The sequence below is a fragment of the Sceloporus occidentalis genome, unplaced genomic scaffold, assembly GCF_023333645.1.
Source record: "Sceloporus occidentalis isolate IW3139 unplaced genomic scaffold, rSceOcc1.0.p SCAF_5, whole genome shotgun sequence".
Lineage (NCBI taxonomy): Eukaryota > Metazoa > Chordata > Lepidosauria > Squamata > Phrynosomatidae > Sceloporus > Sceloporus occidentalis.
The window spans coordinates 76439883-76684064 of record NW_028316985.1 but is presented as its reverse complement, the minus strand read 5'-3'; the positions used below and the strand labels follow the sequence as shown (position 1 = coordinate 76684064).

The following is a 244182-nucleotide window of genomic DNA, read 5'->3' as shown; positions in this document are numbered from 1 at the left end:
TCTTCCACTGATAAACAAACAAAAGCCAGATTTCACAAAATCAGAAGTGAATTTGAATCCACTTTAATTATTTATTTGTTTTCTTTGTTCATACTCTCCAATTGTGTGAATTTGGCAGGGACAATCCCAATGATTCTTCTGTTATCCCACTTTTTCCTGCTACTTTTAAAATGTTCCAGGTTCTCTCTTCGTCTCCCATTTTCCCCCTTGTCCTCAGCTTACTTCAGTTGCTGCAAAATGAATTCAAAGCAGAAAAGCACTTTGCATTTCCTTAACTCAGGACAGGAACAGGAGAAATCTTTTTTTTTTTTACATTATCTTTATTGATTTTTTAAAAGAACAATATCACTTTCAAAATATAACCACAACAAATAAACAAACAAATTCTTTATACACAATATCTTTAGTGTTGTCTTCTTCCATTATTTACTTCCTATCTTCTTAAAAGAATAAACAATCCTGGCATTGTTTTCTTGACTTTCATTGGTTCTTGCCTAGAAATAATACACAATTTTATCCCTATATCAAATATATAGACCCAGCCTGAATTAATACACAAATATCCAAGAAGAAAACTCTAACTGAAATTGCGTATTGCTCTTTTTAAGTTCTTCATAAATATCAGACCACCTAACCGTGTTTAAACCTTAGAGATCCCTTATCTGTTTTCACAATTCCATGTATCCTAATTATTACATTTAAATAGTCCAGTTTGACAGATTTGTGTCTAGATCCCACCTTGCTTGCAGGAATGCCATCACTTGCGTCCATTCCCTATCCATCTTTTCTTTCCTTTTATTATCCAACTTATATGAGAGCAAGTTCATTTGTCTAATGTTCATTAATTTTACTAACCATTCCTCAATTTGAATCTTACTTTCATCTTTCCAATGTTTAGCTACTACTGTTCTTGCCAGTGTAACCATGTACAGTAAAATTTTCCATACCCTTCTTTCGTCCTCCGTATTTAAAAAATAAGTCATGTTCAAAAGGTAAATTTCTGATTTTTTCTTAAAGCTAATTCCTAGTATTTTTTGTATCACATCATGCACTTCATTCCAGTATTCTTTAGTTTTTTCACATTTCCACCACATGTGGACTGTTGTTCCTTTCTCCTTATGGCATCTCCAGCAGCTATCCGACTCTTTATTAAACATCTTCTTAAGTCTGACTGGGGTATGATACCACCTGTTACTGATTTTTAAGAAATTCTCTTTTAAATTCTGGCTACAAGTGAACGACTTTGTTCTTTTCCAGGCTAACTCCCAAGCGTCCAACGGTAGACCTCTACCCAAATCCTTTGCCCACTCTGTCATAAATTGTTTGATCGGTTCTTTTTCATACTCCAATACTCTGAATAAGTTATAATATTTAGAGATCTTCTTACTACTGTCATCGAAGATTATTTTATCTAACTCCGTCGGCTTTAATTCAAAACCTGGATTTCCGCTATCCTCTAGAAATCTTCTTTTTAACTGATAGTATGTGTACCAATTTACATTTATACCTTCATCTATAATTTCCTCTCTAGTTTTTATTCGCAGGTTTTTAGTTTGTGTGATTTTTATTAAATCCTCATATCTTATCCATTCCGATCCTACATCCCACCTCTTCGCGTACGCTTCTTGTGTAGACACCCAACCTGGTATCTTACGGTAGAATTTATTACTTACAATCTTCCATACTTCCAATAATGCTTTCCTGATGGGGTTATTTGTGAAGGCTTTGTGCACATCTGCTTTCCTGTACCATAGGTAGCCGTGCCAACCATACCTTAGGTCTTCCCCCTCTAAATTTAATATATATCTGTCCTTTAATTTTATCCATTCCTCCACCCACGTCATTATGCAAGCCCATCTATATGTTTTAAAATCTGGTAGAGCACAACCTCCCCTTAGTTTACTTTCTTTTAAATTATTCCATCTGATTCTTGCTTTGCCCCCTTTCCATACGAAATTCCTCATATCCCTATTCCACTGCTCCACTATTTTATTACTAATATTTATTGGAAGATTGGAAAATAAAAAGATTAGCTTCGGGAGAATTGACATCTTAATCACATTTATTCTACCAAGAAGGGATATTTTTAAATTGGCCCAATTTTCCATCTTCTTTTTTAAATTATTCCAAGTCATTTTATAGTTATTCTCATAAAGATTCGTGTTGTTATTAGAAATAATTATGCCTAAATATTTCACTTTATTCGTTACTTCACAGCCCGTTTTTCCTTTCAAAGCCTCCTTCTCTTCCTTCCTTAAATTTTTAGCTATAATTACCGATTTCCCTTTATTTATTTTGAAGCCTGACAGCTTCCCAAACATATTCAGTTCAGCCCATAATGCTTCAATACTATTTATAGGAACAGGAGAAATCTTAACCTTCCCAGTACACTCATGCAAAATCAAAAATCAAACATCTCCTTCTTCATTAATAACTTTTGCCATCTTGACCACAGTCTGATGTTGCTTGACTATACATGTTGCTTGTTTGACAGCATTTTTTTTTTGTAGTTCCTGCAAGTTCCAGAGTGTTTATTAGCATACCCAATGTACCCTCTGTGTTATGTTTGGGGTTTTCATATTTTCATATCTGGAGCCAGGTATGTTCTTAAGAGGTCACAATTACTTTTGGAACATAGGAGAATTTCCCATGAGAAGGATATGTAGACTTTAAGACATGTGAAGGACCCAGGTAATACCAAGATAAAAGCTGAATGGTTTTGTTGATCATTCTGTCCTTCCCCAGGCTTTCCACACATCCCCTCACACTAGAAACAAAAAGGTGAAGGCAGTAAACCAATATGTCCTACCTCCCTCCTGCTGCATTCCCAGCCAGCTTCTTTATCCATCTATCCTGGGATTTGTTAGCACTGGGGTACAACTCTGTCCACACACAGAAGACTGCCAATCAGGAAGACAGACACCACTGCTGAGTCTGGAAGTAGTTCACAACTGCTGAAGTTCTTCTGAAGAGGCTTTTAATCTTAGTTGCAGCAAATATTTACAGTCATGATACAGCAATATTTATACAATCCAGCATAATGCTCTGCCATCAACCGACATCCACATCACCACACTGTGCTGGAGCATTCATCCTTATATACACAAACACAGCTAGGAATCTGATCCAACCCCCCTGCTAGTGTTTCATCAACTTCCTCTCATGTAGCCACAGTGACAGTGCAGTTTGGAAATGCTACGACTCATCTCCATGCTCAAGTTGCATCAGCTTCCTCTGAGTCAGCATTGCCTCTTTAGCCCATTCCATGCACCTGAGACATTTTACACAGCCTGGGGAAAAATATACTGACAGAGTTGTCCTAAATCTACTGTTTTGTCACTCTGAAGTTAAAACTGTCAACCATTCCAGAATCCCATTGTCAATTCCCTGGAAAGACCATCAAATCTTTTTTACATTGTAAGATAATACCTAGAAACCTTTGAGGCTAGGATCTTAGATATAAATATCAATCTCAAACCTAACCCTCATATGTGCACAAAGAGACTCATCTACACACTGTGTGTCCTTCAGATCTTTTCTAAGCCACATCCCACTTTCCATGGTCACCTCTCCATGACAGGTAGATATTACACCTGTCTACACTCCTGAAGCTCCACTATCATATGTTTGATTGCACTCCTGCATATTTCTAAATAAAAATAATCTTATTCACCCAAACTTGGAGTTCTCAGTTAATACTAATTAAATAGGTGGAAATGATCCTCAAGTTACCCAGCTCCTCACAAGCTTCCTTGAGCTAAGCAATTTCCCTTAACATTTAAAACAGAAGCTGATACAGTTGATGGAACTCCCCCCCCCCTCAGCCCCACTACCTTTTGGGGTAACAAGTTCCAGATGCAGAACTTTATCTCCTGGACCCATAAAAACCACCTTGTATACCATTTTGGAAGAAATGAGGGAAAGAAATCCAGTTTTAAAAAATTACTAAAAATAAAATAGAGAAGTTGGCTTAACTTGCTGGTGTGACTTCTTAAAGCTCCATGATTCAGTCTGAACTCTGCATTTGACCCCTACATTTGCATAGCTTCATTCTTCCCAAACACTACTGCAACATCCATACACTTACAACAAACCTGGGTTCCTTCCTATTACTGTACGGGAAGGGAAGATTTGGCCCTCCAGATGTTTGGCCCTTAGCTCCCAGGAGCCACAGCCAGAATGACTAATGGTAAGAGGAGTTTTCATCCAAAGCTGCTGGCAGGCAACAGTTACCCAGTTCTGCTGAGATAGATTCCATTTTCTCTCCACCAAGCCAAATGACCTGGCAACCAATTTGCTTTTGTGATCTATCCATCTGTTCTATAACAGCATCAGTGAAAATGTACTTTACAGACTAACACAGGAGAGAGGGGAGTGAGTGAGAGCAAAGACCCATCCCTTTTTAGATTTGTAATGGTATTGCAGATAAATGACCCAAGAAGTCTTGCAGCTATACACCTGCAAATGTAAATCTAACATGTATGGATGAAGAACATGACCCATCCTTATTTATTTTTCCCCTCCAGCTTGTCCACGTGCTTGGGATGTGCACGTCTCTAACATCTTTTTTTCATGGTCTTCCTCTTTTTCCTATATCCCTACCAGGTCTCTGCTTAGTTTAATTGTCATTGGTCTTTTATGAGTAGGAATCCAGGCCTTTATTTTTTGGTTCTTTTTTTTAATGTGTATTTTGTATTATTTTCCCCCTCCAAAAAATGTATGAAATGCCTGGATATGTTCCCCCATGAACTTAAAGTGTGTTTTATATAATGGCAAAATGTGCATACTTTTCCATGCACTCTCCAAATAGATTTTTCTTCACACCTATTTTATTTATTTATTTATTTAGGTATTTATATCCCGCCCTTCAGCCCTAATGGCTCTCAGGGCGGCTTAAAATATTATTTTTAATCAGACAGTTCCCTGCCCTCAGGCCTACCATCTAAAAGACACGAAACAAAAGGAGAAGGGAATGATGGAGGGAAAGGGGATGAGGTCCAGTGGTTCTTCTCTCCCTCTAAGGCCTGGACCAAGGCAGATGGATTGGAGGGAGGGCTCTTCCTTCTTCCAGGCTAGTCCTGATGGAGCTGGACCTGCCTGGCAAGCTCCCTCTCAGGCCGGCAGATGGCAGTTGTGAAGGGCGGAGTCTCCTTCCTTCAGGCTTAGTCCTGATGGAGCTGGACTTGCCTGGCGAACTCCCTCTCAGGCCATTGTAGTCGTCATTAGGATTCCAGTGTACAAATATTGTCCAGCCTTCAGATTCTGAAAAGGTTGGACTGGGACAATCCAGTTGAAACTCAGTCTAGAAACATTCCTTGCACATTTCTAATATGAATAGGGGGTGGAGGAAATAGAAACTCAGGTTTTGGGCTGTGACAGAAAGAAATAGAGAAGCTAGTTTCGAGCTCTGCGGTATAGGTATCACTTTCTGGACACTGGACATAGGCAGGGCTGGATTATCAATGGTTTGGTTGGTGCAACTGTTACAGGTCCCTCAATGAGGAAGAGTCCAGTGATGAAGGAAAAATACAGTTTTCTTCCACGCTTCCAGAGCTGTTTCCTGAATCTCCTATTGCATCTATTCTCATCAACATTTTTTGTGCTACTTTAGTAGCTGAGTACAAATACATGCCATCGCAAGTGTTGATCTCACTGAAGGCCCAGGGCTGAAAATGCACACACACATAAAGATATCTGAGTTGCCATTTACTGTGCTGTATGCATTTCATCATTTATTCATTCATTCATTTAATTTATTTATTTATATGGCACTTTCCCTAAAATAGATCACACATATTCACTAAGAGGAGTCCTATTTTTGGAACTGTTACAGGCCCCCAAGCATTTTAATCAGGTCTGGAAAGGAGGACAGTGGCTTTGGCTATCTGACAGAGTCTTAAAATGTGCCTTCACCTATGCTAAATCAGCATGTATATTTGTCAATAAAGTTGAGAATGAAAAACACCTTTATGTTTCTAGTCATAACACTTTCTAAAGGGAGCTGAACTGAAATATGTTTTGTTCTGGGAATTCCTGCCTTTTCCTTGTGAAATTGGGGCACATTTAATGACATATGTGGGTGCCCTTTGGCTGAATCCATTCTGAAGACCTTGTAAATGCGAGACCTTTATAAATAATTGTGCTGAAAGCACTTTGAGCTTCATATGAATAACCAAATAATTAAAAGCTTTCCATTCCATTTTTTAGTCCAAGTTCCTTCATTTTTAAACACAAGCTCCTGGAGTCCCCATTCAGTCTGAGAAAATATTTATTTATTAATTATTTACTTTATGTATTTCGGTATTACTTCCCCAAAGCCCACAAGGGCTCTCAAGGAGATGAACGAATAAAAACCTATTAAAACCATACAAAGATAAACACATTTTTAAAAATACATTAAAATACATTTTAAAAACTTCTTCAGAACAGTATAAAAACTATCCTAGAATCTAGTTTTGAAACAGTTAAAATAGCACTTTAGACACTGAAGGCCATGCGGTAGAGCTGTTCAGGGTAGTGAGGGAGCTTACTCAACTCCCTCCTCCCCTGAACCCTATTTTGGAACCATCGAAAGCCTGCTGCGACGAGTTTAACAACTTCTTTAGGGATAAAATCTCTCGGATAAGGGTTGATCTTGACTCCATTATTAGTTCAGAATCTAGAGTAGAGGTGTCCAGAGCCTCCGTGGACTTGGTTAAACTGGATCACTTTGAGTCTGTCTGTACTGAGGATGTGGACAAGATTCTTCGAAGGGTTAGGAAGACGACTTGCTCTCTCGATCCCTGTCCTTCATGGCTGACAGCTCAAGGGGGAACGGTTGTGACTAATATGTTGCACCGTATTATCAATACATCCTTCAGGGATGGGCAGTTTCCATCAACTTTGAAGACGGCCATTGTTAAACCTTTGTTGAAAAAGCCCTCCCTTGACCCCCTAATTCGGAACAATTATCGGCCTGTCTCGCTGCTGCCATTTTTAGGGAAGGTGATCGAGAGGGCAGTTGCCTTTCAGCTTCAAGGGATCTTGGATGAGACGGATTATCTGGACCCATTTCAAACCGGCTTCCGGGCGGGCTATGGAGTTGAGACTGCTATGGTCGCCTTAGTTGATGATCTCCATCTGGGTATGGACAGGGGGAGCGTGTCCCTGTTAGTGCTCTTGGACATTTCAGCGGCCTTCGATACCATCGACCATGGTATCCTTCTGGGTCGCCTGAGGGAGTTGGGTATCGGGGGCTCTGCTTTGCAGTGGTTCCGTTCCTACCTCTCGGGCAGATTCCAGATGGTGGAGCTGGGGGACTGTCACTCTGATAGGAAGGCCCTGACATCTGGGGTCCCTCAGGGAGCGATTTTGTCCCCTATGCTTTTTAACATTTACATGAAGCCGCTGGGAGAGATCATCCGGAGACACGGGGCGCGGTGTTATCAGTATGCCGATGACACCCAAATAGTTTTCTCTTTGTCTCCGTCTGATGCAGTAACTAAGGATGGCATCTCTCCTCTTAATGCTTGCTTGGAGTCGGTAATGGGCTGGATGAGGGAAAACAGACTCAGCCTGAATCCAGAGAAAACGGAAGTACTGGTGACTGGCTCTCCTGGTCTGGGTAAGGAAATTTTTCCACCTGTCCTAAATGGGGTCACGCTTCCTGTGAAGGACTCTGTTCGCAGTTTGGGGGTGCTTCTGGACTCATCGCTTCACCTTACTGCTCAGGTGGATGCAGCGGTCAGGAGCACCTGTTATCAGCTTCGGCTGATACGCCAACTGCGACCCTTCCTTGGCCGGGGGGACCTTGAAACCGTTATACATGCTCTGGTAACCTCTCGATTAGATTTCTGTAATGCGCTTTACATGGGGCAACCCTTGTACCAAACCCGGAAGCTTCAATTAGTGCAGAATATGGCTGCTCGGCTGGTTACTGGATGTTCCAGGGCCAACCATATAACATCAGTCCTAAAAGATCTCCATTGGCTGCCTATTCGCTTCCGGGCCAAATACAAGGTGTTGGTTATCACCTATAAAGCCCTAAATGGCTTGGGCCCAGGGTACTTGGAGGATCGCCTCTCCCCATACAATCCGCCCCGCACTCTCAGGTCGGGTGAAAGACATCTTTTAAGAGTTCCAGACGCTCGATATGTATCAGCTCAGAGGGCTTTCTCTATTTCAGCCCCTCAGCTCTGGAACTCCCTCCCCAATGAGCTCCATACTTCCACCTCCCTTGATGCTTTCAAGAAGAACTTGAAGACTTTTTTGTTCCGCCAGGCTTTCCCCCCGTGAGCCTTGTGGTCATTCTTTTCCCCGTGGCAATGTTTTTGTGTATTCCATTCTACACACTTGTATAGGGTGTTGTTAGTTTTTTTTTTTTAACTGTTCTTAATTATTAACTTTGTATTATTTCATGCTAATGTTTCAATTGTCTTACTCTTTGATGTACACCGCTGTGATCGCTGGAATAGCGGTATAGAAATAAAATTTTATTATTATTATTATTATTATTATTATTATTATTACAGCACCGTTTTGGCTGCCTGCCGGAAGCTTAAAAAAGAATAGGGCAGCCTAATTTCCTTGGGTAAGGAGTTCCACAGTTGAGGTGCTACTGTAGAAAAGGCCTGCTTTCCGTGCCAAAAATCCCATCATTTTGTCTGAAATACATGTCAGGTATTTTTGGTAAAGATACACCATGATTCTCAACAATGAGCCAGGCCACCTGTCCAGAGTTAAAGAGGAATTCCTCCAGGTCTTGTTTCTGGCCAGAAGGCAGCCTTTACCACCTGTCTCCACATATGTTTAAGAGTACTTTGGGGACTAGAACCATGCCATCTTCATGTCCTTTCAAATTTGGTCTAACAAACTGCATGTGTGCCAAAACAAACAAAAAACCTGACCATTTAGTATTGCACATTTTTTAAAAAAGAGAATAGACTTTAGTGTTTATGGGGCAGTGAGAGGAGGATCCAGAGCAAGACAGAACAAAGAATCTCTTCTGAGGTATCCAGTAATGTAAAGTTTGCCTCTTAATTATATTAAGAGGAATTTAATATAGGAACTGACTGCAGTGGGCTTGTAATGGTGGCGTGCTGTCTTGTTCATTTTTTCATGTTTTAATTCTGTAGATTAAATGCATTTTAAAGTAACATATATATGTATGCGTATGCATCTGTATCGCTAATGTTTTTTGTATGCATTTTAATTTATATTGGCTTTAATGTTTTGAAAGGCACATTGAGCTGCAGCATTGTAATAGGATAAGTCATAAACAACTTTAAGGCACACAACAACAACAAAATTGGGGGAAAGATAGGATAGTTATGTGCCTACAAGCCATTTCCAGCTTATGGTAACTTTAAGGTGACCCCAAAAACCTGAGTTGACATATCTCTGGGTGAATGTAAGTACTGTATTTTCACTCATATAAATATATATGTTGATAGAATTCAAAGATATAGTCTGTAGAATTAGTACATAGAGGCGGGATACAAACCGCCATATAGTACGTATAGGATACGTACTAGGGTTAGGAAGGGGCGGTGCTTCTGCACCCCCCTAACCCTAGTACGTATCCTATACGTACAAGATGGCGGCACCCCTTCCACATGAGCGCTGCCATCTTTACGTACTGGGCGCATAGTGTCCAGACGTGTCACGGCGCCTATGACGTCGCGAATGCACCAGCGGCGCTTCGCGACGTCATCAGTGTGCCGCAAGAAGAAGCTCCGAAATGGAGCTTCTTTTTTGCTCCGCGCGGGAGCCGCGCGGTTTGGCTGCTGCAGCTCCCGCACGGAGCAAACGTGGCGGCGGGGAAACGCCACAAAGCGACGGTTTGTATCCCGCCAGAGAGATCCTGCAGCACCTCCGAGACTCTCAAAGGTGCTAAATCTCTCCCTGCACTTACATGGTAAAAAAAACAAGAGTTTATTCTGTCCTGGAAGCACTACTGCCCTCTTGTACCCTCTCATTCATCCAGCCTTTAGTATGAGCACAAATAGTTATGCCTGCTGGAATTTTGTAAGTTCTTTGGCATTGTTTTCCTTTGCTTTAAATCCTTCATTAAATGCCCCTAAGTTTTATCATTGACTCATCCACAGGTCCTATCAAAATCCATAATTCTGGCCCCAAAACCTGCCCTCAACTTATATATGAAGTCGACTTATAGTCCTATATGGTATTTATTCTAAGTGCTGAATTATATAACTATCACGTAACTAACGTGCTTGTGTGTGTGTCTGTGTGTCTGTGTGTGTGTATGATTTAACTTGAGGCTGAGAGAGTGTTCCTAAAATGGCCAACAAAGCTTGTAGAACAAAATGGCCATCCATACTTGTGTAGAACAAATGCGTGGAACTATTGATGTGCTTTGACTTGAAGCTAGGGTTGTCACGTCTCCCTTTTACCCGGGACTTGAATGTTTTTTGGCCCTAGGAAATGTCCCTGCCTGGTTTTGATTAATTGTCCCAGGTCCAGGCTGAGCGAGCTCTCCCTCTGCTCAGCTGCAGGCCCGCATCTGCTTTCTCCCGGCTGTTTGTTGAGAAAGCTCCTCCTCCTCTGGGCTTAGCCAATGGGGATGGAGGACAGCTGAAACTCCACTCCCTGAAGCCTCTCCCATTCCCCCCACTGTTGGCAGGAGCAAAGCTAGCGACTCTGGGCCCCAGCTCAGCCAGGCTTCTCAGGCAGGCAGGCAAGCTCATGGCTGAGGATGGGGAGGAACTCCATCGCTCGCTGGCCAGGCTCCTCTGAAGGGGGTGCAGCAGGGAAGGAGGAGGGGAGAGAGAGAGGCCAGCCTCCTTCCATTTCTTCCTCAAGTACTCCAAGTTCTTCTTTGTCTCCTTCTACATCTTGAGGAGGAGGAGGAGGAAGAGAAGGGAAGGGTGCCTCTGAGGAATGATGGGAGCATGCCCGGCTCCTGCTTCCATGGCTGGCTACCCTCTCGCTGGCTTGTGTGTGTGTGTGTGTACAACACAAGAGCCAAGTCATAAAACATACACCGCACAAAGAAAAAGGATTACCCTTGCCATCCTCTAAGGTTGAGAGCCTGTGACTTCCCCAAGGGGTATCTGGGGACAAGTTTGCCCAGGGAGGGCTTGCCTTTGCCATCCTCTAAGGTTGAGAGCCTGTGACTTCCCCAAGGGGTATCTGGAGGCAGGTTTTGTTAAGGGTTAAAAGCTAACTAACACGAAATGTTTAGATGTGTGGTGACTATGAGCAATCAGCACCGGGAGGACGAATCTGATGAGCTACAGCTGCTGATCATAACAACAAGGTCATTCTACTGCCTGCGTTCAGGAAGCCTGAAGACGAAAATGTGTCTGTTTAGACGAGGGGACAATTTTCTGTGTGGGACAGGAAGAGGCTGAGTTTGTAGGACCGCATGGCATTGTGTCTATATAAACTCAGGGACTTCTGGTAATTGTTGTGGGTTTTAGTGAGAGGAGTGGATTGTGAGTTCTGTATAGTAAAAGTCACATTGGTTATTTGGTTTGCACTTTGTAAATAAAGATAAGCACTTTTGGGAGCTTGGCTTGTCTGCTTGTTAATTAGCAGAAGCCTGGCAGTCGAAGCTGGACAGTTCCCAATGACCTGCATTCCATCATCTCTGGAAGACATCCATCCGCTTTTATCTTCGCTGTGAACTACACTTCTAAAGATTCGTCAGATACTCTGCTATACTCTGACAATGGTTATGGGGCCCAGAAGTTCCAGTACCTGTCAGTGAGTTGCAGTTGTTGGTCTCCAGTAGTTGGAAGAAGCCAGCAGGTGATGAGTACTGAGAGATTTATTGCTGTTTGGTGCACGCAGCAGTGAGAGCTGGGAAGAAAGCCAAAGCTGTTTAGCCATGGAGGCTGTAAAGTTTCCCAAGCTTAATGAAACCAATTACAACGCGTGGTCTTGCTATTGTCAGTCGCTCTTGATAAGAGAAGGTCTTTGGGACGTGGTAAAGCATACAGCTACCACAGCGGAAGCTGAGGAAGCTGAGAAAGCCAGAGCCACAATAATGCTGACAATTGAGCCAGGAGAAATAAATCATGTCTGGGACAAGCTGACTGCAAAGGGTGTTTGGGATACTTTGAAAGATATCCATCAGTCAAATACAGCCCTGTCACATATGATCTGGTGTGCAAGGCTGTATGGATGTAAAATGCAGGATGGCCAGTCTCCGGAGGAGCATTTGAAAATTCAAGACTTGTTTTGCCAAGTGCAGAAGAGAGGTGTTGATATCGCAGAGGAGCAAAAGGCTTATATTTTGCTTGGCAGTCTCTCAAAGGACTATGAGAACATCCTCTATAGTTGCCAAGGGGTGCCTCAGCAGCAGATAACCTTGGAGCTCGGGGCAGCTCGAGTGCTGGAGGAGAGCCACAGATGCCAGTACGAGGCAGGGCTCAGAGCAACGCAGACAACCCATCCATCAGAGGCTTCACAGGAGGTGCAGCAGCCATAAAGAGCAGCTGGTTCCTGGGTGAGAAGGTGTTTTCACTGTGGCAAGCCTGGACATTTAAAGAAGGACTGCATGAAACTTGCAGCAGCTAGGAAGCAACAGCCCAAAACTCCTGGGAACAGGAGGGATGTTGTAGCTGTGGCAAGGGACAGCTACATCAGGGACTGTCTGAAGGAAGAGGCCCCTCCCTCCTCAACTGTCATCTTGGCCTCAGAGGGAGTCATCAGGCAGACCCAGCAACATCAGGGACTGTCTGAAGGAAGAGGCCCCTCCCTCCTCAACTGTCATCTCGGCCTCAGAGGGAGTCATCAGGCAGACCCAGCAACATCAGGGACTGTCTGAAGGAAGAGGCCCCTCCCTCCTCAACTGTCATCTCGGCCTCAGAGGGAGCCATCAGGCAGACCCAGCAACATCAGGGACTGTCTGAAGGAAGAGGCCCCTCCCTCCTCAACTGTCATCTCGGCCTCAGAGGGAGTCATCAGGCAGACCCTGCAACATCAGGGACTGCCTGAAGGAAGAGGCCCCTCCCTCCTCAACTGTCATCTCGGCCTCAGAGTGAGTCATCAGGCAGACCCAGCAACATCAGGGACTGTCTGAAGGAAGAGGCCCCTCCCTCCTCAACTGTCATCTTGGCCTCAGAGGGAGTCATCAGGCAGACCCAGCAACATCAGGGACTGTCTGAAGGAAGAGGCCCCTCCCTCCTCAACTGTCATCTCGGCCTCAGAGGGAGTCATCAGGCAGACCCAGCAACATCAGGGACTGTCTGAAGGAAGAGGCCCCTCCCTCCTCAACTGTCATCTCGGCCTCAGAGGGAGCCATCAGGCAGACCCAGCAACATCTTGGACTGCCTGAAGGAAGAGGCCCCTCCCTCCTCAACTGTCATCTCGGCCTCAGAGGGAGCCATCAGGCAGACCCAGCAACATCAGGGACTGTCTGAAGGAAGAGGCCCCTCCCTCCTCAACTGTCATCTCGGCCTCAGAGGGAGTCATCAGGCAGACCCTGCAACATCAGGGACTGCCTGAAGGAAGAGGCCCCTCCCTCCTCAACTGTCATCTCGGCCTCAGAGGGAGTCATCAGGCAGACCCAGCAACATCAGGGACTGTCTGAAGGAAGAGGCCCCTCCCTCCTCAACTGTCATCTTGGCCTCAGAGGGAGTCATCAGGCAGACCCAGCAACATCAGGGACTGTCTGAAGGAAGAGGCCCCTCCCTCCTCAACTGTCATCTTGGCCTCAGAGGGAGTCATCAGGCAGACCCAGCAACATCAGGGACTGTCTGAAGGAAGAGGCCCCTCCCTCCTCAACTGTCATCTTGGCCTCAGAGGGAGTCATCAGGCAGACCCAGCAACATCAGGGACTGTCTGAAGGAAGAGGCTCCTCCCTCCTCAACTGTCATCTCGGCCTCAGAGGGAGCGATCAGGCAGACCCAGCAACATCAGGGACTGCCTGAAGGAAGAGGCCCCTCCCTCCTCAACTGTCATCTCGGCCTCAGAGGGAGCCATCAGGCAGACCCAGCAACATCAGGGACTGTCTGAAGGACGAGACTTCTCCCTGCTTTAATTGTCACATTGTATTTGTATTGTATTCAATTTTTACTGTACACCGCTATGATCATTGCGGAATAGCGGTCTATAAATAAAACGTATTATTATTATTATTAAGGGAAAGTGACTGCAAAGCCCATAATGCAGCCATGGCCAATCCGATTTGGCTTTTGGACTCTGGTGCGTCTGAACATATGATTAATTCTCTGGATTTATTGAAGAACAAAATATGTTCTGTCGTGCCTACAGTGACCATGGCAGGCGGAGTGGAGAGAGAGACCAAAGACATGGGAACTGTCTTCATCCCTAGTTTTGCAAAAGACTTTTCACAGGTTTTATGTGTACCTAAATTGCAAAACTGTCTTGTGAGTGTGTCGGCACTGACAACTGACAGGTATGAGTTAAAATTTAAGGGGGATGTGTGTGTGATTTCCATGGGTGACCAGGTATGTGCAAAAGCACAAAAGAAAAACAAAATCTACTACATGGTAAATAGACCTGGGTGTGCTACAGTTAGCAACATTCCTTTACATTCTAACTGTATGCATTATTTTCACCGTGTATTGGGCCATGCTAGTTTTTCAAGTTTGAAGAAACTGGGGGAAGTGTGTCCTGATTTGAAAATGCTTGATTGTATAAATCACTTAGACTGTACTGTTTGTGGAAAGGTAAAGTTGAAGGCTTACCCTGTTGCCAAACACAGCAAATGCACTACAGAAAGGCCATTTGAAATTGTGCATGCTGACTTGTCAGGTCCTATGCCAGCAAGTCTGGGTAATAGCAAGCACTTCATGGTGATTGTGGACAGACACACAAGGTATTCTTATGTTATGACCCTGAAGGAAAAAAGTGAGGCTGCAAATTCCTTCAAAGAGTGGGTTAATTTGGTGGAAAGAGAGTTTCAATACAAAGTGGGGGCTTTAGTGATGGATAGAGGTGGAGAATTTCTATCTAATGACCTGCAAACTTGATTGAGAAGTAAGGGCATACGTCACAACACCACAAATCCAGCAGTTCCTCAGGAGGATGGTTTAGCTGAAAGGATTGGTGTACTAAAGCAGATGAAAGACTGCATGCTCTTGGCTGCAGAAGCAACAGAGGGTTTATGGGGAGAAGCAGTGTTGACTGCAAATCACATTGCAAACAGAAAGTGGAATTCTGCTGTGAAGAAAACCCCATATCACATGTTGTATGGGAGGCCACCAAATCTGAAATAACTTAGAATATTTGGCCAGTATGCAAATGTGTTTATACATGCAAATTTTAGGGGGAAAGGTGATCAAAAGTGGTGCAGAGCAATGTTTGTAGGAAACAAGTACAGGTTTTATCTTGGTCATGGAGAGATCGTGTTATCCAGAAGTGCCAACTTTGAAAAACATTCAGGTTGGGACAGACTCCATGCCAATCAGGAGGTGTTTCTCAGGTTGGGAAAATTAGAGACCGGTGCTGGGAATGGAGGGGCAAGGAAACAAGAGTCTTTACCAGAAAGCAAACCCAGTACATCTGAGCACACAACACAAAGACATTCACCAATTACAATCAGGAAGTTTGAGGTAGTGCCCAAGGTAGATTCCCAAGTTCAGACAAGTTCTGAGAGTGAGGATGAAAGGGGCAGAACTAGGGTGGGTGTTTGTGCCAAGAAGAACACAGAGGGTGAGAAGATTGCCAAAGAGATTTGTCATGCAGGGGGCTAGAGCTTGTGCAGCGATTGCTGAAGAGCCAGAGTGTTTGCATGAGCAGAAAGAATTTCTCAGGGAGAAGTGAGGTACAGGTAGTGCAGAAGGGATAGTAAAAGAGGTTTGTCCTGAAAGACAACATAGCTGACAATTTTACCAAACTAGTTCAATCTTTTGGGTTATTATTATTATTATTATTATTATTATTATTATTATTATTGGCAACTTGTCGAAAGTATAATTTTGTGTCGCTTTGACTTTGTTAGGATGTTTTTTTCTTTAATTTTGTGTCTTTCTTTTCTTGTTGTTTAGTCTCCACTTTTTCTTTTTGTCTGTGACCCTTAAACTTTAGCTTGTGAAGTTTAAAGTAGATAGAGTTATAATTTGTTTTTATATGGCAAAACTTTGTTTCCCATCTTTTTGTCTGTTTACTGGCTCTCTGGTAATTTTTTAAAAGCATCTGAATTCTTTTGTCTTTAACACTTTGTTTATTCTCTATTTTGGTAATATTTGTGTATAGATCCTTAGTTCTTAACATTATGTTATCAAGCTCATTCTGACCTTTATTAAATTTTTGATGCAGATCCTGATTTTTTTGTTTCAATTTATATAGTTGTTCTTGTAACTTTTTAATTTTCTTGTACTAAAGCCTCTTTTTCTCGCTCCTTTTGAATAGATCTCTCACTTGTTTCATCTAGCAAACTCTGTAGTCTGGTAATATCTTTTTATATCTATGTAGGATTTCATTAGCACTAACTGAGGAAAGTTTCATCTTAGAAATTTTATCTTCTAACTCTGAAATAGTCTTTTCTTTCTTATCTAACCTTTTTTCCAGAGAAACAGTCTTTTCTGTTTTCCCTTTCATGAGGCTTTGTAATGTCTGATTTTCTGACTACAACTCATTTATTTTTCTTTGAAGTGTATTGGCTACTTCCTCCTGTCTCTTAGATCTCTCTTTATCTCCTAACAACTTATGGTACTTTTTAAATAGCCGCATGTCTCGGTTTAAATCATTCCCAATAAGACAATCTATTGGGAATGAATCATATATTGCAAATTTCCATTGCAACTCATGGCCTCGGAAGGAGATATTTAAACTGGCAACTGGTACTGGAAATTTACACACCTCGGCCCCTGAGTCACGAAAACCCCACACCCAGGTCTTATTTATTTGTATCAATTCTTTGTGTTCATCTGTATCTAACTCTTGAGGTAAATTTGTTACAAATTAAGGTCTCGCAGAAGGAACCCTTTCAGCATCAGTTACTGTTCCAGCTGCCATTTCTGTGGCAACTGCTGCCTCATTTTGTTTTCTGTGGCAACATTCCTGTATTGCTGGCCCAACCGATCTAACACAATAAGCTGATTTTATATTTGATTTTGACTCTTCTTTATATATATTTGGAAAACTATATCTGAGGTGACCTAGTTTTCCACATTCATAACATTTTTTTGAGTTGAGCTTTGACTGTTCTATTCTTTTTTCTTATTTTCCAAATCTCTACACTCTCTTGAGGTTCAGAAATTACTGTGTGAACACCAGCCACCATTTCTTCTCTGACTTCCTCCTCCACCATTTCTGGCTCTATTGGAGGTTTAACTTTTGTAGGAGGCATTGTTGATAGTGGCGGGATACAGACGGGCAGGAGAAGACGTCTTGGAGGTGTATTCTGCTGAATACGGAGCCTCCAGACCGCCCGCCCTGGGGGTGTGGCTCAGGTGTATGGGGCTTCCACATGGGGGGCAGTGAAGACGCCTCACCTGGGGCCGTTTCTGACCCACAGTTTCCATACCGCCGCCTCGGAGGACGCTGCAAAGAGAGAGGCAGCTTCTGCATGGGCGGCCAAAAACGGGGCTTTTTTTTTTCTTTTGCCGGCTGGTGGATGCGCAGCTGCGCAGCTGCTGCGCTCAGCACCGGCAGCAGAAAGCCTATGTGCACATTTAAAGCGCCCAGGCCCCTTTAAACTTTTTCCCTCGCCCTGCCCAAGAACAATGGTGGTCTCCTGCCAGCTGGTGATCAGCTGGTTTTGGCATCCTTGTCCGCTTGCACGTTGGTTGTGTCACCAGCATCATGGATGCCTCCTCTCCTTTGGTCCCCACGCTCTTGCTGAATCTGCAATGCACAGCCACAGCTGTCGCCGCTGCCACCGCTGTCCCCCTGCCATCCCCCATCACCTCCCTTGTACATATGTAAATATTTAAAGTTTTAGGGGTTTTTTATTGTTAGGTGAAAATGGCACAGGAATGTGTGTAGGGGTTCACTTTAAATTCCAGACTTTCCCCAATTCTAGCAGAGCATGCGTACATGTTGCTCTAGGGTTAGGGTTAGGGTTAGGGTTATGAGCATTAAAATAGAGTGCAGCTGTGCTGCAGCTTCCACATCTGCATGGCATCTGACGCTCTAATTAGAGCCTCGGTGCAAACTGTGCATGTTCCAGGACCCCGACTCATTATGCGACGCAGCAGACATGGAGCTTTTAAATGGGAAACTTAAATTAGCGGTGTAACAATTCTGGCGTACCGGTGCATCAGCTTATAGACGGAGCTGCACAGTTGTGCAGTATATAGAAAAGAAGCGGGGAAAAGCAGCACCTTTTTAATGCCGCTTCTTCCCGCTTGGGGCGTGCGGGTGGCGTGTTCATGGCGGCATTCAGGTAAGGGCCGTCTGAAGGCTATACCTTCATGACGTCATGAACACACCCCTTTTTCCCTGTCTGTATCCCGCCAGTATTTCCTTACAATTACCACAAACTTTTACCTCAGGAAATACTCTTATTTTACTATGCCTCAACTGAGTAAAAAAAAATCCACCTGGATTTAAAGTCAGACTGGTGATTCTTTACGTTACCATGAATTTTTACCTCAGGAATCACATTTATTTAATCGGATCTCAACTATGCATAGAGGCTCTGCTTGCCCCTCAAATCAGATTAGTGATTCCTTACATTTACCACTGATGTTTACCTCAGGAATCACAAAGTGTGCTTTTTCTTGTTGTATTAGTCTCTTACCAATACCCAGTACGGTTACCTCAGAGACTAGTCCTATCTAGGGTTGTCAGTTTTCCAGTGATCGCCAACAAATTATCCTTTTTGTTTTTACCTCAGAGATCACTCCTCTGAATCTAACACCTAGATTTTAAACTGTAGGTTTTCCTTTCTTTCAGTTTAAACCTACTATCAGGTATCTGGTATTTCCACTCAGACCCCTTAACTTCAGCACACCTCCGGCTACCGGATTTTTCGTATCCTGGCGCTGCCCACCAATTTATGTGAACCAACAACCTTTCTATTGTGGCAGGCGCTTGGGAATTTTGTTATCACACCGCTGCCACTAAATTTATGTGCTACATTCTACACCACAATCTACTCCTATTTTGGTCTTTAATATACAAAGTAGCCTGTGTTTGTGTTTTGAACACTCAGGCCAAGCAGGTTATTAAACAATAATAAATGTTTATTTGACCAAAGCAGAATAGACGGGTAGAGCAGAGTCATAATGTCACCCTCCTCTGTAACTAACTGGGGGCTTCTGTGTAAACCATATTGCAATCACAGTCTCATGTAGTGCCATATGAATAGTGTTTATCAACTGCATGGCTAATTTATAGTGCAGAAACTGCTAGAATGTTAACATATGTAATTATCTTGTTTCAGGATCTTCTGTAAAGGAAAAGTCAGTTTCCAGCAGCCTTTTAGGACAGGAAACTCCCCTTTCCAGGAACTACTCAGTGCTGAACAAAGCATTCCTAAATATTCTCATGGACCCTGCAGGCAGCCATTATAAACTGAAGGATAAAGGAACCAAAGAATACAAAAAGAAAAGAAATTTGCTTCCAGACTTGACAAAGCACAGCAGTGCTGATTATACAACAAGAAGGAAGCATATTAATTTAAGAAGCCATCCTGGTGACACTTCAACCGAACTGAGAGTGATACCAACTATTTAAAAGACACAAGACAGGTCTGGGAAATACATATTGTAGGGAACAGTATTTTGAATGTTTAGGGACCACTGTGTTAAAACCGGGATTTTCACATAATGAATGAATGGCACTATGAATTCTGAGGAACTGATCAATTAAATTTACATATTGGTATTGTTAAAAAAAAGGGGGGGGCTTATTTTCTTTTCTCTTTTAGTGTGGATATATATGAATGTATTGTAGAAGACGGATCCTTTTCATGTGTGAGAGGAGTGGAGATGCCTCTTTTACAAAACAAACAAACAAACAAACAAATTATGTCAATATAATTGGAGACACAATTTTTGTCAATTAAACATTTTTAAATTGATTAACCTAACCTAATCAATTAATTGACTGACTATTGCAGACCTAATTAAAAGGTCATATAGAAATAAGATGTATGTACAAAAAGCAATTTGAAACTGACATTGAGGTGTTGTCATGATCAGAACTAAAAGTAATTGCTTCATTTTCATATGAAAGGTGAACTTGCTTTCCCCAAACAGCCAGTCTTTGATTTGAGAGGATGGCTTTTTAAAATTCCTTTCCCTTAATTTTGTTTCCTTTGTTCCCTGCAGACCTCAGCAGCCAGGTGATTTGTTCCAACATCCCTCAAAAATTAATCCTGAAGTAGGACCAGAGGAACGCCAGGAGAAATAAATATATTACACTGAACCAAACTATTTTTAAAAATGGTTACAATAAAAATAAAGCTTTTGAAATGCTCATTGTTCTACTCTTCACTGCACAAATTCTACAAAAGGGAAAAAAATGACAGGGATGTCACAGGTGGTCTAAGAAGCTTACCCAGTACATAAATCTGTGAATGAGTTGGAAAGTCATGAAGGCTGTACCGTGGAAGCTCTGTCTGGAAACACGCACACATCTTTTCAGTAGTCAGTAGACAACAAAAGGAAACACACTACATGTGAAGCTTGATATTCTTACTCCCTTGTACCAACCAAAGCCCTGCAAGGCCTATCATGGACCTATCATGGAGTCTCAGCAGCCCCCCAAACATAGATGGTTAGGGCCAAGAAGTTCAAAGTAACTATTTCATTTCTGGGATTCTTTTGCTTTTTAAAATTACTTGTAACTGTAGACACACAGCAGAAGCCATGTATACACAAAAATTGCATAACGTGATCACCTACAGGTACTTTATATACAGTGTGTAAAAGTTTGTCAGTTGTGTTGGCATCGTAATTCAGCTTTGCAGGCAGTATAAGTCAACCTCCTTCTTGATATGCAATTCAACAATAACAAGTGAATCTGCTTGTTCATCCTGAAGTATTTTGTTCATGAAGGGGAAAATAATATGGCTACCATGGTTCAGAAACCTGGATCTTTTACAGGCAAGGAAAAGGACTGGTGAAAGAACTTCAACTTTTGTTTTTCCTGGAGGACTGTAGGATCTGCCAACCTGATGCATTAGAAGAGACGTTACAGGGCTTCTCTCTCTCCCCCCCCCCCCCCAAATCCAACTCATACAGCTGGCTATGACACAAATTCAAAGCAGAAAGGTTGTTAATACCAATTCTTGCTTTTGCGATAAATTTGTTGTTGTTGTTTAACTGATATTCTACCATCTCCTAATCTATACCAGACTGGACATGGGACAGCATTGCTTATTATACAACACGAAGGAAGCATATTAATTTAAGAACTCATCCTGGTGACACTTCAAGCCACACTGAAAGTTGTCTCAACTATTTGAAAAATACATGACAGGTCCCTGCAATAAATATTACAAAGAACAGTATTTTTAATCAAAAGATTAATATAAATTCAGTCATCATAAAAAACAACAAGTTTGAAGTGATAGGAATTAGTGCTTTAACCAAAAAAGGCACGCGCATTCCCCTCACAGTCAAAGGAAAACATCTGATAAATTATAATCGTAAAATTACTGGAACTAACATGGAAGAGGGCAGGAAGAAAAGTCTTCACATGAAAGGTGAAAATATTTTTTTTCCAGTTGTATGTATGTATTTACACCTTGAGGGGGCTAGGCAAGCAAGAAAGGGTACTTTCATGCTCACTTAGCAGCCACCCTGGACCCAAAACAGACCCTCAAGAGACCACAGCGGCACCCCCTAAGTAGCAGAAGCTGCTGGGGAGACATTGCCTTCAGAGTCTGGTTGCAACTGCCCAGACCCTGAATTCCTTTCCAGGGCAGCTGCCTTTAGAGTGTGGCATGACTTCTGTGAGAGCAGCTGTTCTGGCCAATAATAAACATTTATTTGACCAAAGCAGAATAGACGGGTAGAGCAGAGTCATAATGTCACCCTCCTCTGTAACTAACTGGGGGCTTCTGTGTAAACCATATTGCAATCACAGTCTCATGTAGTGCCATATGAATAGTGTTTATCAACTGCATGGCTAATTTATAGTGCAGAAACTGCTAGAATGTTAACATATGTAATTATCTTGTTTCAGGATCTTCTGTAAAGGAAAAGTCAGTTTCCAGCAGCCTTTTAGGACAGGAAACTCCCCTTTCCAGGAGTTACTCAGTTCTGAACAAAGCATTCCTAAATATTCTCATGGACCCTGCAGGTAGCCCTTATAAAGTGAAGGATAAAGGAACCAAAGAATATATAGAGAAAACAACTCTGATTCCAGATTAGACACAGGACAGCAGTGCTGATCATACAACAAGAAGGAAGCATATTAATTTAAGAAGCCATCCTGGTGACACTTCAAGCCACACTGAGAGTTGTCTCAACTATTTGAAAAAATAGACGACAGGTCCCTGAAATAAATATTACAAGGACCAGTATTTTTAATCAAAAGATTAATATAAATTCAGTCATAATAAAAAACAACAATTTAGAAGTGATAGGAATTAGTGCTTTGACCAAAAAAGGCACGCACATTCCCCTCACAGTCAAAGGAAAACATCCGATCAATTATAATCGTAAAATTACCGGAACTAACATGGAAACTCCCCTTTCCAGGAGCTACTCAGTTCTGAACAAAGCATTCCTAAATATTCTCATGGACCCTGCAGGCAGCCCTAATATACTGAAGGATAAAGGAACCAAAGAATAGAAAAGGAAAAGAAATTTGCTTCCAGACTGGACATGGGACAGCAGTGCTGATTATACAACACGAAGGAAGCATATTAATTTAAGAACTCATCCTGGTGACACTTCAAGCCACACTGAAAGTTGTCTCAACTATTTGAAAAATACACGACAGGTCCCTGAAATAAATATTACAAGGAACAGTATTTTTAATCAAAAGATTAATATAAATTCAGTCATCATAAAAAACAACAAGTTTGAAGTGATAGGAATTAGTGCTTTGACCAAAAAAGGCACGCACATTCCCCTCACAGTCAAAGGAAAACATCTGATAAATTATAATCGTAAAATTACTGGAACTAACATGGAAGAGGGCAGGAAGAAAAGTCTTCACATGAAAGGTGAAAATATTTTTTTTCCAGTTGTATGTATGTATTTACACCTTGAGGGGGCTAGGCAGCAAGAAAGGGTACTTTCATGCTCACTTAGCAGCCACCCTGGACCCAAAACAGACCCTCAAGAGACCACAGCGGCACCCCCTAAGTAGCAGAAGCTGCTGGGGAGACATTGCCTTCAGAGTCTGGTTGCAACTGCCCAGACCCTGAATTCCTTTCCAGGGCAGCTGCCTTTAGAGTGTGGCATGACTTCTGTGAGAGCAGCTATTCTGGGCATTGAATGGGAGCTAAAGAGGCCGCAGCGTGCCCCCCTTAGCAGCAATCTGGGCAGCAGCTAGAGGAAACTGCAAGGGAGTTCACCCCACCAGCCTGGGTGACACCAACCTCAGCATAGCCACTGGGTCAAGTAAAACAGGATCTGGTATTTCCACTCAGACCCCTTAACTTCAGCACACCTCCTGCTACCAGATTTTTTGTATCCCAGCGCTGCCCACCAATTTATGTGAACCAACAACCTTTCTATTGTGGCAGGTGCTTGGGAATTTTGTTATCACACCGCTGCCACTAAATTTATGTGCTACATTCTACACCACAATCTACTCCTATTTCAGTCTTTATTATACAGTAGCGTGTGTTTGTGTTTTGAACACTCAGGCCAAGCAGGTTATTAAACAATAATAAATGTTTATTTGAATAACAGAAGTATATTATGTAACTTTGAGGTACAGTTGTTATGATATCTTTACTTGGCAAAATAGTTACAGAAATCTCACTACTCTCTCTCAGTAATAAACCAAAGTCAGCCACTCAGGCTATAATATCCCACAGGATATTAATCAACTGAAACCCCTCTTCCAGAGCCTGGCTAACCCTGAGTCTTTCCCTACAAGACTCTCAATTTCACTACTGTCCCTTCTTGAGACCACTAGACCTTCTCTTGGTCTGTAATCAAAAACCTCTTTGCCAAATTATGGTTCCCTCAGGAACCCCTGGAACACAGTCCTCTCTTGGACTCTACTGTTCCCCAACTGAACACCAGCTTCATTCCTCAGGATTCTAAACCCTAACTGACTAAAAACCAACTGCCAAGTGGAATCTTCAAACTCCTCAGGCAGCACCTGATTGGCTTAGGGTCTCTGGCTTCTGACTAGCTGGTTTGTGAGTCAGTTCATCATCATGTCCATAATGTCATTCAATCAATCAATCAATCAATCAATCAATCAATCAAAGCCTTTATTACAATCGACAGACCTCCAGGCAATAAAAAAATTAAAAACAAAACAAAACAACCACAATCCGTTTAAACACAGCAATGACATATTAATCATACATATGCAGTATCTGTACAATTAAATATAACAGCATTCAGTTAAGAGCATAAACAGACCTTGTTGTCTAAAACACACTATAAAAATAAGCTGGGTCAAAAGGGGGTATTTACTGTTAGTTACTAACACCAGTTATTGATTCATGCTGTAGTAGTTATTATAGCCCTACGGGTCTTAATTGCTGCAAAACAGAATTTTGCCACCTCTTCTGTAACCTTTTTGTCAGTGCCCTTTAATAGAAATCTTGTATACCAGCCCTGAGATATTCCCTGAAATTTATCTAATAAGGGTTTTATTAATCTCAGTCTGTCATCCCTGTAGAAGGTACATATAAGAAGGATATGTGATATAGATTCTACAGACCCTTCTCCACATGGGCACAGATGATCTTTATATTCAACATGTTGGAAATGGCCTTCCAATACCGCAGATGGAAATACATTATATCTTGCTTTAGTAAATGTCAAGCGATATTTGGGGATTGTAAGACTTTTTAAGTAGTTTGCGCCGCCCTTTAGATTAAATTCCAGGCCTAAATTAGTGGGAGAGCAAGTTGTGTTGGCAATTGATGATGAATGCTGGGTGTCAATATCTCTGATCTTCTGTATGAGGATTTTTCTTGCCGTTGTCCACTTTAACAGGCACAGAAAGCTATCTGAAAGGCCCAATCTCTGGAGCTTCTCTTGGATCTCTCTGAGTGTTTGAGATTTATATGAGTCTTTCCATACCAGATTAGCGTAGCCTCTTTCTGGACCTGTAAACATAAGCTTTAGCCAGTATCTTAGAGCCCATTCCCATGCAGTACATTCTATTGATGTGCACCCAGTTTCCAATCTCAAAGTTGCTGATGACACACATTTTGGGACTCCAAATAAATTTCTAAGAAAGGTTGATAGAACCCGTTCAACCAATGGAGAGAAGCCCAATATCCATATTGGAATGCCAAACATTAACTGAGGGATAACCTTAGCCTGCTGTACCCTACATGCAGCAGGTATAAATTGGCTTCTCTTGGTGTAAAAAACCAGGATATTGCTTTGCTGCTATTACTTGTGGAAAGATTATACCTAGGTACTTAAAACATCTAACCTGATTGATTTTATGACCAACTATTTCCCAATCATTTACAGTACGAATCTTACAAAAAAAAATCATAATTTTGGATTTATCATAATTAATAGTTAGTTGGTTTTCATCACATTTGCTACCTCTTCTATAACCTTTTTGTATTAAGTTCAATTTAACTTTACACACTTCAGCCCCTGAGTCACGAAAACCCCACACCCCGGTCTTATTTATTTGAATCAATTCTCTGTGTTCATCTGTATCTAACTCTTGAAGCAAATTTGTTACAAATTAACAAGGTCTCAGAGAAGGAACCCTTTCAGCGTCAGTTACTGTTCCAACTGCCTTTTCTGTTGCAACTGCCACCTCATTTTGTTTTCTGTGGCAACATTCCTGTATTGCTGTCCCAATCGATCTCACACAATATGCCAATTTTATATTTGATTTTGACTCTTCTTTATATATATTTGGACAACTATATCTGAGGTGACCTAGTTTTCCACATTCATAATATTTTTTTTTTGATTGAGTTTTTTTTATAAAAATTATTGAAGATAAAATTACATACATAACAATGAAAAATACATACAAGACAAACAAATATGACTATGAAATACCAAAAATTACACATCAGTTCCTTCACTTTCTATACAGGCTTCTAATCTGTCATCAGTTCCAGTTCAATATGAAATAAGTCAATCTCTTAATAGGTTCTAGTTGGTCTAAATAAGGGGAGGTTGAGGTTTAATTATAAGAAAGTCTCAATGATATCATGAGTTATTTAAATCACTTAAAATGAACCAATTACAGAATATCCAGGACGCTCATGGCCTTATGACAGGCCTAACTTAAAAAGTTGATTTTTTAGTCTTTCTCCTTGTTTTTCATATACTCAAGCAGAGGGTTCCATGTTTACTTGTTTTCTTCCCAATCAGAGTCTTCTACTAAACAAGTGAGTTTGTCCATCTCAACCAAACTAATAAGTCTATTCAGCCATTCCTGAGTCTCTGGGATCTCTTTTTTCTTCCAGTATTTGACAAATACTACTCTTGCCGTCGTGGACATATAAAATAATATTTTCCCATATTTCTTTTCCAATTGGGTATCCATAACCATACTTAACAAAAAAAAATTTGGGTCAAACTTTAAGTTTAAGATTTCCTTCATTAATTTATAACAATTTAACCAATATCTATTTGCCACTTTGCATTTCCACCAGATGTGTACATAAGAGTCAATTGAAGTTTCACATTTCCAATATTTATTATTGGGGGACTTGTATATTGGCACAATTTTGGCAGGTGTTAAATGCCATCTTGTTTGCATCTTGAAAAGGTTTTCTTTAATATCTGAACAAATTGTATATTTATACTTTATCTTCTAGTTTTTCTCACATTGTTCCAATGGGATGCTTTGTTCTAGGTCCTGGGCCCATTTGACCATACTTTCCTTGACCACTTCTTGTTCAGTGTCGCATTTTAAGAGAAGATCATACAAGTTGGAAATAGTGTATTTTTTCTTAGATTGCAACAAATTATGAAATTCAATGTTCCCAATACCAATTCCAGGCTCTTTATTGTCATAGTTATATTTACTTAACAGTTGCCTATAAAGAAACCAACCTATCTGTATACCTTGCTCTTCCATTTCTCTTTGTGTTTTAAATCTAAACTTAGAACTGGTTGGTTCTTTCACTAACAAATCTCTCACTTGTTTCATCTAGCAAACCTTGTAGTCTGGTAATATCTTTTTTATATCTATATAGGATTTCATTAGCACTAATTGAGGAAAGTTTCATCTTAGAAATTTTATCTTCTAACTCTGAAATAGTCTTTTCTTTCTTATCTAACCCTTTCCCCAGAGAAACAATCTTTTCTGTTTTCCCTTTCATGAGGCTTTGTAATGTCTGATTTTCTGACTCCAACTCATTTATTATTCTTTGAAGTGTATTGGCTACTTCCTCCTGTCTCTTAGATCTCTCTTTATCTCCTAACAACTTATGGTACTTTTTAAATAGCCGCACGTGTCGGTTTAAATCATTCCCAATAAGACAATCTATTGGGATAGAATCATATGTTGCAAATTTCCATTGCAACTCATGGCCTGGGAAGGAGATATTTAAACTGGCAACTGGTACTGGAAATTCAGGGCCTCCTAAACCCTTTAAAATCATTTTTTTCTTCTGGGCACAAATCCTGAGGATGTATTAAATGCAATTTAACTTTACACACCTCGGCCCCTGAGTCACAAAACCCCCACACACAGGTCTTATTTATTTGTATCAATTCTTTGTGTTCATCTGTATCTAACTCTTGAGGTAAATTTGTTACAAATTAAGGTCTCGCAGAAGGAACCCTTTCAGCGTCAGTTACTGTTCCAACTGCCATTTCTGTGGCAACTGCCACCTCATTTTGTTTTCTGTGGCAACATTCCTGTATTGCTGGCCCAACCGATCTCACACAATAAGCTGATTTTATATTTGATTTTGACTCTTCTTTATACAACTATATCTGAGGTGACCTAGTTTTCCACATTCATAACATTTTTTTTGGATTGAGTTTTGACTGTTCTCTAAACCAACTGCTATTTTTATCGACATCAGGGTCATATTCTCTCAACCCAACACTTTTTCTCTCAGTTTCAGGTGTTTTCTTTGGCTGCCAAGGTTGAAAATGTTCACCATTGTTATTCCTCTATTTTGAGGTATGCCAGATTTTGGGATTTCTTTTTTCATGTTCTGGAGATTTTCTCTCTGTCCTTGCCATTTTTGTCTCATCCTCTCCGATTAAGGCCAATGTATCTATTATCTTGGCTGCTTCAGCTATGGTTTTAGGCTGTCAGTCCTGAACCAACCACCTATATTCCTGGGGAATTATGTTATAAAATTGTTCCAAGCCTATTAGACTTTGTAACTCGTCCTTTGTTGTTATTTTAGACCCCTCAAACCAACTTTTTAACAAATCATCCAATCTGCATCCCATCTGGGTATATGTTTCAACACCTTTTCTTTTAATCTCATAAAATTCTCTTCTGTGGTGCTTTGGAGTTAATCCAAATCTCTGTTTTACCATGTCTTTAAACCGAATGTAATTTTGGGCCTCATCTGGCCTCATTTCTGCATAAATTTCTGTCAGACCTCCACTAATTTGTGATCTCACAAAACTCATCCTTTCTTCTTCTTTTATGTTTAATTCTTCACAAGTTCTCTCAAAGTTGGTGAAGAAGGACTCAATATTGTCCCCTTTATAATATCATGGAAACCATTTCATGTCAATCTGAGGGATTCTGTTTACCTCAGCCATCATTTGAGTTTGAGGGATTCCCTGTTCTAAACTCCTCATCCGAAGCTGATGATCCATTTCTCTCTTAAACACCTCTCATTTTCTCATTCTTTTATTTTATATTCAATCTCCTTTTCAATTCTGGCGAGTTCTATTCTTTTTTTAATTTTCCAAATCTCTACACTCTCTTGAGGTTCAGAAATTACTATGTCAACACTAGCCCCCATTTCTCCTCCGACTTCCTCCTCCACCATTTCTGGCTCTATTGGAGGTTTAACTTTTGTAGGAGGCATTGTTGATAGTATTTCCTTACAATTACCACAAACTTTTACCTCAGGAAATACTCTTATTTTACTATGCCTCAACTGAGTCAAAAAAATCCACTTGGATTTAAAGTCAGACTGGTGATTCCCTAATTTACCACAAATTTTTACCTCAGGAATCACATTTATTTAACCGGATCTCAACTATGCATAGAGGCTCTATTTGCCCCTCAAATCATTCCTTACATTTACCACTGACGTTTACCTCAGGAATCACAAAGTGTGCTTTTTCTTGTTGTATTAGTCTCTTACCAATACCCAGTACGTTTACCTCAGAGACTAGTCCTATCTAGGGTTGTCAGTTTTCCAGTGATCGCCAACAAATTATCCTTTTTGTTTTTACCTCAGAGATCACTCCTCTGAATCTAACACCTAGATTTTAAACTGTAGGTTTTCCTTTCTTTCAGTTTAAACCTACTATCAGGTATCTGGTATATATATATATATATATATATATATATATATATATATATAAGTTTATTAATGCTTAAGCCAAAGGCCATTCGCATAATATATATTTAAAACCAATCACAAAATTTCAGTATTGCAAAATACGTATGCCCCTTGACACCTGGGCAGGAGAGCTTCCAGCTGTGGGGAGGACTTTGCCTTGCCCCCAAACGGCGCCTCTGAGGGAGGGAGGAGCTGGTGAGAGCAGCTTCTCCTCCATAAAATCCCTGCTTGCCGGGCCCCGAAGGACGCCGACGTATGCCCCTTGACACCTGGGCAGGAGAGCTTCCAGCTGTGGGGAGGACTTTGCCTTGCCCCCAAACGGCGCCTCTGAGGGAGGGAGGAGCTGGTGAGAGCAGCTTCTCCTCCATAAAATCCCTGCTTGCCGGGCCCCGAAGGACGCCGACGTATGCCCCTTGACACCTGGGCAGGAGAGCTTCCAGCTGTGGGGAGGACTTTGCCTTGCCCCCAAACGGCGCCTCTGAGGGAGGGAGGAGCTGGTGAGAGCAGCTTCTCCTCCATAAAATCCCTGCTTGCCGGGCCCCGAAGGACGCCGACGTATGCCCCTTGACACCTGGGCAGGAGAGCTTCCAGCTGTGGGGAGGACTTTGCCTTGCCCCCAAACGGCGCCTCTGAGGGAGGGAGGAGCTGGTGAGAGCAGCTTCTCCTCCATAAAATCCCTGCTTGCCGGGCCCCGAAGGACGCCGACGTATGCCCCTTGACACCTGGGCAGGAGAGCTTCCAGCTGTGGGGAGGACTTTGCCTTGCCCCCAAACGGCGCCTCTGAGGGAGGGAGGAGCTGGTGAGAGCAGCTTCTCCTCCATAAAATCCCTGCTTGCCGGGCCCCGAAGGACGCCGACGTATGCCCCTTGACACCTGGGCAGGAGAGCTTCCAGCTGTGGGGAGGAATTTGCCTTGCCCCCAAACGGCGCCTCTGAGGGAGGGAGGAGCTGGTGAGAGCAGCTTCTCCTCCATAAAATCCCTGCTTGCCGGGCCCCGAAGGACGCCGACGTATGCCCCTTGACACCTGGGCAGGAGAGCTTCCAGCTGTGGGGAGGACTTTGCCTTGCCCCCAAACGGCGCCTCTGAGGGAGGGAGGAGCTGGTGAGAGCAGCTTCTCCTCCATAAAATCCCTGCTTGCCGGGCCCCGAAGGACGCCGACGTATGCCCCTTGACACCTGGGCAGGAGAGCTTCCAGCTGTGGGGAGGACTTTGCCTTGCCCCCAAACGGCGCCTCTGAGGGAGGGAGGAGCTGGTGAGAGCAGCTTCTCCTCCATAAAATCCCTGCTTGCCGGGCCCCGAAGGACGCCGACGTATGCCCCTTGACACCTGGGCAGGAGAGCTTCCAGCTGTGGGGAGGACTTTGCCTTGCCCCCAAACGGCGCCTCTGAGGGAGGGAGGAGCTGGTGAGAGCAGCTTCTCCTCCATAAAATCCCTGCTTGCCGGGCCCCGAAGGACGCCGACGTATGCCCCTTGACACCTGGGCAGGAGAGCTTCCAGCTGTGGGGAGGACTTTGCCTTGCCCCCAAACGGCGCCTCTGAGGGAGGGAGGAGCTGGTGAGAGCAGCTTCTCCTCCATAAAATCCCTGCTTGCCGGGCCCCGAAGGACGCCGACGTATGCCCCTTGACACCTGGGCAGGAGAGCTTCCAGCTGTGGGGAGGACTTTGCCTTGCCCCCAAACGGCGCCTCTGAGGGAGGGAGGAGCTGGTGAGAGCAGCTTCTCCTCCATAAAATCCCTGCTTGCCGGGCCCCGAAGGACGCCGACGTATGCCCCTTGACACCTGGGCAGGAGAGCTTCCAGCTGTGGGGAGGACTTTGCCTTTTTTTTTTTTTTTTTTTTTGAAGACGTTGGTGTCCGCCCCCTGACTTCGTGACATCGCGCCAGGATCCTTTGGGAGGGAAGATTGGGAATCTTCAGTTTTGATAAAATCTTGTTGGTTGTGTGTAGGGGCTTTTGTAATTTGGTTTGCTCTATTGTTAGGGAATGACGTTTTTTGCTTTTCTCTGTTTGGGGGTATTGTGGCTAGTAATAGGTATGGGGGTGGACGTGGGATGTGAGATACCAGCTGTTATGGAGGATGCATGTGTAATTGGAGCCCCTATTGAGGTTGTGCGGGGCAAGGGGAGGTATGGCGGTAGGAAAGTGGGTTTATGTCAAAATGGAAGGAGAGATCGATGCATAATATCTATCTCCCCTTCCTTCCACTTTCCTAACCAAAAAGGCCTGGGGTTCAGCCCAGTCGTACCACAAACCCTGTCTCTGCTCCTATGCAACGCCAGGTCCATAAAGATCATTTATGACATCATTTATGATCTTTTGCAGGACAAAAACTGTGACCTGGCGTGCATTACTGAGACCTGGCTTGGGCCTGAGGGCGAGGCAGTGTGGGCCCAGGCCCTCCCAGCCGGGTTCTCAGTTAAGGACCAGATCAGGTTAGGTGGACGGGGGGGTGGTGTTGCCTTGGTCCATAAAAACACCTTCTCCTTAACCAGGATCCCAGTCCGGAAAACAGATCACATCGAGTGTATTTACCTGTCCCTGAGGGCTAGAGACAGTCTGGGGATTCTGTTGGTCTACAGGCCACCCCGTGCGCTAACAGACTCCCTGGCCGAGCTCACACAGCTGGTCTCGGAACTGGTGTTGGAGTCCCCAAGACTTCTTGTCTTGGGAGACCTCAACATCCCTTTCGAGGCCAGTGAAGTTCCAACAGGTGCTGCTCGGGAGTTCATGACTACCATGACAGCCATGGGCCTGTCTCAACTAGTCTCAGGGCCTACGCATTGCGCTGGTAATACCCTTGATGTGATCTTTAGTACGGACATGGAGGTTCCGTGGGTAGAGATCTCTAACATCTCTCCCTTGTCATGGACGGATCATTTCTTGGTTGAGGCTCGAATCAAGGCTTCTACCTCAAGCTCCCCCGGGGGTGGCGGACCCATTAGGATGGTCCACCCTCGAAGGCTGATGGAACCCAAAAGTTTCCAAGAAGCCCTAGAGGGATATGCGACTGGTTCTGACGGCGATTCTGTTGATGCCCTGGCTAATATCTGGGATACCAACCTGTCCAGGGCTATATACAGTGTCGCTCCCAAGCGTCCTTACCGGCCTGCTCCTAATAAACAACCATGGTATACGGAAGATCTTAGAGTAAGGAAGCGGGCTGTGCAACGACTAGAGCGTAACTGGCGAAGACATCAGCGTTTATCTGACAGGACACTCCTTCGCTCTCATTTGAAGGCCTATGGAGTGGCAATAGGTGCAGCTAAGAATTCGTTCTATGCTGCACGTATTGCGTCCGCAGAGTCGCGTCCAGCAGAGCTGTTCAGGGTTGTGAGAGAGCTGACTCAGCTCCCTCCCTCCCTGAGCCCTATTCTGGTACCATCTAAAGCCTGCTGTGATGATTTTAATAACTTCTTTGCGGATAAAATCTCTCAGATCAGGGCTGATCTTGACGCCAGTATTTATGCAGGTCCTGTAAGAGAGGCGTCCGAAGCATCCGTGGCCCCAGTTATACTGGATCGCTTTGAGTTTGTTAGTACCGATGAAGTGGACAAGATCCTTCGAAGCGTTAGGAAGACGACGTGCTCTCTTGATCCCTGTCCCTCATGGTTGGCAGCTCAGGGGGGAGATGCGGTGCTGACTATGTTGCACCGCATCATTAATACTTCTCTAAGAGAGGGTCAGTTTCCATCTAAATTGAAAGTGGCAGTGGTTAAACCCTTGCTCAAGAAACCCTCCTTAGACCCCCTGATTCATAACAACTATCGGCCCATCTCGCTGCTACCTTTTTTGGGGAAGGTGATCGAGAGAGCAGTCGCCTTCCAGCTTCAATCGATCTTGGATGACACCGATTTTCTGGACCCATTTCAAACTGGCTTCCGGGCGGGCTATGGAGTTGAGACTGCCATGGTCGCCTTAGTTGATGACCTCCGTCTGAGCATGGACAGGGGAAGCGTGTCCCTGTTAGTGCTCTTGGACATCTCGGCGGCTTTCGATACCATCGACCATGGTATCCTTCTGGAACGCCTGGGGGAGTTGGGTATCGGGGGCACTGCTTTGCAGTGGTTCCGGTCCTACCTCTCGGGTAGATTCCAGATGGTGGAGCTGGGGGATTGTCGCTCCGATAAGAGGGCACTTACATCCGGTGTCCCTCAGGGAGCGATTTTATCCCCTATGCTTTTTAACATCTACATGAAACCGCTGGGAGAGATCATCCGGAGACACGGGGCGCGGTGTTATCAGTATGCTGATGACACCCAAATAATTTTCTCTGTGTCTCCGACTGATGCAGTAACTAAGGATGGCATCTCTCCTCTAGATGCCTGCTTGGCGTCGGTAATGGGCTGGATGAGGGAGAACAAACTCAGTGTGAATCCAGGGAAAACGGAAGTACTGGTGATAGGTCCCTCGGTTCCGGGTGGTGAGATTTGTCAGCCTGTCCTGAATGGGGTCACGCTCCCCTTGAGGGACTCGGTGCGCAGCTTGGGAGTACTCCTTGATTCGTCGCTTCATCTGACATCTCAGGTGGACGCGACGATCAGGAGTGCTTGTTATCAGCTTCGGCTGATACGCCAGCTGCGCCCCTACCTGGGCCGTCGGGACCTTGAAACTGTTGTACATGCTTTGGTAACCTCTCGATTGGATTTCTGCAATGCGCTCTACATAGGGCAACCCTTGTACCAAACCCGGAAGCTTCAATTGGTGCAGAATATGGCAGCCAGACTGGTCGCTGGTAGTTCCAGGACAGACCACATAACACCTATTTTAAAAGATCTCCACTGGCTACCCATTCGCTTCCGAGCTCAATACAAGGTGTTGGTTTTGACCTATAAAGCCCTAAATGGCTTGGGCCCAGGGTACTTGGAGGACCGCCTCTCCCCACACAATCCGCCCCGCACACTCAGAACATCTGGGACCAATTTGTTAGAGGTCCCTAAATCCCATTTGGTGAGGACCTCACAGAGGGCTTTCACTATCGCCGCCCCCTCATTGTGGAATAAGCTCCCTGTAGAGCTCCGTTCCTCTGCATCTTTAGTTTCTTTTAAGAAACAATTAAAAACGCATCTATTCCAGTTGGCTTTTTCACTTTAGGTAATAGTGTTTTTTCTCTGCTCCTTGCCCTCTGTTTTTCGACCCCGGATTAGTGCAATATATTGTCTTTTTCTTGCCCCTAGTGAATTGTGATTTGTATAGATTCCCATTCCTACCCCTAGTAATGATGTTTTTAAACTTTTTATATTGTGATGTTTTACTTGTATTTTATTGTTTCTTGTCTTGTAAGCCGCCTTGATCATGCAATTGGAAAGGCGGGATATAAATAAAAATTATTATTATTATTATTATTATTACTACATCAGTTAATTAGGTAATTAACATCCGAATCTTATACTTTAGATTTAAAAAAGCAATTCCAAACGATTAACTAAAACATCATTAAAAACAACTTGATGGATTAGATAAGATCGTCTCCATGGCAATCAACTGCAATGTCTGCTATGACTCTAGCCCGAATTTTGATTGCTGCTAAGGTAAACAATGACACCTTATAGGTTACCTTGGTATCAATATCTGACAGAAGATAAAAAATCTTTTCAGTAATAGTATTAGACTGTAAATTGGACAAGATAGATCCCAAAAATTTAGTCCTCGTGTCAATATAAAGAGATCAGAAAAGCAGATAATGGGGCAGGTCCTCGATTTCTGGTGCCCCGCAGATACATAAGCGGGAAGGCCTTAGGTGTATGTGAATATCTGCCATCAATCATGGCTGATGGCATTGTTTGAAAACGGAGAGCTGTAAAAGCCTGCCTAAGCTTTGGAAATGTAAGCTTTCCTAGATAGATGGCCATCTGATGGTCCAATTTATATAATTTAAACCATTTAGAGAATTTTGAATTGTTGATAGCCTGTCTATCCAGATACACACCATGGTTAAAAATGTATTCACGAAGCTTCTCTCTTGAGTTCCGGATAGAAGGATTTTCAATTAGAGCAGGGTATGATTCCAGCAACCTATGATATCTTAAGCTCCAGACTTTGCAGTTTGGTAAATGTTGGAAACATAACCTAGGAAAAACCTTAACCGAAGAGACATTTACAGATCTCCAGTAATTAAATAAAATAAAATGGGCCCGAGCTCTGATAGGAGGGAGACCAACCTCTGCCCGAACCAAAGCTGCCGGTGCCCCGGGTGGAAGTGCAAGCAATTTCTTAAGAAATGTATTCTGGAGTGTCTCCAGTTTGTCCAATTGTGAGTCATCCCATCCCCACACAGCAGCGCCATAAAGGATCTGGGCTATAACTTTACTCTGGAATATTTTTAGAGCTGGTGCAACCAGATGACCCCCAGCCTGATTATAAAATCTAAGGATTGCTCCAATAGATCTCACAGCCGTTGTTCTAGTAGCTTCAATGTGGGGTTTCCAGGAGAGGTTTTCTGTAAAATAAATTCCAAGATACTTAAATTCTCGGCATTGTTCAATTTGATGGCCATTAATAGAGCAACGAAAATCAGAGTGTCTTTTCCCAAACACCATCACCTTTGTTTTGTTATAATTGATAGCGAGCTTTTCTTTAGAACAAAAAACCTCAAGTTTAGAAATTAACCTTCTCAAACCTATACGTGTAAGTGAGATCAAAACCATATCATCAGCATATAACAAGATAGAGATCTTTTTTGACCCAAGTGTGGGTGGAAAAAATTCTGGGCCTGAAAGTGCTGGAATGATATCATTCAAGTATAGATTAAAAAGTGAGGGTGCCAGAAGGCATCCTTGTTTGACTCCTTTATTAGTGGGAATAGGGTCGGTTAATGAACCAGAGGTACCAACTCTTATCCTTGCTGTTGTATTGGTGTAAAGTTCCTTAATTAGAAACAATAAGCGATTATCCATATTGATATTGGCCAATTTATACCATAACAGGTTTCTATCAATTGAATCAAAAGCTGCTGCTAAATCAATAATTTAAAACTGTAGGTTTTCCATTCTTTCAGTTTAAACCTACTATCAGGTATCTGGTATTTCCACTCAGACCCCTTAACTTCAGCACACCTCCGGCTACCGGATTTTTCGTATCCTGGCGCTGCCCACCAATTTATGTGAACCAACAACCTTTCTATTGTGGCAGGCGCTTGGGAATTTTGTTATCACACCGCTGCCACTAAATTTATGTGCTACATTCTACACCACAATCTACTCCTATTTTGGTCTTTAATATACAAAGTAGCCTGTGTTTGTGTTTTGAACACTCAGGCCAAGCAGGTTATTAAACAATAATAAATGTTTATTTGACCAAAGCAGAATAGACGGGTAGAGCAGAGTCATAATGTCACCCTCCTCTGTAACTAACTGGGGGCTTCTGTGTAAACCATATTGCAATCACAGTCTCATGTAGTGCCATATGAATAGTGTTTATCAACTGCATGGCTAATTTATAGTGCAGAAACTGCTAGAATGTTAACATATGTAATTATCTTGTTTCAGGATCTTCTGTAAAGGAAAAGTCAGTTTCCAGCAGCCTTTTAGGACAGGAAACTCCCCTTTCCAGGAACTACTCAGTGCTGAACAAAGCATTCCTAAATATTCTCATGGACCCTGCAGGCAGCCATTATAAACTGAAGGATAAAGGAACCAAAGAATACAAAAAGAAAAGAAATTTGCTTCCAGACTTGACAAAGCACAGCAGTGCTGATTATACAACAAGAAGGAAGCATATTAATTTAAGAAGCCATCCTGGTGACACTTCAACCGAACTGAGAGTGATACCAACTATTTAAAAGACACAAGACAGGTCTGGGAAATACATATTGTAGGGAACAGTATTTTGAATGTTTAGGGACCACTGTGTTAAAACCGGGATTTTCACATAATGAATGAATGGCACTATGAATTCTGAGGAACTGATCAATTAAATTTACATATTGGTATTGTTAAAAAAAAGGGGGGGGCTTATTTTCTTTTCTCTTTTAGTGTGGATATATATGAATGTATTGTAGAAGACGGATCCTTTCCATGTGTGAGAGGAGTGGAGATGCCTCTTTTACAAAACAAACAAACAAACAAACAAATTATGTCAATATAATTGGAGACACAATTTTTGTCAATTAAACATTTTTAAATTGATTAACCTAACCTAATCAATTAATTGACTGACTATTGCAGACCTAATTAAAAGGTCATATAGAAATAAGATGTATGTACAAAAGGCAATTTGAAAGTGACATTGAGGTCTTGTCATGATCAGAACTAAAAGTAATTGCTTCATTTTCATATGAAAGGTGAACTTGCTTTCCCCAAACAGCCAGTCTTTGATTTGAGAGGATGGCTTTTTAAAATTCCTTTCCCTTAATTTTGTTTCCTTTGTTCCCTGCAGACCTCAGCAGCCAGGTGATTTGTTCCAACATCCCTCAAAAATTAATCCTGAAGTAGGACCAGAGGAACGCCAGGAGAAATAAATATATTACACTGAACCAAACTATTTTTAAAAATGGTTACAATAAAAATAAAGCTTTTGAAATGCTCATTGTTCTACTCTTCACTGCACAAATTCTACAAAAGGGAAAAAAATGACAGGGATGTCACAGGTGGTCTAAGAAGCTTACCCAGTACATAAATCTGTGAATGAGTTGGAAAGTCATGAAGCTCTGTCTGGAAGTATGCACACATCTTTTCAGTAGTCAATAGATAACAGAAGAAGGAAACACACTACATGTGAAGCTTGATATTCTTACTCCCTTATACCGACCAAAGCCCTGCAAGGCCTATCATGGACCTATCATGGAGTCTCAGCAGCCCCCCAACCATAGCTATGCTGTGCCTGATGGAGAGTGGAGAAGCTAAGCAGGATCATCCCTGGTTGGTACTTGGATGGGAGATCACCAACCAATACCATGTGCCATGGGCTCCATTTCAGAGAAAGGTACTGGCAATGCCACTTCTGAGTATTCCTTGCCTAAAAAAAAAACCCCTATGAAATTCATGGGATCACCATAAGTCAACAGCCAACATGAAGGTGCAGTCATACACACATGCATAATCGTCCTACACTTATGTATCCTCATTTAAACCTGAATCTTTGGCCCTATACAGACTGCCAAAATAAAGCTGCTTCAGGTCACTTTGAAGGTATGCTATTTAAATTTGCATGCATCCTAAGAGTCTGGAAGTTGCAACAAAGCTGTGCTCCAGTGTTTAGGACTGGATCGTGGCTTCGACGTGGCTTCCGGACTCTTAGGACGCATGCATCATTTAAACAGCATACCTCCAAAGTGACCCAAAGCAGCTTTATTTTGGCAGTCTGTATAGGGCCTTAGTTTAAAAAGTTCTTTTATTCCTGTTAAGGATGTCTCTATACAGTAAACCCATTTCTTACTCAGATGCTTTTTAAACCACTTTGCACTGGATAAATGATCTTAAGTTAGCAAGCAGTTTTCTATTTACAAAAAACTTCTGCCATGCTTTCCTCAGGCATCTAGGTATTTGCACTAAACGAACTCCTGGTCCATCAGGAGGAAGTGCTAAACCTCTTAAGGACTATTACACTAATGTAATTCTCCCACTTAATACTTGGTGCTTTTACAGTTTTAGGCCAATTGGGTGTGTGTGGAATCGTTAGAGAGAATAAGAAATGTTATTACATTTACATGAAATACATGGTTTAGCAGCATATCATTTTGTAAGACTTCTTAAGGCTGTTGCAAAATAAAATGAACTATACAGACTGCCAAAATAAAGCTGCTTTGGGTCTCTTTGGAGATATGCTATTTAAATGATGCATGGGTCCTAAGAGTCTGGAGGTTACACCAAAGCCACACTCCATTCCTAAGCACTGGAGTGCAGCTTTGGTGCAGCTTCCGGATTCTTAGGACCCATGCATCATTTAAATAGCATACCTCCAAAGAGACCCGAAGCAGCTTTATTTTGGCAGTCTGTAACAGGCCATAATTTTGCATATGTAAATACTAATCCAACTGCTCTTTGGAGCAAAGATGTAGAGAACGCGCATCTAGTTCAATTAGTGCAGTGACTTTGGCCTTATGTTTTTTAAATAACAGCTTTTCTCCAACAGTTCTCTCCAAATCTCCCTTCTTGCTTGTATGCAGTAACTTATACACTCATCAGAAGGAACTAGGGGTGCATCTCTACTATACAGTTACAGCCATTTGATACCACTTAACTTTCATGGTTTCATATTTAAGTATCTTGGAAACAGTATTTTGATGTACTTAAAAATTCTCTGCTACAGCATTTTGGGCCATCCTTATAAACTGCAGTGCATGTTAAATTGAATCAAAACTTTTTTATTCAGTACACTACAAACCCCAGGATTCCATAGGATGCAGCCTTGACAATGGACTTGGCACAAAAGTGCCAATACACCTTAGGAATAGGCGGTTAGGGCCAAGAAGTTCAAAGTATTTCATTTCTGGGATTCTTTTGCTTTTTAAAATTACTTGTCTGTAACTGTAGACACATAGCAGAAGCCATATATACACAAAAATAGCATAACGTGATCGCCTACAGGTCCTTTATAGAAATATGCCAGTGTGTAAAGGTTTGTCAGTTGTGTTGGCATCATAATTCAGCTTTGCAGGCAGTATAATTCAACTTCCTTCTTGATATGCAATTAAACAATAACAAGTGAATCTGCTTGCTCACCCTGAAGTATTTTGTTCGTGAAGGGGAAAATAATATGGCTACCATTGTTAAGAAACCTGGATGTTCATCTTCAACAGGCAAGGTAAGGGACTGGTGAAAGAATTTGAACTTTGTTTTTCCTGGGGGACTGTAGGAATTCCCAACTAATTTGTTATTGCTTAACGCATATTCTACCATCTCCTAATCTATCCAAGAGCTGCCACACCAGAATTTTCTGTCAGTCTTTGGACACTATGTCTATTCATTCTAATAGGTCTTTCAGTGGAAAGTGCACACGCATGTAATTATGCATAGGATTCTTACTATGTCAGATCACACACATCAACAAATGAGGATACATTTCCAATGTATCCATCAGTGTAGTGCCACTTAGAATTATTAGTGAAATCAAGCATGAAAAGGCAGGGGTGATATGTGAATAAACTGAAACTACGTGTTAATCAAGAAACCCCTGAATGTGTAACTTTCAACTTAATTTAATGACTGTATCTCTTGCCCAGCCATGTCTCAATATTTGTATCCATTTACATCTGAAGGTTAGCATCTTCCACTTTATATCTTACTGCCACTTACCTCCTTAGTTTTTCTTTGCCGATCAGAAATAATTCTGCTCTTACTCTGGAAACTTAATCCTTTGTAAACATCAGTACATCCAAACACAGAGATACTGGCTACAGCAACCTCTGTATTTTCCACATGCTACATAAAACTGCTCTTTGGAAAGGTATTTGGCATAGGTGTGTCTGCCACAGCTCTACACATTTGAATATAACTAACCTAGCTGTTAGATGATCCAAAATACAGGCTCGTGCTGTAAATATCTGAAGAAGAAGATATTACAGGGCTTGGAATAGTCTCTCCACCATAAACGTTAGCGCTGAATGCAAGTCAAGCAATTCTGGACCTCATGCAGTCATTCTAAGGGCTAAATGCATGACAAAAATATCACTTGAGAAAGGAATTTTATTTCAAGCTTCTAAGGGGGTATTACAAACCATAGAGAATAAAAACATTAGAAACTATTCCAAAATCGACTGTAGCTTTAAAATAAAAATCCAAGCAGGTTTTACAATGAAGAATGCTATTCAAGGAAATTGTTTAAAAGATTTTCAAAGTATAGGCTTTGCCGTATTTGCTAACCCATTATAAAAAAAAGCTGGGCATAAATATTCGTGCATTCAAATGCATTATTTGGTGTTGCATATTATATACCTTGGTACAGTATTTAAGTTATCACTGAAGAGTCCAACGCAGTGCACTTATAAATAATGTAGTCATTATAAATCACATTGAAAACAAACTTGCCATTTTCATTGTTACAAATTCAGTATTCCAGTGAACATAGAAATAAAGTAGCTACAACAATCAATAGTTTGACTTTATTTTTTTTTTAATATAAAAGTTATTACTGGAAACCCACCCTACGACTTTCGTTCCCTAAATGTAATGCTTTACCTCTCTGAAATAAAAATAAAGTACTAAGTCTATATACATCACATGTACCATACAAAAATGTATCCAAAGTTTCTATTGCTACCAAATTGTTCTAAAATTAAAAGTTACATAAATCCCCTCATTGAAACAAAGGTTACAAATTACAAAAAGTCAAATTACACACAACCCATCAAGTTATTTTATCCAACCATTTCCAAGACAGCTTTTCTCCCAAAGCAAATTGTCTTATGTGCCTGTATAAAAATGTATATCAATATACTTTCTTATTTATTTCTCTTTATAAAGTAAAGTAATACATTTTCTACAATAAATATAACACAGAGAGGCACATAAAATCCAGGGGAGATAGATGAGATATGGTTTTTGCAAGAAACATACTGAAGATCTTTAAGCCAGTTTTGTACAAAACAAGTAATTTTTGAAGTGATATTTTGGGCAAAAATGGAGTGTTTTTGGTGATTTTTCAAGTGATGTCCATAGCATAACCTTAGTTCTGTTGTCTCTCTCACAAAGTACCCTCCAAAATAATGTAATTTTCTTCTCTTAAAATACACATTTGTTGTTGTAAATTTACATCTTTAACTATGTGGTACTTTGTGCAAACAGTTATGATTTATGAAAAATCAAACATTCAGATGTCTTATTTAAAAGCTACAGATCACATAAAATTACATAAGCAGCACCATATCATAATATATGATTTAGCCAAACCTATCTGGTGTTATTTACTTCGAGATTCACTTAGCACCAAAAGGTGGAAGGTGGTGCTTAAGTGTTTTTTAAAACGTGGAAAGAAATGGAAATGACAATCTATCCCTTTCCCAACCAAATAAAAGAAATAAAAAAGCTACATCTAAAATCAGAATAAGTTAAGAGTTGAATATACATATATGTACAGTTTATGAACACTATCAACAAGATTTTAGTGGAAAATTTTCAAAACGGCAACACAATGATTAAAAAAATTAAATCAATATGGCAATGGTGATTCAGAAGAGCTGCGTAACAATTTAAGTGTGCAGAACTCTGCCACTGGATCAATGATTATGAAACTGTATCTTCAATACATTCTTGTAGACAAAGAGGTTAATTTGCAGGTTTCTATATAAGATATTTTAGTGCCTTGATGACTACCAACATTAGTCAATATCACTGAAGTCACTGACTGGTTCTCCATGAACTCTGCTTAGGTGATTCATAGCACGATCAAAAGCAACTCTAACAGCTTTACGAATACTTGAGTTCCGACCTTCCATCATTTTTAATTTGTCTATTGTTTCATCAATCCCAAGTGGAATCATTTTGGATTTTGGAAGCCACTGCCTATAATTGAATAAAACAAAAAGCTTATTATGTAGCCATCTCAGTTTTAAACAACTGAAAATAACCTCAATGTTTGATGTACTTGTTAACATATTTATTGTAACTCATGACACTTCTATTTAAAACAGTGCTCAGTATAGTTTACAATACATGGCTAGAATCGACCAATTAGAAATTCACATGGAGAAATAGTATATATAAAAAACAACGAAACACTGACAATTGATCAGAAAATACAAAAACTAGGAAATGTACAGTGCAATTCAAAATGTTTAGTCAAATTCTAAATTCTTGACAATGCTATGGGGCTTGAATTGGTGTACCATTTTAATCTTCTTTTTCTGCAAGGCTCCCATTGCAAAAAATAAGTTGCACAACCCCAATTTATCACATTCTCAACTCCTCTTACATGTAAAATACACTCGTCCCTCCACATTTGCCATTTTGGCTTTTGTGGATTTGATTATTAACGGATTTTATTAATATGTTCTCTTTAGAAATATCTAGGTCCTCCAGCACATCTCTATGGCCAACTTTATCCAAAAGTCACACTGAAGGACCTACAGATTCCTAGAGTGAACACTCCACTAGGCATCTGTAGCTCCTCCAGTAAAATTCTATGGTCAATGTCGGGCAGATGTTGACCACAGAGTTGCACTGGAGGACCTAGAGATTCCTAGAGAGGTGTTCCCTCAGGTAAAATATAGTGTTTTTGTTATTTGTGGTTTTTTCACATTCCAGGAGTCCTGTGCCCCTAACCCCAGCGAATGTGGAGGGATAAGTGTGTCTAACACTTATCGGTGTTGGTTGTGAGGCAGGAACTACGTACCAACTTCTTTTGTTGTCAAAAAATAAAACCAAGAAAAGCTTCTCATCTGATTTGGTCTGCATTTGTTCTCCAATTTTCAACACATCAAGGGGTGGCACTGGTATTGTAACACCATTGTGATGACCAGCAACACGAGGCATTTTAGGGTCAATTATCTACAAAACAATGGAGGAAAAAATTGTAAATTACTAACCTCTATTCTTAAGAACTTTGTAGCATTACTGTACTATTAATAAAACTTTTAAAATCAAAGGGTAGGATTGAGAGTTAAGTATGTTTTAAGAGACTAAAAAAACACGAACATAGCTTAGACCCAATCCAGACATTAAGTCAACAGTGTGGGAAACAATTCTCACTTGCCTGATAAGTTTGTTGAGATCCTTCTATGTCAGCGGTTGGGAAAATACAGCTTGCTGGCTACATGCAGCTGCCAGATCCTTCTTTTGTGGTCCCCAAAGACTCCTGCTAATCCCCCGATTTTTTTTAAAGTACATGTTTTGCCTAAACCCTACATAAAATCCCACCAAACACATACAAACACCTTCAAAGTCCAACACCCCCCCAGCACCCTATAGAAAACCCACAATATCTCAGTTTGTGTCAATCTTTCCGAAAATGGCAGTCAGAAGTAATGGAAAATTGTTTCCCATCATCATTTTGGGAATGATATGGACAAAACCAGAAATACTTTGGAAGTTTTGGTGCGAACTGTCGGGGAGCTGTGGCCTGGGGGAGAGGGGAGTTTCAGAGTAGAAAACTGTTCCTGCCCTCCTCCTGCCACAGCCGCCCATGCCTGTTTTGTATGGTCAAGTCCTGTGCTGCTAGGTACCATTTTTGAAGCAATCAACACTGAACAATATTTACTTTAAAAAATATCCAAGGTAACAATTTATTATGTATTGTTTTTTGTGGGTTTTTCGGGCTATGTCGCCATGTTCCAGAAAAGTTTCTTCCTGACGTTTCGCCAGCATCTGTGGCTGGCATCTTCAGAGAATGCTTTGCCTGGAAATGCTTTGCTCTGAAGATGCCAGCCACAGATGCTGGCGAAAAGTTAGGAAGAAACGTTTCTGGAACATGGCCACATAGCCCGAAAAACCCACAAAAAACTATGGATGCCGGCCATGAAAGCCTTCGACTTTACATTATTATGTATTGTTACACAATGTCAATTTAATGCTGTATGGGTTCAGAAAAACATGGGTTTACTGTTTGTTTTTAATTTTTGTACTTATTACAGGTTTGGTATCTGAGTTCAGTGAGTAAATGGCACATCCATGCAATCCTGCTATTTCAATGAATCTATTGGCAGTACCAGTACAATGCAGTGAGCTATATCTATATCATCATCATCATCATCATCCAGTAAAAATGTATTTTAAAAAACAGTTGTCAAGAGAACCTTTGATCCACATGGCACACATATGGAAAGTGATTCTGACAGCTTCAGAAGATTGCATATATGATGAACTAAAATGCATTACATTGTAGGGATAGGGAACTTGTGACTCTCTAAATGCTGATATTTTAGTTCCCCTCACACCAAGACATTTGTTATACTGTAACAATAGCACAAAGGGTTATGCAATAATCTATGCTACTGGAATACGTGACTTTTCTATACAACTCTTACTGTAAACTACAAATGGATTCCTCTGTGCAAATGTTGACTCTTTAAATCATTTGGGTTAACACATTTATTATGGGTTTTACTGAAGAGCTGCTAACTCACCAGTGCTGGATAGGAAGGATACCCACTACATTTGGCCCAAACGACTTTTAGAGGCTCAAGAACAGAATTTGAAGCATCAGTTGAAATCCACATGCTGCTATGTCCAACTTCTAAAATCAAATAGTTTTAGAAAACAATTAATCATAGCTAATATCTTAAGATCATGAAACTAGTGCGTAAGTGGCATGACTGCCACTGAAAACACAACATATATAGGTGTCTTCTGAGTAGGTCATTCGCATGAAACAGTTCCTATAAGCTATGGACAAATTTTAATCTCCTCTGTTCCACTTCTTTTTTTAATTCAACGTGGTTAAAAATCAGCCCAAACCACATAGAAACTGTTTCAAATAATAAATTTCCATGCAGAAAGGCAATTTATGTTGACACCATAAAGTGTGAAGTGGTTTAACACTACCATGCATTAATGGTTCTGTGCTTTTTTTATTCAGTAGTAATTTCTGCAAAAACTGGTAGTTCTGTTTTTCCTTTTTTTCAGTTGTGACTTTAGATACATTCGTTTACCAATTTTCACTAATCAAAGTATTTCTACAGGTTGTTTAAAAACCACCCTAACAGTACAGTTGGTTTGCATGACATATAAACATATGGCTAAAATACGGTCTTGTTTTTATTTGAGGCCTGAATGTAGATTAACATAACCATTGTTTTTTAATATGATGCAGCGTGCCAGAGGTGGCACTCAGAGCCCTCTCTGTGGGCACCCACACCATCGCCCCAGCACAGAGTTTGCCAGAGTTTGTTACTAGAAAGCCAGAGGAACATGGCACTTTGCAATAAATAAGTGGGTTTTGGGTTGCAGTTTGGGCACTCGGCCTCTAAGAGGTTCACCATCACTGGACTAGGCTGTAACACACATGCCAGACATTCATCTTTGCAAGAGGCTCTTCTGTTTAATTTTCAGTGATACTATCCTTCTTCTCATCATGCTTTTCCTCTCCTCAGCATACCCCATTTGCAAGTTCTCCTGACCCTGGTGTAATGTTTTCAGAAGTCTAGAAAGGCTGCTACAGGGAAGTCCATTTCTCTCAGTCTCAATGTAAGCACCTTGTTGTAAGCAGTTAAAAATTATATGAGATAACAAGCAATAAGCACTACTGGGGATAGGTAAGGGCAAGTCCAACTATTAGTGTGCAAGAACAAAGAGAATAACAATACTTAATACAGAGAAAGAGAAGTCAGAAAAAGAGACCTTTCTCACAAGATCCAGGAATTCAAAGAGAAAGTTAAGTGAAGGGTAGGGATGCTCTACAATCAGAAGAGGAATATGACACACAATCAGGAAGGGATAAAAAGGTGATGACAACAATATACAAAACAGCTATATAAAATGTGAAGGATAAATGATACATGGGAAGAAGAAGAAATTTAAGAAGATGAACACCAAATTTTAGAAAGTGAAGTGTAAGCCATGCAAAAAGCAATCAGAATCCAATTTTAACTGCAATCTGCTAGCAAATACAGTGCTACCTCGGGTTACGAAATTAATTTGTTCCGCGGTGCTGTTCGTAACCCGATACATTTCGCAACCCGAAAAGGCTTTCCGTTAGCGCTGGAAAGCCGCTAGCCGCGCTTCGCATTTGAATTTTGCGCCGAAATGAATTTCGTAACCCGAAAAATCTTTCGTTACCCGGAACAGTTTTTTCCAATCTAACTTTTTCGTACCCCGGAAATTTCGTAACGCGATCAATTCGTATCCCGGGGTACCACTGTATGGAAAACAAAGCAGTGGCTCACAGACTGGAAGTGATCAATACACACTCCCATACACTGAAGAAGAGACATAGATGATTATGGGTAACTACAGGACCATCACACTAACCATTTCCCATGCAGGGAAATCATGCTCTAAAATCTGCAACAGACTCCTACCATATATGAAGTGAGAAATCCTTGAGTTGCAAGCTGGATTTAGGAAAGGAAGAGGCATAAGGAATCATGTTGCTAACATATGAGGGATAATGGAGCAAACCAGAGAATTCCAAAAGAAAATCTACATGCGTTCTAACAGTGTTGACTACAGGAAAGCCTTTGATTGCATAGATCACAAAAGCTATGCAATGCTCTAAAAGAAATGGGAGTGTCACTACATTTGATTGTCCTGATGTGTAACCTGTATCAAGGACAAGAGGCTGCTGTTAGAACTGAATACAAAGAAACACAAATGTTCCCAGTTGGCAAAGGAGTCAAGCAAGGCTGTATACTATCTTCATAGTTATTCAACCTGTGTACAGAAAATATCGTATACAGAGGCTTAGACTCAGAGCAAAGAGGAGTGAAGATGGGGGAGGAACATTAACAAAGCAGACGACACAATATTACTAGCAGAAACTAACGAAGGCCTGAAGCAATTGCTGAAGAAGGTCAAGGAGGAAAGTGCCAAGGTAGGTTTAATGTTGAACATCAAGTAAACAAAAGTAACGATAATGGAAGATCTACAGGAATTCATCCTAAATAACGAGAAAACTGAAATAGTCAAAGAATTACATACTTTGGATTAAATATTGGTCAGAACAAAAACTGCAGTGGACTGGACGGCCCTTGTGGTCTCTTCCAACTCTATGACTCTATGCTTTTAAATTAAAAGAAGACTAGGATTGGGAAGGGCAGCTATTAAAAGAACTGGAAAAGATCCTAAAGATAAAAATCTGAACACCAAAGTGAAGTCATCCAAGCCATCGTATTCCCCATCACTGTGTATGGATGTGGGAGCTAGACAGAGAAGAAAGCTGATAGGGAAAAAAAATTCATTTGAGATGTGATGCTGGAGATAAGGGCTGAGGAGATTGTAGACAGCCAAAACAAATAGGCTGTATAATAGATCAAGTCCAAACTCTCCCTGGAAGTCAGGGTGACTAAACTGAGGCTGCAGTAATTTGCAGTAATTTGGCCACATCATGAGAAGTCATGAATCACTGGAAAAAACAATGATGCTAGGAAAGGTAGAAGAGAGTAGAAAGAGAGGAAGACCACATGCCAGATAGACTCAATCAAAGAGGCCTCAGGCCAGAACCTGTAGGAACTGAGCAGAGCAGTACAGGAGAGGGTGTCTTGCAGAAGTCTCATCCACAAAGTTATCATGAGTTGAGGTTGACTCGAGGGCAGTTAACAACAACAATGACTTTTAAAATGGAAATGTCTTGATGAATGGTGAAGGGGGACCATTATAAACACAGGGTGTAGTACCCCAAAGACATGAAAATAGGAGCTAAATGAAGTGAAGAGAGAGATAGATCTATTGCAATAAATGTGAGGACTGGCTGTACAGAGAATGAAATACCGATGGAGAAGTGATTGGCTACGATGATGAAAAGAGGAAATGAGATTGATTAAATTGAGAGACATCAGGAATGTGAATACCAGAGGCTAAGTGGAAAGTCTCTTTTATACATGATGGTATAATTGAGAGATACAAAAATGGGCAAGGCCTTCCATTCAACAGAAGACAGCATGTATCTGAAAGTCACAAATATTGTCTTTAGAAAGCACATATGAATCCCTAGAAGTGGCATACATTTATTTCATTGTGTATATAAAAACATGCCAGTTACCAGCTGCAATTCTTGCTGCTTTTGCGTAGTTTCCATTTTCAATGCATGATATCAATTCACTTCTGTCTTCTAATGTGTGTCTTCGTATAAGCGCTGGTTTGCCTTTTCCACACTTTGGTAGGCTAAAACTACAAACATGTGATCTGTTATTACAAACCAAAACACTTTTGCTGTAGATAATCATCCTAATTCTATAAATCATTACAAACATAGCTACTTGTATGCCAGTGTTATTATCACACAGTTCTTAATAGGCTGTCCACTTGAATTTGCTAACCTATGTAATCCAGCCTAAAAAACCCCACAATTCCAAGAATACAATTTCAATTCCAAGTGAGACAGATCAAAACCATTGAAGATTTCAGAATATATTGTAGATACACAACTTAAAACTATATCCGGTATGTACTCAGATTAAAACTATGGATTGGAGCCCTTGCTGATTTTCCATGTGTACAAGTTTTCCTTCCATTTGTGGAAGAGATTATTGTCTAGTAGAGACTCCTGTGTGACAAAATGCTTTATATCTACTAATGACAACTCCCACACTATTCCAGAGGATCCTCCAATCCTCCAGAATACATTTTGAGTATATGCACAGGAAATGAAACAATTGATAAATGTGGTCTCTACACCTTCTTCCAAATGTCTGCTTGCTGGAAATCTATGCTTAAGTTACTGTATTTTATTGTACTTTAACTCAGGCTAAGAACACCCTATGTTTACCTTGAACTACACAACAAGCTGTTACTTGAGGATATACTAGATTCTGATGCACAACGGCGCCGAGGTTCAACTTTTCTCCCAGGAGCATCATCTGTCTCAGACTCTTTACCACCATCTCCAAAACCATTTGAAAGACCTGGTAGTTAACAGACAAAAACATCCATAATTTGAGAATGCATTTTATTCTCATGCATATCTCCACATACATTCATATATAGTGTGCCTGCATCATATGCGGGCGCGCTATACGCAGATTTGAGCATATGCTCAAACCCACATAGAGCCGCACGGGAGCACGTGGGGCGGCGCATCGCATTCGAATGAATGGGGTGTGCACCCGTGCCGCCATGTGCACTTGAATGGGGCTTGAGCATACACATTTTTTTGGCTTACGTGGGGGGTCTGGAACAGATCTCCCCCCGTAAGCCAAGGGCGCACTGTATATGTTTCAGTCTTTGTTATCAGACTATAACATGAGAAAATAAGACAAAATATTAAATATTTAAGAGAAACATGCAAAAATGTGTCAACAACACTGAAGAAACAGGATGTCAAGTCAAAGGAATTTACAACCATTGCAAAATATCTAACAGTGTTGCTCCTAAAATAACAAATGCAGAACCAAGAGTGAAGAAATACATAAGAAAATCATGTCTGAAGAATCACATAAAAGGCAGAAAGTATAAAATCTTTAAATTTGCTTTTTTAAAAAATGGTGAAAACAAAGAGTAATACTGTTGAAACATCTGAGCTGAGAGAATTCATCTCCTTAACTAATCAGAAGACAAGGAAAAAAATGCTGGTAATTTTGGTTAAATCAAACACAGTCAACAGATGAGCAAAACTGTTAATATCCATTAAAGGTCTAGAAAATTTCAATGTACTGTCGGCACAAATCAATCCATATGTAGGACTCTATAGATGTAAAACACAACATGAACTAGCCCAAATAACAAAACGATCTGATAGCTCTTAATTTTAACCTTTGTGTTTTATTTCAAAATTGTAGAATGGGGAGTCTAATACAATAAGAAAACAGTTGACAGATGGTTCAGATAACCACGAATCAGGATTGATACTCTGTCACAGTGTGAACTGTACAATTGCCCTATAGTCAACCCTCTTAAGCACAGAATTATGTATATACTCGACTATAACTTGACCTCATGTATAAGTCAAGGGCAAGTTTTGGGGCCAAAATTATGGATTTTGCTATGACCCATGGATAAGTCAAGGGTAAAATTTAGGGGCATATAGTAAAGGATCGAAAGGATGAAGCAAAGCAAAACAATGTCAAAGAACTTATAATATTCCAGCAGACATAACTCGGTGTGTTTACTCTTAAGATTGGATGGATGAGAGAGTAGAGGGGGTCAGTGCTTCACTTATTATACTCTTGTTTTTCATCAGGAGATGGTGCCTTCTTTTAAATAAGATTTAAGATACAATACTTGCATTGACCTGTGGATAAGTCGAGTCAGTTTTTTTGGGGTCAATTTTTTTACCTAAATTTCTAGACTTATACATGAGTAAATACAGTATGTATCTCTGCAGAGCCTTAAATTGAATATTTCTTTTAATAACTTTTATTAAATTAAGGCTGGTATCATTTGATGTTCAATTCACAAATTAGTAAGTCCAACAGTGTATCAACATGTTGCAATTAAAACCCAGAGAAAACCAGTACTACAGGACTTGTTGCCTTTTGATACAACAATTTTGTTATATTTGGATATGATATGGCAGTGAAACAATCAAAATATTTTACCTACCCATCTATCTATTATTAGCCAGTTATTTTACTACTTGGTTGCACTTACATACCAATCATATTGCTATGTGAGGCTTGAGGACATATTTTTTCTCATACTGGACACAGGGAAATCAATGGGAAAACAGTTTATGGCATGTTACCTGTGAAGATTTCCTGAAGCTTCCACAATTAAAACCATTCCAATCGATAAGTGTGTAAATGCCAATTCTGTGTGACAGTGCATAGTCAAAGTTGATTCCATTATTCAGAAAAGTATATGCATAAATCTTAATGAACAAATTTCTATTAGAAACAACAGTTATAGGAATAAATCTTTATATAAATTAGTTTGCCATCTTCTTGCAAAACCAACTTGAATTGGATGTGAAGAAACCACAATTGCACAGGTAACTAACAGGTTTTAAAAGTAAAAGGTCCTGGCCACAATCCTAAGTAATATGTACACACATGGAAAAGGAGACAGTGAGGAAGTTTTAACAGGCCAATATTTCTAGGAGACCAGGCTATCAGGTGGTTGCAGTCTTTGACCACTATCTACTAGTACAATGAAATAAACTGAATTTTTTGTTATCCATAGAGCAGAAAGCAGAACACATGAGACCTAAGCTACAGCAAGCAGTGGAGGTTAAAACTTTCGTACATACTTCTACATGAACCACAAAGGGGTGTGATTTTAAAATCACAGCAAACAGATTTATTCCTTAATTTCAGTAATGTGCAACTTAAATTCCCCTGAGTTGCAAAAATACATACAAAACATACAAAAAGAGTTAATAAGAATTCCATATACCATTTTGGATGGCTAATAGAATAACTATTGGCATTAATAATTTACCAAAATCAATAGATGAGGAACCTGTTAGAAAGTATGAACCATCAAGATTTCAAGTAATTTGGCTCAGAGACAGGTATTGCTCTGTCAAGGCAATAACCAAGAATCTGTGCTCAAACTTTTCTGTATTGCAGATGTTTTATCAAATCCATCCTAAAATCTGTGGCACCTAGTTTGTTAGATTTCTCATGAACCTTTTGTGTTTATAGTTTATCTTTAAATTATCTTAGATAACACTTCCTCTCAGAACACTCAAACCTTTGCTATATTACAGCCCACAGACAGGCCATACAAGCTGGTGTCAGCAAGAAACCATTTATGGCATCTTTAAGATGCCCACTGCCTATGAAAGTGAGCCAAGACCTCGTTTCAAATCAACTCAGTTTCAGATAACATGTTCTACACAATCTCATGCTACACTGCACTAGTTTAAGGTGTCCTTAGACTCTAAGTTATACAAGTCTCTTTAAACTACAACTAACAACCATGTTAGTACTCAAAAGTTTCAAACCTGAGAAGGAAAACTTTCATGCCGAAGAATAACAGATGAAGTGGGAGAGAGATATACATCTACAACTGTCTATTTCATGGAAACACAATATACAGAGTAGTGAAATGGTGGGATTTCATTATTTTGAACAGAAACCTAAACACAAAACTGAAATTGCACCTGATCTGCGAACACAGAGAGAATGCGGTAACATTGCCATGCAGTGTTAAAATAGACCCAGGCTCACCAGATAAACACTTTGAACTAGTTTTTCAAAACAAACAAACGAACAAACAAACCTTAATGAAGTATGAAACAATATTGACATTTGAAAAATATTACTATAAATGTGAAAATGTAAACACAAGATATTGGATTAGATCCAGGTGATACTTAGATACTTAAGAGTAGATCTAGGAAACTGATGGAAATTTAATGATGACCAGAATCCCACTGATTTCAATGGTTCTACTCTTTCAGTGTCAAAGTTGGAAACACAAATGATTGAATCTAGGAAATTTGACATCTCTTTTTTAAAAGCAATCTATAATGTGTCTCTAATTACTTCTCTATACAGCTTTAGAACTGGGATTGGTCTATCTTACCTAGATCTTTGTTGAAGGTACAGCAGACAAGTGTTTTCAATGATCAAGCAGATGGAGACACTACAAAACACCTTTTGCCACTCAGAATTTGTGTAACATCAGGTGGAAGTGTAAAACCATATTTATATATTTTGAATATCAACTATAGTCCATTTCTCTTACATACTATATAGATGTTCATTTTCATAATACCTAACAAGGGTAGATATAAAAATAGTTACCATATTTGGTGTATGTGTTATGAAGTGTAAATCTTGGTCAAATGGTTTGCAGAGGAATGGAGATGGAAAGGCATATTCTTAACCAATCCACCCACAAGGACCACATTTAAGTTAAGAGTTCTTGGGACTAGTAAAATTGCGACCAATCTATGTCACACAGATTGCAACATACAACTTTATAACTTACGGAGATGGGGAAATATACTGAATGAAGAGCATAGTTCATGTATATATCAAAGATTTCCTCCAACAGTATTCAAGATAGTGATTTTGTTTTAAGGATGGCTGGTGTCTCCAACATGATCCAAAATATATTACTTCAAATGTAATTGTCTTTCTGCGTTCGAAAATGATCATTACATTGAATTCCAGTCCGTGTTCAGGATAATAGAAAATAATTAGGATCCAAATAGATAAATATTCAGCATATTAGTTAATATGTGAACCTGGAAGACAGTGAAAAAGTAATTTAGTCTCACTGAAAGGAACAAGAGCTTTAAATAAATAAGCCCTCCTCCCAGAAATAATCAGAGAAAGATTTGTAAAAATTTCATACACTATCAATCCTACCAGTCATATTTAATGTAACATATGAAAGTGAAGACTGAAATAGTCTCCATTTTGAATCAACTGCTCATTACTGAAAGAAATGACATCAGAGAAGTTAGGGTTCTTTTAATAATGATTATGGGCTGTCTTTTTCAGAAATTTTTTCCACTGAAAGAAGACTGATGAGTCTATCCTACAAATTTGAAATGCTACCTGTACTTCTCTATTTAGAAATCAACATCAATAACTGTGAAGATGCCTCAACAATGCAGAAAGACATTAGCAAAGAAAGCCTCTAAAAGCCTAAGAAGGGATCGTGAAAATGGGAATGTGGATTGTGACCTATCATGTTTAGGATCATAGGAGATTACTGAATTAGTTTTCCGCGCAAAGAAATAATAAAAAGAATAATCATTGTAGGTTTGTTTTGACTACAATATTGCTTAATATCTTTTCTAAATTTTACATCTACTATGTAGTATTTAAAGAGTTTCAGAGAAAGGAGTAAATAATCACGTTATGCAGAAAACTATAAATGGAATAACAAATAGTTTCCCAACAATTTTTTAAATGTATTTCAATGTTATTTAAAACAGTATCCTTACAATCAACTATTAGTTCCTATGTTTCTAAATTATCATTACTAATTGTAGAAGAAATGAACACTGTGGAGATTAGCTCTCCATTTCCAAGAGCAAATTCAGTTGCTTCTTCTTAAAATAATCTTACAATTTTCCTGAAAAACATTGCATCAGGAAATTATATAAACAACCTTATTTTTGTACTTTGAAGACACATCTATAGAATAGTTTTGCTAACATTTTCTGCAAAGTACTTAAATTTTAATCATTTCCAAAGTTGTTTGCAAACACAAAATGCTGATCTCCAATTTATGAGAAAGACTATTCATTTATTCTGCCATACACTCATATCAACTTACACAATAAGACAAGTTTCTGTTAATACAATCATACTAAGAAGCACATTTTTCTGCAGACTTCAAAAGATGCATGGAAGCTAAAGATTTTGCAAGAGTTGGAATTTTAAATGTTTTTTGAATCAGCAGGAATACTTTTACACTCCTAATATATACAAGACTCCTTTAAGATTCTTGCTACAAAAAGATGAGAATACTAACACTCTGAAATTTATATGCCACCAAATGAAACAGACAGCGACTGTGCATTTTTTACAGAATCACAGCCAACAAGAGGACTACTCAAAAGTTCTTTGAACACTTCAGCCAAGGAGGAAAATATTTAGCTACTTACTTTACTGACATTTCTCAAAGATTTAATGGCTTTCGAGTTTTATGGAATTTCTAGCTGGCTTAAAATGGAGCTGTATGCAAGAGGCTTAAACAGAAACACATAAAATAGAGTGTTTACATCATTTTTCATTTTACTCCAGAGATAAACAATACTTTTGGGAACTATAGTCTACCCAACTTTCAATGTATGTGTATGTGCCTTCAAATCACCTGTTGACTTATGGTGACCCCAAGAATGTAGTATGGTTTTCTTGGGCAAGGAATACTCAGAGACGGTTTACCAATTCTATCCTTTGAAGTACAGGCCTGAAATGCACAAGCCAAAAGGAGTGGCTTCCAGCTGCTTTGGAGGCACAATGTGCAGATGATGCATGCCCCCAATGCAGCCAGATGCCGCTCCAAGGGCACCTAAGACAGCCCAAACCCTCTGGCAAAAGGAGCAGTGATAATATGCTCCTTGCCAACAGCTTCCTTGGGACTGTGGTGGCGGCCTGCTTTCAGAGTGGGCCATCCAGTTGCCGCAGTCCTGGGCCGATCGGGGCTCAATCATGGGTGGAGCAGCCAAAGACTGCCCCAGGACACCCTCCTGTCTCACCCCAGTTTACAATACGTGGCACAAACTTAACTTTTCTAAGCTAAAAGATTTATAGGAGACTCCAGCTGCTGTTACACATTTTGGTTTTGTTTGTTTTTTAAAAAAGAAGATTGAACTCCTATATATTTTATGCATCCCTCAGTATTTCAAGAGCTCTTTTTAAGCATAGGTGGGCTCCTGTTCTCCATGCCAGCTGGATACAGCTCCCTCTTCTCACAAGCAAAGATAATGACTGGCTCAGATGGGGGCACCAGAAGTACCTAGCTGTCTCAGTGGGTTATACAACAGCACACTCCTTTTCGATCCCTCCATTTTCCCAAGATCCAGTGTAACAATGTTTTTTGCCAGTGCATAATCCTGATTTTCCACCATGGTTTTCAAGGGCCAACATATTGTTAATGTTCAAATAACACAGTGGCAGGGAGAAAAAAATAGACAATACCAACATCATCCATGTGCGCGTGTGTGTGATGTGAAAATATATAAGCCATCTCTGTCATTCTCATAATGCTTCATTAATTATCAGGTTAGCATTCAGGACAGAAATGGTTCTGCAGCATTTGGGAGAAAAAATAGAGGTGGGGAAAGGAGAACACAACAAGTACTAAAAGGAACCGTGTTTATGTGCCTACAGGGTGAATCAGATGGGCAGGAAGGAGCGGCCAGATGCTGGTCCTGGCCTGATTGTCCTGGGACTGTGGCAACCACAAGTCATGGTCCTGTGGGCACCTGCTGCTGTGGTTCCAAATGGACTGGAAAAGAGCAGAAAACATCAGTTCCTTTTGCACTGATTTTGGGTCGCAATATTTAGCTCCAGTGCAACCCCAGGGTGGCTTCCAGGCGCATGCATCATATAAATGCCATGCCCCCAGATTGGCGGAAAGCTACCCCCGTCTGTTTTGGGCCTATTTTATTCTTTCATTTCTCCAAAATTACAACTACAACAGCTCTGGAGAGCATTAATATCCACCAGATGATATTGTTTCCTTCCCAACCTGGAAAGTGTTGGAGGAGATGAAGGAGATAAATAGAGCAGAGAACACACAATTGTACAGTATGAAAGGGAAGTATGCATCAGATGTTGCCTCAAACTTAAGAAAGGTACAGGGCAGGCATCCATACATTCAGTGGACAGTTCCATCTAACAGGCAGAATAAAGTAACACTGTTCCATTTTCATTGCCTTTGAGGGGCTGGTAAGAAACAACAATTCCTTCAAGTACTCTCAGTATTTAATGTCTTCATATCCAACACAAATCAAAGAGCCCAACTAACCCAAGCATTCTGATGCAAGAGGGATTGTTAGCCACAAATAACGACTTTCTATTAAATCAAGCAACAGTGTCTGATTCCTGTGACTAAACCCCTCTCCAGGTTGGCCCTGCAGTTCCAACTCTTAGGCTCCTGTGACTCACCTTGCCCTCTTACCCGAAGATCCCTCCCTGGATCTGGTACTCAGGCCTCAAGGTGATCCCTATTATGGACAAGTAGTTGTCTTGCTCAGTGGGTTCAGTGTGGTAAGCCTGACAAATCTTGTTATCAATTCATAAATGAACAGTTAGACATAGTTACAGAAAATAAAACAAGTATAATTGTGTGATATATAACAAGTTACACAGGAAATCCCTGAACTTCTTCCTCATACACAGATCCCAAAACTCTATTCAGATCCCCACCATGTCTCTGACTGCTCTTACCGTATTCTGTATCTTCCCTATGTAACTCTTTGGCACATAAACCTCTAGTTTGTATCCCCTCCCTCCACTGCATTCCCTGAAACAAGACTGTCTGGCTTTAACCAGGCTTGCCCAGTTTCATTCTTCACAATTCCTAATCGAAATTCATGCTCTTCCTTGAACGTGTCTCATATCCTTTTATTTCTTTTTTAAACTGTGATTAATATATACGACAATTCAGAAAATATGCAGGGGTAGCTGTGTTGGCCATTTAGCAAATTCAAACAAAAATCCAACAAACAGTGATACCTTTATTGGCCAATCAAAATGCACAATATACTTGTTGCAAGCTTTTGAAGCTCCACTGGCTTCTTCATTAGGCAAGATGTTACAAACCAAACAGGAGGAAAATTGGAGATGTTAGTAAGATGTTTGAATTTTGTTGTTTCTGTCCTTAGTTAAGATGGTATGGAGAGGGTATGGGAGGGAAGCCTGCAAAATTTACCTTCCCCATACCATCTTTACTAAGGACAGAAACAACAAAATGCAGGCATCTTACTAACATCTCCAGTTTTTCTCCCATTTGGTTTTGTAACATTTTGCCTGATGAAGAAGCCAGCGGAGCTTCGAAAGCTTACAACAAGTATATTGTGCATTTCAGCTGGCCAATAAAGTATCCGTGTTTGGTGGATATATGACAGTTGATCAGGGAAATTTTTGACAAGGCATAATTGAAAAGAAAAGGGAATTGTCCACCATAAGCTAACTCACAACTGTTGTGGGAATAAACAACATCTTGTAGTGATATATTTTGTTTTTGGTGTTCATTGTACTCCAGATTGAGGACAACAGTCATGAGGAAGAGAAGCAAACTGATATGGCCAAGCCATAATCAGTTGATATTTTAGGTACACCTGGGCTATATTTGTAAAAACCTGCCTTTAAGACTAGCCACTTTTAAATGTACTATCCAGTAAATAAAACATGAGATATGTTTTAGTACATACTCAAATATTATTTTGCATGATTTTAATCAGTGGTCCCCAAACTGTGCCCTATAAGAGGTTTTGGACTTCAGCTACCGTAAGCCTCTGCCATGTTGGCCAATAGTCTGGGATTCTGGGAGCTGCAGTCCAAAATTCCTTAAAGAGCACAGTTTGGGAACCATTGGTTTAAATAATGATGATATAACTACAAACACATTCCGTTCATCATCAACACAGTTCCATGGGAGACTGCAACAGGAAAGAAAGGGGTGGTTACACTGACACAGGACCCATAAAGAGTAAGGTCAAAATATAGCAGATCATGAAGCAGTTTGCCATATGATGCATTCCCATGATTACAACCACCAACAAGAGACAGAACACAGTGGTTGGGATCCAAAGCTAGTTCCTACTGAAATCACTGTAAGTTAAATTGTTCTAGATTCAACCCATACATTCTATCAGCCCTCCCACAGAATAACCACAGTTAGAAACCTATATTTATCACAGCCTCTTCAACTGTAGCCCTGGCTACAAAAATGAGATGATATGAAGTCAAAACAATAAATAGGACACCTGCCGCTTTTGTCAGTTAGAGTACCAAACCATTACATTAGCTGACTATGCATCACAGTTCTTTGTGTTTTGTTGGTGGTCTATAATCTTGTCTGATGAATTTTCCAGAATGTTCTGGTTGGCTACTACTAAAAGCAGAATTCCATACACATTGTTTATGTGGTGTGAGTAAAGTTTGCACAGGTAGAACCTTTGATTACTGTGCCTTTTTGCACTTTAGAAGAGAAAATCAAAGTCACCATCTTCTACTCTGAGAATCAATAAAGCTGTGTAATACATTATATGAAATGAAGACTGTCAAGAAGTTTACACTGAAGTTCTAGGAGCTGGAGGACTTGAAACACCCAAAAAAATCAGCAAGAGACCACAATAAAGCCATATTACGCATGTGTAAAATACAATTGTCCCTCCACATTTGTGGCTTTGACTTCTGCGGATTTAGTTATTTATAGATTTTATTAATATATTCTCTCTAGGAATATCTAGGTCCTTCAGCACAACTCTATGATCAACTTTAACCAAAAGTCGCAGTGAAGGATCTAGAGATTCCTAGAGACAATTTGGCATTTGTACCTCCTCCAGCACAATTCTATGGTCAGTGTCTGGCAGATGTTGACAACAGAGTTGCACTGAAGGACCTAGAGATTCCTAGAGAGGTGTTCTCTCAGGTAAAAACAGTGTTTTTGTTATTTGGGGTTTTTCCACATTCATGGGGGTCCTGTGCCCCAACCCCAGCGAATGTGGAGGAATAAGTGTAGTCCCTGAGAAATGTTCAAAAAGATATGCAGTTTTAAACATTTACCCAACATTCACAATTACTTAGCCAGGTTTAGAAGAGGATGTGTGTGCTACTGATTCAAGTGTTCCCTCTCCTCTCCCATACATATTGTCCTTTCTCTTTCAATTTGCTCTTAATACACTGATCTACATTAAGGATTGTCAGAGGGGACAAAACTGTCCTTGACATTAGAACTACATTTATAAATCCTGATTAGAAATAATTTGTTTAATATTCACACAGATGCAGCACATCACTATGCCTAATCCAAATGAATTAATGATGACATAACATTCAACATAGAAGGCAATGCTGACTTCCTTCTGATTTCCAAATCATCGTTATTAATTCAGGAAAGTTAGATCTGTTAATGGCTATCGAAGGACAAAAAATTCTTGGCATGACATACAATTAAAAAGGAAAAAAAGATGGTAGTGGTGATAGGTGGGCCCTGAAGATAGAGAAGAACATGAATGTGTTACTCCAAATGGACTCATATCTGTTTTTAAATTATTAAATTTTTCAGTCAAATGAAACTGATTACACTTCATTTGAATTCAGAAATTTGAGTTTCAAGAAGCCAGTCACCTTCTCCATAACAAAATAATGCCATTACATATGTAATCATTTTCTTTCTTTCTTTCTTTTTTACTGTTCTGTTTATCTTATTTTGAGGTGTGCATCATTGGGCCTGAACAGATAGGCCAAAATAAAGCTGCTTTGGGTCACTTTGGAGATATGCTGTTTAAATGAAACATGCATCTTAAGAGGCCAGAAGCTGCATCAAAGCTGCACTCTAGTCAATTTAAACAGCATACCTCCAAAGTGACCCAAAGCAGCTTTATTTTGTCCTGTCTGTTTGGGCCCATGATTTCACTTACAGTACATTCTGCCACATCTCTATTCCAAACGCCACAAATGAAGACATTCCACCTGTGGTCTAAAAACAATAACTTCATCATTGTTGTTGTTGTTATGTGCCTTCCAGTTGCTTCTGATTTACAACAACCCTAAGGTGAACCTGTCATGGGATTTTCTGGAGTTGAGACTGTGTGATTCACCCATTATCACCTAGTGGGTTTCCATGGCAGGGCAGTCTCAAATCCTGATCTCCAGAGGCATAGTCCAGTGCTCAAAGCAATATATCAAGCTGCATGAGTATTTCTTTATCATGATCTCTCTGACTTCTGAGCAATTTCTTTTATTTCTTTTCTAACCAATTTCCTTTCCCCTAAATTTCAAGAAACTTTGTAGTATATTGTTTCAGAAAGCAAAATGTTAATCCTTGCAAAAAGATTCTATATTTGATTTGTGAGTACATACACACTGAAAAAGTGACTCTTAAAGAAGGAAACAGATACATATATTTAATAGTCAGCTAGACTATTTTGGTTCACAAATCTTCCAGTGACCATGGATACAGAATAGTATTTCTGAATCAGAGTTTATGAACATATAATCATGAACATAAATAAATAAATAAACTATCTTGAGCTAATCACTGTACTGTATATTTCATGAATTTATTTGGCATACATTCCAATAAATTTCAATCTATACATTTTAATATTTACCTTTCCCATCCCCCAAAAAAACATGTCTTGATAAAGAACCATTCCATACGGTAGGCATGCTTATTTTAGGGGGGGAAATTGCGTAAATATTTAGAAAAAGTTCCAACAAGTTTGCTGATAGCAGTACCACATATCTCCAATATCTAGAAAACTCCCATGTGTACCAATGTGCACATCAAATCCCTGATCATGTAGAATTCAACACACACACACACCCCTGTACATACAGGATGTTAAAAAACACTCTTAAAATTGAAATACAGGATTGGATGCAAGGGTGCACTTGTGCTGCTTTATATCTTATATTATGAACACCAAGTGAAAATAGTAAAATAAAGCTCAAAGATGATTTTGAGCAATTGCTACATGGAATACTTACTATAGCATGACAAATGACTTCATGCAGCTGTTTATTAATAGGGCTAACAGCTATTTTCTTTACAATATAGTGAATATGAGTATGCTTCCAAAAATGGTATGACAAAAGAATGGTCTTATATCAGTCTGAGCATCAGTTTCCTCGCTGCTTTGGAACAAACAAAAATATTATCTCATCGTTATAAGCAGTAATTTCAGCAAGATAAACAGACAGCAAACTTTAAAAAAAAAGTTGTAGGAAAAGTTTTCAGGAAGACCTCAACTTTTGATTTAAAGAGCAACAGATCTCCAAAAAACATCAGCACAAAAAACATAGCCACCTGTTGGTATGAATTTAGGCAAAATGGATAAAACAAGTTGGAAACAAAAGTCCATCTCAAGACCCACAAATATAAAGCTGTATATTTGTGGGATCAATTGAACATGGATGTTTTTAATATTAAATAGATGGTATCCATGTCATCTTCAAAAAGAGTAGTAAAGCAAATTTTTACCTGTATCCAAACGCTTTACACGGGACTCATCATCCACCTCAGAATCTCCACATGCACTTCTTGATCTTTTTCTGGGCTGCAGTAGTGTCTCCAACCTTGGAAGGACTACAGACAAAAAGGTTTTGGTCCCTAGCTGTGGAGAAGTTGGCTGGGTTTCAGTGTTCTTTGCAGACTTTGGGGGGCTTACACTTTTCGATTTGCAGAAGAGAATGGATGTACGTCTGTTTACATCAGTTGATGACTCAGCTACAGCAGAAACAGTCGACTCACTGAGATTATTGTCAAGTAAGTGTTCAGGAGTGTGTCCATTTATTTCTTTCTGAATGGAAGTACTATACAATTCATTGTCAAATTTTACTCTTTTGTAAAGTTTATTCTGCTCTGGATTGAGTTCTACTGGTTTGAGGGTTGGTGGCTCTGAATTAGTCTCCGGGTTTGAAGGAAGAGGTAATGCATCTGATGGTTCAAGTTTAGGGGGAGATTTATCTCCTGAAAAAATTAATAAAGTCGGGTGTTTGAAAGCTGGTAAGTTATAAGAGCTACTACATAAAACTTACTATCAAATATGTAGCCCACAATAAGTATTACAGTGGTCCCCCGGGTTACGAAATTAATTCGTTCCGCTGCCCTTTTCGTAACCCGGAAGACTTTCGCAAGCCGAATTGCCATAGGGGCTAATGGGGAAAAGCCGCGATTTGGTGTGAAATCGCGCCGAAAAGCACCAAAAGTTTTTTCGTAACCCGAAAAAACTTTCGTAACGCGGAACAGTTTTTTTAAATTATTTTTTTTCGTAACCCGGGAATTTCGTAAGGTGGTGCTTTCGTATCCCGGGGTACCACTGTATTGTTTGATACAAAGTATAACACCTCACATACATAAACTTTAAACAAACTATCCTAGTTAATGCCTGGTTTTATGTGGGAATACATTTAAGTGTGGAAATATTAGCTCTAATCTTCAACATAATATTGCACAGTAGCAGGTCCCACTAAACCACAGGACTTATTGATGCTATTGTGGAGGATAACTTAAAGAGTTCTGATTTGTGATAATATTTAAGCCACTAAAATACTGTATAATGGGAGAAGCAATAGTATTCTATGACTTAAATGTTTATTGAAGTACTTACAGTTAAATAAAGGAAAATGAGTAATATATCTACCTAATTTATTAAACCATTTGTTATCATCTGTACTTTTGCAACCTGAACTGCATAATTAATATGGGGCTAATGAAAGTTTTGCTAAATTAGTATTATTAAGTAGTGCAAAACCATTTATAGAGTTATGGCTAAAAGTTGCAAATCCAGCAAGCCTTGTATTGAAATCTTGATGGAGAATACATGGCAAAAATATTATCTGTGAGAAATAATAATAATAATAATAATAATAATAATAATAATAATACTGAAAGAACACCCCAAAATCCAGTCCAGCAGTTAATGTGCATTTCTCTCACTATTTATTTCAATGCCATTTTAGGCATTCTTTACAGCCTTCATGCATGGGTTAAAATTGCCTACTGTTTAGGGTAAGAAAGCCAAAGATGTTTGTTGTTAAATGCAAAAGTGTCCCTTACTCTACAGTTCACATGCAATGTCCAGGAACTCCATGCAGACTGAATAAGGACACAAAAATGACAACTATTTCCACTAAAGCATTTTGTCAGTATCTTAAACTGACAGCACTGAATGAATGCCTGTGTGTAGGCAGCAACCCCAACAGTCCTTGATAACAGCTTGAATTTTGCGTTGATTTCTGCTCTTGTACACTGCAAATAATGAACAACCCCCCATAAATAATCCAAACCACAATTTTGGATTTTAAGCTCATTCCTATTTTTAGTTGAGAGAAATAACATCATACCATAATGACTTAAATCCTGCTGTTTCTCAGAACCGAGTCAGAACCATTGGGTCAATATTAACTTAATAAGTCAATGCTTATGTAAGTTCCAATGACTCAATGGGTCTAAATCTAGTCCAAAACTAGTAGGATTCTGCCTATAAAATTATATTTTCACACATAACTTTGATTTTTATTTTGTTTTGTACAGATTCTATATGAAATACCAATAAAATTTAATTCTTAAACCAATCTAATTTTCTTAGAATTTTTATTTAGAAAAAGAAAGTGATTTGATGACTATCAAGTGAATCAAATGACACAAACAAAAAGATATAGTGGAAGACCAAAGCAGTTGACAGTAAGGGTGCATCTACACTGTAGTCTGACACCACTTTAACTGTCATGACTATATCCTACAAGATCCTAGGATTTCTAGTTTTGTGAGGCACCAGCACTTTTTGGCAGAGAAGGCTAAAGAACTTGTAAAACTGCAAATCCCAGGATTCCATAGGATGGAACTACAGCACTTAATGTGGTGTCAAACTGCATTATTTCAAAAGTGTTGATGCACTTTAAGTAAACTCACACAAGGCAGGATGCATGTCTATTAAAAATAATTAAAAATAATAATTGTAAGCTGATCCGATAGCCTTTAGGGCTGAAGGGCAGGGTATAAATACCATAAATAAAATAATAATAAAATAAAATAAATATTAGTGAGAGGAATGCAGGACTAACCAGACATGAACCTGAATTCTATGGACATTCTTTTTAGGAGTATTATCAAAAGTCATTCCTAGTTTTACAGGAGTGGATATAACAGCATGAAAAGAAGTAGTGCAATTATGAGCAGTTTACCTAATTATCTTCTCTTTGGTCTAGCTTTATACATTCCATTCAAATATGACATTTTAAATTGGATTACAGTTTTGGCTGCATCCACATTGCAAAAATAATCCAGGTTGACACCATTTTATCTGCCATGGCTCAATGTTATGGAATCCTGGGATTTGTAGTTTGCTGTGGCATTAGAGCTCTCTGACTAAATATCTCATAAAACTACAAACCCTAAAATTTATTGCATGGAGCTATGATAGTTAAAGTGGTTTCAACCTGAATTATTATGAATTCTGAAATTACTTCCAAGTGATATGAGTCATTATATGCAAATACATATGAAACAGTATACAGCAATGGTACTCAAAATGTTTTGCCTTTGGAATCATCCCCTCTCTTGCACATTCATGTATTTTCATATTTTAACATTTTATAAGGAAATAACATTGATCAAATTAGAACAGTTTTATTTAAGTAAAATGAATATTTAACTCAAAGCATGTGTAAATTTTATACACAATAACGTTTGGGAAGAGGAGGAGGAGGAAGGATTAGGGCATCCATGTCTCACCCCCCCCCCCCCCCACCATTTGAAAACCACTGGTATATAGCATTATAATGTATTAATTCTTAACTATATAGGAGACTATCATCATTATGAGGTGGTTTTGGCCTCCTCATAATGGTTGTGCGGCAACCAAATTAATGGTGGGCCTTCACTGGTGAACTTTGGTGTAGTCTGGAATACAAGAAGTATGCAGAACTTGTACTGATTTTTTTTATTTCTTCTCACAGATAACCTCAACACAATCAGTTACAAACTCTATAACATCTGTCCTAATAAAGTGCTCTTTTTTCCTTGCTACATAATCTGTGGTTTTTATTTTCTACTTATTTCCCCCCAATTTACTATTGGGCTATATGGGATTAGAAAGCATAAGATGTTGAAAATCAATTTCAATTTTCCTTAAATTTTAATTCCCACCAATAAAAGAGAGTGCAAAGTTCCAATATTTCTGAAATTTACATTCTAGGTTTCTCTTGGGACTTCAAAAAAGGTGTAGATTCAGTTTTTTAAAAAGCTTTGGTTATGCAGTAACCCAAATTAAACTGATACTTGCCACCTTACATATAGAGCCAACACAATTTGCAGTAATCCAAAAATTTGAAAAATAAACACCAAATAAACTTCCTCCTTTCCCCAAGTATGCATGACAAACACTACCAACTAATTAGCATTACCTTTAAATCAATGCATCTCTTACCTTCTTCTTCACCTTCTTGTTCTAATACTGCATTTTCTTCCTCAAAGCTTCCAATACCTGACTCAATCTGAGGAGGCTGATGATGTTGCTGACTTATCCTGCTGCGGATCATGTTAATTTCCTTCTTTAAAAGCTTTGCTCGTTTGCTCCTAGAACCACTGGATTTCATTGCACAGGTGAGATCAAGCTTTTCTAACAATTCTCGTAGCTGTTCTTCCAAAGACATGTGGACTCTGTTAGCAGGATTCAATAACCTATCCACTGAAGTTAAAAGATAGAGGTTGAACAGGATTTCTTCCACAACATTAAGACAACAGCTTAAACAGTGTGGCTCAACTGCAGCACCAGTACAGAGTAAATTGCAAGGGTCAGTTCCACTAATGCATAGATCAGGATTTCTCAGTAAGGACTCCCAAGATAAATGAGTTCCGTAAGAAGTTGCTGCAATTCTGTGAGGGATCATGAACAATAAATTAAACCTTTTTTTGAACTGCAGATATACTAATCTGTATGCAGAGGTTCCTTTATGCTTAAAAATTATTTCAAGGGTTCTTTCAGGGTAAACAATTTGGGTGGCATACTGTCTTCCACTGCAACATTTAAACACTGTCATGCTAGACTAACAGGGGAGACTTAGGATAAAGATAAAGGTTTCCCCTTGACATGAATGTTTAGTTGTAACTGAATGTGGGAGTGATGCTCATCTCTGTTACTAAGCCAAAGAACCAGTGTTGTCCAAAGATGGCTCCAGTGGTCACGTGGCCAGCATGACTGCATGGAATACTGTTACCTTCCCACAAAACTGGTACCTATTTATCTACTTGCATTTGCATGCTTTCAAACTGCTTGGCTGGCAGAATCTGGGACTAGTTACAGGAGCTCACCCTATCATGCAGCACCTGGGCTTCAAACTGCCAACCTTACAATCACCAGAATTGGCATCTTAACCACTAAACCACAGCATCCCTAGATCTATGATGTGTTACTTTATTACCTTTAAAAGGATTAAATACCTTTACCTCTTTATTACTGTTACCACATTTTGCCAGCTTATCATTACAGTATGGAGGGAGCTTTAGCTCTGTGGTAAAGCATGGTTTTGCATGCTTAAATTGCCAGGTTCAGTCCCTGGCATTTTCATTTCAAATGACTCCTGATAGCAGGATTGGATGTGACCACCGCTTAAGAGCTACTGCTAGCCTTTATAATAAAAGAGAAGGAAGAGGGAGGGAACCAAAAAAAGAAAAAGAAAGAAAGAAAAAGGAAATGTGGTGGCATCTTCAGGTTTTTATTTAACTGTTTTTTATTTTTGTAGGAGCTTTCATGGATATAAACCCACTTCTTTCAGATGCAGTACAGAATGATACTAAGTGCTCAAATATAAAGCATTATTTACACAGTTGTGGGAGTGGAATGGACTGTAACAGGATCCAGAAAGATGCAAATCTTGTTTCTTGCCCTAAATTTTCCAAGGGCTGCAAAATGTGAAAAAGGTATTTCAGTTCTATACGTTGGTCAGTCAATGTTGATGTATGAAAGTAATAAATCCGTTTACCAAAAGTCAGTTTCTCAGGAATCAAAACCCTGAGAAGATTCTTTATATTATATGTGCAGCAGCAAAGACTCCTGTATTAATTTATGTGGTGTACCATGAAGTTAATGTTCACAGCTCATTAGGGCCAATGGTCTGAATGACTGTGGAAACTTCAGTGCTATAATGCTGTACTGGCACCTCCAAGGTCAAGGACTGCTGATGAATCAACTTACTTCCATCACCCAATTTCCTAATCAACATGAACTGCACCAGTGTATGGAAATTGTGCAAGCAGCTGCAATTTACCCAAATGTAAGAAGGTTGGTCAATGCTCCAAAGAAGATTGCTCAACCCTTTCTTGAAACCACTCAAATTCCCCACACTGCTTTTGTGCACTTTATTGTCTGTTGCCAAAGCCAACATTTTCAAATTTCTTTCACACTAAGGAAGTTTTATAGCAATTCTCAAGCCTTATGTCATACTAAATAAAGCATTGAACAGTATCTATTAAATGGGGAAAATGCATTTTCTTTCCTAGCATTTCCTTTCCTAGTACAGAGATACACCCATTCCATGTGCAAAAAATGCCTTCTATGTGCAAAAAGAAAGAAAGAAGGAAGGAAGGAAGGAAGGAAGGAAGGAAGGAAAAAAGGAAGAAAACAAAGGAAAGGAAAGGAAAAGGATGGATACATGATGGCTGCTCCCAATTAGAGTAGTCATATTCAATCAACTGCTGAATGATGAATCAACATATAGGTGAATAGCACTGATTCAATGGTTCTACTCTAGTTGGTACTGACATGATTTGGGTCTCTGTTACTAAGAATTATGTTTATTTACATTTGGCTCAAGGAGCATAAAACTCTAAAACTTTTTCAGAGTATTTATACAGTAACAAGTATTTTCTTTGTAAAAGGATCTTATTTCTGGGATATAACACTCCATGGGGTGCTGCCCTTTTAAAGTGTTTGGAAGTTACACCTTGTGCAAAGTAAGGTAGACAGACTCTTGCCTGTCAGGCCATATGAACCAGCCTGAAATGTGAGATTCTTGGTGAAGGCTCTGCTGATAGGTAGCCATGTCAGGACTGTCTCTGTGTCAGCACCCAGACTGTGGAACTCGTTTGCAAGTTAAGTCAGGATGTTTTCATATCTTTCAAGTTTCCAGCACACAACTAATACTATGTTATTTCACAATGCCTTCAAACCTTAAAACCACAGGTAGCAGCTTTGAACAGAAGCTTTAGTCTGTTTTTAAATGTATTTATTTGTCTATTTAATGTTTAAAATATTTTTAAGTGCTGTAAATTGCCTCAAGGTGGCAATTGGGCTAAAAGCTAATAAAGAAATCCTTTAAATAAATAATAAATGTAACCTGAATTCTATGTTCTGAGAGCCAAAGACATTCCTTTATATGTTAGTGAACTGAGGTCCAAAACACACTGCAGAAACAATCCAGTTTGAGGCTGCTTTACTGCCCTGCCTGAGTGCTAGGGAATTGTGCGAACTGTAGTTTTATGTAGCATTCAGTCTTCTCTGTCAGAGAGCTCTGGTGCCACAACAAACTGCCATTCCCAGGATCCCTAGCACTGAACCAGGGCAGTTAAAGTGGTCTCAAACTGGATTATTTCTGCAGTGTTATATTGGAGCTGAGCCAACTAATGTATTTGGCTTTCTAACTTGAAATAAGTTATGATATAACTTGGCCCACATTAAGGATACTTCTGAATTTCTCCTGGATCTAATAGGTCGGCTTTATCTTGTAAAGATAACAGAAAAGTTAATTTGTTTTCAAATACCTTTCCAATACAGGTTGAGTATGCCTTAACCAAAATATTTGGGAACTGATGTGTTTTGGATTTTTGATTATTTTATTTTTATTATGAAATATTTGTATATACATAACAAGGTATCTTGGAGATGGGACCTAATCCTAAACACAAATTTCATTTATATTACATATATACCATTGTGGAAAGAACACAGGCAGATGAGAATGTTGGCAACAGCTAATGCAGGGGTAGGCAACCTTTTTGAGCCAGGGGCCGGGTGGCTGTCCCTCAGACAACTGGGGGGGCCGAAACCAATAAATAAATAAATAATTTTTAAAAATAAATAAATAAATAAATAAATAAATAAATAAAATAAGCCGGGACAAATGTAGGACAGAATTTTCAAATGGAGGACACGCGAAAAAATTTGCTGATTTTTTTTTAAAAAATGTTAATATAAATGCATGTTTCTGAGGCTTCTATAGACAATTGCCCCCCTTGCCCGCCGTTTTCCCGCCTCCTCCTGATAGGCCAAAGGCCCCATACCCTTACGCGAGAGGCCAAAGGCTCTGGCGGCAATTGGCAGCAGGACCGGGCTGGGGCCGGTCCCAAGGCCTTGCCGGGCCGCAGGTTGCCTACCCCTGAGCTAATGGGAGCTAAGCCAGGAAAATTTTGGGGCGGAGTATAAATAGAGGGACAAAGCAGTGTTTGGGGTTATAGTTAAGAGTGTTTTATTTTACCCTGAAAAGTTTAGCAGCCAAGGAGGCTGAGGGTGACTGCTATGAGGTGCAGTTAAAAGGGGTATAGTATCCAATGGTCCAGAGTCGAAGAGAGATGTTTATTGTACCCTAATGGGTTAAGTGCTGCTGAGGCTAGGATAGGCTGCTGTGAGGGGCAGTTGGAAGGGGTTTTTAGGTACCCAAGATAGGGACAAGGAAAATTCCTAATTAAATTGTTGTGGTAGTATCCTGCGGGAGATATAGTGCTTGGTGACTAGTGAAGTCACAGATAACCAGAAGGGTTAAAAGATACAGAAGGCTCTGTGAGAACCGAGACTGTAAAGAAACATTTATAAGGCTATAAAGAAACAATGACCAAGATGAGCAAAAGAAACTGTTAAACCATGTGATACTAAAGTATTTCTAAATCGTATCCACCTTGAATGCCATCCACTAAGAAAGATACTGTATCCAACCTGATTTGTAAATAAAGTCCGAAGTGCTTAAAAGAAATATATTCCAAATGCTACCAATAGAAAAGTCTTTTAGGCTTGGGACACACCAGATAGTGGGTGTGTGGTTGCCAATGTGTAATTGGTGTCAAGCTGGGGGGAGGGGAATTTGAAGACCCAGAGGGCTGGTATCTGAAGAGAGTTATAGTGTGGGGGGTGAGAACTGAATTTGAGTGTCATGTCACAAATTAGCCAGCAAACTGGTGGGATTAAAAACACCCATTCTACTGCCATCAGAGAAAAGTTGGGTGTGTGAGTGTCACCATGACATATTGGTGGCAGCGGTGACACACAGTGAAAAGGAGTGAAAGGTTTTAAGAAACGTTGGCAGTGTCATGTTGTCACCTTCACAACCTCATACACAAAGCCTGATAGTAATTTTAAACAATATTTTAAATATTTGTTTGCATGAAACAGTTTTACACAGAACCACTAGAAAACAAACATATTACTCTCTCAGCCACCCATAAAAATGTTTTGGATTTTGCAACATTTTGGCTTTTTGCGTAAGGCTCAAGCTTTTTACCCTTGGGACCCATCTTTCTATCTGCCTGTGGCTGTCATCGTCCCCCTTCCCCTACCTTGGCATAGTATATGGCTAAATTATTTAGTGTGTGTATTTCCATTTTCAGTTTCATGTATTTTATTCATCCTATTTTAACATTTTAAAATAATATAACATTCAAATTAGAACAGTTTTACTTAAGTAAATTTAATATTTAACTCAAAATTTGTGTATTTAAATATCAAAAAAGTTAGGGAGGAGGAGGAAGGTTCAGGGCCCCAAATCTTGCACACCTCTTGAGCTATTCTTGCACCCTCCCTGGAGTCCCACTCCATCATTTGAAAAACAGTTGTACAAAGGATACTCAATGTATATATCTATTCTTGGGAAAACTGTTTTAATGGCGGCACATCTGTGGACTGTTTAAAAATCTCCTTTGCAGGCCTATCCATAAACCTATGCAGAAGAAACACTTTTACTGAAATCTTGCTGCATTTCAATTGTTTTTGAATGTGTAAAAGCTGAAACCACAACCCTTTCTTTTAAACAGGGCAAGGATGCTCATTATGGTACAGACAGGGATACATATCCTATTGAAGTACTCTATTATTAATTCTGAAGTTACAGAAATTCTCTATATAAGGCAGGGTGGAACCCTGGGGTTAATCAATCCACTGGAGCCAGACAGAATGAAACAGGAAAAATTCTGCTCTCTCTATATTCTATTAAACTATTTGCCTTTTTTGTGCAGCCAATCAAATGGTAACTTCAAATGTCTGTTTTATTATACTCAACTAAAAGGATGCTACTGTCCCACGCTGCATGATCTATATGGTGTTAAGGGTTTGCATTTCAAAATGTTGCTTAATTTATTGAGTGTCTCATAGGCCCAAAGCAGAAGGGCCAAATAAAGCGGCTTCTGACTGCTTCAGGGTGTGTGGTGTTTATACAACATACACCCTTGAAACAACCAGAAGTTGCTCTGAGGCCAGCTAAGGCGGTCCAAAACTGCCAGAAAAAGGAGAGGAAATAAGCCGCTCCTGTCGGTGGCCCATTTGGGATTCTGGCAGTGGCTGGCTTCAGGACTGCGACGTCCAGTCACCGTAGTCCCAGAGTGATCAGGATGAGAGCAGCCTCTGGCTGCTCTTTTTGCCACATCTGCTTCACTCCTTAGACAATAAGGAGCTGTTGGGGACAGAGAGAATAGACAGAGAGAAATGAATGCTGAGTGGTAGAAGTTTTGACGACCTCTGCATAAGGCTGGTGAATGACAGTAGTAAGTTAAATCTGAGTACAGAGTTCATTTAGCAGAGGGTTTGAGTAGAGTGCAGCTAGAAAAAAGAGGTTTGAGTTAGATTAGGGCTGGATTGATAAAAGGGAATTTGAGTTCAGTGAGTGTTAAAGGTCTGAGTTATAAGAGGAATAAGAGAGCGTGTGGTGTTCTAAATGTAATAATGTAATAAATCAATAATCTGCTGTGTTACACTTAACACAGTATATCTTTAAATAAATATTTGCTTTTATTTTTATATACTTTTGGCCTCCAGAAACATTATCTGAGAGTTTGGATTTAGACAAGGGGTCTGTTGTGGCAGCATTTAATATACAAGGGTGGTGTCCACTGAACACAGAAGTTGCAAAAATCCTCATCGGTACTTTGAGGGCATTTACACATTCCTCATAGTGGGTATCTCACAGGAAGGACAGGAGGAAGTGCTTACATTGTGACAAGAGGTGGGGATCAGGGAGAGCCCTCATTCATGGTAAATGAAGTGAGCACTGTGGAGGTTTTCACAGTTGGTGGGATTAGGGTGACCATAAAGGGTGGAATTCTTATATAAAAGGTGGAAACACCGTATCTGGTGGCAGCATAGTTGGGTTTGAACTGAAATCTCCACAATGTGCACTCTGCTGCCACAATCAAGAGCACATGTATTGGACTTTCTGCAAAAAGCACTGCAGGGTATGCCACACAGTAGAAAGCTTTAAGTACATGCAATCCTTGCAACATTCCTAAAAGTGTTTACCAAGTGCAATGGACTTCCAGACACTAATGCAGACAGGAAATTTGAAAGCACATCTATTATCTTGAGAATACATGTAGTGTGATAGCTCCTTACCGTCTTCCCAAGTAAAAGGTGGAGGAGGTTCAAGTTTAGGCCGTTCAGGTAAGTGCATTCCAGTTTCATTATTATATCCAATAGCCTCAGCATCTCTTCTAGCTTGTCTCAGAACAACACCTCCTTGATCTCTTAATCGCACTGCAGCTCGATAGAATATTGTATCTTTTGCATTGTATTTCATACAGTTATCAATAATAAGGTTGAAATCTTCTTCAAACTCAATGAGATTTTTATAACCTTGGGCATCTAACCGTTTTCTCATAGTAGAAAAATCCATGGGATGTTTAATATGATCCAAATAATCAGGAACCTGAAGTATAGTTTTTAAAAAGACAATATAAAGATTTTTTTAAATTATCTGTACTTTGTATTTTATTTTGCAAGTAAGAATGGACTATAGCATATTTATATAAAGCTAATTTGCCTGATTTTTCCATAAAAACGCTGTTGAATCAGGAAGATCCACTTAAATATGTAAAGTCTGACATCACCTTCCATGGGGGTAAGGGCACAGAATCCCTGTGAAAGTGGAAAACCCACTACTTTGTTTTCCTGAAAGAATGCTTCTCTAGGTATTTGTAGGTCCCTCACAGCAATTCTATGGAAATTGAACATAGAAAATTCTCTCTAGGCATTTCTAGGTTCTCTAGTGAAATTCTGTGGTCAACCTCTGGCAGACCTATAAATGCTTAGAGAGAACATTTGTTTTTGGTTACCTACAGGGCAGCAGCAGTCACAGCAAATACAGTAATCCATGAATAATCAAATCCACAAATGCTTAACCCACAACATGGAAGAACAACTGTAATATGTTTTCTCAATAACTTGACGTTTTAATTTCCAGATCTTATTCTTTCTTTCCATACTACTTTTAAAAGCAACATTTCATTTCCACACTACTTTTAAAAATAACTTTTTAAAAGTGAACTGAAGACAATCAAATTTCTCAAAAAAGAGAAAGTATCATGTGAATGGGAATTGTGTGGCTGTTCAAATGTCAACTTTCAACTTCCAAGCAGCTCTACCCAGCATAGCCAATGATAAGGAATGTCAGAACCTGCAATTTAACAACAGCTACAGGGCTCTGCCAGTCCCATTCCTGACCTAAATGTACATTTTAGAAGGGTTTAAGGAACAATAATAAATAAACATTAGTAAGAATAAACAATAGTAACAAGAAAAAGTCGATCAAGAGCTTGTTATTTCAGATTAAAACCATTAAACTATATATTCATGTCAGGCAACACATGTTTATGTCCAATGTTAGACTGTTCTATGTTGATAATATCAACCATATCACAAAGATTAGGGTTCACCTCTTTAAGATTCACTGGCTGAGCAAATATACGAGCAGAATCCTTTTCCTGTAGCTGGTCCAGTACTGACCGCAGCAAAACAGTAAATGGAGTTAGCTGAAGCTCCATGACAACTTGCTCCACTTTGATCTACAACAGTAAAGTACAGCTCATTAATGAATATGACTACTGGCTACTTATCTATTATAATGTTGATACAAACTAAGGTTTAATGCAGCTATTATAACGCTGATACAAACCAAGCCTTGCATCTCAATCCTACGCAGTTTAACTCAGAAGTAAATTTCACCAAATTAATGCGGTTTATGCCTATTTACATTTGTGCAGGACTCTGGCACTAATGTGATAAAAGTACAGTAGGCCCTTGGTATCCACGGGTTCAATATCTATGGATTTCTACAACCGCAGATTGAAATGAAGAAACATTTAACTTTTTATAACTTGTGATGCCCAGGCTGAAAAGTGGTCCCAGGGCAATAGCAGGGGCTGCTGGGGCAAGACCAAGATGTCTCTCTCCCTCATGGAAGTCAAACCCACCACAAAGACACAGTCAGAACTTAAACTCCTTCCTCATTCTTTCTCACCTTCACATTAAAAAGCTGCTACTAAAATTTAAACCCCATCTTATTCCGTTTCCAGAATTTAAACTCCTGCCTCACTCTGGGCTGGAGCAGATGGGCAGGAAAAAGCATCCCAATTCTGTTTTTTTCCTGAAAGCCAGTCAAATACCAGCTGCCCACATGGCTCACTCCCAAAGCAGGCTGAATGTGCACAGTCTGACTGCACAATGCGGTGTCAAGCCACATTGCTGGGCAATATTTTTTGTTGCCTCCCCACCATACATGTGCACCGTCTCACAAACACCAGCTGGCAACCCTCAAGTACCTCCCATGTCCACCCAGATGCCATCCCATTGGATGGCTGACCCTTTGAATGTCCACACAATTGTACATGCAGTGCTCCACCTGTACAGGGCATTGATGCATCAGTGTATTAGTGATACATTGGCAAAGCATGAATGGGCCCCCTTACATGCCCCCTTCACTCCATGCCCCTCTGTTGAACTGTCTGGTTCGTGTATATTGTAATTACAACCATTGGAGTTGCTGCACTTTCATTTCTTTGCTGCAGCCCCATACTCATGTCGGAGCATTTATATGCAAGTATGAAGATGCACATCTTCCACGCTAAGCCGAACTATCCTGGGTTCTGTTTGCTGTGGTTTTTAGTCCTAGAGTGCAGCTTTGGTCCCGTTTCTGCCTGCTTTGAAGGCATGCAACATCTAAACACCCACTTTCAAAGTGGTTGGAAACCGCTTTATTTTGTCCATTTGTTCAACCCTTTTGTTTCCCACTTTGACATAAGGGCGCCTCTTAAACCCCTTTCCTGTTGATACACCTCCTTTGTCCCAGTTCTGCTGCTGCCCCTTCCTGGAGTGGATCAGTGGCAAAGGGGTTTAAATTATGGCAGAGCCTTTGTGATGGGAAAGTGGGGAGCAGCGCAGGAAAAAGGCCTTTCTGGTGCTCAGACCTTGTTGCCCAGGTAATTTTAAATGTTAAATAGTGACTTGAGCATCCAAGGTTTTTGGTATCTGTGCGGGGGGGGAGAATGGGGGCTATTGGAAAACACAAACATACAAGGATACAGAGGGCCTAGTGTATAGTGATAAAGGAGCAAAGTGCATCTGGTCATTTATAGATCAATTATAAAATTAGATGCCGATCAATATTACAGCCAAATGCAGATTGAAAAAGCTTTAGCTCTGAGAAAAAAGAAGCTATACTGTATACATGAAAATGCAATGTTGTTTAAATACCTTTATGAGGTATAATTCACACATATGAACACTGAACTATCTTATGCAAAGCCATGTAGAAAGATGAGTGGACTCACATTAAAATAAATAAGTGTGCACGTATATAAAATCAACTCTGCAATGCATGATCATACAAAGATCATGTTTTCCTCCATGACTTAACAATCAAAACAATTTATAGTTTTTAGTGGGCTCTCACCATCTGCAGGCTTGCCATCCACAGATATAAGTATCCCCCATGGATTTGAAGTCCTCTGAATCATATATCACATCTTGAAAGTCAATCTTATAAAGCAAGAAGCCCCCATATGTTGTTCAGCTACAACTTCCATCATCCTAGACAGAATGGTTGCACTTTATCTCTCAACATCCTAGCTAGGATAGCATGGGAGCTGCAGCCTATTATCAGCTGAAACACCAGATGTTGTCTGTCTACTGATCTTCTAAGAAAATGCCACTATTCTGAGATGCTCAAAGAACAAGGAACATTTTTTTCTTCAATTGAGTCATGTTGATCTTCTAAGATTTTATTTCAAGTTCACTTAATATTTCAACTGAAAACTTTATTATGATTTTATACCCAAACAACAAAATAAATTCTTTTGTTGTCAGAAAGCCATCATCCATGAATATATACTTCCCATTTTTTTAGGAAAAAATGTTCATCCCAAATTGCTCACCCTGTTGCAAATCTACCTTCAAAGATGGCAATATGGAATTATCTGTACCTCAAAACTTAAAAATAAAGAAAATGAAAACCTTTAATGACTTCTAATCAGTTATCAGTCACATTTTCAACCACTGTTTCTGCATTTTTAAGGGAAGGGGGGGGGGTTTGCAGGGCAAAAACTGATTCTTACCAGAGTTGTCCTTCCCCTGCCTATTTAAATCAGCCTTCTGTCATTAAAATCCAACCAAAGCCCAGTGGCATGCATACCTGTTCTCTTTTTAATTTTTCCCGTTTCCGTATAAGCTCTATCAACAATCGTGCTCTTTCAAGATCATGGCGAAGCCTTTGCCAGTACTTCAATTTCTCTTTTAAGGCTTGTGTTTCTTCATCATCTTCCCTCTTAAGAAAGAAAAAAGGTAGTTTTATGTGTTTTTCTACTCTTATCTCCAATCTCAGCAGTTATTTTACTCTTAAATTTAATTCAAGCAAGCATTTCAAGAACAGTTTGTCAAACCAACTTGTGAACGTATTGACAATGATTTCAGATACAGGGGGTTTTTTTGGTTGCAGAACTGAATGCAGTGCTCTAGAAGGTTCTGAAAGATACACTGCACAGGTGCAGAATAGCCTATTTGTGTGAGTCACAGAGACCACAAAGAAATTGTTACACTGATTGTAGTTACCTGTGCCATACTTTATCAATTCAAATCATTAATAATGTTAAAACTATACTTGAGTTAGGAAGGAAACATACCTGTTGAGTATTTCTTTGAGATTGCAAACTGGACTGCAGCCTTCTCAATAAAGGGACACCATTTCTGGACAGCCTTTTAAGTAACCAGTAACTGTGTACTCTTTCAACAAATTGTTTCTTCCGCTGAATAGCCACCTGATTCATAATTTTATTCAATCTACAATGTGCCAGAGGAAAATAGATACTTTTGTAACGTAGTGTTGCAAATTTTAAGTTTTGTTTAAAAAATCAGTAATAGTTTTCTTGTATCAAAAGGGTATTTTTAAATGCTGAAAAGTTGCAGGAGATAGTATCTGAAGTGTGAGCCCAGGAATGGACATACACCGTTTTTTAAAAAATATATGCCTTTGCATGGCAGACATTTACACCAGAAATGTCCTGGGGCTTCCTTCAATTTTAAAAGGGTAATCATACTCCATGGAGAGATTGTGCTAAGTGCACAAAACACGAAGTAGAACTAATGAGAATTAATTGGATTCAAGATACTATAAATAATTGCATAAATTTGGCAAAGCCTATTGAGAATATCACATTCATCTGTTACCCAATAACATGAACAACACATACACATCTTTAATACTTAAGTATTACTACAGCCACTGCCTTTTTTATTATTAGATTTTTGTTTGTTCATTATTTATCATTGAAGTCATATAGTTCAGGCCTAGAAGCAACATCACAAGACTTACTAGATCACATGGCCATATATACTTGTCTTTTGAATGCCTAAAAAGAAAAGGAAAAAGAACCAACTCTCTTCCACTAAAACACACACACACACACACACACACACAAAATGATGCCCAGTTTGTGCACTTGGGTTAAGTAGAGACAATTCTTCATACAGAAACTAAATAATTAGTCATTTACAATTTTGATTTAACAGTCTGTTTTACTTCTATTATTATGCCACTTATGCTAGCTTCTGTGTCCTCCAAAAGATACACTTTCCTTTCTCCTGTTTTTCCTTCATAGCACACTACACTAAAATATTTGAAAAACTATTAGACATAAATAACATTCTAGTAACTGGCTACAATATTTTTGGAAAATATAACATCACAAATGAGATCTTAAACATGATACGAGCAATGACTTGCCTCACAGTTTTCTATGCATTAATGTAATGTGCATTTAAATAATGCACATTACATTAGCAGTATCACTAATTTTATCAACTGATATACCAGAACAGTAGACACTATCAAGCAGCTGCATGCACCCTTCTGCATGCACACCAGGGCTTTTCTGGTCACTTCAATGCAGCCTCAAACATAGCTCCGCCACAACAGCTGCATCTTAGAAGTTGGAAGCACTCTAAAATGAAATTCAGTGCAGCATACAGTGCTGCAATCCAAAACCATGAATGATAACCCTTCCCACTTCCATGAGAGAAACACTTGTTCTAATGTATGAAGCTGTCTGCATTGGGACTACAGGTTTGTATTACACAAGTAGGTTTGTTTAAAATGTACCCAAAGTTCAATATACCCAAAAACTTCTGAAGCTGAGGATAACCCTGATTCACAGTTCTAATGTTATGTTTATATTATGTTTATATTTAATTTGCTTAATTTTGTTTTGATGTGGACTTGTGCTGAAGGGTTGGGGAAAGGATTGTTTGACTTGTAATGTTCTTCAGTTTTTCTATTGATTGTCACTGTATTGATATTGCTTATTGTTATTGTCTGCTATATATGGCTGGGGGGCTGGGAAGGGATTAGTTTTTTTTTATTGTATATTTATTGTACTTCCACTGTTGTTAGCTACCTGGATTCCTCGTTGATTGGGTGGGTTACAAATAATAATAATAATAATAATAATAATAATAATAAATAATTCACTCTGAAGATACTGAAACATGTTCAAATATTAGTTGCTGTTACTGTTCAAGCTGCTTCCAACTTATGGCAACCCTAAGGCAAACCTACCATGGGGTTTTCTTGGCAAGATTTGTTCACAGAAAGTTTGCCACTGCCTTCACGTGAGGTTGGGAGCATGTGACTTGCCAAAGGTCACCCAGAGCATTTCATGGCTGAGCTGGGAACTGAATCCTGGTCTCCAGGGTTGTAGTCCAACACTCAAACCACTATGCCACACTGACTCTCTCAAATATTAGTGCTAGACATCAACCAGATAACCAGGGCAATTCAAAGTATGGGGCTGAACAGACCGCTCTTAAGGAGTGGCCTCCAACTGCCTCTTTCGTCGCTGGATTGGAGCCGCAGCAACTACATGGCTCCAATGCCATGGCCCTGATCTGGCATTTCTGCGGCACAAAAAGTGGCTCCTTTTTGCACCATGGAAATGGTGCCCTAGCCACAGCGGCTTTTCACTGCAGTGCGTGTAACCGCTGCGCCAAAGACACAGCATGACGACACCCATTGTCTGGTCAGGCAGCTGGCATGGAGGCAGCATCCAGGTGGCCGGTGTGCGGACGCCACGCTTCCACTCTGCCCCAAAGCTGGTTCTTTATGCCAGGGTCTGTTGAGGCCCTAAGTTTGTAAATCATTCTTCCCATCTGATACTTTAATTTTTCTAATATAAGAATTACTTCTCAATCTTCTGTCTGGCAGATGTTTTAGGCTTAAATCCAATTGCTAGTGCCAACTAATGTAGACCTAATAAATCACCTACTTAATGGTGAATGAACATTTCTTCAGTTCCCACTGAGCTAATGAATCTACTTTCCTTGGGATTAAATTAAATTTAGGTTTTGGACTTTACCTTTTAACAAGCTAAGGCCACCATGGCGAATGGTCAGGGATTCCAGGAACTGAAATACAAAGCATCTGGTAGACCAGAAGTTGAGAAGACTGATTTACCATGTACTTTATTTATTATTACATAAGTATGTGTCTGTTTAACTTTCTACTGTTACTTTTTAAAATGTCTGGAAACTTTGATTATTGTATTTTCTTTTTTAGAATATCTAAAGTGTGTAAGCTTTTGAGATCTTCTCATCAGGAAAGATGTTACAAAAAGCCAGGATGTGGAGAGTGTTGAGACAGGAGGAGGGGGCAATGCTTTTTGATACAAGTTCTTATTTCTTTATAAGACTATCATCTTGTATTGTTCTGTACTCCAGTATAAAGTGAGCCACTGCCGCCCTTAAAATTTTGCTTTAAGCTTGCCCCCCCCCCCCCCAAGTAGGATGAATAAAAACTTTAAATAGCAACATTATAATATGTTTCTTAGAAATTCCAATAAAAAATCCATTCTTATCCCATGTCAAAAATCTAACAGGAAACTGAAATAAAGGCTAAGTGTGGCTAATTTTTTTTAATTTTCTTACCTTTGAGGAGGAATGCATGGTGCAGATACTGCAGGCATAACTGTACAGGGTTCAGCTGGTGCTTTCTTTGACTTTTTAGCCTTTTTCCTGATTTTTGATGTAGATCTTGTTTTGGCAGAGCCCTGTTTTCTACAGAGACCATTTTTCAATTCAGGTTCTCCATAAATATTCAGAGGTCTCCGAATAGAACCTGGTGGTGTATGTACATCACAATATGCAGTCTTTTTCACTGAGAATGTTGTGCCACTGCCAGTCAGTTCTTTCACTGGCTCCATTTTCATATACAAACCAGCTTTCTGAGCACATGTAACATGGAATGCTGTGTAGCAGTTTGCTTTGTGGCACTGAATACAGGCACCAACACCTTTCTGTTTACAGAGGTAGCATGTTAACTTCCATCGGGCTGGGGGAATGTTCTTGACTCCATCTATTGGCTCAATAAAAACTGTATTGGCAAACCCAACTTCTGGAATCCAAAGAGCACACACAACATGTCCCCACCGATCATCATCAGTCTTTTTAAAGGCACCTCCTTTGTTTGGACACAGTACACAGTCTACAGGGCGTGAGCGGGATTGCAGACACTGTCTGCAAAGCCACTGGCCCTCAGGTATATATGGCACCCCATAACACTCCTGATGCACTGCTAAGTTACACACATCACAAAAAAGAATCACATTGCTGTTCTGACACTCTCCATCCATGCAAATACAACAAACTGCATCTTCATCAATTAAAGACTGATGTTCACCCTGTTTTTGAGTCTCACAATAAGACTCTTTTTCAAAACGGTCCATAAGAAATTCAAACATATTCTGTGATACAACTGAGACTCCATCACTCTTTCGCTTCTCATTGATTATTTCTAACCATGCATAATCTTCTTCATCCATATCATATTCGACTTCATTATCAAGTTCTTCTGAAGATTTTTCAATGAATTTATAATAGGTTGGAGGCCTTCGAGGTGCAGAAGGTGGACTGTAATCAACAACATGCACTTTGGGCTCTGGAAGAGTACTTGCTGCAGATGGAATGCCATGTGAACTTGGAAGAGTTTCATTTTTCTTTTTAACTTTGCTGTTTCTATGTCTTTTTGTTCTTAGAAAGATTGGTGGCCTCTCACTATTTTCCTTATTGCTGTTGCATTCACTTAATTCTTGGGCGGTAAGATCATCTTCTAATATAATCTCCAAGGGTTCAAAGATACTGATTCTGTGTAATCGACCTTCAATTTCTATTTCTACCATTCTTTGAGCTTGTGCATAGGTCAAGGTTTCTCTAGTGGGCGAGTGTTTAATACTGCATGGAGAAGATGAGTGTCGTGCTGAAGATACTCGATGACATCTTCCTTTCCTCCTCATTTGGTACTGATTACCTAAAGACAGAACCATCATTATTAAATGAAATGTTACCTTTTTAATAGGAAAGCAAAAACAAAAACAAAAAACCGCATGCAATTCAGTTTTAACAATTCAACCAATCTTCTTCTAAAAAGTAGGGATAGTATTTATGGTTATAGAAGACACTTCAGAACGACATTTATGTTCATTTATAAATGTCTAAACAGTAAGCATAGTACAGTCATCTCTCTACATCTGCGAGTTAAGCATTCACGAAATTGATTATTTGAAGATTTGATTAAAATGTTCTCCCTAAGCGTTTGTAGGTCCTCCAGTGTGATTTTAAAGCCAACTTTTGCTAGAATTGCACCGGAGGTCCTACAAATGCCCCAGGAAGTATTCACTCAGGTTTAAAATAATAATAATAATAATAATAATAATAATAACAACAGACCTGTATTTGTGATTTTCCCCACTTTAATGAGGCTGCTGACCTCTCTGAAAGTTGAGGGCTGACTGCATATGCATTTCTAGAAAATATTTCAAAACTATGAAGCAAACACTGCTATATACAGTGCGCCCGCACCATACACGAACACACCACACACGGCTTTAACCTTACATGGAAGGATAAGCCTCTGGACAATGAATGGCATGCACACTGCACTGAACGCAGACGCGATCCCCCATTGCAGCCAATGGGGATTGAGCCTATGGAGAGGGCCCACTGTATTTTTCGAAATATATTTCATTTCAAATACCTACATTAGCACAGATCTGCACTCTGATAATAAAGGGAAAAATCATGCATAAAAATGTAGCAAACATATGGCAGCTAATAATACACTTTGGAAAAAACTTATGCTGTCAAGTATCTAATCTCTGCAGTCCCATCAATCACCCTGTTCTTAAACTATTCTTAAAATGATTACATAGAGGCAAGATACACTCATTCAACAGTATGTCATACATATTAAAAATAATTTAAGTCTAAATAGCAGTTATTATGCATTGCTTAAGGATGCTATCTCAGACATAAATAACCTGTATATAAAACCCATGGAACACAATGGAACTAACTTGCAATTAGACGTATGCATAAGAGTACACTGCAAGTCTTGCACAAGTACAGTCGGCCCTTCTTATACACGGATTTTTTATACACGGATTCAAGCATATACGGTTTGAAAATGTTCCAAAAAAGTATACATTTCAAATATCAAACCTTGATTTTTCATTTTTTATAAGGGACACCATTTTGCTATCTCATTATATTTAATGGGACTTGAGCATACACGGATTTTGTTATACACGGGTGATCTTGGAACCAAACTCCAGCGTATAACAAGGGTCCACTGTAATGCATATTGTCTGGAATTAAATAGGAGGAAACAAAGCTAAAAACATTTAATAATAAACACAGAGAAACTGGTTCACCAGTGATTAGAACAGAAGGGCTTTTTTTTTTTTTTTTTTTTAAATGAAGGGAATAATCCTTTTTAGAGGATGGATCTCCTTTGGGACCTCAACAGGGAAAGAATGTCTTAAGCTATTCCAATGCCTGCTGCAATCATAATAATTATTAGCCCTATCTAATAGCAGAAATATATAATAAATAATAATAAATTGTTCATTTATTAACCGCTTTTCCAACGATCAAAGCGGTGTACAGAAATTGTTAAAAACAGACAATAAAAACAGTAGAAACCACATCTTAAAAGTACATAATTAAAATAGATTAAATGCGACCAAAATTTAAAAACATCCAATGACATATTTCCTCTCATACTTGATCTTTATTGGTTCTGGAACCTTTTTTGGCTAAAGAGTGAAATAAGAATGTTCCAAAATGAAGAATTAATTAACATAAATGCAAGGAACACATCTATGTCCATCCATATTCCATCAAACCTACACTTTTCTTCCCCAACTACTTGAAAAATAAATTTCTGTGACAAAACATGTCAGAGATAAGTAACTAAAATATGATGAAACCAATCTCCAAATTCATCCAAGTTTTTCCCCCCTGCTCACTGGTCTTTCAAACAATAGAGAACCTGGACCTTCAAACAACAGAAACTCCTTAACAGAACTTTACAACACAGATGAATGAGTCACTGTGCATATTACTTCCTAATATATTTATATATTACATCCATCATACTCATTATGTGTTTCAAAACAACAGTCACTCTTTAATGCATGTTCAAACAGGTTTTCTACATTGAGAGATGTAATGTAGGATAGTATAAAGTGAAACAGTCGTGCTCTACTTTGATCATATGCTAGTAAAAGCACTTGACATCCTTTTCTGTATCTAACAAAATACACACATCAAGACTTGTGCAAGTGTGGCACAAAAGAACATTTACAATCAAAAACACTCCTGCAAGTCAAGAAACCCTCCAGAACAGCCTTGGATTAGACAAGGAAAGCAACAAGGGCATTAGAGGTAGCAAAACAAAGCAAAAAATGCCCTGTTGAACAGTTTATCATTCATACAAGCCTAAAACCAAACCACTGTGTGCAGTCTGTATTGGTAGACCTCTTAATTCAGTTAAATGCTTGTTCATATTTTATGTTTATATTTGTATTACAGAGGGAATTGTTTCTGTAATGAAGTTATCTTTGGCCCCATACAGGCAGGCCAAAATAAAGCTGCTTCGGGTCACTTTGGAGATATGCTGTTTAAATGATGCATGTGTCCCAAGAGTCTGGAAGCCACACCAAAGCCATGATCCAGTCCTTAGAAAGTGACCCGAAGCAGCTTTATTTTGGCCTGTCTATACAGGTCCTTTGTTATATAAGTGGAGTCTCTCTTATCTGAAATGCCTAGAACCAGAAGTGTTTTGGATTATGGAATACCTGTATTTGCAGATATACACATAAAGAGATATCTTGGAGATGGGACACAAGTGTATATACAAAATTAATTTAGGTTTTAGACTCACCTTGTACATATCCTGAAGGTAATTTTATACAATATTTTAAATAATTTTGTGTATGAAACAAAGTTTGCTTGCATTGAACCATCAAGAAAGCAAAGGCATCACTTTCTCAGCTACCCATAAAAAAGGTTTTGGAGCATTTCAGATTTTGGAATTCCAGAAAAAGGAGAGAGTATAAACTGCTTTATCAACTATTACAGTATATAATTTAATTAAATATGCTTATTGGTACTTAATTAAACAACCTTTTCTATACATTATACAATCTATGTTATGCAAATATCCCTGGTTTTTTTGCCACTGAGAAGAGTAAGATTCACACTGGAGGGAAAGCAACACTTATAAGTTCTGTGTTGGGTGGTGGAAACAGACAGTGGCACAATTTATAGGTTACACAAACAAGGTATAATGAGCAAGGTTCTAAAATAGTTCCTGGAGAACTTAGGGATGGCTTCTGAAGTACAGAGTCTTTACAAGTGATGTCCCTATATTGAGAGCCGTTAATAATAAAGGATGGTTGGTTCTGCCTTGTAAGGGGCATGCCAAACTTTCTGAAAAGGTAATATACATAAAGCAATATATTGTTAATAAAAAGTTGAACAGAGTCTGTGAGGAGAGATGAAAAGAATGGGAATGAGAAAAGGAACACATCTATGTCCATCCATATTCCATCAACCCTACACTTTTCTTCCCCAACTTGTGATAATGCATGTGTCTAGATGCTGAAAAAAAGAGAATGATGCTGTGAACGGACTTCCAAAACAAAACTAAAATCAGTGTTCAAATTTTTTGGTAAACCTTCCTGTTTCTTTTCCCAAAATAATGTAAACAGATGTTTACCAATGTTATTATTGGATAAATCAGCTTTATACAAATATTCCTTTACCCATGCTGGCTGGGGATGATGGAAGCAGTAGCCTAACCTGTCTAGACACCATCAAATTGGGGAAGGGTGGCTTAGGCACCCTTTCAAGTTTATCAGCCTCTACTATCATAAGATTGATTCTACTCTATAGAGAACAAAGCAAAACTGTCAACCAAGCAAATATGAAAACTAAAAATAACTTACACTCTAGTGCAGTTTTCCAGACTAAAATTACACTGTAGTAATGCTGAAGAGATCAGTGCATGTTCAGTCTCTTACAAAGAATTTTTAGGTTACAAGAATTCAAAGATTTTGCCACAATCTACCAGCACTCAGACTGTGTTCAAAGTTTGTCTTCACAATAATTCCACAAATCTAAGGAACTCTGTGTTCTTCAAGAAATGAAATAATTTCACCAAAGGGAATGAATGAAGTGTATTAAAACAGAATGCTGTCCAATATTACTCAAGTTCATTCATTACCTTGGGAAAGACGATGAAAGTTGATATTCCATTGAAGCACATGAACAAAAGGCTGTACATCTGTCAGTAAAGGACTGATACTAACTACCCAAGATCACATGTGCAGTCTTCATTTTACCTTATTCAGAAAAGCCTACACTCCTAACAACTAATGTTAATTAATGTATTGAGTTTGCCTGTAAGTTATAAACACAAATAGCAGAATATACATTTACAAAGGGTGCACTGGGAGGGGGGCACGGTCATCCACCCCTTGCAAAAATCTGAAGGGATGCCCCTCTTACTTCCTTGTTAAAGACCTTTTGTAGCCTGAAGAAAACATATGTGCGAAGTGTTCTGAACTTTCAAAACAACGAATGGGGGCGGAGAGTGAATGGAAAGGAGGAACATGAGGGCTTCAGGATGCATGTCCCCCACCTCAGATTTTCAAGAATGTACCAGTTAATTTTGTGCAAGTTCATATTCAAATATTATAATTAACGAGTTCCCTGATATCTACGCATACAAAAGCCACACCAGGGTTACACGTGAAGTGATTTTAGCCTGTAAGTTTCAGTTCTGATAACACTGTGCAAATGGGTTATTCTATTATAAATACTATAATTTCTGAAACTCAATATAAAGTTTCACATGAACTACAAAATAAAGTATATGTATTAAAGGTACTCACATAAAAATATTTATATAAGTATGGCATGAAATATAATTAAGAAACAATTATTAGACACCTTTGGATACTGAGAAAGAAGAGGAGAATGTCTAGAACAGTGGTCCTCAAACTGTGCTCTTTTAAGGATTTTGGATGCTGAGGCTTCTGGTCCAAAATTTCTTAAAGGGCACAGTGTGCGGACCACTGGCCTAGAACTACGATATGTGGATTTCTAGTTAGTGAAATGACAATAATTAACAGCCAGTTCATCAATTACATTCTGTATGTGTATGTGCCTTCAAGTCACCCATCAACTTATGGTGACCCTATGGATTTCATACAGCTTTCTTAGGTAAAGAAACTCAGAGGTGATTTTGCCAGTTTCTTCTTCTGAAATACTGCCTACAGTACCTTGTGTTCATTGGCAGTATCCCATGCAAACAATAACCAGGGCTTACCCTGCTTAGTTTCCAAAATCAGTCAGGATCTGGTGCCTTTACATTACAAAGTTTAACTGTCAGTTTAACAATTACATTTTACAGTCCGTCCTCTGTATTGGCGGACTTGCCATCTGTGATTTAAACATTCATGAACAGCAAGCTCCTGTTTTTGTTAATGGTGTCACATGCTAGCAGGAACACATGCTTACCGTGCCACCATTAAGAAAAATGGGACTTCATATGTGGATTTTGGTATCTGCAGGTGGTGGGGGTCCAGAACGGATCCCCGCAGATATGAAGGTGTGATTGTATATACTGTGTGTGTGAGACTACTGGAGCTACATATAAATCAATATATAAACATATATATAAATCAATACAAACTACTATTTAGACCTCTCTTTGTTTTTGTTTTGTTAAGCTACAGGACTGGAATGGCATGTTACTGGTTGTCTGATTAAATTCAAAGAACCAACTTAGGTTGCTCAAACTAAGTTCAGGTTTTTTGAAATAAAAACTGGAAAAGATGTATTTTAAATTTTAAAAATAACAACATTATTAATAAAAATGTATGGTGACCCACAACTAAAAATATATTGGTACCTTTACGGCAAGTGATGAACTTAAGTATCCTACAATGTAAGCATCTTACAGCATAATATCTTTATGTTACAACTGAGCTGAACAGGATTTATTCCCAGATAGGTATGACATGGCATTGCAGCTTTACAGTGTCAGGTTATATCTGCTCTGCAGAAATAATCCAGTTTGACACTGCTTTAACTGTCATGACTCAATGCTGGGAACTGCAGTTTTGTGAGGTAGTTTTGCTCTTTGCCTTCTGTCAAAGAACTCTGGTGTCACAACAAACTACAAATCCCAGAATTCCATAGCATTGATCCGTGGCAGTAAAAGTGGATTATCTCTACAGTGCAGATACAGCCCCAGACAGCCATGAAATTGACTGGGTGAGTTTGAGCAAGTCCCACGCTCTCAGCCTCAGGGGAAGGCAATGGCAAACCTCCTCTGAACAAAACTTGCCAAGGAACCCACATGATATGGTCGGCGTCAGTTGAAAGCGACTTGAAGGCACACAGCAACAACAACAGCCCTCTTGACAACCTTCTAAGACGTCTATTACTGGTCTGATTTTACAGCAACCCTCCTTCAACCAAGCTGTCAGATACATTAGCAGAGCTGGCGTTATAATTTGACAGTTGCTAATTCATTCCAAAATCTTCTCCTAGATCAGACAGTAAATTGAGTTCTTGTCCAGAAGCCTAATAATCAGAATGCAATCCTTACTTAGGCTCAAACCAAGTGTTTTAGAGTTCAACAAATAGCCAAGTCTTCTTGGAAATTTAAATTTTATCAGTCAGTCTAAAGAGGCAAAGATTTCTTTCATGAAGCACCCTCCAATGCACTTGCTCTTTGATTTATGCTGCAGCCGGCTCTCCATATCCACGGATTCGGCATCCACAAATTCAACCATCTCTGGGTTGAAAATATTCCAAAGATATAAACACTAAAAAGCAAACCTTGATTTTGCCATTTAATAAAAGGGGCACCATTTTACTATGCCACTGTATTTAAAGGGACTTGAGCATCCGAACATTTTGGTATCTACGAACCAAACCCCAGCAGATGCAAAGGGCCCACTGCACTTGTCCTTCTGATGAACATACAGAATAACAAAGTACTGCAGATACATTTGTTACTATCTTATTTTGTTTCTCCCATAGAAGCTACTTCCTAAGTTTCATTTGTAGGCTGCTGGTGCTTATATAAATGCCAATGATCATGAACTCTAGTAGTGGAAACCTAGGCATGACAGAAATAATCCAACTTTTAGCTTCCGTGGCTCAATGCTGTGGAATCTTGGGAATTGTAGTTTGTTGTGGCACCAGAGCTCTCTGACAGAGTTTATCACATGAAGGAGATCTGGAGTTTATCCCATGAAAAATCGCGTAATTGAGCAGAACGATTTCACACGACATTGCGCAAAACCCACGGCTAAAGTAGTTACAAAGAAGCAGTCAATGCACATCTTACTTTCCAGATTTCAACGACAATGCATTTCCGATATCGCTTGTGTGTGATAACCACTTGCGCAATTACTCGCCATTTTCGCTTTGTTTGCGGGGCTCTTCAAATGCGCTTTAATCTCTCTTTAATGCCGAAATCAGGCCCGGTGTGATACAACTCCAGAGAAGGCCACATGCCTCACAAAACTAAAATTCCCAGAATTCCATGCCAGTGGGCCAAGGAAGTTACAGTGGCATCAAAGGGTAGATCAGTGGTTCTCAACCTTCCCAACCTTTTCATACAATTCCTCATGTTGTTGTGACCCCCAACCACAAAATTATTTTCGTCTCAGTTCCTAAGACCATCGGAAACATGCGTTTTCCGATGGTCTTAGGCAACCCCTGCAAAAGGGTCCCTGAGGGGCCGCGACCCACAAGGGTGAGAACTGTAGATGCAACCTAAGAGCCTCACTGCATAGCTTCTCGGTTTCCCTTTAAGAGAGGCCTAGGTACGAAGACTTTGGTTTGCTGTAGGAACAAGAGTGCTGTGACACCTGTAAGAAGAACAAGTTTCTCTTAAATCACTCCCGCTTCCTCCCCACTAAGCGCTAATGCCACACTGCAGGATTAATGCTGGTTGACACCCGCTTTAACCACCATGGCAGGATCCTGGGAACGGCAGTTTGTTCTGGCCCCAGAGGCCTCTGACAGAGAAGGCAAAATGTGCTTTAAATAATAATAATAGCACTCGCTGCTGTGGGATTCTGGGTATTGTAGTCTTGGGGGTGGTAGTTTTGTGAGTCGTTCAGCCTCCAGCGGAGGCTGAACGACTCACAAAACTACCACCTCCAAGACTACAATACCCAGAATCCCACAGCAGCGAGTGAGCCATGGCAGTTGAAGCACTACTAACCTGGAGTACTATTATTAATGTAGTTTATTGCAGTATTATTGCAGCGAAGCAAACAAGCAGCCAGGGAAATATACACTCGTCTCTCCGTATTCACTAGGGTTAGGGGTGCAAGGCCCCCTCCGTGAATATGGAAAACGCCCACAAATAATGAAAACACCACTTTTTTACCTGAGAGGACGCCTCTCTAGGAATCCCTGGGTCCTCCGGCGCAACTCTGTGGTCAACGTCCGACAGACACTGGCCATGGAAGTGCACTGGAGGAGCTACAAAGGCCTAGTAGAGCCTCCTCTCTAGGAATCTCTGGGTCTTTCAGTGCAACTTGTAGTTAAAGTTGACCATAGAGTTGCCCTGGAGGACCTAGAGAGGACATATCAATCCAAATCAAAGCCCCAAATATGGAGGGATGAGTCTATATAGGTGCTTAACATGTCCTCTCTAGGAATCTCTAGGCTTGTGGTTGAAGTTGACCATAGAGTTGCACTGGAGGAGGACCTAGAGATTCCTAGAGAGGACATGTCAATCCAAATCCGCAAATATGGAGGGCTGAGTGTATAGGTGTGTGTGTGTGTGTGGATAGCTGAGCGTTCGCCAGGACAGGTAACCCTCCCCCGTGACGTCACGAGCCCCTGGAGCTTCCCTGGAAGAGAACCCAGGAAGAGAGAGAGAGAGAACTGGGAGAAGCCATAATGATATAATGGGGACAAAACGAAAGGGTTAAAATGACAACAATCCCTCTACTCCCCCATTTTAACAGAATGGTTCCGCCCAGTGGAGAGGGCCGAGATACACACACAGAAGGAAGGATACACCAAAGGAAGCAGGAGGGGGGGTCCTCGCCCCTCCCGTGGCACCACAACTCCTCCTCCTCCTCCTTCTCCTCCAGTTCCACCCCCCCCCCCCGCGCGCGTCAATGGTTCCTGCCCACTCCCTTCCTCTCCCCCCAGAACCTCAGAATGGTTCCTTCCGCGCCAGGCCCGGCCGCTCTCTCTGTCTCTCTCTCTCTCCGCTTACAATACTCGGGCCGCAAACATGGCGCCCGCCCAACACCCTCCTCCTCCTCTTCCTCACCCGAGGGAGCCGCTCCGACGCGGCTGACAGGCCCTCCTTGAGCGCTGGCGGGGAGAGACGCCGCCTCGTCGTCGCCTTGGGTCCCCTGTTGTGGAGGCGGTTGGTGGGCGCCTTGGCTGCTGCTGCTGCCGCTGCGGCGACGCATTCGGGGCGGGAGGAGGCGGAGCGCGTCGCGAAGACCGGGGCCGCAGTCCGGCTGCGGGCTGGGAGAGGAGGAGGAGGAGGGTCCCCCCCGGACGAGAAGCTTCCCTCGCCTTGGCTGCCTCCGCCGTCGCCGCCTCCGCCTCCCCCCCTCGGCACAAACAATGCGGCGGGGAGGAGGAGGAGGACGTGAGGCACCTCCCAGCCCCGAGGAGGAGGAGGAGGAGGAGGAGGAGGACGACGCCTGGCCAGGACTCCGCGCGCTCGGGGGAGGAGCCACGGCCCCGCCCCGCCCACCCGCTGATGACGTCACAGCTTTCCACCAATCCCGGCTCAGGATGCTTCTCGGCTAGGCCCAAGCTGCCGGTCAAGTTTGGGGATTGTTTATTGGTTGGATGGTAGGTTCCGGGACGGTCGCTTCTTGGGAGCCTCAGCGGGTCTCCAAACTGTACCAAGAGACTATATTTTGGGGGGGACTTCATCTCCCAGAAGCCTCAGCCATGTTGGCCGATAGTGCGGGATTCTGGGAGATGTAGTCCAAAGTTCCCTTAAAGGGGCACAGTTTGGGGAACCACTGTCATAGAAGACTGATAGGAAGCTGCCATTTTAAGGACAAAGAGGGCGGGTTTGTTCACTTCAGAACACACTGGTCCTGGAGATCATAGAGGCCATGATTCTGCTGGTACTTCTGCCTCCCAAAGGGATTCCTCTCTCTCTCTCTCTCTCTCTTCAGGACTGAGACCCTGAGTCAGTAGGCACTATGTTTGGCATCGCTCACAGCTGCTTTGCCTGCAAGGGCTGTAAGAGAAGGTGAAGAGGTGATATGATAGCTTTGTTTGAATACTTGAATGGATGTCATATTGAGGAGGGAGCGAGCTTGTTTTCTGCTGCTCCAGAGAACAGGACTCGGAACAATGGATGCAAGCTGCAGGAAAAGAGATTCCACCTCAACATTAGGAGGAACTTCCTGGCAGTAAGGGCTGTTGGACAGTGGAACAAACTCCTTCCTTAGAGGTCTTTAAACAGAGGCTGGATGGCCATCTGTCAGGGATGCTTTGATTGAGAGTTCCTGCATGGCAGAATGGGGTTGGACTGGATGGCCCTTGGGGTCTCTTCCAACTCTACGATTCTGTGATTCTAAATCAGGGCCTGACAGGGCTCTGCTGCAAAACAGCCCAGCAGAGAGAACGAGACGACCACTGACTGTCTGGGGCCAGGGGGAAGAATAATTATAATCACAGAACCGTAGGGTTGGAAGAGACCCCAAGGGCCATCCAATCCAACCCCATTCTGCCATGCAGGAACTCTCCCTCAAAGCATCCCCAAGCAGCCTCTGCTTAAAGACCTCCAAGGAAGGAGACTCCACTACACTCTGAGGAAATGTGTTCCACTGTCAAATAGCCCTTGCTGTCACGAAGTTCCTCCTAATGTCGAGGTGGAAGAAGCTGCTGGTTCTACTGCTACTTGGACCTCCGAGTGCCTTCTAAGAAGCAGAGCCCTCCCTCCAGTTCGTCTGGTGCCATCTGGCCACGGAGGGAGAGATACGGCAGGCCCAGCTCCATTGGGCCTGGCCTCGATTAAGAAGCAGAGCAAATCTCCGCTCTGGGCCCCACAACAAACTCCAACTCACAGAATTCCAGAGCCTTGACCCAGGATGCTTAAAAGCGGTGCCAAACCGGGTTATTTCTCCAGTGTGGATGCAGCCCTAGGATTTGCAGTTTGTTGTGGCACCAGCACTCTCTTAACAGAGGCTGCTAAATGCCTCTCAAAACTACAGTTCCCAGAATTCCTTAGCATTGAGCCAAAGCAGTGTCCAACTGGATTATTTCTTTTCTAGTATATCTCCCAAAGCTCTTCGGTTCCAACTTGTGTCGGCCCTAGCAAAATTAGAAAAGGGTGATAAGAGGTTGCAGTTCTGCATCACCAGAAGGGCCACACAAGTCGCCTCTTTTGTACGCATTTTAGTTTGCGCAGATTTTATTTATAAGGTAGGAAAAACAGGTTGTAGACAGAGAGCAATACTGGACCTAGAACTAGTGAGACAAGCATTTTATTAGCTTAATTGTTGTACTGGATGGATTTTTATTGTAAACCACCTCAATCCTGAGGAGGAGGTGGGGTAAAAGTAGCTTTATTATCTATTACTACTGTTATTAACATTACCAGAACATAAATCATAACAATAAAGGCTTCAGGGGGAAGTATGAATAAGATTACATAGAATCTGGATCATGCTACAAGTACATGTAGTAAATACATTAAAAACCTGGAGAGTGGGGTGATGTGAAGAGATGCCAGCATAGCTAACATTCATCTATGAGATAAATAAAAGAACTAGTCAATTCCTGGACTTGTCACATGCCATTTTTTTAAATAGATATAGTTTTATCCTCCAGCATAACTGCTGATACTGAAGATATTTCATATTTTTACAAGCATGTGCTCTGCAGCATTAATGGTGATATCTGAATGTTGCTTAAGGTTTGTGTGTGCTGATTTTCCTGTACGGTCAATAGTTTGAGTGTTTGCTAGTCCCATGGCAACGAACTGTAAATAACTGGTATCTTATGAGAGTCTGGCAGACATAACTTGGAAGGACTCCTAAGCAGGATGTGGGCATGCAACTACAATGCTGTATACACAAATAGTTGGCAGTAAATCCCATTAAATTAAGTGGGGTTATCCTGTAAATTGTAGGAATAACTTTGGAGCCCACCCTATTGGTTCCTTGAAATCCCACCGTGGCATGGGAAAAAAATACTTATTTGAAGATACTCATGGCAGTAACCATAAGGGGCACCAAGACAATGATCTAATCTTAGTTTGTAGCTCAGGTGTGGAAAACCCTCCAGGTGTTTTCAACTTCATGTATCAGAAGCCCCAACCAGCCTGGGCAAAATAAGGAACTGTGGAACTTACATTCAATATCTGGAGATTTGCAATGATATGCTATATAATCATATGTTGACAATAAGCTGAATGGTACAAAAGCAAACAGTAACATATATATTTTAATTAAGAGACATAGCCCTGATAGTCTGGAATATCAGTATTCAAAGGGATCTTGTAGTACCTTTGAGACTGTGCGAAAGAAGTTGTAGCATGACCTTTTGTTGTGTATAGATGTGCAGCCTTCAATCTTTTGGATATGGTAGATGCAAAAACTGTTGGAGGTGCTTCCACAAAATGACTGTTATGGTTGGCAGCAGCTAACACTTAAGAATCCCTCCTATATGCGCACTATCAAATGCACTGAATCTATTTTGTGGATAGGACCCAGCACATTAGACAGCTCCTTTTAAACGTCAGGTTTAAAACCTACAGAAGGTTTACAATTTCACTGGCCTGGAAGTCACCATTAACTGACAGCTGCCATATGAAAGGTTAAAACCGAAATGAATACACACACACACACAAAATTGTTCTTTACACAGTTTTATCATCCAATAATTTTCACAAAGCCCATTACAGATGTTCTCAGAAATTACAATCAAATTGCATAACTATCAGGGTATAATTAATAAACATCTATCTGCTGCAAGTATTTTAAGTTCTCAGGTGGATAATATTACATCCTCCTCCACCTCCTCCACAGGACTTTGCATCCCTGAGATCTTTCAGACAAAAATAAAGGAGAGCTATATTTTATCTGGGTTTTAAGCCCAAAGTCAAGTAACTAGTTGAGCAACTAAGCGAAGAGAGCAAAACGTTGGGGAAGACTTGTAAAAGTACTACAGCAGTTGAAAGTTTGGATTCATAATGACGATACTCAACAACCTCCTACAAAATCCCTCAGGTGCTGACTTGAGTCACCAAACCAGCAACCTTTTAATTGCATGGTTGAGCCCAATCTGATGGAGCCACAATTATTAAGCCAGCATACAGATGTCATTTTAAGATGATAAATATACAGATGTTGACTAGAAATGAAATAGTTGGAGTTAGGATTCTCCAGTATGATGTAACATTCAACTAGTTCTCTCCATGCAGAAGTTTTTAGCTAAGGTGGACTGGACAGGATGTCTCTCCAAAAGTTGTTTCTAGTCAGAGCAATCAATGGTATACCAAATGGGGAACTCTTAACTTGCCAAAGCCAATCCTTTAAACTAATTTACACAACAATACTTCATACTTCAGTTCCTCATACTGTTCTAAGGCTATGAAAGAGTCAGTTATATCAAAACCCATTATTTCGGCCCCGAAACCTGCCCTCGACTTATACATTATAGCCAAGCATATATGGTAAGTGTGGAAAAGATTACAGAGTATCTGTGAAAGTCAGCAAGGCACTACTTCTGTATGGTCAATGTTGAAGTCCAAGTATTTTGTTCATTCGCGGATGGGATTCGAGAATAGCTGCATATAAGTCATACTGAGGACTCCCCAGAAGAAGAATTGCCAGCTGCAGCAGCACAATGAGACCAAAGCCCAGGAGAGGGCCCTTTAAGAGATTTTGGACTTCAGCTCCCAGAAGCCTCAGCCACGTTGGCCAATAGTCTGGGATTCTGGGAGCTGAAGTCCAAAAGCCCTTAAAGAGCACAGTTTGGGGAGATCCTCCTGGTCTAGGAGATCAAGCGAGATCAAAATTAGCACTGCCCCAGGTATGGAAATACAATACTTCCCAGCCTTGACCCGAAATCAGGGCGACCAGGTATTCTAACTCACTGGTTTCCCCCAAACTGTGCTCTTTTAAAGGGATTTTTTTTGTGGACTTCAGCTCCCAGAATCCCTGACTATTGGCCAACACGGCTGAGGCTTCTGGGAGCTGAAGTCCAAAAATATCTCTTAAAAGGCTGGGCTACAAATGTCTCAAGCCAAAGCCAAACTACTCCCCGGCGGCGGCCACCATTTTGTCGCTTTTGTTTGCCAGGCTCCACCAGGGACGATGACGATAATAGCACGCGACGGGGCGACGATGACGCGTCAGAGCGGCGCCGGCGTGTGCCAGGGGCACACGTGACCACCCCGACCGACGCAGGCACGGACAGACTCCGCCCCCCTCTGGCCGCGCTGGGATTGCGTGTCTTCCCATGCCTTGGCTCAGGCTCCTCCTCCTCTGCTGTCTGGAGAGCGTGGCGCATGCGCGGTGAGAGATAAAGCGGCCGGAGCCGGGGGTGTCCTCTTTCCGAGCGCGGCGGCGGCGGCGGGAGACAAAGCGGCTGAGCAAAATGAATGGGACGGGCCCGCGCGACTCCTTCTCCCTTTAGCCGAAGCAAGGCCGAACCCAAGGCAGGGAGCAGCGCGGAGGAGTCGAGAGGTGAGGTGAAGAGGGAAGGAAAAGATCCGGCGAGGTGATTCTGGGGAGGGGGGGCGAGAAGGAGAAGAAGAGGGAGAACTCAAAGGACGGTGCTTCGCCCCGCGCGGACGCATTTCAGCCTCCCGCTTGGCTGTGCTGCGGCCGTGACGCCTTAGTCCGTTGGGATCCTTCCGCCCCGGCTAGAGACCTCTTTTATCGCTGCCCCCTTTTCGCCTCAGTCTGCCTTGAGGGGCCCTAGCGTTCGGTCACGCTTCCCTTCGCGGGAGGCCAGGAGGAGCATGCGCCTGGCTTTGTCTCACATAACGCACAATGTAACAACACAAGCCTTCAGTTTCCCTCAGGTCCCTCCACACTGGGGAAATAACCCGGTTTGGTACCGGTTTAACTCTTTGTCTGGCTCTTTGCTATGCAATTCTGGGAGTTGGAGTTTGTTGTGGGACCTAGAGCGGAGCTCCACTCCGCTCTGGCCCCACAACAAACTCCAACTCCCAGAATTCCATAGCCTTGAGCCACACAAAAAGTTAAACCGGGTTATTTCCCCAGTGTGGATGCAGCCAATGACGTCTCCAAACCCACAAAAGAGTAACACTTTTTTTTGTGAGGCTAAAACGAAAATGCACAAAAGTACATCTTTCACCGGTCAAAAGTGTTAAGAATCACACAGGAGAAAGAAATAAGGAGAAGCAATGACTTCAAGTCCAAAAACACACACTCTGCAGAAACAATCCAGGTTGAGACTACTGTAGCTGTCCTTGTTCAGTGCTAGGGGATCCTGGGAACTGTAGTTTGTTGTGGCATGCGTTAACATACGCAATTCCGTATCCCAATAACCTGCCCACCCTTAAAATACAATGAAACAGTTTACAGGTTAAACCATACCTTAAAATAATAAACAAGAAATAAGATTTAAATGTGTGTGTTACACTTTGCTTTGCTTTCTCTCCCCACAGACACATGCTGTGTTTTCAAAGGGGAGAAAAGGTATAGCCTCCAAGAGGAGAAGGTTCAACCACGCCTTTCCACAGATAATAACCGTTTTGCCTCGTAAACAACTTTAAAATCCCAGGGGTGGCAAGTGCGTGTCCTTCCTTCCCCTTCTTCTTCTTCTTCTTCTTTCCTTTGGAAACCACATCCAGAGCCCCTTGTTGCCCCTTCCAAAGGTGCAGAGTGCTTTTAGTATAACCACCGGTTCTTTAATCCTCTTAACAGGCAAAGCAAGGATTGCTTTTGCAGCACAGATGGTAAATTTAAAGCCATTTCATGCCCTTGCCACTCTCTAGTAAATGTTTCTATAGTTATTTGGGTAGTGGATGTAGCGTAGTGGTTTGAGCATTGGATTACGACTTTCTACAGTGAGTTATATATTATTTGGCAAGGGGGTGTGGTATATCGTTTCGAGCGTTGGACTGTGACTGCGGAGACCAGGGTTCGAATCCCTGCTGAGCCACGAAACTTACTGGGTGCCCTTGGCCAAATCACATACTCTCAGCCTCAGAGGATGGCAATGGCAAGCCTCCCCTGAAAACCCCATGAGAGGTTTCCCTTTAGGGTCACCATAAGTCAGAAGTGACTCAAAGGCACACACCAGCAACAACATAGAAGTGGGTATCAGTGTGAGGGAAATGTAACATATGAAGGGATAACTAGTGCCTTGTTATCCAAGTGTTACTGATCCCAAGCATAAAATCCCAAGTTCAGGCCTTGGCATCTCCAGTTACAAGCATCTTGAATGTCAGGGTTGGGACAGATCCCTGCTTGAGATCTTGGGAGAGCAGCTGCCAGTCAAAATAGTGAATCTATGATTTAATTAAATGATGAAAGGTAGATGGGACATGAGCTGATAGTGTTACACGACTTTACATGTGTACAGTTGTAAAATAAGGGTCAACTGAAATCACATCTCAACCCTCCCCATGGAGACTAATTAAGGTTTTCTACTCATATTGCTAGCAGTTAAACATTTTTGTCACTGGTGGCCCAACGCTTGCAGCCTCTTCATGCACTCTGCTGTCATTTATGTGGATTTCTGCAAATTGTGGGATGGAAACTTTAGTATTTGCTTGCTGCATGGAGTCTCATAATGGGGAAACACTTTTTGACAGCCTTCACGCAGAGGAAACTGAGGTCCAAATTACACTACAGAAATAATCCAGTTTGAGACTACTGTAACTGCCCTGGTTCAGTGCTAGGGAATTCTGGGAGTTGTAGTTTATTGTGGCACCAGAGCTCTGATAGAGAAGGCCAAATGTCTCATAAAGCTACAGTTCTCAGAATCTCACTGAGTCAGGGCAGTTAAAGTCTCAAACTGGATTATTTCTGCAGTGTGCTTTGGACCTGAGATGAGAATCTTATTGATCCAGCTTTTACATAAAACTATTTCTAAACTTTTAAACTCCGTCTTTGTTGAGTTTAGAAATTCAAAACAAACATCTGTAACAGCAGTTATGACTATATGTTCACTTCAATGATAACCTCTATCTAAACCTTCCAGACAGGAATTGGTGCTAGATATAGAATTAAAGTGCATGTTGTTCCACAGTGAACCTGTGGAACTTCACTTTGATTTGTCTTGCTGAACAGAGACCAGCATAAACTAATCCTCACAATCAATTATTCCCTTCAATGGGTGGACTTTAGTGTTTAGAACTACAAAACATTTTCCAGATTATAAATGGTATCGTAGATAGCTTAATTATTGACTTTTTCCATTTTGTATGTTAGATCATTGTCCTTTCCCTCTTTTGCATAGGATCAAAAGATTGCAAGCTTGCCATTTACTTAGGCGCGTTACACACTGCCATTTCGGACGTCCTCAGGACGTCCCACTTTGAAAAAGGGGCATGTCTTCTAGACGCCCCTACTCCTATTACGGACACATTCCGTAACAAATGGCGGCGTTCCACACGGCCACCGCCATTTTGACGTAGCGCGGTTTGGCTCTTCCGGGTTGCCGGAAAGAGCACGATTTTTGCGCTCCTTCTTTGCAGCGTGGAGGAGTCGCGCGGTTTGGCTGCTGCGACTCCTCCGCGCTGCAACCGGCAGCGGCCCGAGACCACCCCGTTTGTGCGGTCTGTAACGGTCCAAAGTTTGCAGAAAGTATATAAAACCCTGAAATCTCAATTAAATTTTTCATTCGTTCATAAGTAAACACATATGTGTCCCATTTCTATATTATGCTCATGTGGTACTTGCAAATCCATGTCTAATTAATGTACAAACGGAAGTCAAAGGCTTTCATGGCCAGCATCCATAGTTTTTTGTGGGTTTTTCAGCCTATGTGGCCATGTTCTAGAGGAGTTTATTCCTGACATTTCATCAGCATCTGTGGCTGGCATCAAACTCTTATAGAATCATAGAGTTGGAAGAGACTACAAGGGCCATCCAGTTCAACCCCCTGCCATGCAGGAAATCCAAATCAAAGCATCCCCGACAGATGGCCATCCAGCCTCTGTTTAAAGACCTCCAAGGAAGGAGACTCCACTACACTCCAAGGAAGTGTGTTCCACTGTTGGACTGCCCTTACTATCAGGAAGTTGCTCCTAATGTTCAGGTGGAATCTCTTCCTATTGCTTTGAATCCTAGTCTGTGCAGCAGCAGAAAACAAGCTTGCTCCCTCCTCAGTATGACATCCTTTCAAATATTTAAACAGGGCTATCATATCACCTCTTAACCGTCTCTTCTCCAGACTAAACATCCCCAGCTCCCTGAGTTTTTCCTCAGGGCATGTTTTCCAGACCCTTCACCATTTTAGTCGCCCTCCTTTGGACATGCTCCAGTTTCTCCACATCCTTTTTATTTTGTGATGCCCAGAACTGGACACAATATTCCAGGTGGGGCCTGACCAGAGCAGAATATAGTGGCACTATTACTTCCCTTGATCTAGACACTATACTTTTATTCATGCAGCCTAAAATTGCATTGGCCTTTTAGCTGCCGCGTCGCACTTTTGACTCATGTTCAACTTGTCATCTATTTGGACTCCTAGATCCCTTTCACATGTAGTCTCGTTCAGCCAGGTGTCCCCCATCCTATATCTGTGCATTTCATTTTTCCACTCTAAGTGCAGCACGTTACATTTCTCAGTGTCGAAATTCATTTTGTTAGCTTTGGCCTAGCTTTCTAATATATTAAGGTCATTTTGAATTTTGAACCTGTCCTCTGGGGTATTAGCTACTCCTCCTAGTTTGGTGTCATCTGCAAATTTAATAAGTATGCCCCTGATTCTGTCATCCAAGTCATTGATAAGCCACTCAGCTTGTGGTCTCTCCCTTCATCCTCTCCATGTTGTCTGCCTTTAAGTCATTTCCAACTTATGATGACCCTAAGGTGAACCTATCATTGGGTTTTATTGGCAAGTTTCTTCAGAGGGGGGTTGCCATTGCCTTCCTCTGAGGATGCAGTTTGCCAAGGTCACTCAGTGGCTTTACATGGCCGAGTCAGGATTTGAACCTTGGTCTCCAGAGTCATAGTTTAATCGTGAAACTATAACACTACTCTGGCTTTCATAATTGGAAAATAGCTTATCTGTTTATGATAAAAGTTGTCTCCTGTGAATGTTCAATGAAAGCATAATACAGTATTTGGGTAATTTTTTTTTCTTTGTAACTCTTCCCCCCCCCCCATTTTATATAGTGTGAAATATAATACAAGTGAAATACTGCTTTTATTGAATTAAAGTTTACCAAATACTGTATCAGAAGACCCTCGTAGGCAGAAAAAGGCACTGAGAAGAGTACATGTTCTTACTACTGAATTTATACAAATGCTGAATGTACAAGAGCATCACATATTCCATGACTTCGGTTCATTTAAAATTAATTGCCACGTATATTGCGATCTATTCCATGTTTACTGGCACGTAAGCTCCATTGTCTTCGCGGAGGCTACATCCATGTAAGTGTGCATAGAACTGAAGCCTGAATCCCACTGAAACTAGTAAAACAAGTTGGCCATGACTACATTGAGCCCTATTGTTTTAATATTTACTCAGAAATGAGTCTCAGTAGGACCTGCTTCATACAGTTTTATTCACAGGTACATACTGGATTGCAGCCTTGGTTAGAGTCATATTCTAGCTGAGTTAGAGCCATTTTGCAATCTCAGAATAATTTGAACTGTCCATCCAGGTTTTCTGTCTACAGTCACTACAACAGATTAGAACTCTTGCTTCAATCAAAATTGGCATTAAAAATCGAAAATGTCTGCCCTACAACCACCCCAGTTCAATGGCAGCATACTTCAAAGCAGGAAGACAATTTGGGGAGGTATTGGGGGCCTGTGTTGCTCCCAGACTGGCTTATTATCATAATATCTTTTGATTTATTTCTGCCTAGAAATCCAGGAAAGTACACCAGTTGTTCATAACAAAAAGCTCCTGACCAAATTTTAAAAACCCTCTATGCTCATAAAGTCTCTAGGACTTGCTCTTTTCCTTTATTTGTAAACGTCGTTAGAAAATAGTCTGTTTCCCAGTTATATGCCTGTATTCATTCTGTGTCATTACAGCAACATCAATATGTTATTTTAGAATGATGTTTTAAACACTACATTGTAAAAGCAGTCAGCAGTTGTGTGTACTCTTCAGATTTTGTTTTGCCATATTATATTTACTTTATTGTTTTAACGGAACTCAGATTTACTTCTTAAGTAACTGTTAAATCCGTAAGGGAACTGATGGGGAGAAGGATGGCTATTACATAATCATAAATATATTGGCTTCATTCAGGTGATGCAATAAAACATGGTTTATCAGAAAAAGAGCCATTGTGTAGTAGTTTAAGTATTGGACTATGACTCTGGAGACCAGGGTTCAAATCCTTGCTTGACCATGTAAACGCTCTGAGTGGTCTTGGGCAAGTCACTGTCTTTCAGCCTCAGGATGGCAATGGCAAATGAAGAAACTTGGACAAGAAAGTGGAGCATGTGGACCAGGTTATTGGGTTGGAGCTGGGGAGGAAGAGACCAGGTTTGTGTTCAATCCTTGGATGTAATAGCGACTGCATGACAAATGGTGCATAAAGTGCCATTGCGTCAAAAACAGTGAGCATGGTTTATGTTAAAAAATACTGTTTTTCTTCTTTTCCTTATCGATCATCTTCCCTCCCCACCCTCTCTCTTTACTTCCAGATCTGGAGATCTTCTCTGAAATGAAGCCAGGGATAAGATAGTGGGCCAAATTGGTGAGTACTTTGGCAACTATATATGTTTTTGTACTGTATATATTTTCCAATTCAAATTAGGGTGATGTTGAAGATGACAGCACCAGTGATGATGATCTATCTTCTGACATACATGCTTTCAAAGTAGATAGCATTTTGTTTTTGTTGTGTGCCTTCAAGTCATTTCCAGCTCTCACCGATCCTGTCACAGGTTTTTCTTGGCAAAACAATAAAAACAGATGATGACATCTAGCATCATAATAAAACACTAGCACATAAAAAGCAACAGATACAAAAATAAATTGTATTTATAAAGTATCATATTGCTTTCTGTATCTTCTCTTGATACTGAAAGGGAGAGAGGAAGGGAACAGACCAGGATGTTCTGAGGAAAAGAATCCCACAAAGTGCATGCCATCCCCAACAAGGCCATGCCCTATTACCTCCACCTTCTGTATCTCAGGTAACAGTGCAATACTGTATATAGGGAAAGCAGGAAAAGATATCCAGGTTGTAAACCATTTAAGCTATTAACGACCAAACCCAATTATTATTATCTATTATCCCCTCTGTTGTAAGCCACCCGGATTCCCAGTGATTGAGCGGCATATAAATAAATCCTATTATTATTATTATTATTATCATTATTATCATTATTATTAAATTGTACTCAGAAATGGATTGGCAAACATTGGGGACAATATAACGTTTGTGTAATACAATCAAAATGTTGCGCCCCAGGCAGTATGCATGACTAGCAAGTTCTAGGCAGTTCTTTCCATTGGATGCTCTAAAGTTATTTTGTATCTTTCTTACTGGAAGAATAATTGGACTGAAGAAAGGACTATTGCTGCTCTACAAAGTCACTGGAAATAGCAGTTCTCCGTGTAAAAGTATAGTCCCTAATTTTTCTAGGCTATATTTTTAAAAAATGCATACTGATCCCAGAAAAGGTGGACTGTACCTTTCATTTGAGGGGTAAAATACTGAAGTGGACAAAAGTACACCTCTTGCTTTGGGGGAGTTGGTGTGGCCCCTGGCACATCATTTTTTTGTAGTGGTGGTGGGCCTTCAAGTCAGTCATAACTTATTATAACTAAAAGCCCTGGTTACTGTATTTTCTGACGTATAAGACTACTTTTTAACCCAGGAAAATCTTCTCAAAAGTCGGGTGTCGTCTTATAGGGCAGGTGCTGAAACTTCCAAGCTGGACTGGAGAATCGCCGCTCTGATAGTCTTGGAGACAGGGAGGGCTGGGCAAGCAGGGAGAGCTGACCAATCCAAGCAGGCTTTGTATACAACAAGTTTTCCTGCTAAGTATCTTCATGTCATATTGAAATCAAATTATTATTATTATTATTATTAACCTTTATTTATAAAGCGCTGTAAATTTACACAGCGCTGTACATACAAATCTGATGTTTTTTTCAATTTTTATTTGGTGTGCGTTGGAAGAGGGGTAGTCTTATACGGCGAGTATATCCCAAACGCTATATTTTAACTGGAAAAATTGGGGGTCGTCTTATACGCCGGAAAATACGGTAGTACTTGGATGAGAGGATGCCAATGAATACCATATGCTGTAGGATATATTTTGGAGGAAGGAACAGGCAAAACCACCTGTTTCTTTGCCTAAGAATACCCTATGAACTTAATGGAATCGTCATAAGTTGACTGGCAACTTGTAGGCCTGTACACACAGGTGCAAGGTGGACCTGTCATGGTTTTCTTGGCAAGGTTTGTTTAGACGGGTTTTATCTTTGTCTTCCTCTGAGCTTTAAAGAGTGTGACTTGCCCAAGAGCACTCAGTGGGCTTCCGTGGCTTAGCAGAATTTTAAACTCCAGTATCCAGAGTCATAATCCAGCATTCAAACCACTACACCATGGTGGTTTTCCTGGCTCATCACAGGGGACAGGAAATTAGCCCTTTGCCTCCTACAGCTTTCCCAAGTTAACTATCTGAATAAGTGGGGCTTTTGTACTTTTGTTAAATTGTTTGTACTTCTGATGCTTAAAGAATTTTAGGAGTGATTATGTCTCAGAAACCAATTATACCTATATAAGTAACATTATGATGAATTATTTGAGTGATCTGTCAGTGAAGCTGGAGTTTCTTTTTATGTGTGCATGATGAGGGGAGATTTAAATCTTTCAATTTTGGGGTATAAACTGCATTTTACTATTTCATCCAAACAGAGAAAAAGTTAGTTGGCAAGCCAGCATATTATCAGACAGACGTCCTATATCGAGTGTATTTACCTGACCCTTAAAGCTAGGGACAGTCTAGGGATTCTGTTGGTGTATCGGCCACCCCGTGCGCTAACGGACTCCCTTAACGAGCTGACACAGCTGGTCGCTGAGCTGATGCTGGAGACGCCCAGGCTACTTGTCCTGGGCGACTTCAACATCTCCCTCACGGCCAGCTATGTTCCACCCGGCGCGGCTCGCGAATTCATGGATACCATGGCTGCCATGGGCCTGTCCCAGCTAATTCAGGATCCTACGCACTGCGCGGGTAATACTCTCGATTTGGTCTTCTGTTCAGATGCGGAAAATCCGTGGGTGGAAATATCTGATATTTCCCCCTTGCCATGGACGGATCACTTCCTGGTTGAGGCGAAAATCAAGGTCTCTACCCAGATCCCCCCCGGGGGTGGTGGACCTATTAGGATGGTCCACCCTCGAAGGCTAATGGAACCTGGCCGGTTCCAGGATGCCCTTGAGGGGTATATGGTTGGAAGCGACGGCGATTCCGTTGATGCCCTGACTGGTATCTGGAATACCGGTCTCTCGAGGGCTATACACAGCATCGCTCCCAAGCGCCCTCTCAGACCCGCTTCCAAACGAAAGCCCTGGTATACGGAAGATCTCCGGGCAAGGAAGCGGGAGCTGCGACGGCTAGAGTACCGTTGGCGGAAACACCATCGCTTAGATGACAAGACTCTCCTAGCCCAACGGTTAGAGGACTATGGAGAGGCGATACGAGCAGCAAAGAACTCGTTCTATGGTGTTCGTATCGCGTCCGCGGAGTCGCGTCCAGCAGAGTTGTTCAGGGTAGTCAGGGAGCTCACTCAGCTCCCTCCTGCCCTGAACCAGATCCTTGAACCTTCTAAGGCCTGCTGTGACTTATTTAACGACTTTTTCGTGGATAAAACTTCTCGCATAAGCGATGATCTTAACGCCAACATTCAGGCAGAACCTAACGTAGAGGCGTCCAGGGCCTCCGTGGACTTAGTTAAGCTGGATCAGTTTGAGTCGGTCAGTACCGAGGATGTGGACAAGATCCTCGGAAGTGTTCGGAAGACAACCTGCTCTCTCGATCCCTGTCCCTCGTGGCTAGCAGCCCAGGGGGGACCGGCTGTAACTTCATTGTTACGCCGGATAATTAATACATCATTGAAGGAAGGGCAATTTCCATCCGCTCTTAAATTGGCCGTGGTAAAACCTTTGTTAAAAAAGCCCTCCCTCGACCCCCTGGTGTATAATAATTACCGGCCTGTTTCACTGCTGCCATTTTTAGGGAAGGTGATCGAGAGGGCGGTTGCAATCCAGCTTCAGGGGATCCTGGATGAAACGGATTATCTGGACCCATTTCAAACTGGCTTCCGGGCGGGTTATGGGGTAGAGACGGCCATGGTCGCCTTGGTCGATGATCTCCGTCTGGGCATCGACAGGGGAAGCGTGTCCCTGTTGGTGCTCTTGGACATCTCAGCGGCTTTCGATACCATAGACCATGGTATCCTTCTGGGACGCCTGGCAGAGGTGGGAGTTGGGGGCACTGCGCTCCAGTGGTTCCGCTCCTACCTCTCTGGGAGATCCCAGATGGTGCAGCTGGGAGACGTGTGCTCCGCTGAGAGGGCCCTTAAAACTGGGGTCCCTCAGGGAGCCATTCTGTCTCCCATGCTATTTAACATTTACATGAAACCGCTGGGAGAGATCATCCGGAGACATGGGGCGCGGGGTTATCAGTACGCTGATGACACCCAGATCATTTTCTCTATGTCTCCGACTGATGCAGTGACCGAGGATGGCGTCTCTCCTCTCGTGGCCTGTCTGGAGTCAGTAATGGGCTGGATGAGGGAAAACCGACTCAAGCTGAATCCAGAGAAAACGGAGGTACTCGTGATAGGTTCCCCTGGTCCAGGAATGGCGGTGGTTCCACCTGTCCTGAACGGGGTCACGCTCCCTGTGAAGGACTCCGTGCGCAGTCTGGGGGTGCTTCTTGACTCGTCGCTTCACCTGACTGCTCAGGTGAATGCGACGGTCAAGAGCACCTGTTATCAGCTTCGGCTTATTCGCCAGCTGCGCCCATACCTGGCCCAGAGAGACCTTGAAACTGTAGTACATGCCCTGATAACCTCGAGATTGGATTTCTGCAATGGACTCTACATGGGACAGCCCTTGTACCAAACCCGGAAGCTTCAAATGGTGCAGAATATGGCTGCTAGGCTGGTCACTGGTACGTCCAGGGCCAGCCATATTACACCGGTTTTAAAAAACCTCCATTGGCTGCCCATCCGCTTCCGAGCGCAATACAAGGTGCTGGTAATGACCTATAAAGTCCTAAATGGCTTGGGCCCAGGATACCTGAAGGACCGCCTCTCCCCATACATTCCGCCTCGCACCCTCAGAACATCTGGGCAGCAACTCCTTAGGGTTCCTGGGGCGAGATTATCCTCCACTTCTAGGAGATCCTTTTCCATCGCCGCCCCGGCCCTTTGGAACACGCTGCCCATAGAGCTCCGCTCAGTTACCTCCCTGGCCCAATTCAAACGGGAGTTGAAGACTCACCTGTTTAAAGCTGCATTCCCCGATTAAGTCCTTATAGGCCCCCCCGCCACAAGACCGCACAGGCAATGGTCGACTAACCCGGGGGCATTTGTTGTTGTTTTTTTTCTTCTTCTGTTTTGTTTTGTAATTTTAATATGGCTTGACTTTGTATGTATTTTAATGCTGTAAACCGCCCTGATCTTGCGGAAGGGCGGTATACAAATAAAACATTTATTATTTATTTATTATTATCATTAGTATAATTTGTGAAGTACCCATGGTTTCATGTATGTGGGTGAAATGGGAGATTGCATTTAGCTTCACGGCCCAAAGTTTTAAATCTCATCCACTTCCATGTGAAAGTAGGGTCTTGTTTCATCAGAACTGACCATATAACCATTTGTTGAGGAAACATTCCTGCATCAATAGTTGCTCAGCATATTTGCTCAAAATAAGTAAATAAAGAGAAATTTAAAACATTCAAAATGATATTTTTCTTTGTGTAGGATTTCAGAGAATGATGGCTGCTTTCTTCAAAAGAATCTAGCTTATTAATAGTGCCATGTTTCTTTATTCATGCGGGGCTTCATTGTAAGGTAGGTTAAATACCGATTCTAGGAACTTCACTGCATGCACATGTGTACCAAATATGTTCCAAGTTATTACCAGTTTTTAAGATGTATTATTAGCCAGAAAGAGAGAGGGAGATTACTTTTGTTCAATATAAAAAGTGTTTTATTTGGTGATCTGTATTTGTTCATACCTTAGCTTCCAGTTTGTAGGACAGAAGGAATGCTTATGGTTTCCAACTTCAGGAAAGAATACTTGCCTGCTTTGAACCAGTGTTCTTTTGTGCTGTACATTAATGCTGAATTTCACCAAAATAAGAATCCTGGGAAACAAATTTAGTGAGTGGAATATATAACCTCCTAAGTCCAGAAAACCAGAAACTTTGGCTTGAAACGTGCAGTTACATTATGCCAGAGAGAAGACTGATAGCTTCAGTGCCACCAGATTTATTGCTATCACTCGCAGAATAGACTATGGCAGGAACTGCCCGTCATTTCAAGTTGCTGCTGCATTTACATAAATTGCTCTAAGGAATGATTATGAGTATCTGTTCTGAAACAGTTTCGAACAATAAACAATAATACAAATGTAAACTTCGTGTACAGTATTGGTTAACATGATAGCAAGCTGAGTTTCTTGAATGTGTTTAGAGGTTTATAGATTTGTTCTCGACCCCTAAGTTTATCTGACAGTTATATATTCGTAAGAATGTTAAAAGGAAAATGTCTGTTTTACCAGCTCAACTGTTGATTTGTGTATGAAATGGTTGGTAGCAAGGAGGAAAAAGAGCCTCTTTAAATACATTTGTATTCTTTGTTAATTCTTAGATGATGTTCATAAGAGAGAACTCAAAATCAGCGTGTCAGTAGTACAAATCTAGCAGCAGAGAAAAATTGGTTTTTGGCTAATGAAAGCTCACTACATGTGTTTGGTTGGGATATGGTAAGGATCAGATAGTCCTCCAGACATTGTTGGAATCTACGTTCCAGCATCCCAACCAGTGTAGCAAATGTTGAGGAATGCTGGGAGCTGCATTCCCAACAATATTGGGATGTGATTCACACCCGATTTCAGACATTTGTATATGTATCAAAGTCCTAAATAAAATATCTTTAAGAATCTTTTAATGCCATTTTGAAGGTAATTCTTACTCAATACATATGATTGATAGAAATTGAGTCTGTTACTTCTTTAATAGTTGCACTTGACAGGGTGCACATTTTATCAAAATTCCAAAACTGATACTGTTTAAGTGCACAAATTGAAATGACTTCACATATGTATGTGCACACACCTTAAGCAAGGCATGCTGCAATTGTTGACAGGAGGCATGTTAAACACAAGTTTTATTGCTAAGGAAAAACCCTTATTCAAAAACCAACTCAGAGACTTATGTCTGTAACACTTTTGAAAGATTTCTTTTTCAACCTGTAAAACCTACACTAAAATACAGAAGTAAACAGTTATAGTCTTCTTACAAATCTTATCTTGCCTTCCTCCTACTTTTACCTTACTTTCTGACAGTGAATGAATTAGATGAGCTTGTGTTGTGTCCATGACTTTGTTTAGACAACAATGGACCAAAACAAATGGCCCTGAAGGGGCGGCTTCACGTCACCCCTGAGACAACTAAGTGGGGGCTGTGGCAACCTCACACCGCGACCCCAATCCATCCAGCTTCCACCCCAAATAAAAGCTGAAAAAATCCGCTCCTATCTGGGGCAGAAAAAAACCCTCCCCTTTGCTGCTGGAGTTGGATTGTCGGTTCTGGGTTGAGTAGTGTCTAAATGCCATGCCCCCATGTCCCCCGGAAACTGGCTGGCATATAATTGTGTGGCTTCTGGGTGACTGGGTTACTAGGCCGTCTATTTTGGCCTAATGTCTTTACTTACAAGAATTGTGATAATTATAAGCCTCTACAGAGAAGTGAAGAAGTAAATAATGTGGAAGTAGTTCCATTTAAAGGAACTAAAGTAAACTTACCTGAATTGGTGAACTTACATATTTTGTTTTCTTTTATTTCTAGACGATGTCAGCTGATTGTAATAGAATTGAGATGAATATATGATTTTGGGAAGAAATTCAACATCAGTCCTTCATAGGCTTTTCTGGAGAATATGAATCATTTAGTACCAGCACCTATTGGAAACAATATATGACCTGGATGTTTGAAAACCCTGGAGAGAAAAGGAACTATGTGCATTACACAAAATGCTTTTTTATAAATTTGTGTAATATACATTTTCATCAAATTACAAATTTTAGAATACAAACTTACGTTCCACCGTTATATCCTCCGTCATTAGAAGAAATATAATTTAATTTCTAAATATTCATTCAATTATGAAGACACAGCAGAACTAACTCACCAATCATGGATGCAAATACGGCACATTCTCCACAGATTGATGATAATTTTATGATGGATAAAATTAACAGTTTAAAAGTAGAACCAGAAGATGATAGTAATTGTGCTTTGGAAACAATGGATATAAAAACTGAGCCAGAAGATTTAAGACAAACAGACAGTAGTGATGAACAAGATGAAAGAGAAAAGAATTTCATTCATAGCAATTCAAGCAAATACATCTCTGCAGAAAATGAAGATGATTATGGATCTCTATTTTCCCAATACAGCAGCACTCTTTATGATGTTGCAATGGAAGCTGTAACACAGAGTCTTCTTTCAAGCAGAAATATAAGCTCCCGAAAAAAATCACCTGCCTGGAACCATTTCTTTATATCTCCTAGAGACAGCACGAAAGCAATATGTATGTACTGTATGAAAGAGTTTAGCAGGGGTAAAAATGAAAAAGATCTAAGTACAAGTTGTCTAATGAGGCATGTGAGGAGAGCTCATCCCACTGTACTCATTCAAGAAAATGGAAGTATGCCAACTATATCTTCCTTTTCTTCACCTACATTATTAATATCACCTCAGCCTGCAGATGTTGGAGATTTGACCAATGTATTAGCCCCTTTAAAACTGGTTAAGAAAGCAATTTCTAAGATTCCATCCCCAGATCAAATAACTGAAGAATCTGTTCCTGTAGTTTGTGCTGAAGAAATAACCTCAGAGCTGTTGCATACTGAAAAGAGCAATAAAGAGGAAGGTGATGTTGGTTTATCACAACACTTTCCTAACAACCATTGTGAAGAAACTGTGGAGAATGTATCAGAGAAAACTGTTCAGGTACCTAAAGGTACATCTGGCTCCAGAAGAAGATCTGCTGTCTGGAAGCATTTTTATTTGTCTCCTTTAGATAATTCAAAAGCTGTTTGCATCCACTGTATGAATGAATTCAGCAGAGGAAAGAATGGAAAAGATCTTGGAACTAGTTGTCTAATACGACACATGTGGAGAGCTCATCGTTCTATTGTTCTACAAGAGAATGGAGGTGGTTCAAGCATACCTCCTTTATACTCTGCTCCTCCAACATTACTTCCACCTTTATTGCCTTCAGATGGTGATCCAAATTCTGTGTCATCTCCTGGAAAAATGGCTAAAGAACCAACTTCTGTTTGCTCCTCTCCAGACAGAATGGCTGAGGAGAACAATTCTAATCTTCCTTTGGGTGATACTCTCATGGAAGACTCCTCATTGTTATCCTCCTCTGAAGATATAGGTGAAGCTTCTTTAGTTTCTTCCCCTGAAAAAAGCCCTTTGATATTTGAACATGGCTCTGTTATTCATCAGAATAAACGGATGATGCGAAAACTCAAATCAGAAGTATGGCATCATTTTTCTTTGTCTCCAGGAGATAGTCTAAAAGTTGTGTGCAGACATTGCAGTTGTTTGATCAACCGCGGAAAGAAAGGTGATTTAGGCACGAGCTGTTTGACAAGACACTTATATAGACGTCACCCTGAAGTCATTGGGATTCAGAAGAGCTTTATAGATGTTAGTTTAGCAAATTCTCCATATGCTACCTTGGCTTCTGCAGAATGTTCATCCTCAAAATTGACTGACTTGCCCAGAGTGGTTACTAAGGATAGTCAAGTCATATTTCCTATCAGTAGCAAAAAGACCTCAAAACTGTGGAATCATTTTTCAATTTGTTCTGCTGATTCAACTAAAGTTATATGTATGCACTGTGGACGTACAATAAGTCGAGGGAAAAAGCCAACCAATTTAGGTACCAGTTGCCTTCTAAGACATTTACAACGGTTTCATAGCAGTGTCTTGAAACCAGATGCCTCAGAGCCAGTATTGTCCTCATCTAAAAATAGTCATGTACCACTCAACACAGATCTGTTAGGATCTTCATCTTTTGATGAAACCAATGACAAATTTTCTGACACTCACCCTGTTGCCAAAAAAATTACAAGTCTTATAGCTGAAATGATTGCACTTGACCTTCAGCCATATTCTTTTGTAGACAATATTGGCTTTAATCGACTGCTTGAATACTTGCAGCCTCAGTATTCGTTGCCTTCACCATCTTATTTTTCTCGTACTGCAATTCCCAATATGTATGATAACGTGAAAGAAATTATTGTTTCACATCTGAAAGAAGCTGAAAGTGGAGTAGTCCATTTTACATCTGGAATATGGATGAGCAATCAAACCCGAGAATACTTAACTCTTACCGCTCACTGGGTGACATTTGAGTCTAGGATTCGACCACAGTGTGAAGATTATCATTGTTCAGCTCTTTTAAACGTATCACAAATTGATTGTGATTACAGTGGTATCAGCATTCAGAAACAACTAGAATATTGGTGGGAAGCCTGGATAGCATCCATTGGGCTTCAGGTTGGGATTACTGTTACAGATAATCAGACTATAGAGAAAACTTTAAATGAAGGGGAGCATTCAAGTGTACAGTGCTTTAGTCACACTGTTAACCTCATAGTTAATGAAGCTATTAAAAGCCAGAGAATGGTTCAGAACTTGCTTAGTATTGCAAGAAAGATATGTGAACGTGTTCATCGGTCAGCAAAAGCAAGAGAGAAACTGGCAGAGCTGCAGAAAGAATATCACTTGCCACAGCATCACCTAATTCAAGATGTTCCGTCAAAGTGGAGTACATCATTCCATATGCTTGAACGCCTAATTGAACAGAAAAGAGCTATTGATGAAATGTCTATAGAATGCAGCTTTAGGGAGTTAATAAGCTGTGATCAGTGGGAAGTGATGCAGTCTGTTTGTCATGCACTCAAACCATTTGAAGTAGCAAGCAGGGAGATGAGTACACACATGTCTACTTTAAGCCAAGTAATTCCAATGATTCACATTCTCAACCGGAAAATTGAACTACTGTTCGAAGAAACAATGGGCATAGACACCATGCTGAAGTCCTTAAAGGAAGCTATGGTGAGTAGGCTGTCCTCTACTCTTCATGATCCAAGATATATTTTTGCTACACTTTTGGACCCTCGTTACAAGGCCTCCTTATTCACTGAAGAGGAGGCAGAACAATATAAACAGGACTTAATCAGGGAGCTAGAAATCTTAAATGCTACCTCAGATGATGACAGACCTGTTTCGAATGGCTGTGGTATAGGGTCACCATCTAAAAACTCTTACGGGGGCAGTAATCTTTGGTCACTTATGGAAGATATGAAAAAAACAAAAGTTGCAAAAGAAAAGGCCAAGTTGCCAGAAGAAATGGTGCTTTCATACTTGGAAGAGGAAGTGCTTGAGCATAACTGTGATCCCCTAACTTACTGGAACTTTAAAAAATCATCTTGGCCAGTACTGTCAAAACTGGCAGTTCGATTTCTAGGTTGTCCACCGAGCATTGTTCCATCAGATAGATTGTTTAGTACATCCAATGAAAACATCAGCTTCAGTCAGTCAAGGCTAGCAATGGAACACTTTGAAAAACTCATATTTTTGAAAGTAAACCTTCCTTTGATATACTTCCAGTATTGAAACTAGTGAACAAGCTGCCAGTCTAAAATTGTTGCTCACTGGATATTTAACTGTATTTGTAACTTGGATTGTTAAATTGCTCCGGTAGGGGCCATGTATGACATCTAATCAGTGACTGTAGTTCCAAATTTAGTTTTATTTTTCAGCTTTCAGTGTGTCTACATGTGCCTTATTAATAGTCCTTCAGGCCAGATAATGTATATACCTGTGTTTTTTTTAAAGTTCACATTTGAGTTAGACTTGTGTTTGTTTGAATGATAAAAAAATCATGTAGCTTTTCTTTCAGAAGTGTAAATGAAGTTTTAAAACAAGTGGAATAGAATGGTAAAGAAGAGATGTAAACAATTCTATTATGTAGTTTTTTATTCAATTATGTAAAAATCATAAAACAGGTACTGTATATTAGCTGAACATTGCTTTAATTGCAAGAACCATTTTGTAGCTGTCAGAAGAAAGCTGTAAATAAAGGTGGAAGTGAAGCCATCTTTCTACTAGCAGGTTTTAACTGCAGACCTAACTTACGTAAAGGGTAATGTAATATTCAAGTATGACGTATGTACTATGGGTGGGTATTAAATTAGTATTAACTGAACTAAACTTAGTGGTATTATGGAATATCAGTTATACAGTAACCTATAATCTTGCCATTCAGTGGTTCCTATTCAGGTTTTTTACACTGTAACTGAATTAGAGCTTGAGTATTTATAAGGTCTTTGGGATGTTTATTTTCAGAAATTTCCAATTAATATTTGTTATTTAATGCAGTGTATTGAAAGGTAAAATATAATGTATGGGTAAGCATCAGGCTAAAGCCTTTTAAGATTGAGTGCGTAAAAACATCCAATATTCCTTGGTGTAAAAATTAAGTCCTGGTTTCCTATATAATAGAAAACAGTGTATGGCATCATCTTTCATTCCTGTTACAAGAAGCTGATTCTCAGTTTATATTCCTTTTAGATTGGTGCCCTACTAGGATGTTTATATAGTAGAATTGACCCTTAATTGACAGTGTTCATCTGGTCAATAAGATAACGTAGAACCCTTTTAAATCTCAAACCGAGATAATAGCCAGCATTTTAATTGTAAACTGTATGCTCTCCACATTTTAAAAAAAATATTAAGAGATTCATTTTCCATTTTTTTGTGTATTGTTGAGATTCTTTGGGGGAAATGAACTGACTGTGACTTTTAGGGAAGATGTAGTTTTGTTAAAATACTGTACCTCTGCCTAATTTTTGCATTTACTATGTTTTAGTGTATTTATAAATGGTGAACTCAAGTTTTCTGAAATTAAACATCTTATTTGCAATTTTTAGAGTGAGTCGAATCTCCTGTTTTCTCCTGAGTGGGCAGTGGGGGATTGCTGGCTCTGAAAAGGAAAATGCAGGAATATAACAAATACAGAGAGATTGCAGGAAATAAGAATCAATTTAAGGGCTATAGTTTTTTAGTGGGTTTTTCGGGCTATGCAGCCATGTTCTAGAAGAATTTCTTCCTGATGTTTCGCCAGCATCTGTGGCTGGCATTCTCTGAAGATGCCAGCCACAGATGCTGGTGAAATGTCAGGAGGAAACTCTTCTAGAACATGGCTGCATAGCCTAAAACCCCCACAAAAAACTATGGATGCTGCCCATGACAGCCTTTGACTCCACAATTTAAGGGCTATTTCTACACTCTTGCATTCAGAATTTTGTTACTACTAGGGTTTTCATTTCTCAGTGGAATTCTTTTTCCTATGCTATTAGGAGCAGATAATTATGTATGTGACACAGTAGGTGTATTACAGAACATGCAGAGATAAATATTGGTTGGATGTCCTTATGTATAGCATTGGTTTGATATTATGCATAATACAGTATCAAGAAGCTGCCTTGGTGGGGGACATTTTTTTGCCATATGAGCTTCCATTCAGTCTGTTCAATTCTTAATACCTGCTGTTCAGAAACTTGTTCTTGTTTTCAAAAGGTAGGGTCATTGAGAACACTTTGCAGATAGATTCAGGATGAGATCAAGGACATATGAGGTGTTTTCCACAGAGCTAGAATGGGACAGGGCTGACAACATTGACTGTGACCCAGAGAACAACTGTAGGTAAGGCCAAGGGCTTGCACACTCTTGTTGGAATTCTGGCTTGGAACAAAGTAACTTTAATGTTACTTTGAAAACTGGGGCTTAACTTACGCATGCACATATTGCCTGTATCAGAAAGGAAAATGTAATTATAGACCTTGAGACATTAGCTTGAAAAGACCATCAAATGATCCTTTTTTATCATAACTTCAGCTGAGTAAAAAAATAACCTCATTAATTTAAAGATGCATTTATTTAATATGCAACAAGATATATATGTAAATTTTCACTCCAAATCCATAAAAGATAGTGATATCTCTTAGCAATTTGTGTCCTTGATATTTTTGGTCTGTCACTCCCATTATCTCTCATTAAGTGGTTGGGACTGATGGAAATTGCAGTGCAACATGTAGTGTCAATAGTGTGATCACCTCTCTGGTTAAATTGATAGACCATTATTTATTGGTTTAACAGAGGTTTTGCCTTTTTGAGGGTCATGTTCAGTCATTGGCATGTTCTATTTGAATATTAGCTAACATGGCAGAACCATTGTCACTTAATATAGGAATGGTTCCATTATGATTGACCAGAAATGAATTAAAATAATGGGTGAAGAGAGAAAGCAAACTTCAGTGTCTCTTAAACGTTGGGTGGTGGTATCTGCCAAGTTGATTTGAAACTGCCGTTTGAAGGCTCTTGGTGTGGTTGTAGATTAGACAAAACTAGTTTGACCTAATTTATGCTCAGTAAATTGGCTTCTATTTTACAAACAGAAATACATTTTTTAAAATTAACACTACCTCCCCTCAATTATTTCAAAAGATTAGAATCTGTAAATCCAAATTCACATCAGTAATATACATGCTTCCATTCAAAGACATAGCTGTGTTAATCTGGATCAATATGCAAAGGGATCTTGTAGCCCTTTGAGACCGAGAAACTAACTCAGTCTCAAAGGTACTACAATATCCCTTTGCATAAATGGTTCCATGAATGCATATTCCTGATGTCAGAGCTCTTGCCTTTACAAATTCACTCACAGGGTGATTCAGAAGAATCAAAGGTACAGTTGTAGGGACTGTATTTGAAGCTCATTGATTTGGTAGTCCTTCTGCCTACTTTAGTCAGCCACAGCTTTGAGTACTGTAGTTTTCAGCAGCAGCCATGAATGTGTACAGGCTGAAAAAATTCAAGCATGTTATGAAGATAGGCGTAGCTCACTAACTATGGAAGATCAAATTGAGATGAATACTTTGGCAAGGCAGTGGAAGTTCTATCACCAGTTAGGATACTGGATACAGGTTAAAGCAATACTAGAATTACTCATCCGTAATGAAAGCATGGTTAGTGATCAGATGCATCTGGATCACCAGACATTCTCTGTCTTGCAATCTCAGGTGTAGGAAGGATTTAAAAACAAACAACAGTACCGATCTGGTTATAAGTTTAAAAGGAGGCTGATTGTAATAGGTGAATCAATTAGCAGTGTCTGGCACAAAGTAAGAAACACAACTGCCTTATATTGAACCAGAATCTACCTCAATCTTGTTAATTTTCACTGGCAGGGCAATTCTTTCCCAGCTATTCAGGGTGGCCCCCATCTAATGGTCATCCAGGCCTGACCTTGCTCAGATTCCAAAATCGGGTACATTCAGAGTGGTATGCCAATACCCAAGTCATGAAGTGTTTAATATGGACTGCTATAATTGCTGGCCCTGAGTGGCACCAGCACCTGTTGAATACTTGAATAAATAAACTGTACATCAAGGCAGGTATGTTATGGTACTCTCTGATGAACAATAATGTTGATCAAATGTGGCATAATACACAGAAGAACTGCTTGGCAGTGTAGATGAACTGGTTTTACAAGCTGGTATTTGCCGCATCCAGGTAAATCTGCACCCTATTGATTCTGTGCCAGGCTACACCCAACATGCTTTTCCATACATATGTTTTTTCGCACACGTGCAATGAATAAATGCAAGAAGTACTTGCACACAGTACTTCCTTTGGGGGTGGGCAGTGCAACAATACATATTAGTAGGCACAGGTGGTCAGGTCTGTATTTGTAAAAAATGCTGAACTGTGTAAAATATCAGTTCTTTGAATGACAAATGTTTCAGTCTTAAGCTGGCATTCCTAAAATTGTTTACACTGATTCAAACATTATCAAGGAAGGACAGATTGTACTCAGCTATATGCCACATGGCTTTTCACTTTGATTTTTTAAGGGCTCTATTGTTGACCCCTTTATTGGCAACTTGATTCCCATTATTAAAAGTAGGGAAGAAAATGGCAGCACCTTTAAAACTGACTAGTTTTTATTTTAGCATGAGCTTTCATAGATGTAGACCCACTTCTTCAGACACAGTACCAAATGATCTGAAGAAATGGATTTATATCCACAACACCTCACACTAAAATGAAAGCCAATTAGACTTAAAGGTGCTGCCACATTTCTCTTCTTCCCCTATTTTCCACCTTTCCATGTTGCAAGAGACAAACCATGCATGTACTGTTTAGAAATAATGCAGTTTCACACCACTTTAACTGCCATAGCTCCATCCTACAGAATCTTATGATTTGTAGTTTTGGACTTAAACAAACAGCTTCATTTATATACCGCTTCATACTGAACTAACAGTGTCTAAGCGGTTTACAACTGTAAGCTAATTGCCCCTTTCAAGCTGAGTACTCATTTTAGTGACTTCCTCGGAAGGATGCAAGCCTGAGTCGAGCTTGAACCCTTTCACTAGTATTGAACTCGCAACCTTATGATTTTGAGTGAGTGGCTGCAGTACAGGCATTTAACCACTGCACCACCAGGGCTCCCTTAAGAGGTTACAGACCTTGTAAAACTACAAATCCTAAGATTCCACAGACTGCAGTTACAGCACTTAGAAGTAGTATTAAACTTCCTCCCGTGGCCCCATCTTAGTGATGGTTGAGGATCAACAGAGGGATATCAGGGTTTTTAGTTTTTAATTGTTGTTTTTATGCTTTGATATTGTGTTTTTAATATGTTATACTGTTTAATACTGTCTTAAGGGGGGGGAGGGATAAAGTGTTTTTAATTGTTATATTTTATATTTTACTGTTGTCAACCGCCCGGATTGGTTTGCCATAGGGCGGTATACAAATAATAATAATAATAATAATAATAATAATAATAATAATTATTAAACTGCATTAATTCTACAATGTCGATGCACCCTAACAAAGCAACGTCTTCGATCCCCATAGTGTCATAGAACTGTTATTTTATGAAGAGACTGGATCCTTGTTCAGAAATCTTACCAGGGTGGAGGACTGTATCCACCCCCTTCCCCCATATAAAAACAAGATGGTATCATGTTTGAATGTGGCTCAATGCAAAACAGCCCAACAGACACCAGGCATGAATCAACCAGTTTTGATTTTGTGTGAAATATATTGTATCATGTTGCATGGGCCTCTGTGTGTGCACACCTTCAAGTTACCTGTTCACTTAATGGCAACTTCATGAATACTCATAGGTGATTTGCCAGTTCCTTCCTCTGAATTATAACCTTGTATTCACTTGTGGTCTCCTATCCAAGCACTACCCAGAGCTGACCATGCTGAGCTTCCAAGATTATAGACAAGATCTGCTTCCTTAAAGAGCATTCAGGCTTATACGTAAATAGCCAATGTGGTGTAGTGGTTTGGGTGTGGGACTATGACTGTGGAGACCAAGGTTCGAATCCCAGCTTGGCCATATAAACCCACTAGGTAACCTTGGGCAAGTCACACATTTTCAGCCTCAGAAGAAGATAAAACAAGCCCTCTGACAAAACTTGCCAAGAAGTTCACCTTAGGGTTGTCGTAAGTCTGAAACAACTTGAAAGCACACAACTTACATTATTACATGATACATAATCACATAATTATAAATGTTTGGGCCATCTGTGCTGGATGTTTTACATGTAGGTGCTATTCAAGTGTAGTGCTTGCTTCTATGTCTCCCAAAACCCTCACCACTTCTTGCACATAGTTGTAAATCCCAACATAATGGAAGTTTTCCCATGATATATAGTAGGAGATCCATTATACCCTTCAACCACACTCGACCCTCCTCCGGCTCCAACACACAGATGGAATTACATAAAAACACCACAGATATGTTAAATGTATTTTACTAGGTAAAGTTAAACTGTACTTTACCTATTTGTGAAACAAACGATACAGAATTTATTCTGTATTAAAAAATTTTTAACCAAAGTTCAATTGCATGGAAATATATATGTGTAGATATAATGCCAGCTGTGTATACACAGCCCTCTTACATAAGAAAAGGGAATGAAACCATGTACCTTTCACAGCCATTGCGTTATGGTTTTGCATTAGTGCAACTGAGTTTTGTGGGGAAATAAATGTGAAGTTTCTTAACATTTATGCTCCAGAAGAAGTAGGAAGCTTTTCCAGTAGTACTAGTTTGGATTTCAAGTTTAAAGTAACAGGAGGTAGTGCAGTAAAATTCAATCCAATTCCACTGGTGCCAGGTATGTATGCCAGGACTCGGTGGGTCATCTTATAATGTGATATTTGAACTGGATCCATTTCCATAAGTAAGTGTGTGTATGAGAACATCAGGGAGTCACCTGGTTTAAGGTCTTCCCTTTTGTCATACCTGTAAAAGAAAAAATAATTTAAAACTGTAGCAAAGATGTATACACATATGCATATACAAACACCACTTGCCTCTGCTGAGTTCTCTGCACAAGGCACAGCAAGTATGATAATGTGTCTTTTGCTCACAATAGCCTCCCCCATCATTAATGTACTTCCAATACTCAGGGGAATGTCCACAGAGACTTTCTGAAACTAAACCTGCAGGGATGAGTGGACTCCATTGTATCATTCTGGCTCCTTACTAAAAAATATACTATAGCTGATGGTATCAAAACCTGCCAAGAAGTCAAAGGAAATCAACAGGTTGTACTCCCTCTGTCTTTCTCCCAACAAAGGGTGACCCAAATATTTAATTTCAACTCCCAACCTAAACCAAGATGATTTCATTGGAAGGTAAGTTACTCTGATTGATCTCCAAGCCCTCATGTATGACCTCCTTAACAACTGGTGACAGCAGGAATGGGTGGAGGGGATTGCTAATAGAAGAGCCTGGCTGGCTGGCTGGCTCCATTTAGTCAGATCAATTAATGCCTTCAGTTGTTCACCAGAGTGCAGCCTATATGGGACACAATGACCTGACCTGTACCCATCCATATTTATTTATTCATTGTTTAATATGCAAGAATCTGAAAACCGCCAGATCATCAGAAGCTCTAAGACAGATGAAGAACAATATTTGTGTCAATTTCCTAACAGCTAGCTTGCCTCTTCTAAGAGGTAAGCAGCTAAAATCACGTAAAACAGAGATGGAGAAGTTAGGGACCACCATATGTGGTTGTTGGCCATTCTCATTATCCTTCATCCTTGGCTATGCTGGCTAGTCTTATGGAAGCCCTTATGGCCAAATATGCCCTTCCCATTCCTTTAGAAAGACAAGAATGTAGCACCTCCATTTGTGCTACAACATGCTACGTTCCTTCCTAAGTGTACAGAATTGTAGTAGTTGTGTGCCTTCAAGTCATTTCCAACTACCACTGGGTTTTCTGGGGCTGACAGAGTATGCTCCACCCAAGGTCACCCAGTGGGTCTCCGGAATTGTTGTCCAGCTCAAACCACTGAACAACACTGTTTCTGACTGTACAAAGTAAGATCTTCCAATATAACACAGAGCATACTCATAAAAGCTTTAGTTCAAGAAATGGTTTACTCAACAATAGTCTCCTTTTCTGTCTTCTTTGAAGACTCAAAAAAGTAACTTTACCAAGCTCTGCTTTTTCCTAGCTGACATATCATTTTAGTTTCTAATTAAAATAGAAAATCTAGGCCAGCTGCTGGATAAAACTAAACACCTAGACAACTCTTCCAGCAACACTTTACCCCTGGCTACTGAAGAAGCTGTCATTAGGATGCAAGTTTCCCTGAATACTATTATTCTAAAATTCCCTGCAAGTAAAACTCCTTTCATCCTTATTCATTGGTGGTACTGCCAAGATTATAGAGCCTGACCTATATTAGCATTTATGACAAGCTTGTTGCTGTCTGTCTTTCACGATAGATAATGAAATATCTAGCACTTCCTTAAGGCATTTCTAGGTATGACGAAGAAAGGTAATTCAGGTTATAATGGCCCTTATGAGTCATTTTGACTTCCAGTAATAAGCATAGGCAGGGCCATGCTTTTCTCATAAATATTAACCTTTTTAGCATACATTCAGTTAATGTATGGAATTTTAGTTGCAGGCCTACTTGGAAGTCATGCAAAAAACATTTCCAAATTCCTATCAATGGAACTTAAGAACATTCTATGAGAACTCTGATGAAAATCTTAGGAAATTAAGTCTCTCTGCTCCAATCTGTGATTACATATTTCCAACTTGTGTAAAATTATCCTCTTGGGGATAAATATAAAATTTGATCACAGAACAAAATATGAGAAAACTACAATTTCTTCAGATTGGGGGTAGTTCCCCAATTTCTAGACTAACAAAACAGAAATGCACCAGATTCATATTCAGAAAGGTTGAACATTTGTTCATTTGTCCAAAACAACTTGGAATGTTTACCCCAAGGTCACAAATGTTCCTCCCATTATTGCCTTATCACACAGTTTGTGCAAACAAACTCTCAGTGTTGAATCTTCAGCTTCTCAGAGATAGTTAGAACCTAGGTATATTCATTACATCAGAGGTTAGTAATTGCACCTGGGGTAGGGTAGGAGCCATTTTACACTTATCTCCCTCCATGTTTCAGACATACCAAAAGTAATGTGATATAACTTCTGGCCTCAGTATATGATGAAAATTAACTAGTTTTCTCACAGGTTTTTTCCCCTTTTAGAATGAGTGTAGGTGGGTGATAAACAAGACAAACCGCCACCTTTTCAACAGTTTTGGTGATTTGGGGGTGATAATTATAGCAGGAGAGCTTTGTGGATGTTCCACAAAGCTACAAAAATGAACTTGTAGGCTGAAGTTAACCCACAGTCCACATTTTTCCCACCCCTATAATACAGAAAAGCAGCAAGTACTTCGTTTGGCCAAACAGATCCTTTCAAATCTGAAGAGTATGCCAGGCATGCTCCTCAAATCTGACAGGATTAACAGAGAGAGCTGTGGAATTTTGGAGGAGGATAGAGGATATCTCAGTTGCCTTCCCATTTATCTAAATTTCATAGCAAGATCATGAAGGATGCATAAGCATTTGAGACAACAACCTATCCTACCATATAGCAGATGGGCTACAACTGCCATCATTTCTTACTAGTTATGCTATCTAAGGCCAACAGGAGTTGTAATGCAACAACATCTGGAATGTCGTAAGTTACCCACCCTTGCCCTTTAAGGAAGACTACTGGCTGAGCTCTGGTAGGACTCTTTCCACAGTCCCACTTGGAAATGCCAAGGACTGAATCTAGGGCTTCCAAGATGTAAGGAATGCAACTGCTTTTGCATGGAACTGCTTTCCTGTATCACATGCTGCTTGGAACCAGCACAGGAATTAATGGCTGACCCAAGCCAAATTAAAGTAGCATAACACTAGCAAGGACCTCACACACAATATTTAAGGATGCCTCAGAGCCTCCTGGGCTATACAACTACAAGACACTCTTTTTTGTCTCTCTCATGATGGCCCAAGTTCTTGAGAAATGGCACCCACTGTACCAGAAGCAGTGTGCTAGTTCAGCTTTATCCTCCATGCTATTTAACATGTGCATGAAATTGATGGGAAATTTATAGGAATTTGGAGGTTGAGCATCAGCAAGATGTTAATGACACTCAAATTCATTTCTCCTTTCCATCTAATCGCAAGAGAAGCTGTCTTGGTCCCAAATCAGTATCTCCTGTCAGTAATGGACAGGATGTGGTCAAACAAATTGAATTTTAATCCAAACAAGACAGAGGTGTTCCTGGTCATTCAAAAGGCAGATAAGGAAATAGGAATGCATCATCTGTTGGATGGGATTACACTCCCCCTGAAACTGCAGATTCACAATGCAGGTATTCATGGACTCAGTTTGAGCCTGGATGGCCAGGTCTCAGTGGTGTCTAGATGTGTGTTTGCACAGCTAAAACCGGTGCACCAGCTGCACCCATTTCTTGAGGTGTCAGATCTGGCTACAGTGATACATGGCTTGATAACATCCCCTATAGATTATTGTAATGCACTGTATGCAACGATGTTTTTAGAAAGTGTTCAGAAACTTCAGTGGGTGAAGAATGTTGTGGCCAGGGTGCTGACTGGAGGTGGTTATAGGGAGTGTGTAACTCTCTTGTTGAAACACCTCCACTAGTGTCCATTTCTGGGCAGAAATCAAACTGCTGGTTATGATCTTTAAAGTCCTATACCACTTTGTTCCAGACTATATGGAAGACCGTATCTCCTCACACAAACCTACCTGAATTTTAAAATCATCAGAGGAGGGATTTCTCACAATCTCACCACCATCACAAGTAAATCTGGTGAGGAGATGGGTGACAGAGTTTTTGGTGGCTGCTCCCAAGTTGTGAAACTTTCATGGAAGGTTTTGTTGCCATATCCCGGCTATTTTTCTGTCCACAGAGAAAGACTTTCTTTAGGCAGACCTTTAATTATTAGTTTGGAGCAGCAGATGGAAATTTTAATGGGGTGTGTTGTGTCTCTCTTTCATTATGTTTTAAATGTGTTTTTTTTAAATGTTAAAAACATTTTTGCTTAATGCGTTTTTAATGTCTGTATGAATACCTTTTTGTTGTAATTTGTTTTAACTAAGCTTTTTGAAAGAGCGAGCATAATGTTGTGGTTTGAGCACTGCACTATGACACTGGACACCAGTGTTCAAAATCCCACCAATCAACCATCTAAACCCAACTGGGTGACTTTGGGCAAGTCATACTTTCTTAGCCTCAGAGGAAGGCAAAAACAAACCCTCTCTGAAGAATTCTTGCTAAGAGAAACCTGTGATAGGGCCACCATAGGGTCACTATAAGTCAGAAACAAACTGAAAGCTCACAACAATAAAGCTGACTTGACTCCTATGCTGGGAAAAAGGTGGGATAAAAATTAAATAAATAAATTTAACCTTGTCAACTTGAGATTGCTTGAGGGGTAAGGGAAAGAAGGCTTTCCCTTCACACCCACTATGTCCTGCACACTAATTCACTTGAGGCATTCTGACTCAACAAGGGACAGGAATTTATCCTTGGACAATTAAACAGCAGTAAATCCTGTATAAGAGCAGATGGCTCTAACATTGACAATAAGATTCATGCAATAAAAATGAAAAAAACAATGGTTCCAAAAGCACACAGTTGGGGAAAGGGTATTTTACTTCCAATCCGAATTGACTTCTAAAAACCGAGACACTCCAGTCTGTGCTGCAGCTCCATCAATATGGATAGAAACATCTGAAAGGAGAATAAATAGCACTACTAAATAAACAGCTGATTTAGTCAAATTTACCTGAAAACAATATGTTTGTAGTATATAGCGGTGTGCAGACAAATGGGATCAACTTTGTTTTCTTAAAAAAACCCTGTGGCAACATCTACTGGGACAAGGTGCAAAATAACAGCTGAAAGCAAGGGTGACGATAACTTAGAATGAAAGAATTTGACACCTCTGAGCATAAATACAGCCTAAGAATTTGTTTGGGCCAGCTATCATTTATGTTGAAAGCGTAAATTAAGATGGAGAAAGAAACTTGTATGTTCCATGGAAGAAAGGCAGGATAAAGCTATACAGTTGGTCCTTTGCATTTGCAGCTTTGACTTTTGCGGTTTTATTTGCAGTCTTGAATAATATGTTCTCTCTAGGAATCTCTAGGTCCTCCAGCACAACTCTGCCAGAGGTTAACCATAAGAGTTGTGCTGGAGAACATAGATGTTTCTAGAGAAAACACTTCTCTAGGCATTTGTAGGTCCTCCAGCATGATTCTATGGTCAACTTCTGACAATGTTGACAGCAGAGTTGCCCTGGAGCACCTGGAGATTCCTAGAGAGGTGCTCTCTAAGGTAAAAAGAAAAGTGTTTTTTTATTCACAGTTTTTCCATTCACAGGGGTCCTTCAATCCTAATCCCAGCGAATATGGAGAGACCACTTTATATAATTAAGAGGGAAATTATCAGAAACTAGAATAAACATTGTTTGTTTGTTTTTTGAACATTGGGGTCAGGCTGAAAGTCTTCCTCAGAGGCTTGTCCCATCTTTGTTGTCAGGCTCTGACTGATAGACCTTCACAGATCTCCCTCAGAACTTCTCTCTGCCTTCTTCCTGCTAAAAGCCTTCTTTCGCCACAAGAAGCATCTGGAGAAACACACGTCCTCCCCCATACACACTTTACAGTCTTCCCTGAGGGGTAGCCAGTAATTATTACACTTCCCTATATCAAGGGGGGGGGGGGAACACTTTTTAACACCTTGCCACAAAAAGTCATAACAGTTATTTGTACGAACATACAATTCTGACCCTCCATTTAAACAGTGGTCTACATTTCCAGCATTCTAATTACTCCTGAAGATGGTATTCATGCAATACATACCCCAAACTAGTTACTCTTCCTCTTCTTTCCACACAGAAAAGCAGCCTTAGATTTTCCAGTGAGAAATATACAGAAATATAATTTCTCTATTCCAAATTGCCACCTTCAATAGAAATTTTCCCTCCCACACCAGGTGCAAATGTCTATTCAAAATGTGCAAGTGCCTGCACAGAGCAACCCATTTGTGTGAGTGCACAGATGATCACTTGAAGAACTAGTTATGGGTATGCAACCTGTCGTTGTCCAAGAGACTACCCAAGGAACAAGGCCCAAAACTTTTACTTTACATTTTGATTCATCTTGACTCACCTGCTGTTGGAGGTATTAACTGGTGTAGTTTTTGCATGGCAACTCCTCCAGGATAATTGAAGTGAGAAACATAGAGTGATGCTCCTGAGTAAGCAGCATTAACTAGAAGATGTGTCACCACAAAGAGAGAACCTAACTTATACAGCCAAGATTTCTTGTAATTGTTTACACTGTGAAGAAAAGAAAAATAGTATGACATTCAATGGCTGTTCTAGACTTTACATAAAATATTCAATGGAAATATAAACAACAATTTAAAATGGTTTTGTCTGTAATGACTTTTACACTATATTGAGACACAACAACAAACTAAAGCCAGATATTACTAGAGCTGTGTTCCAACAAATATGGAGGACATGGGCTGATTGAAACAGTCCCCTCTGTGGATCACTGTAATTTGTATTAAAAGCTTCTTTTATGATAATCTCCCTTCAGAAGCCAATGTTAAATTCATAGGATCAAGAATAAACTATGTAATTTTACACTGTAGATTTCTACATCTTCTTTCTGCTTCTAATAAATTTATATCTGAGTGTTTGCCCATTTCTCTCCTTTGAAGCCTTGAGGTCAGTTTTATAGGCTTCCTAAAGCACTTGAGTATGGTATCAGACAAATTAAAAGCCAGTTTTTCTGGCCAGATGACAACAAAGAGTAAAGTCAAGATAAAGAAATATTTTAAAAACAGTAACTTACATTCGTGAGCAGCCTTTGGCAGCCACTATATTGAAGACAGGAAAAGTATATATAATAAACCGTAGTTCTTTGTGAGGTAGAAAGGAATACAGGAAAATAAAACCAAGTGTGGGTAGAATTAATATTCGAGTTCTTCTGTCTCCTGCACCTAATGGTATAAATATAATACTGCATCCCAGAGCACGAGGCAAAGCTGAATAAAAATACCACAGAAAAGGAGAGGTCTTTACAGAGAAAAAGAGTTAAGGATGATGATGATATTATTATTAGCAATCATCACATTTTGAGTAATAATTTTCCCTCTAGGCTAACTTTTGCCTATGTCTGGCAAATTATGGAGAGTCATGAATCACAAGGATGAGGCACATATGCCCTTCAGAAGATGCTGGGCTGCTACACACTACTGACTATGCTGGCTAGGAATGATGGAAGCTGTAGTCCAGTCCCATCAAAAGGCTGCACATTCCCCATTCTTGATGTACCTAGTTTCTTCTTATATGATATGTAAAAGATAGACGATATATTTGGTGGAACACAGAAACAATCTTTTCATTTAGCACATGTACCATCCAAAGGAGACATAAACACGCTTGCAAAAAGCGAATTCTTAATTTTCTTAAGTTAAAATGTCTCAATTTTTGAGAAAGAACCAAGTTCAACTAATCCCTATTGCAATGGTTAACTGAACTCAGCTTTTGTGCATGGATCCTTTTGTAGCCAAAACAGTAATATCCACAAGAGGGAGAATAGGCAACATGTAGAGATTTGAATGTCTGCAGAAGTACAACACAAATTTCGTTGTTGTTGTTGTATGCCTTCAATTCAACCCAAAGGTGAACCAAGTACAGGGTTTTCTTGGCAAGATTTTTTCAGAGAGGGCTTGCCCTTAACTTTTTTTGAGGCTGAGAGAGTGTGACTTGCTCAAGGTCACCTTGTGGATTTCCATGGCTAAGTAGGGATTTGAGCCCTTATCTCCAGAGTGGTATCCCAATGCCTAAATGACTACACCAAAAAAGAAGAAAAAACCTAAGAGGGAAAAAACTGAAATAGCCAGCAAGTACTGTGCATACTCAGTGACCATGGGATGCAGGATGTCCAAACACAGAAAAAGGGCTCTGAAAACTGGTGCTGTGGTGGAATGGAACACTGTGCAACAAGCATAGCTGGCTAGCATCTCAACAGGAGCTCTCAGCCCTACAAGACATTGGTAAAGGACCAACTCCTCGTTCTGTGTCACTGCCCAGCAACTTTCCAACATCACACAGTAGAACTCTTTCACCACTATAGTGAGGCAAGACAGAAGCTCTGAACTTGGTCTTTTCCCTTAAACTGTTCAAGCAAGTGGAGTGCTTTGACTGTGAGAAAGAACCCTGATTGCCCTACACATGCCTTGTTTACATGATAAAAGTGGTTTAATATCATGTGGTTTAAGCACTGCCTCACACTGCCTTATGCTCTGTTGTGGGTTACTAAGGCAACAACATGGACAGAAAGTAATTGTGGTAGTGAGATTTTTTTTAAAGTAATTAAAAGTAAATCATTAGTTAACTTTTGAGAGACAGGATATATCAGTTTTTAAAACTGTATTTATCATGGTAAACAACTACTTTAAGCAGCCTTGGAAATAGAAATGCAACTAATTACTCTTTGAAGTAATGTTTCAAGCTCTGTTTTTCATGTTCCTTGCACAATTGGTAAGGAAGCTGTGTGTCTTTGAGGATGGAACCCCACACTCCTTTTCATCAGTTGGTCCCCATCTATCCTTATAAATATTAAGACATTTAAGAAATGGGTCCAAAAGAAATAATCTCAGATGGATTACAGGGCTGGGGGGGGGGGGTTCTTTATACAAATTATTTTAAACACCTATCTGTACATCATGAATAAGCCAGAACAACCTGACTCCACTAATGTAATAAATAAATAAAATAAAACAAATAATAAATGTTGTTCTGGGGATTTCGTCTTGCTCAATATTTAAAGGATACTCCCCAACTGGAACTTTTATTTAAAACGGTATTATACCAAAGCACCTTCCCCTCAGGCCACAGAGGCTGCCTCCAAAACACAGAATCCAAGGCCACTGTAAGTCCTAAAAGGAAAAAAATATATCCTCGAGTAAAACAGAAAATATTTCTTATTTATTTATCTAACTAAAACATTTATTAAATATATACACATCAAATAGAACCAAACTGAATCAGTCAGGGGTGTAGTTACTGAGGAAGGGAAAAATGAGAAGATTGGCCCCACAAATGAAATTTTCCATCAGTCCCCAAATTTCTAGCATTGTAGAGAGTGAGATACTGAAAATCATTCACATGTAGAATTCTTTTTTGTGTGTGTGTGTTCAAATTCAGGCAACTTTTCCTGTCCCTTTTTATTTGATAGCCTGAACTGTATTTCTAAAAGTTCAATTGAAATATTAATTTACTGCAATTTTTGGGACTGAAGGAAAATTTACTGTAAGGGTGGGGGAATGCAGAATTATTTTTGAGAGCAATGTCTTCTCTCCCCACATCCTCAGGTAGCCACACTCCTGATGACAACAGATTGAATGTTTTCATACTAACTTGAACTAGTAGGATAAAGACATAGTCCATGGAGTGTTAAAAACATTGCAGTCTCTGCACTTTGTATTGCCTGATTCATATACTTTATGCTGCTTCAATAAATTAAAATGCAACAGTCTAAGAGTGCTCACTCAACAGAAGGCAAATGAGAAAGAGAGCAATTTACAGATGACTTCTCTGTTAACATTTTACACCAGTGCTAAAGTAGTGTTCCCTGAACACCAATACTAGTCCCTGAGACGTTAGCTGCAGGTCTCTGTACAGTTTCCAGGACAGGAATAAACAATTCTAGTCCATGGACACAAATGCAATGTCAGTCCCTGGTACATGAGGAGTGGGGTGGGGTTGCTCACTTCCCCCCTACATCAGATAGCTGAGAATCACTGTCTAAACCAGTAGTGGGAATCTTTAGGCTCTATAGATGTTTTAGTGTACATTTCCCACAACCGCTAAAGTCCTACTGGAACTTCTGGGACAGTGCTTTAGGCACAGTGAGATTTGGAAGTAATATGTCACCCATATGTCACAAAGATGGCTCTAAATCCCTGCTTAGGCTTGCATACATATGTATGTTCAATACAGAAACACCACCCATACAATATTCATTATTTATTTATGTTTGTAATGTTCAGTTCTTACTGCCACCCACACAAAAGTGCCCCATACCATACTTGTGTTCAGGTATGGTAGCATGTTATAACATGTACCAGGCCCAGTTCATATATCATGGTGTTTGTGGAGACCTTTTGTCTTTCAATATGTTTTTGGACTGTAACTCCCACAGCTTTTTACAGCTATGTTGGCTAAGATTTCTGGGAGTTCAAGTCCAAAATACAGTAGTCCCTTCTTATACGCTGGGGTTTGGTTCCAAGATCTCTCATGGATAACAAAATCCGTGGATGGTCAAGTCCCATTAAATATAATGACACAGCAAAATGTTGTCCCTTATAAAAGATGGAAAATCAAGGTTTGATATTTGAAATTTATACTTTTTTGAACATTTTCAAACCATGGATGCTTGAATCCGTGTATAAAAAATCTGTGTATAGGAAGGGCCAACTGTATTGCAAGGAGTGGGTGTCAGAGTTTCCCCACTAGAGGAGACAGCCTAGACTGGTCTAAACCAAGACCCTTTCACATTAATACTGATATACCACTATAATTCTACTTTAATTGCCATGCTCAATCCTATGGAATACTGGAATTTGCAGTTTGTTATTGTTGTGTGCCTTTATTTCTGACATATGGCAACCGTATCAGGGTTTTCTTAGCAAGTTTCTTCAGAGTGGGTTTGCTAATGCTATTCTCTGAGGCTGCCATCCTCTGGGTGTGACATGCCTAAGGGCACCCAGTGGATTTACATGACTGAGCTGGAATATGAATCCTGGTCTCGAGTCTAAGCCCAATGCTCAAACCACTACACAACACTGGCTCTCATTTGCAGTTTAGGGAGGGGTATTTAGAATTTTTCAGCTACAGAACTCTGGTGTCTCCTCAAACTACAAATCTCAGGATTCTATGGGAATCACAGTGCTTCAGTTTTGCAATTTGAAAAGCCCCAGAATCAGGCTGCTTGAAGGTTGCAGACAGCTTCCCACTGCACCAGCACAAAGAAAAGCTCCAATATGAGACTTTCCACTCCTGAAAGTCTCCAGGAATGGCATTTCTCCTTAAAATAAGACCCATGTTCTCTTGGATTTTCGTTTGCCCCAACCTGCCCTTGCAAGGAATTCTACAAAACTGAAAGCCAGGTTCTATCTGCTCCCAATTTTGGTCTTCTTCTTGCAATCTCCCCCCTCCCCTTCTTCGTTAATATATTATTCTCTCTCTTTTGGCATTTTTCAGTTTGCTGGTGGGTTCCACAGGTGAAAAACAGGTCCTGGCACCACTGGAGCCTGCTTGCCCATGGTCTACACCAGTCAGCTCAATTGATGTATATATTGCAAGGTGTGTGTGTGTGTGTGTGTGTGTGTGAGAGAGAGAGAGAGAGAGAGAGAGAGAGAATCAGGCAGCTCACATACATGGGTATCTGCTTCTCTTTTTCACATGCAATTGAAACAAACTTTTTCTTCTTTTTCTAAAATACATTTAAGATAGTCATTTAAGACTTAGCTATCCGGTGTTAGAAGGGACACTTCAGAAATAAGTCAAACCAGTTCAAAAGTACTTTAAGAAACTTACCTAACCAAAAAGCCCCTGCAGGAACAGCATAGGAGAGCATTTTCACAAAGGAAAGTCTTTTATTGAAGAGGGTCATCAGAAGCATAAGGCCCAGGAATATGCAAAGCTCTGATCTGAAGACAATAATAGCCAAAGCTGAGAACCAGATGAACAGGTGGTGCTTTTGCTGTATCCAAGATGTAACTGCCAGTAGAACTGGTTAATAAACAAACACATCAGACATTGAATATACTGCCTGTCGAACACTACATTGTGAGGTAGGGGTACGAGAGGGAGAAGACAACTAATAAACTAGCTACACAGACTCACACCTGCACAAATGCACTACATTATCAAAACATATCACAATGATAATATAGCAAACATCCCATTCAAGACAGCATCAATAAAATCAGCAGTGGGGAACACATAGCCTTCCAAATATTGTTGCACTAGAATGCCCACCTGGAGATAAACTACTTGTGAAGGATCACAGATTCCTCACCATCAAACAAAACAGTATAGGTCTTTATATATTACAGCTGATATGCACAGTTCTCTAAAAGCATCGAGGATGGTACCTTAAGAATTGTCCTTGAATTTTCTACAACATTTCAGCCACAGCCAAGAAGACTGTGCTATGTTTTCCTCCCAGAGGTCTCTCTTTACAAAAAGGGGCTTTTTTTTCCTCTGACGATTTTAACAGATTGGCTCACATTCCCTGAGATAACCAGGGATCAAGCCATGCTGGGTTTATAGGCAATAGAAAAGGACTTCAAACTCAGAGCCACGGCCTACCAGATGCCAATGGGCCTGACATCTGCTGAAATCAGCTGAATGTGCTTATGCCTTTCCAACCCTTTCAATATGTGGGCCATTGCAAATGGGACAAGCTAGTTTGTCAGTACATTTCAAGGGTAGCTGTTAGATTTCAACTTCCATCATCCTGCATCATCAGCTATGCTGGCAAGGGCTAATAGTTAATACATCTGGAGGGACATACCCTCTTCCCCTCTGACTTAGACACCATAGTATGAAGCAAAGCCTACATAATTCACCCAGTCCTTTAATCATGCAGTCATTTAACCACATTATCCATAGTTCATTAAGACTTTTACATATGGTAGAAAGCTAATGGCTCACTTAATAATCCCTGCCATTCATCCACATAAGACTCTAGTATTAGGGGATTTGATATCTGACATACCAAGTAGAAAAAGGAATAGCTCAAGCCATTTACAAGCATACCTCAGTTAACAAAGGATCTGAGAAAGACAATCCTTTTTCAAAGTTTTTTTAAACACCCTTCTTTCTTCACTGCCTTCTATCTGATGGGCTTTTTTTTAGCAGTACTGGTACTGGGAGGATAGTGAAGGAGGGCTGGAGAAACACAGACTTTCAGTGTCAGGTTGCAGTAGTGTGTCGGTAGCAAACAACGCAATGGGGAAAAGCAGAATTCTTCTCTAGCCGATTGTACCGTAGCTCTATGTGCCTACATGCAACAGGAAGATAAACAACAGCTCCCTCAAGAATGCCTGTGCATGTATAAACAGCAAAATAGAAAGGAAGGGGGGAAGCAGGTAAAACTGCCTCAGTTGCTAACTTTAGTATGTTAAAAAAAATCCCACAGATTTATAAGTTTGGCCACCAAAATGAAAATCGTAAGAAGAGTGGAAGCTGGTAAAAACAAAAGTTATTCCTGGATGTATTTTCGTCTTTTCAAGTGGTCTTCAGAAGATTCAAATTATTTTTACTTATGTCAGACTTACCTGACTTGGTTGTTTCATTTCACTTGTGCCTATTGCTAGTTTTGGATAAAAAGTTTGCTGAAATATTGAATTTTCTTTTTTCCCCTTTATAGTGGTGTAAGATCCTATCTCTATTCTTTCCATGTAATTTCTGCTTCCAGTATCAAATTTTCTGTTAAAGCAGTAATGTTCAAGAGCATCTACTTCATTAACTGATGTAGACCTGCACTATGCTTTATGACTGTGTACCGATAAAAAGGAGAAACTCTTTCAATCTAAATGAAATGCACAATGTAATTACTTACCAACAGGAAGTGCAAACACATTAGGGAGGGTTCGAGTGCAGTAAAACATCAAGTGGAATTGAGAAGCAGATATCAGACAGAAGATCAAGGACACGGTTGAACCAAACTGCTTTCTTACTTCTTTGTGCAAACGCCACAAGGCGTAAATCACGCTCAAGCCCAGGCTTCCTCGGACTTTGGTTAAAATAAAGAGAAATAATATACACATTATCATTTGTAGTGGAAAAAACAACATTAAATGTTATGTTGCAAGAGAGGTGGGCACCTGCATAGGTGACAGAGCCAACTCGCAGGATGCAGTGTCACTGATGGGGCAATAGGACCTCACTTACAATTTGTTTACCATCTCGGCTCACAATAGTCCTAAATGTGGTGCACAATCACCAAAAAAATCACTTCCAGATTCAGTTTTTTTGACCAGAAATCACCCTCCCTCCTCTATTTTTCATACTGAGGGGAATTTGGGTGGGTAAGTGGACCCAAATCACAACATCACATTAGACAAATGCAGCACTGTGTGTTTAGGGCAGGACATTTATAATTCTCAGCCAAAGTGCCTCAGTGCATCAAAACTACAAATCCCAAGATTACATTGGATATTACCATGGCAATTAAATGGGAATCGCAGTGATATAATTGCATAGTATGAAAGCACTAAAAGTGTCCTTCCAGAATTAAACTGCTGGTCTCATACCTATCAGCTGGGAGTAAAACTTAGACATTTGCAACAGAGACAGAACACATATGGCAGGGCTAGAAAGCACAGCAACAAAAATTGGACCAAGGAATGTTCTTGGGACGACTCCTGGAAATTCATGATGGTCATACTGCAAGTTAAGAGAGAGAGAGAAAGGTAACAGAAAATCTCACAGAGGTGAGTATCGTGTCACATATCCTGATCTACAAGCCAGCTATGATAAAGAAGAAATACAAGCAGCTGCCTTCACATAGATAAATCATTAATCAGTCTAGCTAGGAGTGGATAATGAGCACCATCCCAGGTATTCATGCGCCTCCTGCTGCATCCCTGATGCCACTGCAGATTCCAACATCAAAATCAGAGCCATTACCTAAGGAAACGTGGTATGTGCAGTTTCCAATAAAAGTGAGCTCCCAGTGGGCTACACAGAACACAATCTCAGAAGCAAAATGTACTCTCTCTGTGGAGTATGCTTCTCAGTAGGAGCATGGGGATTTGTTTGACAGATAAAACAACAGCAGTGGGAGGTTTGGGTGATTCCTGCTCAGTTTCTTGGTTATTGGCCAGAGAATCCAACAGGGTTCTGTCAACCTCTATGCTATTTAACATCTAAATGAAACCACTGGGAGAAGTTGTCTGGAGTTTGTATATGTTCTTGTAATAAATTTTTGATGCTTTTTAATGTTTCATGTTTAAACTTCTACTTTACAAATTGTTTTTAAATAACTCTTATATGTATATATTAAAATGATTTTGTACAGTTTTAAACTATATTGTTTTAAAAACTGTTGTTAGCTGCTTTGAGTCACTTTGGAGGTATGCTGTTTAAATGACACATGCATCTTAAGAGGCCAGAAGCTGTGCCAAAGCTGAGCTCTAGTCTTTAGGACCGGAGTGTGGCTTTGGCCCGGCTTCCGGCCTCTTAGGACGCATGCAGCATTTAAACAACATACCTCCAAAGTTACCTGAAGCAGCATTATTTTGGCCCGTTTGTTCAGGCCCATTATTGGTAGAAAGGCACGATATAAAGGAATTAAAAAAAATAAATGGATTGTCCACCTTGATCTACTTGTTTTCCACACTGACACCCAGTGTTTCAAACATATGGCCCTGGTGGCACAGTGGTTAAATGCTGGTACTCAGCCACTCACAGCCACAAAGTTGTGAGTTTGATCCCAGGCAGGGCTCCAGGGTCCACTCATCCTTTCATCCTTTCATAGGTCAGTAAAATGAATACCCAGCTTGTTGGGAGGAATTGGGTTACACATTTTAAACTGCTTAGGGAGTGTTACTTCATTGATAAGCAGTATAGAAATGTACTTGCTATTGCTATTGGTATTAAACGTTGTACGCGTGAAATCTAGGGAATGCATACTTACCCCACTCATAACCTACCCACATAAACAGCTATTAACTGTACCATATTCAACTTAAAATGCACAATATGACAATCATTTGGGTGCCTAATCAGAGGAAGAAGTTCTGATTCTATTAATTATTTAGTTAATAAACCAGTCTTTGCTCATTTGCAACTAACTTGACAGCAACTTCATCATTAAAGAAGTAAACATCCAAAATAAAAACCTATTCACCTTCTCCAAGTCCAGCTTGTGATATACGATGTCATGAATGGCCTGTAGATTAAAACTCTCCTCTACTTTTGTAAACGGGCAAACGGCTAAGTGTGTGAAGGCAACAGCAATGATCAGCAACAACAATACACGCTGGCCTCCTGGTGGTTTCTTCTCAGCCATACTGGATACAGAATCCTCCGTCTACATCCGTCTAGTGAGAAGAGAAATTGGGGGGAGCGGTATGTCTTAAGCTTTTCCCCCTAAAAAACAAACAAATAAACATTTCGGTTACATTGGCATTAAAAAGAAATCTATCATCAATCTGATTCTGACAAAAGTGTATTCTAATCCTGTCCATCTTACTCTAAGTACCTGTGGCTATTGCTATTTCCTCCCTATGCTTTTTTGGATAGACTGTTTGATGGCCTTCCCCAACCTGATGTCCTCCATTGTGTTGGTTGGAGGTAATGGGAACTGTAGTCCACCAGATCTAGAGGGCACCATATTGGGGAAGATTTGTATATGATTTTGTCTCACAAGAAAATTGCTTCAGACCGTTCCATTTCTTCCAAGCTGTCCTCACTTTCAGAGTCTGTCATACCTTGATTATAAGGTTCATTTTTCATCCTATACACAACAGACATACATTTTGCTATCTGATAAGTATGACTAAAAGCAGTGAAAAACAACAGTGGAAGCTGCTAGCATAAAAAAGCACTTCTTTTGGAAACCTCCAACTTGCCATAGTTTGTTTTCTAACATTCCAAGTAGATTACAGCGATACACTCTTAAAAGTGCTGTTACTCCACTTTAACTGCTTTAGCTGCCTGCTGTTGCATTCTGGGATTTGCAGTTTAAGGAGAGGCATTTAGAATATTCAGCCAGAGAGCTTTTAGGCCTAACAACTACAGACCCCAGAATGCAACAGGAGGCAGTCAGAGCAGTTAAAGTGGAATAGCGGCACTATAAGAGTGTAATGTGATAATGTGGCAATATTACAATTATTGTTTTGTTAAGCACACACATGCTAACAGAAGAGAATGAGCGTTTTAGAACAGGTACAGGAAAATTAATAGAGAGATAACATGTTATCAATGATATGCTAAAAATGGAATTCAATTACATAAAGCTATTGAATTCTGGGAACTGTAGTTTGTTGTGGCACCAGAGCCAGTGTGGCATAGTGGTTTGAGCGCTGGACGACGACTCCGGAGACCAGGGTTTGATTCCCAGCTTGGCCATGAAACCCCCTGGGTAACCTTGGGCAAGTCGCATGCTCTCGGCCTCAGCTTCAGCTTCCTAGGAACAAATCTTGCCCAGAAATGCCCAGGATAGGTTTGCCTTGGGGCTGCGTCAAATCAGAGAAGACATGAAGGAATAAGTCAACAAGAGACAATGCTAGATAACACCCAATCTGTGAGGATAACACTTCATGAAATGGACTGCGGTCCATAATGGTTTATTCCACAGACAAAGTATAGATTTAGTTTTTAAGGTGAAAGAAGCCTCAGATTTGAACACTGAAGCAGTTCAATTATATTCCTTGGGGACAGCAGCTTCAATTACTCAGCTAATGTATACTCTGCTCTGCTCTGGGCCCACAACAAACTCCAACTCCCAGAATTCCATAGCCTTGAGCCAGAAAAAGAGTTAAAGCGCTGCCAAACCGGGTTATTTCTCCAGTGTGGGTGCAGCCTCAGAGGACCAAGGTCCAAAACACACACTGCAGAAATAGTCCAGTCTGAGAGCGCTTTAACTGCTATGGCCCAGTGCTAGGGAATCCTGGGAACTGTAGTTTTGTGAGACATTGAACCTTCTGTCAGAGAGAGCTCTGGTGCCACCATAAACTACAATTCCCAGGATTCCCTAGCACTGAGCCAGGGCAGTTAAAGCGGTACCGAACTGGTTTATTTCCTCAGTGCGGATGCAGCCAAGGCAGGCCTCCGTTTTATGCTTCCCTCCCTCTGGGTCTAAGCAAGCCGCGAGGTTCAGAACTTACCCTCCAGGAACCCACGTGACAGCGAAAAGGGGTGGGGCCAAGCACCTGATGACGACACGGAAAACCGGAAGTGGGGAAGGCGACTGTGGGCAGCCATTTTGAATAATGGCAAAGCGCCGGTAGCCATTTTGACTAATGGCAAAGCGTTCCCTTCTTTCTCTCAGGCTGCTCTTGAAGAGCTAATTAATGGAAGCAACTCTTTCCTGTCCTCTTCAGCTTACACTTCTCCCAGCTTTTAGTAGCCGCAGTTACATCTGCACTGCACAAATAACCCATCTTGACACCAGTTTTAAGCTGCCATGGCTCCCTGCTGTGGAATCTTGGGAGTTATAGTTCGTTGTGGCACCACACGTCTCTGACAGAGAAGGCTAAATGTCTCCCAGAACTACAGATCCCAGAATTCCACAGTTATGGTTTCTGACAGAGAAGGCTAAATGTCTCACAGAACTACAACTTCCAGAATTCCATAGTTTTGAGCCAGGGCAGTTAAAGCAGTCTCAAACTGGGTTATTTCTCCAGTGTAAGCCGCTCCGATAGCCTTTTGCCTGAAGAGTGGGGTATAAATAAATAAATATTATTATATCACTACACTACACTCTTATAGTATTGCTATTCCACTTTTACTGCTCTGGTTGCCTTCTGTTGCATCCTGGGATTTGTAGTCCAGTGAGGCCTAAGACCTCTGTCTGAGAATTCCAAATGCCCCCTCCTTAAACTACAAATCCCAAAATGCAATAGGAGGAGGCAGCCAGAGCGGTAAAAAAGCACCTCTCCCTTTTGAAATGAACCAATAAGTTTTGAGTCGCTTGGTTGGGGGGTGTTCTATATTTTTAAATCTACAGCTCAAGTGTAGGCGTCTCATTCCCCCCCACCTGTTTTTCTACCTCTATGCGTGGGCTTCCTATTGGCTCGGAGCGTGGCGAGAGCCGATTGGACCACGTCCCGGACGCCTGGCGCGAGGGGCCTCCTGATTGGCTGCGGCGCGCGTCGGAATTCTAAATGGCCCCGGCGGCGCGGAGCCGGCTGCCACAGTTCGACCCGTTCCTTTGCAGCAGGAGGAGCGCCATGCAGGGCTGGAGGGCAGCTGTTGTGGAGTGACGATGGGACGCTGGTCAGGCTTGGAGCCCCGCCGCCCCGCTTGGGCTCTCCTTCTCCTCCTTGTCTTCCTTGGACTGGCCGCCTCCGAGGAGCGGCTCCGACAGGCCTGCAACATTTGCCGGGGAATCACTGAGCGCTTCAGCCAGGTATAGGGAAGAGAAGGGAGGGTCTGGGCTGGATGTTATAGGTAACCCCGCCAAGCCATTGCATCCCGCCTCCCTGGTGGCGCAGGGGTCAAATGCCTGTAGTCCAGCCACTCAATTAGAAACCATAAGGTTGCGAGTTCGATCCCAGCCAGGGGCTCAGGGTCGACCCAGGCTTTGCATCCTTCCCAGGTTGCTAAAATGAGTGCCCAGGTTGTTGGGGCAATTAGCTTACACTTAGACACTGCTAATAATAATAGTAATAATAATAATAATAAGGGATTTATTTATAGCCCGCCCAATCACTTGGATCAGGGTGGGTTACAGCCATAAAGGAATACAATAGTTCAATAGTTCAGTATGAAGTTGTTTATCTGTTTGTTTTCCCTTCTTTCTCTCTTTCTCTTCCTTTGGTCTGGCAACAACAACCCTGTGAGGCGGGACAGGCGGGGGAGAGTCGAACCTGTCGCCGCCGCGCTTTATGTTCCGCCACTTCTTTAATCCTACACAGTCCAGGGGTTTGAGAGTTGGACTGCCACTCCGGAGAGCGGGGTTCAAATCTCGGCTCAGGCATAGAAACCCACTATGGGCAATTCACGCTCTTGCTAGCTTTAAGGGTTTATTCTTCCCTGTTGGAGTCATCCAGGTGTTTGTGGATTTCAATGGCTTCCCACTGCATTCTGACCTGGTAGCTGTTGGCACGGTCCAGAATTTCGGTGTTTTCAAATAGCATTTTATGCCCAGGTTGGTTTATAACATGTTCTGCTACTGCTGATTTTTCTAGCTGGCCCAGTCTGCAGTGTCTCACGTGTTCCTTGATTTGTGTTTGGAGGCTGCATTTAGTGGTCCCTACATAGACTTCAACATTGAACAACAGAGCAATACACAGATTAACACGGAAATCACTCCTCCCAACCCAGGGTCGCACAGTATATATGTATGTACCCCACTCTCTTCCATGCCAGCATTCTCTGAAGATGCCAGCCACAGATGCTGGCGAAACATCAGAAACTAACTCTTCTAGAACATGGCCACATAGCCCAAAAATCCACTAAAAACTATGGATGCCGGCCATGAAAGCCTTCGACTTCACAGTGATACCTTTATTGGCCAACAAAAATACACAATATACTTGTTGCAAGCTTTCGAAGCTCCACCGGCTTCTTCATCAGGCAAGATGCTGCATACCAAACAGGAGAAAAATTGGAGATGTTAGTAAGATGCTTGCATTTTGTTGTTTCTGTCCTTAGTGAAGATGGTATGGGGAGAGTAAATTTGCAGGCTTGCTCCTCCTTGTGTCCATGTGGGAACTGGGAGTTTTTCAAAGTCAGGGAAATATAAAGTCCATTAGCATATTAACAGGACTCTTCTCTTGCAATCATGGCAGCCTTGTAGACGAGACATCTAGTCTTGTATTGCTCTGCTCATCCTGCAGTTTCAGGCCCATGGCCTCCATGACTGAATCCATCCATCTGCCATCTGGTTTCCCTCTCTTTCTTCTACCTTTCTTAGCATTATTCCTTGGTTGAGTCTATCTACCTGTAATGAATCCAATAACATCCAAACAATGATACTGTTATGGGCCAACCAAAATGCACAAGCTTTTGAAGCCACACTGGCTTCTTCATCAGGCAAACAGGAGGACTTTCTCTTTTCCTACTGGCTTCTACATTACCAAGCGTTATTGTCTTTTCTAATGAGTCTTCCCTTCTCATGATGTGTCCAAAATACAGAAGCCTCAGTGTCATCATCTTGGCTCCCAGGAAGAGTTCAGTTTTGATCTGTTCTAGGATCCATTTGTTTGTCTTTTCGGCAGTATCCTTAGCACTCTTCTCCAGCACCGTATCTCAAATGAGTTCATTTTCTTCCTTTCTTCTTCCTCACCATCCAGCTCTCGCATCCGTACATGATGGCTTGGACGATTCTAACTTTGGTGCACAGTTGTATATCTTTGCCCTTTAGGATCTTTTCTAGTTCTTTCACAGCTACCCTTCCCATTCCTAGTCTCCTTCCAATGTCTTGACTGCAGTCTTCCTTCTGATTGACGTTTGATATTTCCTAAGGTATGGCAATACTTTTTAACTATTTCAATTTCTTTATTATCCAGGTTGAATTTGTATTTTGGCAGAGAAGGCTAAAGACTGTGTAAAACTACAAATACCAGGATTCCATAGGACAGAGCTACAGCATTTAAAGTGTTGTCAAACCGCATGATTTCTGAAGTGTAGATGCATCCTGGGTCTTCCCAGTACCAGGGCAACACAGCAGGACTGGCTGGCTGTCAGTTGATAGAATAAATTGACTGACATTTGTTTAGTTAGATTGCAGCCCTAGTATGGGTGGGTATGGACATCATGGTCTTATGGAGCTACTACTCAGATTAAATAAAACAGTAAAGATATAATGAATGAATAAACTACTAGGAATATAATATTTCTGTTTTTCTGGGGAAACCCCTGTTCTGCTGTGTTTGTGATTTATAAGGGTTAAATTATGTCGAACTGAAAATTAAAGGCTCTCTCACACACATTTAACATCATTCTGTTGAAAAATAGTACGACACATATTTTTGCAGAAATGGATAGCTCATTGATTTAATTTGTATTGGTTACTCAGCGAAATGGCAAGTGCCACACTCTTAGTTTGATCACTTGTAAATGAAAGTGCCTGGATTCTAGTTTCACTTGTAGAGAATATACCGAAATAGTGGAAAGCTGCTATTAAAAAACATTTAGATTTCCCATTAATTTCCCTGGGTTTAGGGTCAAACAACTGGGAAAAGATATAAATTCCTATTCCATTAAGTGGGGCTTCCTTCTCAATAGGCATGAACTGGATTGCACTGTACACCCTTAAAAAGTAGTACTGTTATTCCAATGACAAAGTAAGTGTGTAGACTGCTGGTTCTGTTTCCTGATGTGCTGGAGCTTAGCAGGGCATACAATATAGAAATATAATAGTTAGCTGCTGCCAGAGTTTAGACTTTGTCTTGATTTTTGCATGAAATGTGCAAAGCACCAAGGGTACAAAATGCAATTAGAATGTGTCACAGTTTTAGCTATGTTTAGGTATAATTGTAGAGGCATTGTAAGCCACCTCTGCATTTTAGCGAGAGAGCACTGTTACACCTATTTCTGTTCTGCAGGGTCTCACAGATACTGCAAAAAAGAACTTTGGAGGTGGCAATACAGCTTGGGAAGAAAAAACACTATCTAAATATGAGTCCAGGTATGGTATGTGTTTTCTTTCAGTCCCCCCCTCCTCCAGAAGATAACATTTTTGTCTAATCCTTTTGTATTGTGTGTTTAAAGCTGAATAAGACTGTATATGTTAAGCAGGGAACATTTTAATTTAGAGCAGAGCTAACATGTTTTTATTTACATATAGTAGATGCTATAAGAATATAGTTTTTTAAAAAAATATTATTCTGTAAAGCTTGCACCAAAACCTGTAATCTTGCTTTTGGGCATCTAACCATTGAGCGCTAACCACCTTCAGCAAAGCTCCAGTAATTCCTTCCCATGCTGTGGTTAGAACCATGCATTTGCAACCCAAGACTTGGGGCAGGGATCTTGATGAGTGCTAACTGTATTTTCCCTAACATGGCTATCATGACAAATTATGGTTGGTGCAAAAAGTTATGAAGAAAGAGGGATTTTAGAAGCCAGAATGAACATCTGGTCATGTAATGTTTCAGTTGGGTTTCTGTCAGACTTGCAAAGTAATGTTAGCTTTTTCCCATGATAGAAGTGCTGCCTCCTTTGCTCTTGCATCTGCTTATTCTAGCTTAGTTAATACATCCAAACTATCATGTGGCAGTTCTGCACAGTTGCTTGACTGTAGAAATTTTGATTGCTCATATTGTCACTTACTCATTGGCTATCCTGGCTGGGAGTTGAAAACCACAACACTGAGGAACCAAAAGTTTCCCACCTCTGCTTTATAACATCGTGGTGCTTTTAGCCCTAACCACACTACACAGAGAAAACGGATTTGTTTCCAAGGGTCTTGTCAGTCAGGAATCTATATCTTTGGGAACAGGAATGAAGAGAAAGAGAGAAAGTACATGGACCTATGAAATTCCACCCCCCACCCCCCTTGAATCTTCAAATCTCTCTTTGGCACTTTACAGACCAGCCTGAAAGGGCGGCCTGGGGGTAGAGTCGGGGTGCATCATCCTGACAATGCATGTCTCACTCTTCTCCCCTAGGGCGCCCTGACACCACGCGGCACTCCAGGCAGTGCGTGGCGTGATGGTGCACTTCCAGCGCTGCGTCCAGATGATGTAGTGCCGAAGTGGCACCACACAGCCATGCTGCCATGGCTATGGCACCCTTTCAAGGGTGCAAAAAGGAGCTACTTTTTGCGGCTCCTTTTTGTGCCCTCAAAAGGCCAAATTGGGGCTGCTGCATGAGGTGAGTGTTGGAGAGACTTGGCATAGACACACAACTTCTCATTACATGGGTGAAGGTTTGGATATGCACTTTGAAATGTAGAATTATGAGAGTGGTGGTCCAAAATGTTTGGAGAGCCAAAAGCTTCACAACCATGGAGTAAAAGAAACAAACGTCTTATGTGATTACATAAAGCTGATAACACTGTTATTTTCTTTTTTAGTTCATTTTATCTAGCTATAATATGGTACTGTTTTATCTTTTTAATGTAGTGAAATTCGTCTTGTAGAAATAATCGAGAACCTATGTGACAGCAGTAATTTTGAATGCAATAACATGGTAGAACAGCAAGAAGAGCATATAGAAACATGGTGGTTCAAATGGTAAGCAAGGAACAAGGTAATACTATTTATTGTGGTGGTTTTAATAATGGAATGAAGATTCTTAAGGAAAAGGCAGAGTACAATTTTCGTTGAAAGATAATTTAAATGATGTTAAATTAAATTAGTATATAAAACCATTTCTTTACAATACTGTTAGCTTTGTAAGGCACTGCTTGGATTACACAGTTGTGAATCTAGATTTAAGTAGGTGTAAGGAATATAGAAAGCATGTGCTGCTGCAATAAGCTTAATTGTATTGTTTATTTTTTTAGTATTGTTGGGATTTTCAAAAGGCATTTTCCGAACTGCTTCTGCAAATTAAAGACAAATTATACTTGATGCTTTTGTCTCCCCCCACCAAGTCACCACGGTGTTACAGTTAGCTACAGAAAAGAAGTGGCACCATTTAGTGAATGTAGCAGCAGGGAAGAGTGTAATTTGCAATCAGTGGGGGACCTCCATACCTTGATTTCTTAAGTAGGGATACCAAAGTCTTTCACATTAAGCAATTTTTAAAATTAGTTTATCCAGTTCATGATCTGCAAGACTGTTTGGCTGGAACTATAGGCCAACAGAACATATGTATGCTAAAATGCATTCATTAAGTAAACTGCATAAATTAGCAAATGTACAAACCAAAATATGCATGGATTTTGGTGAAGAAAAACAAAATGTAATCAAGATGTGAAATAAGGACAGGAAGAAATTTCAGGGGAGAGTCAGAGAAATACAACAAAATTGAGACAGATTTTAATATCACACTAACTAGTAAAATGAGGACTTAGTTAAGGCAAACACATAGAACAGATAGCTAGTAACATCAAATTGATCTTCTAGTCTGAGCATTTTTGCCATCCTTTGTTGTTGTCACTTTAAGAATTAAAAGAAGTTTGAGAGTTCTGTATGTGCCTGATGTATTTTCTAGTGGCCTTTAATTTAGTCCTGGGGTTTCCATGAATGTGGCTGCTAGATGGCACTGGTATAAGCATAATACATTCTGTAATAATCTAGACCGATCAAGGAATCCTACATTTCTTTGTAAGATTCATGATAAATTTCTTATTTGCATTTGTTCCATCCAGTGCTAAGAAGACAGTTTATCTAAATATCAGTCTTGGCAACTCCATTTAGAATCAGAAGGGCAAATTGATTTTTCTCATATATAATAATTTAACTAGCCCATCACACCAGCATTGCATTTTAAATTATACTTGCAAATTTTTACATCTTATTTCAGTAGCTTTTATGACACACACATACTGAGTAATTTTGCATGGAAACCTAATTTTGCAAGGGAGTCGAGCAAAAAAATCATTTTCTATTTTTATCTTGAAAGGTTAGTATGGTTCTGAATAGGGAAGGAGCTTGGCCATACGTAAGACAATTACACACCTGATTTCAGGCCTATCAAGTATTTGGATGGGAAACCTCAAGAGAATGCCAGAAATTGTCAGATTAGCAAGTGAAACCAGTCTGAAACCTTGAAAAATTGCTGCCAGATAGAGGTTGACAGTACCAGGCTGGTCTGATTCAAGGTGTGGCAGTTGTTTATGCTTTTATTTCATATTCTGGAATATGTTATAGGTGGTAGTCAAATCAATAAATATTTTTCAAACCTATATGAATTATAGTAACCAGTAGTTCTATCTCTGCATGGGCCCAACCCTTTTTTGTGTATTTTAAAATATATATGCATTTTTTTAAAAAAAGTGTGCCTTGCTTGCACATACAGCCATTTAGTAAAACAAATTTGTGCTTGTAACTATGCATATTTGAAAGGTGAATAGTTTATCAGATGAATGTAGGAATGTTTGGGCCCAAGAGTATGTGGATTTGAAGCACAAAGTGTATCTAGATGATATCCACTTCAGACTGGTGGCAGTTTGCATAAAAAGTCCACTAGAGCTGAATCATTGCAGACCTTTACTTATGACTCCTATTGTACTGTGCTAAGCAACATACTATTTCTTTCTCTGTTCTGTAAGCACTAATACCAATGCTGCTGCTGCAAAGCTTTGAATTTTTTGCCAATGCCAGTGATGGTTACCGTCATTGTACTCCTAGTTTGGGTTTTCATTATCTTATTTTGCTCATCTGTAGTAATTTGCAGCACAGTCTTTTTGCAGAATGAGACATATATGTGAGCCCATTCAGTTCAGTAGTCTGTGTTGGATGGGAATGTGAAATTTATTATAGTATCAGTAACAGTATTTATTACTGAATAATTCATCAGTAATTGTTTGGACAATTTACAGAATGAATGAATACATTAAGCCTTCTGTTTAATGCTAAACACCTCATTTTCTTCCATTGTGTTACATTTCTATTAAGTGTGGAATAATTGCACACATTTCCACATATAGGTAACTGTGTATGCTGTGCTCAAGAAGGTTATAGGAAGGCAAAAAGATTCCTCTATGGTTGGAGTCTCTGTAACCACATGCTTCAGGTCCAAAACACACTGCAAAAATAATCCAGTTTGAGACCGCTTTAATTGTCCTGGCTCAGTGCTAGCGAATTCTGGGAATTATAGTTTATTGTGGTACCAGAGATCTTTGACAGAGAAAGCTAAATGTCTCACAAAACTACAGTCCCTAGAGAGTCATAAGCCAGTGCTGGGAATTGATGAGCTAAAGTGACATTATTTTTAACATTATTGTACAGCTTAACAAGAGAATTTTCATTGACAATTTGAATCAGTATTCTCTACAACCTTGAAAAAGTAATGTTTAGTATATACAATCAGTCACATAAAGCAATCTTGTGTTTTGCTCAAGGAATGCACTGCTTTCTTCTTTTAACAGGAAGAAGAAGTACCCCGATTTGTTTAAGTGGTTTTGTATAGAAACCATTGAAGTTTGCTGTCCTGCTGGAACACATGGACCAGACTGTATTGGTAGTTAAACAACATTTTTTAAAGAAGTACTGGAATATATTCACACGAATAGTAGGCAGAACTTTTAATTCATATCTTAATACAATCAAGGCTGAATTCTGCTCAAAAGTGTAAATAAAATAAAATCTTTGTATCTAGAGATGCAATGGGTATAAACGGAAACTAATACGGGATCAGTTGAATGACTTGTCTCAAATGAATTTTTTCAAGTAAAGTTACCACATTCATTCAGTCATCATTATTGTTATAATCATTGGTCAGCATTCAAGTTAACAGCAGGATAAATAAATAAATAAATAGATATAATTTATTAATTTAGTCCCAAAAGCAATTATGTAAATGGAAGGTTTGAAAGATGGCCACAGGTTCCATTAAAAAGAAATAAGAAACACATGAGCAGCAGCATTGTCCAAGGAGACTGACAGCACACCCATTTTAGAGATGTAGAAATTGTGTACAAATAACAGGTGGAGTGAGTTACTGATTCAAAGAGGTTTTGTTGGATTGGTAGCCTGATGATTTACAATAATAGTAGCAGTCATGCAGCCCTTCAGATGTAACTCATTATTCTTAGGCAGCATAGCTAATTGTGTGGAATGTTGGAAGTTATAGTTTAGCATCCTTGGGAGACCCACAAAATTCCCACTCTTGGTTTACAGTGAATTTTTAATATAATATTGAGCTGAGTAGCTACAAGGGGAAAGAATTAAATATAAGAAGTACTTCATACCTATTAAACAATACAAAATTGGTCCAAAATTTCCTCCAGCAGTAGATGTAATGAGTGAACATTACTCATTACACTGAAGTCTTCACCGAATGTCCAGTTGTTGCATTACCATTTAGTAGGAGCAACTAATAATTCTCCCAAAAATGACACATTAACACTAACATCTTTACATATTAGTGATGATATCATTGCATCATTTTACTTCTAAGTTGTGCTTTTGGCTTTATTTGTGCATAATATTGAAGTCATACCTTGTGTTGATTAAGCTTGTCGTGGGGGAGCTGAAAGACCTTGCCATGGAAATGGGCGCTGTGATGGAGATGGCACAAGAAGTGGTGATGGCTCATGCAGTTGTAAAAAAGAATACAAAGGAGAATTTTGTTTGGACTGCTCCGATGGCTACTACAACTCTCACAGAAATGACACACATTCTGTTTGTTCAGGTATAACCATGTCCTTTAAGTGTCTTGATAATGGCTTCAGTCTACAGAATTAGTTCCAGGCATGAACCAAATTTTACAAAGACAATTTTCTGATACACCATGATGCTTTTTCATTTTTATTATTTGAAGTGGATTGTGATATGGCATCTGCCAGTTACGTAAAAGGAAAAAAGTCAAAACTCATTCGGCATATCTTAGTGGCTCACATACCTGTCAGATTGCACACTGATTTACCTAAGCAACTGTTAGAGGTAAACTTTGCGACTTAATCCAGTGTCTAACTAGCATTGTAATACCAACTTGACCAAACTTTTTTTCCCCTCCCTGCTGCCCTCAGGGTTGCCCAAAAACTGAAGGGTTTTCCAGTCTTGTCAAACAGCTTTTGAGGTACATTGGGAAGTTGGAGTGGGAAGAGAAAGTCACGGCCTTCCTGTTTCTGTATGCTAGAACAAGTCTTAAATTGACTAGGACACAGAACAATGGATGTAAGCTACAGGAAAAGAGATTCCACCTAACATTAGGAGGAACTTTCTGACAGAGCTGTTCAGCAGTGGAACACACTCCCTCAGAGAGTGGTGGAGTCTCCTTTGGAGGTTTTTAACAGAGGCTTGCCATCTCTCAAGGATACTTTAATTGTGAGTTCCTACTTGGCAGGGGGTTGAACTGGATTGGACCTGCCTCTTCCAACTCTATGATTCTGTTCTATGAATCCTGTCCTTTAATATGTTTCCAAATTAGGTGAGACAAGCAGTTAAGCACTTGTACTTTTAAGTCCCTCAAGTTGTTTGCTTAACTGCAGGAAGACTGATTGTTTTGTTGATGTAGTGAAATACAGTAAGAGCTTTTATTTACCTGATAAGCCAGTAGTTTATTCAGGTTACACATCAACTGCTTGCTTTACTATTTTGATAGTGAAATGCTTTACAGAAACTTTTTAATCTGTTTTAAATGTTAATTGAATTCCATGCCATTGTGTGCAGATAACAAGCCTATTAACCTTTGCTGTAGTGAATTTTTTTACTAGTAAGATTGGTTTATGTAACACTCATTCAGTCTTTTGAAATCCTGTCTAATTCTGAAATGCATGTCTCTTAGCTACTGTCAGGGATGTAGCCAAGAGGGGAAGTCTGTGGGGGCCATCCCCCCTTCCGTTAGATACAATGAATAGCGTGCGTTGCTGCTCCGCTGCACCCAAGCCCCATTATAACGGTGGCACTTAGTCTGGGCCCCTCATTTCACTATCATGGATTTTGCCATGATCCATGAACAGGTTGTGGGTAAAACTTGGAGGTTCCTTCAGTGTGTGAATGTATGCCTGTGGCAAGAGGGACTCTCATTGAGGCTTTTTGCTTCATCATTTCAGCTTTCATTTCAGCAAGGTGAGCGGGTAGGAAAAGGACTCTTAAACAGCAATATCAATCAGTTACCCAGGACTCTTTCTGCTTGGCTCTTTCTTGCTAATCCCCTCTCCACATGGCATAGGGAAATCTAAAAGAGCTGCCATCAAATTACCATAGTGACCCATAAATAAGATGGTTTGAGATTTGGGGGTCAATTTTGGGCATAAATTTTTAAACTTATAGACGAGCATATATGGTAAACGTTCTTTAATCTTAAATGCATAGCAAATCTTGCTACTTTTGATGTAGATTTGAACAGCAGCAATCCTGATTGTTCACCTGGATTTTGACAACAGCCATATTGAATGTTTGTACTATAATGCAGTTCTGTAACAGCTTTTCCTTACAGTTTTATATCAATCTTTATTTGATCAAACCTTGGCAGTACACCTAAGATGGGATGATAAAGGTAGATTAGAATAGTCAGTTACTCGTCAAACATACGCCAGCTATGATATGCATTTATTTTAGAGAATGTATTCAGCAAAAAGCTCTCAGGAAGAAAATAAAACACACATGTAACATGTATTTTAAAAAATACAAAGTAAAAAGTCACACTTTCTGTGAATTCTAAATAGATCTGCAACACTAATTTCCAGACTGCTTTGACACTTGAACAAGAATATTCCTGTTAGTTAGACTGAACTCTACTTGTTCTGATGTAGCAGTAAATAGTTTTTTTAGGTATTGTATATATAAATGTTTACCCATTTTTGCTTCATCTTAATAGCCTGCCATGATTCGTGTAAAACATGCACCGGTGCAACTAATAAAGACTGTAAAGATTGTAAAGAAGGTTGGATTAGAAATGAAGAAGCCTGTGTAGGTGAGTAAGACTACCTGATACAAAACTAGTAACATTAACAGCTCAATTTGGAAATAGATCTTTAAAATACTATAATGCATGAATTCTATACAGTTTATACAGTTCAGTACCTCTGTATCCACAGATTCTACATCCATAGCCAACTATCGATGACTTGAAAGTATATTTTTTAAAAATTCCAAAAAGCAAACCTTGGTGTTGTCATTTTATATAAGGGACACCATTTTAGTGTGCCATTGTATACGACAGGACTTGAAGAGCCATGGATTTTGGTATCCATGGTGGGTTCTGGAAATAAAACAAATACCAAAAGCCCACTGTACACAACGTTACATAAAATTTCTCAAGCTGCAATCTGAAACGCATATACTGCAGTAATACTGCAGTTGACAAAGTATATATGATTCCTGAGCATTGCTTCTTTAACAGAAAATTGTGTGCCAGAAGGAGAAATAACATGGAAAGAACAGGGATAGGTCTCTACATCACAGAAAAGACCAGTTTCTTCAAAATGACTAGATCTTGCATAAATAACATTGGAACATTTTGGTGATCATTTGAAGGTTTCTCCCAAACTGCACCAGGAATAACATTTTCTTTCACCAGCCTCCTTTTTTTTTGTGATTCCATATTGATGGTCAGATTTATAGATCTATAGATGTGCTCAGGGTAGCTGATGAGGCAAGCTTATCTGTTGCCCTCTTTTCACTCTGTTTTGCTGTTCACATATGCTCATTGAGGGGTTCTGGAGGCAGCTGCTCTTGACCTTGCCTATTGTGGCCAGACACACCCAGCTTCAGTAGGATTGGCTAGAGTGAAATCCTGCTCTTTCCCAACTGAAGCTTCTTTTATTTTCTTCTTTACTGCAGGCATGCTGCGGCAACCTGACACTGAAAGTCTGTGTTTCTCCATCCCTCTTTGACCATCTTCCCAATGCTGCTAAAAAACTACAGCTAGACAGAGGGCAAGAAGGAAAAGGGTGGGGTTGGCAGGTGTGGAAAACATTCATAATAAGGAGTTTCACTGTTAGTGGCTTTGTTAACTGAGATGTGCCTGCAAATGCATTTATATGGATAGATGCTGCTGACTGGATTGCAAAACAGTGCTTTGATCAAAACATGTATAAAGTGCAGTCCACCAATCTAAAACTTGAATGGATATTAATATGTTTTTACAAGCAATAACCTATTTATTTGATAGTAGATGCTACTATTGCTGCTTTGACTGTCACATGATGTGCACGTTGGTTTCATTCAATTGTCCCTGAAGGCTTTGTATATGTCTATAACATGGCATTTTGCCAAAACGAGCTGTGCTCAGAGTGACTCACAACTGAACATTAATTTTAGAAAGAATGCATTCTAACTAAAAGAAGGTATAAATATATGAGTAATTTAAAATAAAAACAAGTAATTCAGTAAACATACAATAGTATAAAGTCTATGTTTATAACAGAATTAAATAGTGTAATTGACCTCATTAATACTAGTAATCTATCCCCAAAATAAAATCAAAAGTTACAAACCAAATCATATACCTATTCCTGTCTAGCACTCCGATTCTAGCTGCTGTGTCTCCAAGAAGCCTGGTTTAAATAGGAAGAAAAATCCTGGGGCCAGTCTCTTTTCTGGATTTACAGCTAACTGTTTTGTCTCCCAAGAAGCCACTGACAGCAGCAAAGGGAAAATGCTATAGCATGAAAATAGTGTTAATTTTTCTTCCCTATTGTGCAGTGTATGCTGACAAAGTTAGGTTTATCTCTTATTTTTAAATATATGTTTTGAGGAAGTATTGTTTATTTTGTAGAAACTGTGAGGGTGTGACATCCCTCCACTCATCCCCTCTCCTCATATATTATTATTGCCCTTCCTCTTCTACTTTTTAGTCTGTGGAAAGCATAGATTGGCTCCAAACTGGCATCTGAAACCCATTTCAGACCCATGAAAGCAAATTATGGTTAGCCAGTTTGGCTGTAACAACAGATTTATGATTTGTCCAAGCAGAGCTGAAGGAAGGAATCAATACAAAAGCCCAAGACAAAAACACGCTAGCTGAAGTGTGTGAGCTAACCTGGCAGGAGAAAAGGAAGAAGCAAGGCAAGATGTGTGTAAAAGTACTGCTATCTTTCTTGGATTACAGAAGTAGTACATTCTTTTTACAACTTTTACCTCAAGGGATTTCATGCACACCGAGATTTTTTAGGTGCTTTACAGATTTTTCAGGTGCTTTTGTCCCCTTCTCTTTAAAGCAGAAGAACTGCAGAAATTTTATGAGACAGAAGTGGCAAAGAGAAGCCAACTGTTCCCCCCCTTATCAGTTTTTGTCTTACAACTGTTACACTTCTAAAACAATACTAAATTTTAATTTATAATCACTTTTTCAGATGTGGACGAATGTGCCGTAGAGGACTCTCCATGCAAGAGTGACCAATATTGTTTGAACACAGATGGCTCATACTCATGCAAAGGTTTCTTTTCAATATATATGAAGATTAAACTTAACTTGAAAGAATGTTTAATTTTCTGTTGGGTAAACAGAATGTCAGATTTGCTGTGTGAAGAGGGCTGATTTTCTTCAAAAATTGCTCCCTATTTAATTTAATCAGATATGATAAGAGATGTGCCCTATTTCATTGTTTTTCTTGTTCTCATTATTATAAGAAGTAGAGTATAACAAAGAGATGCAGTTAACTGTGGCAATGCTGTCTCTGCTATTATTAGTCTGTCTTACTACTTTGTCTCAAGGTTTATTTGCATAGAAGCATCTGTGAACATTAGCATTTTCTTTAAGCAAGCTAGTATTTTATGCTATTTTGAAAATGATAGACTTTTTTTTCATTTCCCAGCATGTGATCCAAGCTGTTCGGGATGTACAGGAGAAGGGCCCAGCAAATGTAATAGCTGCACATCAGGCTATGAAATGAAGGATGAAAAATGCACAGGTTACGTATTGGATTTATATAGTCATAATTAAGTTATTAATGGTATTTTATGTTTGTTTCTTTTTCTTTTCCCCCTCCCTTCACCACGGCTAATTATCATTACCTTTATAGGGGCATCTTAGTATTTAGTTTCAAGTGTATTAATAAAATCTATTTCTGTTCACTGTGGTTGAATTGAATTAAACTTTTTGCAGATGTGGATGAGTGCACATTATCTGAAAAAATGTGTATAAGAGAAAATGAAGACTGTATCAATACACCAGGTGCTTACAAGTGTGCCTGTTCAGTGGGCTTTCAAGACAGTGATGGTGTCTGTGTTCCAACTGTAAAAGCTGGTGAGTCTTTTTTGTATCCATATTAATGATGGTTGGAGGAGTGTGGTAAATCTAGTGTTAATAAATAAATTACAATGCATACAAAAGTTCACTGTTCTTGTACTGTTTAAAAAACCAATGTCCAGTGTCTGTCTATGTACTAATTTTTATCCTTAACATACTTCCTTATCATTGGACCAGTTTGATGTGATGGATTAGGATCACAAAGATTAAGCTTTAAGTACTTTGTTACTCATGAAACCTGGTGGAATAACCTAGGGCCAGTCACCCTCTCCATTTAAACAATTTCTATGCTAATTGCTGAGGATAAGCTATATGCCTTTATTTGGGGGCAGTCATTCAGTTTTCTCCAAGCTCCATGAATGGATGGGTTGCAAATGTTGTAAATTAAAAATCAGTTTCCCTCTTCACTTCCTTTTTATCTTGGAAAACATCTGTGAAAATTATTCGTGATGATTCTGTATATCCCAAAACAAGTACAAGGAATTTGTTTATGCTGTGTGTTACTGGCAAGGCTAGATCATGATGATCATATATTTGATTCAAGTTATATAAAGTCTCCAATATGGCCACCCCTGGTTGCTTGGGCTGCGGCTCTCATCCCCAGATAGCATGGATATGTGTAGTCGAACTCTTGAGTTCAGTTGTGGCATATATTTACATGTACATTGTTTCATGTGGTTAAAGTAAAATTTGGTAATATATGATTTTTTAAAATATTTTTTTAAATTAAAGTGTATTTCAAAACAAAACAAAACTGGGGCCTTTCCTTGCTCTTCCCACTGAGCCTCACCCCACTAACCCCATCTCTTCAATGTTTCAAAGGCACACAGGTGAAAACCACAGCCCATTTCTGCCAAAAGGCAGATGTTTGGGAAGCAGTGATGTAATCCCCACCTTAGGGTTTAACCTGGTGCAAGTCTGCACACACCTAGTTATGTCCCTGTTTCTATGCAGTGTGCCTCTAGTCTGTATCCTAACCAATAATGTAACTCTGTAGATGTTGCATTATAATTAACATTTATTATTTTTGACAGAAGAGGAGACGCCAGTCAATGCTTCTTCACCTAATGCCCATGAGGACTTATGATCTACATTCCAAGACAAGAGAGACTGATTTCAAACCCTTAAGTTATTGGACTGAACAACCACTACCTGAGATAATATGTTAATGGTATTAAATAAAGGCAAGTTAGTATGATTCTCATTGCAAGTGGATGATGAATTTCCCTTTCAATTGCATTTCTTTTAAAAATGTAAACAGTTGTTACTTTTTTATACTGCTGTAAAACTGTCCTAGTAGAAGTGATTGGAGAGAGAAAGATTGCAAACCATTTTCAGTGTATTTAATTAAACTGAACTACATATTGTTATTAAATGATTTCTTGTGGAACAATGAAAACATGAACTGGCAGATCAAATATTCTTAGATGTGGATGGTTTTTCTATGACTACAACTTGTCTTTTTGATACTGCTAAAGGGAGGTTTTGTGGACGGGGGGTGGTTGGACAATATTTGTGTAAACTGAATGTCAAGCGTGGCATTCAATAAAGATTTATTTTGGCTGCTTTTTATTTTGGCTGCCTTGTTGCTGATTCTTGGATTTTCATTGAATGGATGAGTATAGCAGTTGGAAGCTTTTACTTACTTTGTAAAAGTTTGTGAGGCTTCTGCTCCTTATCCACCACTTTTCCCACCAGATGGGTGGTTCTGCCTAAATCTCTGCTGCCTCCATATTTGAAGACTTTTCCAGGTCTCACTGCTATAACCAAGAGAGAGAGTGAGGGCTTTCTCTTACGCTCACCTCTGCCACCCATGTAAGGATTTCCTCCTGTCCCACTCCTGTAACCACCAATTGTGAAAATCTATTAAATGCCCTCAGGATTCCTGTCCAAGATATGCAATTTCTGTTCCCACTGGACACCAACTTTCTGTCTTCTCTGCTGTCACCACAGATAGGGTGTCTGAGCCCATTCTTTATATAACTAGCATTCCCAGAAGCCAAAAACATGCTAAAAAAACAATACTTTCTTGAGCGAAGTTGAACATAACAGTTTAATAATTTAAGATATTTGAAACAGATTTTTCATTCTCACTCATACTTTTATCCTAGCTAACTCAGGACTTTATCACACGGGGGAAAATTGCGGGATTCAATGGCATTACCCAGGGAAAGTTGCACAATCACATCTAAGATCATCACATGTATCGCAGTTAGAGAGGCCTTATCCTGGGAATAACCAGCAACAAATCATTCACAGGATTTCCCGTGAATCATTTGTTGCTGGTTATTCCCTGGTTATTCCTGGCATAATCCCTGCCTAATTGTTATGTCATGTGATAATCTTAGCTATGATTGCACGACTTTCCCTGGATAATGCCTTTTGAATCCCCTGATTTCCCGAGTGATAAAGTCCTCAGGCTGCTGCCACACTGCAGAAATAAAGCAGTTTGACATCAATTTAGTTGCCATGACTAATGCTGTGAAATTCTGGGATTTGTGGTTTTGTGAGATACTTTGTCTTGTATCAGCTCAGTTTCCTCACCAAAGTGCAAATCTCAGAATTCCATAGCATTGAGCCATGGAACTCAAAGTAGTGTCAAGCTGCTTTATTTCTGCAGTGTGACAGAAGACTCAGATTCTTCAACATTATTCAATAGTTCTGGTACAGACCAGCAAAAAAGCCAGCTTCAGGGTGGCGTGGGGGCATGGTGTCCACATGCCCCGACACCATCCCCAAGCCAGCATCACGCTGCTCACCCAACAAGACAGCGGGCAGTGTTGAGATGTTACTGTGGTGCAGAGATTAGACACCACATTCCACAAAAGCGCAGAAGAGCGGCTGGTGCGGCGAAAGGGGCAGCTTTTTTCTGTCCCAAAAAGGAGTGGCATTTTGCTGTTTCTTGTTGGCTGCAAAAAACGCTGGTTTGGAGCTACCATGTGTGGTTACTGTGGCCCCAATTTGGTGCTCAAAGGAGCGGCTAGAAGCCACTCCTTCAGGGCAGTCTGCTTCGCCCCTGGTTCTCTCAATCCTAATCCTAATTCATGCACACCACTAATGTGTTTAACAACATCAGCTGTCATTCATAAGCCTTATTCAAATCCCCTCAGACATTTCACAACATCCCATTCTCTTACTACTCTTCCCAGCGCCTTGCCTAATACCATAATATCTAAAATCTGAAATCAACTTTTTTCACAGTGTTCTCAGCAGAAACAAGTTATTGAACAGTGAGAATAATGTGTTCCCTCGCAAAGCAGGCTGGAAGGTCTATTTTTTAATCCATTGATATACAGTTTTATATATTTAAGAGATGGTCTTTTTGGTGACTTGATTTTGCTATAACAGAAATATCACAGTGAAAATTCTCTTGAAATTAGTCTCTTCTCCAGCACTTAGATATGCAGTTAATGAGGAACATTTAAGAACAAATAAGTTGTCCTCACTGAACAGAAGCACAAAACAACATGATCAGAGGTGGGGAGGGTTTACTGTATCAATCATTGTTTAAAATGTTAAAATGTATTTTAAATATATTTACAGCTCCTTGAAAATAATCTATTGGTAGAAGGAATGTGAAGTGTAAGCCAAAATGATACCAAGCCATCGAAATTTTACATGCTCCCAATAAATCAAGGTTCAAAGCAAGCAATAAAAATCAGGAGGAAATGCAATGCTATTGTCTCATAACAAGAATGACTTTCATAATGTTAAATAACAATGTTTAACTACTGGATTTGTAAAGGAATAATTCCTTGAAGCAAGTCTTTCCTATACCGCATTATTAGAAAGCCATGGTACAGACCCGAGGTGTCCTTGCTTTAGGTCATTTGTGTGCTGGATGAATAACACACACTATTTTCTCCCACACTGGTGGAAACCATGCAATCTCAACCCTGTTTTTTAGCAACCAAAAATCTTGTAAATGGGATATATATGTAATTGAACATCTATATGACAGATTAAACTTCTGTTCTATTGTATCCATGACGGAAAAGAAAAGTGATTTCCCTACAGGTGGGGGTACTGTGTACCCATGTATAAGTCTAGAAATTTTAGTAAAAATATTGATCCACAGGTCAATCTAAGTACTTATCCAAAAAAGCATCTATCCCCTTCTGGTGGCAAAAGGTGAGAACGTAGTCCATCTCAAGAGCACCTAAAAGAAGCACAGACTCCCTCTACTCTCTCATCTATCCAGTCTTTAGGGTGAGCACAAACAGTTACGTCTATCAGAATTTTATAAATTCTTTGCCATCATTTTCCTTTGCCTTGTCTTTTGTTACATTCCCCTACGTTTTACCCTCTACTTATCCATAGGTCATATCAAAATCCACCCACAAACTTGTCCTCAACTTATATATGAGGTCAGCTTATAGTCGACTACATATGGTAATTATTTATTGGTTCCTGGTCTATCAAAGTTATCATGTTCTGGAACAAGTGAGTATTAGACATGCTGGATGTCAGTTTATTTTTCATTCCCAGCTATGTAATGTAGAAACCATGGTGAAGATTCCTGAGTGTGTTTAGGCTATTGAATTTCACTGAATAGATCTGGCTGCAAAATGTACACTGGTGAAATAGGAAAATCTGTGTTCCTTTTTCATTGCATTTCTCCCAACTCACCTGCATTTATTCTTGGCATAATGTAAGCACTTTTTGCATTTACTAAATCATGTATGCATTTTAAAATGGCAAATACTACAGCCATTTTATTTTAAAACATGACTCTTGCTCTATGTGCAGTTCATTCCTGCAACCTCACCAATGTAAGAATTCTAAAAGTAAGGTGCATTTGTGCTTGTTTTTCTTCTAAGTCTCAGGAGTGGCAAAAAGACTACCTTTGTCAAGATTGTCATATCCAACTAATTCCTTATTATTCTTAGTACACAGCTAAGTAGTTTCTATTGCTTCATGAGAGCTTTGAGGAAGAATGTTATTCCGGTTTTCATGGCCGGCATCGATAGTTTTCTGTGGGTTTTTTGGGCTATGTGGCCATATTCTAGAAGAGAAACGTCAGGAATAATCTCTTCTAGAACATGGCCACAAGTTATTTCTGTTTCTCCTTCCATCAGTGCTGGTATTACACAGTGTTAATTCCACCACAAATGCCTAAATATCGTAAAGGCAATAGATCCTGTCTAATCTTGGAAGCTAAGCAAGGCCAGCCCTTGTTACTCCTTGGATGGGAGGCCACCAACTAATATGTGGTGTAGGCCATATTTTGGGGAAAGGAACTGGCAAAACCATCTCTGAGTATTCCTTTCCTACGAAAACCCTATGAAATTCAAGGTATTGCTATAAGTCAATAGGCAACTTGAAGGTGTACACACAGGAGGTTATCACACGGGTCACCATTGTTTTGTCCCTGTCCTGGCCTTCCTGTGCAATTGTGGGAAGGACTTTCAAACAATGTCAAACTTATCCAGACATTATCCGTCCGTAAAGCACAAGTGACAGCAATTGCATGAAAGACTTTCATATGATCTTGCATTGATCCTGTCATTGTCCCATCATTGAAGTGGCATTGCCTGGCATTTTGCATGAACGGGTGTTTGAGTTAATGCATTGCCACTTCAATGACAGGATCAGCGCTATGTTATGAAGGGCTTTCACGCGATCACTGTCATGGACGGGAGAGCGATCCTGTCCCTATCCCATCTGTATGTGATAATGTCCACAGAGCTCAACCACTGGCAGGTGAATGTTCCCATTTCACAAAGCCACTTTAGTAACCAACGTGAAAAAAATTGGAAAGTATCCCTCCTATTTGTTTGAACAGACTGCAGTGCTGCACTAGAAGCAAGTCCACCTTTAGCCACAAGAGGGTGATCTTAAGTTGTACAAGCATTACTTTTTCAAAAGGCTGAATTACAAAAGGAGAGCTGACAATTTAAGCTACTAGGACAACAACCAAGGAGACACTTAATGTTACTGGCTTTTATTATTAGAGGAAACAACCCATAAGAGAGTACCGTTAGTTTGTTTGTTTGTTGAGACTAAGAGTGTTTTTATTACAGTAAAATGAGCTACTATTTAGGAGTCTGTTTCTAGGGTCCAAAACACACTGCAGAAATAATCCAGTTCGAGACTGCTTTAACTGCCCTGGCTCACTGCTAGGGAATCCTGGGAATTTTAGTTTATTGTGGCACTGGAGCTCTCTGACAGAGAAGGCTAAATGTCTCACAAAGCTACAGTTCCTAGAATTCCCTGGCATTGAGCCAGGTCAGTTAAAGCAGTCACAAACTGGATTATTTCTGCAGTGTGTTTTGGACCCACGATAACTAAATATTGCATGACTTTGCTGTATTTTCCTGCCAGTTAAGACAATATTTGGCATTTGTACGCTAGTTTTAAAAATTCTTTGGGTTATATAAATTTGAAACAGGCTGTTAACTAATTGTTAAACACTTATTTATTTTATTTATATTGCTCCCTAATTTATTTTATATTCTGCCTTTCTCCCAGCATGTGGTCCGAGATGGCTTACAATGTAAGTTAAAACAGAATACACTTAAATCAAAGTGCACTACAAACATAAACCCTTAAAAACAATTGCACTGAAAACACTGATTTACAACCATTTAAAAAGGAGTTAAACTTTGTCACTGAGGAAAACCTTGTGCATCTGGTCTCTTCATGACAGCTCTTCCTGTCACGAAAGAAACCTCTTGCTTCATGAGATGAGTGACATATTTTTCAGTAATTGCAAAGTGCTGGTTGTATGTGGTGGTTCTTGTTTCTGCTTTTCTTATTTCCCCCATACTTATAATGATAAAATGCTAATTCTAGGCAGGTAAGGAATACCAGGCTATACTTCAGAGGAAGGAATTGGCAAAACCAGCTCAGTATTTCTTGCTTAAGAAAACTCTGTGAAATTCATGGGGTTGTCATAAGTCAACAGGTGACTAGAAGACACATACCAGCATGAAAACGGCTGGATCCAAAGTCCTCTTCCTGCAATATAGCAATAACAAGTACATTTCTATACTGCTTATCAATGCACTTAAGCACTCCCTAAGCGGTTTACAAGTGTAAGCGAATTGCCCCCAACAATCTGTTAAAATGTGTTAAAATTCACTGCATTCCTTCCCCAAGGAAGTTCAATAAAATTGGAAACAGCAGCATCACTAGGGTTAGTGTCACCCCAGTGTGGAAACTCATGCTGTCACCCTCAAGCAGGTAGCAACCCAGAGCTCCAGTGAAGGGGAGCTGCCAGCAGAAGGAAGGATCCACTTTTGATTGCCTCTTTCTGCCCATGAAGCAAAGACAGAGGCAGGAAGGGACCCACACCACCTTCCCCAGGGATCCCTACCCCAGAGAGTAGGGACGGACATGGAAGAACACAATGCCACTGCAGCTACAACAGCTGCACCTGGCCTCATGCCCCCTAACATCCCCCTCAGGCAGTGGTGTTGCTGGTGTATGGGGGTGATGCTTCTTGGTGGGGCCTCTGGGGTGGGCCAAAAGGCTGCCACCCATCTCCCTGCTGCGTGCCACTCTACACACAAGTAGAATGGCGTGTGGCAGGGAGGGGGTGGGCATGCTACCTCCCTGCCGTGGGTACAGAGTAGCATGCGACAGGGAAGAGGGCTGGGCATGCTCCCTTATTACCACAATGGATGCTCATCACCCCCTCTGAGGTGTCCTCTCCCCTTTCAAGCCTCTGGTTTGTAAGTTGACATTTAGACACTTTTGTTTTGTTGTGAGAACTAATGTGGCCTACAATAAATCCTTGATGCTTAATATTGACACCTGGGCTTCTGGAACTTGTCCATAACTTGTCTTACAATAAACTATAACTTTGGGAAAACACAGCAGGGGTTCCTAGCAACTTAAAAGGAAATTGATTGTGGCCTATGCTTTTGTAGGCTGAAATGTTATCTTCACTTAGGCTACATCTAACACTGCAGAATTAATGCAGTTTGAACTGCTCTAATGTCATGTCTAAATGGTATGCGATACTGGATTTGTAGTTTTGTGAGATATTTAGCCTTCTCTATCAGAGAGCTCTGGTGCTGCAACAAATTACAAATCCCAGGATTTCATAGGATGGAGCAATGACAGTTAAAGTGGTGTCAAACTGCATCAATTCTGCAGTGTGGCAGCAGCACTCGTGGATAGGAAGTGCTGTGTGAGTGATGAATAGAAAGTTCTTTAAGGTGTCATAGCACTCTGTTTCTACAATAAACCAATTAAACCAATAAACCTGGATCTCTTAAAGAAAAACCAAGATCTCATGGTGCCTATCATGGAGATGTTGCACCAGCACCATATGTCTGTCTGTATCTTAGAGAGAAAGAGACTGAAACTATATGTTTTCTTTTCCTTCCAGATTTTCTACCAGTTCGCCACGTTATAAATAACAGTGTTGCCACACAAGCCACCAAGTGAAGTAGTTAATATGAATTCTCGTACATGTCTCTGATTTCTGAGAAGAATCTTCCCAGAATCAAGAATGCAATTTATATATGTGACCCTTCCTCATCCACCAGATGTGTTGAAATGCAACTCCCTTCATCCTCAGCCAATAGGACCAATGGCTGTGCCATTTACTTGAGTTGTATTCTAGCACATCTGAAGTGCACCATGAGAAGGAAGGCCAGTCTGTGTCTTCTTGCCCAGGGCCATTAGACAGAATGAAGAACGATTGGCTTTGAATACTATGTACCTTGACTTGATGGGGGCACTGTCATTCACTTCTTGTGTCAGGCAGAAAAAACATCTTGGGTGTGCAAGCAAGTCAAGAAGAATTTGATGTAAGTATGCAGATTTTTTGATAGTTATAGTCATCACCCTTCTCTCCATTTTTCAAAAAGTAATAGGTACTGTATGTAAGAATTAGAAGAGGTGCAGGTGATTTGTTGAATTCCTAAAAGTTGTGAGTCCTGTGGGTCTCTCTAAAAGCTAGCCAGCTATAAAAAAGAGCCGAATCTACTGGGGAAAAAAAATCTTTAGGTGATAGGAATTCCTAGTACTGTTATTACCTCTTTTGGTACCTGAAGATTTGCAGAGAGGTATGACTTTTACACTTCAGCATGAAGAAACTGAAATGAAATCAAATTGCATTAATTCTTATAATAATTGCCTGGACAGCTTTTATAGGAACTCACACCAAAACAAAACAGCAAAGTGATGCTAATTCTAAAACAAACTGATTTTCATATATAATCTTTTGTCCCCCATAGGAAGCTTTAACTTCTCTGTAATGTATTAGCTCTAATTTTAATGAGCACTTCATTTAATTTTAGTTTATTAGCTGGAGACAGGGGGAGGTTATTAAATAGACCTTAGTGGGTAAGGTGAAACCACCTTCTGTCTGAGCAGTGTTTCATATCAAGCTTCCCTTGTTAAAAAAGGAAAAAGCATTGTCATAAGGGATGCCTAATGATATGAATCAGGTTCACTGCTATTAAATATGTGCCCTCCAAAGGGGAAAAGTACACATGGATCTGGATGCAAAAAGAGCAAAGAATGAGCATACATTTTTCAAACAGATCTGCATTGCGGTTTCTGCCAGCAAGAGAAGAGCAAATCAAATATTTCTTTTCCTTCCCCCGCACCTCAAATGGCAATGTTATTGGCAAACTGAATTAAATGTTAAGATAAGCACTGAGGGAAAAACCTCCAATGGTGATTTTCTTTTAGCGGGGTCCAACAGAATTAGGAGGGGGCAAACCTCCTTCCCCATTTCCACACACTCCTTCTCAGTGTACCCCAGAACTGGATCTGGGAATTTGGGAAGCCTCCAGAACTGATTTTAAGATGCCACAGAGGACTGCAGAAGATAATTCCTTTGTTGATTGATACTGAAATGTTGGATTCAGCCATAGTTAGTTCTAAAAAAAAAAACAAAAACATTAAGCACCATCACTATCTTTATTCTTTTTAAAAAGGCTACCATGCTTCTTTTTGGTCTGTAGAAGCCGTACAGTTTTGGCACCTGGTTTAGTTACTGATAACAAGTCTCTGAGCAAAACCAAATGAAGGGCATTCTGAGTAAAATCAATATATTTCTGTTATCTGCTGCCACTTTGCTATGTGCTTTGAAGTTGTTTGGTGACCTTATGGTTTATGGTGAGGCTATTACAGGATTTTCTTGGCCATATTTCTTTAGAGGAGGCTTGCCTCTCAACCTGAGAGAGTCAGTGTGACTTGTCCAAGATCACTCAGTGGGTTTCCAATGGCTGAACAGAATTTGAACCTGGTCTCCTGAAGTCCTGGTCCAACACACAAACAACGCCCTATTGCTTCCACTGTAGTAATTTTAATTGTGATGTAAAGACAGTAGAACAACTTTAGTGTATTTGTGTGTTCTGTGCATTCAAGTCGTTTTTCACTTATGGAGATTCTAAGACATACCTATTATGGGGTGTTTTTTTGGGGGGGGGAGGCAAGATTTGTTCAGAGGATTGCCATTGCCTTCCCCTGAGGCTGAGAGCATGTGACTTGTCCAAGGTCTCCCAGTGGGTTTCATGGCCACGCTGGGAATGTAGTCCAACACTCAAACCACTATACCATGCTGGTTGTATGAGCCATCTTTTAAAAAACACAAACTAAAAACACATAAAGGTTAATTCTCTAAACTGCACATTAAGCTTTTCCAAATGATAATATATAGGTATAAATAAAATGAAATTGGTATGCAAAGGGATCTTGTAGCACCTTTGAGATTAACTGAAAGAAAGAAGTTGGTAGCATGAGTTTTCATAGACTTGAGCCTACTTCCTCAGATGCATGGGAAAAAGTAGACTGAAGTCTATGAAGTCTCATGCTCCCAATATCTTTCGTTCAGTTAGTCTCAAAGGTGCAACAAGATCCTTTTGCATACTGGTAGGGCCAAAACATGATCAAAATAATCAGGTTTCCAGTTGGCTTCAAAGTGGGGCGTTTAAATGATGCAAGGCTCGAAGCCAGCCAGAAACTGCTCCCACGCTACAGGAAGAAAAACTGGATTAAAAAGGAGCTGGCTTTTTCCTCTTCTTCCTGGAAAGTGTGCACCTTCAACTGTTTGTCTAAATGCCACAACGCCAGAGCAGCTCTAAGGGGGCATTCTATCTTAACCCTAACCCTAATTGTGTATGTAAACGCACTGTCTCAGGAGTGCATTTAGAAGGGATGGCAGTCGCCAGCAGTTTGCTCCTGCAATGGTGCACAGGTGTGGTGGTGAAGTACCCGGGAGTGCAGCTTGAAGTCGCACAATGCGGTCATGATATGTCCACTCCAGCTGCCTTAGGTGCGGGCGGTGTGGTTGGTGGAGTTTCAATGCGGCTTCAGAAAAGGCAGTTTCCTGCCTATCTGTTTCACCCCATATTTATAGGGTTGGATCCTGTGACCGAAGATCAGTGGACTGCTCTTCTGATGCTTTTTCAGTTTCTTCCTGCAGTCTTGGTACCTGTTCTCAAGGGAGGGAGAGTGAAAGGATGCTTCTTAGAATGGCTCGTGATAAGGTACAAAGGCCATAGCAGGATGAAGAAATCATGAGAATTCAGCAGGACTGCTTTATATGCAAATGAATGTCCCTTCTGTTCCCAAAACTATTTGCTTGACCAAAGCTAACCATGTCAGCAGACTTTAGGAGGTTAATGTTTAAAAACAGTTGGTGAGTTAATCATTGCAGGGTCCAAAATTAGATTGTCACCATTGCAGTTATTATTTTGCAAAGTCATTCTGTTTTCCAGTTCCTCAAAAGTAATTAAAACAGTCACTTTTTGGTTACCAGTACTTTAAAAAGTCAGAATGGTAGCGATTGCTGCCCCTGATCTTCCCATCCATCTTCTCATTGCTTCAAAATCCACACTAGAGCATGAGACAAAATACAAGTTAGCACTTGCATCGGGCCATTTTTCACTCTAGTAACTGTGAAAGTAACTTAAAAATTACTGATAATCTGCAAAAGATAATATTTCTCATTAAGCTACATTCATAATACAATGTATTATACCTTCATCATGGGATGTAGGCTTAATTACAAGTATAAATAGTTTCTTTCAGATACTATCTTAATTATTTAGTTAGTCAAAGTTCTCCACCCTTGCATTCAGGAAAAAAAGGGAATGGTACTGAATGTATATGTTTTTAGATACATTAGTATGAACTCTGGCTGCATCTGCACAGCAGAAATGATGTGAGTTGACACCACTTTAACTGCCATGGGTCAATGCTAGAGAATTCTTGGACTTGTACTTTGTTGTAGTATCAGAGGTCTCTAACAGAGAAGGTTAAATAGCTCACAAAACTACAAGTCCCAGGATTCCATTGGATGAAGGCAGGGCAGTCAAAGTGGTGTCAAACTGCATTATTTCTGCAGTGAAGATGGAGCCTCTCAGAGTTGTTTTCTACCAAGCTAATTAAGGACACTAATCAAGAGCACATAAAGTAGAAATATTTGGTCCTATAAATGTGTTGGACTGCAGTTTTCATCATCCCTCACCATCGGCTATACTGGCTAAGGAAGATGGGAGCTACAGTCCAAAAACATTTGTTGCAATGCTACCAAGTTTCTTTTTGCTTTTATAAAAATTGCCAAGGATTAAGAGTCAGATGTGAATTGTACTTGGCTCCAGTCATGAAGTTATTTGATCAAGCTGGCCAAATCTGGAATCCCTTTAATCTTTCAATAACATATTTTTCTCTGTGTTTTTCATCTGTGAACGCTTGCACTCCTTGCAAGATCAAACCAGTTCTCCTTTCCAATCTACTGTATTATGGTTCAAATATAACTAACAATAGCAATCCATAGTAAAGAACTATGCAGTAATCAGCATGAGAATTAAATTATATATCAGGGAAAGGGGAAACACTGTGGAGCAAGGACTTCATATGTAATAACAATAATAATACCATGTGAGATGCCAAATCTTGCCCTTGTTCACGATGTTGTGACCCAATCCACTTGCTATTAAATGGAAATATGCCATGCCATGACACAACACAACTACAAGTGCACTTCAGGCCACATTACAGTTGGGTCAGATGTATTTGATGTTCTCACTTTGATCTTTGGTATAATCAATGCACTTTTAAGCTCAGACCCTGGCTACACATCTCAGGTAAACAAGACCAGTTCCCAGACCTTTTGATCTGCTAAAATGACTCGTTCATGCACAATTCCACACCACATTGGCACTCAGAATAAATTGCTCTTTTGTTGTTGGGGCTTTTTTTGTGGGGGCAACATTTTTTGGCATTTGCTGCCAAAGATTGCATTGGGATCTCATCTTGTGTACGCCTGGGAAAACATGAGTGAGTGGGGCTGCCTTAAAAGTTTTGTGGGCTTTGTAGGGATTTCTATAAATGACAAAGGGAGCTTTAATAAAATAACTAAAGGGGAAAAGAATAATCAAATTCTTAACAGTGAAAGGGTCCATAATATTCATAGTTTGGAAAAGTTTCTTTCGTGGAGCTATAAATAAAGTTCTTCATTACCATCATCATCCTTTTTTGAACTGTGACTCCCAGAATCCTTGAGACATGTTGGCTGTAGGATTCCAAGAGTTGTAAAGATGCTGGAAGGGGGATTCTGGGTGTCATACTCCAAAACATTAACTTTCTTTTAATTAATTAATTTATTTATTTCAGTCTCACAAAGAATACTAACACAGCAACAACAAAATGTTTAAAAGATCCTGCAGATTCATGGCCATGACTTCTCTGATTAAATCTATAAAAGTTATGTAGATTGTGGTCATAATTTTTATTTTATTAAAGTTCATCTGTAAACCTGCCTTTGCTTTTTCTGCCTTGACCATCTTCTATAATCTTCCCATATCTGATATTTTCTACTAGTATTTGGTGTCTTTGGCGTATCTTAGATTGTTGATGTTCCTTCCTCCAATTTTTATGCCTCCCCCCTCTAAGTCCAATTCTACTTTTTGTATGATGTTCTGGACATACAAATTAAATAGAGAGGGTGATAGAATATAGCCTTGTCTGACTCTCTTTCCAATTGGAAACCGCCCTGTTTCTCTGAATTCTTGTCCTGAGTACAGATTATGCATCAGGACTATCAAATGTTGTGGCACACCCATTTCTTTAAGAGCAATCCATAGTTTCTCATTATTTATATTATTGAATGTTTTACTATAGGCTGTAAAGCACAGACTGATCTTCTTTTGAACCTCCTTAGTACATTTCATTATCCAACATATGTTCGCTATATGATCCCTAATGCCTCTTCCTTTCCTGAACCCTGCTTGGACATCTGGAAAGTTCTAGCTCCATATATGGTGAGAGTCTTTATTGTAGAATTTTAAGCATCACTTTGCTTGCATGAGAACTTAATGCAATGGTTCTGTGATTACTACAGTTCCATGTGTTTCCTTTTTGGGGATTAGAATATATACTGAAGCTTTCCAGTCTGTGAGCCATTGTTTTGTTTTCCAAATTTGTTGACATATTTTAGTAGATTCTGTCTCAGTAGCTGGGAGCAGGTTTACTGGTATACCATTAGTTCCTGGCAATTTATTTCTCTAAGTGCTCTGAGTGCAGCTTTCCTTTCATTTTTTTTTTTTAAATTTGCAGTTCATCACTTCACTTTTTAAAATTAGAGGTTCAGGATTTGCTACTTCTAGTTTAGTTGCTACTTTTTAAATCATTATATTAAGTATACCCTCCTTCCCCATCAGCCTAGAAAACTCATATATCTTAGCCAAATAGAGAGCTTGACCATAAGATTTGCCAAAACCACTCCCTATCCTAAACCAGGGAAATATGTGCTCCTAGAGATGTCACAAACCACTAAGTCCCACTATTTAGCACCATTCCTGGCCACACTCTGGACTTGTGTTTCAGGCCCTGCCTTTCTTAATTTTCCAGAAATAAAATGGGATCTCTATGACTCTATGGCTGCGTATATAGTTTATATCTAATGTCAGTTCTTTGCATCTCCATCTGAAGAGGATCAGATCAAGTGGGAGATGATGGGAAACATCTCTGGCTGAAATCCTGGAAAGGTGCTGCCAGTCTGTATTTAACCACATCATCCATGGATAAATAGTCTAACCCAGTGGCTCTCAACCCTAGGTCCTCCAGTCCAGATGGTTTTGTCTTCATTTCTCAGACGCCCCAGTCAGTATAGCCCAGTGGTCAGGGATTTGGAAAGATGGAATTCCAAATACCTGGAAGGTCACAGGCTAAGAACCACTCTAACTTGATGGAGGATAGCTCCCTTAGTCTAAGACTGCAACACCAACTGAAAATTAAACATGTGGAACATGGAAGAATTCTGGACTGACTGGTAATACCTTTGCAATTGGGGTGTTTTGTATGAATCACTATATTTTTGGACTTCAGCTTCCATCATGTGTGGCCTACCTAGCTAATAGTGACAAATGATGGGAGGTACAATCCAACACCTTCTGGAGGACCACACAGCTCAACTTCCTGGATATAGAATACCCAGCAGTTAAATGGCACAACAGTGCTTGGATTTTCGTCTCTCTTTCCTTTTTGTTTCATTTTTAATTGCAAACTGGCAGTACTCTCAGAGTGAGGAATCTTGTAAAGAAAGATGAGTGTTTGCTGCTATTACAAGCAGGTTTTGAAGTAGGTAAGCAAATGAAATTTCCCTGCGTGCCGTACCTGTTTGTGACATTTTGTTCAGAGGCCTTCTTCGGGTGGAGTGCTGTTACGCTAACCCCTGGCCTCTGGATAATGTCTCTCTCTGCATTCTTTGAGTGTTTCTTGCAAGTTCAAAGCGGTTTTGGAATTCCAAGGAGAGGAGTTATTCATAGCACACTTCTGTCATCATTTGCAGGGGATTACTTAAAATAAACTCCAGCAGGCCAGTCTCTACTGCAATTCACCGCTAGAGTAATTGGGCATTTTCTTTTGGTGGATGGCATCTTCATGTTGGTTGTTCTAATCTTTAACTGGAAATGACCCATGTGTGTGCAGGCTGGAAAGAGCACGATTATCTATCTGCCTTTGTCAGGGCTGAGCAATTGCTGTTGTTTGGGGAGTGCTCCCTGCTGCAAAGATCCAGAGTGGTATAGTGATTTGAGCATTGGACTATGACTTTGGAGATCAGCCTCAGAGGAAGGCAAGAGCAAAACACGTTTGAACAAATCTTACCAAGAAAACCCTGTGATACTCTTAGGTAGGGTTGCCATAAGTCAGGACCTCCAAACCGGGACAAATGTAGGACAAATGTAGGACAAATGTAGGACACTTTTATAAAAATGGAGGGCACAAAAATTGCTGGTTTTTAAAAAAATATATATAGGGTTAGATAGAAGGGGAGTTAAATAAGGGGGTTTGAGAAAGGGGGGCTATAGAAGGAGGGCTAGATGGGGTACCTAGAGGGGGTTAGGGTTAGATAAAGAGGAGTAAGATAGAGAGGGTTTAGAGGCGGGCTTAGAAGAGACTTAAATAAGGGAGTTAGATAGAGGGGCTTAGAGAGGACTTAGATAGAGGGGGGTTAGATGGGCTTAAATTCTAAAGCACCAGAGTTGTTCTCTCTGCAGGGCTCTCAGACTACATACACACTGCAGAAATAACCCAGTCTGACAGTACTTTAACTGCCCTGGCTCAATGCTATGGAATTCTGGGAAATATAGTTCGTTGTGGCTCCAGAGCAGAGCTCTGCTTGTTCAGTGCCAGGAGCTGATCTGCCCGTGTAGTTTGGCTATCTGTGAATTTCACAAACCGCTCAGATTCCCAGTGATTGGGCGGTATATAAATAAATCCTATTATTATTATTATTATTATTATTATTAAATAAGTGGGTTAGAGCAGTGGTTCCCAAACTGTGTCCTTTAAGAGATTTTGGACTTCAACTCCCAGAAGCCTCAGACATGTTACTCAATAGTCTGAGATTCTGGGAGCTGAAGTCCAAAATTACTTAAAGAGCACAGTTTGGGGATCACTGGGTTAGAGAGAGGGGGGAGTAGATAGAGAGGGGTTGGAGGGGGGTTTAGATGGAGAGAAGGTGGTAGATAGAAGGGGGTTAGAGAGGGCTCAGTTAAAGTGGGGTAACAGAGGGAGAGGGAGTCAGAGAGAGGGTTAGAAAGGAGAGGGGTGTGTGTTTGGAGGGCCTTGGGGAGGGGGCTTCCAATGTCCGACGGGGGTGAGCCTGGGGGGAGCCTGGGGCCCAGGAGGGGCCTGGAAGGTGCCCTCTTGCCTCTCCCGGGTGCCAGCCCCTTCCTCCTCTTCTGAGCCTTGCCGAGGCTCTTCCTCCTCTTCCTCTCCGACGGCTGGGTCCCTGAGGTGCCCCTCCCCTTTAGTGAGGCAGCTTTCCTGGCGCTTCAGAGCCCCTTCCTTGCAAGAGCAGCAGGAGGAAGAGGGCTGGGGGGCAGGGGTTCCAGGAAAGGGCCCTTTCCTTTCCCAGGCTGGGCTGCCCCAGAGGCCAGGGCCCTTTCCTCCCCTCTCCCAGCGGCCTGCCTGGACAGGCGGGGGCCACTGCTGCTGCCGACCTGCCTGGCCCTGCTCCTCCTCGCGCCTTGTTGCCCTGCCTGACTAAGCCTGCTCCTTGGGAGGGCTGGCCAATAGGGGCAAGGCAGAGCAGCAGAGCCCTCCCCTGCCAGCTCCAGCCCTGGCTGTTGCGCTCATCACAATATAGGGATGCAGCAGGGCCAGGAGCTGGGCAGCCACCTGAGGGTGTGACGGGACCGGGAATGCCCCTAGAAAGCGGGGGAGTCACGCCTCCCACCGGGTTATGGCAACCCTACTCTTAGGATCTCCATAAGTCAGAAATGACTATAAGGCACACAACAGCAACAGCAACTGTCTTCCTCCACAACCACACTGTCCTTCCCAACCACACCCCCACCCCGATTTACAACTCTTTAAAACCCCAAAAACAACACACACACACCCATCAGGCACACTCCATAGGATCATGGAGGCAAATTTTGCTGCGTTTGAAGCCTCCCTTGGGCTTTTTTAGGGCCACATGCAATATGTGGACTGAACTTTCCCCTTGCATACATCCAGTGCTGGCATATTATGTCTTTGCCATCATTTTGGAAATAAGACATTTACAACAACCAGGCCTTTAAAAAAACAACCTTCCTCTTTTTTTTTTTTTTTAAAAAGAACAACGTTGTCTTTCTTTTGATAGTGAAAAATTTGATTTCTAGGAAATGCTATGTCTTATCTCAACAAAACCATCATGATGTTAGAAGATATATCCTTCTCTAGGTAGATTTAATATAAGATTTCCTTTTATAATATTTTTAACAATAGACATGTAATGTTTAGAATAGTCACATTCCTTATATGGGGGACCTTTCACACTATAAAATTATACCTGTGTGCAAATGGCATGGCTCCCTGCTATGAAAGCCTGGCTCTCTGCTGGTTGATCATTCTAAACTGCAAACCCCAGGACTCCACAAGATGGCAGCATAGTAGTTAAAGTGGAATCATAGTACTACAATTGTATAGTGTAAAAGAGACCATGCTTTTCACTATTGGGGCAGCAGTCCATGACACAAATTTTAGCCACCTATGCTTCTTGCTTGATGTGAGACAGCTCCTCTTGACAAGGACATGGAGAAGATAGAGTCCTCCCTCATGGAGATATGGGTTCCAGCTTTACTCAGATGAGATGGGCACAGTGTGGTCAACTCTAACAAATGTGTGACCTTTGCTAGAAGGCATCAGTGTATCCAGCTTTTCTAACCCATGCAAAGCCAGCTATTTTTGCTTATTTAATATAAATTGTTGGAATACAAGGCCTGCAAATACCATAGCATTAATTATACAGCGGCTGCTGGGGGAAAAATATGCATCATGTAAACAAATGGCTACATTTATTACCATGTAATTAAGTTGAACATATTTACAGAACTTTTGTATACAGATCTGCCATTAAGCCATTAGATAAATCAGAGGGTTCTGGGTGAATTCTAGATGAAATGTATATTTTGAAAAAGATTCCCTGGATTTAGCAAGGCTAATATGGGTTATTAATCCATCTCTGCAGCTAAATAACTAATGTTTGAAGGCAGAGTATATGTACACACTCTCTCTTCTGCCATAGAAAACTAAATTTTAGTGAGTAATAATTAAAGTTGCTGCAGCTTCCAGGGTATATAAAGAAGCATGGCATAGTGATTTGAGTGCTGGACTATGACTCTGGAGATCAGGGTGCAATTCCCAGCTCAGCCATAAAACCCATTGGGTGGCATTGATCAAGTCACATGCTCTCAGCCTCAGTGGAAAGCAATGGAAAACCTCCTCAGAGCAAATTGTGCCTAGAAAACCCCATGACAGGTTTGCCTTAGGATCACTATGAATTGGAAACAACTTGAAGGCATACAACAACAACAGACAAAACAAGCTTCATTTATATACCGCTTCATACTTCCTAAGCAGTGTCTAAGCGGTTTACAATCTGGGTACTCATTTTAACCACCTCCTTGGAAGGATGCAAGCTTGAGCCCTTTCGCTGGTTTTGAACTCGCAACTTTATGATTCTGAGTGAGTGGCTGCAGTACAGGCATCTAACCACTGCGCCACCAGGGCTATACAAACATATACAAAGGCAGGACTATACAAACATAATTGCCCTGAAGGGCACTTTTAGATTTGTATTCATTTATGATTCCTGCTTTTCAAGAGGGCATTGAAGACGGATCTCTTCTGGCAGGCCTATCCAACGGATCTCCTCTAATCTGATTTTGAACATCTGAATATGATGACTCGATTCTTACGACTGTGAGCAATACTGTAACAACTCTTCCCCTTTTTATTCTTGATTGATATATTTTGTATATATTTTATGATGTTTTTACTGTTGTAAACCCGCTTCGATCTTCAGGGAGAAGCGGGAGATATAAATTTATTTATTTATTTGGCTAATGGAGATATGCAGTTCCCTCAAACCCTCTTCTAATATTATGTATCAGTGGCTTCCATGGCAGTGGGACAGTTAATTCAGTCCAGATTTTAATCTGTTCTTTCAAGGAGCTACACAGGTTGTTAACCCTATTCCCTCTCCAAAAGGTGAGCATCCAGGAGAACAGGGTGTGAATCCCCACTTGGTCATGGAAATCAGCCACCTGACCTTGGACAAATCACACTTTCTCAACCTCAGAGGAAGACAATGGCAGACTTCCTCTGAACAAATCTTGCCAAACAAACCTTGAGATCGTTTCTCCTTACGATCATCATAAATCAGCAATAACTTGAAGGCAAAAAACAACAATCAACCATGGAGAACTCCCTTAAAGGCTAAGAGTCAACTTACTGACATAGAAGCTATCAGCTTCTATGCCCAGTAAATGTCTGCTTTGTCTACTTCAGAAATTCATACAAGGCAATGGAAGAGGTGCTGCTAGTGTGTCCCTTCCTTATATGCATATTGTACAGTGAATTTCTGAAGAGCATTACTTGAGGAGGGATCACAATCAACCCATGCTCCTTATGTGTTGCAGGTCTGCATCAAAGGAGCCAGTATGGTGGAACAGGAAGGGTTGCAGTTTGAGTGTGTCTCTTTCTGTACATATGTGCATGCACACACTTTATTTTGTCTCTTATCAATTTATAAATTACTTTTTCTTCCCAAGCTGGGTAGTAGTAGTAGCAATAATAGTTGTGTGCCTTTAAGTCATCTCCCACTCATGGAAACCATAAGGTGAACCTATCATTGGATTTTCTGGGGCTGAGAGTGTGTGGCTCATCCAAGGTCACCCAGTGCATTTCCATGGCAAAGCAGGTAATTGAACCCTGATCTCTAGAGTTGCAGCCGAATGCTCAAACCACTCCACTGTGTTGGTTCTCTGAGTAACTATACATCCACTAAAACATGTACAGTAGGAAAGTCTTTGCCAAGGAAGCTAGAAAATGGACTCATGTGTGTGGAAAGGTTACTTTCTGGATTATGACTCCTAGGCTTCCCACCCCTCCAGCCAGTATAGTATAGGTAATGCTAGATAGTGGACTCTAAATGTGGTCCATAAAGGAAACTCTTTCAGGCTCTAGATGAAATAGCCACCAAACAAATCAGAATAATATAAAAAGGGAAGGGATTTGATAGTCAAAAGAAACACAAAGATGAATACTTGTCTGTGTTATTTATTACACCCAGTGTATTTGGGAGTATAAAGTTCCTTCTTTGGGGTTGTTTTCTAAACAGATTTGCAGCAATGTGCTCTTACACTTCTTGTTCTGCTGAAGCAGATTGGACAAAGGCCAAGGAACTGTGTTAGCAGGTGTTTTAGCAGGTGTCCATTTCACTAGTGGAGGGAGCATCAAGACATAATGCTACCAATCTGTGGGAAGACAAGTCCCCCAAAGAGGGAATTAAGTATACCAAACCACACTGGACCCATATCCATCCTTGTTTACCCAGCCTCCACTTTTCCTCTATTGTTTCCATTGAGGCATATTTAAGACTGCAAATTCCTTGGGGTGGGAATGTGTCCTCTTGTTTTCTGCAAAACACAATTCATTGCACTTTAATAATAATAATAATAATAATAATAATAATAATAAGTTTTATTTATAAACCGCTATTCCGTATTGATCATAGCGGTGTACACGTAAAAATTGCAATATCAAATACAAAATACAGGATAAAAATTGCAATACATAAATAAAACTTCAGTAAAAACATTTCAAAATACAAATTAAAACCATACATCAAATCCAGGCCAGCTAAATGTGCTCGATAATGCTGTACATATAGGGGGAGTTATATATCATCAAGGAACATCGGGGAAGGCTTGCCGAAACAGGAAGGTCTTTAGTCTCTTTTTAAAGAGATCCAGGGAGGTGGCGGAGCAGAGTTCCTCAGGAAGGGTGTTCCAGATCCCAGGGGCCAAAATAGAAAAGGCCCTTTGTGAGGTTGATACATATCTCATTATCGGGATCCTCAACAGATTCTTCCCAGATGACCTGAGTGCGCGGGGCGGACTATATGGGAAGAGTCGGTCCTCCAAGTACCCTGGGCCCAAGCCAGTTAGGGCTTTATAGGTTATAACCAACACCTTGTATTGTGCCCAGAAGCGAACAGGCAGCCAATGGAGATCATGCAGAATCAGTGTTATATGGTCGGCCCTGGGACATCCAGTGACCAACCTAGCTGCCATATTCTGCACTAGCTGAAGCTTCTGGGTTTGGTACAAGGGTTGCCCCATGGTGGGTTATATATCAGTTAATTAAATCATGCTCACAAAGGTTGCAACCCACTAGTACCATGATAACTGAAGCTATTCAACATCACTTCCCATAGACCTGAAATAGGAAAAAAATATCTTAGATGCAACACTTTAACTTAGCCTTGATGATTGCTAGTGATATATCACTTGCTTCAAAAATATAGGAAGGGAAGGAAAAACTCCCAGCAAAATCGTTGTCACACATCTAAATGCTGTCCTGTATTTTGCAACTGCAATGTTATTTACTGCATTGAAATAACCTATTTTAAATTGTGCCCTTGAAAGTTTTATGAGCCTTTTCTTTTCTCCGAAAAATTGTATTGGTCTGGTTAATCAGACATACATACATACATACATACATATGAGGATGAAATTTAAAACAAGGAAGGCAGATTCTTAAAATACGGTAACCAGCTGTCACTTTGTCCAGAAGGGTGTGAAATGCAGATGAACGTGCCATCTGAAAGTGATGCAAGCCAAAAATCACAGCAGACCATGAGCATCTGCACTGTGAAGGCTGCAAAGAAAATTGTATGTGGTGCATGGGCAGGGGAGGATTTAAAATGTTTATTTAGACATCTGTGTGTGTGTGTGTGTGGGGGGAAATTAATGTGGCCATTTTGTCTATATATTTATATATGAACACACATACATGCACAACAAATTACATCTGAAGAATATGAGAAGATACAAGATGATGGCCACATCTTTGGACAAATGAAACCCAAAGTCTGATTTGAAACTTATGTTTGCTGTCATTGATGACATTGTTAGCAAGAAACGGCACTAATATTAAGTGCAAGGAATAGCAGTAATATTAAAGGAATATCCTGAAAGCACCAGATCCTGTGTAATTTCAGTTTATCAGGTCCATCTCAGAAAACCCTATGATAGGAGTTGCTGCCACACTGCATAATTAATGCAATTTGACACCGCTTTAACTATCATGGCTCCATCCTATGGAATCTTGAGATTTGCAGTTTGTTGTGGCTCTCTGAGCAAGAAAGCTACATATCTCACAAAACTACAAATCCCAGAATTCCATAGCACTGAGCCATGACAGTTAAAGTGGTGTCAAACTGCATTAATTCTTCAGTGTGGCAGCAGCCAATGTCACCATATATAGAAGTTTACTTGAATGCAAATGACAGCAAGAAATAGCAAAGAGAAAGCTCAACAAATAAATAAACAAATAAACAAATAAATAATAATAGTGTGGCAGAGAGGACAAGAAACTGAGGTGTATGTAGAGTACCAACATTTTTGGTCAAGTCTTTTTACACATTCTTAACCATTGATCTCCCCCTCCCCCTTAACCAGTATATACAAACTATATTTATGAATTCCTGTGCTCCAAGACTGGAGAAATAATTATTACCAGAGGTGCGACCACGAATGCGGTCCCTAATGGTGACATGGTGATGTGCACACACCACCATTAATAATACTGTAATTACTAATAAAAGGGGGCTTTAATCCATGGATGCTGGAATCCGCAGATGGCAAGCCCATGGATAAGGAGGGTCCACTGTACTCTGAAGTCATAATGCAATCTTCCCTTCTCTTCTTTACAAATTATATAAATGGTTTCTAATATTTCACAGAATTATCTAAAGACTTCTCTTTAATCAAAGTAGCTAATTTATCAATTTCTGCCTTTTCAGAATATGCAGTCCCCTTTGGACAGAATTTCCGTTCTCTTTCATTTGCTTGCACAAATCAGCCTTGCTGCTAAAATCGTATAATGCTCAACCTTGAAATTTAACTCCCTAATCCGCTCATTTGGCATTCCTAATAAAAAAAAACCCCAGTTCTCGATTCAAATCTATTTGATCTCTAAATATGATGTGTGTGATTCCAGATTTTCCTGGCTCTGTTGCATGTCTGCCACATGTGGTATAAGGATCTGAGCTGTTTCTTGCACTTCCAACAAAATTTCGTAGTTCCCTTAAACATTTTAGCTACGCTTACTGAGGTCAAATACCATATGTACACCATTTAAAAAAAAATCTTTACAATTGTAACATACAGGACACCAAATTTCAACATCCGGCCCATTCATTTCAGAAACTCTGAGGTTATCTCTAGCAACAACTAGTATTTGTCATCCTAAACTATTCCACAGGGAAATTGTCAGGCTATAAAACTGTCCCAAAATTCTTAGCAACTGAATGACCTGTAAATATATGTGTGCATGTTATATACGTATCATATGTATAAATAATCAAGTAGATGATGGTACTGCACAATAGATAACACAGTTCTTGCAAGTGTAATATCATTGTTGCCACTATGGGGAGAAAATCTACACTAAATGCAAATATATGCAACTGTAAACCCTCCCCCAGCAAGGAATATGTGACCCTCCTGCTGTTGTTAAAGTGTAGTTCCTACCATCCCCTACTATTAGCTATGCTGGTTAGGAGTGATGGCAACTGCATTCCAACAGCCTGGAAGGGACCTTAGGCCCGTTACAGACGGGCACCCTAGGATGGACTCAGTCTGTGCTAGGGTTAGAAAGGGGCATCTCTTCCAGACGCCTCTAATCCTAGCACGGACTGAGTCCGTATGAAATGGCGGCGGCCGTTCCACACAGCCGCTGCCATCTTGATGTAGCGGACGCGCTGCGTCCGCACATCGCACCCCAGAAATGACACCGCGAGTGCATGCTTCGGCACTTGCGGCGTCTCTTCTGGGGTGCAGGAAGGAGCGTGATTTTCACACTCCTTCTTTGCAGCGTCCGGGAACCGTGCCATTTGGGTGCTGCGGTTCCCGGACGCTGCAACCGGCAGCGGCACGAGACTGCCCCTTCTGGGCAGTCTGTAACGCGCCTCAGTTTCTTTTCATGTTCGTGAAATTACATGGCATTCTGGTAAATACCCTGTCTAATCTTGCAGTGTGTTTAGTCCAGGGCTAATTTTATGATTACACAGTAGATGCTAAAATATGAGGAGTGATGGCAAAGAACTAACAAAACAAAGCTAAGTGTTCCATGATGATTTCCCCTGCTACTGTCTTGCCTGGTGAAGGGCAGAGTTTCATCTTCTGTGTTAAAGTATAATTTAGTTGCTGGTGCAAACAACTTCAGTACAAGGAATGGGGTGAGGTACCATCTTGACCGTTGCTTGAGGTAGAGAAATTGTTGGGGACTGCTCTTGCTCAGTTAATGGCCTGAATCTTGTTAGTCCCAATTTATAGTAAAACCACTAAATGAATGGAACTTCTATAAATGTTGACATACCAAGTTGCCATTAGGATAGGGCAGGTCTACACTGGCCAGAATATTCCAGGCCCTGAGCCTGCCCAAATTCATCCTATTAGCTAGGCACCCCAGAATAACACTGAGTGTCTGTCTACATGTGTGTCGTGCTGTGCTGCCTGGCATCGCTGTTGGCGGTCTCTCTCTCTCTCTCTCAGGTCAACAATGAGGTATCCAGTATCAATTGTATGGCTGGGCAATTGACCTCAGATGGAGTAACTCAGTATGATGGAGAATTCAGTATTTTAAATATGGTGATTAAATGTAAAGATTAATTCTAAACTTGGGCATGCAAAGAGGCTCCATGAATTCAATATTTAAGCCTATAGGATTCTGACAGCCTGTATTATGCTGGATGTTCTCTAGAGTTGATTTTTTTTTGTACACTCCATTGTTGTCAGCTTTTGGATCTATGGTATGCGTTAAAGGATCCTCTCTGAAGATTAATGTGATACAATAGTTGTCATTTTGGCCAACTATAAAGGTCAGGGGATAAATTTTGAGCTACAGAAAATAAATGGAAAAACAGTCAGTTTATTAATTATGGCTACATAAAAATATGGTGGTGTACTGAGTCACTGGATTTTGACTGTATGGTATTTTAAATTATTCATATTTTGCTCAGCCTACATTTATCTGAGATATATTTCATTTTCATGACATCTTTTTTTTGGGGGGGGGGTTTCAAAAGATTAGGTTTCCACTGATGAGATGGTAAATGGAAAGGCCTGCTTCAGATAAAAGAAACCTGATAGCATGATAAAAAGAAACTTGGATGTTTACTTGGAAAACTCATTAACTAACTCGAGGAAAGCGTCTTCACTGGGTTTTTTGTACAAGCCTTTGTCAGCTGTTTGGATTCAAAGAGCCAATGTAATGTTTCCTATTGATCTTCTTCACATCTTAGCTGCTTAGTGGTCGTTTCTGGAATGTTGCCATCTGCTTTTAAGCTTTAAATACATTCAGATGAGAGAGGTAATTTTAGTGTAATACGAATGACCTAATGCGATAAACATTTGTGTGTGAGGATACTTGTGTGTGTGCTATAAATATATAAAATGTCAGCTTGACACAACACACACGCAGATGCATACGCAGAGAATTTGTCATGCTGTCACAAAATTATAAACTTGGAGAAGCTTTCTTGAATCTAATCCCAGCCATGAAACATTCCCAGCAGACAACTGTCCAGGCCTCTCTCAGGCATGACTAGGAACCCAATTCATATGACACAGGACTGTTATTGGATGTGTTCTCAAGATGCCAAGTTCTTTCTTTCTCTTCAGTAATGTGTAGGATCTTTTTTCTTCGTATCATTATAGAAACAAATGTCTATAAAGCTCAGGTTATTTGTTCATATAGTCAAGTTCAGCTGATGGCATCACTCAAGGTCTTTGCCCTCACCTTTGTGATCTTATTTGACTAGAAATGCCAAAGTTTGTACCTGGAGACTTATACAAGGAAAATATGCATTCCTTCCTGTATTTATTCTGAAGGTGCAATTCTCTCTTCTCCCAAACCACATGAATTTGTCCAGGACTTGAACCAAGCCTATTCATGCCTGAAGTGAGAATTATGGCCCTAGAAAACAAGATGGGCACTTCATGTCCTCATGGACTCTTTACCACGGCAGGCTTACCTGTGAGTAAATCACCATGAAATCCTCTTAAATCACGAAAGAAGCGTGATCAGGGTTGACACCCTCATGAGTTTCTCCCGTGAGTAAATCGTCATGGAGGCATCAGGGCTTGCTTCTCTTATCACTGAATCGTCATGGAGCTGCCATTTGGCAATAATGGAAGATCCCCTTATAGTGGACCCTTGTTATACGCTCGGGTTTGGTTCCAAGATCTCCCATGGATAACAAAATCCGTGGATGCTCAAGTCCCATTAAATATAATGACATAGCAAAATGGTGTCCCTTATAAAAAAAAATGGAAAATCAAGGTCTGATATTTGAAATTTATACTTTTTTGGAACATTTTCAAACTGTGGATGCTTGAATCCGTGTATAAAAAATCCATGTATAAAAAGGGCCGACTGTATTACCAAATGGCTTCTCCATGACGATTCACTGATGGGAGAAGTGAGCCCCGTCATCTCAATGACAATTTAGTCACAGGAGAAACACGCGGGGGTGTGAACCCTGATAACACTTCTTTCACAATTTATGACAATTTCATGGTAATTTACTCAGGGGTAAGCCTCCTGTGTGAAAGAGCATATTTAGCCACCTATATTCAGCATAATTTGGCTATTTTAGTGGGGGCTGGAATGAACATAATTCATTTACTTCATGGCATAGGAAAGGACAATGGATCTTACAGGCCAAGGAGGAAACAAGACAACTCAATTTGGGGATATTGCTTTCAGTGGGAGCTCTGTGTTAACAAGCACTTGTGCTGTTCTCATTCTCCAAAAAAAAAAGAAATAAAAGAAATAAAAAATGTTACAATACTGAATATCACTTGTTGATTAGTTTGTAAGGTGCTTTGTAGATAAAATAACTCACTGTTCCACTAATGAAGGCGTTCAGAGAGCAATCGAGTCTTGTTTCATTGACTGAGTTTCAGTGATTGGATGAATTTCATGCCTGATTATGTATCCAAATCTAAAACACCACCTGCATACTTGACCCTTGCCCCTCATTGCTTATTATATTTAATAGTTGGGTCCAGGAGGTTGTAAAATTCTCCTTGAGAGACTACTTGATAACAATTTCTTAAAAAGTGGGAGAGAGGGAGAGATGACAGAAGATTGGTTAATTAGACCATCTCTGAAGAAACTTAATTTAGTCCCTGAGGATGTCAACTGTAAGCCTGGTAAGCCTGGTAAGCCTGTTAGCTAACATCTCTTTCTTGGTAAGGTGTTTGAGCTGGTGGTTGCTGGACAGAGTTTATTCATACTGATTTACTTGGACCTCTCATCAGCTTTCAATACCATGGTATACTTACTAGTATTGTTTGTGGTGCAGGTAGTGGTGCAGGTATTTATTGTGTGAGGTGCAAGCACTGGCTTCCAATGATTCCACATCTGCATGAGTTGCCAATATGAGGCACTAGGAGACTATTACTCTCCTCTTGGCAGTTTTGATATGGATTTTTTTCAGGGCAATATATTGAGCCTGTACAGACAGGCCAAAATAAAGCTGCTTCAGGTCACTTTTGAGGTATGCTGTTTAAATGATGCATGCATCCTAAGAGGCCGGAAGCCACGCCAAAGCCACACTCCAGTCCTAAGGACTGGACCACAGCTTTGGCACAGCTTCTGGCCTCTTAAGATGTGTGTGTCATTTAAACAGCATACCTCCAAAGTGACCAACAGCAGCTTTATTTTGGCCTGTCTGTACAGGCCCATTATCTCCTATGCCATTTAACACAGCAGGAGGGGAAGGGGAAGAGGGGCATAATCTTTCCCTTCCCATTAAACTCAGGCCAAAACAGATTGCTGCTGCCTCTTCTATCTTGTCTGTTCTTTTTCATTAATAACTTTTGCCATCTTCATCTGTGAAATGTTGGAATATATTCGTTCTTCCTTATTAATAATTTTTCCCATCCTGACAGCTCTCTGACATTGCTTGGCCACATGTTTCCCACTTTGTATCTGTGAAATATTGGAGGGTATGCAATTACACCCACCCATGTCACTATCTTTCCACACTGGTGGGACTGCATGCTCTTGTGAGGCAAGAGGCTCACAGTAGGGTTTCCAATGTCAAACAGGCTTTTGCTGAGGAGCCACATTAAATGTGCCAAACAGCAGCAGCAGTAGTGTTGGGGACCTGTGGTGTCCCCTTACTTGGTCCATAGTCCCTGTATCCCAAGTGATGTCTCTGAGTCTATATCAGTTGGCTTCCTAGGGGTCTCATATTGAGAGAAACGTGGGGTATTAATTAACTAGCTAGCTAAATAAAAACAAAGGGTGAGCTGCCTCTCCTTGAAGCTTCCAGGAGCAGTGATACCCATTTACAACAAGTGTGTGTGTGTGTGTGGTGGTGGTGGTCTTAAGCATTTAACCACCTAAATTCTTCACCTACCACCCCCCCTCACATATTTCTGGTGCTCTTTCTTCAAAAAATGGTGCTGTATTTTTATTCTCTTGGGCGGGGTACAGACCGCCGCTTTGCGGCGGTCTGCCGCCGCCGCCAGAAGGTCCGCGGGGGAGCCGGAGCCTTCAGACGGCCCGACTCCCGCGCGGACCGAAAAAAGAAGCTCCAAAATGGAGCTTCTTTTTGCGTCGCGTTTGCGACGTAGCGAGGCGCCAGGGGCGCGCTCGCTACGTCAGCAGCGGCGCGACGCGTCTGGACGCTGTGCGTCCGATACGTAAAGATGGCGGCGCCCATGTAGAAGGGGCGCCGCCATCTTGTACGGACGGAGTCCGTACTAGGCCATGGGGCGTCTAAAAGAGACGCCCCTTTTTTAAAATGGGACGTCCGGAGGACGTCCCAAATGGCAATGTAGAAAGCCCCATTGTTTTTTAAATGCTTTTCCAGTGGTAGAAAACTGACTCCCAGAATTGTTGACATTGCCCAATACTGGTGTAGTTAGTGAAATTTCCCCCTTTCTAAGGATCTCAGTCCTGCTAAATTCCAGACGTGTAGGTGCAAGGATTCCCCCCCCCCCCAAGAGCGGTCTTCACAGTTGTGGGGTGCTCAAAATAGGACAAATTATCCCTCCTCTCTCTGAATGTCGTTGTGTGTCAAATTATTATGCAAACAGCATACAGTTTAGAGGGGGAAGTCAATACAAAGCTTGCTACATTTCAGAAGGGTACTGCAAGGATTTTAGGGGAGTGGTAGTTTTTTGCTTTTGTTTTGCAATTTGTATGAAAATTGTGTTTGTCCTAGAGATGTCTTGAGGCAAAGAACCTGCAAAATTTCAAAAGGATCCATGTAGAGGATAGAGAGTTGTAATGAATGAAAAAAAATGCTTAAGACTTCTTTTGTTCTTTGCTCAACTGACATCAAAATCACAGAATTTATAAATATGTATATGTTTATAATTTATAAATTTATAAATAATGACTTTATAAATAATTGATAATTTCTAAGTTTATAAATAATATGCTTATAAATAATTTATACTTTATACATAATATTTTTATTTATTTTTATTTTATTACATAGTAAAGGTGGATGATGGAGTTCGAACAGAGGCAAAAGGACTTGAACTGTCAGTATTTTTCTAAGCATGCACTAAAGATTTCCACTTACTGTGGGGCAAAATTTCTGTTAATGGGAAATGGCTGTTCCCTGAGTGATTCAGGGACGGTGGAGGCAAGGGGACGATTCTCTGGTGTTTAGGAAGCATGTCAGGCTTTCACACATACACACTTTCTAAACGTTTTTCTGGCGTTTTACCAGCACTTACTCTGTGGTAAACGCTGGTGTGGAAATCTTCATTAATGCTACACCCTTTCAAGTCTCACAGAGGGCAGATAAACACTTTTAATCTTGGGAGATGCAAGGGAAACTTAATTTCACTAATACCTCCTTTTCTGAACCCGTAAAAGGGGCAAGTTTCCCTACAGAGACAGTAGTAGGAAACAAATAGCACTGAATGTTGGCTTATTCAGTTCGCTTATTGGAATGGGAATAAAATCATTCACTATAACTGGAAAGCAAAGAGCTGCTAATCATAAAATTATGTCCTCCTATTCTCCTTCCGTATTTTCTTCCCCTCATCACCAGTGTTTTCTTATGAGAAGAGCTAGGAGATAAACATCTCAGTTTTTGGAAAATTCACAGCCTGTATGAAGTCGAAGGCTTTCATGGCCGGAATCCATGGTTTTTTGTGGGTTTTTCAGGCTATGTGGCCATGTTCTAGAAGAGTTTCTTCCTGATGTTTCGCCAGCATCTGTGGCTGGCATCTGCCCTCATCCTAATCACAATTACATTACTCCAGAGAAGGCCACTGTTTTTGGGATGTTATGCTATTTGTTGCTGTAGTACTCAGTTGTTGTTGTTTTTTAATTCCAATTAACATTTGTGATGTACCAGTCTATTTTCTGTCAATTCCCAGCTCCAGCTGCAACATATTCATTTCTTTTTATTTATGAGATGGGCTGCCTCCACAATGCAGAATTAATGCAGATTGACACTGATTTAACTGTTATGGCTCCATCCTATGGAATTCTGAGATTTGGTAGTTTGTTGTGGCACCAGTACTCTCTGACAGAGAAAGCTAAATATCTCACAACACTACAAATTCTAGGATTCTGGAGCTATAACAGTTACAGGGGTATCAAATTGCATTAATTCTGCAATGTGGCAGCAGCCATAGTAGAACAAAAAGTATGCTTCAAGCCTTTCTCTTTTAATTTGTTTTTAAAGATGTAGTGTTGTAATGCATCAAAATGACAGTAAAAATATTTTTTAAAATCATAGAGGAGAAAAATTGCATTTTAGACTGTTGGATCAACACAGCACAACCAACACATCTCTGTTTTGTTTTGTTTTGTTAATGCTTACTATTAGCTTTGGCTGGTATGCCAGCTGCACCTCTATCTAGAGCTGGAGGACCTAAAGATGGCAATGCACACACTGGTAACCACAAGGCTAGATTTATGCAATGTGATGTACGCTACCTCTGTACCAAGTTCAGAAACGTCAGTTCAAAACATGGCAGCCAGATTGACTGCTGGAACATCCAGGAGTGATCACATTACACCAGTATTAAAATCACTTCACTATCTGCCAATTAGTTTTTGGGCAAGGTAAAAAGTGTTGGTTATTACCTTTAAAGCCCTACATGGTTTGGGTCCTGGTTACCTACAGAATTGCCTCCTCTCATATAATCCACCCCATATACTCAGGTCCTCTGGTGGACATTTTACTCCAGTCAGCCAGGACTAGCTTGGCAACTGTCAGCCAGAGGACTTTTTCTTCAGTTGCCCCTGGCCTGTAGAATGACCTGCTGGAAGAGATTCGACAACTGAACACACTGTCCGAATTTAAAAGAGCATTGAAGATGAGTCTCTTCTGGCAGGCTTATCCAGATGATTTTTAAATTGTGAATTTTGTTTTAATATGTGGACATCTTATTTGTCCATTTAAATTGATGTGCATTTTAACTAGTGTGGTGTATCTGCTAATTGTTGTTGTTCCCTACCTTGCTCCAAGGGAGGTGGGTAGGAAATAATAATAATAATAATAATAATAATAATAATATAATTTTGTTTTGTTTTTTAGTGTTTGCTTTTTAAAAAAACTTTGGAAGAGCTCTAGTATCGATCCAAGAAATTGCTAAAAACACCCCCCCCCATAATGGAATTAGTGGACATGGAAGTGAAAACAAAAAGCAAAACTTGGCAAAACCAAAGTAGGTATACTGTATATGTGAGAACACACAATCTGGAAGGAGGCAATTTAGCTAATGCAAAAGTAAGAGCAACTGATTCTTTATTAGCCACAGGATGGCAGCATTGCTCTTACATTCTTCCACCTGACGACTGCAATGATCTTCAAAAGAATCTGTCACAGCTTGGTGCTAAAACTTCTCCCACTGAGCCTGCCAAAAAAGAGAGGAGAGGGATGGGTGAGGGGAAAGGCACTGACTTGCCAAAATCATCAGTGCAGGTCACCAAGTACCCTTGGGTTTCGGCAGACTTTAGCAGAAGTTGGTGTGACATCTGCAGAGCAGACCCCAGATGATTTGCAGGTCCTGTCTGGCTCTGAGTTCATTGTCACACTGATTGACTTTGTCATGTTTCATGCTGCTCATGAGAATGAATAGCATCTGGGGGAAATAAACGGGAGGACTGGAAATGGATGAAAAAGATGGCCTTTTTTGTTAGCTAAAGAAAAGTAAATTAAGTAGACAACTTAATGGCATGCAGGATAATAACTAAAACAGCACGTGATTAGCTAATAGCTGACTGGTCTAATAAAACACGGATTCATGGAAGAGATATTAGGCTAATAAGAATACATTAGACATAGAACTTCATGATGTTATATTGTGGGCTTTGGTTCAAGTGAATCACTGGGTTGAGGTAGAAAGGCTGGGTGTGAAGGAAGATAAGATTCTTGGATCTTTAATAATTGTTCCCTTACATGAAACCCTGCTGGTATTGGACTGCGACTTGTATCATACCAGATTGTTGGTCATGGGGATGGGGCCAATGGAAGTTGCAGTCCATGACCCCTCTCCCTTGTGAGACCATCAAAAGAAAGACAGAAGCAGCAGCACCCACTACTGCCACCTTTCCATCATGCTTCCTTTTCTGACATATTTTTTAGATTGGAAAGCTGCCTGATACGTGTTATGTATATTATGTAACACAGATGTTTCTTTTAGAAATGACAGACTTACTGTCATGTTCCAACAAGGGGCTCAGCCTTGCTATATTTTAAGATTGTCTCCTATTTCATGACTTTAACATCTCCATGCTGTCCAGGAAGGCTGACCAATCTGTGGCTGATGGTTGAGAGCAGGCAGGATTGGCACAGCATCTGGCTATATCCCGGTAGCCAGATGCAGAATATTTATATCATCTCCTGAGACCTCTGGATGATCCCAGTGGATCTCAGTAGACAATATAATTATTCTGTATCTGCTATGGGGATACAGCCAGGCCCTTCTCTGATCCCCTGTTTTCCATCAGCCTAAGAATGGCTGTAGGTGGAAGGCTTCAGTTACTCAACAGTAGGTCAGGGGTCTTTCATTGTTACAGGAGGAGGAAGAGAAAACCATCCTCCACTAAGACAAAAACAAACACACACAGGTATAAGATGGACTTTATGCCTGTCAGTATTTACATTAGATTCCTTATCCATTAGTTTTCCTTTCTCTCTTCTTTCCAATTTGCTATTTTTTCTCTCTACAGCCTAGGTTGATTTTGATGTCACAGTTGATGGCCAGTTGCCCCTTTGGGACTGATCCTCCTGTGTATCACTAAGCTTTCCTAATGTGTTTGCATGCCTTTTATTGATGTGCAGTTATGCCATTCTATCTCACCTGGATTTTTGTTCACCTTCTCTTGCACAATTTCCACCCAAAATCAAAGATTTTCTTATTGACCACCAATACCTCTGATGCTTAGAGGTGTTGTGGAATGAATTGTATGGCAGACCTATAATCAGCTTCAATTTCACAGTTTTTAACCTTGAATGCCCTAAATCAAAGCTGGGAAATAATGATGCACACAGGCCGCCTTTGGTATTTTGAGGGCTCCATGCAGTCTTTTGGCCTGCCATTACCCAAGACCCCAACACCCCCCTTTTCATTAAAAAACACTCCTTGCTGCCTAAAATGACTATAAAATTATGTTGAATAATAATAATAATAATAATAATAATGTTTATTTATATACCGCTTTTCCAAATTAGATCAAAGTGGTGTACAACAGGAAATTAAGCTTTTCTTGGTCTAACATGAACTGCAGGATAATACATTTTGACACTGCTTTAACTGTTGTGGCTCAATGCTAGGGAGATTTGTAGTTTTGTGAGATATTTAGCCTTCTCTGTTAGAGAACTCTAGTGCCACAACACATTATAAACCCTAGGATTCCATAGCATTGAGCCATGGCAGTTAAAGTGTTGTTAAACTGCCTAATTTTTGCAGTGCAGATTAGATTGCTATCTCCAAGAAAAACCTGAACAGCAACCAGGAGTGATTCAACATCACCTCCTGTGGCCCAGAATGGTGGTTATGATTGCAATAGCAAGTACATTTCTATACTGTTTATCAGTGCACTTAAGCATCCCCTAAGCAGTTTACAAAGTGTAAACTAATTGCCTCCAATAACCTGGGCACTCATTTTAGCAACCTCCAAAGTATGCCAGGTTGAGTCAACCCATAGATGCTATAGGATGCCAAAATGGGGTGATATGATCTTTTGGGGTCCACAGTATACCTACGTATGCCCTAATGTGTCAGGAATCCAGAGATTTAAAGGGCTGATTCACTCTTATGAATTTGCCTATAGTTTTAAGATCATTTTAATTTCTGATATCTGCTCTTCCTTACAATTAGATTGTTGCAGTGAGAATCAGAGACAAAAAACCAACTAGGAAGATAACAGTTATTGTTTTGTCTGTTTATGCTGGCCTGTATTTATAAATGTTCTTATCTGTGTGGATTTTATTTGCATTGTATTGTTTTACCATTACCTATATTACTGTTTTTATATATTCATAAGTTGCCTTGTGGAAAGATTTTTTTATAAGGGCAGAGTACAACAAAGCTTTAACATAAAGAAATGGGACCTACACTGCAAAAATTTACTGCAATGCAGAGTGGTTGCATTGATAGATGCAGTCACAGATCCTTGATGGTGGAGTTTGAAACTAGTGGGTTGTTTTAACGTTCATTATAAAAATGCTCCTGTACAGAATGAGACAAAACTGTACAATGCCAAGAAAAATGGATTAAACTTGGAATCTTAAAACCTCTCTGAATTCATGAGCTGTCACAGCAACACTCAAGAACCTGCCACTGCTGCCATCACTCTCGTTCCTCGTGTCAGCCTCTGCTTTCTTGGAGTCACTTCACTAATTCCCATTTTGCAGCTCATCAAAACTTTATCCTGGCTTTCAAGTCGCTGCATCAAATGATATGGTACAACTCTTATTCAACAAATGAATGAGTTTGTTGCTTTGGGGAAAAATATGCTGTATCAGGTTGTCACAAGAATTGGAAAAGCTATCACAACAGATACATGGTGTTTTTTCCTAGAGAAAATTGAGCCCATATGCAGGCTTGACTTGCCCTGGTGACAGAAACAGCTACCCCATATTGCTGTTTGAAAAACCTAACAACCCTGGCTGAGAGGGCCCCAGTTTTTTTCCTCACCAGAACCTGAACTTATTCCTTTTATCTCTGCCTCTCCCATCCTAGTAAGTGATAAGATGCGTTGTGTTTGTCTATATAGAAGCAATGTACTCTCAGCTCCAAATCAGAAGCATAAAAAGAAAATATTGAACATAGGTCAACTGGCCATCCCATTGACATGACACAGTTATAGTGCTATTGTTACACTTTAACTCCCACAGCTAGGATTTTATCATACTAGGCTGCTAAGATGTCACAATCGTGTTAATGCAGGAAATGCAAACATACCAGTTTGGGGACAGTCATTTTTGTACAGTTCTTCAAAAGTGCCATAGCACTGTTATAGTTCTGGGCTCTATCTTCTAATCTGCAAAATGGCTTTCATAACCCCACCTTCCTGCCCTATGTCCTTCCCAGCATGCATTTTTGTCTGTATTTTTAATTTAAATTTTATTTTCAGTTGCACAGTCATCACAAATTGATTAATTAAAAAAAGAAACTGAACAACAGCCTGTTTTGGAAGAGCAAGGGTGAAAGGAGCAGAATCATGCCCACTTGTACCACATGACTGCCTGCGTATCGGAACTGCAGAAGGTGGAACTTATCACACCTGAATCAATAGTGGAAAAGCAGTGTAATTGGGAGGCACTGACAGATTTTGCCCATCAGTGAAAAGGAGGACTGCAGGAATGGATGGAAGCAGCAGCAGCTATGAGGCAGACGCTGTTGCATGATAAGGAATGGCCACAAAGATACATTGTGTGATGAGGATAATTGTGTAGTGTGAAGGGGCCCTTAAAAATGTTGTTGCTGTGTGTCTTCAAGTTGTTTCTGACTTATGGCAACCCTAAGGCAAGACTATCATGTGGGTTTCTTGAGACGTTGCTTCAGAGGACTTTTCCTTTGCTATTCTCTGGGTCTGAGAGAGAGTGACTTGCCCAAGGTCACCAAGTGTGTTTCCATGGCCGAGCTGGGATTCAAACCCTGGTCTCTAGAATTGTAGTCCAGTGCTCAAACCACTACACCAAATTGGGATGATAATGCCATTTCTACTTATCTTCCTCTGTTATCTTCTTAATATATCAGTCAATGTGCAAGAAAGGTCCTGTGGGAAGGAAAACACTGAACTATATAAAACTCAGTACTTTGACCAGATATATTCTTAACCTGAATTCCCAAAATGCACCACCTTTGTAAAATACCTCCATCCTTCATACTTTCAGGCAAAGAGGCTGAGGCTCCACAGGCTAATGTGAGGTTTGCTCTAGTTTCCTTTGTTCATTAAACTGGGCTAAAGTCAAGCCACATTGAAAAATGCCTGGGGAAATAAGAAGTATGAATGCACACTTTGTTTCTATTAACACTGTTAGAAAATAATGAAACTCAGCTCCATCTCTCCATTTCTGTTGAGGTAAACACTTGAGGAGAAAATGAGCTACCTAATAAACCAAGAAAAGAAGAACTCCAGTCTACATTCTGAACTCTGCCAACACTGTAATACTGTAAATTTGCAGAGATGATACAGCAGGAACCTGGCTCTGCTTGGAAAGGTGCTATGTGGAAAACACCTGTGGAAAATTATGCTGCAGCTCATCACAGCTTTATGACAGATTCTTCCTCTCTTCTTGGACAGGATTACCAAAGTGATGGATAATTGCAGTGGTTAATTTTCTCACTTCCTTTCCTCTAAGGTGTCATTTGAAAGGCTTCCCGGGGATTTAGACATATTTCAGTAAACAGATCCACAGCTCTGACAGGCAAGTAGGAGTGCAAATGACAGGTCACTTCTGTTAACAGTGTTTCACTCGTCATTGTTTTGAAGCACAGGCAACAGTGAAAAGCTGCTGTTCAGACAAAACAGACGCTGGGAGGCTTAATTCCTAAAGCCTGGTAAGACACAATGAGCCTGATATAAATTCTGTTGTGCAACTCAATACATGATTCATCTATCAGTTAAGCCAAATTCAGCAAGATGAGTTGCTGGCCACTCCCAGGCAACAACAAATGAAGCAACTGTACACTTACTCTAATGGGATAACTAAACTAGGCAAACTTTAAATCTGAGGTGGGAATCATGGTATCCTCTAGATGTTGTCAGGATGCAAGTCCTAGTAGCCCATAGTCAATAAGGAATGCTGGGAGTTGCAGTACAACATTTGGAGGGCTGCATTAGTCCCTTTCAAAACATACCCAAATACAATATTCCAATATTCCACTTTGGGAAAAAGCAAAATGGCCAGATTTGCCCATCCTTGTCCTTAGGCCAGTGAGGGTTTTCTCGGTGCTACTATGTAGCCATGTTAATTTACATTAGAATGGAAAGGGTTCTTGTAACACCTTTGAGACTGAAGAAAAGAAAGAAGGTAGTAGCATAAGGTTTCATACATTTAAGTATACTTCCTCATATGACTTGCCTACATAGGTCTAAAGCCTTGGTCCACCCCATCCTGTTCTACCATTGTCATGTTCAGATGATGCATAGCCCAAACCCCAGTTTGGATGCATGCTGTCTGGATGATGTCTGGCATGTCCTGTAATACAACTGGGGCATAACAAGGTTAAAACAAATTAATTTACTGTTGCTCCAGATCATCCAGGAAAATCAAGACCCCGCCATTTCCATACTGGCTGTCTATGTGGTCATTTCACTGGGCTGACCAGTGTGCTCGCCTTTGCTGTGGGTCAATAATTCTGAAGTCAGAATAGCAATAGCAAGTACATTTCTATATCAGTGCACTTAAGCATTCCCTAAGCGGTTTACAATGTGTAAGATAATTGCTCCCAACAAGCTGGGTACTCATTTTAGTGACCTTGGAAGGATGCCAGCCCTTGGAAGGATGCCCCTGGCTGGTACTGAACTCAGAGCCTTGTGGTTTGTGAGGGAGTGGCTGCAGTATAGGCATTTAACCACTGTGCACTAGTGGCACACCATGACACATGGTGGTAGATGCATTGGGCAGCTCAGTGGGATGCCTGTGCAGACAGCTGCTGCGGTGTGGGAATGGAGACCAAGGTAATGGGTGCAAGTTGGAGAGCTGTTGGGCCAGGATACTCCAGGCTGCCCCTCAAGTATCCTGGCCCGTGGAGACAAGTCCTCGGTTTCCAAAAGCTTATGGTACCAACTTCTTTCTCTCTGTCTCAAAGGTGATACAAGATCCTTTTGCATACTGCCTTTTGGAAGTGACAGGGATAATAAACATCTGGTTTCACTTGACACACTGCAGTGGAAGAAATTCCTGCATGGGAATGTCTCATGTATACCTGGAACATCCCTGAGGTAAAAGCAGCAATGCTGAATTAAATGATCCAGTGTATTTTGTTTCTTTCCCCTTCTATTTTGTCCAAGCAACTGGCAGGGCTCCTGTCTTGGCAGAATGAGGCCTATCAATGAGCGCTTGGTAAAGCCAACACATGGAGGGAGATGTTAGCAGTTGCCTGTGCTGTGCTGGCCTGGCCACACTTTGCAGACAGAGGGATAAATGAGCAAATAATGAAGTGGTTGATTGCCTAACCTTGACATTTCCCTCCATTTGTGTTTGCTTATTTTGGCCATTTACTAAGAGGGAAGAGGCAAGAATGCTGGGAAGCAAACTGATCTCCTGGTGGCACTTGAGCAAGGACGGTTGCCACAGCCAGTAGCTACTTGGAGGGAACATTCTGTCGTGTGCCTTCCAGAAACAGTTCCCAGGGCATCATAACATTGGATGATTAGACCAGGCTTGCTTGTTTGCTGAGAGATGGCAGTACTGGCCAGGACAAACACCATGGTTTATTTCATGCTCTTCTGCCTGAGTTGTGTTTGCACAGGAAGAAATAAAATGAATTAAATGCTCAAGCAATTGTCCACCCTTGCCTGTTTAGTGATGCCTATATGTAGCTTCAGAATGACTCAGCCTGCATTGCAAATTCATCAGATCATGCACATTAGCCATGCCAACTGGCTGAGATCTGTTTCTTTCAGAGCTGTCTGTGGGCCCAAACAGATAGGCCAAAATAAAGCTGCTTCGGTTCACTTTGGAGGTATGCTGTTTAAATGACACACGCGTCCTAAGAGGCTGGAAGCCGCGCCAAAGCCTTCCTCCAGTCCTAAGGACTGGAGCACAGCTGTGGCATGGCTTCTGGCCTCTTAGGATGCATGCATCATTTAAACAGCATACCTCCAAAGTGACCCGAAGCAGCTTTATTTTGGCCTGTCTGTTTGGGCCCTGTGATTGGCTGGTTCCCAGTCTTCCTGATTTTTTATCTCCTTTTTTCAGCTGCTGTCCAAGCCACCTAGATGTTCTTCCTCTAGTTTAAACAACAGAAGTGTTCTAGAAGAAATTTAGGACAGAATAAGATCTCATTCTTCTTATCTTAGTATCTATTTGTTGGCCATCCTTGGGCCAATTCACACTACATAAATATAGTGCTATATTTCATTTTAAGTGTCATGGCAAAATCCTATGGAATCCTGGGGACTGTACAGTAGAGTCTTGATTATCCGACATAAACAGGCTGGCTGATAGTTGTATAGCCAAAAATGTTGGATAATCCGGAGGGTCCAAGAAAAGCCTTGAAATCACTATGAATTGCAATTACTATTAATGTTTTACTGCAGTAGCATGAAAGTAACATTGCAGTAAAGTTACAGTAACAACACTGTAATGTATAAACAGTCCTCTGAACATGTAAAGAAATCACTGATCAACATTGTGATCTACAGTATGTACTGTATAAACAGTTCAGTCTTTGGAAAATGTAAAGAAATCACTGAGCAGTGATGTCGGATAATCTGGAATGTCGCATTATCCAAGGTCTGATAATCGAGACTCTAGTGTACTTTGATTAGGCACTAGATCTTTCTGGTTGAGAATAAATACCCCTCCCTAAATGGGAAATCCCAGGATTTCATGGAATGTTGCCATGACAGTTAAAATGGAACTGTAGCATTATCTCTGTGTAGAATAAATGTGTCTATGGAGCAAAGTACTCCAGAGAAAATTAGTGTAGGATCTCACTCTGTGTTGATATTTACTTAAGAAATGAATAAGCCAACAAAATTCTTCCACTGTGTACTATCTGCTCATAGCAGTACATTATCTAAATCAAGGATAGGCTACTTGTGGATCTCAAGATATGGTTGGAATAAAACCCTGGACATCATGGCCAATGATGAGATATCACACAGTTTAGATTTGATTGTATGTCCTTGATTCCATCCCCAGAATCCCTGACCACTGGCCATGCTGTCTGTTACCTCTGAAAGTTGAAGCCCAAAACATCTGGAGACCCAGACACGAGGACCACTAATATAGATTATGCCTGTTAATACATGGAGGAGGACATCTACTCCAGGGATGTTTGGTTTGTAAGCCCCCATATTTCCGCAAGTCCATGTTTCTAGAATTTTCTAAAGATTTTTCTAGTAGTAGAACTGTATCTGCCCAGATCCAAGACACATGTGTTCCCAAGAGTCCTTCGTGCAGTCTCTCTCTCTCTCTCTCTGGCCCGAGACAGATGGGCAGGAAGGAGCATGTCTGTGCTGATTTTAGAGTTCGGGAGTGCGCAGCAACCGCAAGCTCCTGAACCCTCGTCCATAAAGATGCTGCCATCATGGCGGATTCCTGTCCATATGGGGGCTGCTATTATGATGCAAGCACGGTGCTACATCCTCACATCGGGGCACTGCACTTGCGTCATTGATGTGACACAGTGTACAATGGCGCACTGATGGCAGCAACCGCGTGTGCCAAAAGAACCCATTTTCAGCGGGTTCTTTTTGGTATGGAGGGAGCCCGCACGATTTGGTTGCTGTGGGCTCCCTCCAGAGGGAAAACGGGTAGCTCCAGACCGGTCCTTTGGGGTGGTCTGTCGAGCCCCTCCACTCTGTATTGCAGTGCATGACTGAAAGCTCACTGCCTGATAGGAAGTTAAGCAACCCCTTTCAGTGCAATGCCAAATGTTCATCCCCCCTCACAGCCAAGTTCTATTTTGAGTGCAGAACATTTGCGTTCTTATATGAGTGCACAGAAGAGCACTATTGTTCCCATGTCCTCCTCTGTGGGTTTCACTGGTATTTGGTTAACCGTTATAGGAAAAGAATGTTTGACCAAGTTGGTTTGATCCATGGTTCTACTTATGTTCTGTCCTTATGGAACATGAGAGAAAAAGCAAATTCTTACAAGCTATGGGCATTAGAGTCACTGAAAATTTATTTATTTATTCACAGTGGTATCATTAAGGCAGCATATCCTCTATCTTTAGACCAACCCTGTGTGATAGGTAAGGCCCAAACTCATCCAGTGGCTGAATGAGAACTAAAGACTAGATCTCTGCATCTGCACCTCAGAATCAATGCAGTTTGACACAGCTGTAACTGCCATGGCTCAATGCTATTGAAGTCCGAGGTTTGCATTTTTGGGAGCTATTTAGCTTCTCTGTCAGAGAGCTCTGATGCCACAACAAACTACAGATCCCAGGATACCTTAGGATGGAGCCATGACAGTTAAAACAGGGTTAAGCTGCATTAATTCTGCAGTGTGGTAGCAGCCTCAGTTGTTAATCTAACCCAGGAGTAGGCAACTGAGGGAGGTTCGGGGCATTTTCTTTTTGCCCCAATAGCTGTCCACCTCCTGAAAAAAAATGGGAGCTAAAAGCCAACAAGAACCAAAAGTGGAGGTGATTTCCAGTTTCCATTTTTTTTCAGATCTTCAGCTCACTTCTTTTTTAAGGGTTTGAGAGGGGTTTTTTTGAAGAACGTTTTTCACTGCTTCTGGCTGAGGTGACTTTAACCCCTTCAAATTAGAGGGGATAGGTGGGGGTCCAGGTGAGATTGGGGTATCCAGCAGGGGCCTAGTGGCTATGAAAACCTGTGGGGGGCACAGATTTGCAACCCCTGCTCTAATAACTGCATCACATAGGCCTGTTACAGACTGCCAAAATAAAGCTGCTTGGGGTCTCTTTGGAGGTATGCTATTTAAATGATGCATGCACCCTAAGAATCCAGAAGCTGCACCAAAAGCTGCACTCTGGTGCTTATGAATGGAGTGTGGCTTTGGTGCGACCTCCAGACTCTTAGGACCCATGCATCATTTAAACAGCATACCTCCAAAGAGACCCGAAGCAGCTTTATTTTGGCAGTCTGTAACAGGCCATATAGTAACTGGCTTGTACTTCAGTTATGCATCCACCAGCAGATGGTGGAATTCATTATCTACAGAAAATTTAAACAGGTAAGATCAATGAACAGAATTAAATTCTTAAACACCTCAGTGCATCTCCAAATGTTAGCATCGCTTTATGTCAGGTTCCTTGAAATTCAAAGAGTGTCCATCGTAACAGGAATAATAATCTTAACAGGAATATTTTAAGGGGGAAAAAATACAGCAATCATTTAGTAGCTGCTTGTCAGTGCCAAAAACATGTCACCATACATTAACGTTGGGAAAGGTTGGAAGAATGTGACTTTGATTTATTATTAAGTAATATAAGGTGCCAATACACAGATTATTTCTGTTCTTGAATTTGAACATCTGAAGAGCTAAAGAGCTAAAACAGCATTTTGAAAAAAACTCAACTTTGGTTTGAGAACATAATTTCATATTAGTATGGCATTTCCAGGAACAGAATGGACAAAGCACTATGTTAGTTTACAATAATCAATGTGACTTGGAACCATCAGGTAGCTAACTAAACACTCGCTGAGGAATTTAATCAATAAAATACCACTGTGCCTTGATTTGGCAGCTGTTTCTAATTACACAGAAGCAGGGTTTTTAAAGGTTGTTTTGCCCTTCCAATTTTGCAAATGATTGTTTGTTTGGAACTGAATTTTATAGGGCTTATCTATATAAGTCTTTATTTTATTTTATTTGCTGAGGCAGGATAATGAATATCAAGATTTGACTGATCCCCTCCAAATCAGTTCAAGGATTAAGCTGTTATGTGTAGGACTATACAAAATACTTCCCCATTTTAGTCATTCCTTTGCAGAAGAGGCTAGAAAGGCATTTTAATTGGGAAAATACTCAGTCTTTTCCAGAAAAGATCCAGTGGATTGTAGTGGTTAGAATGGTGTGAGTGTGACTTAAACATTCAGGGTGTATTTCCTTCTTAGCTTTGAAACTGTTGGGATTATTTGAGCCAGTCAGTCTAAGACCATCCTTCCTTACAAAGTTGCTGTCAATATAAATGGGAAGGAAAAAGTCATGTATAATACCTTGAGTTTATCGGGGGAAAATTATAAATGTAACCAACAATGCCAGAAAATAACCATTTCTCCCCTTCTGTGCCATTTCCTCCAATTTCTTCCTCTGTCTTAGCTAACTGGTTTAATGTTGTGAATGGGCTAATGCCAAAATAGTAAAGAACCCATCAGATTTGGCTCTGGGATGGCATCATCTTTGGTGAAAATGAAATCAGTTGAGAATTCCCTGAGCCGTTCTGAGCGAATCAGACATCATGTCTCAAATAGGATGAGGACATTATGGGTCATTGTAACAAGATTTACCTGTGCTGCAATGTAATGAAGGGCCAACAGCATGGACTGAAAGAGAAAGCAAGAAAGGACAATATAAATGAAATGATGTGTGTGTGTGTGTGTGTGTGTGTATTTTCAAACATTGCTAAAGCAATTATCAGAATGAGGTTACTTTCTGATCCTGCCAGCACTGTTATTGACACCCAGCTTTCAGATCTCTGGTCTACTGAATCACACTGTTTGCACATCTAGCTGTAATTGTCTGTCTGGATTGTGGTTTTCTAAACAGTGGCTCTCCAAATATTCAGGGAGATATCCATTGGAGAGTTAACACAGGAAATTGTTTAAGACAGGTAAGACTAAGGACTTTATCACACAGTTTAAAAATCTGAATTACCACTGCTGAATTCAATATGAATTTAGGATACATCCAGATTTTATCGCACATATTTTTGCCAGCAATGCCACCAGGCGGATGCATCCCTGCTAACATCCAGCTAGAATCCGAATTCAGACAGCCGATTTGAAAAGCCAGAAAGGTCCTGGCTTTGCAAATTGGCCAGCCGAACCCGGATTCTAGCTGAATGTTACTCGGGATGCACACACCCAGTGGTATTGGCAGCAAAAACGTGTGCAATAAAATCCGGATGTATCCTGAATTCAAATTGAATTCAGCGGCGGTAATTTGGATTTTTAAACTGTGCGATAAAGTCCTAAGTTTGAGTCCAGTGACATACACCACTGAAACTAGGAAGGCATCAAATTGGATCATTTCTTCAGAAGAAGATTTAACATTTGTGCCAAGGCAAATTATATAAGTCTCCAGGAGCTGGTGAGAATCTAATATGGGAACAGACATGCAATAACTAACCAACCAACTAGCTAACTAACCAACTAGTGAAGCAGGAAGGAAAAAGAGAGAAGAGGAGTTATTCAGGACTGTGCTGGGCCTGGGGAAACCAGAAGATATTGGAAGGGGATTTTTCTCCATCTCCTTCAGCCACAAATAGATAAGACCTAAAAAAATGTATAGACAGGGGGAGCAGGGTTGGGTCATCAGTCATTCTAAAGGATATTAAACTAAAGGAAATATTAATTGAGGGGGCAGAACTATAATTCGAGGGTGGGGAGATGCCCTCATTTGCCCCTAGCACAAGTGGCCAATGTAAATTCAAACAATATAATCCCTTTTCAATTTTGAAGTGATACAGTTGAAAGTGCACTGCAAGCCTGTACAGCTAGACCTAGGATAAATAACCCCCAGGAGAAGGAGAGTTTTCACTGTCCTGTTCTAGCCATTTTTGCAGTGTTGCCAAACTATATGGCTTACACAGGATCCAGCAAAGTGAGCAAAGTATGAAAACTGATTTTTATCTAGACGAAATGATATCAAACTGGAAACTGAAAGAGAATTTACAGTTAATTGGTGGCAGTTCATTGTCACAGCTTTTGTACCCCAACATATCAAACTAAGGGTGGGGGGGGGGAGAATAATACTGACTTTTTTTAAAAAAAACCGTAGCTTATCATCACAGACAGTACATTCAAGGAACAGTGAGCTACTGGCTTTAGCTTGATACCTCCTTCGGCTGGGTGCCCAGTGTGAATGCCCAGCTTATCCACTCTGAAGGCTAGTCCATGACCCTGATTACTTCAGTGTTATGTTACAGAAAAGTCAGATCAAGACTGCAAAGCCTGAGAAGTCAGATTATAATTGTTGAATCTGTCACCTTGTCTAATCTCTTCTTTAACTGGAGCACTGCTCAAAAACCAGGGGCAAAGAACAGCAGAAACCAAAAGCTCACCTAAGAGTCAATCTTTTGTGCTTGTGAGGTGAACTCCACTGTCATTAATTCAGGTCCTGAAAATAAATAACCCCATTAAAAGCTCTGCCTTTCTCCATGCAGTCTTTCAAGAAGTCATTTCCTTAATAGCATGTTCACAAAGGAAATTAATAGTAGTCAATCAAACAAGACCATAGAACATTCTGATTATTCACTATTATCCATGTAATAGCTTCTGCAGCATATTAAACTGTGGCCTGGGTGCGGGCAGACAAGATGCTAACCAATCATCTGTCTTGCTGGTGTATGAATTCCTGAACCAAAATTAGGCAGCAGTGTTTGTAGAGTTGGTTTTTTAAAAATGACCTAACTAGATATCCCATGATACTGGCTCTAAAAATAGACACCAAACCAATGCTGCCTGGTGGATCTGAATGTATCTGAAACTCTCTGACCAGCTCCAATGGATCTTACGTCTTCTCCCTTTGGACAATAAAATTGTCTGCCAGGAAAGTGAGGAATTTACTGGACCTTTAACTCTTAGCTGAGTTTGACTTCCAGCAAATATCACTATCACTACTACATCTCTCCTTTCTAAGTGTGCTGCTGGGTACCTTCATCTTATCCTCCACCTATAGTAGACCAAGTTCCCTAGCAAGTTCCCAAAACATTCTTAGCATACAATTAAACAATTACATATTAAAACACTTAAAATATTTAAAATATTAAAATGCATTTAAACCAATAAAAAAAACTATATACAGAGTTTAAAAAAAAATCTTCAAAACTAGCATCACACAGCTGTAAGAGCTCTACCTCATCAGTTTCCAATGGCTTAGAAGAACAAAAATGTTTCAATCTGCCACTGGAAGGAAAGCAAGGATGGTGGCCAGCCTGGCCTCTCTGGAGAGGGAGTTTCAAAGTTTGAGAGCAGCTACTGAGAAGGTCCTTTCTCCTGTTCACACCAAACAAGCCCGATAAGGTGATGGGACAGATTATCTTAAAACCTAAATGGGCTCATACAGTGAGATACAATTCTTCAAATAGCCAGGACCCAAGCTGTATAGGGCTTTATAGGTCAAAACTAGCACTTTGAATTGTACCCAGAAATGGACCAGCAGCCAGTGGAGCTTCCGCAGCAAGGGAGTTGTGTGTTCCCTGTAGCCAGCCCCAGTTAGCAACCTTACTTGAAGCTCTTTGGCATGCCTCCCAAAATGGTTCTGCCTGGTAAATCCAGAGTGCTATTGTGTAATTGTGATTTCACTCTGCCCACACTCTACAGTTGGCTTTCATTATATTTTATTATATCTCCACTATGTCTAGCAACCTCATAAGATCTGTCTCCCACAACCTTTTTCACTGTGGCCCTTTGCCATTCTTTTACATGCATTTTACTCTTTGTTTGTTGTTGTGCGCCTTCAAATCATTCCCAACTTATGGTGACCCTAAGCAAGATTTGATGCAAAGGGTTTTGCCATTGCATTCATCTGAGGCTGAGAGTGTATGACTTGCTCAAGGTCACCCATTGGGTTTCCAGGACAGAGTGAGGATTCAAACCCTGGTTTTCCAGAATCTTAGGGCCCATACAGACAAGCCAAAATAAAGCTGCTTCGGGTCACTTTGGAGGTATTCTGTTTAATTGATGCGTGCATCCTAAGAGGCCAGAAGCTGCACCAAAGCTATGCTGCAGTCCTTAGGACTGGAGCGTGGTTTTGGCATGCAGCATTTAAACAGCATACCTCCAAAGTGAAGCAGCTTTACTTTGGCCTGTCTGTATGGGCCCTTAGTCCAACACTCAAACCACTACATTGTTCTGGCTCTTCTGGTTATGCTGGTTGCACCCAGCTCTTTTCCCTACATATTAGTCTCAGTTCTCCGGCTCTTTTGTCAAACTATGCAAGTTGTTTTAACCACCGACATTTCATTTTCACTCAGGTACTGTAACTCCATCTCTCCTGGGATTTTAACAAACAATCTCTTGTAGGCAGCTATTGTCCTAGCTTTACATCCCATGAGCCTTTGGAATGGGCTGCTATCCATTCCTTGTGAGACTCTTTTGCAATTCTCTGTTCAAGTTAGATCGCTTCCAGTCTTAATTACTTTCAACAAAAATGCCCCCCCCCCCCCCCGTTGTCACTTCTGATCCAGCCTTTCTATTCCTATATGGGAACCCAGTGGATGATGTCTTATGTTGACATTCCTGCTTAGAACAGAACCAGCACAACAGGGCTCAACTACACTTTCCCTCAAAAGCTAAATGCCTGCTGCCAAATTGCATCATTTACTCTGGAAATTGGATGAGGACTGAGTACTCTACAATTATAAATCTATAAAAATGTCATTTGGTGCCATGAAACATCTCATTGGCTAAACACACTGAAAGGCAGTAGCATGTTATTAAACAGAACAGTACAAATGTTATTCCATATCCAGGCTCCTACAGGAGAGAGGGCCTTATCACACTAGAGGAATCCCGTTCAGAAACGAGATTAAAGTAAAGTATAAAAAAACCTCACAAATGCGGGAGGTTTCCCCCACAATGTTTCTGCAAAATAGAAGTTTCAAAAGTAAAAAAGGTGTTGTTTTTGTCCCTTTATTTTCGTGTTATTTCTGTTTTGCAGAAACACATGTGAAAAACCTCCCACATTTGTGTTTTTTTCTACTTTTAAAATCCCATTTCTGAGCAGGACTTACCTGAGCCTGGTGGCGCAGTGGTTAAATGCCTGTACTGCAGTCACTCACTCAAAACCATAAGGTTGCCAGTTCAATCCCAACTAAGTGGGCTCAAGCTTGACTCAGACTTGCATCCTTCCGAGGAGGTTGCTAAAATGAGTACCCAGATTGTTGGGGGCAATTAGCTTACAGTTGTAAACCACTCAGACACTGTTAGTTCAGTATGAAGCGGTATATAAATGAAGCTGTTTGTTTGTTTGTTTAGTGTGATAAGGTCCATAGAGACTTGCTTTGTTTAACAATGAAAACTTGGAATCTGGAGCAGTTAATGATATGAACTGTCTGCTTGTGGTGTATTATGTTAAGTTATGTTTTATATTGCAAATTGTTTAATTGCATTTTAAAGGGGTGGGATGGGATTGGGGGATATGGTATGTATATTTTAATGTTGTAAGCCACAGAGGGGCGGGATGATGATGATGATGATGATGATGATGATGATGATGAATTGGCACTGAGTTGTATTCTTGGAAATTCTTGACCATCTGAGCAATATAACTAGTGACTCTACATCCTGGTTGCCTCCATGTGTGACTGCACCACTGCAGATTCAACATTAAAAAAAGCACTTTCATTCATGGTACATATTTAAAAATCATAATAGCCAGTGTTAATGTAAGCTCAGTAGTTTAGTGAGGTCAGTTTGTACATTTGTTAGTAGCTCATCCAATACAAAATAACCACATTATCAAGAAATAATAATTTTTTTTAAATTTCAAAATATATAAATTCCAATAAGCAAACTTTAATTTTGTCATTTTATATAATAGACACCATTGTACCATGGCACTGTATTTGATGGGATTTGAGAATCCATGGATTTTGGTATCCACAGGATGTCCTGGAACCAAATCTCAATGGATACCAAGGGTCCACTGTATATTTCTGGAGTGGAGATGTCTGTAGAAACAATGAACAGTGCTGGGTATTTGTTCATCTTTGGGGGAGGTATGTGTTTCTGAATACCTCACACAACATTTCTTCTTTACGAATTTGGAGAGTATCTCTTGATTCATTTCTTTGGGGAACAAGAACTTTCCTGTGATTAATTTATTTGATCAAACTGTTTTTAAATGTTAAAAAGTAAAGTAAAGTAAAGCAAAACAAAGCAAACCTGGCCCAGAAGGCAAAGTACTGTGGAGCTCATAGTGTAGATTAAAATTTATTAAGCTTTCATAATCACAAAGCTCAAGCCTGAATTGTTTTGACCACATGCATTACAGTTTTAGAGGCGACAGTGGGACACACTCCACCAGACCTCTGCCAGAGTTCCAATTATATTTATTTATTTTTATATTTAATTTATTAGGGACAACAAATAAGTGAGTAAAAGACACTGGCTAGCATCCTGTATTGCAGTTACAGATTCATAACCAAGCATTATGGATCTGCTAATGCTACTTATTTAATATTACATATTCATGTAGTATGTAATATGCTATGTAAAATTGGTTCTCTTCTCCTGGAGGCTTGCCATCAGTGGATGGGAGCATCTGCTCTAGTGGCTTTACCCCATTCTCCCCAATCATGGCATATGCACGAGATCCCATCAATGAGGTCATATGCACATCACACCACCACTGAGAACAATGTGACTTGAAGTTCCACAAATTTTGCTATCTGTAGGGATGGGGTCAGGAACACAACCCCCATGGATACAAATGATCGAACTGTATTCATGTAGGAGGAATTTCTAAATGCTCTCTAATTCCACCTGAAACTCTAGGAAACTACTCTGAGCAATAACAATCTGTTCTGCTGCTTATCAGGGTGCAGCAGGATGATGTTTCCAAACCCTTCTCACAAGCAAGTGAGACTGTGACAATCAGAAGAGGATTTCTGTTGCAATTCCTTCTCGCAACTCAGATTGCTCCCAGAAGGAGGCTGGAAATCTAATACTGCTATGCCCCAATTACCAGCAGAACAGACTTCTACCAATTGGTGTGGAGGCTGGCAGTTAAAGTAGGTTTGAGAAGATGGGCCAGGAGATGATACTTAGGCCCTGTCTGCATGGGCCAGAATACTCTGGGGGCAGTCCAGAGTATTCTGACCCAAGAGCTACCCCAATGTCCCCCATTACCTGGAACACCCATTGCATATAACCCAGGTTTGCCGCTGAACAGGCTGGATATCATCTGAACTACTGGCACCAGAACTGGGATTTGGGCTGTCATCTGGACTTCCTACTAATAGGATGAGGGGAGGAAATTTATTTGGTTCATGTAGACAGGGCCTTAGTTACACATTCATAGGTAAATTTGGCAATGTAAGATCTTGGCCTTTGTTTATGAAGTCCTTCATAAGGTTACAATTTACAAAGTATAGCAACTGCTGGGCATTGGGAGGATGCATTGACCTGATTTCACTATGATTTTAGAGTCTCCAGGAGAGACCTTTTTCTAAAAAGAGTGAAGTAAAATGGAAACCAGTTTCCCCTGATTTTAAAGTAGCGTAGGGGGGGCACAAAGTTACGTCAAAATTACACCCATAGGGCCCCCCCCCACAGTTCATGGGAAGTATTTTTAGCAATTTATTTTATTTTATTGCCAAAAATAATGCACAGGGGAAGTGTTGGGAGGCCCCAGAGGACTCAAAATGGCCTCAGATGCCACATGTAGTCTGCAGGATGCAGTTTCCCCCTCTTTGATTTAATAGTTTAAGCAAAAGGTTAGAAAAATGTTTCCCTAGTCTACAATTCCACAAAGATAACACAGACACTTTGTATTGGTCATAAACTTTCCTAGAAAGGCTTGTGCAGCAATTGCTGTGTTGTGTGAAACTTCAGAGATAGCAGTACTATAATGCAGCCATTTATTTTCCTCTAAGGAAATGGGGTGGATTATGCTATAGTCATCATAGCTGCTAATGTTCAGCACTGCCTTGGTTTTATTCATTATGTTCCAACCATTCACATTGCGGTTACAAAATCCTTTTAATTAGGAATGTGCAACTGTTTCATCTGAGTCCTGAATAATGAAGAAAATTGAGCCAATTTGGACCAATTTGGACCAGCTCTGGACTGAATCAGATTGATCCAATTTGGTTCTGGAATGGAATACACAATTCAAAATGATTCAGATTGATCCAAAGGAATTAACAGCAAAAGAGACAGACAGTGTGTCTCTTACATGACTACATAAATAAAATAGGAAACTGAACTCAGTTCAGTGACAATTCTAATTGACAATCTGGGGCAAAAGAAAGCTCACCAGTACTCTCTAATCACAAAGTTTATGGGGAGGAATTGTGTGAGGTCATATGAGCTATATAGTGGATTATCTCTTCTATCTCTTCATTCTTTTTCTAGATGTAAGCTTTCAATAGTAGATCATTCATAGAGATAAGCTGAGCATATGGGTAGCTGCTGATTGTCATCTGAGTTTGATCTCCTTGAGTTTTTCTCTTTTAATTCCCCAACTTTTTGTCTTACTGAATAATGTAGCTGAAGCATCAGTCTGAGATTTGGATTTAAGGCACTTTGGTGAGCCCAAAGTTCCTTATCAGCCTCTGACTTTAGCCCACCAACAACAACTCCTGCCATGGAGATGAAGAAAATGGTGAAGAACACAGAACTGAGGGCAGCTTCCATAAGCTGCAGAGAGGAATGGAAACAGGGGATGATGAGAATCCTGGGTAATGTTTTGAATCACCTTTTGGAGCCAAGTTGGAGCCAACAATGTGGGAGGAAAATGGGGACAATTTCAGCACAGGCAGCAGTACCCTTCCATGGTAATGGTAGAAGTATGTGTGAATGCTCCCTTGTGGTAATGGTGGGACACCAGTAGTAAGCAAGCATAAGATTTGTTTGTTTTAAAAAAAGAGAGAATGCCTTCCAGAGTGTGCATGTATGGCAGCGCATGTGGGGCTCTGGGGAACATTTCGATTTCTTGCTCCTGAACTAAATTTCACAACTTTGTTCAATATTCTTGTTTATTTCTTAATTTAAATACTATTTATTCATACATCTCTCGGTTATCATGCATGTTGCCACTTCCGCTGAGGTCAGAATAGGATGCCCTTGTAATCCAAGGGGGATGAGCTAGCAGGGCTGATGTCTTGTCAGCCTGGTTGGGTCATGTGTACAACAATGTGGTGTTGCCCTGGATTCGGTCTGGTGCATGTGGCTTCTATCATGGTTGGCACAGGGCCACCCTAGGGCATAATACTCTGGACTGGCCCTGAATGAAGTGACTGGTGTAAGTGTGTCCCTAATTAGCCCCTGTGTAAACAGATTGCTAGACTAGATAGAACTTTTTCTGTTTCAGCATGCACTTATGTTTTTTTAAAAGGCTGTCCTTTAGATTATGAAGCCAAGGGAGCTTGCAGATCGGCTAGAATTATAATCAAAGTGATACTTCCTTCTTAGGCTTCTAGTCCTAGAAGGTGCTCATACCACACATCCAAATTATTATTATTTTTATATAAAAAAGGTCAAACTAGTTTTTATTGACATCATGATTTTGCATGCCCCAAAGCATTTTGAACATAAAACACTTTTTCATCAGGAAAAATGTGTAAATCTGTCATTTGAAACAAGTCTATATTCTAGATTTAGTACATCTTTTACCACTTTATTACACAATAAATTAACTATTTCAGCCAGATGTATAGCTGTAAATGCTATACAAGTTTCTAGCTTGTTACACCTCTGACTAGCAAGTTTTGTGGCATGCCTGTCTTCTAATATAAGTTTGCCATATTTTTCTTTATTTTACGCCAAGAATGGGGAACATCCTCCTTGCTCCAGATGTTTCGAACGACAACCTTCCATAATCCCTGACCATTAGCCATTGTGATTAGGCTGTAGAGACATTTGCAGCTCTTCCACACTGCAGAAAAATGCATGTTGACACTGCTTTTAACTGTTATGGCTCCATGCTGGGGAATTATGGAAGTTATTATTTGGAGAGACATTCAGCCTGGTCTGTCAGAGAGCTCTGATGCCTCACCAAATTTCAGGATTTTGTAGGATAGAATTGTGGCAATTAAAGTTCCATCAAACTGCATTATTTCTGCAGTGTGGATACACCACCTTGGCAAGCCAAAGTTTCCTGATCTGTGATTTGTACTTTGATTGCCAGGCTTACAGGATTCCCGTAGCTATAATGGTTAAGAGATACATGATCAGGAAGATGTAGTATAAAGTTCCACCAGGGGCAATTATGTAATGTCATCTCCCAAACCCATCTCTTAGCAATTGCATTCCCACCCCAGCTCCCTCCAGCATGGAGATATAGTGCCTAGGAGTAGATATAATGACTTATAGCAAGGAGATAATACAATAACCAGCTGCTGGTCCCTCAAATCACATTTGTGAGGGCAGAGAGTGTTGAGCTATTCCTATGGGTGCACAACATGGAAGGATGATGTTAGTGTTGTGCATCCCGCTATAGGAAGAGAATGGACTGTTCTCCACAGTCCGCATGCTCTCCACTGATCAGTAAATGCCTCTATTGGAAGGGGGATGCACCAGGTAAAAGGTGGGCTATGGATAAGGGAGAGGCCTTTGCATGGTTCCAGCTATGTTATATCTTCCTCCTCCAGGATCTGCTAACAATTAAAGATAGAGGAACCCTGTCCTGCATTCAGCTTGGCATCTCTTTGCATCTACTGAATGCTATGTACTGCCAGCATGGAGTGTCATTCTGGCCAGCTCATTCTTATTTTTGAAGCTATACTGTTCCTGAAACCCTATATACTTTGCAGCCACATTCAATCCTGGATATTTACAGAAAGTGTTGTAAGCCTAATTTGGGTTGAATATTCTCTAATAACAATTGTGCAGAGACAGACAGATGCTTTATTTCTGTCATCAACCAATAAATACAACCAGTAAACAATTGTGCAGAGAGAAGGCAGTCGTTTTTTGAAGAAAATTGCACATGCACTGTTGTTGTTGTATTGTTTTGGTCTTGGGACTGATTAGAACTGTAAATAGATAAATCCTCCTGCTGTTTTACTACATTATAGACTTTACTAGAAACTGAGAGAATTAAAAGGAGGCAGAAAATGTACCACACACTCCATCAGATCATCTTAAAGCCCTTCTGAAGCCCAGATGGATTGCTATTCTCAATTTATATCACGTCCCTCTTCTCCTCATCTTACAATATGCCCCATCTTCTATATACAATTAGATTTTATGATATGAATAATTGATGGCAACTTTGTTTTACCGTAGCTCTCTGTCATATCACTTCCTTTATTGCTGCACCAAAGAAGCCTTAAGAGGCTCCAAGATTTTGCTGAGGACTACATTTTGAAAGGATACCAGCTGTCTGTCTTTCCTTCTGCAGTTGGTTTCTGTTTGATAATGTTTAAAAATCAACATAAAAGTCCAATTCCCCTTGTTGGCTATGGTGATAACAGCAAGTTATGAGGGGAAAGTGACCCTTTCCTATATGTGATAAATGCATAGTGGTTAGTAATGTGTTGCAAGGACAACACAAATGCCTTTCTTCCATTCTCCTGTTGTATGGATGTATCACATTTTCCCAAAACTGAAACTGCAGTATTCTGTTAATGGGGAGAATGCCAAGTTACAATGCAGTAGAGTTGTAGCTATGGAGGAGGGGAATTCTGTCTCCTGAATGAAATTTTTCTTCAGTTTCCAAATCTCTAGTATTGTAATAAATTAAAACTTATGTTGAATATTTAGAATTATAGTTTTGGCATACAAAGAAAAAGAGCAAGCTAAGTTACCAAGGGAATGCGGACACATTTAAGGTGTGAACAGTTTTCAATGTTTCACTTTCTGTAATGAAGGAAGTTTTCAATTGGGTTGGCAGAATTCTCATTCGGTGGATAGAATGTGCTTCTTTGGCCCGGCAGAATGAAATCCCTGCAACCCAGAAATCTTTCTGTTTTGCAATAAACACACAGCAAGAGAGGTTGGTGTCTCTGAGCACCCTCCCACAAGAAAAAAAAATCTCTTTTGTAGGATACATCCCTCATCCATGAAAGCAGGACTTTCTCCCTATGATGGATATGGAGGGAGATAAAGGCTTCTGGATCTGTGGGGGGGGGATGATTTGTCCACACAACCGGCACTCACAAAGTGCCGATACCAGCAGCACTGCCCACACAACTGGCAACCACAATAGGCTGATATTGGCAGCACTGTCTACATAATCCCCCAGATCAGAGGCTCACCCAGCCCAGGACTCAGGCTTCCTCTATCTTCCTCCTGATCTCTTCTGTCTGCCTACTGATGCTTCTCTCCATGTCCTTGCACCGGCATGCAGTCTGTATGCTCAGGTTTCTCCTGAGTTTCTAGCCCAATTCAGGGCAAATGGAGATTCCTTTTATTCTGGAAAATCACCCTGGATTGGACTTGTGTTCCACCCCATTTGGCCCCATGCATCATTTAAACAAGTCAATGCAGTGGTGGAAACATTTCTTTTCATCTGAGCAGACATGGCCATAGAGAGGATTCAGAAAACAATATGGTTAGGAATGCAGTGACAACAACCTGTACTGCTGCATATGGATTGTTAAACCTCTGATCTGGTATCCTAGCCATCAAGCCGCTGCTGTGGTCTAATCGCTGAGAAACTGAGATATCTTGGAGATGTAAGCTGTCAGTCATAGTAGCTGGGCAAATGCAATTGTTCTAAATTGTTTCAGGTGCTGCTTTTTCTGAGTCTGTAGCAGGCAAGATGTATTATCAGGAAACTTCTGGATTTCACGGACTCTTAATCCAATATTTGAAATCCCCCCCAACACAGCACGAGACTCAAAAGTAGGCTAAAAGAAGCAAGAGGATCAAGTGTTGTCTTAGGAACTGCTCCCCCAAGCAACTGTTTCTTTCTTCCTTGAAAAAAAGAAAACAGCTGTCTCTACTTTATGGAAGGAAAGGTTTTTTTTAGTTTTCTCAGCTACTGAAAAAACAGTCCAAGGACAAAAAGATAATAAATGAGACCATTTCCAACTGTTTCACTACTGAATTAGCAGGAGTCAACAATGGAAAACTTTTAATCCAGCAAAAAGAAATCTAAAATTATCCTCAAATTTGTTATATTTCCACCTCATCTTTGTTTAGATATAGCTTAGGTATAATTTCAAAAAGCAATGTTTTATTTTCCTGTTTTTCAAAAATAATTCATAGTTACTACCCCTGGCTGTTGCATCAAAAGTAATTAATTATTACTGCCTCTAGTTGTTACCCAAATAATCTAAATGCTATAGACTTCTGGCCTGGGATATAAAACAGGCAAGTAGGCCAAGACAATATATAAAGAATAATGCTTGTCAAGAAGTACATTTACCTGCTCAAGCACAAATCAACCTTGCACAGAAGGAAAGCAAATCATGTGGCTAAAATCAGAAATAAATCCCAAATCTATAAAAGTGACTGTACAAGTAATTAAAAAGTTACAGCTACACTGCAAAGAAAGGAAGCTATGCTCTGTTAAGCTACAACCATACTATAATTTAATTATATATTCATTATTGAATTAATTATAAGTAATTACTTTGTATGTGCAATAAGTTATTTCCAAACTCTGCACATCACATCCCTATCAGTAGTGAATATCAAAGCACACCTATACTATACAGTTGCAGCAGACAGATACTGTTTCAGTTGCCAGGGTTCCAGGTGAAGTCTTATAAAACTGCTATCTAGACTCTCAGTAAGGCTATCACCCTCCCCCCCAAAGATCCTACTGTACCTTATGACAAGCAAGGTAAACTGTAGCTGGCTCCAAAATCCCTTACTGAGAATGTGTGAATAGTAAATAGAAAGAAAAGAGAAACGTAGGTCCTCCTTACTCAATAGCTACTGCTAACTTGTTAAAAAAGCAAAAAATCTAGAAGATTGGCCACTAAAATAGAAATCACGAGAAAAGTGGAGCTGGTAAAAGAAAAAAAAAGTCATTAATGGCAGCATTTTGGAACAAATCTTTAAGTAGTCTTTAGAAGGCCCTACATGGTTTTCCCCATCTCCTTTTGACTAATGCAAGTCTTGACCTTATGGTTTTAATTCATACATGCATGTTATTGGTTTCAAAAAAGTTCACTGAAACATGTTGTGCTGCCTTTTTTTGTGGTGTAGAAGGATCTTCATATTCTTTCCATGTTATTTTTTACATCTGGGACCAAATTTCTATTACGGAAGTAATACCCAGAAACATATTTATTTCATTAATTGAAGTATACCTATATTTTCCTACAATCAATATTCTAGGCACAGATGTGCAATTCATGCAAACTCCTTCTTCAAACCTTCAACCAGCATTTGTTACTCATAAATCGTAATTCCCATATATCACTGAATGCAATGGTAATAGTTGTGACATAAAACAAGTTACAAAATTAAAATTACACTTTTAAATTACAATATCATACATGTAGCCTAAATGTATTTACATATACATAGCTTCATGTGGTTAAAATGAAAATTTGGTAAAATTTGATGTTTTTAAAGAAACTTTTAAAAACGTTATTTTTTTCCTCCTACTGAGCCTTGCCCCACTCATGCCATCTCTTCAGTGTTTTAAAAAGATGCAGGGGAAGACCACAGAGTATTTCTGCCATAAAGCAGTTGTTTGGGAAGCAGTGGTGTCATCAACCCTTAGGATGTCACCTAGTGTGGCCTGCACTCCTTCCCCATGGTGCCCCTGAGACTAAGGGCTTGCCTACATAAGCGTTCTGTTTTGGAGACCAGCAAAGGGACAAAATCCTAAGCAAAGTCCACTAGAAAAAAGACAGCTGCAGCCATAGTAATGTACAGAAGCTTGGGAGCCAGTCATAGTTCTCAGTCAGGTAGTCCAAATCAGTAGGGTACATCAAGAAAGGAGATGATTGCATGGCCATTTTTGCCTTGGCCATGCATGGGATGGGATCGGGGTGGGACAAGAAAAAATGGGTGTAATCGCACAGAAAATTGATGTTGTGCTGCCTTCTGACCATCACCCATCTCCTGGGTGCTCTCTGCTGGCCAACAGTCAGACATGACTAGACATTCATCTCAAGAGACTATCTTTACCTTTAGGTATTACTGAGTCCATGTCTCTTTGCTGTGGCTGCTGGGGAACGTCATTGTCTCAAGTACTGGCATGCCCTTCTGTCCTTCTGCTTCCCTGTCTATATCATAGTCTGAACCAAGCATGTCCTCCCTATCCTTCTGCTTCACTATCTGTGTGAGAGTCTGAATTTGAGTTCTGGGAACAAGGTATGACAATGAAGGAAAAAAAACACAACCCTCCCCCTTGAGTCTGACACAATTAGGACATACAACACACAACATTTTCGCTAAATCTGGTGTGATCAGGACACCTGACACATGGCCCTATCAGCAGAATAGCAATAGCAATAGCATGTACATTCCTATACCACTCATCAGTGAACTCAGCACTCTGTAAGCGGTTTACAAGCTAATTTCCCCCAACAAGCTGGGTATTCATTTACAGACCTACGAAAGGATGGGAGGCTGAGTCAAACTTGGGGATCCTGGGATAGAACTCACAACCTTGTGGCTGCAGTACTAGCATTTAACCACTGCGCCACCAGGGCTCTCTGTCTCAGAGGTTAACGCCTTAAACCACATTTTTCTTTATAGTTTTCTTGAAACTCTGGTATTTTCTGTATGTAATCAATAGATGATAATAATAATAATAATAATAATAATAATAATAATAATAATATTTCTATCTTCCCGCCTCTCCCAATGGATCGAAGCGGGATCACAGCAAGGTTAAAATTACAATCTGCCCTGAATTTGGGGGGTGGAGGAAGGCAGGACCAATTGCTGCCTGGCAGGCACTCCTATTTTCCTCCATCAGCTCCCAGAGACAAGACAGCTCCCTGTCTGGCAGACACAGGTATCTAAGCCAGTTCCCCACCTAGAACAATTAATTCAAAGGTTTCTTGCTTTTTAGTGCCCTTGCTGGTAGCATTCCCTGAGGTTAGACCAAGGTGCTGGGTGCTTTGCAAGTGGGAAAACTTTTCTGTAAACTTTGTTGCTGTCATGGCCTGCCTCTAGGAGCCAGACATGTCCACCGAGTCTGAAGAAGAGGCTGAGAGCCCAGTAGACATGTCAGGACTGCAGCCATTCCAACAGCCTCAGATGGTAAGCCTGCAGCCAGTATCAGGACCAAGTTCTCAGAACCAAGTTTCCCTGCACCTGAGCCAGACTTACCAGTGCCTACTCCCACAGAGATTCCAGGAAAAAGAGAGAAAATGGCATTTTCTGTGGTTAAGTAGGAAACAGGCTGCTAATAGGAAGCACCCGCAAGACCCAGATGGGCTACAAATATCACAGCACCTCCCTAGGTCCAGTATGGTCAACAACCATCCTTTGTGCTTGGGGGACACCTTGCTGTTGCCTTCTATCTTGACTGATTACCTGTTGCCTGGAACTCTGCTCGGTCCTAGACTACTCTTTTGGATTTTTCCTTTGCTGTACTGGACTGACTGGAGCCTCATTACAAACCTGGATTATATAGTCAGTCCTCCTAATCCACTGATTCCCCCCCCCCCCCATGGATTCAAGCATCCATGGCTTGAAAATATTCCAAAAAAGTATAAATTCCAAATCATAAACCATCTTATATAAGGAATACCATTTTGCTCTGCCATTACATTTAATGAGACTTGAGCACCCATACATTTTGTTATCCATGGGGAACCTAGAACCAAATCCCAGCAGATAACAAAGTCCCACTGTACAACCACTGCTTTTGGGGAGACAAGCTCCCTTTCTCTCTCCCTCTCAGTACTTGAAAATGCCAGTTGTGGATGGAGAACTTGTGCCTGTCAAGCAGCAATCTGTCCTGGCTCTGGGAGCTGATGGAAAAAAGGCAATGGTGGAGAACCATAGCAACATCCACAGGGACCTGTGTAAATGGAAAACCAGTGCAGGGTGATTCTGAGATGGGTGCGGGGCAGAACAGATGTGGTGTCCATTCAGATCTTTCTCCTCAATTGTTGGCAACCTCTGGTTTTTTTTCCCCACACAGATTAAAATCTCCACTCCTTCCCCACTTTTAAATGTGTCATCATTTCATGTTTTTCCCCTACACCATCCCCTTTTTGTGTGTGTATGAAAGGGTGGTTAAAATATGAAACGAATAACAAAACTGCATTAAGCCATCTCTGAAAGCTGTAGAAATCACTCAGCTGGATTCCTACTGCGTTTTCATTATGACATTAACCTTTGAGAGAGCATTGCATTCTTTCCCTAATGCAGACTTGCTTGCTTGAATTTGTGCTTTTAAGGATCTGGAGTAATTTTTATCCCTTAATTAGATGTCACACGGTGTATCTATATAATGGAAAATTGTATCTGTAGCTTAGGAAAACGAACCCATTTGCCATGCAGTTGGCAAATGCATGCATACCCCCCCTTTTTTTGGAGGATGGTGATAGATAGTCTAATTCTCTATCTCCATGGCAGACTGAACTATCAATCTTGGCATAATTTGGTTTGATGGCTTCTGGAAATTAGTATTGCCCTAGCAAGAAAAAGCATGTTTACAACAGAATCCTGCTGAGATCAAATGCCTTAAGAACTATAGATCCCGGAAAGAATGTTAAGTCGTATTATACAGATAAGTAATTGAAGGAATGTTAATTCTGTGTTTACTAGAAATGAGTATACAACATAAATAGCAAGGCTGCAGTCTTTTCTCAGGAATTTATAAATGGCAAACAGCAGTTTGGGGGTAAAGTTGTATCACACCTTCTCATGTTTTGTTTGGTGTTAAAAACTGTGGAAGAAAAGAGACCACCATTCAAATGGTATCCTGCCACAAATGCCTAAAAATAGCAGAGTGTACAGCTGGAATACCTATCTGAAATACCCATCTTCCCTAGCTTCTTTGGATTTCTGATGAGGTGCAGAATTTGGATTTTTACCAAGTGGTAAATACTAGAAAAGGTATACAAATATGCTTTATCCAGCCATAGAGGTAACTTTCCACTGCATAGTCATCTGTATTTACTCTGTGACTTCAATTAAAAACACACACATACAGAACATCTTCAGCAGAGGACAACCAAGATGTTAACAGGTTTGGAAGCTAAGCCCTATAAGGAATGGTTGAAGAAATTGGGTATGCTTAGCACAGAGAAGAGAAGAATAGTTTACTGGAACATGGAAGCAAAAATGTAGAAATGTGATCAATGATCAAGTCCTAAAAACAGGGTGAGATAGCTTCTTTAATGTTCTCATGAAAACCTGGATTGCATTAATTGTTCCACTGATATGGGACACACCAGGTCCTACTAGCTTTAGGTATGACTTGTTTCTTAGGCATAGTTGGTGATTTCTGTTATTCTCTAGTGTTTTCTCATCCAAGTGCTAAGCAGGCCCAGGTCTGACCAGCCCTACTTAACAGGATGGCAAGGTAGGATCAAAATGGAAGAAACAGTGAGTCTGCTGTAGGTTCATTGGAGTGGGCAAATGCTAACTCTGATGCCATTATGGGTGCTCTGGACTGATTAAAAAGACCAGAAAATTTGACATCAAGGTGAGCAGAAATGGCACCGCATACCTGTTTTCCCATCTCATCGCAGTGATGTGTAATCCCGTCATTGATTCATCGATTGATTGACAGCTTTAAAAAACAGTTTAGAATACCCTGAGGGAAATTAATGAGAACTAGGAACTTGGTAAAAAAATACCCCAAATACCTGGGAATTGGAAAAGGCATGCTTGATAGTGGGAACAACGGGTCAAGCTAATCGATTCCTCGATTGGTTGCAAATGCACATCACTATTCAGTTTATAACGTGAGTGGGAATGACCTCTAAGTGTTCTTTCCCGTATTATTTCCTGTCATTTCCTGGTATGATCAGTGACTTTTTCTACTGGTTCCCCAGGTTGGTTTATTTTATCCCAGTGTAAAATTGGAAAGAACACAAGAACACAAACAAAATCTGGAACTTTTTAATCAGTTTGGATGTATCTTATGATAACTATATGGCACCACTGTGATAGCTTATCACATTTTCACCCAATGAGTGAAGGATGGGATAACAACAGGGACTGGAAAAGTTAATCATTTGGAGTACAGCTCCAAGAATTCTTCAGCCAGCATAGCCAGCATGGGAGGTTATCACATGGAGAAAAAGGATGTCCTTATCACACGACTGCACAAAGACTATCACACAACATCCCACGATGTCATGGGCACCCCATCCTTCTATCATCAATGAAGTGGAATGGTCCTGTCACTTTTCATTAATGGTACTTATTGTTATTGAAATGTGATACGAACATTCTACTTCATTGATGGGAGGAGGACGGGATAAGCGGAATAACTTGGGAGATCGTGTGATACTCTTTGCACAATCGAGCGATAAGGTCGGGTGCATCCTGTTTCTCTCCCATTCTTTTTCTCTGTGTAATAATCACCATGGATAAGACTGAGTGTTATAATGGATCCAGGAATCATAGTGTCAACACCCCAATTCTTTTTTATTAATCTTGTTCTGAGCTTAGCTGCAGTCCCAACAGCTGCTTGAAAATGTGGGTTGAAAATGATTTTCCTATCAACATTACATTATGTGCTATTCCTATTGTTAAAAGTATTTGGTGGTGGTTTGATCTTCAATGAGCAATTAAGGCGCATTACCTTTACAGCAGGCTAGTTCCAGTGAAAGAGCCAGCATGGTTTGAATGGATCAGGGTTTGAGACTCCACTCAGGCATAGAAATGGAAACCCACTGGGTGACATTCTCTTAGCTTCAGAGGAAGGTAAAAGCAAACTCTCTCTGAACAAATCTTGCCAAAGAAAACCTCATGATAGGTTTGCCTTAGGGTCTCCATAAATCAGAAATGAAGGCTCACAACAAGAAGGCCTAGTGGAGATGAAAACTACATATTAGAACTGGTTTGAGTGTATGGAGGGACACAGGTGCAAACCTCTGATTTAATCATTCTAACATAATGCCTGTTTGGAGGTCAGTCTCCAGAACTGAGACCTAGATACGTTTAGATCCAGTTCATGAGATCATGTTTGGAGCAAGACACATCCCAGTAAATTATATATTGCAGTACCACATTTTCCCATATATATCTCATGGGAATATTTGAAAAGCCATTTTCCCAAAGCAGAAGGCTTCTGCATAACTGATCCTGAGTGCATGGGTTACAGAGTTAGATGAGTGCTTTCTACAGTTCACCTAGTCTGCCCAGTGCAGAAGTACTACCCAAACCAATGGTTACCCAAGCAAGCTGTGTTTGATTTTAAATGGGAGAGAACATACCAGCAAAACTCTTCACATTCCCCCCTCCCCTCAGCATCTTTCTTCTGGAGAGATATAAAGATCTATTAATATGTACCATTTCCTAATCAGTAGCAAAACTGTCTTCCTGTCATTTGCTTCTCCTTGGGAGACCTGGCACATTATTTTCATGGGAAGTAGCAGGAGGGAGGTTAATTTGAATGTACTTTGTCAGTAGAAATTGTCTCCTGTTATGAGTAATGCTTCATTTTGCATGCTGAAGATGCTTTCAGACATCTGATTCATGCAGATAATCTCCAGAACAAGATGACATGACACCTTCCATACTAACAGAATGTCTGGAGCTCACTCTTTTGATGGCAGTTTTCAAAATAAGGTAGGGAAAAGCATGTTTCCAAGTTTTTCACATTATCTTATTTCAGTGGAAATCATGCAAGCAGAGTTTACCCAGATATTTATTAATAATTCCTTTAGTAAGTTATTTCTGCATTTGTAATATAAGAAATATTAGCCCTGTTAAGATCATTAAAACTGGGCCTTGTCTATGCATCAGGAGGGAATTCATATTGTACATAATGGTTCACCTATCAACTACTGCATTTTGATCTGATTGGCTTTGCACAGAACTATGTTCACATGCATTGTATGCATAAAGACTGTTCCACATGATCAGGAAAAGGTTTGTGACCAGATGGAAAGAGGTTAGGTGTCCACAGGTTACAATATGCGTATTGTACAATATGCAATATCTAGATTAATTTGTAGAGGTTAGGATGGGGCAAATAGGTACAGCCTTGACACATGCGTCTCCATGCCTAGATTGAACAAGTCTGTTTCTAAACAGTTAATAAAATTAAAATAGGAACATCGGTATGGGCTTATTGGATGAAACCAAAAGTCAGTATAAGCCATGTGCTGCTTCCAAAAACCAAATACCTCTAAAGTTTTCACCAACAGGCCATGGCAATATCCATTCCCTGTTCTTTCTCTGAGTATGCAACAATGAGAAGAACTGGCTGAGTTATGCTGTTTGACTGTGTCTACAAGAATATATAATGCAGGAGGGAAAAACCTTACTGTTTCAAATCTGTTATACTGAGAGTGCATCTGCAGTACATAGTTCTAGCAGTTTATCCAAATTTGATTGTCACAGATCTATCCTATGGAATCCTGCGATTTATTATTTGGTTAGGTTCTTCAAATTCTCACTAAATTGCTCCAGTCTACTCACCTGAGCTATAGCAGAGAATTCAAAGTCCATTACCAAACTACGGATCCTAGGATTCCACAGAATGGTGTCATGTTGGTTAGTTAGAATCAAGCTCCTATAACAGAATATGCAGATACATTCTGAAGGAATGCGACATATGAATGCAGAATTTCTGGGCATCTTTAAACACACATGCATTTTCCCTTGTTTTAGGCATACAAATGTGAATGGTGACCATCACAGATAGATGACTATCCACATTCTCCAGGGTATCCCTGAATTCAGACTGTCACAGAATTGTCCTAGAATTATCAACTCGTTCATCAGTTTCAGCCATTTTCCACAACAGGTCCCTTCTTCTGTATTTATATAATCATCTGATTTTATTCTAGTTTTCTCTTACATCCAAGTTTTTTTTACCAGTCTGAAAGACTATGATATTTTAATAACAATAGTGCCTCTAAGAATTACACACACACACACTCTCTCACACACACATATATAGAGACAATACCTTTTAGCCTTTTTGGAGAGTAATTTCATATAAATTTTCATTTCTCAATATATTCATATCACTTTTAAGAAGTACAGTCTAAATACTACCTGTATTCTGCAAAATGTTAACCAAAACCTGAGAAGCAGCAGTAAGGGTTGATTGATTTATTATGGTGGAAGAGTTGGGATATCATGCAAGAAAATTAGTATTATTTAATTTGTTATTACTGATTTTTTCGACTGTTGTACTTGTGAGATATTTCAGCCCCATGTCCTAAATCAACTTGGATAGACTTGAGTGTGATATATCTTGATTTGGCTGAAAGATCAAAATGCCATTTTCTGATCCAACTGAGGCAGCAACATACTGATTAATTAATTAATTAATTGGTTAATGCATTTCTACCCTGTTGTATTATATATCAAAATGTCTCATGGCAGTTTACAAGAAGTTTACAGCATATTTTTGGACCAATCCTGACTGATGTCCTAAATACCTACCAGGATAAGCCTCATTCAACTCAAAGGGATTTAATTCTGAGTAGCATGCTTAAGATTCTCTTGAAGAGCCAGTTTTAAAAGCTAATTGTTGATATCAAACAATAGCCTTGTCCCACTGCTGCAAAAGATAATTGTAAAGCTATTTTTTTCAGCCCAGAACCTATTTATTTTCATATCTTTAAGGTCTTTAAGCAGAGGCTGGATGGCCATCTGCTGGGGATGATTCGATTGAGATTTCCTGAATGGCAGGGGGTTGGATTGGATGGCCCTTGTGGCCTCTTCCAACTCTATGATTCTATGATTCTATAATAACACACTGAAAAAAATGGAGATAAGTCCATTGGCTAATGAGTTAATGTTAGGACCATGTTGCACTGTTCACTACACTGGAAGTGAGGGAAAAGAAATCTTGACAAGATGATGCTTTGGTAGCCCTGTACTTTGGTAGCCCAGTAACATGAAGTTTGACCTTAAGAGGATGCTGTACATGATTTAACCTGGTAGTTCTGTCCTGTATGTGCTTATTCAGAAATGATTTCCACCATATTCATTGGGTCTTAGTTTTGAATAAGCTCATACAGGGCACTCTTATCACAGTAGGTCTACACGCAGCATCACAGGGCCAAATTCCATGCAGTGAATAAAACATGGCTAGAGCTGCCCCAAGATATTTTGTTGCCTGAGCTGAAGGACAAGATGGAATACCCCTCCTTAGTCCACATGAAGAAGAAGGATAGACTGATGGTTGAAACTTGAATTGAGAACTTTCATTGGAAAGATGTCTTCTAACACACGTATGGCAGTATACAAAATAAAACTGGTCTTAGTTGGTTTTGCACTGTTCTTTTGAATCACCCTGTACCAATTGGGAGCTGAGGACAGGACAAAGTGGCATACAAAACTCTGTTCTTTTCCCTAAGCAAACATCTAGGGAGTTCAGAAGGCTGAAGACATTGCCCCTAGCATCTGCCTGCTAAGGTCACAACCTTAGGTGGAGGGAGTAGAATGAGAAGAAGACCACATGGCAGATAGATGGACTCTATGAAGGAGGCCATATGTATGAATTTGCAAAGTAGTTGGGGATAGGGAATCTTGAAGATGTCTCATCCACAGGGTCACCTTGAGTTGGGATTGACCTGAAGGCAGTTAACAACAAAAAATGGTAAGGCCAGCTTTGCAGAGGGCTGTAACAGCATCTTTTAAGTTCTCCCTGTTCCTCTATAAAATGTTGCAAAACATATCCTGTGTGCACTCCAGATTCATCTTGTTATACATTTTCCTGACACAGCCAGGCAGGTTGGTTGGTTTCCCAGCTCTGTGCAGTACAGACATTGAAAGTTTGCCATGTCTGGAAATTGAGGATAAATTTTGGAGCCTCTCTCCAGTTTTATTTTGAAAGCTGGCATCTCATGAAGCTTTTAACTTAATTAAATCAGCACTTAATCTCCTTTCCTTATTTATAGGCTTTGGAGAATTCAGAAGAATATTATCCTGGGCAGAGTGTTAAAATTAACAGCTGATGCTCAAAACAGGAAGTGGCTAAAATTCTGTTACTGTGGACTTTACAACTAGTGTTGATGCTGCCAGACAATCTATTTGAGTAGACAATGCTGTTAGGCCTAACTAACTTCAATCTAGGCTATCAGTGGGCATGCCAAAGCATGTTTGCTACATGCATTTAGTTTAATTCTGTATACATTCAATTTAATTTACCATTAATCTTTTACTGAAGACTTTAAAGATGTTTTGCAAGGGGGAAAAAGAGGGGAAAAGACTAGAGAACTTTATTAGAAGACTTGAAACCTGATATAATATGTCTGTTTTGATACCTTGCTTTATGTATAGGACCTGACATGCTAGTAAGAGGTTCTGTGTCTTCATTTTTATGGTATCATATAGCAAGTTTTGTTGGGAACACAAGAACAGAACTGTTAGAGTTAGTAATCTTTGCATGCCTATATTCACTGTTACTTTGCATGTTACTCTCTAGAGGGTTTAGGCATATCATATATTTATGACAATTGCCTGTTGGTTTGCTTTTCTATTCTAACCTGCAGCAATTTCCTTCTCTCTCTCCCTTTACCTTAGACCATAATCTATTAGGTCATAATCTATTAGGTCATAGCCCGCCATATTGGTGGGCTAGCCATCCATGGGTTGAATCTCCCCCAGATTGTTCCATGCCATATTAGCCAGTGGCAGTGTGCACCCATGGTTGCTGGTGTGAGTGTGTGGACATAATCACCCACTGACTAATTTGGGCTTGATGTTCCACATTTATTTCCATCCATGGGGCTCCCAGAACCAGACCCCTACATATGAAAAAGTTACAGTGAAGACTAAGGCCCTGTGCAGACCGGCACTTTGTGCTGGCCTGTGGGTGGTGTCAGGGCACAGCATCCTGATGCTGGATGCCCTAACTCCGCCCCAGGGCATCATGATGCCACACACCATTCCAGACAGCACACGGCATTATGGAGTGACTCTGGCGCTGCATCCAGATGATGTAGCATCAAAGGGGTGCCATACAGCCGCACTGCTGTGGCTATGGCGCCCTTTGGAGGGGGCAAAAAGGAACTGTTTTTGTGGCTCCTTTTTTGCAGCCTCCAGAGGCCAGATCAAGGCTGCAGCATGAGGTTGCTATGGCCCTGATCCGGTCAGGAAAGGGGAGGTCTGTATAGCCCCTAAGCTTGTTTCTTTCTCTGCTAGACCTTGTGGGTGGGTGGATGTGGAACTGGTTGTTGCTGAATTTCTGCTTTGCCAGTTTGATTGCTTGAGAGATGGAGTACTGTTTCTCACAGTTCCTGACAGTGAGAAACTGAGATGAACTTTGGCAGCTGGTTCTCGTGGCTGTCATTTCCCCAGAATGTCCTAGATGTTTATCAGTCAGGATTATTAGGGCAGGAAGGGGATTAACAGCCAACATGTGGTAACTACCATTCCCTGTCTCCATTGTCCAGAATTACACAAGGTCGGGGGCATTCCCATTATTGTTTGTTTCTTTGGTTTGCTGTTAAGGAACAGAAGATCTGCTTTACTAAGATTCTCATTGCTCAGGGTATGATCCAGAGTCTCAGTACTTGGTCCAGAATTTCAGGGCTTGGCTCTGCCTCCCTGGGCCTGAAGGCAAGAGTAAGAAAACTGCACTGAAAAAAAAAAGAGTTTAAAATAGAGTGCTTCTGGCCCCCACTCCTAGTGCTTGCATCAGAACAGCTACTATACACTCACCTGTGGGTTTGTCTGGGCACCTGTTTCTCCTCTCAGGGTTTCTTAAATTGTGGCCTGCACCAGGGCTCAATGAGATGGAGCTATCAGTGTAGGAAAATAGTGAAGGTACATCTGTATTCTCTGTCTCACAAGTTGCTATATATGGTACTACAGTAGGGCTGCAGTCTTGGGGCTTTTCTTATTTTATAGTTAATTTCCCCTGTTCTGTTCCTACCTTATCCACACCCTACCTTAAATGTTGAAACGAAGCACAATTTTCTTTCTTGCTACCTTATGAGCAAAACAACATGGTACAAGTGTCTTTCATGCTTCACAATTGCTTAGGCACTGGTGATAAATAGGAGTGTCTCCATTTATCAGAGCCTTCTTACCAAATAACAAAGGCTTAAAATGTGCAAAGAAGTTACATTTTAATGAGGCAGCATCACACAGGTGATGAGATAGCAACTGGCCAATGAGATGGGCAGTTGAGGAGAAGTGTGAACCTCTGAGATGGTTCTGAGAAGAGGTTTTTAAAAACTTGAAAGCACCATGAGGCTTTTGTCTCTGGCTCTCTCTAAGCAGAACATGAGGGTCTTCTAACCAGGAGCTCTGGAATTGGGAGGTTGGTAGAGCTGGACATTGCGGTCCAGATTCCCAGCTATCCGGACACAAATCCCATCTGATCTGTGAGTAAGTTTAGGTGAATGTACCAGTTAGTGGTGTTAAGATATTTTGATTTCTTTAACTAGCTTGGCTGAATTGATTTGGCTCTGTAATTTATACCTCCTATCTGTGCTTGAAGAACAAGAAGGTAACTTATGAGGACAGATGTCCTGTTTCTATAGAATTTCCTTACCTAGAATAAAGCCTTTTTCTTTAAAAAGTACTCTGCCTCTATTGCACTCTTCTTTCACATGCCTCAGCTTGTCCCAGTTCATCCCTATAGTTATCAAGGGAAGTACCAATGGAATTCTCCAGCGACATCCCAATGCATTGTTAAAGTGGAAGGAGTTATTTAGCCAGTGGTGACAGAGAGTTCTTTGGATTAAAGTTGGTTTCCCATCCAGCTCAGGCAGGAGAGGGAAGGGGACCCAGAAAGGGAAGGAGAAGACTGCTAGGGATAGGTTAAGATTTTGTTTAATTTGTTTTTTTCTCCCTTGAAAAGAACTTCCCCAAATTTTCAAATTTCTTCATAAATTGGATAGAAAGAATTTGAGGCTTGTTTGCCTTTTTTTTTTTTTAAAAAAAGGCAAAATCAACAGTAATTTATAGAGAGGAAACTTGTAGTCTGAAACCTTTTAAAAATCTAGCTGTTTCTCTGGGACATCATGAAGAAAAGCACTACATACCTTCAGAGGAGCTCTTCCCAAAGTATTTGATGCATAAGGTGAGGACTCACTGATAAACTGAGGGCATCAAAATATCTTGATATTTGGTAAGCATAGTATATCAACTTGCCATCAGATCAGAAACAGAAATGGATGAACCATAGGCAAAGAGATGTTTTGCAGCCTGATCTCATGGGTTCTAGGAGCTTCCTGGATTAGGATAACACCCCATTCTCTTTCCTTTCTTTTTGCCCAGATTTCTATTTTCCTTTCTAGGACTTTTAAGAAAACTTTTTAACACTTATGACTGTAGGAATAAGGTGTAAGTGTGATCCATCAAAATGTTAATGTCGAACTGATTTCACCGACAGCTCAGACACTTGAATGTATCATGTTCATATTTGATGTACTTTCTTTAATGCAATAAAACATAGTATCCTGTCTGTTGCATATATAACCATCTTATGCTAAACTAATATAATCCAATTAATCCAAGTATTGAACAAAATTAAAGTGATATAATTACAGCAATTTGACAATAAGCCAAGTGTCTAGCACAACAGACTCAGATCTTAGCTCTTGAGCTACAATGCCAATCATGGTACAGTTGGGCTGAGCATCTGTGGTGTTAACTTGCATAATATTGGATGCAATGTCTCCTTGCTTTTGGGGGTGGGGATGTAGCAGCCATAGTTTCATTTTCTTGCTTTCTTACTCAGTGTAATCAATTACTTCCAACTAGAGTAGAGCTACAGGATCAATTGCTGAATAGTATATCAACATATACGTAAACCACATTGCTTTGATGGATCAACCCTAGTAGAAACTAACAAGGATTTAGGCACAACCCTTTTTTAGTTCATAAGAGAAAACAATCTTACCATAGTATGTAAGAAGGGTAAGAATCAAAGTTCATAGCTGTTTCAGGAAGCTGAATCAAATACATACTCACATGATATATCACTAGAATTTTTAGGCCAGGAGCACCCTAAACTCTGAGATTTCAGGGCCAAACCCCTGAGATCTAAGTATGTTCCCTGCTGATGTCATTAAGCATGTTTAAACACCAACTACAATTGCTCTGTTCAAATAATTCAAATAATAAACACCAAATCTAGGAAATGAGAAAACGTTTCTCTGGTTACAAATTAAATTTTCCAAGATCTGTGTTGAATAGACCCACTTCTCCCACCCCTTTTCCTGGCTCTGTTTTTAACAGCTTTGCAAGCACTGTTTCTAAGAAAAGCAAGATTTTGTACTCCAACCAAAGAAAGGCCTCTCATTCTGCTTTGAATAGCCAACAGTATACAGTAGCTGTTCCGAAGCAATCTGCAGTGACAAGGGGCTAAAGACAGTGAAATGTACATAATTTTCAAAGGAATGTTCTCACCCTGATCTCATCCTATCCTTGCTCTGAGGATCAGGGAGAAGGGTCCAAGCCATGAGATCGGGAAACCCTATATAACACATATATCAAAAGGTCAATCAAGAAACCTCCTACACATTTTTATTGGATATTCTAAATATCATTTTGGAAAAGAATTACTTTAGATTTAAATTATTATTATTATTATTATTATTATTATTATTATTATTATTATTATTTCTATGGGCAGCCCAGCAGTGCCCAGTATAGCCAATTTATATATGGCTCATTTGGACTCCACACATATTAATAACTTAGAGATGAATCCTTTCATTGAATATTTTCAGTATTATGGCAGATATAATGATGATATTTTTATTCTTTTTCCCCCAGAAACTTCCAAGGTTAACCAGTTTTTCATGTGGATTAATACCATTAATCCACATATCAAATTTACATGTCATTTTGATGCACAGAAGATTTGTTTTTTGGATGTGGAGGTTTACATTCAAAATTCCAGGTTTGGTGTCTGAAATTTTCATAAATCCACAGATTGTAATTCTATGTTGCATTTTTCCAGTTGCCATCCTTATCAGTTAAAAAAGAATTTACTTTATTCTCTATTTTTAAGGCTTAAGAGGAATTCTACCAAGGATAGTCACTATGAAGTGACAGGAGACCAGTACCAACAAGAACTATGTGATAGGGCTTTTCCTCTGCACTTTGGCCCCAAACAGAAGGCCAAAATAAAGCTGCTTCAGGTCACTTTGGAGGTATGCTATTTAAATGATGCATTCATCCTAAGAGGCCGGAGATCATGCAAAAGCCACACTCTAGTCCTAAGGACTGGAGCGCAGCTTTGGTGCAGCTCCTGGCCTCTTAAGATGTGTATGGCCTGGTACAGACTGCTGAAAAGCGGCAGTCTGGGGCCAATTTTAGGGTTCAGGATTGCGGAGCAAATTCATGGTCCCAAACCCTAGTGTGCGGTAGTGGTGCCATCCTGACAGCCTCCCATCCACAAGGGGGCCGCCATGATGATGTAAGCGTGGCGCAGCATTTTTACATTGAAGTGCTGCGCTTGTGTCATTGACTCATGACAGTGTGCCAATGACGCATTCATGGTGCCTGCTGCAGAGACTAAAAGGAACCCGCTGAAAGCCATGCCGTTTGCTTGATGCAGCCTCCATCAGGAGTAAAACCCGGTGGCCCCAGCCCACCCTTTCGGGGCGGTCTGTCGAGCCCCTATATCATTTAAACAACATACCCCCCAAAGTGACCCAAAGCAGCTTTATTTTGGCCTGTCTGTTTGGGCCCATTATTAAGGAAGCCAGGAATAGGGCTTCATCTAGGGATAGAAGCTCATTATTTCTACCTTCAGAAAAGACAGCATGTGACAGAATCATAGGCTCCCTGTCCTTTAATCATGTTTACCATCACATTAAAAGAATTCTTTAAACATTGGCACATGGTTCAGAACATTCCAGGTTGTTCTACGTTGTCAATCATAGGATTACGTAGGACCGTGGATATTAAAGATGCATTACTGCACACTGATTTTTATTTACATAAACAAATTTCCTCAGACCACTAGTCACCACAAATGTGGACACTGTTCATGTTGTGGACAGTCTTTGGATATTAGGACATTCATACACCCCATATCACAGAACCAATATCAACTGAGATCATTCACCAATTGTAATATATTTTATTCTAGGCCCCTGCCCAAAGATTGGGCAGATTGGACAGACTACTAGAAATTTGAGAACTAGAATAATTGAACATAAAAGTAAAATCAGAAGTGGAAATCTGGATACCTTGTTATTAGATCATTTTTCTCAATATGGTCATTCTCCAGACTCCATTAAGTTTTTTGTTATTGAATTAATTAAGTCTGGTCCCTTTAACAGAGGATCTCTACAGAGCAGACTTTTACAAAGAGAAGCTTTTTGGATACATAAATTAGCATCTAGCAAACCTCAAGGGCTAAATGAATGTCTAGATTTATCAGGTTTTTTTTAAAAAAAAATAAGGTACAGTCTGAGACTTATAATATACTGTTTAGATATTTGCTAAAGGCTAGTTTGCTCTGGAGTTAAATTTGAACTTTAGACAATTACAATAGTAAGTGTTTCATGGTATTATTATCATAGTGTAGAGAATATTTATACCATTGCATTGTATAACTCATGAAGCATGCATTGGTATTTGATGACAATGAAATACAGCCTGATCTTAGGGTTTCTGTGTTGGGATAATTAGGCCCGTTCCGCACGGGCCTTTGTGGCGCCCCTGTCACATGCTAGGAGTTGGCCGTGGACCTAGCGTCCATACCGGCCTCACCCCTAGCACGTGATGGGGGTGTAAAAATGGCCGCGCCCTATACACACGAGTGCGGCCATTTTTACGTGCCAGACGCTTAGCGTCCGCATGTAGCATCGCGAAAATGACACGTCGAGTGCGCAATTGGCGCCTCATCACGTCATTTCCACGACGCAAGAAGAAGCCCCATTTTGGCGCTTCTTTATAGCTGCGCCAGGAAGCCTTGCGGTTTGGCCGCTGGGGCTTCTCGGCGCAGCTAATGACGGTGCAGGCAGAGTGCTGCTTTTCGGCGCTCTGTAACGCGCCATAGTTTAGATATTAGTAAAGCTGTATGTCTCTTTAAGGATTGTTGCAACATGAAACAGCTACCTGTATATTATTAGGAAGAGAATGTATATTATCACTAGCAGACCCAATAGATAGTACTTGCTGATTTTGCTGTATTTACAAGGGCAAGTCTTAAGAGAGAGGTAAGCTTGTTATATCACTAAGGGATAAATACAATTGTTTTCTTTTTATATATAAGGTTAATTTGTATTTAATATTGTTAATTTTGTGTATTTAGAATAATGGAATAGCAAGCTGTGAAATGTATTTTATAATTTTGAAATCCAGAGATATATATTGCCTCAGCTGAAGAAGACCGTGATGTCGAAACAGCTGTACAACTCCGGAGGTAGCCCTCTTGCTGCCTGTGCTACCTTGCTTCCTTCCTAACCTGAATTATTGCCATTTATTTGAATTATTGCCTCTTATTGACTGCCATTGATTAGCAAATTGAATCATATTAGATGACAAAGATTCCATAGAACTGGATGCTCTCTTCAAGAAGAAGATTTAACATTTCACTGTCTGTCATTAGTTATTGGTGTTAACACACATTAATATATTTTGATACAAAAAGGTTTTCCAGTATCTTCATTAGTTTTTAGTACAGGTACTTTGGGGATACATAGTGTAGAACACTTTGCTATTCTCTCCCTATTGTTTTGGATGAGTTTGCCCATTATGTAAGTGTTGGTAACATAACTGATTTATTTGCAAAGAGAGTTATAATAGGACTCCTGACTCAGGTTTGCAGCAGGGTAGTTGCTAGTCGAAAGATGATCTTGGCAGCTGCTTTCTCTCAAAAGCAGGGCTGTCCAAGCATGTATTCTGTTAAGGGCAACATCACCTCAGGGATGCCAGGAAAGGCAAGGGCCACATACTAATAGTGGACAAATTCACTCCTCTCTTCTTTCTCTCTTTCTGATGTTGCACTTTCTCATCTCTCCTCTGTTTCTGCCATTCATTCTGCTGATTGGTAGAGATCACTAATAATTTGAAGGCTGAATTGACAATAGGAGAGAGGCCCTAGAAACACTAGCTGCACACCTCCAGCTTTGCAGGGCTTGTTGTTGTTGTGTGTCCTCAAGTAATTTCTGACTTATGACCAGTGATATATTCCAGTCTTTTACCCCAAGTCTCAAGTCAGCTCTCAAGTTTCTATTTTCAAGCCTCAAGTGCTTGTAAGATATTTTCAAGTCAAGTCTCAAGTCCAGTTTTAAGTTTGGGAGCCAATTTTTAACAGGAAAAAAATTCTTGGAGGGGAACAGCGAACACATTAAGCAATGGGTTCAATAGGGTTTGAGATCTGCTTGGTAGCCTGTCCCCAGTACACATAAGAGGAGCCTTCTAAAGCTTTTCAAAAGCTATAGAAGGATATAGAAGGAAGGGCGTACTGTATTTTATTGGCAAGATTTGTTCAGAGAGGGTTTGCCATGGCCATCTTCTGATGTTGGGAAAGTGTGACTTACCTAAGGTCACCCAGTGGGTTTCCTTGTCTGAGTAGGGATTGAAACTCTGGTCTCCAGAGTCACAGTTCAACACTCAAAGTACTACACCATGTTGGCTTTTCTTTATGGGGCACTACATATTTACTTCTGTTTAAGTACAATATACTAAGAGCTAGCTTACAGCATTTGGTAAGAGGTGAATTCAGAAATTCTGGTACCTGGATGGAATCTGCAGGAGGAACTCTCAGGGTCATGCATGAGGTCAAGTATTTCTTTTAGTGAGTTAAATGATTACAATTTGGGGCCTGAGCCCACATTGAAAGTGACTGTTTACCTAAGGTGTACAGGTAAAAAATAGGGTGGGATGGAGTTACAGAACAAAAAAAGTTACAGGAAGAATTAAGCACATGTTTCTTTATAATGACCCTCTATAGCAGGGGTGGGCATTGTGTGGCTCTCCAGATATTTAATTGTCATATATCCAAGCCAACATAACCAATGGTGAGGGGTTGCAGTCCATCTACACCTGGAGGGACATGCATTTCCTCATCCCTAAGATATTGTTGTTCCTAGGTAGTTGTGCTCTCTCTATGTCTATGCTTCATATCTAGCCCAAAGACTCCAGGTCTATACTTAATGGCTAACCCAAAGATGTTTATAATTCTTACACATTTCAGAGGCCAGCCTGAGATTACCAATGAATAGACACTTGACAGGCAGATAAAGCTTGCAAGTGTATGATAGATCCTCCCCCCAGAAATGTATTTGTCACTTATATTCACCTATTTCATATGTATAAATATACTTCTAAAAATAATAATGAGTGAAGACATTCTTAATGTTTAAATATTATTATCATTATTTTAGTGAGCCTTAGGTGTTAAGATTCTACATTGCAATTCTACGTTGGATTAGATTTCAGGGATGTTGAAACAAATTGGTCACAATTGCTTCATACTGCAGTAAATAATCCTAGACCTTTTCTAGACAACTTTTTTGTGCCATGATTTGGCAGAACAACTGAAGAGTCAAAGTCATTTTTCAATACAATCCTGTTTCATAAATATATTGCTGAATTAGCTGTTTTTCATAATCTTCTTTATCCTGTTTTTCATTTTGTCAAACAGATTGAAAATTTACTTTGGCATCCTAGGAAGAAATAATGGCATGTTCCACTAGGTGGCAATGATGTACCCATAAAATGGTCCTGCAGGAATGCTCCCCTTATTATATTAACATTTATTTAGTGCCAACAGTATTCTGGAGATGTGCGGAACATAAAGGTGACACTGCTTCTATCCACAAGGTTTAGTCCATAAAGAAACCAGGGCTAGGGGTGGAAGAAATACATTTGGGAGTTGTGGCTAGTTTATGATGTACGTGAATATAGGGCAATAAGCCATTTGGGTAGAAACTCAAGTTGTGAGTTTACTGTGAGGTTTACTGGATCCTACTTCAACAATGGTTATCTTCTTACCACACACTGACATAGCGATTTACTCACAATTGGTAAATGGCTACTGAATTTGCAGTAAGGGTCATAGTCTTTATTGATTTCATTCTCAAAGGAAGAAATGAGTATTTTCCACAATTTTCTTCCTGTTGTGAGAAAGCCTTCAAAAACTACGCTGTTTTTGAAAACTATTTGCATTTTGAGATTTGTTCTACACAACATTTACACTTTTTTCTGTGAAGAAAACAGCAACCAAGATTCTAGATCTGCCTGGCCTGACTAATGATCTCTAGTGGGACAATCACAAGCCAAATCCCTGTCTGTCATGATTCCTCCTTGCATTGAGATCAGGAGGCTGGAGAAAGTGTTCAGAAATGTCACTCTGCTGCATTCAGGTTGACAGAAAAACCAACCTCCAAGACTTGCAGTTGCTTTCATGATCCATACTCTACACTATCACCACAATTATGAATATGTAGAGGAAGTGAATATGAAACAGCTAAGATGGCATAACTCATTAATCCCAGCTAGTGCTTTATGTGTAAAAATATTCTGCACAGAAAATGCTGGTTTTGGTACAAAAGCAAAACCATGTGCAAATTTTGCACATAATAAATCTCAAACCATGAAGATTGTTGCCAATCCAGGACAGTCAGGAAGCACACTTTTGACTATTTCCCCATATTTTCTAATCTTCTTTCTGATCCTAATTTGTAGTTAATAAAAGCCCTTTCATTAAATTAAACATATTTTGTCCAGTTTGAACGGCATATGGAGTCTAACCATGGGTTGGTATTCAAAGTAATTGCTGCATTATTTTATTGCAGCATGTTTTCTTGTTCATACCTCTGCTAATGGATTGGCATTTGTGAATATAACTCTATCCAGCTGTTTTAATCTCGTCTTCTAAATATAATGGTTTCATGGAACATTTCATTGTTTCTGTGTGCTTTTCAGTAGTTTTGAACTTTTGATTCCCCTATCATGGGGTTTTCTTGGCAATATTTGTTCAGAGGCAGATTGCCAGTGCCTCTCTCTGGTCCTTAAAGTCACCCAGTGAGTTCAGATCCTAGTCACTAGAGTTGTAGTCCAAGGACTTCATTGCACCATCCAGCTGTCTTGCTGCAATCACATTAGTTTAAGGAAACATACTGGTTTGGGAACAGTCATTATCACACTTCTTTGCAAAAGCACCAAGGCACTGCTTTGGCAATTTATGGTCCCACATCTCTCTTCCACATGGCCTCCTTAATCCTGCCTTCCTTCTCTATGTCCTACCCAGTGTGCTTTTCAGTTTTTATTATTTTTATTTTTAGTGCGATTGTGCAATTATGGCAATGTGACTGAATTAAAAAAAGAAAATAAAAATAAAACAGCTTGCTTGAGAATAGCAGGGGAGAGGGAAAGGGGAGTGGAGGATAATCATTCATACCACATGACTAGCTGAGAAGCACAACTGCACTGAGAGGCACTTATTACATTAAATCCATAATGGAAAAACAGTGCAATTGTTAGACAAAGGTCGAAAACACACTGCAGAAATAATCCATTTTGAGATTGTTTTAACTCAGAGCTGTGGAATCCTGGGAATTGTAGCTTATTGTGACACCAGAGCTCTCTGACAGAGGAGGCTAAATTTCTCACAAAAGTATAGTCCCCAGAATTCCCTAGACTGAGCCAGGGCAATTAAAGAGGTCTCAAACAGAATTATTCCTTCAGTATGATTTGGACCATTGATGGGTTTTACCCATCAGTGAAAAGCAGCATTGCAGGAATGGATGGAATGTAAAACAGCTGCAGGATGAACACAACATTGTGTGATAAGTATCTGCCAAAGACACTTTTTTCCTGTTGAAATCCTGCTTTGCTAGACTTGGGTGATAAAGTCCCCTGGCTAAAACCATAATAGAATGCTGGCTCTCACATCTCATGATACACTATATATATATTAATATTTGAGTCCTAACAACTGCACCTATATCCACAGAGATGGTTTTGACCCCAAGGGAATGGCCTTTTAGTAAGAAAACATATTGCTTTTATATGTCAATACTAACTGAGTACTATAAAGACCTGGAAGACCTGTACAGTGCGCCCGCATCATATGCGGCTTTCAGCATACGCTGAAAACAGCACTGGGAGAAGGGGCGCATGCCCCATAAGGGATAATGGGGCATGTGCATAACCATGCCACCGCACCACCACGTGCATGAGCCCCATTTAAATGGGGCTCAAGCATAGGTGGAATTCCCTTTATGTGGGGGAGTCTGGAATGGATCCCTTGCATAAAGGAAGGGCAAACTGTATAACCTCACACAATCTTTTGAATATTTAGGACAAGTGTCATGATTTGCATCTTTCTGGATCCCAATACATTCTGTCCCCCACTCACATTTGTATAAATATGATTAATAATCTGCTTATTTAGTACCACTCTATCATGCTATCTGAGGAAGTGGATTGGTATCCATGGACATCCATGCTAAAATATAAATCGGTCTTAAATGTGCTCCTAGATTCCTTTCTCCCTCTCCTGTTATAATTTGGGTTTTGAATTTTGGATTAGACCAAGAAATGTATCATAAAACAGTGTAATTGGCATTGCACAGACATGTGATTATAATGCCTATAGTTTCTAAACAAGTTTCAGTAGCAGCTCTAGATATAATACGTTACATGTGTACCATCTAATTTAGCCAGAGAATTAGAGGCCAGACTGACACACCAATGAGAAGGACTTGTGAATATTTTAACCATGTGGTAGAGGCCAACGACTGGGTCTTTCCCCTTCCCCATAGTTGTCATTCTGATTTTCTAAAAACTCTTTGACTTCTTTCAAATGTAGATGTGTTCATCATGTTTGTACATAATATATGGACAAGAAAAATATAACATCAAAATAAATATGAAAAGTAAAGGATCCACAATCAGGTGAGATGGTCACTATAATCAGCATTACCAGTGTTGCTGAAATATCCATACACATTCCTGAGTGTCATGGGATTATACCATGGGAACTGACTCCCATGTCGATGTGTGGGGCCAGTGTCAGAGCAATGGCTGTTATTGAATAATCTTTAAGGACAAGATTGCTTCACACAAAATACCTAAGCTAATTCATAGCAGAAAAACAGTAATTAAGGAAAGTTGGGTCAGCTGCCAAAATAAAAGCTTAGTAAAACATGTACTGACTACCAGAGAATCTTTCCTGAGGCTATTTTACTCCATCTGTGTAAAGCATATACACAATGAGATATACACAAATATTTCTATGATATATTAAGCATTGAAAGCAACGATTTTCTTTATTTCTTTAATGATCTGCTTATGTCATGTGTCTTTTCCCTCTACTACTTTTTTTGGTGCCTCAATGAAATAATATTTCATAGGAGTGAGGAGAAGCTTTCTTTCTTTTTTCATTTTCATCTTATACAAATTAAAATTTTAAAAACTGATTTAAATATTTGCATCCCACTGTTACAAAAATAGTTTTTAGAAAATCCAAACATGGTAATTTAAAATAAATAAATAAATAGCATTGAGCCATGGCAGTTAAAGCAGTGTCAAATGGCATTATTCCTGCAGTGCAGATGTAGCCTCCATGAGCAGCCTGGAGTATTCTGGTGCCAGATCTGTTCCAACATCCCCTCATTACCTGAGGTCTTCTGTTGCAATGGCAGGTAGCTGTTGGCATAGTGCCTTGTTCTGAACTCAGAGTGAGCGACTCACTGTGGCAGTGGCTGTGCCAGGTAGCACAGCAGGACACATTGTAAACAGCTAGCCCACATCACAATGGAGAGCTTTGGGTCTTTTGGGAAGATCTGGAGCAGAAAGTGAATTATTTTAATCCATAATAAGTGTGTGTGTGTGTGTGGGTATACCCCAGATTTGATGCTGAATTGGCTGGATGTCATACAGACTAAGCCAGAACTGCAGTTTTGACAGTGAGTAATCTGGACTCCTGATCAGGAAGATTGGGGGTGGGGGAGAGGACATTCTATTTGGCTTGTGTAAGCAGGGCTAAGCAGTTTAAAATACCATGTAAACAATTAAATTTTGAATTGCTACCAAAAAGAATATAACACCCGTGTAAGGTGTATTCCATTGTTAGGAGTCCCAGCTAGAGCAGAACCATTGAATTAATTGTTGAATGGACTGGTAATCTCCCGTCTAGATTTCTGTAAAGTGCTCTACATTGGGCTGCCTTTATACCAAGTTCGGAAGCTTCAAGTGGTGCAAAATGTGGCAGCCAGATTGGCCACTGGAACATCTAGGTCAGACCATATAACACCAGTATTAAAATCTCTTCATTGGCTGCTGATCAGCTTCTGGGTGCAGTACAAAGTTATTACCTTTAAAGCCCTACATGGCTTGGGCCCAAGTTACTTGACGGAACACCTCTCCCTATACAATCCACCTCGCACTCTCAGAATATCTAGGAAAAATTTATTAGAGCATGTAAGGACCAGGTTAACAACAACTTCTCACAGAGCACTCACCGCCTTAGCCCTTAAATTGTGGAATGACTTGCCAGAGGAGATCCGGCTCATCACCACCTTAGATGCCTTTAAGAAGGCACTTAAGACAGATCTCTTCCGGTAGGCCTATCCACCCAATCTGTTATAAGAGATTCAAAAATGCTCCACCTCCATTCGTAATGGTAAGTATTTTAGATAATGTTACGGGGTTGAGACGGCCATGGTCGCCTTGGTCGATGATCTCCGTCTGGGCATCGACAGGGGAAGCGTGTCCCTGTTGGTGCTCTTGGACATCTCAGCGGCTTTCGATACCATAGACCATGGTATCCTTCTGGAGCGCCTGGCAGAGGTGGGAATCGGGGGCACTGGCGCTCCAGTGGTTTTGGTCCTACCTCTCCGGGAGGTTCCAGATGGTGCAGCTGGGAGACGTGTGCTCTGATAAGAGGGCCCTTATATCTGGGGTCCCTCAAGGAGCCATTCTGTCTCCCATGCTTTTTAACATTTACATGAAACCGCTGGGAGAGATCATCCGGAGACATGGGGCGCGGGGTTATCAGTACGCTGATGACACCCAAATAGTCTTCTCTATGTCTCTGACTGATGCAGTGACCGAGGATGGCATCTCTCCTCTCGTGGCCTGCCTGGAGTCAGTAATGGGCTGGATGAGGGAAAACCGACTCAGTCTGAATCCAGAGAAAACGGAGGTACTTGTGATAGGTTCTCCTGGCCCGGGAATGGCGGTGGTTCCACCTGTCCTGAACGGGATCACGCTTCCTGTGAAGGACTCCGTGCGCAGCCTGGGGGTGCTCCTTGATTCATCGCTCCACCTTACATCTCAGGTGGATGCGACGGTCAGGAGCACCAGTTATCAGCTTCAGCTTATCCACCAGCTGCGCCCATACCTGGGCCAGAGGGACCTTGAAACGGTAGTACATGCTCTGGTAACCTCTCGATTGGATTTCTGCAATGCGCTCTACATGGGGCAACCCTTGTACCATACCTGGAAGCTACAAATGGTACAGAACATGGCAGCCAGACTGGTCACTGGTACATCCAGGGCCAGTCATATTACACCTGTACTAAAAGATCTGCACTGGCTGCCTATTCGCTTCCGGGCGCAATACAAGGTGTTGGTTATAACCTATAAAGCCCTACATGGCTTGGGCCCAGGATACCTAGAGGAACGCCTCTCCCCATACAATCCGCCCCGCACCCTCAGAACATCTGGGCAGCAGCTACTGAGGGTCCCAGGGGCTAGATTAGCCTCCACATCGAGGAGGTCGTTTACCATCATCGCCCCGACCCTCTGGAACACGCTGCCCATAGAGCTCCGCTCGGCCACCTCCTTGGACCAGTTCAGGAAGGAATTAAAGACCTTCCTGTTCCAGTTAGCATTCCCGGACACAAGTTCCAGTTAATCTCCCCACCCCACCCCACCCCCCCCGACAGCAGTGGCAAGCTGGCCAGAATGGGTTTCTTAATGTGGGTTTTAATTGTATTTTTATTGTATTTGTATTTGTGATTGTATTTGTGATATGCTGTGCACCGCCCTGATTATAAGAAGGGCGGTATAAAAATAAAACTTTTATTATTATTATTAAAGTTTAATTTATGCATTGTATTGATAGTGGTGATATTGTTTTACTGAGTGTATTTTATACGATATTGTAGCTTTTATTGTTGTAATGTTGTTTTTATTGTTGTAATCCCGCCTCAATCTGCAGGTAGAGGCGGGAAATATAAATAAAAATTATTATTATTATTATTATTATTATTATTATTATTATTAATACAACACACACACACACACACACACCTCTCAATCCAACATCTGTCCAGCATAGATGAAATATCCATATGCAGATTTATGCTATATTGCATGATGTGCTCCTCCAGCCTACTGTAAAGCTACTCAAGCCATCCACACAGACTTTCTGTGCTTTGTGACTTACATGTGCATATGTCCTTAACAGAATTCTAGTCATTGCCTGTATAGGTTAGTGAAGGCAATCTTTGTTCAGCCTTATAGTGAAAGGAATTGCAAAGTTGAGGTAAAATGGCCAAGAAAGTTGAGGAAACAGAAAATGTAGAAATATTTAACACACTATCACTAACCTGGACTTGGCGGCCCATAAAATATATATATAATGGCGTGTACACAATGAAATAATTGGATCTGCATGTCAATATTTGTAGGGTTTACAGATCAAAATCAGCACCTTGATTTAATGCAGAAGTCTATATGGACTCACTGCTGATACCAAAGTTATCAAACATAAGCCCTACTGGCAGAGAATATATGTTGATGACAGGGACACCTCTACATTGTCGGATGAAATGTCCCTTCCCCTGCTTGGATTGTGAAATCCTGGTGGTTGGAAGTGTAGATAAAAGTCATATGCGGGAGGTTCATCAAGGGTCGGGTTTGACCAAATCCATGTCCTTTGAACCTTGCTGTAAAGCTAGGTGCCTCAAGAGCTTAGAAAAGTTAATTTTTGACTACAACTTTCAGAATTCCCTTGCCAGTAAGGGCAGTGGACATGTTGGCTAGGCGTGAGTATTACCCCTCTCTGACATCTTTAAAAAAAACAACTCTCACTTCCTTTTTGAAATATGAAATTTTACTCCCTGATGCTGAGGTTCTTGAAACAATTAGGATTATCACTACTTAACAGATCAAACAAAGCAAAATTTTGCTCTAAGCTTTTTCTTTTCTTTTAGGATAACAGAATGAGGATGATTCAGCAGCAGGAGCTGAAGGAAAGGGATTCAGCAAAGCACTTGACATATTAGCCTTTATTTGTTGCACATTGTCAACACGTAGTCTTGGGTTGTGACTGACTGGAGGAGTTTCACATCTCTGGGAATTGACATGAAGAGTAACAGTCTTGTAATGACTCTTTAAACAGTGCAGAGTTGAACCCAAGTGATTCAAGGGATGATTCTTTGATATTAAATCATCAGTGATAGCTAAACATGACAGTGTGTGTATACTGTGAAAACCAAGCTGAAACTATTCTGAACAGGGAGGGTAGTTGTTATTTTTTAAATACACATTTTAGCAGGCATCTGGACAACCCAGAAGGATAGAAGACAGTTTGGCTGCCTTTTTAGTCCCTCAAAACTTGAAACATCTTGATCTATAGAAGGATGAGTAACCATACTGCCTACACAGCTATATTTCCCTAGAAAGACTATCTTAGAACAGTCATGTAAAAATTATGGACTATTGTGGTAAGTTAATTAATGACGTATATGAGAAACAGATTTTTCTTTCCACAGTAAATTTTTGTCTTGTGTTCTGTTGATATATGTCTGTAGAGTACTTCTGTTTTTTGGGTTTCTTGGGTCACATCATGGACATAGCTATTTGGTACTAGCCAAGGAAATACCTTTGGGTTGAGCCTGGTACTGCAGTCATGCCTCTGCTAAGGTTGTCTATCCCTAGTGCTCTTGGTCTCTTTGTTGCCACTCCCTGATGTGGCCTTTCCCCCTATTGCTCTTAGAGGTCTTCATCCTCCTGCCTCCTCCATTCCAGAAAGAGCAGCAGCAGTTGTGCACTCCTTATCCTTTGGGGGTCTCTGAGAGATCCTTTGCTGCAGACTTAAAGGACAGCAAAAGGGGGTTGCCACTTCCACCAGTCCCTGTGTCACCTTGCAGTTTTGCTTCCCATGAGTATTACGGTCTAATGTAATGATTACCTTTGTATCCACTGGTCTGGAAACAGTTATAAAACAGTACCACACAAGGATGTAGACACATGGATTTGATTATGTTCTATACTAGCAGTGTTGCTAGTGCCATGGAGAGTAGTGACACTGCCATGTCTGCTTCATGTAGTGTTTGTTTCCAGATCAGTGTGCGTATGGATAACATTATAAAGGTACCCACTCCAGAAAGTTAATGCTGAAAGTGCTGGTTGTGTTATTTTATTGAGAGTCCTACCTTGAAAATATGTGGCTTGGTTGGGGTGTATAGTCCCTCCATCAGTGCAGATTAGTACTATGTTCATAGAAACTTCCATCACTTCATTACCAACTTTCCAGAGAAAAGACTCTTTATACTTAGCTAGGGAAGACAAGTAGTTTGCCATGGGGCCTATACCGAAACCCTATCAGCTTGGTTGAATGTGGCAAGGCTTGGTTGACTAGCCTCCAATAGCCCAGGGCTTCTTCCAGACCATGAGAAGGCAGCAAATAAGGGTGTTTTTTTTAATGTGGAGATACTTGGATTCACCACTAAGAAAAGGTGTCTTCAGACTTTTCCTGCTGACTTGCTCATTTCATCACCTACACATTCAGTCTCAGAGGACTGAATCCTCTCCCTCTTTTGTGCACTGAAGGAGAAACATACACATACCAACCAGAAGTCAATCTCTGTCTGGCAGCCCGAATTGGTAGTGAGTGTGACTCTGAAAGGTTTCCCCATTTTATTCCGCTGATTGCACCAACTGGCCAAAATGGCAATTGTGTAGGACATAGTTCAGTGAGCTTCTAGTCAAGCAACAAGTTCCTTTTCAGTGTATTTGTGTCATGTAAAATGTTCCCCTTTATATATTGTTCCATGTGTTATAATCTGCATGGCACTCCCAAGATACATTGCTAGCATTCTGCGGACTGATTTATAACTTTGTTCTAAAGAGCAAAAGATCACTCTTTCCTTCCTAATATCTTGTTGACTCATCTAACCTCCTGTCCAAACAGAGTTATATTCTAAGGCAGCCCTTTCCCCGAATCACCCTGTCCTTAGTGCACTGGGGTGGGCACACTTTATAGTTCCGCTCTTTGTGTACATGAAGTATTGCAATATGTGGCAGCTGTCCCTGTGGTAACTGGCAATGAATATGGTAATGTGAGGGCATTTGAACCATGTGACTATGTGAAAGGGTGCATATATGCAATGCTAATGTGAAAGAATCTTGAATGTCAAGGATGTAGAATGGACACTGTTTGCATGCAGCAGCTCCAGAATTTAAGAATGTTATTTTTGGGGCTACAACTCCAAGATTCCCTCAGCTAGTAGACATGCTGGATGGATGGACATTCTGGGAGCTATAGTCCAACAGACTAATTTTCCCATGTGCCTGGAAATTCACTACATGGCTTGGGATATGACTTTTATGACCTTCCTAAGAAAGGAGTATGTAGTCATGGGGAAGGGACACTCTCCAACTAAGCAGGTTCCTGTGTTATAGCTAGTGGAACAGGAGTTGCATTTCTAGTGTCATTTTAAATAAATAAATAGGGCATGTGATGGCAAGTGTGATTCAGAAAATGAGCAACAAAGAAAAGGATGCTGGGCAATGTGATATAAAAGATGTAGTACAGCTACATACAGATCCAGCATGGTGTAGTGGTTTGAGTATTGGACTAGGCCACTGGGAGACCAATGTTTGAATTCCTGCTTGACCATAGGAACTATTTAGGTTACCCTGGGCAAGTCACAATCTCTCCCACCTCAGAGAAAGGCAAGAGCAAAACCTCCTTTGTATAAATTCTGCCAAGAAAACCATGTGATAAGGTCACCTTAGCGTTTCCATAAGTCAGAAATGACTTGAAGACACACAACAAAACAAGCAGTTAAATTTAAAGTTGAAGGCTTTCATGGCTGGCATCCATAGTTTTTTGTGGGTTTTTCGGGCTATGTGGCCATGTTCTAGCAGAGTTTCTTTCTGACGTTTCACCAGCATCTTTGGCTGACATCCTCAGAGAATGCTTTGCCTGGAAAAATTGGGTGTATATATACTGTGAGACCCTGGGAATGCAGGAGTGATTTGCATGTGTATTTTTCTGTGCTGATGGCAGGCCTCAGGCTGGGAAGCTAATGCAAACGAGGATTAATGTCTGCTAATTGGTGATCATTATCTGCTGGGAAAGCCCCTGACTCTGAATGGTTTCCCATTTGCATTTGCTGAGTCCTTATTTTGCTATTCTTCAGGACTGGTAGCCAAATTTTGTTCACTTTAAGGGTTTCTTCTTTCCGGTTGAAATTGTCCAGGTGTTTGTGGATTTCAATGGCTTCCCTGTGCATCCTGACAAGGTAGTGGCTGACATGGTCCAGAACTTTGGTGTTTTCAAACAGTATTTTATGCCCAGGATGGTTTGTGGCATGTTCTGCTACTGCTGATTTTTTTTTTCATTGCAGGCTGGGCTAGCCAGAAAAATCATCAGTATAAAATACATTTTTTCTAGTCAAGTGTAGATTTCCAGTGTGTAGGCAGCAAGGAGAATCACCAAGAACAGCAGGATATTTTAGTGAAAAGAGAGAGAAATATACATAGGAGGCAGAGAAGATGAGATTCACACAGAGGTTTAAACATTTATAATGGTATATATTCAATATTAACTGTAAAAAAGGATAGA

General features: G+C 40.4%; 4 protein-coding genes and 2 long non-coding RNA genes across 21 annotated transcripts; 4 read left to right on the top strand and 2 right to left on the bottom strand.

Moving 5' to 3' along the window:
- The first annotated feature begins 16712 nt into the window (after positions 1-16712).
- On the top strand, positions 16713-20715 carry LOC149312353 (uncharacterized). The gene is made up of 3 exons (XR_016281249.1): positions 16713-16754; positions 19304-19610; positions 20193-20715. It is a non-coding gene; the product is annotated as an uncharacterized LOC149312353 (long non-coding RNA).
- Positions 20716-22329: 1614 nt separating this feature from the next.
- Positions 22330-38309, top strand: LOC149312352 (uncharacterized). 5 transcript variants are annotated; one of them, XR_016281248.1, is made up of 3 exons: positions 22330-23041; positions 36969-37275; positions 37858-38309. It is a non-coding gene; the product is annotated as an uncharacterized LOC149312352 (long non-coding RNA). The 5 variants fall into 5 exon arrangements; XR_016281244.1 differs by lacking the exon at positions 22330-23041 and adding an exon at positions 23965-25914; XR_016281245.1 differs by lacking the exon at positions 22330-23041 and adding an exon at positions 34891-35012.
- A 2778-nt stretch (positions 38310-41087) lies between these two features.
- On the bottom strand, positions 41088-92614 carry BRD1 (bromodomain containing 1). 4 transcript variants are annotated; one of them, XM_089524445.1, is made up of 13 exons: positions 92270-92614; positions 81538-82915; positions 78243-78399; positions 77756-77887; positions 75003-75131; positions 73684-73996; positions 66523-66783; positions 62574-63062; positions 49777-49912; positions 49051-49178; positions 45479-45588; positions 43750-43904; positions 41088-42920 (listed from the first exon to the last, which is right to left on the bottom strand). In XM_089524445.1, exons 1-13 carry the CDS (start codon positions 92412-92414, stop codon positions 42737-42739), a joined length of 3717 nt encoding a protein of 1238 aa, XP_089380571.1. In that variant the 5' UTR covers positions 92415-92614; the 3' UTR covers positions 41088-42736. The 4 variants fall into 4 exon arrangements, 3 of the variants coding, with proteins under 3 accessions (XP_089380571.1, XP_089380572.1, XP_089380573.1); XM_089524446.1 differs by lacking the exon at positions 77756-77887; XR_016281243.1 differs by lacking the exons at positions 41088-42920; positions 43750-43904; positions 45479-45588; positions 49051-49178; positions 49777-49912 and adding exons at positions 53499-53669; positions 53886-54144.
- Positions 92615-92737: 123 nt separating this feature from the next.
- On the top strand, positions 92738-116345 carry ZBED4 (zinc finger BED-type containing 4). 4 transcript variants are annotated; one of them, XM_089524442.1, is made up of 4 exons: positions 92738-92808; positions 103794-103846; positions 109102-109191; positions 111192-116345. In XM_089524442.1, the coding sequence occupies exon 4, from the start codon at positions 111540-111542 to the stop codon at positions 115041-115043; it is 3504 nt and encodes a 1167-aa protein (XP_089380568.1). In that variant the 5' UTR covers positions 92738-92808; positions 103794-103846; positions 109102-109191; positions 111192-111539; the 3' UTR covers positions 115044-116345. The 4 variants fall into 4 exon arrangements, with proteins under 4 accessions (XP_089380568.1, XP_089380566.1, XP_089380567.1 ...); XM_089524440.1 differs by lacking the exon at positions 92738-92808 and adding an exon at positions 97525-97667; XM_089524441.1 differs by lacking the exon at positions 92738-92808 and adding an exon at positions 98505-98742.
- A 4954-nt stretch (positions 116346-121299) lies between these two features.
- On the bottom strand, positions 121300-140684 carry ALG12 (ALG12 alpha-1,6-mannosyltransferase). 5 transcript variants are annotated; one of them, XM_089524439.1, is made up of 10 exons: positions 140665-140684; positions 137800-138041; positions 136202-136334; positions 135508-135681; positions 133476-133670; positions 130710-130813; positions 128722-128945; positions 128029-128198; positions 126511-126586; positions 121300-121761 (listed from the first exon to the last, which is right to left on the bottom strand). In XM_089524439.1, exons 2-10 carry the CDS (start codon positions 137959-137961, stop codon positions 121524-121526), a joined length of 1476 nt encoding a protein of 491 aa, XP_089380565.1. In that variant the 5' UTR covers positions 137962-138041; positions 140665-140684; the 3' UTR covers positions 121300-121523. The 5 variants fall into 5 exon arrangements, with proteins under 5 accessions (XP_089380565.1, XP_089380564.1, XP_089380561.1 ...); XM_089524438.1 differs by lacking the exon at positions 140665-140684 and adding an exon at positions 139781-139796; XM_089524435.1 differs by lacking the exon at positions 140665-140684 and adding an exon at positions 139680-139750.
- Positions 140685-140794: 110 nt separating this feature from the next.
- CRELD2 (CRELD disulfide isomerase 2) lies at positions 140795-156931 on the top strand. Of its 2 annotated transcripts, none has more exons than XM_089524432.1 (10): positions 140795-141024; positions 144167-144249; positions 145688-145798; positions 148603-148694; positions 149691-149867; positions 151998-152093; positions 154477-154560; positions 154939-155034; positions 155229-155369; positions 156410-156931. In XM_089524432.1, the coding sequence occupies exons 1-10, from the start codon at positions 140881-140883 to the stop codon at positions 156457-156459; spliced, it is 1074 nt and encodes a 357-aa protein (XP_089380558.1). In that variant the 5' UTR covers positions 140795-140880; the 3' UTR covers positions 156460-156931. The 2 variants fall into 2 exon arrangements, with proteins under 2 accessions (XP_089380558.1, XP_089380559.1); XM_089524433.1 differs by having other exon boundaries at positions 140798-141024; positions 156407-156931.
- Positions 156932-244182: the final 87251 nt, after the last annotated feature.

Coding starts and splice junctions, on each gene's coding strand:
- BRD1 (XM_089524445.1), bottom strand. CDS start 92,414: ATGCGTCGCCGCAGCGGCAGCAGCAGCAGCCAAGGCGCCCACCAACCG. Junction 73,997..75,002: donor AGCCAGTGAATCTTAAAGAG/GTGAACCCTAAT, acceptor ACTATACTTCAG/GTTCCTGATTATTTGGATCA. Junction 63,063..66,522: donor ACAAGAAGGTGAAGAAGAAG/GTAAGAGATGCA, acceptor TAATTTTTTCAG/GAGATAAATCTCCCCCTAAA.
- ZBED4 (XM_089524442.1), top strand. CDS start 111,540: ATGGATGCAAATACGGCACATTCTCCACAGATTGATGATAATTTTATG.
- ALG12 (XM_089524439.1), bottom strand. CDS start 137,961: ATGGCTGAGAAGAAACCACCAGGAGGCCAGCGTGTATTGTTGTTGCTG. Junction 135,682..136,201: donor GTTTTACTCCCAGCTGATAG/GTATGAGACCAG, acceptor TTTTAACCAAAG/TCCGAGGAAGCCTGGGCTTG. Junction 126,587..128,028: donor GTTAATACCTCCAACAGCAG/GTGAGTCAAGAT, acceptor TTCTCCTTTCAG/ATGTTTCTATCCATATTGAT.
- CRELD2 (XM_089524433.1), top strand. CDS start 140,881: ATGGGACGCTGGTCAGGCTTGGAGCCCCGCCGCCCCGCTTGGGCTCTC. Junction 152,094..154,476: donor AAATGAAGAAGCCTGTGTAG/GTGAGTAAGACT, acceptor TCACTTTTTCAG/ATGTGGACGAATGTGCCGTA. Junction 155,035..155,228: donor GAAGGATGAAAAATGCACAG/GTTACGTATTGG, acceptor AACTTTTTGCAG/ATGTGGATGAGTGCACATTA.